A 278700-nucleotide genomic window follows, 5' to 3' on the forward strand; every position below is an offset into this window, starting at 1 on the left:
ACACCGGCGTGGGGTCACTCTAAGGCTGCGCACTGTGCTTTTACCCCTGAGGTCCCAGCAGGACCCAGCCCAGATTGCCCAGAGTCACTGGCTCACTGGCACTCCCTGCTGGCTTCTTTCCTCCCTGTGTCACATCCCTACCCTCCTAGAGGCTTCCTGAGGTCACCTCTCAGGTGAGGTCCCTGAGTCTTAGAGACAGGGTCATCTTTGGGGGGAAATCTATCCCAAGATGAATAGAAACATCAGCTATTCCTGCAAAGAGATTGTGTCCATATACACCACGTGCCCTCGGTGTCTGAGTTTCCTATGGCCACCCTAACAGAGTACTATGGACTGAGTGGCTTAAAATAACAGAACTTAATTTTGTCAAAGTTGGAAGCCAAAGGTCCGAAATCAAAGTGTTGGCAGGTTTGGTTCTGAGGGCCAGGAGGGAGGGACGTGTTCTAGATCTGTCGCTGAGTTCTGACTGACTTCTTCCTGTGTCTTCCGCCTTGTCTTTGCTCTGCGCTACTGTAAGCAGATAAGTTAGGGGCTTCCAGGAGAAAGAGAACCAGGAATGGCTCTCTTGACATAAGAGAAGCCATTTTGGCCTAAGCCACTTTGTGGCCTAAGCCACTTTGTGATCTAAGCCAGGCTGCCGTGCTTACCCTTGAACAGGTCTCAGTAATTAACGATCTTAAGGGAACAAAGGAAGGCGGGAACAGAGAAAAGGCAGTCAAACAACAGTGTAGCAATAAAGCAGAGTCCTAGTTCCGCCTCTTTAAACACATGTTTAATTGATGTTGATTTATTGTATCATATCGTGTTAAGTTTCAGCTGTGCAGCACAGAATATGTATATTCTTTTTCAGATTCTTTTCCCTATGATAATATATCTTCGAGTTCTGCAGGAACTAAGGCCCCCAAGCAGGTTGAGGGTGGAATGACTGATTCTTCTGACTTCAGTCAACTAAAGCTTGGACTCTGTGGACCTGTGCCCCAGTTCTATGCTGAATTCTCCTCTGCTCAAGCCCCTTCATGAATATACGTGTACCCTGAGCTTAAAACTTCCCCAGTTTTGCTGTTCAGGGAGACGCTGCTTTGGGAAAGATCCCGAGTGTTTCCCTTACTTGCTGAAAGCCAACACAAGCCCTTCCTTTCGTTCATTTTCGGCTCAGTTGTGTCATTTGGCTCAACACCTGACAAGAGCTGAACCTAGTTTTCAGGTAACACAAGTTCAGGTCCAAATTTCCTCTTGTAAAAATAATTTTTTTTTTTTCCTCTTGTAAGGATACTAGTCCTACTGGATCAGGGCCCACCCTATCAACCTCATTTTTTAAAAATTATCTGTTATTTGTTTTTTGCTGCACTGCATCTTCACTGTTGCACCTGGGCTTTCTCAATTGTGGCGAGCAGGAGCTACTCTTTGTTGGGGTGGCTGCTTTTGTGGCAGAGCACGGGCTCTAAGTGCCCAGGCTGAATAGTTGCAGCACACGGGTTTAGCTGCTCCACGACATGTGGGATCCTCTCGGACCAGGAATCAAACCTGTGTCTCCTGCATTGGCAGGTGGATTCTTAACCACTGGACCACTAGTGAAGTCTCCAGCCTCATTTCAGCATAATCACTTTTAATCCCTATCTCCAAATACAATCCAATCCTGAAGTCCTGGGGGTTAGGCCCTCAACATAGGAACTGGGAGGAAGACACAATTCAGATCATAAACACCAGCCTTTTTGATCTTCCATAATCTGACAAGTTAAAAAATAGCATGTCACAATTTAACACTACCTGCTTTTTTGTCTCTCCCCGGAGTCCATCTGAGATCGTTCCTTGTAAAAAGAAATCACTTCTTTTCGTGTAGTTTTCCCAGTTTATTTACTTGTTCCCATGTCAGCTTTCTACCAGGGCTTTGCTTCTTCCTTCCAGGCCTTTGCTAAGCTCTTCCTTCATCATTCCCCTCACTCAGCAATGTAGGCCCTCTGTAGACTCTCCGGGCCCCCACCCACCCTGCCACAACATGCAGAAAGCTGCCTCCCAAACCACTTGAATCCTGTTTGTTAAAAGCGGCTCGCTCCTTTATTTGTTCAGAAGAGTGCCCCCTCCGACGCCGCAGACGCCCCCTGCAGTCAAAGTGGGCAGGTGCCTTCTGGGAACAGTGGCCGGCCGTGGGACCCTCTGCTGCTGGGTCTGGGGAGGCGGTTTTGAGGCAGAAGCTCAGCGTCCAAGGCCAGGCCCACGGCTCAGGCACTGTGGTGAAGAGGGAGCCGCGCAGCGGGAACTCCCGAGAGCGCCTTGCACCTGGGGACACCGAGGGGGTGAGCCGGGCCCCGCTGGCCCAGGACCAAACCCCGGACCACAGGAGTGTCTGCAAGAGAGCTACTAGCCCGCCAGATGCTGGTGGAAGTACAGGCCGAAGAGGCTGGAGAGCAGTTGGCAGGCGGCGATCCACCAGATGAGAAAGGCGAGGATTCCGCGGAGGAAGAGAGGCGTGAGCAGGCTGCCCAGGGCCCCGGCGATCAGGGCTGCAGTCTGCTGGGCCTCATCCTCCTCGGGGCCGACCGGGCCATCGTGGGCTGAAGGCGGGGTGGGGGACAGTGTGGGGACCGGGCCCAGGCCCCAGGAGTAGCCGCCTGCAAGAAGAGGGTAGAGGGAGGGGCGGGTGGAGGTACAGGCGGTGCTGGCCTCCGGGACCCCAGACCCTGGCTGACAGTCACTCGCCCCTTCCCAGGCTCTACCCGCACCCCATCTTCGGTCCCCACTCGAGGCTTCGCCTCGCTCTCTCCAGCCTCTGCCCCCTCCCTCATCGCCAGGCCTCGCCGTCACCTCGATCCATTCTGGGCCATGCCCGCCGCTCACACACCCCATTGCAACCCCAGCCCCGAGCCCCGCCCTGATCCAACTCCAGACCCCGCCCCCTGGCTCCGCCCCACCCCGCTCCCGCCCAGGCTGGTTCTTCTTACCCAGGGTCTTCAGCAGCAGCGTGCAGTTGAGCATGAGGATGAGCGGAGTCAAGTACTGCAGGCTCACAACCGTCACGTAGCAGTACACCCGCACCACCTGGGGGGCAGGTAGCAGTGGCTGCAGCCGGGGACCTTCGCGCTCCGGGTAACCTCAGGCCCCAGGGGCCAGGGGCCAGTGGCCCACACCCCGAGCCCCGGATTCCCTCCCCGCCAGCGTTGGTACCCGCCGCTGGATCTCTCGGGCCTCGATGCGGCCGGCCTCCCGCCGCAGCTGCTCCACGCGGGCCTTGGCCAGGCACAGGTAGGCCTGCAGGTGGGGCCGGGTCACCGCCAGCCGCAGCAGGCACAGTACCACCAGCACCCAGAGGCGCAGTGAGTCGAAGGCGGAATCAGACAGCCTGTGCCGAGAGGGGCGACGACGGGGCTAGTGAAGCCGTCCTCGGTCGCAGGACCCTCCCGCAGGACCCAGGGCTCCTCCCTTAGCCTCAGAGTCCGGAGTACCCAGAGGGGGCCCCAGCTGCCCGGCCTCCCAGCCCCACTGCCATACTCACAGAGAGAACGACGTGCGCCCCAAGGGAGCCTGGTGCAGGAAGTCCCGCGCCATGGGCTTGGTCCAGAGCCATAGGACAAACAGGGGGGACAGGAAACTGGTGTGCAAGAGGAACCTGGGGGCAAGGGCACGGAGCTGGTAGGCGAGGGCACCCACCGCCCCCCTTGCACCCCCCTCCAGGCTCCCTAACCCCTCACCCCTCACCCAGCCGGTCCCCCACGTAACTGCAGCATGGGCCGGTCTTCAGACATGGTCAGTGCATCATGGTGGGTCTGGGCCAGTCGCAGGCCTGGGAAGGTGAGGAAGGCACCCAGCATGGAGCCCACCACCGCCAGCCCCACGCGGATGGCCAGCTTGACCAGGGGGAGACTGGGGGAAAGAGAGGGGTCAGGGGGCTCCTGTGGCAGGCCCGCACCCTGTGTGCAGGTCGCAGCCTGCCGCGGCTCTCCCTCCCTTCCCAGGACTCACGCCCAGTCCCAGCCTTGCATCTTCAGAAGCGGCTCCAAGTTCTGGGACATACTGTCCAGGCCTGGGGAAGACAGAAAGAGGGCGGTGTCCAGTAGGCCCCAGGCCCAGGGCCGCTCTGCCTCACCTCCCAGACGTGCATTCGCTCCCCAGGTGAGAACGCACTAGTGACAGCCTGGCCCTGCGACAAGCACTGTTCCCAGTCTTGTGCGGCTCAGGAGGATGTGCGTCTCAGGAGGATGTGCGTCTCAGGAGGATGTGCTAGGCAGACACTCGGGGACATGGGGGCACAGGGCACTGAGTCTGAGCTTCCTGGATGCTGGCGGGTCATGAAGGGCTCCATAAGAGAAAACCAACGTCCCGGAAAGAATTCTCAGTTCAGGCCCCCACATTTCCCATAGAGTAGAAGCAAATAAATATGAGCTCACAACCAAAATCACCAGACACATGAGGAAACAAATCATCAAAGTGAATCAGCAGAAGGAAAAAAAAAAAAAAGATAAGCTTAAGTTCCAAAGACTTCAGAAATTGGTATTATAAATTCTGTGTGAAGTGACTGAGGAAAGTAAAAGCTGGAGTCACAGAACAGGTGACATGAGACTACCTCAGAGGACCAAGTGGATTTGCAAAGGAACCAATTAAGCTCTTCCAAAAGGAAAATATGATTACTGAAATGATACTAGAAACAGCCCAAGGAATTAACTGATGAATTGGATCTGAAGAAATCACTCAGATTCCACCTCAGAAGGACAAGAAGGTGTGAAATATGAAGGGAGATTAGGAGACAAGGAGAACACAATAGAAAGTTCAATACAGGTTAAGTCAGAGCCCCAAAGCAAGAGAAGAGAGAGAATGAAGGAGAAGAGATATTGGAAGAGAATGACTGAAAAGTCTGCAGAATGCATGATACATACAAAGTATATAAAACCAGATAAATACAAAGACATCCATACCTAGACACACTGTGGTGAAATTGCGGAATACCAAAAACAAAGAACTCAGAGCAGTCAGAAGTCCTACCTAAAAGGAAGGACAATTAATTTGGCAGTCACTCTCAAGAGCAACAACAGAAAAGAACAAATAGAAAGTGAAAATGTAAGATGGTAGAAACAAGGCCAAAAAGGTCAGAAATCACAATAAATGTAAGTGGATTAAACTTGAAGCTAAATGATACAGCCTGTCAGACTTGATTGTGTTTTAAAGTAGACATATCTCAACATGAGGTCACTGGAAGGTTGAAAGTAAAGTACTAGTCAAAAGAAAGGTAGTACTGTAAATTTGAAAGTTGCTAAGTGAGTAGATCTTAAAATTCTCACCACAAGGAAAAAAATGTGTAACTATGTGGGGTGATGGTTGTTAATTAGACTTACTGTGATCATTTTGCAATACACACAAGTATTGAACCATGTTATACATCTGAAACTAATATAATGTTATATGTCAATTATATCTCAATTTAGAAAGAAAGGAAGGAAGAAAGCAGCTGAAAAGACTATACTGACCCAGACAAACTAGGCTAAGATGGAAGTAAGTCAGAAGGGGTCAATACATCATGAAAAAAAAATGGCTGATTTTCCAGGAAGATGTAGCATTTTTCAACCTGTAAACACCTTGTCAATTAGCTTCAAAATATATAAAGAAAACACTTACAGAACTACTAAGAGAAATTAAGGCTTCCACCATCCCAGAAGTCTGGGGCTTCCCAGGTGGCGCTAGTGGTAAAGAACCCACCTGCCACCGCAGAAGACACAAGAGAGGAGGATTCCATCCCTGGGTTGGGAAGAGCCCCTGGAGGAGGCATGGCAACCCACTCCGGTATTCTTGCCCGGAGAATCCCGTGGACAGAGGAGCCTGGAGGGTTTTAGTCCATAGGGTCAGAGAGTCGGACATGACTGAAGCGACTTAGCACAGCACAGTACCATCCCAGAGGGAGATTAACCCTTTTTGTTTCTGATATAATCAGAAGATGGAAAGATGGAAATGTGAATTTATTGGACACAGAGAGGAAGAGAATATATGTTAATCAAGAATACCTGGAGCACTCTACAAGGTCAATTAATCAACAAAGGAGGCAAGAATACACAATGGGAAAAGACAGCCTCTTCAATAAATGATGCTGGGAAAACCGGACAGCTACATGCCAAAAAACCAAACTGGGTTACTTCCTCACATCATATATAAAAATAAACTCAAAATGGATTAAAGACTTGAATGTAAGATGTGAGACCAAAAGAATCCTAGAAGAAAACATAGGTGCTACACGCTTTGACACTGGTCTTAGCAATATTTTTTGAACATGTATCTTCAGGCAAGGCAAGCAAAAGCAAAAACAAGCAAATGGGCCTCTATTAAACTAAAAAGATTTTGCACCGTGAAAGAAACTATCAACAAAACAAAAAGGCAGCCTGCTGAATGGGAGAGTAGATTCATGAGTGTTTACATTATTTGGCTTTGTAATTTATATATCTGTTCTCATATATATATATATATATATTCATCACATAATTTAAAAATTGAAAGGTAGGAAGTATTGGTGATAACAAAGCTCAAGGAGTCAGCAGGGTCATGTGGGCCACGGTGAGGATTTTTATCTTTATCCAAAGACCATTAGAGTCTGGTGTTGGGCAGAAGAGTGATCCAAATTATGTTTTTAAAAGATCATTCAAGAAGCAGAAAAAAAAAATCAAAACAAAAATGAGAAACTGAAAAAAAAATGTACGACTCCTATCACACATAAAGGCCGATTTCCTTAATATATGAAGAGCTCCTACAAATCAATAAAATAATGGTCAACAACCCAGTAGAAAACTGGGCAAAAGAACAAATCCTTCCCAGAAGGGAAATAGAAATGGCTCTTCAACACACGGAAAGATGCTGATCCTCTTTTACATTTTCACCCATCAGATCCCCCGAGACAAAAAAGTCTGAGGAAATACATTGGCGAGGATGTGGGGATATGTATGTTCACACACCTCTTTCTGATGGGCAATTTTCCAACAACATTATTAAAATTACACATGCACTTTCTTGCACAGGGTCACAGGCAGAAGGTTGCTCCTGTGCAACACCGTTGTATAATAGCATGGCTTTGTGCAACAGATTTAACAGGAGAAAGACTTAAATGTCCATAAATTGAGGCCTAGTTAAATAATCACAGAAAATTCATAAAGTTACAAAATGCGGTATCGAATTACTGTTACTATGTTACTGTAACATTCTATTACTGTATGTAGCATCTAGGGACAACCTCCAATACTTATTTTTTTTAAAGTACAGCTAATTAACAATGTTGTGTTAATTTCAGGTATACAGCAAAGTGGTTCAGATATATATACAAAAATCTATTCTTTTTCAGATTCGTTTCCACAATAGGCTATTACAAGATACTGCATATAGCTCCTTGTGCTATACAGTAAGTCCTTGTTGCTTATCTATTTTATATATAATAGTGTGTCTATGTTAATCCCAAATTCCTAACCTATCTGCCCCTCCCCATCCCCTTTGGTAACTATAAGTTTGTTTTCTGTGCCTGTAAGGTTTTTTTTTTATTTTTGTAAATAAGTTCATTTATATCATCTTTTAAGATTCCACATATAAGTAGTATCATACACTATTAGTCTTTCTTTGTCTGACTTACTGCACTTAATATGATAATAATATTGTTTTTAAGAGAAAAAGACAAGGTGTAGAGCCATGTACGCCGTCTTACGTGAATAAGGCAACGTGCCACCCTAGGTTTCCTCTGGGGAGGAGAACCAGTGTGGAAGGATGATTTTATTCTATATCCTCTTGTACTTTATGAATATTACTCTATATATCTATTTCCTCTCCCAAATTGAATTAGAGTGGGTAAATATTAAATCACCATGGCTGCTGAGCAGAGGACAGCCTGGGGAGCAGAAGGGCCCGGGAAAAGTCCCGGCGCAGGCCCCCATCGGTGAGAGGGGTGTCCTCTCTCCCCAAAGCCCAAGGGGGCACGCAGGTGCCGAGTACCCGCGGAGACTGCCCCGGCCCCAGGGCTCCCTCCTTCACCTTCTGCATGGAGGTGAAAAGGCACTCACAGCCACCCTCACCAGCTTACACAAGGGAGTGATGAGGTGGCGCCCCAGGCCCCGGACGCACGCACCTGGCTCCAGGCCCAGCTCCAGCGTCTCCTCCTGCACCACCTGCACCAGCATGGCCAGCAGCAGGAAGAGGAAGGCGAAGGCGAGGCAGACGGAGCGCTCGCCTCCCTCCTCCGCGCTGAAGTACAGCCGGGTCACCGTCAGGAACACCTTGCTGCGGCAGGGCTAAGGAGGCCTCGGGTATCTGTAGTGACCCCCCCACCCCATCCTCCAACCGCAGCCAGTGACCCCCAACTCCAGACCACAAACGTGGACGTTCAGGTTCAGAGTCCTGGAGAGCAGGGCCGTGATAAAGAAGACAGACGCAGGGAAAGCCCAGGACACAAGGCTCACTACTCTTCAGGCCTGGGTTACCGGAGAGCGAGTGAGCCCGAGCCAGGCCTCCAGCCTGGCCTCATCACGCTGCCTGTGGTCAGGTAGAAATGGCCAGCACGGGCTTCCCGGTGGTCCAGTGGTTAAGAATCCACCTGCCAATGCAGGAGGCACGATATCCGGTCCGGGAAGATCCCACATGCAATGGAGCAACTAAGCCTGTGCTCCATAACTACTGAGCCCACACTCTAGAGCCTGAGAGCCGCAACGACTGGCGCCCGTGTGCCTGGAGCCCGTGCTCCCCCACAGGAGAAGCCCCTGCAGTGAGAAGCCCAAGCACCACAACCAAGAGTAGCCCCTGTGCTTCCCCGGTAGTGCAGTGGTCACGACTCTGCCCGCCAGTGCTGAGGACAGGGGTTCGATCCTTGGTCTGGGAAGATCCCACAAGGCTTAAGACAATTTAGCCTGTGTACCAAAACTACTGAGCCCAGGGGCTGCAAGCACTGAAGCCCTCGCGCCCGAGAGCCTGTGATCCACAGCAAGAGAACCTGCTGCTCACTCATTTAGAGAGAAAAGCCCGCCTGCGACAGCAAAGACCCAGCGAAGCCAAAAGTAAATACTACCAACCAAGGAAAAAGCACCGGCCACCAACTCTCTCTTCAGGTCAAGTCTCCCTTACCCACACGGCCTCCCGGCTGCGTTCACAGGTCCTGTTTCCTGCTCCTCCGAGAGGCTGCCAGAGATAGAGCTTCTATCTCTAACCTCTCCTGAAAGAGACCCTCCAGGGCTTTCCAGAACCAGTGGTGTGGGTTTCAAGATGGGCTGCCTTTCTTCACAACCCCATTCCACAAGGACACCGCCTCTAACTTGGGTCCTCAAAGTCACAGTTTCGCCTCTGTTCTCTATGCAGCTTAGTAAAGACAATTAAAGAGGGGTGTCTCTTTGCTAGCCCCTGCATCTACCCCGGCCTGTGAGCTGCTTTGACCCAGAGAATGGACAGGGATGGGGTGGACCGACTTCAGGCCAAGCATTAGGGGGCCTGCAGTGCCGCTCTGGGTGAGGAAGCCTGCTCTAACCTGGAGCAGAGATGAAGCAACCCAGCTGAAACCCGGCCAGGAAAACAAATAAAAGGGCGATTGCTTTACCCCCACCGAGTTTTGGGCAGGTTTACCGCACGGCACTCGGTAACTGATGTGCCAGTTTAGTGGGGAGAAGGAGCCTCAGATCCAGCTTCCGGGGGCCTCCACCTCCCCCAGCAGGAGAAAGGATACATAGAGAAAGCAATGGTGAGCAGACACCAGAATACCGCGATGTTGGTCTCCTTGGCTGGGCCCAGCATGTAGTAGTAGGCCTCCGTGAAGAGGTACACACCGCCTGAGTACACGGCGAAGTCCACAAACCACTGGTACTCCAGGAAGAAGCGCAGGACTGCAGAGAGCACGCCACTCAGCCCCCAGCTTAGCCCGCCCAGGAGGCTCCCCACCAACTCCACCAGGGTGTGAGTGGGGGGTGGGGACCCAGCTGTTACCAAGTGCATCAACAGCTGTGAGCGGACAGGTCTGCAGCTGGAACGGAGCGTCTCGGGGCACAGATAACGGCTTCTCCTCACTACAGCCATTGGCCCACCTGGGAGCAGGGGAGATGAGCGGGAATCGCGTCGGCAGCCTCCGTCTTCCCCTGCCCAGGGAGCCACGGGGGCATCCTCCACCCCGGCTTGGGAGGCTCTAGTGTCTAGAGGGTACCTTCACCCCAGCCTGGGTGTCCTCTGAATGCCAGGGGGTAGCCACCACCCACCACAGGGCTGTCCCCGAGCAAACTTCCAATGAGCATTGGATGCCAACGGAAGGCAAACAGTGAAAGACAGCGACCACCTCCTCAGCCTGGGGTGTCCCCAGTTCTCCTGGGGTGTCTCCAACTTGCCTATGCCCAGAGCAGTGCCTGGACGTGTGCAGGGCAGGCGCTGTGCCCTCAGGGTCTCCCCTGGAAGGGAGCCACTGACCTCAAGCTGGGGGTTCACTCACCGCTCCTTCCTGCCTCTGGGCTTCTGCTTCCCTGCCAGGGCCCGCAGCTCTTCCTCCGAAGGGTGCTTGTATCGGAAGAGACTGAAGGCAAACAGAGGCGGTCAGGAAAGCCTGGGCATGGACGGGATCAGTGTGGTGAACCTCGAAAGCTGAGACTGCAGAGGGAAGACTGGCCCTGATAAGCCTGGGACAGGATGGGCAAGTGTCATCGAAGGTCAAAGGAAGGCGGGGGAGGTGGGCTGGGGGTCGACACGGTAGTGCAGCAGGGGTCCTAGACACCCTAGAATCTTCTGGCTAACTCTCCTGGCGGAACTGGCATGTGAATTGTCCTGGAAAGAGAGTTCACAATTGCCCCTGGGTTTTCAAAAAGGGTCCAAGACCCAAACCCTGACAAAGAATTTTAGGAAATAAGATCTATAGGTAGAGTAGGGAGAAAGGGGAGCAGCTACTCCTTTGAGTGTGGAGATGGTCTCAGCGATGTGTACAATCTGTCAAAACTGATCCAACTGTGTGCTTGCAATTATTGGGTCAATTATCTCAGTAAAGTTCTTTAAAAAACCCTCGCCTTACAGGGCGTGAGGCGGGGCTGGGGAAACAAGGGGGCGGAGCCTTTGGGGTCCCGCCCACCGCCCGGGGGAGGGGCGTGGCTCACCTGCCATTGCAGAGCAGCCAGCGCGCGAAGGAGCAGTGCGGCGCCAGCCTATGCATGAGGGTGGCGGTAAGCAGGGTCACCACCAGCTGCACTCCAAGGACCGCCTGCAGGGAGGAGACGTGAAAGGCAGTGCCTGCCAGAGGGTTACAAGCTCACCTTCGAAAACCCGGCTATTTATAGAGAGACGCTGAAACTGAAGCCAGGTGGGGGAGGGAGGCCCTCCCTGGCTCCAGCTGCTACTTGGGGAAGGGTCCGAGGGTGGGCTCCCAACCCTGGGAGCCCCAGCAAGGCGCGGGTCCTGGCAGGGGTGTGCGGTGGCGGAGAGCACGTGCTGGAGCAGAGACTGGGGCTCAATAACCTCCTGTGCTAAGGATTTAAGGTAACAATCTCCCTGAGCCTCAGTTTCCTCATCTGGAAATGGGGTGCTTCCTATTTTGTTTCACATACTCTCACGACCACCTCCGGGACCTACAGCGAGCCGGGCACACCCAGTGAAAGCGACTCCTCTCCCGGGGTACCGCCCCGCCCCGCCACGCACCAACTGTGTCTCAGCTGAACTTCCAGCTTCCCTGTTCACCCAGCTGACTCTATCCCCCACGTCTTTCTCCATCTGAAATTATCCCTGAAAACTGAAATCATCCTTTCTCCGTCTCCCTTCCTTTGTAATCAACCAAAGAGAAAAGAGGTCTGGTCTATTTCTGGCCACTACCTGTTTCAGGATTAACACTTACACATTTGAGTGGGATGAATTTATTTAATTAGGAATTTTCTCACCGAGTGCTACTAACAACATTTTAAACATATTTCCATATATGTTTATGGAACATAAACAAGCATAACAAATTTCCATATACTTATTTTAAAATTTTTTAGAAAAAAAATGTTTCTGGTAATCAGTCTGAAGATGGGTTTTCCTGCATGAATGTAGTAAATAACCATTTGCTAACAGTGCTAAGTCACTCAGTCATGTTTGAATTTTTGTGACCCCATGGACTGTAGCCCACCAGGCTCCTCTGTCCATGGGATTTCCCAGCCAAGAATACTGGAGTGGATTGCCATTTCCTCCGCCAGGGGATCTTCCCGACCCAGGGATGGAACTCCCATCTTTTTTGTCTCCAGCATTGCCAGGTGGACGGAGAAAGCAATGGCACCCCACTCCAGTACTCTTGCCTGGAAAATCCCATGGACGGAGGAGCCTGGTAGGCTGCAGTCCATGGGGTCGCTAGGAGTCGGACACGACTGAGCGACTTCACTTTCACTTTTCACTTTCATGCATTGAAGAAGGAAATGGCAACCCACTCCAGTGTTCTTGCCTGGAGAATCCCAGGGACAGGGTTGCCTGGTGGGCTGCCGTCTCTGGGGTCGCACAGGGTTGGACACGACTGAAGCGACTTAGCAGCAGCAGCAGCAGCAGCATTGCCAGGTGGGTTCTTGAACAGTAGCGCCATCTGGGAAGCCGGCTTGCTAATTATGTAAAATAAAGTGCTCAGGAAGGCTGTCGGCTACTATTACGGTATTAACAACTAAATGAAATAAAGATTATGTTAATGTTAAAACTAATTATTAAAATTATCCTTTAATCAGGCCAAAATAAGCTAACTTCAATAGGAAAAGCTCTAATGTGATGGCTATCGGGTTTAGCCCTGTAATTCAGAATGACTGTTGAGAAATTCATCTTTAAAATGAAAGGACTATTAGGATATTTTCTCTATGTTGTGACTTGTAAACTGACACCAGGAGCATTTTTTCTGTAAGGAGGTGGGACATCATCTTTCTGGTCTCACTGCTCACCCTTACCCCTACCCAAGTGCAGACTGGTTAGCAGGCATTAATGACCGATAGCCCAGTGGGCCGGCTTGGAGCCCGTGGTCGGGCTCTCTGAAGGGCCCTGCCCTTCCCCGTGGACCCCATCCTCCACTCCTCCCTAGGAAATCCAGCACCTCCCAGCAGCTGCTCTCCAGTCTCCCTAGCTCTCCAGACACCTCTCCCTTGTGACCCATCCCCTGGCAGGGTTTTAACCACCGACACAGCCCAGCACAACTCCAGCCCATCGGCATCTCCAGCCAAGATCTCTCTGCTGAGCCCACAGACCATGCCTCCTCCAGGCCCTTCCCTGGAGACCCAAGCATCCACCCATCCCTCCCCCGGACATGCCTCCTCCAGGCGGCCCAGGACCTTCCCAGTCTCACAAATGAATGTCCAGCTCCACTCCTCAGCCCGCAAGGCTCGGCGGACCCTACTCAGGTCCTGCCTCACTGCCCAGCTCTCTCCCCCAACGCCCTCTACGCCCAACCATTTGGGTCTCAGAGACACTCCCAGACCCCAGGGCTTCTCCATCACTAACCCCATTACCCCGGACACCTCTCAGGGAGGAGACCCATGGTTCAAACTGTGATCCCAGCACCTGGGAGAGGAAGAGAAGAAGAGAGAAAGAGAGGGAGGAAGAGAAGAGAAGGAAGGCATGCATCCCCCCCACCTAAGGCTCCCAAGGTCTGTCCAATGATGTTTCTCATGTCCCTCCCCGCACAGCTCTGGTCTTAGGGTCCACGCTCTGCAGATCTCCAAAGATCTCTGGAGCCTCCCATGACCCCATGTCCCTCCTCTGCTCAAACCCCTTCCCTAGATCAGTGATCCCAGAATCCTGCTAAGTAACATCAAATCAGTGTGGCGGGCTTCCCTGCTGGCTCAGAGGTAGAGAGTCCACCTGTCAATGAAGGAAACACAGGTTTGATTCCTGGGCAGGGAAGATGCCCTGGTGAAGGAAATAGCAACCCACTCCAGTATTCTTGCCTGGGAAATCCCATGGACAGAGGAACCTTGCAGGCTATACATGAGGTCGCAAAAGAGTCGGACACAACTTAGCAACTCAACAACAACATCAATGGGACTTTCCTGCATCCCATTTCAGACAGCCCTTCCCCTCACCTCCTACAACGTCCCACACCCTGGAATGACCTCCTCTTTCACCAACACCTTTCATCAATGCTCTTACTTCAGACCCACCTCCAACACCCCACCTCAGGGACGCCCCCTACTGCAGGCAAGTTCAGGCCCCTTTCCCAGTCCCTCCAGTCTGTCGCTGCCTCTGCCCAGTCCTAGGGACTGGGGTGGGGGGTGGGGCCTCCGCCCTCACCCAACACCAGCCTTGCCCACAGAGGCCAGGATAATGAAGAATAAACTGAATGGGTTGGACCCAGAACCATGTGAGACCTGAGGGTTCCAACTGTTCTCTCTCCAATTCTGGGATCCTCGCCTGCCCAGAGCCCACCTTGAGCCCTTCAGCATGGCCCTCCCCTCTCAGGATTCTCCCTGGTCCTTCACACACCCCATACCCCGAGGGAGCCCAGATGGACCCTGTCGGTATGTCCCCACCTGCAGGACACCATGCCCAGAGTGGGACCCAGTCGGACCCCAGATCTCCCTTGCGGGGCTCCGAAGGTGTTCAGATCCCTAGCACCCTCCAAGGGACGGCCTCTCAGCAGGATCCCAGGCCCCTAGAAGGCACCCCAGGGACTTGTCAGAAGCCCAGAACGCTCAAGGCCTTCCAGTTCCCTTGCACAACCCCGACCCCCTCATAGATCGCGGAGCGAGACCTAACCCCAGAGAGGGAAACACAGCCCTCAGCGCGATCCGGAATCCCTCAGAGCCCCCAGTCCCCACAGAGGGATCTCTGTCTCCTCGGTGTTTCTCTGGACTCCCCCACGGCGGAATCCGTAGCCTTTCAGGGGGCCGCATGCTAAGAGTTGCGGGCTTACCATGTTGCGGACTGGAGCGCGGCGCGGGTACCCCTGGGCCTGGAGCTCAGAGAGCTCAGCGCGGAACTCGACCGATCAGAATCCGATTTTGGTCTGACAAGCAGCCCATCCAACCAATCGTCAGGCTTGGAGTCGGGGCAAATCGCGAGGACCAGGAGTCACTCGCATTGCTTGGCGGAAGTTGTAGTTTAAAGATGTTTGACGCGCTCCGATCGGGGGCCCTGGGACCCCAGGGAGACCATTGTTTCTGAGACCCAATCTCCTCACCTGCACCTATTTCGCAGGTTTAAAGCGAATATGCTTATTCATCAAATCACTGTCTCCCGTTAGAGAGTTCGGAGCCTGGAACTCCAATGATCAAGACCATTCGGCGACCCCCACTGCTCAGACTGAATCCGGAGCCCTCCGCCTGACTCCAGTCTGCTGCCAACACTATTATACTCACAATAGTACAGCTAGCCACCAGCCCTGCTTTCTTGTATCTTCCCCCCAACCTTTATTTCATCTGCCAAAAGCCTTATTCATCTCTGGTTGCAAGTGGGGGCCGGGGGTGGAAGGGGGAAGTGGGGGGTTGGGGGGAAGTGGGGGGTTGCGGGGGAGTGGAGGGTGAGGAGGTCAACCTACATGGGCTCCAGTAATAAAGGGCAAAAACTGGCCCGTGTGAAAACTCCAAAAGCATTGTCAGCTTCCGGCATGGCTAGATCAAGAACTAAATGTCAGCCTCAGGAATCGACTGCTTTCTGTTTCAAGGCTTAGAGGAAAGAGCTTCAAGCCCAAGTTTTGCAGCTGTATTTCTGTGGATAAGTATGTCTGCCTGAACGTGGACATATTCTGTGAGTGTGACTGTCTGAGGGTCTTTGTGGGGCCTGTGTATAGTTAATTGTATATGTATATACACATGTATATATGTATATATACTATATATGTATATTTGTATATAACTATACAAATATGAGATATGCAGATGACACCACCCTTATGGCAGAAAGTGAAGAGGAACTCAAAAGCCTCTTGATGAAAGTGAAAGTGGAGGGTGAAAAAGTTGGCTTAAAGCTCAACATTCAGAAAACGAAGATCATGGCATCCAGTCCCACCACTTCATGGGAAATAGATGGGGAAACAGTGGAAACAGTGTCAGACTTTATTTTTCTGGGCTCCAAAATCACTGCAGATGGTGACTGCAGCCATGAAATTAAAAGACGCTTACTCCTTGGAAGGAAAGTTATGACCAACCTAGATAGCATATTCAAAAGCAGAGACATTACTTTGCCAACAAAGGTTCGTCTAGTCAAGGCTATGGTTTTTCCTGTGGTCATGTATGAATGTGAGAGTTGGACTGTGAAGAAGGCTGAGTGCCGAAGAATTGATGCTTTTGAATTCTGGTGCTGGAGAAGACTCTTGAGAGTCCCTTGGACTGCAAGGAGATCCAACCAGTCCATTCTGAAGGAGATCAGCCCTGGGATTTCTTTGGAAGGAATGATGCTAAAGCTGAAACTCCAGTACTTTGGCCACCTCATGCGAAGAGTTGACTCATTGGAAAAGACTCTGATGCTGGGAGGGATTAGGGGCAGGAGGAGAAGGGGACGACAGAGGATGAGATGGCTGGATGGCATCACTGACTCGATGGACTTGAGTCTGAGTGAACTCTGGGAGTTGGTGAGGGACAAGGAGGCCTGGCGTGCTGCGATTCATGGGGTCGCAAAGAGTCGGACACAACTGAGCGACTGATCTGATCTGATCTGATACAAATATGAATAGTTGATTGCCTTGTCTCTGTGAGTGTTTTAGTCATTTCATATGAGCATATGTGGATGTCCGTTTGCAGGAGATTCACTCTGTGGCTTTAATCTCAGGCCAATGTGTTGGCTTGAGAGAGGGTGGGTAACAGAGGCAGTGAGGGCTGCTAGGATTTCACAGGTCCTACATGGGGGTCATGAGACATCCCTCAGGGCTACAGCATCCAGGTGGGATCCAGGGAAGCTGGGGTTTGGGGAGGGTGTCAGAAAAGGTGGACCAAGAGAAAAGGGGGACTTTTGCTGCAGGTCCATTGCTCACCAGGCTGGAGGGCTGACTCGACTGCTTTCTGCAGCAGATCAGGGTGCTGGGACAGTTGTCGCCATTAAATTGATAAACATACTGAGACTCTGGAAGGCCCCAATCTCTAATCCACACCCTGACTTCTCCCGGGGCCATCAGGTTTATGCGTCGAGGCATCACAGCGCCCTCATGTGGTGAACTGCAGGCAGCTCGCACACATCCCGCCCCCTGGAGCTCTGATCTTCCCTCTGCAGCCTCTCCCTGTTGCAGAAAAGGCAGCTACATCTTCCACGTGCTTATTCCCAAATTCCGAAGTTGGCCTTAAGTTCTTTCTCTTGCTCCATGCCTGACCTGTTAGTCCCTCCTAATGGCTTCACCTTCCAACTGGGACCATTGTCCCACCCAGCCCCGCTGCCTCCCTTCACAGCCTGCACCCAGTCCAGCCTCATCTCCCACCTGCAACCCCCTCCTCCCTGGTCTCCTGCAGCTTCCATTCTGCTTTCCCCACCCACTCCCACAGTCTGTTTTCCCCAAGCATCTTAAAGGCACCTGTTAACACTTAACCCGACTGTATTCCTTCTCTCCTCACAACCATCCTTTGCTCCCACCTCACGCAGAACAAATGCCAAAGTCTGCTCTTGGCCCATGTACTCCACCCTTCACTGTTTGCTCAACATGTCAGCTCTTAAAAAAAAAACAAGAACAATAACTCTATTTATATATTTGGCTGTGCTGTGTCTTCGTTGCCGCGCAGGCTTTTCTCTAGTTTCGGCAGGCGGGGGCTCCTCTCTAGGCGCAGTGTGCAGCCTTCTCATTGTCTGGCTCCTCTTGTCGCAGAGCAGTCTCGGCTGCATGGGCTTCAGTGGTCGTGGCTCCCGCGCTCTAGAGCATGGGCTCCATAGCTGCTCCACAGCGTGTGGGATCTTCCCAGATCAGGGAACGAACCCTAGTCTACTGCATTGGCAGGCAGATCTTTACCACTGAGCCACCAGGGAAGCCCCAGTTCTTTTTTTTTTTTTTTTTAATATATTTATTTGGCTGTGTCTTATCTTAGTTGCAGCCTGCAGGGTCTAGGTCCCTGCCCAGGGATCAGACCCAGGCCCCCTGCACTGGGAGCGTGGAGTCTTAGCCACTGGCCACCAGGAAATGCCAACATTTCAGTTATACAGCAGGAAGCGTTCCTCACTCCCCGTCCTACATTGCATGTATTATGCTGTTTGTTCCACACTGGACATCCCTCTATTCTGCGTTCTCTATTCTACGTTGGATGTTCATGTTGCCCGTTTTCCCTTGGACCTTCTTCATTGTCTGTTCTGCACTGAGTGAGTCCATGTTCTCTGGCCTATACTGGCTATTCCCTGGTGGCTCAGACAGTAAAGCATCTGCCCGCAATGCGGGAGACCCGGGTTTGATTCCTGGGTCGGGAAGATTCCCCTGGAGAAGGAAATGGCAATCCACTCCAGCACTCTTGCCTGGAAAATCCCATGGACAGAGGAGCCTGATAGGCTACAGTCCATGGGGTCGCAAAGACTCGGACATGACATCACTTTTCACCTTCACGTAGTCCCTATGTCTAACCTCCCACAATTTCTGACCACGCTGAGGTCCACGCTCCCATTTCACACTGTTTCACTGTCTCTATTTATAGTGCTTTCAAAAATGCATCTTTCTTATCTCTGACTTTCATCATTGTTTTTATCCAAGTCAGACTTCCCACGGCGCTTCCAGCCAGTGCCCAAGCTCCTGGGAAACCTGGCCCTCCCTCTGATGATGACAATGGCCGTGGCCAGCATCACCATGGTGTCCTTAGAAAGACTGGTGGTAGGACACTCCCACACAGCCCTCCTTGCTTCCACTATCACAGAGCCAGCAGGGGCAGAACGAGCACTGGACTCAGGGGCGTTTCCAGAGCCTGGTAGCAAGCCCACAAGTCCATCTTAATGGACTTGTATAGTCACACACACGTGACATGTGTCATGCCATTCCGCCTCTTTCATTCCTCAGCCTCAGACGAAAAATATGGGGCAGACTCCCTGGAAGCCAAGAAAGGTTTACTTATCATTGTGTGCGTTAAGTCGCCTCAGTTCTCGTCCAACTTTTTGTGATTCTATGGACTGTGGCCCACCAGGCTCCTCTGTCCATGGGATTCTCCAGGCAAGAATGCTGGAGTGGGTTGCCATGCCTTCCTTTAGGGGATCTTCCCAACGCAAAGATCGAAACCGTGTCTCTTATGTCTCCTGCGTTGGAGGTGGGTTCTTCACCACTAGCACCAGCTGGAAAGCCCCATTTATTACTATTTCACTGTTTTGAAACTTTACGTGGGGACTTCGGAATCCAAAGGGCACTGTTGGGCGCCACCTAAAGGCAGATGGTGAAAGTGCAACCCCCCAGGCTTGAGCAGAGCCACACCCGTCGGCCCTGGAGGCCCCCAGCGTTTGAAAGCAGCCCCTATTTTTATGAATTCCACACTGGGCACTGACTTCAGGGCCCGGCCCACCTTCTTATCCACCATGTGGGTAAGATCCAGAGGTTGAAAAGGGGCCCTTTCTGGCCATACCTCAGTTTGCCCCAGAGGACTGGCTGCCTTGCTATCTCTTCCTCCTAAGTCCCTGGCCCGGTGTCTGGTTGTATGGGGAGCTGTGAGTGCGGCACTGTGGCGAGGAGGCGGCCTGGGGGGGGCGGGTGGCTCTAGTTTGGCAGTCCGTGCACCTCATGTGCACGGCCAGGGTCCTTGAGACCTGAGGAAGGGGGTCCCCAGAAGGGTACCCCAGATGGAGAAATTTGCACTCGCATAGCGACCGTGGTACATGTGGCAACGGTGCTGCTGGGCGTGGCGGGGCTGTGCGCTCAGCCGGATGCCCAGAGTGCGCTGTCACGGGCTGGGGTGCAGACAGCGGCCCGCCCCTTCTCTGGGGGTAGGAAGGGACAGAAGGAAGCAGGTGGGAGGATTTAGGACCTGCGTCTGAGTTGGGTGAGAGAGCTCTCCAGCTGAACTTGAACACTTCACAGAGGCCTTGAGTTCACCCCACAGCCTCTGCATTCTCTGCAGGTTTCCCTGTGTAAGAGGGAACTCCCTGTATGAGTCGCGTGTGAAGCCCTTCACCCAGACATCCGAGCCATCCACAGGTCCTGGTGGCTGTGCCCCAAACACACCCTGGAGTGTCCCTCCACTGCGCCCTCGGTCTCCTGCCTCTTTTGCTCCCTGACCCCACCTCCACTCCCGCCCACAGAAGCCCCAGGGATGGAGGCTTGCACAGACTTTGATCTTATCATGTCTCTCCCCTGGAAACTGGAACTCCGAAGCCCCAACTTCACTGGGGATGAAGGTGACGAGGACTGGGAAGATCGGAGGACAAACCCCAGGCTGGATCTGGACATGAATGGTGTTATACATGTGGCTGTTCAAGCAAGAGCTCTCATTTCACAAGGAGGGTCTGTCAGCTTATACTTTTCCCCTCTCTTCCTACCCCTTAGAAGACTTTGAAGCCTGCACACATGTTGCCTCTGTATCCACGTCCAGGTCTGTGTGCGCTAGCGGTGGAATGCAAGACTGAATTTTACCAAGAGATGCCCGCTGGGGAGTGCTGGGGTGACGGGGTCAGGGTCTTTTTTTTTTTTTCGGTTGTGCCCAGCCTTAGTTGCAGCATGTGAGATCTAGTTGCCTGACCAGGGATCTAACCACTGGACCACCAAGAAAGACCCAGAACAAGGGTCTTGAAATTATTGGTCAAGTTGACTCACGTGTCTCTGGCCAAGCTAGACCAATCAGCTTTGGACCTTACTAGAATGATGGTGGGATGAAAAGTCGTGAAAACATTCGTCGCTCAGTCATGTCCAGCTCTTTGGGACCCCATGGACTGCAGCCCATCAGGCTCCTCTGTCCATGGAATTCTCCAGGCAAGAATACTGGAGTGGGGAGCCATTCCCTTCTCCAGGGGATCTTCCTAACCCAGGAATCGAATCTGAGTCTCCTGCATTGCAGGCAGATTCTTTACCATCTGAGCTACAATGTGGGATAGGAGCACACAAACCTTACAAATGCTGATACCAACACTGTGTGTTTTACATTTTTTTGGTCTGAATCAGTGATCTCTACTAAGCAAACCCTTTGAGAATTGTCAGAGCCATTTCTCAGCTTGGGGCAGTGCAGAGGGTTTCTTGGAGGAGGGAACATGGAGCTGGGCATTGAAGGGTAGAAACAGTCTAAAAAGGAAGTCAGCTGGGGGTTGCAGGAGGTGGCCCAGGAGGAAGGATCAGTATGGCCTTAGCGTGGAACAAGTATTTCTAGAGACCTCAGGGCAGGGGACAGAGTGGGTGGAGGCAGCTGAGGAGCTCGGGAAGGTCAGGGGTCAGGTCTGTTATAAAGACCCCGCTGGGAAGTAGCTGGAGGGGAGAAGCAGATGCAGCTCCCTCTGGCTCCCCCCTGGACCCCCAAGTCTGCCCTACACAGGACAGGCCAAAGTGGAAGGAATTTGGCCATATCCCAAAGTGGGTGGATAAACGCCTTGCCCCCTCCTCCATCCGCTGTAATGAAACTGTTGAGTCAAGAGATCAAGAGATATGCCCATTTAAAGATGGACAGCGTAGCGGCCACTCCAGCGAGCTCATAACCCAGCATTCACTCACGGATCCCGACTGCTCCTTGCTGCAAGGAACTGTGATCCAGCCTGAGCCCTCGACCCAACACTCCCAGGAGATGGAGGGTAAATAGCCCAGCCCGCTGCTCCTGGGGTGGAATCACTCTAAGTGCGTACTCTACGCAGGCCCCCCCCACCCCCAGGTCCCCCAGTGGGCTGTTCACCCACTGCCAGGGGCGTCACCTGCTCGTTGGCGCCCCTACAGGGCTTCTCCCCTTACTACACCCCTTTCCAAGCCTCACAGGAGGCCTCTTCTCAGCGTCCTATTCCTTCCGGAGTAGGTACCCAAACCAAGACAAGGCAAGACAGGCCCCTGGAGAGAGATGGGAGGAGCCAGGCGGGGGTGTGGCTCTGAGCAGCGACAGTTTCGTCCACGGAAACCACGTGTGTTTTATTGATGGATACACACACAGGAAAGGGGAAAAGAACCCCCAACTGTGAATCCGAACCCGGCCTCCCCACTCCACGCCCCCATCGCAGAAACAGTGGTAACTGCTGCGTCTTCTCCAAGGATGCAGGGAGAGAGGTTGGGACCCCACGTGCCCTCGCCTGGCCTGACATGAGGGTCAGAACCGGTGCCATTCCCTGGCCGACTACCGGGGCCAGCCATCGGCAGTGGGCAGCCGCCGCAGAGGGGGTCCAGGTCGCAGGGGCTCTGCTAGGGGCCGGGCCAGGAGCAAAGGGTAGGGGAAGGTCTTTGGAAAGTCGCCGGGGCCTCCGGGGGCCGGGGAGAGGCGCTCGGACTTGATGCTGACTGGAGGGGTGGGTGAGGAGGCGCCGCGGGCCGGGGGGCCATCCTCGCCCAAGCTGCGGCCCCCACTGCAGGGAGAGAGAGAGAGAGGAGCGGGGCCGTGAGCTCAGCGAGGAAGCCAGAAAGGTGGCATGGCTTGGGCAAAGATTGGGCAGGAGAACCTTGGGAAAGGAGGGGGTGGCGATCCCTCTTGGGGCTTCCAAAATAGCCGCCCATCCCACCAGACCAGTCGGGAAGGGCTGTGTGCAGAACTGAGAGTGGCCACCAGGGGTCAGCCGTGGCTAGGGGCTTTGAGAGACTGGGGGGGGGGGGGGGGGGGAGGCGGCAACTGTGAACCCGAACTGGGGGAGTGAGGGACCGGGGAGACAGTTGGGGCACTTACCTAGGCTGCGTGGGGGTGGCCGGGGGCCCATCAGCCCGGGAGGGCTGCCAGGGGGCTAGGGTGGGGGGCTGCAGCAAGCCTGGGGGTGGAGGAGGATCCCCCAGGCCATACTCTGCGGGGGCAAGAAGAGAAAACTGAGGCCCTGACCCCAGGGAGCCCCTCCCCAAGCCTGACCCGCCCTACCCGCCAGTTTGCAGTTCTGGCAGGCGGGGGAGTGTGGAGACACCCTCCCAAAGCCAGGGCAAGTGCATACCTGGGGGGCCGGCAGGGAGGAAGGGGAAGCTCCCGAGCGGGGGTCCGGGGGCAGCGGTGGAGCAGGGACTCTGCAGGCCACCGTAGAGTCCTCTCTGCGGGGACACAGGGTAAAGGGGAGCCTGAGACCCTCAGCCAGGCCGCCCTGCCCCTGCAGCCCTTCCACCCCTTCCCCTCACTCACTGAGCTGCTCAGTCCCCCTCGGGTTCCGGCCAGGCCGCCAGGCAGGTCTGGCCTCCGCCCGTCCGCTGCCAGGTACAGGGGCGGTGGTGTCTTGCTGGCGAGATGGCTCGGCGAGAAGAGAGGGTGCGCCAGGCCTGGGGAGCAGGGGACCCCCAGAGGAGGCAGGCAGCCACGTCATCTGATGAAGTCTGAGGTCCAGAGTGACGCCCACAGCCAAGCAGGGTGGGAGCCAACATTTCCCCGCTGCACAGCCCCCCGGAACCTTCACCCCCTGCCCAGGGCCTGTGCCCCATGCTCACCTGGGGGCCCAGCTTTGGGGGCTGCTGGCCGGAAGGGGGATGGGCGGCTCTGGGCAGGCAGGGCCTCCCCAAGTCCAGTGGGTTCACAGGCCGGTGGGGGCAGCGCCCCATATACCATGTCCGGGCTGGGCATAGTGGGGGCTGCGGGCTGCGGGCACAGAGGCCAGGATTGGTTGAGGAGCACGGAGATGAGGGCATCACTTCAACCTAGACAATCCCAGTGAGCTCGAGGGCCAGCTTCCTCCACTTCCGGAAGCCCTCACTACTCGCCCCTCTGGCCTAAACGCCCCGTGGCTGGGGAGCCTGTGTCTGCCTCCGTCACTCCTTGACAGCTAGGCCCAGAGCTGAAACTTCTTACTAAGCAAACGATTGGTCCTGAGGGGGCTTCCCAGGTTTAGACACATTAAAGAAATAAAGAAAGAAGGAACTGTCTGTTGAGCTCTTTTCCATCCTTCAAAGCCCCTACTATAATTCCTACTCCTCCAGGAAGTCTTCCCTGCCCCCCAACTCTAGGAATCCTGGTCTTGAGTCCTTCTCTCGGTCTCAGCCCCAGCTACCTGGGCCTCGGAAGTGGGGGGAGGGCCCCATGAGGTGGGACAGGGAGTCACTTACATAGAGCCGGGGCCGGGGCAAGGCTGGGTCACCCCCATCACCTGCCAGCCTCCGCAGCTTCTCTCCTGGCCCCTCAAGCCCCTCGTCTGGCTCCAGCTCGGGTCCATCAAGGCCCACACCTCTCCGCTTCAGTGTCTGTGGGAAGGGAAGACAGCAGGGTGACGCCCCCATCCCACCCGGCTCTGTGGGCAGGCAGAGTGCAGGCACAGCTGCTCCAGCTCAATCCCATTAACCAAAAACCCCAGGGAGTCATCTAGTAACTTCCAACTGTATGTGAGAGAGGGACTGTCCTGCCTTGGGACCAGAGAGGCCCAGGTCACACAGCAGGGGTGGAGATCCACCCGGGCCTGCTGGCATTATCCTAATGCTCCTCCTGAGTGTGATTTGGTTTCTCCATTCTGCACCCAGGCGCAGCCTCAGAGCCTGGCATGCAGCTAGTTGAGCATCTAGAAGCTACTTCACAGGCTCTCCTAAGCTGTCACCCCCCTGGGACCAGTGATCTCCGTACTCCTAGACCCCTGCTTCTCCTCTACCAGCTTTTCCCCACTCTGTCACCTTGGGGCTCCCAGTGCTCTGTCCACCCAGTGGCTTCAGCTTCCCGTTCCTGGGTAAAGATGCCCAGATCCAAAGTGACAGTGATCTTCGCGCCACAGTACTGAGCCTGTGAGCTCTACGGCCCATGCTCCATGAGAGAAGCCCGCCTGTGACATCTGAAGAAAAGCCCACGTGCCACGATGAGGGCCCAGTGAAGACCCAGCACAGCCAAAAATCAAAAGAAAAAAAAAAAATAAAGGAACAGTGATCTTGCTCATCCTGGATGGTGCTAGGCAGCTGCCCCTAGAGGGGACTCTCCATTACCCCAGACCTGTTGACTGGCATGCGTGTGTGCATGCGTGCTCAGTCGCTCAATGGTGTTCGATTCTTTGCGATGCTATGGGCTCTAGCCTGCCAGGCTTCTTTATCCATGAATTTTTCCAGGCAAGAATACTGGAGTGGGTTGCCATTTCCTCTCCAGGGGATCCAGCAAAGCCAAACTGCAAAGCTCATCTTTTGTGCAAACCAAGAGTCCCTAGGCTCTGAGTGTGCAGAGTGTGCTGGGCTTCGTGTGGCCGGGGAGGAGGGTCCCGGGGGTACCTCGAGGATGTCAGTGTTGGTGCGGCTCTCGTGGGGCTCGCTGTACTCCGTGTACTTCAGAAGCACCCGGTCCATGTCTGTGCTGGCGTACTGGAAGAGGCGGTTGGAGCTGTTGAAGATGATGAGGGCAATCTCGCAGTCGCAGAGCACGCTCAGCTCGTAGGCCTTCTTCATCAGCCCAAACTTTCGCTTGGTGAATGTTACCTGGACTCAGTATCCAAAGGCAGGGCAGGAGAAGACAAAAATTCAGGTGAGAGGGGGAGTCGAGGGGCGTATTTTTCCATGAACATGCTTCCTGATTTCATGCCTTTGCATGTGCTCTTTCCAACTGTACTGCTCCTCACTTCTCAACCTGGCAAACTCCTATTGATGCTTCAAAACCTGGCCCAAATGTCCTCTCCTTAGGGAAGTTTTCCTTGGTCTCCAGGCAGACCCCACACTCGCTCTCTGAGCTTCCCCAGTTCTGTACCTGTCTCTGGCCCAGCACTTTGAGTTGGATGTGTGTTGAGCTCCTGTGACTGGAGCTCCAGTCATCACAGAGAATCAATGAGTAAATCATCATCAGAATGAGTAAATGCTACATCTCAAACTCCTGACACTACATCAAGTCTCCTTATTCCCTTGCAGTTCCCCCAGATGGCCAAGCCTTTGCCCAGGCTGTGTTTCTTCTGCTAGGAAAGCCTTTCCCCCAGCCACTGTTCCACCCAGTGAACTCACCTGCCGATTCCTTTGGTCCAGAATGCGTGAGATCTGAATTTTTTTCCTCCCCATGTCCCAGGCTGGGTGGAGTGCCCTTTGTCTGGAGGTGGGGGGTGGGGAGGAGAAGAGAACAGAGCAGGTGGATGGCAAGTGGGGACAGGCACCCCAGCATACCCCTATCTTCCTCCCACCCCTGCCAGGAGACAATGGGGAGAATGAGGTGGGCTGGGTCACCCCCACATCTCACACCATCAACCAGCCCAGGATGCATCAAATGCTCACTGAACACCTCAGACCAATGCCTTATAAGGAAGAGGTTGACCAAGGGGGAAAGATTGAGAGGTACAGGTGCCCCCAACTGAGGCTCTAAAGCAAAACAAGCTGATAGCTGTGGGACCTCAGGGGAGCCTGACCCCTGTCTGTGCGTGGATAACAGCGCGGTGCACTGCCCAGCGCTGCTGGAGCATAAAATGAGCCAACCCACACAGGGCACTCAGATCTGCCCTGCAGACAGCAGCTGCCCTGGGTGCAGTGCTGTTATGAACACCGGCGGCAGCCTGGAGGCTCTCAACAGGCCAGGCTGGAGGGCCATCCGATGATGGTACCCGGCGGGGCTCAGCGATCTGGAAGTAAGCCTGATCCACACAGCAGACACTTTTCAACTCATTCAGTCCACCCACGACAGCCCTTCCGTGAGCAAAGTTGAGGGCTATGGTTACCAGAAAACATACATTAAAATATATATAAAACATATATTTAAAAATTGCATTGCGAGTGGAAAAGACTAGAAGGAAATACTCAAGCTGGGAGTCAGTGCTGGGGGAAAATTTATGGGTGAGTTTTTAAAACTTGAGATGCAACTTACTTAACGTAAGATTTGCCATTTTAACATGTGCAATTCCGTGACATTTAGAGCATTCATGACGTTGTGCAACCATCATCTCTACCTGGTTCCAGAAACTTTACATCCTCTCAAAAGGAGACCCCAGGGGCTTTCCGGGGGCTTCAGTAGTTAAGACTCTGTGCTTCCACTGCAGGGGGCTGGGTTCAATCCCTGGTCAGGGAACTAAGATCCCACATGCAGTTTGGCAAGACCAAAAAACCAAAACCAAACAAACCAAAAACCCAGAAAACAAGACAAAGAGAAGAGCCAGCCCCATAGCAGCCACTCCCGCTCCCCCTTCCTCAGCCCCCAGCAACCACTGATCTATGGATTTGGCCTGTTCTGGACATTTCTTATAAGTGGAATCATACAATGTGTGGCCTTTTCATCTTTTCCTTTTTCATTTTTATCTTTCGAATTTTCTAACTGTTCTCTCTCAGTGAGTAAAGATTTCTATTTTTAAAAATGTGTGTTGGTTGGGGGTCGGGGGGCACTTCCTCAGCGGTTCAGTGGTTAAGACTTGCTCTCCCAACTCAGGGGGCTTGGGTTGGATCCCTGGTCAGGGAACTAAGATCCCACATGCTGTATGGCACAGCTGAAAAAAACCCAGAAATTAAAAATGGGGGGAAGCCTAATAGAGACCCCATCCCTGACCTTCTTTCCAGTGGGAAGAGGGGGAATCCCCTGGGAAGACCTTCACTCAGAGACTTCAGACTGGGAGGAGGGGTGGGCTCATGCAAACTAGAGAGGAAGCCTGGACCCTCTGCATGGGGGTCTGGGATCTCCCTGGTGGGGGTCCCAAGGTGAGAATGGGCAGCTCAGTGAGGGCAACGAGTAACCAAGACCTGGCCCAGCTCTTTCCCAGCAGCCCCCAGGCAGGGCTCCTGGAATCAAGGAATCATATCGTCTGTCATGCAGCACCAACCCCACTGTACAGAGAGCCATCCCATGGCCCCCGAGACCCCTCCGCCAACCCCATGACCACACTCCACCCCCCAGCCCTCTCGTGTCAGAGGGGACTGAGGCCGCGCCACAGGCCTTCCCCAGGATGAAGTGGGCCCGTGCTCAGGTCCCAGCCAGTCTCAGACCAGAAGAGAGGTCTTCAGTAAGGGCAGCCTCTCCCTCAGCTTCAGTTTGCTGTTCTGTGAATGGGGTGGGTATGAAAGGCAGAGTAGCTTGCACAAGCCTGAGAATGAGGTCTTGGGAAGTGTAGGGAAATGCAGGTCTATCTCTGGGAGAAACATACCCCAGCCCGAGGGGTCTGGGGGGGCTCCCCATCTTCCCAAAGATCCAGAGCTGGAAATGTGAGTCACCCCAGCCTGTCATATGCATCCCACTAGGTCACCCCAGGCACACCCTCCACCTTCCCTGGTCTGGGTCTCTGAGTAGTCATAACTATGTCGAGTCCAGGCCAAAACGAGCCCCCACTGTGGCCCCCCAGCTCCAGCCTGACTTGCTAAATTTAACCTTTGGGGCTAATTTTAATCCCTGTCCGGAATCGGGCTAGTTCCCACGGCTGGGATGCATTATCCCCGCCCTGACGGGCCCCTGGGGACAGGAGGAGGGCACTGGCCCGGAGGTCTTGGTGCCAAGATGATTCCGGAAATGCCCCCCACGCCTGGAATCCCATGGGAACGTGGGACTTAGACATGAGTCTCGGGGTCTGGAAGATCCAACTTTGGCCCCTTCTCCGTCTGTCCCCATTTTAGACAAGGACCTCCTGGCCGGGGCAGGGTTCATATAACAGGGGCGCCCCCGAGAGTCAGAAGGTCAGGAGGGGGGCTCTGAACTGAGACTCATGAGCTGAGACAGGAAGTGAGTTTTAGGCAGAAGGAATGGCAGGTGCAAAGTCCCTAAGGAAGAAGGAGACGCATCAACAAGGCTAGAGTGAGAAAAGAGGGGAAAGTGCAGAGGCAGGGCCTCTCTGGGTCCTCTGAGCTGCAGCGAGGCCTCTGGGTTTTGCTCTAAGAGCAATGGACAGCCATGATGGATGGGGGTTCATCAAGAAGGGAAAGGAGTTTAAAACCTTGAACACGGGGACCTCCCTGGTAGTCCAGTGGTTAAGACTCTGCATTCCTAATTCAGGGGACCAGGTCTGATCCCTGGTCGAGAAACTAGATCCCATATGCCTCAACTGAGATCCAGGGTGTTTCACCTAAAACCTGATATAGCCCCAAATTAAAAAAAAAAAAAAGAAAACAAACTGGTCCAGTCAGAAAAAAAACCACAAAAACTTGGTCATAGCTGTCATGGGGAGCAAGACTGTTGGAGGCAGAGGTAAAGAGGACAGGAAGCTGCGGAGAGGCCAGAGCTGTGTCCATCTGGGCCGAGACCGGGGGTTAGGCCCCCTCTGTGCTCTGCTTGCGTCCTGCACTTTAAGTCACTGTGCTCTAGGGCTCTTTGGTTCCTCAAGAGGCCACCAGGTCCCCTGCCATCTCTGGAGGCAGGCCCGACAGGTGCAGATGGACTCCTGCAGGGGTTTGCGTCTTCTGACCCTTGATGACTTTGGAACCCCCAGTCTTCACCTAGGAACCAAAGTCACCCCCTGCTCTGGTCCTGGAGGGATCTACCCAGCACATAGCTCTGATCATGCCCCTTCCTGATTACACACTCCTCACAGCTCCCCACTGCCCTCAGGAGGAAGGAAGCTCCAGTCCTCAGTCTGGCATTCAAGGCCCTGCCCTAATCAGCTCCTGCCCACTGTTCTCTACCTTCCACAAAACGTCTGTTTGAAATCCCCTTTTTGCCTCTTCTGCACCTGGCCAACTCCTATTCACACTTCAAACACCCAGCTCAAGAAATCCATTCCTTCAGGAAGCCCTCCCTGCCCTCTCACTCTGGTCTCCCACAGCCTCCGTCCTTCCCCTCTAGTTCTGACACTGTGGGCTGTCTGATGGGGGGGTCATATATCTGCCTCTCTCCTTCTCCCCCAGCCTGGAAGACCCTCAGGACCAGACACAGGGGTGACTGGGAAGATATGGAGTGGGTCAAGAGGGACACGTCTGAACTCCCCTCAGCTTCCCTCAACAACTTCCTCTCAGACTCCCCCAGCTGACTCCCTACCCAGAAATACACGCGCATGCAAATTCAACCGCTCAGCGTTGACCTGCCTCAGGCCCAGGTGTGAAGGGCCAGCCAAGGAATGCAGAGGCGGGAGGCCCAGGGTGTGCATATATATTTGTACTCACATGCAAATCCCCACCCTGAGCCGCAGACAGACCAGGCGGCCAGTTCTCCAGATGTTGGTGTGATGGTGATCGGAACTGCTGGGGGGAGGTGGTGGTGTGTGCTGAATGTGCAGGGCACGAGGGGGGAGGCTGAGGTTAGGAGAGGCTGAGGTTGGGAGAGGCTGAGGTTGGGGAAGGCCTCTTCTGGGGACAAGCCCCCAACCCCCAAACCAAGGTCCAGCTAGAAAGCCTAGAGCTTGTTGCATCTGCCCAGCAGAGTGGCAGAGGTGAATCCATAGACCCAGGAAAGGGAAGAAGAGCCAGGATAAATCCAAGAGGGCACCTCAATGGAGAAAGCTTGCAGCTGGGCCTCAGTGGGAGGGCTGGATGGGGGCCTGAGCACATGGGCAGGGGAGTGGGCATTTGAAGTCAAGAGTCCAGTACCTCCCCATCCCTATCTTTGTACCCCACTTACCAAGTGTCAACTATGTGCCAACCATTGCGATCAACTGACCTCAAAAGAAGTAGAAAGCTTAAGTAGACCAATGACCATGGAAAATTTAAAAAGTGTCTCTAGACATACCATTAAAAGGATAACAGGCCCCTACGGTTTTATAGCTGTTTTATCAAACCTTAGAGGACAGGAAAGTGAAATGTTCTTTAAACTAACTCAGACCTTTAAAAACAGGGGCACTCCAAGTCATTTTAATGAAACTCTGATAGGTCAGAACCTAAGTCTAAAAAGAGAGAAGTACTGACCACAAAAGGGGCCATGTTAGTAGCCAGGGATTCAAGGAAGACCTCTCTGAAGAGGTGACATTTGAACTGAGACCAGGGGCACAAGAAAGACAGAGGCAGTGAAGGGAAGAGTCAGTAAGAGGATCTGGTGGGAGGGTGTTCCTGGCAGGGGAGCTGCAAGGCCAAAAGCTCAGAGTGCTCATGAGTTTGACATTTTGCAAACAGCAAAGAAGTCTGAATGGCTGGACAACATGAACAAGGGCGAGAGGGGACGGGGATGGTGGTGGTAGGAGTGGGGTTGGATCATGTAGGTCCTTGTGGGCCACAGTGAAGAGTGTGGGTTTTACTCGGAGGGCATCAGGGAGCAATAGAGAATTTGGGGGCAAAGGAGTACCTAGATATGATTTTGACAGTTTAAAATCCCCCCGTATTTTCTTGCATTGCTGGTGGGAGGGGAAAGAAGAAGAGGCACTCTGAAAAACTGCCTGGAATCTACTAAAGCCGAACAAGCAGCTACCCTCCAACCCGGTGATCCTTCCCTCCCCTTGTATTTACCGAAGACAAACGGGCCCACGTAAGAAATCACACAAACAAGGACATTCTCAGCAACTTCGTTCATCATAGCCCCAGACTGGAAATGATTCAAATGCCCTCAATGGGAGAACTGACAACTACTTTCTCGTACATTCTATGATGGGCTACTATACAGTACAGAAAAAGGATGCGTCTCAGCTCCACGCAACCGCACAGGTGGACCTCCCAGATCATGGGCTGATTCAACCATATTGGGCTCTGCAGAGGGGACATGCCATGTGATTCCATTGATACAAAGTTCCAGAACAGGCAAAAGTCACCTCCAGTGATGGATATGAGCACAGTGGCCACGCTAAGCAGGCACTGTGACAAGATAGTGAAGTCAGGGGGCTGGAGTTCTGTTCCCTGGACCAGCTGTATTCAGTTGGTGCAAGTTTTTTAGTCCTACTCCACTGATTTTTGCATTTCCCTCTACCTGACTTAACCAAAAGGATTTTTTAAAAAGTACCACCCCCCAGCCCCGACTCAGGTTGCTGTGACGACAGCATCTGTCTGGGCAGGAGTGAGATGACAGGGAGAAGCGGGGGCAGACGTCCAGGCAGGAGACGTGGGGCCTGAACTGAGACCGGGGCTGCAGGAAGGCAGAGAGGAGTGAGATGACAGGGAGAAGCGGGGGCAGACGTCCAGGCAGGAGACGTGGGGCCTGAACTGAGACCGGGGCTGCAGGAAGGCAGAGAGGAGTGAGATGACAGGGAGAAGCGGGGGCAGACGTCCAGGCAGGAGACGTGGGGCCTGAACTGAGACCGGGGCTGCAGGAAGGCAGAGAGGAGTGAGATGACAGGGAGAAGCGGGGGCAGACGTCCAGGCAGGAGACGTGGGGCCTGAACTGAGACCGGGGCTGCAGGAAGGCAGAGAGGATGGGCTGTTTGGCAACCGAGGGGACACGATATGCTGGTGGCATATGCCTGGGGTTGGAGGGAGCCTGGGGTCTCAGGCCTGAGCGCTTTTTGTGGGGGAAACTGAGGGTGCATGCGGTGCGTGCATGCATGCTAACTCATGTTCAACTCTGTGCGACCCCATGGACTATATGGCCTGCCAGGCTCCTTTGTCCATGGAATTCACCAGGCAAGAATACTGGAGTAGGTTGCCATTCCCTTCTCCAGGGGACCTTCCCAACCCAGGGATCAAAATCCAGCCTCCTGATTGCAGGCAGGTTCTTTACCGCTGAGCCATCGGGGAAGCCCCACACTGGGGTCACACAGGAGGCTCTCATGAGCACCCGGAGCATGACTAAGTCTCCACTGTGACACATGTGCTCACTAAAGTCCATCAACAAGCAGCCCTGAAGTCCTCCAGGCCATGACTGTCACCTCCCTCTAAGAGGCCTCTCAGCGCCCTGGTGATGGAGATGGAGGTCTGGGAGGAATCCCACCCTCCCACTCACCCTTCACTGTGGGCCTCTTCCTGTGGAAGGACTCAGTTTTCTCATCTATAAATGGGAGTGAGAATCCATCTGCCACCAGCTGAGGAGGAGTGGGCAGTGGGGGGGTCTTTTGACCTTGTCTCTGGACTCCCAGAAGCCAGAAGGCAGAGGAGCTTTGGAGCTGGGGTTGCTGAGTCAGCATGCCGTCTCGTGAGGCTACGGGGACACTTCCTGTGTCAAGCTGGGTGGCATCAGGCCCCTACCTGCCCCCCCTCCATAAAGCGGGTCATGGAATCCTGATCTCAAAGGCTCTGCAGTGAGGGTCTGAGATAAAAGACCAGGAACCATCGAGTTCCCCTTCTCGGCTCTCAGCGGGGCTTTAATGGAGGGGCCAGCAGCAGAGTTAGGCTGCCCAACCCTTGAGCCCAGAGGCCACAGTGTGGTGGGGGACCCAGGCCGGGAAGGAGGGGAGGAAAGGAGAAGTGAGAGGCAGGTGGGTGGCGGGGGGAGGTGAGGGCCCAGGGGACGCGGCGAAGCGGGGAGGGGTCGCTGCGCCTGGGCCTGGCAGCAAATCAGGCCAGCAGCCCGGCCTCACGCAACCGAGGCAGTGGTTTCATCACCTGTTCCCCAAGCACCTCGTTACGGGCGACAGGAAGAGCCCCTTGGAAAGTCGGGACCCCCCCTCCCCTCTCTTGAGGGCTCTGGAGGCTCTGACCCCAGCTGCTGGAGACCCTCCCCCACCCCAGCCGGGGCCCTGGGCCGCCTCCTCCCCTGGGAGCCTGGGGAGATGGAGGCCCAGGTTGGGGGGGGCACTGCGGGTGACCTAGGGGCTGGCTAGCCCACAGCGGCCCCTCTCCTGCCCTCGGGAGAAGGCGGGCTCTGGCAGTGACTCCTGTGTGGCCAAGCTTCTCCAGGCCAGTTTCCTACCCCAGAAGATGGGGAGAGCCAGGGACACCTCCCTGAGATGGGGGGCTCTCTGAAGTAGGTGTGGTTGAGATGCTGTATCTCTCTTTCTCTGTGCAGGCAGCAGAACTCCTTAGGGTCTTCTCCCCTCAGCCCGGGGTGCCCAGGTCAGACTGAGGGCACCAGGTGGACCCAGGAAGGGTGCTGGGGACAGGCGGCTCAGGGAGAAAGCCCTTCCTCACATGTACAGATGGGGGGTTGGGAGATTCCCCTCGTAGGGAGACTCCCCCCAAACACATGAACCATCCTGAACACATGCAGTCCACAGGTCTTGTAGAGCCCTCCCAAACCCACATGGCTCACCAAACACGCGTATCCCGAGACCACACACAGATGCCCGATTACACACAGACCTCTCACACACACACGGACTCCCCGGCACATAACCCCCCGAATACACACAAACCCTCATTATATGTAGACACCTGCAAGCACACTGTGACCCCAACATGTAACCTTTCTAGACACACATAGAGCTCCCCCAAACATGGGGAGACTCCCCAGACCCATGCTGGCCCCCCATTACAAGCAGGCAGCTGGACACCGGTCGGGGCTCTATCTCTGCAGTGGTATCGCCCACCCTCTGACTTCCTGAGGCAGGGTGGGAGCACTCCCCAGGGGAGAGATGCAGGCTAGGGGGTGGGGGTTCTGAGGGTGGGGTGAGGGGCCAGGAGGGCCTCAGGGATCATATGTATGGATGCTGCATGGGGACCGCAGGCTACATCAGTGCAGGTGGCAGGGCGTTGTGGGCATCTTCAGGTAGTTCTGGGGCCTGCCAGAGGGGAGGGGGCAGCTGTTGAGGGTGGGATGCGTTACCCACGTGTGGCTCTGAATCCCAGAAACCCAGAAGGTTCCAGGTGGAGAAGGCCCTTTGCGGGGGGAGGCCCCTTTGTCTATCGGTCCCTCTGAAAATCATGGGGAAACTGAGGCCCAGTTGGGAACCCTCAAACCGCCCCCTCCACAGACCCCTCTGCAGGCCTGCTTCCGGGAGGGCCCAGCGTGTCTGTGTGCTGAGGGGTCTGTGGGCCTGGCTGTGGCTGGGGGCTTGGCCAGACTGGGGTTCCTGCCCTGGCTCCACTGCACACTCGCTGCTTGATGTGCTCCGAGCCTGTTTCCCCATCTATGCAGCGGGCCCTGGCGCCCACTCACCTGTGCCCCCACTTTAGGAGAGACTCATCTAACAGCAGACTCGCTCACCGTCTGCCCCATTCCTGGCACCTGAGACACCAGCCCCAGACGGACCTGCCTCTCCTCCATCGCCAGGTCTTCGCCCCACCGTGCCCTCTGTCCTGGACGCCCTTCTCAGATTCACCCAGATTCAAGAAGCTGCTACGCGTCCTTCAGGGCTGGGCAGAAACCTCTCTAGGAGTGCTAATCTCCCCAGAGCAGACTTCTCTTTCCCTGAGTAGCTTAGTCCTACCGGGAATGTTCGGTGCTTCTTTGTTAGTTTCTCTGATGATCGTGTGTGTGTCAGTTGCTCAGTCGTGTCCGACTCTTTGTGACCCCATGGACTGCAGCCCACCAGGCTCCTCTGTCCGTGGAATTCTCCAGGCAGGAATACTGGAGTGGGTAGCCATGCCCTTCTCCAGGGGATCTTCCTGATGCAGCGATCGAGCCCGGGTCTCCTGCACTGCAGGCAGACTCTTTACCATCTGAGCCCAGGGAAGCCTTTCTGATGGTCGTACTGCGGCCCTGAGAGGTCCATTCCTTGAAGGCAGACATGGGGCCTTCCCAGTGCCCAGCACAGAGTAGGTCTGCATCACCCTTCCTTGAATGAGCCAACCAACAACTGCTTAACAAATGGAAGAGACATTGGCAATGGGTTCCGTTTTCTTTTAAAGACCTCATGGCTCACAAAACAAACTCGAGGCCCCATCTGGCCCACAGGCTGCCAGTGTGAGAGGCCCCCCAATATCCTCACGCTGAACAGCGCCCAGCACAGCAGACTGCTGCACGGAGCTCATGCCTCTCTCACTCCCAGGCTCCCGTGCCCACCTCGGAAGGAAACTACGTCCTGAAGTCACGAGGTCCTGGCTGCCCTGTCCACTGCAGGTCCTGCCAGGAAGACTGGTTTCTGTCACAGCCACTGCAAAATCAACTCATTGCCCCACTCGCCTCCCGTGGGCCTTGGCACCCGTACCCCTGGGGCTAGGAGAGACTGTACATTCAACACCCAACCCTGCTATCTCACACAAGTCAGGGCCCTTGCCCAGTCCAAGGCCCCCAACGATGTCCCCTAAGCTGCAATGGCAGCTACAGGAACGGCCCAAGGTTTCTCTCTCTTTGTTCCAGAGAAAGATGTCCCCAAAGGGCCCCAGAAATTCATCCCCAGAGGCCTGGGCCTCCCTGCTTGGGAAATTAACACATCTGTCAGAGCTGGGCGGAAGGGACTCAGCCCACAGCCCAGCAGAGCAGAGATGCAGCCAGTGGGGAACCCAATCTGGGGCCCCTGGGGTGTCCCTGGTCCCCACTTTCTTCCCCCAGAAATGTCTATGGCTCACCAAGGTGTCGGGGATACAAGGGCAGGGAGGAGACAGACCCAGCCTGACCTTCTGCATTGCCCAGTCTGGTGAGGGAGACGACAGACACATCACGGTGTCAGGGACAGAATAACGATGGAATTCTACAGGGGGAGGCAGAGGGGAAGGTGGTGCGGAGCAAGTTGCTTTGAACAGAGGGGCCAGAAAAGGCCTTCTGGAAAGGGAACCACAAGGAGGAGAGTACACCAACCCTGCAAGGATGTGGAGAATGGCAGGTGCAAAGGCCCGGAGGTGGGCATGTGCCAGGTGGGTTCCAGGTATGGTGGAGGTTGGCATTGCTGAGAATGGGTGAGCAATGGGCAGCCAGAAGCAGAGGGGAGCAGGGAGGCCACAGGGGACTCGGGAATCAGGGTGAGAGAGGGGACTGCAGAGCAACTGAGTCCTGGAGGGTGCATGAGTCGGGGGAGGGGGAGCGGAGGCCATGGTATGATTCTGGATTTTCAGCAGCCCCCGCGGTTGCTGTGAGGAGGAGCCCTCTAGGTGCAGGGCAGCGTCCAACAGGAGTTGAGGCTCTGGTTGTGGAAACGGGACCGAGGCAGGCCTGTGTCGCAGCAGTGACTTGTTGCGACAGCTGGCCTGCACTGTTCCCTTCTGCAGACCCCAGCTCAACCAGACCCCCAGCTCAACCTCTAGTGAGCACGAACCTGGAGGGGGTCAGACAGGGCAGCTGACAGGCCTGAGGCCTGCTCGGCCCCTGGTGCAGGGTGGGGTGAGGTGGGCCTGGATGGGGCTCACAGCACTCCACTCGGTCATGGTTCGGATGGCGCCTCCTGTTTCTGGGTGCCTGCTGTCTGCCCGGGGCCTACACTCCACCTCATTTACACACAGGACCAGCCTGACTCAGATAGCCCAGTGAAGCGGAGGTGGCTGCCCTGTTTTACACAGCAGGAAGTGGGCTCCTTCCCAGGACCACACAGTAGGACCCCAGATCCTCATTCGAGTGTGGGTTTGTATCCCATGGCTGTCCAGCTGCACCCCAAACCCAGCCCCCCTCAGCCACCCGACCCAGTCTGAGAAGTGGGCCTGGGTACTAGTGGGGTCTGAGACACTCATTTCTGGACTACCTGGGGCCAACGGGCAGTCTCACAAGGCCCCCAAGTTGCAGGCACAGGGAAGCCCTTTGGGCGTGCTGAGAAATGGGATCCAATCCTTGTGTTCACCTGACTTGGATTCATGAGCCTGGGCTGGGGTGACCTCTCCTACCCCAAATGGGATCCCAGGCGTGTGATAAATCCTCTCCAAAAAAATGACATCTGTCTGCAAGTGCCTATGTGCCTCAAATCTTCCGGAAGGTCAAATCCCCAACATGTCTACACTCATTGCATCTGAGTTGGGGTGACAAATGACCTTAATTCCCTCTCTCCTCTAATTTGCATTTTCCAGATGTCTGCCTGGTTGGGTAATGATTTAATGAAATCAATCATTACTTGGAGATGGGAAGTAAGACGAGCTCAGACTTCTCAGGTCACAAGGGCATCCAGAGAGCTCAGAAAAGGGCAGTGATCTGTCTGAGGTCACACAGAGAGGGACAGGAGGAAGCTGGGGCCAGCCTGTCATTTCTGGCTTTTGTTCTCCTAGGGTCCGAGGGGCAGCCTGGGGCCCATCCTTTCTCTGAGGGGCCTGGGTGTTTCCACCTGGCCTCAGTCTTCGCTCCTACAGTGGCAGCTTCAGACTAGTGAGTTTCCAGCTGTCACAGGTGAGACCCCAGGACCCTCAATGTCCCCAGATTCCATTCACTGGAAGCCAAGATACACTTCTGGACTTAGGTGAAGGAAGGCAGGTATGGGGACAGGAGGGAGCAAGGCTTTATCCCAAAGCTCCGTTGACTTTTGGACTCAAACCCCACACACTTGTCTTTCTAAGTCTAAATACTTTTTTGAACCCCATTTCCTTTACCCCAAGAGTCTGCAAGTGCTCAACCCTGGACGCCAAAGGTCCAGAGGTCCTGACCTTCCCCTGTGAGGGTTCTCAGCCAGGTCAGTCAAAAGGCCTCATCTGTGTCTGACCTCTCAGGTCTGCAGCTTGGGGACAGGGAATAGCCTGGGACTCCAGCTGGTGACATCCATTGCCCAGGACCCTGAGGGACACAGAGGGCGGGGACCATGACCAGGAAAGTAACTCGGCCACCAGTTTGTCATATGCTGACAACCTCGGGGGGCTGTGACTACTGTTCCTCCGATGAGACACTGGGGCGTGGGGAGGAAGTGGCCCAGGCACTTGTGGTCCCCTGCTCAGGGCTCTGTGCCCACAGTCCTGCCCGCAGCCACAGAGGCACCCCATGGGCCCAGCCGAGACCCCACAGGGTGGGTGAGGGTCACGGCGGTCACAGGCACACGTGGAAGCCATGCCACATGAAGGTGCGGGGCCGTGACACACGAGGGCACACTCACAGCAGGAAAGCAGGGGACTGTGGTTGTGCACGGGGGCCTCCAGGATGCACAAAGGGGTGTGCCCCAGGAAAAGAAACCACTGGAGCTCACAGACGCACACCAGAGTCTCATGGCACCACGACTTTAGACACACAACTCCCCAGCTGACATCAAAACCTTCAGTCACATGCCCTTTGGCCATACAACCTTTCAGCGATGACACACACTCCCTCAGACATAACTCCTGGACATGCAAACCCTGGGACACTCACCCATTTGGACACACAAACGTCTCAGGAACACAACAACCCTTGAAAAGCCCCTCGAACACACCCCTCAGATTCACACCCCTTGAACATATACCCTTTGGACACACAAACTCTGGACGCATAGCCTCTCAAACTCACAATCCTAGGGCTGCAAACCTCTTAGACACAGCTCTCCCGCGTACAGCAGCACCCTCGGACCTTAAAACTCATCCCAGCCCACAGATGCCATTCAAAGGACGCTGTACAGACCTCGGCCCGACGCGAGACGCACCTGCTCCACCTGGACCCTCCTGTACTGACCGGGCGGCAGCGGTTCAGAACTCGGACCGAGCGCCGGGCGGCCACAGGTGCCTTCTGAGCTGGCGGCCCCGCCCCCTGGGAGCTGATTGGGCGCGACGCAAATTTGCATAGAGGGCGAGCCCGAGGGCTGCGGTGGGCGGGCACTTGGGCGTGGCCGGGTCCCGGGAGTTCCGGGACCGGGAATCCGACGCTGGAAGACAGTGAGGTGGGGAAACAGTATAATGAGGGATGGGGACCGGAAGGGGGCTGGATCAGACTTGCCAGGCATCCCCCGCTGTCAGTGGGCGACCCTAACCTTACCACTGAGCCTGACCCTAATTCGGACCCTGTCTGTAACCCCTGCTATCTCCTACCCTGGACTTACTCCAACCTAAGTGAAATGTAACTCCGATCGGGACCCTGAGGCCCCAGACCTAGAGACCTTCTCGCAGCCAACCCTGACCCTTGCCCTCACCCAGATGCAGGGACTGCAGACGAGGCTTCTGGGATCGCTCGTGGCCTCACCCAGCTGCGTCCCTTCTGCAGCGGCATGTGTGACCCACATGCTTCGACAGGAGGATAACAGAGCCCTCGGTAACTGGGCACCCTCCTCCTGAAGTGGTCACCTTCTGGGACTCGACTCCTCTCTGGGATCCCAGCACCACCCACGACAGGTCCCAAACCCAGAGGGGGATCAGAGCAAGATTAGGGAGTGAATCAAGGTGGAAAGGATTCCAGGATGAATATGACTTTGGACTGGGTGATCCTGGAGAAGCCCCCAGTCTGGAGAGCTTCCCCTAAAGAGGGGCATTTGTAATGGGCCTTGAAACATGAGTAAGAGTTTGTCACTGGTGAGTTTTTCCAAGAGGACTTGCAAGGGGGTAGAGAAAGTGCAGAACATTCTTTGGTGGGGAAAGATGAAGCCTGCGCAGTGAGTGGAAGTAGATTGGGCTGGGGGCCCTTTAAAGAAGGGCGTGGAGATAGGAGGAGGGGGCCCATTTGGGGCAGATGAAAGGGGAGAGTAGGTGAGTTGCAATGGCTGTCTGTCATTCTTCTCAGAACACAACAGATGATCAGACCTCTGGACTCAGGAGGGAACATGTGGCGATATAGTATGTGAGGGACACTGAGGGAGGGAACAGAGGTCCTGGAAGGCTTGCGCTTCTCCCCATACAGCAGTTTCCCAATCTGCGACATGGGCAGTTTGCACCCCTAGCCGGCAAACAGATTTTTCTTTGGGAAAAAAAAAACAAAAACTAGGGTTGGTGGGGATCAGGTTTCCTGCCTCTCCCACCCCATCCTTGTTGCCCTTCAGTGCCCAACACCAGATGTTCGGGTGACCCAGACCAGGCTGGGGGCTTCTGCCTAGGCTCCAAGGCACAGAATGAGTCCTGCAGAGTGTGGAGGTGGCTAGGGAGCCCTGGGCCCCTCGAGGGCCGCTCTGTTTACCCGAGACCGCCTGCTTGCCTCTGATGCAACAGGCAGGCTCTGGTTACGTGAGGGCAGCAGCTGGAGCAGCCCTGGGGGCAGCCAGAGCTGAGCCGGCTGGGGATGCCCACCGTGGGGCACACCTCCCGCCCTCTCCCACCACTGGGGCTCCCTCCTGCGTTCTCGCCCCTGCCATGTGGCCCCCTTCCACCTCTCTCCTTCCCAAACCCCCTTCCCAACCCAGTCCAGACCCTCTTCCATCATTCACAGTTTCCTATAATGGCTTCTTCTTTTTGCCTTTACCCCTGTTCCTGTCCTATACGTGCGCCCATCACTGGCTGCGTTAGCCCGTGTGGGCTCACATCCTCCCCTGGGGCAATCAGGAACCTTGACCTCAGTCTTTTCTGATGAGGGGACCCTCTTAGGAGCTGGAGTAAGAGACTGGGGGTTGAAAGGGAGATTTCAGGGGAGATTGGAATAGAAAAGGCTGGAGAGGGAGATCTGGGAAGAGGCCTGGTAGATGGGGAAGGTGGACAGGGGTGGGAAAGTTAAGTAGGTGTAGAAGCTGCTCCTCCCAAGTCTCCCTTCTCCATGTATTCTCCCAGAATGTCAGCAGGGGAAGCCTTTGACGGCTCCTCCATGGTAAGGGCAGTGTGGTTCAGTGGGTAGGGCTTCAGGCTTCAAGGACCCTGGGTTCCCACCTGTTCTGACTCCCACTTGCCGTGTGACCTCAGGCCAGTCACTTCACTCCTCTGAGCCTGTTTGCTCATGGGAACAACGGGGACAATAGTGGTGCCTCCTCAGGTGTAGAAGTGCTTCAAGCTCGGTCTCCAATACCCCCTCCTCCTCCCAAAGCCTTCATTATCCCCCTTCCATCTGGTGTTCTGACACCCCCATCCCTCTTCCCACCTCAGCACTGGCCCAGAGGTTCACAAATGCCTGTGTTCATCTCTGTCTCCTGGAGTCTGGGATCCTTGCGATTGGGCCGTGTGTTGTGGTAGCACAAAAGGGGTGTTTTCATAGGTTTCTTGAAAAACTGGAGAGGTTCTGAGTAGTCTAGGGGTCTGGGGACCAACCTTGGGGCAACCAGAGGCCTTGCTGAGGGATGAGGTGGGGCTGGCAACGGGCTTCCCAGGGCAGGACCCTCTGAGAGGGCAGGGCAGGAGTGAAATAAAAACCAGGACTTGGATCAGGGCTCAAAACAGAAAGTCAAAATTCATGTCTGACTCCTGCCCTGACCACCGTGGACCAGCCGCGGGCAAGTTGTTGCCCTCTCGGGCCTCCTTTTACTCCATCCAGAGATCTAAAAGAGGGGTCCCACACATTACCCAAGGAGCCCTTCCAGGTTACCTCCACTCTCACGGGCGCTAGGATCCCTACTTGAATGTCTCTTGGCACGAGGAGGTCGTTTCTGAGAGCAAGTCTTAGTGAGCTAGGGAATGCCCACACCCTCCACTTTGGTGAATAGTTAAGGCCACTAGTACATGGGGGCAGGTGCGAGGTCTTTCTGGGTAGTGGCCTCTCGAAGTCTTAATTCACTTTCTGGATAACTGGAGCAAGGACGCATGAGGTGAAAAAGGGCAGAGGGTCACACTGCACTCTCCAGGATCTGCCAAGACTGCGGACAATGACCGCTCAGAGGCGGAGAGCCCCGCCAAGGCTTTGCCTCTTGCGCCCCCTGGCGGTCGTCGGGGGTGGGACGTTCGCCAGGTGGTGGATTAGTCGCTAAGTCGCATCTTGCGACCCCATTGGCTGTAGGCGGCCAGTCTCCTCTGTCCATGGGATTCTCCAGGCAAGAATACTGGAGTGGGTTGCCATTTCCTTCTCCAGGAGATCTTCCCGACCCAGGGATCAAACCCGGGTCTCCTGCATTGCAAGCTGATTCTTTACCAACTGAGCTATGGGGGAAGCCCCAGGGACATTCACCAGGAGTGAAGGGCAAATTGGCCATAGGAATGAAAGGCAAAAGTAATCACACCCCCCGGGCGCACAGGACTTGCGGTGATGATGGCATCTGACAACCCACAGTCCCGCACAGACCTCTTTGACAGTACTATTAGTCACTGGCTGAGGTCGTGTTCAGAGACTGTGGGTGATAGGGAGCCTCGGAAGGTCCGGGGCACCCCATGACTGCTCCCCGCTAGCTCACTGTGCCTGAACCATCCAAGGTTGGCCCTCGGATTCATGAAATTACATCACTAAGCTGACCGTCTAGGGGGTCTGAGCTCTGGGGCCAGGGTTGGTCTGTTTGGCTCACCAGGGCATCCCCTGGGGTAGACAGGTCCTAGCTCCGACAGATCAGTGTTTGCTGAATAAATGGCTTCATGGTGGAAGGAGATGGACAAGAGGTGCTTTCAGAGTGGATGAAGAGTGTCTCGGGGGGCCAACTACACACCAGTCAGGGCCTACAATAGTGAACCTGAGGCTCCTCCCTCTAAACTGAGTTAGGGCAGAGGGAAGACAGAACGGTGGCACCCAGACCCCCAGGACACCCTAGCAGAGAAGACGGAGGGCTGACCATTTCCTGATGGCGGGAGGCAGTTATTTCCCAATCCCTCCTCCCAGGCCCGCAGGCCCCTCTACAGCCCTGACACCCGACTGGGACCCTCTCTGCCCCCCTCCCCCCTCCGAACCACTTCACAGGGCCAAGTTGGGGGATGCTCCCAGAGCAGTGAGCCTGGGGCCCATCCTGGCTGTACCCTCAACAACTCCATTCTGATCGTCCTGATATATTTTGCTGGGCACTGTGTTGGCACACAGCTGACCCTGGAGCTGTACAAACCAGGGGCCCTGATCTCCCAGGCTTGGAATCCTCGGGGATCAGTGTGGGATCTCAAGTCAGCAGAAACAGACTCAGATCAATTTTGGCAAATGCAGTGATTTTAGGGACTCATGAAACTGAAGAATTAAGATTTTTCTGTGTCAGGTACAGCTAGATCCAAGGTCCCAGGTTGGATGTTCTTAGGTTCCACATTCCATCTGCTGAGCTTACCAACCCGAGAAAGAAGATGGTACTTTTCGTACTTTTCCAGCAAAATCTTCAGGGAAGACCTCTCCTTGGATCACGTGCCCATCTCAAACCAAGCACTGTGACCTGGGAGATGGGGCGCTCTGATTAGCCAGGCCAGGGTCCCACACCTACCCCTGGGGTCAGGGTGTCTTCTCTATATGGCCTTGGGGTGGGCATTTCTGTTTGAGGTAGAACACAGTCCAGGCAGGCAATTACACAAATGTCTGCCTTAGTCTGTAGAGAAGGCTCCAGTCCATGCTTTCTTGTCTAGATGGAGAAAGGTAGGACCAGAGAGGGTGAGAGCCAGGCCCCATGTCACACAGCAAGTCAGGGGCAGGGCTGGGACCACATTAGACCAGGGTCTGCTCTCCCCTAGCTGTGTGACCTGCACAAATGACGCCACCTCTCAGAGCCTCTCTTATCCCATCTGTATTTGGGGTGACATCTCCCTTACAGGGCTGTCTGAGGATGAAAGATGACCACTGTGAGGTACCCGGCACAGAGCTGGACACACAGCAGGTGTGTGGTCGTGGCAGCAGTTATTGGTCCAAGGAGCCATGGCCATGTCCATGTCCAGGGCTAGGGCCAGTGAGGGGCGGGTAAGAATCCAAGGGCAGCAAAGTCTCGTCTCAGAACGTTCATAGCTGGCCCAGAGACAGGAGGGATGTGCCGGCCACACTTGCTTGGTCTTCGGTCCCCACCAAGTCCCACAAGGTTGTGTCAAAGAGTCCAGCTTTGGTCAGGCTAGGGGAGTAGAGATGAGGGTCAAGATGAGCTCTGAGATGCCCCCAGGGCTTCAGGGGAGCCCCAAGGAGGTGGCATCTGAAGCAGGATCCTGGGTGGGGCCAAGAGAAGAGGTGAAGAGCTGGGAGTTAGAGAGTCTGGGTGTGAATCCCGGCATTTCCGGTCACGATGCTGACCCTGCCTTGCCTCTCTGAGCTTGATTCCTCTTCTGCAAAATGCGGATGTGTGTAGGGCCCTGGGCCTGGAGAAGCAGGGAAGACCTCTGAAAGGTCACCAATAACCCTGTGGGGGAGCCATCTGGGGAACAGTGGGAGTAGAGGCTCTGAGAGGGGGTGTGGGGCGGCAATTCTGGGGAGAAGAGCAGGGTCTGTAGCGACAAAGGTGGGATCAGGAGGCGCCACAGAGCACTTTGTTCTGAGGGGGCACAGCAGTCAAGGGACAGCAGATGATTCGGGGCACTCGTGGCTGGCCTGGAGCCTCCAGGCATGCGCAGGAGAAACACGCTGGGTGTGGAGGGGTAGAAGGGGCAGCAGGGCAGCTTCCTGAGGCGCGAGGGTGGGTGGGACCACGGCACAGGATGCAGGAGATGGGGGCGTGTGGGTCCAGGGATGGTGGGCAACACTGGGTGGTGAAATGGGGTGGGTTGCTGACCCCCTTGGCAGCCCTTCTTGCTCCAGGCCCTCCCAGGGGTCCCCTGAGCACCCCCACAATCCGTAGTGTTCCTCACTACCCCAACAGCCAGAGCCAAGGCCGGCACGTGGCAGGAGCACCAGAAGAACTCTGCCTGCACACCCATGAACGCTGCCACCTCCTGACACTCAGGGCTGCTGCTCGAGGAGGCACAGGGGTCCCTGTCCCCACCCAGGCCTCCCCTGACCCTCTGAGAAGACTTCCGCAGCGCAAGTGCACACCATGGCAAATGAGCAGGAGGCTGAGAGCTAAACAAGCCACGGGCACAGTCAGCCCCTCGGCACCTCCAGTCTGCCTGTGTCTGCCCTGCATGAGCACAGAACAACAAGACGCCAGGCCAGGCTCGGTGCCATGCTCGCCTCAGATGGCAACCACACCTCCCAGTACTAGCCCTCCTGCGGTCCTTTCCCACTGGTCCCGGTCCTGGCCACATGACTGGCCTTGACCAATGGGATGCCCGTAACCATGCAGCAAGGGAAGGCTGAAGGAGCATGTGCACCCCGGACACTCAGGAGGAGCCTGGGCTGGCCCGCTAGAGAGTCCACATGGACTAGACACTCCCCCCCAACACCAGGCAGTGCTGGTCAAGGGCCAGATGCGAGGTTACCTCAGAATACCGGACCCATCAAGAACCACGGATAGCCCCCACGTGAGCCCAGCAAAACGGCCTGGCCGAGTCCAGCCCAAATTGCAGAACCGTAAGCAGGCAGATGATTGGTGTCACAAGCTGCTAAGGTTGGGGACAGTTTGTCAGGCAGCAGTAGCTGACGCTGCGACAGGCATCACCGTATGTAGTAATGTCCTCCCTGCCGCTGATGAACCACTGTGACGGAAGGGAAAAGCGGAGACCAGAGTGGGGAGGGTCACACGGCAGGTCACCAGTAGAAAGAGGATTCCAGAGCCGGGTGGATAACTGCCATGCTGGGCTCTGCCTGAGACAGTGAGTGTGGGTAAAGCAAGCAGGTGGCACACGGAGGGTAGCGAAAATGGGGCTCTGCTCTTCTTGAAGGGCAGGGGCTCTTGGGATCCAGACAGGGTCTGTGGCCTGGATGAGAGGCAGGAAGACGACAGAGAGCACCAGGGAGATGGGCTGACAGCCCTGCGCGGCAGAGGGCACCCCAGGTGCCCCTACTCTCTAGCTTCCCACAAACGAAGCCCAGGGAGAAAACCCCAGTGGTTAGTCAAGCAGGTCCCTCCTCAGATGCTGAGGGGATGGGTTAGTTCAGAGCATGGAGCAGAGAGGCTCCAGGTCCACTTGGCACTGACCTGGGTCAGAGGGGCCGAAGCACCTCCAAGTCTCTTCTGGGATCAGGCTGAGGAGGGTGGGAGTGGTTCCTCGGGGCTGGAACAAAACATGTGCAGCGTCTATGAGGCTGAGGTCCAAGGCCCTGAGGCGTGCTGGGCTAGACTGGATGGCACGCTGGGGTCATGCTCCAGTCTCCCAGGACTCCTGGCCTGAGCCTTCAGGGTATCCTTTGTAAAAGTAGGACCAGCTACCCACTTCAGAGGTTGCGGCTGGGTCTCATGTAGGTCTGGGAGCTTCAGATCCCTGGGGCTTGCAAAGAGAGGCAAGAGGGGGTGAGCTGCTACTACACGGCTACTGCTACTGGTGTCTTTCAGAGGCACAAGCAGGGCTTCTGGAAGCAGCTGGGCAACGGAGCTGAAAGTAGGAGCTATCGGTTTTGTGGCCTTGCTGTGGGGGGGGGGGGAGGTACCGTGCAAAGCTTGCTGCAGTGAACTCCAGTCCCAGTGGCTGTCACGCACCCGAGGCAGAGAAGCCAGGTGGTGATTCGGTGAACCCCCAAGAACCCCGCTCATGCTACCCTCAGAGGGCAGGTCACTGCATATCCCTTCTTACATATATGCAAGGCTTTTTCGGTTTTGACAGTTCTTGTGTGTTATCACACACAGCAACATAAAGGTGTTTTCTTCCTTTCTAAAGCCTTGTGGGGGACAGGCATGCCAGAACCCTACACTGCAGGAGTCAGACCCATGTCAAGGCTGAGGGACAGCTTACAGCAGGTGCTCCTGCCACCACCGCTGGGTCACTAAGCTGTGTCTGACTCTTCTCGACCCTACGGACCGTAGCCCACCAGGTGCCTCTGTCCATGGAGTACTCCAGTCAGGGATACTGGAGTGGTTGCCACTGCCTACTCCAGAGGATTTTCCTGACCCAGGGATCAAATCCGTGTCTCCTGCTTGGTAGATGGATTCTTTACAACCAAGTCACCTGGGAAGTGGTACAGCAGGTACATGGGTGTTCAAATGCATGTTTATTAAGCTATAATGAAAACAAAACCAAAAAGAGCTACTTCTCCCCCTTATGTAAGGACTGTAAGCACTTTTCACTCTTGCACCATCTGGTCATTGGCTCAAAGCCTCTTTCAGCTCTGGGCACCCTCCCCGCTGCCCTTGAGGTCCCTGCCCACCCCCCAGCCCCGTCTCCCCGCCTGCACCTACTCCAGTTACAACTGCCTCGGATGTTCCTCCAACACATCCAGCTCACCAGGCCCAGGGCCTCTGCCCCCCTGCCACACCGAACACCCACCCATGGTCACCTTTGTCTGCACTTTGTTCAAGCCTCTGTTGGCATCTCTGCCACCTCCTCAGAGGGGGCCCCCTTCTCCTCCTTCACATGTATCTGGAATGCTCTTGTCTGTTCCGTGTCTACCTGGTTGCCATGTGCCTCTCCCTGAGGCCGCAAGCAAATGTGTCTCGGTCACTGCTACACCCCCAGCACCCAGCCCAAGCACACAGCAGTGCACAGGAGCTGGGTGCGGGCTGACTCAGCTCCCACTACAGACAGCAAAGGACAAGAGGAAGTCACCAGCCACTGCGTGACCAAGAAAGGGAGTTGTCTAAGGAGCGAGAAGGTGCAGTTCCTGGCTGAGCAGCGAAGGTCCCTGCAGCAAGGAGGCTGAGGGCAGCAGGGGCGGGCGGTCCCAGCAGCTACCTGTGGCCCTGGGCCGTGGCGTTCATGTGGTCCCGGATGCTGATGGCTTGTTTGAGGAGACCCTCCACGCTGCGGAAGTAGACGCTGCTGTCGACAAGGTTCTTCACGGCACTGAAATGGGAGCGGGGCCCCAGTCAGCGGCACCAGACCAGACCAGTGGACACCTGCAGCCGGACCTCAGTGGATACCCATACTGGCCCAGTGGTTTGTCCAGCTGCCGGGGGATCCCATGGGCCTCCCTGAGGGCTCACTGTGCTTAAAGTTTAGATTCCCCTGTGGACCAGAACACTGGATGGCAAGACACAACTTTTGCTTGATGGCTGCTAGACCATTTAATGCTTTGAAGAAGCTGTAAGCGTTCAAAGATGACCTCAAAAATAACATGCTTTGGGCTTCCCTGGTGGTACAGTGGATAATATTCTGCCTGCCAACGCAGGGGACACAGATTTGATCTCTGGTCTGAGAAGGTTCCACATGCCTTGGAGCAACTAAGCCTGTGCACCGCAACTGCTTGAAGAGGCACTCTAGGGCCCGTGTGCTAGAACTGCTGAAGCCCATGCACCCTAGAGCCTGCACTCTGCAGCGAGAGAAGCCGCCACAAGGAGAAGCCTGAGCACCACCACTAGAGAGTAGCCCCCACTCTTCACAGCTAGAGAAAGCCCGCATGCACAGCAAAGACCACGTGTAACTCAAAATAACATCAGTTCAGTTCAGTCGCTCAGTCGTGTCCGACTCTTTGTGACCCCGGGGACTGCAGCACGCCAGGCCTCCCTGTCCATCACCAACTCCCAGAGCTTGCTCAAACTCATGTTCATCGAGTCAGTGATGCCATCCAACCATCTCATCCTCTGTCGTCCCCTTCTCCTCCTGCCTTCAATCTTTCCCAGCATCAAGGTCAGGTTTCTTCCAGTGAGTCAGCTCTTCACATCAGGTGGCCAAAGTATTGGAGCCTCAGCTTCACCATCAGTCCTTCCAATGAATATTCAGGACTGATTTCCTTTAGAAATCCAAGGGACTCTCAAGAGTCTTCTCCAACACCACAGTTCACAAGCATAAATTCTTCGGCACTCAGCTTTCATTTTTTTAAATAGCATGCTTTCCTTTTAGGTAACCTATTCCTCCCTCTGAAGGAAGCTTGTCAGCTGGACTGTGAAAAGCGCTAAAAGTGAGTTTAGACTCAGCACCATTAGAGAGGCACTTCTACAAAGCTGTGCTAAGCTCTGACGTTGCTGCCACATTGATGAATGTCTAATAAAAATGTTGTTTCCAACAGCACTGCAGGAAATATTCAGCAAACCTCTTGGGCATCGCTAAGGCCAGAAAGCTGCCTGTGCAATGACACCTGCAGTAAAAACAAAAGGGCCGTTTCCAGGTCCTTCTATTAAAGACAAAGAAGTCACTCCCAGTTATCATCAGTCAGGGACCTGCCTGGAAATGGCCATGAGATCAAAGGTGCGGAGCGCTGGCTCAAACCCAGACTGTCCATTTGCTCATCTGACACCACCAAATGCAGTCAGCTTTCCTAGTACCTGTCAACTTCGATAAAAAGCTGTCTAACACAAGTTCACAACTGGCCCAACCAACAGACCATATAGTATCTTCCAGATTCACACCAACCAATAACACTGCGTGAGGCATTTTAAACAACTAGAAGGGCCCTTTCATGTCCATAGGAAACAGTCTATCAGCATTAGAGAGATTTACATCTCACGAAAGAGAAGTGCTCAGAGTTCAGAGCAGACAGGCCCCCTGCCTACCACAAGGCAGTCCCATGGAACATTCTGGAACATGACGGACACATTCTTTATCCACTGAGCTGGCTGTTAAGCACTTGAAGTGTGGCTTGTAAGACTGAGGAGCTGAATCTTTCATTTTATTTCATTTTAATTCATTAAAATGTAAGTGTAAACAGCCAACCAGGGTCCAAGCTCCTGCAATGGACAGGGCAGCTAGTGGAACTGGGAGGAAATACAGACTTTGATCTGTTCTTCCTTAAACCTGGGCCTTTAAAAAGAAAATTGTTTTTATTTGGCTGCGCTAGGTCTTAGCTGTGGCACACGGGATCCTTAGTTGCAACATCCAAATTCTTAGTTGCGGCACATGAGCGCTAGCTCCCGGATCAGGGATCAAACCCAGGCCTGCTGCATTGGGAGCTTGAATTCTTAGCCACTGGACCACCCGGGAAGTCCCCAACCTGGGCAAAAGGTTCCTGGCAGACCAGGAACTATTTAGTAGTTGCAAGAAAAACTCCCTTATCTTTTCTACTCTTCCTGGAGCTGAGAAGAGTGTTTGTGACCACAATCCCCAGGAAGATGCCATCAGTCTAGATCACCCTCCAGCCCCAGCAGAGGGGTCAAGGCTGGTGATGGCAGAACTCCCAGCAACAGGACTTCCTGTCAAGGAACTTCGACTACACAACAGAAACAGGCAGGCAAATCCCACAGTGCCACGGACAAGGACTGCTGGGGAGTGTCTGCTGCTGCTGCTAACTCGCTTCAGTCATGTCCGACTCTGTGCGACCCCATAGATGGCAGCTCACCAGGCTCCCTGGTCCCTGGGATTCTCCAGGCAAGAACACGGGAGTGGGTTGCCATTTCCTTCTCCAATGCATGAAAGTGAAAAGTGAAAGTGAAGTCGCTCAGTCGTGTCCGACTCTTAGCGACCCCATGGACTGCAGCCCACCAGGCTCCTCCACCCATGAGATTTTCCAGGCAAGAGTACTGGAGTGGGGTGCCAGTCTAGCCTCCACCAAAACCTACAGCCTGCACTAGGAGCAAACAGCACTCCTAAGTCACCAACTCCTAAAGCAAATGGAACAAGCCCGGACATGAAATACAGTCACGGGGAGCCAAAGCAGCACAGGAGGCAGGTTGGCAAAGCTGCAATAACATGGAGAAGCACCAACTGCTGCTTTTTATTATCGGGTGCCTCTTTCACTTGGGGTTAAAAATTCTGGGTATTTACAGAAAGGTAAGCAAACAAGAAAACAATAAATGGTATATCCCTGGTCACAGAAACTTTATTCACAGTAGCTAAAACATGGAAGCAACCCAAGTGTCCAAGAGATGAATGGATAAACAAAATGTGATCGGGCTATAGGCTGGAATAGTATTGAGCTCTAAAAAAGGAAGGAAATTCGGACATAGGCTACAATGTGGATGAACCTTGAAGATACTAAGTGAAAGAGGACAGTCACAAAAAGACAAAAAAAAAAAAAAAGTATGATCCCATTAATGTGAGGTCCCTTGAACAGTCAGATTTTTAGACAGAAAGTAGAATGGCAGGAGCCAGGAATGGGGGTGGTGAATGGGGAGTTCATGTTTAACAGGGACAGAGTTTCAGTTTTGCAAGATGAAAAGAACTCGGGAGGTGAGTGGCGGGGATTGCTGCACAGCATTATGAATATATTTAATACCACTGAATTGTCCACTTAAAAATGGTTAAGATGATAAATTTTACTTATGTGCCTCTTACAACAATATAAAAAATTAGAAAAAAATAAAAATTTAAAATAAACAGTAATGTTTTTGGGCACTACTCCCAGCTGCCATCCACCCCACCAGCCAGTCTGTGGTCCTGACTGTAGGTGGGAAACACTGGCCTCTTGAGGCACCTCCTGGAATCCTTATGACCCCCTCCTGTGACAGATGGTGGGGGCTGCTGAGGACGAGGAAGAAGCCTGACCGAGACGCATGAGGATCAAACAGTGAGAAGCACGGGTCTGGGCTGGAACTCTGCCCTGTGGCCAGCTGAGTCGAGCTCCACCTGCCCCTACTCAGGTGGGCTTGGCAGGCCAGGGCTCAGCAGGCAGCTGACGCAAGCCCCCAAACACCCGGGCCACCGTGGGGCAAGGCGGGCAGTGCTCACCTGCAGGCGTACTCCACGGTGTAAATGGCTCCCTGGCTCTGCTCCTCCCACCGCTGCATGTCAGCCTGTGGAGGGTGGGGAGCCGTGAGCAGGGCTGGCTGTTACCTCCTTCCTCCCAGTTCTCTGGAATGGAGCACCCGAACGCCAATCACCACGGCTGCAGAGACCCGCCCCCTCCAGCCCCAATCTTTCCTCCAGCAACTCCCACCCCTCCTCAGTCTGGGCTTTCTGTGAACACATGGCAGCTATGCCTCAGGACCTTTGCACAGGCTGTTCCCTCTGCCTGGCACATCCTTCCCTTGGGTCCTCCTGCGGCTGCCTCCTTCTCACCACATGGGTCACAGCAGACGCAGCACCTTCTTCTTCTTCTTCCAAATCCACCCCACATGTATCCATCCAGCCCCAAGCTGGGTCAGTGACCATGCACCTCCTTGCTCATGTCCCGGCCTTAACTCCTGCACCAACAGCCCCTGCTCCACCTAGCAGGCCCCAGCTCACAAGGTGCAGACCCTGGGAGAGGTCAGTCGCTAGGGCAGGACACTCACCTTATGCTGGGCCAACTCAGGCAGAGAGCGGCGCACATGCTCCTGCAGCCGGTACAAGGCCACAGATGGCTCATTGGCCAGGACGTAGACGCTCTCAGTGAATTTGTCAGTAACTGGGTCCAGGATGGACAGTTGGCAAAGTGGGGCCAGTGGGGAGAGGGGGAAAGGGTTGACGGGGGATCAAGGAGACAAAGCATTAGATTCCTGATTGCTCAACCTGTGAGTCCACCCAGAGTAGACGAGTGCCCAGCATCCCTCCCAGCTGGGTCACCTGTGGCCCTGGTGATGGGTTGCAGATGATCACAGCAGGGCCAAACAACTCCATCTCGGAGTCACAGAAGGGTCTCAATCTTGATGACATTAATGTATCCAGTGAATTCATGATCCTTCCCTTCCTAAACCTACTTGCTTGTTGCTACCCGCTCAGATCCACTCACATTTCATTCACCTGTGACAAAATCAGAGATTCTTCTTCAGATGCCCACTGGCAACTGGACCCAAAAGTGCCTGCAAGTTTACATGGGTGGATGGCTCTGGGCCATGACTGACCACCGAGGGGGAGGAAAGCCCACGACCCATGCTGAGTGTCCGAACAACTCAGAGGTGCGACTCGTCCCCATAAGCTCCCCTGTGGGAATGGACCGTGGCTCCCCTCTGCAGGATTCCACCTGAGGTCGCTGCTTGCTCAGCCTCCTCCACAACCCTGTCCTGTTTCCCCCTCTCCTCTGTGGGCCTCTCTTAGTAAGTTAATTAGAGACAACTCCTCATCCCAGGGTGTGCCTCAAAAACAGCAGCCAGATGGTGGTCCCTGCCCTTCCTACCCCATCAATGAGCAGCTCCTGCTTGTTCGGTCACAAAACAAAGCCCAAAACTCACCCACTTCTACCACCACACTGCCCTTACTGGTCCAGGCATAGCTGTCTCTCAGATCCCAAACTTAGCTGCTCCCTGGTCTCCCTGCTCCCCTTCCTGCCAACAATCCAATCCCCACAAAACAGATGAGATGAGCACCTACTAAACATATCAGATAGGTCTCTCCCTTGGTTGAAACACTCCCATGACTCCCATCAGCCAGGGAATTAAATCTGCCTTGCTTCACATGGCCCAGAAGGCTCTGCATGTTCTGCTTGCTCTTACCACGCCCCCACCACCGCCTGCCTGGCCCTCTGCCCCAGGCACAATGGCCTCACGGCTGTTCCATGGACATTCAGCACTCTCCACAAGCACTTTCTGAGATGATGGGAGGGTTCTATAATCTATACTGCCCAATATGGTAGTCACTAGTCATATTCGACTACTGAGCACTTGAAATGTGACTCAGAAACTGAATTTTAAATTTTAATTAATTTAAATATGAATAAGTACCATGACTAGCATTGCAGCACAGCTCTGAACACTATGTCACCTCAAGCCCTTTGTACTTGATCCCGACAATGACACTGCCTCCATCTCCATCTCATTTCCCTTCACCCCTCATGTCTCAGCTCAAATGTCACCTCCTGGCCTTCCCTAATTACCAAGCTTAATCAGATGTCCCTGCAACCTCACTCTCAACCTCAGAACTTATTCATTTCCCTTATACTTAAATTCTTATTCTTTTTTTAAAATTCTACATTGGAGTACAGTTGATTTCCAATGTTTTGTTCGTTTCAGATATAAAAATTCTCATTCTTTATTAGGTTATGTTTATCTAAGACTTGGGATTTGTGAGGGCAAGTATCTCTGCGCCTTAGTTTTCTCATCAGAACCCACCTCAAGCTTTGCTGCAGAGATGGACCCCATCCCACTGCCCAGGACAGTTTAGTTAGCGACGGAGAACCTATTGGTGTCTGGGAGTCGAGGGAGGCTGTGCTTGAGACTGTCCAGTTTGGGTGTGCCCAGCTCACCACTGTGCCCTGACTCAGGCAGAACCCAGCCTGCCACCTCCAAACTGTATGTCCTCTTACCCTCTCAGGGCTCCTCCTTTTGAAAATGAACACAGTGGTAATAGCTTACACCTCACAGTGCTGTTACGAAGGATGTGGAATTAAATGTATTTGTGACGTGTAAATAATTCACTACAATAATCTATGTAACAAATTAACAACGACATTGACACTTTAAAAATAGCTTGTGGCATTTTGTAACTTGTAACTATGTCATTTACAAATATGTAAATATATACAACTGGAGAAGGGCACAGCAACCCACTTCAGTATCCCCGCCTGGAGAATCCCATGGACAGAGGAGCCTGGTGGGCTGACAGTCCATGTGATCCCGAAGGGTCGGACACGACTTAGCCGCTCCAACAACAAAGATATACAAATGCTTAAATACAAAGGAAACAGTACACACAACAATTGCCACGCCCCTGGCATTCTTCCAGTGTTTTACACACTGTTTTAACATATCAGGTTACTGAATTCTCATAATTTTATGGGGGGAGGCAAGGAGACTATTATACTCCCCGTTTTACAGATGACAAAACCGAGGCACAGAGTCTCTAAAGGTTTCAAAACTAGTCAGCGGTTGAGCCGGGATTTCTTGGCAATTCAATCCCTGCCCCCAAACGCTCCCTCAGCGCCGTGGCCCTCTGTCACCCCCTTCAGATTGCCCTTCTACGAGTCCTTGGCCCCTCCGCCCCGCCCCGCCCCGCGTGGGGCCCCACACCACCTTTCTTCCCCTTGAGCTGCATCTCGGGTTCTTCCATAGTAGCCACGGCCTTATTCCGAGGACCGGAACCGGAAGTCTGGAGGTAGAGACAACAGCCTAAACTTTCCCTGCGAAACTGGACGCCGCGCTTATCCAGTTCCGGTACTAATTGGTCTTCCCATCTAGATTCTTATTCAACCCAGACAGAAGGGCGGTGAGTGAGAGACTGGGGAAAGAGGCAATCGGGAGGTGAGTGAAGAGGGGCCGGAGACCCCTTGAAGCTCCAGGAGGGACGCCTCAGGCGGAGGAGGGGCAAGGGCTCCCTCCTTTACCGAACCCCTTTTCCGGAGGCAGACAAACTGGGGAAATACTCCATGCACTTGTACCCCACTGCTGCCACCAAATCCCTGCAGAGGCTCTTGAGTCCCCACGCCTGCATAGGAGATATTGCTTACGGAAGGGGGCAGCAGTGGTGGAGTCCCTCGCGCCCCCCTACTAAAGAAAGCCCGAAGGCGGAGCCGATTGGCTGCGTCAGGAAAAACGTGGGAGGAGTTAGGGGTGAGGAGGACGAGAGCCGTGAACTCGAGAGAGAGCTCTCTGAGGCCCCGCCCATCCCTCCCGACCCTACCAGGCTCCCTCCGGGGCGGCAGGGACGGGAATGCGCAGGCGCAACTGCATAATTCTTGCCCTGGCGGAAGCCACGGCCCTCCCCCAAGCCTTAAAGGGCCCGAAACCGCTCCTACTGCTCCAGCCTTTCCGCACTTTTGCGGGGGGCGGGGGTGCGCAGGCGCAGTGGGAGAACTCGGGGTGGGGGTAGCGGTCGCGTATCAAGTTGCTCTCGTCCCAGGAGAAGCAGGCAAGGCGCGGACAGTACAGGCTCCATCTTGGTGCCCCTTACATCAATTGGAAGAGAAAAGTTTGTGAGTTGCGACCCCAAGTTTGGGGGTACCCTGACTTGCGGCGTCGGGTGACAGAGGAGGCTAGCTGGAGGTGAGTGGACCCTGATGGATTGGCTTGGGAGGGGCGGGTGAGATGCAGCCAATCACATCTTTGTTGAGCCCTCGCTCATTCTAGGGATTTCCCCCCTCCCCCCAAAAAACAACAGCAGACATTTATTAAGATCTGCCCGGGTATCAGGCCTCTTGCTCAGATATTTACAGACATGATTTTTTTAGGCCTCATGTCTCCATTTTTTTAATGAGGAAACTGAGGCTTAGAGAAATTAAGTCAGATGCCCAAGCTTTCACAGCGTATAAACTGGAGGGATTCAAACAGACAGCCGACCCCAGAGCCAGGGCTTTTAAGCAATGCCTGTTGTGTGTGCTCTGGTGGTGGGGAGGAGTGGGTCCAAGAAGGCCAATTAAAACTGGACTCTGGTGTTAATTTTCTGGCTGAGTCTGAGTTTACCCACCCTTACTGTGTAAGGCCAGGTATGCCGTCAGTGCCTACTTAATGAGTTGTGGATAATTATTGCCATCTCTCCCTGTTTGGCCCTTCCACCAGCTTTCCCCATGGAGCACACCCAACCTGCCGAGGATCTCAGCCTGACCCAGCAGCCTTCAACCCCAGAATTTGGGGACCCCGAAGACCCCAGGGACGAGGCCCCTGACAGCTCAGACACTGTGGTCCTCAGTCTCTTCCCCTGTACCCCGGAGCCTGGGAATCCTGAGTCAGATGCTGGCAGCCCCTCACCTCAAGGCAGGATACTCCCCCTGGACTCCTGCTTCTGGGATGCAAGAACGGTGGCATGTCGGGCCCAGCCCTCTGTCTTTATGTCCCATCACCTTGAATGTGTCTTCCCTCTCCACCCTGTGAGGGATTGCTTAGCGTTTTTTTTTTAATTGTGGTAAAATGCACATAAAATGAACCATTTTAACTGGAATTGCTTACAAGTCAGTGGCAGTAAGTTACCATGGTGTGTCACTTCCACATCTTTGTAGTTCTAGAACGCTTCCATCGCCCCAAAAGGAAAACCCCAGAGGTATTAGCAGTCACTCCCCATCCCCTTCTTCCAGCCCCTGGCAACCAAAATCCGCTTTCTGTTCCTATGCACTTGCCTGTTCTGGACATTTCCTATAAATGGGTTCATACAACATGTAGCCTTTTCTGTTTGGCTTCTTTCACTCAGCGTGTTTTTAAGGTTCATCTACCTTGTACTGTGTGTCAGTACTTCGTCCCTTTTATAGCTGACTGATCTTCCATAGTATGGAAGGACCATATTTACTTTATGCATTCATCCCTGATGGACATTTGGGTTGTTCCTCTTTTGGTGAATAGTGCTGCTGTGAACATGTATGTACAATTTTTGTCTGAACACGTGATTTCAACTCTTTGGGGGGGTACCATGCTAGGTCGGATGATAATTCTGCGTCTGACTTATTGAGGACCCAAGGATTTCTTTTGACAGGAATCTTTTGAGAATGTCTTACTCAGTCCCCCCAGGGCCTTTGCCCCTGCTGTTCCCTCTGTGTGAAATGCTCTTCCTGCACCTCTCCCCAGGTTTCTTCAGCTGGCCAGCCTCCCAGTTGGGCCTCTTTAGAGTGGCCCTCTCTGACCACTTCCTCTGAAAGGGACTCACCCCCCGCCCTTCCTTCTTTCTGCCCCTCTTCCACCTGCTTTTCATTTCTCCTGAGCCCGTATTTCAGCTTAAGCTTTCATTCTGTTTCTATTTCTGTCTGACTCCCTGGCTTGTCCATGGGCCCTTGAGGGCAGGGACTTTGTGCAGAACCTTGCCAGGATGGAGGAGAAATATACACCCTGGGCCTCTAAGAGGGTGGAGTGAGTGGATACTGGAGCCAGGCACAGCCTCTAGTAATTCCAAGCCCTCAGCTGCTGCTGCTGAGTCGCTTCAGTCGTGTCCGACTCTGTGTGACCCCATAGACGGCAGCCCACCAGGCTCCCCCGTCCCTGGGATTCTCCAGGCAAGAACACTGGAGTGGGTTGCCATTTCCTCTCCAATGCATGAAAGGGAAAAGTGAAAGTGAAGTCACTCAGTCATGTCCAACTCAGCGACCCCATGGACTGCAGCCTACCAGGCTCCTCCATCCATGGGATTTTCCAGGCAAGAGTACTGGAGTGGGTCGCCATTGCCTTCTCTGCCAAGCCTCCAGGGTCTGGTCTTAAAACCCAAGACATACTGAGGGGAAACCGAAGCCCTTTCTCTCTCTCTCCCAGCAGGCAGCTCCCTGAAGCACTCAACGACCCTCACCAACCGGCAGCGGGGCAATGAGGTCTCGGCCCTGCCAGCAACCTTGGACTGTGAGTGGGCCCCTGGTCCCTGGGGCGAGAGAAGTGGCGGGGTGGCAGGGGCTGAGAGGCGCAACTTTGGACAGGGAGTAATGGAGCAGGGATGGGATAGGTGAGGACTCTGCCTCTCTTTGGCCCCCAGCCCTGTCCATCCACCAGCTTGCAGCCCAAGGGGAGCTGAGCCAACTGAAGGAGCACCTGAGGAAAGGTGTGTGCCCACACATGTGTGCCAGTGTGTCCATGCCCACACGCGTACGCCAGTGTGACTTCACCTGCTGGTGTGTGCGTGTGGCTGCTGACCTGACCTGAGCCTCCACATGTGTGCCTATGTCTGTACATGTGCCTGCGCATGTCCACATGTGTCATCCACACGTATGCCTCCCTGCCCCACACCTGACCCCAGCCGCCCACCCCGTCCCCAGTTCTACAGCCTTGGGGAGAGTGGGCAGAGGTACATCCCAGTGGTACCACCCCCCTCCTGCCAGGCGACAACCTCATCAACAAGCCAGACGAGCGCGGCTTCACCCCCCTCATCTGGGCCTCTGCCTTTGGAGAGATCGAGACTGTCCGCTTCTTGCTTGAGTGGGTGCGTCCCAGCCCAGCTGGGGGCTTCCTGAGGACTGGAGGGCGGGCAATGGTTTCAGCTGAGTCTGCTGGGGCCGTGTCTGTAAGATGGAGCTAACATGGGGGCCCCAGGATTGCAGAGGCTGCCCCCACCCCTCCCTCTGCCCTGGCTCTGTCACTGCCCCCTCTGCTCTTCCCAGGGTGCCGACCCCCACATCCTGGCCAAGGAGCGGGAGAGTGCCCTGTCACTGGCCAGCACCGGTGGCTACACGGACATCGTGGGGCTTCTGCTGGAACGAGACGTGGACATCAACATCTATGACTGGGTGAGGTGCCACCTACTGGCCCTGGGCGCCTCACAGGGTACCAAGTCTGTTCGGGGTGCTGAGACCCATCCCCAAGCCTCACAGAGCTCCCAGTTGTTTTTTTTTTTTTTTTTTTTGAGGGGTTTAGCTGACACATAAACAGCTCAGATATAGTGAACAGAGCTGAGGCTGCCTGTAGAGCCAAGGGAAGTCAGGGTGGGCTTCCTGGAAGAAGCAGTATGTAAGCTGAGATCCAGGGAAGAAACTAGATGGGCCAAGTGACAAACAGGAGGAACCACATTAAATTGGAAGGTGTGGGGGGTCATGAGAATCTGGGAAAGATGGTGTCGGTTGTCCTCTACCCGTTCCTGACAGAATGGAGGGACGCCGCTGCTGTACGCCGTGCGTGGGAACCATGTGAAGTGCGTGGAGGCCTTGCTGGGTGAGTGGAATAGAGGCTGGCCCTGCAGGAATCCTGGCGGCCAGGGAGGGGTCTGAGCTCTGCCTGAACTGCTCTTGGGATGGGTAAGAGCTTTCTCCTGGAGGACTGCAGTGGGGATAGGAGGTGGCAGGAACAGCACAGGGGTCTGGCCGACTGGCTTGAGCACCCACACTCTGCATACCTCAGAGACCCTGGAGGTGGAGATCCCAGTGGCCACATGCATCAAGTCAGGCTCTAGTCCAGGGCCACACAGCTACCAGCAGACCCATGGCTGCGTGGTGGGTAGTCCCTGCACCTCTGCACCCCACCCAGGCTCCTGGTCCCCAGCCCAGCTTCCTCTGCAGCACCTGTTCTGCTTTGCAGCCCGAGGAGCTGATCTCACCACTGAGGCAGACTCCGGCTACACCCCGATGGACCTCGCCGTGGCCTTGGGATATCGGAAAGGTTGGCCTGAGACATTTGGAGGCAGTGTCAGGGTGCTATAGGTGGGGTAATCCACAGCAGGGTGCACAGGACATCCCTTTTGGATGTCAGATGCTAGCAGCGAAAGTGTTCATGTTAGCAAACATCAGGCGATTGCTGGTGTATACTTGGCCTGGGCACGTACTAGTCCCAGCTCTCGGGACTCCCCGTGTACTGGGGCAGGAGGCCGATGTGTATCGGTGACAGGGGCCGTAACGGAGGGACATGCAGGCACTGAGTGGTCTAAAGGAGTCCCCGATGGGGCGAGGATACCACGAGGGCCACAGTGCGCATGGCCGTGGAGACCAGCCCCCTCCATGGCAGGAAGTGGATGTGAACAGGGGCTGGAGACAGACCCCAGTTTGACTCCCTACTTCAGAAAATGGGGAGATCCTAACAGAACTAACCCCTGGGGTCATGGGGGGTGGTGCACGGGAAATATCCCATTCCATCCTTCATTGATGAAGTTTTAGTCCATTTGAAACAAATAATTTCTCACAGTCCTTCTCAACTCTAAAAGTTCCAGTTTGTCAATTTTGTTAGGTAAGGAATATTTTTATAACTGAAAAACCTCCGAAAATGCATTTTACAAACTTCGGGGAAATTGAGGTTCCTAGGGCGGGGACCTCTGTCTTCCCAGCTGTTCTCTGGCACGTATCTGATCTCCCTGAGGAGGAAATGGGTCCTCCATCCAGGCCCCAGGGCTGAGGGCCCTGCTCATACCCCGAGGGGAAGGTACAGGTCAGCCTGTGCCTCTGCAGCCTCCGTTCAGTTCGTGGCCCACCTCCTCCCTGTTCTGTTTCCAGTGCAACAGGTGATCGAGAACCATATCCTCAAACTCTTCCAGAGCAACCTGGTGCCTGCCGACCCCGAGTAAACACTGCCCACCAGGGACTCAAGACACTCAGGGAACAAAATGGTTGACCCAGAGCTGGGGGAACCCAGAACCAGCTTCAAAGGCAGCTCCTGGACAGATGGTGGGAGGGAGCCCTTTCCAAGAGGAACCAATAAACCTGTGCAGAACTTGAAGGACTTTGCTGTGCTTCCTGGAGGGCTTCCTGGAAGAGGCAGCCACCCAGCAGCCTCACACCTTCTTCCCTAGCACACGTAGGTGGTAGATGACCACTCGGCCAAAGAAATCAGTGGTGTCCTCAAATGTCACCTTCAGCCGGTCCACCTCAGCAGGTGGCACTGGGAAGGTGTAAGCAGAACAGTCAAGGGAAACATTTATCTTTTCCCACCTGCCAGCCCCAGCTCAGATACATCCACTGCGCTGGGTCACCCAGCACACTGTTGGTCCCTCAGAAGCTCTCACACAGAACAGACTGTCGTGAGCCCATTTTACAGGTGAACCAGTGGAGACCTAGAGGACACTTGCCCAAGGTCACAGGCCGGGGCCCACAGCTTTCAGAGGCACAGATCATCCCACCCAGTGGCTGAAACAGGATATCTGAAGCGAGTTGTTGTCCTCAGGGTAAAAATCCACAATCTTGCTAAGAGCCTCACTCCCCAGAGAACCTGTAGCAGAGAAAGAGGCAGTGAGGCCAGCGAGCCCTCTCTAATCCCCTACTTGCCAGGGTTTTCCAGTACCTTCCAGGCGGCCCTGGCGACTGGAGAAGCCCCCCTGGAACTGGATCTGCAGCTGGGAGACACAGATGCACTGGGGAAACTCCAGTGTTACCCACTGGGAGGGACCCTGGAAGCAGACAGAAAAGGAAAGGCCCATGAGCACTTCAGACTCAGCCCTGCTATGTCTGTCTCTCTCATTCACACAGTCCATGAGGGGTGGGGAGCATAGTGTGAGCCCAGGTTCCCTTCCTGGCCAATCTGCCCAGCTGGGGAGCCCCCAAATTCTCAGGGGACACTGGACCCCTAATTCTTTCATTCATTTCTTTTGGCAGTGCAGCACAGCTTGTAGGATCTTAGTTCCAAAATCAGGGGTTGAACCCACACGCTCAGCAGGGAAATCAGTCTCTCAACCACTGGACCAATAGGGAATCTCTTAGACTCCCTGCACTGATTCTGATTAACACTAGGGGTGGAGAGTCCAGGGAGAGAGTGCCTCACCTGGTCCGAGTTCCAACACGTCTCCTCGTCCTGGTCGAACAGATGCTTCTTGCCAAACTGCCTGGTGTTCCGATTCAGCACCGAACTCACCCTAAAGGCAGAGTCGCAGCGTGGAGAGGTGCTGAGCACCGTGGCGCGGGCTCGCCTACTCCCTGGCTCACCCCTTCCTCACCACCGCTTCCCTCATTTCTGTCTGCCCCTTAGGGACTGCACTCCAGGCCAAGGGCCTCCTCCGCCACTGCCCGCCCCCATTCACACCCCCCACCACCCCCGCCCGGGGCTCTCACCTGCTCACTGTCTCTGGACAAACCAAAGAGTGGGCCATCTCGGTTCCACGAGGCCTCGCAGGACTCAGAGCTGGGCTCAGTCCAGGTTCGAATCCAGGCCGCCAGAGCGTGACTCTGTTCCCGCCTCAGAATCCACGCGTCCTCACCTGTAGCGCGGCACAAGATCCGTCACTGCCCGGTCTCTCCAGGCCTAAATGTCTCCTTGACCAACCAACCCCTTGGTGGAAAAACCTGGAGTTTCGGAGACACTGCTAACGATCCCAAGGCCAGGCCTTTCACAGTGGGTCCAAGGAAGGTAAATAGGTTTCCTATCGGTTTAGGGAGTGGGCGTTCCTTCTCGGAGCCTCAGTTTCTCTAAAACTGCTTTCGGAACCAAAAGCAAGATCCGGAACCTCGTGAAAGCCGCGCAGGCGCGCCTGGCCCTCGCGCCCGGGGCGTGGTTTAATTTGCCCCGCCCCTCAGTGCCTGCCTCTTAAAGGGCCCTGATCCAGTGATTGCGGGCTTCCCTGCTGGCTCAGTGGAGAGGAATCCTTGCAATGCAGGAGACACGAGAGACCTGAGTTCGATTCCTGGGTTGGGAAGAAAGAAATGGCAACCAATTCCAGTATTCTTGCCTGGGAAATCCCAGGGGCAGAAGAGCCTGGAGGGGTACATTCCAGGGGCTCACTAAAGAGTCAGACACGACTTCCCTGGTGGCTCAGACGGTAAAGAATCCACCTGCAATGAGGGACACCTGGGTTCGATCCCTGGGTTGGGAAGATGCACTGGAAAAGGGCAAGGCAACCCACTCCAGTATTCTTGCCTCGAGAATCCCTATGGACAGAGTCGGACATGACTGAGTGACTAAGAGCACAGCATAATGACTAAACAATAAGAAACTGAAGCTGGAGATGCTTACTAGAGGAGGAGCCTTCCTTCCCTAGGACTTCCCCAAGGCCAGCCCTACAAGGAGACAGGCAGTGACATTTCCTACTTTGGTGGAAAACAAGGGGGCCATGGATTTCTACAAGCAAGTCTCTCAGATCAGGAGGGAAAATGCAGGTATCTAAAGAAAGTGTGTGCCTACTGTGTGTGGGCGGCTGTCCTTCGGTACCTGCGTGTATAGAGCACTAGTTTTAAAGTGCAAGAGACTTCTTATAATGATGTCTTCCCACCAGTAGAACGAAGTCTGCCGAGTTCATTCCCTAACTGCAGAAGAATTCTTTACTGTCTGAGCCACCAGGGAAGTCATGTCTGACTCTTTTGCGACCCTCTCCAGGCTCTTCTGTCCACGGGATTACCCAGGCAAGAATACTGGAGTTGGTTGCCATTTCTTTCTCCAGGGGATCTTCCCAACCCAGGAATCGAACGCACATCTTCCACGTCTCCTGCATGGCAAGCAGGATTCTTCAGCACTGAGCCACCAGGGAAGCCCACAGCCTGGGAATCCCTGCACTTCACGGCCTCCCGGAGGCCAAAGGAAGAGTTGAGGAAGAAGCCATTGGTGCGAGTACTGGGTGTCTTTATCAGCCTCGTGTGTCACCACTGGGACACAGAAGTCCTGGCTTCCAAATCTATCTTGGTAGTAAATGCTGCCTGGGACAGGCTTCTTGGAGGAGGGGTAATGTGAGGTGGGTTTTGAAGGATGAACAGGAATTTGCCAAGCTGGATTATACAAAGCCTCAGATACACGGCTAAAGGTTTGGTTCACTGATTCAGTAAACAACTCCTGCCACTCCCTACTGCCCAGCCCTGTGCTGAGTGATGCTGAGGATTATGAGAGGTCTCAGTTCCAGCCCCATATCTGAAGATCTCCCAATCTGGGGAAGAAAGGACTAGACACATATAATCCCAGCCCCACGGGACCAGAGCTGAGCCAGAGGGAGAGATGAGGCTGGGGAAGTAGAGGGTCTACCTGAGGGAGGGCTTCCTGGGAGAGGGGATATTGTGCCTGTATCTTATTGAGTGGGCAGGAATTCACCAAGGTGAGAAAAATTGGAGTGGGGAGGTGGATGGGCAGGCAGAGTGAACAGCATAAGCAAAGGCCTGGTTGAATAAAAAGACCATGAATTTGAATAAAATATGTGAGTTCAGATCCTGCTGGGCCTAAAGCAGTCAAGAAAGGTGTTTGAGAAAGGCGGTATCCCATCCAATCCGCGTGAATGGAGACTTCTGGACAGAGCAGCCACTGGCAAGAGGCTGCAGTTCCTGGCTTTAACTGAATGGTCTGCGATCCAGCCCTTTCTTCAAGGGCTGGGGGAATGGTCCTCCTGGCATCCTTCTAGTGTCTGCCCAAGTCCACACCAGGAGTGGGGGCTGGCTGGGAAACTGGGACACCAGCGGAAGGGCCACCCCATCAGCCCCTGCCTGCCAGGACTTCCTGCATTCAGTCATGGCCTCGTGCCATCCAGACCTGGCTCTGCTGATCTGAGGGCCAGGGCTGGCGGGGTCTGGGGGCGGGGGTGTCAAAAAAACCACCTCCCTACCTCTAGAAGAATTTAGGAAGAGTATGGGCCCTGGAGAGTCCAGATCAGGTTCAAATCTTGGTTAGGCCATTCACTCATTGGCTGTGTGATCTTGGACAAATATGTTGACCTCTCTGAGCTGGTTTCCTTATCTGTGAAATTAAGAGAATTCTATTTATGGGACTGCTAGAGAATTCAGTGGACTCTTCAGGCTGACATATAACAACAGTGGTTGACCTTTGCTGAGCACCTACCCTGTGTTTAACTTGAAGCCACGTCTGTCTCCATCGACTAGATCATTAAATCTGCTGTGCTGGTCCTTGTCACTCCCATTTTACAGCTAAGGATACAGCCACTCAGCCACTCAGCAGCCGAGGTTCCCCAGGGAGGATATGCACAGCCCCAAGGCCCCCTTTACCACTCCTGGTCTTGGCATGGAGCCACCATGCCCACTGGGATGAAGCCAGCTTCGTACCCTCTTCCCGCCTCCTCACCCCACCGGCGCCTGGGCATGAAAGAACCTCCTGTTTCTCCAGGGAATTAGCAGCTCTAAGCTCCCAGCAGAGCAGCCAAAAGTGGTCCATTCATTTGCCTTAGTGAGAAGAGACTAATCACTCCCTCCTTCCTCACCCCAGGGGGTAGGGCAGAGAGAAATTTAGAAGAGCCAGGAACTGTAACTCTGGTTGGCTGAGGGAAACTGAGGCAAAGAAGTCATTTATGTAAGATCACCCAGGGGAACTGGGAGGCAAACTTCAGTCTCACTCTGGAGTTGAGCTGAGTTCTGCATTTTTCAGGAGAGAAAATGGAGGCTCAGAGAGGGTCATGGATTTGCTGAAGTCACACAGCAAGTATGGGTCACCAAGGACTCTGGGGAGGCAGCCACCCTCATGGTAGAAAACAGGTCCCACTTCCCGTAAGTTTGTCACCTTGGAGTAGGGCAGGGAAAAGCCCTCAGATTGCTTTGAGCTTCAGTTTCCCCCCGGGGCATAAGTGTAATGATTGCCCCAAGTCGCAGCCTGGAGAGCCTGTGGAGGTAAGGGTGCTGGAATCCTCTGGGGTTGGCAGCCCCATGTGGGGCCGATCTGGGTCTGATTTATCCTCCGGGGCCTACCTGGGTACCGCAGGGCCCAGCTCAGGGTAAAAGGATGCTCACTTGTTTCTGACAGGACTCGTCGGTCCTGCAGGAGGTAAGCTTGTGAGCCTTACCATCTCCAGGTAAGTGGAGATGACAGTGGGCAGGAGAGGGGGTGGCCGCACATGAAGGGGCTGAGGTGAGCTGGCCAGGGAACACCTTGGGCCACAACTGAGTGTGTTGGACGTTGAACATGAGTGACTGTGCTGTGAGTATGGCCCCGGGGGCCTGTCCCCATGCGACTTGGCATCAAGTGGTCACGGTTGGGTGCTGACTGTCTGTAGGTATGCCCATGGCTGTAATCATGCTTGGCTGTAAACAATGTGGGGCAGACGTGAGCTGTTTGTGGCTGCCAGGAAGGCTAAGTTTCCGTGGGTATGCACGGCAACGGGTGTGTTTGAGTGTGAAGGGGCTGGGTGCAGCGGGGCTCAGAGTTGTGAGTTTGGTTGTACAGTAGATATGACTTGTGTGTGGCCAGGTGACAGTGTGAGTGGCCCTTGTGACTTATATGTGGCCTGGCCAGGTGTGGCTGGGCTGCACGTGCTCTCACTGTACGTCTGGGATATGACATCATATCAGTGGTTGGTAATGACGTTGTATGTGACAGGTGTGAATATGCTTGCACGTGCCCTGTGGATATGTCAACTTTGGTGTGTGAGAGGCATTTCAGGGGACAGTGTCTGTTCCTGAGGCCCAGCTCTCCAGGAGGGTCCTGCCTCCTAGCTCATCTTCTGGGCAACCAGCCTCCTCCCCTGTTCCCGCCCCCGACTCGCAGCAGTCCCTGGCCTAAGACCCAGTGTGGGGGAGACAGAGAGGGCACTCAGGGCTGAGGGTGGGAGGCCGCTGGCCCATTCCCAGTGCAGGCCTATAAATAGCTCTTTGAGCCCAGCAGATTCCCAGGCAAGGCTGCCTCATTCAAGCCCCCAGCAACAGCCTGCTCCCAGGCCCCAGGCCAGTCCCTCTAAGCTCAGCCCTGGCACCAGTGAGGGGAGCCAGGGAGTGGGGAGGAGGGGGGAGGGAACAAGTGGGGGGAGTCAGGGTGGGGATTAGCTTGGTTCGGAAGTCACAGACCTGGTCTCCCACTTGTCGTTGTTCAGAAGCTCTGTCGTGTCCAACTGTTTGTGACCCCGTGGACTGCAGCATGCAAGCTTCCCTGTCCTTCACTGTCTCCCTGGGTTTACTCAAACTCACGTCCATTGAGTCAATGATGCCATCTAACCATCTCATCCTGGGTTCCCCCATTCTCCTGCCCTCAGTCTTTCCCAACATCAGGGTCTTTTCAAATGAGTCAGCTCTTCGCATTAGGTGGCCAAAGTATTAGAGTTTCAGCTTCAGCATCAGGGCTCCCAGTTGGCCCCTACCCATACTCTGCAAACTCAGGCAGGGGGTCCTATCTCCCTGAGCCTCAGTTTTCTTGGCTGGAAAATGGGCAGCAGCTTGATAGCAGCTCCCAGCTTCTGTGTTTGCTTCCCATTTCACTCTCCCAGCAACCCTTAAGGTGGTTTACGTTTAATGATCCGTGTTTTTGACAGGGAAACTGAGACGCAGGAAAATGAAATGGCTGGTCCAGAGTTACACTGTTAGGGATTTCAGAGAGGATTTTTTTTTGAGGGGTGGCATGCTTCAAAGCCTGTGGGGTCTCAGTTTCCTGACCAGGGACTGAACCTTGGCCATGGTAGTGAAAGTGTGGAATTCTAACCATTAGCCCAGCATGGAACTCCTCAGAAAGGGGTTTTGAACTCTGGACTTGTGGGGGCCAAGCTGCCCCCACACAAGTCACCCAGACTCCTGTCCCTGCTGCCTGCCACCTGCAGACACTCACAGTGGTGTGACCCCTGACCACCATCCGTCTTCTGTGATGAGAAGTTCCCCAGCGTGTCACGTTGGTCCCTACGGCCACCACTAGCCCACCCCCAGAACAGCCTGCTGACACAGACCTTCCAGGGCAAACTTGCTCCCTTGGGGTCTTCCCTCATCCTTCACTCATTCTCACCCCCTTTTTGGTAATCTTGCTGAAATCACCCAGTTCCCTGTTTCTTTGTTTTCCCACCAGTCGAGACCCACCCTCAGAGATACAGCCACACACATACATGGATGCAGGACACTCAGCCAGCACAGCCCAGTCTCGGTGCTGAGAAACGGAGACCCTGGGAAGAAAGGCTTGCTAGGCAAAGGGCTGATTTCTTTATATTTTTGTCCTCCCTCATTTCCAGTTGTCATTATGGGAAAATACCCAGAACACAGAATTTACCATTTGCAAGTGCATGGTTAGTGGCGGTGACCCACATTACTATGCAACCATCACCACTGTCTGGTTCTAGAATACGTCCAACAGGCCCAGAGGAAGCCCTGTCCCCATGTGCAGTCCATGCGTCATCCCCTCCCCCAGCTCCTGGTCATCCCAATCTACTCTCTGCCTCTGTATTTCTCTATTCTGAACATTTCATATAAAGGGACTCAGACTGTGACCCTTTTATGCTTGGCTTCGTTCACTCAGCATAGTATTTTCAAAGTTCATCTATGTTGGAACATGTATTAGTACTTCGTTCCTTTTTATGGCTGAATAATATTCCATTGTAGACCCTTTAAGATCTGGGATCTCCCTACAAAGACATGCACACCACCCCCTCAACAAAGCAAAAATATTTCTGTAACAACAATACCTGGTCCACCCCAGGTGCTCCATAAAAGCTGACTAGATAATAGAATGAGTGGATGGATGATAGTTCTGGCTGCCACTGGCAGAAACAGCTCTGGGTGTGACATACCTGGTCCCTGACTTTGCAAGGCTCTTACCATCTGTGTGCCCTAAGGAGCTTGCTTTCCTCTCTGAGTCTTGCTTCCTCTGTATACTGTGGTGTAAAACAGTAACTGTAGCCAAAACTGTTTAAAGTGTGAGCCCTGGAGAGCTAGACAGACCAGGATTGGAATCCCAGCTCTGCTCTTTGCCTAGGCGTGACCTTGAGAGAGAGACTTCATCTCCCTGGGGACTCAGTTTCCCCATCTGTAAGATGGAGCAGGCCCCACCATGGGACTTCTGGGGACACTGGTGAATGGGAAGAAGTCTGGCACAGTCGTCTCTGGGGTGGGGTGAGTGGTCGTAGGAGTGGGGAGGGGATTTTAGGCAGAGGGAACCCCCTCCCTCGCACAGTTGGAGGCTTCAGGCTGGCGGGGGCGCATGCGCAAAGCAGCCCCGCAGCCCCTTTATAAGCGCTGAGGCGGCGCTGGGGCGAGCAGAGCGCAGGGCGCAGGGGTGGACCCGGCGCGGATTGAGCCCAGCCGGAGCGTCCTTTGTGCCGGTCGACCGCCCCGGGATGCGTTGGCGCTAGGAGCCAGGTGGGGGTCGGTCGTGGGGAGGGGGTTACGTTGAGGGAGAGGTCCTAGGGAATTCACACAGAGCTCAAGATTTGGGGGGGGGGTGCTGGGATCAGAGAGAAGCCCCTAGCATGGGGGTGGTGGCTTAGAGGGGGAGGGAAGCCTCGAGTTGGGGAGGGAACGCAAACTAGGAGAGGGCTTGAGAATATCAGGGGGATTCGGATTTGGGGGTAAGGTTGTCTAGAGAATGCAGAGACGACCCTTCGATGGGGAGGGGCCGCGCTGGGGGTGGGTCTTAGAGCTGGGGAGGCACTGGGAACCAAAGCTAAAGAAGGGGAGCCCCAAGTTTAGAGATAAGAGGGGAACAGCCACCCGCTGAGCGTGAGACTCCAGAACAGGGCACCCCGTGTCTGAGCTGAGACACCCCAAGATTTTAAGTGGGGATTCCCAGTTTCCAGATGAATGCAGGATTCCAGGATGGACTGCAGCGGTGAGGGGCTCCCCAGACCAGCCTGAGCCCGATAGAAGGGGGTCTGTACAAAGACTGAACCCCCATAGGGAAGGGGTGTCCTGCGGTGTCTCTGCCCTTTTGGCTCAGGTCTTGTTACCACATCTTGACTCAGGCAGGAGGCTCTGGGGGCGCTCCATCCCACGGTGGTTCCTGTTGTTTCCTGGGACCTAGAGTTGGGGTGCTGTCCCTTCTCTTGGGGAGCAAGCTGTGTGTCCGAGGTGAATACTAAGTGAGAGCCCCTTAAATCCCTAGCTATCAATCAGAGCACCCAGTCGCTAAGGGGGAGCCGCCCCAGTACTTTCGCATCTGGCCGCGTCCTCACCACTAGACACAGACCCTCGCCTCACCCCTTCAGTTCTGTCTGGCCATATGGATGCATGTGGAAGTCCTGGATTGGTTTGGGGGCACAGACACTGGGAAGTAAGGGGCTGGGGCCCTGGGCCCAGCCTGGGCAGGAGCGACCCCCATGCCTGTGTGTGGGGCTTTGTTCCTCTCGGCAGCATTAATGGGAGACAGCCAGGCTGAAGAGAGGGTTGGCGCTGGGCCCCACGGGGGTTGTGGGGGAAGGGCAGGGAGGGAAGCCTGGGCAGACTGTGGGACCCCAGAACCCCAGCAGCCTCGCTGGTGTGGGGACATTCCCAAATGGAAGCTGTCCCCCAGGAGCTAGGGACTTGTGTGTGTGTGTGCGTGCGTGCGCGTATGTGTGTGTGTGTCTACCCCATGCTGGGAGGAGGTGGATGCTTATGGTGTCCTCTGTGAGTCTAATGTGACCGAGGTTGTGTCTTTGTCAGGAAACTTGTGCAGAGGCCACATCACCCGGTTGCAAAATGATGTGTGCCCACCAGTCACCAAAGCCACAATTTATCCAGTCTGGTCTGTGCCAGGGGCTGGCAGCTACATGTGTGAGTGTGTGTGAGGAACTGTGTCTGACAGCATGGCCTCATCGAGGGGTTTCCGTGGGGAGCCTGAGACTGTGGGTGTGTGTCTTTGTGTAGAAGACATGCTGCCTGCCTTGTAAGTGCCCATATTGTCTCTCTTTGTTAATGTCACTGTGAATCTGTGCGTGTGAGTCTCCAAGGCTCTGAGCCTAGAGTGTGTGGCTGTGTGTGTGTCCCGTGTGTACAGCCAGGACCTCTCCATGTGGTTGGCAGTGTGGGCCCTGGGTGGGGGAGTGTGAGATGTGGTCTGTGTGCAGAATTGGGGAGCTAATGGGGGAGACATTGGCAGGGGGTTCGGGTCTCCAAGGGGCAACCAGGGCTGAATAACTGAGCCTGGCTTCCTTTCTCCTCCAAGGAGTTCCATGTGTTGAACCTATGCACACAAATACACCCTGACTCCAAGGCCAGCAACACATACACATGTGTGCTCATAGCCTCTGCTAAGCATTACTGGTGCCCACACACCCAGAGACCACACTCGGCCCCCTGGGCCCCACCCAGTACACGCTGCCACTGTGGACCCTCATACATGGTCCCATCCCACAGAGCGCATCCTTGCCTGGACAGCACCTCGATGCACAACCAGGCACAACACACAAAAACACGCCTGCTGGCAAACTCACCCTCACTCCATGCCTTCTGAGACAGGAGGTGGGTGTGAGGGAGGGGGAGACACGGGTGTGTGCGCGCGCGCACACACACACACACACACACACTTTCTTCCCTCTCTTTCTTCCTGGCCACCCCTCCCCCAGAGCCCCACAGGCCCCTACTTGCATATGTATGAGACTCATGCATTATTAATAAGGGGACAAGCCCCAGACAGCTGTGTAAATGCTCACCTCTGGTGGCCCTGGGGAAGAGGTATTTTAAGAGAAAGGGTGTGGGTGTGTGAGGGTGCTGTTGGAGGGGATGGGGTATGTGTGGGAAGGTGTGTGTGTGGCGGGAGGAGGGTGCAGCTGAACCTCTGTCTCTCACCTTGTTGGACCACTATTGGGTATTTGAGTGTGCACACAAGCCTTTGTGTACAAGTAGCTGTTGTTTACGTGAACATTTCTTAGGCTTCACAAGTCAGCTCATTCCATTCTCCCAGTAACATGCTGAGGTCTGTGCTGGGTGATCCCCATTTTACAAGTGGGAAAACTGAGGCACAGAGTGATGAAGCAACATGTAGGGAGTAGAGACAGGCCTGGAAACCTAGTCATGAGGATATAGTTTGAGCTGTGAATCATACAAAGTGTGTGTGTGGAGGGGTGTGTGGTTGTGCATGTACATGAGAATTCTCTGTACTTGCCACCTCCTAAGGCTTCCCAGGGGGCACTAGTGGTAAAGAACCTGCCTGCCATTGCAGGAGACGTAAGAGATGCAGCTTCGATCCCTAGGTCAGGAAGATCCCCTGGAGGAGGGCATGGCAACCCACTCCAGTGTTCTTGACTGGAGAATCCCATGGACAGAGGAGCCTGGCGGGCTACGGTCCACGGGGTTGCAAAGAACTGGACAGAACTAAAGTGACTTAGCACGCACTCATGCAAGGCTCTCCTGGGGCAGGCACAGCCAGAGTCCTGCCCCACCCTTTAATACCTATACAGGACTTGAGCTCTCAGGGGGCCCTGCCCCGCTCAGGGTTCTGAAAGGGGGAAATGAGGACAGCCAGGGATGGAGGTTGAAACTGCTAAGGTTTACACGTTGGTAGTTACGGACACCATACCAGGAGCTGACCTCTGCCCTGCTGTGCAGTCCTAGGCAAACCACTCAGCCTCTCTGGACCCCGAGTTACTGTCCTAAGAAGGCAAGGAGAGTGGGCAGTGCCTCTGTGTTGCCGCCCCAAAGTTCAGCACCACGGACAGGTCCCCGGCCTGCCTTCCTACCGGGCCTCTGGGAGCTGGAACCTGGCAGGGCCCCACGGTCCCCCGCAGGACCCTATTCCGGACTCCATCCACACTCCCCTACTCAGGGCTATTCTTTTATCAGGAAGAGGGTGCAGGGGCTGGGTTTATAGGTAATGTTCTAACTTCCCGTCTGTCCCCACTTGCTGAGGCACGTTGGTGGGGGAGGGGGACACAGGGAGGGGGCTTTCAGAGGAGTGGGAGGCTTTAGGGAGGAGCCATACTCCAGGGTTTCTAGTCTCGGGAAGAATGTGACGTCTGGGAGGACGCTGTGTCCCAGTGCCTGTAACGGGCTTTGCTTACAGGTAGTGCTCAGTATTTGTGCACTTTATTATCATGTGCCACAACCTCTACAGAAGTCTGGACCCACAGCCGGAGTTTCTCTGTGGATCTAGGAGGCCTCCTCGCCAGGCAGTGTGAATTCAGACGGAGGATGGGATGGGCAAGGGCGAGGCCCCTTCCTCCAGCTGGGACTTGGCAGCTCTTCAAGAATCCCAGAAACCAGGAATAGAATCTTGGCAACAACCAGATCCTGGAATTGAAGCTGAGAATCGTGTCAGTCAGCAAACCCAGATTACAGGCTGGCTTGGAGGCCAGCCTACTGCCAGAACTGGGGACCCCAGGCAGACTAGGACTGGATGTTGCCCTCTAGGGGCCCCCAATTTGATTTAGGAGGCCAACTTGAAAAATGGGATTTTGATCTTGGCTGTTAAAGTCAATAATAATGACAGCTGAAATTTACCCCTTCATGCCAGGCAGTGCTAAGTATTTTGTATGTATTGACTGAATTGACTGATCTATTCCTTCCAACTACCTGATTTTATCCCCATCTGACCTGCAAAGAAACTGAGGCACAGAGAAGCTAAGCTATTTGCTCAAGGTCACACAGCAAGGAACAGGCAGAGAGACAACCCTGGTTTGATTCACTCCAGCACTCATGCTCTGACCATCAGACTTCACTTGCTGGGGTTCTGAAGTAAGTTGGTCCTGGATTTGGATCCCGGATCTGCCCTTGCTTGTTGACTGTGTGACCTTGAGTGATGCATGGCCTCTCTAGCCCACATTTCCAGATCTGTAGAGGGGGAGGAATTGGTCCTTTCATGTCAACTGTCTAGAAGGGATGTACTCACCCCTGTACTCCCTCTCTATCTTGTTTCAGGTCCAGGATGGGGGCCTTATCTGTCTGGATCTCAGGCCTCCTGACTCTCCAGATGCTTCTCTTTGTGGCTGGGGAGCAGGGTGAGTTTGCTTGTGAGGTGGGAGAGGTTGGGGTCTGGAGAACTGACAAGATGGGGCAGCCTTTTAACTTGAGAGCCTTCTCCTGCTGGTTCTCTGGCTTGGTCTGGAGAATAAAATGAGAATAGATGAAAAAAAGTCTTTGAACAGTCAAAAGCGAACAAGACACCTGAGAGGTTATTTTTAGTCATTGCCAGCAGAGGCTAGAGGTTCCCGCCTCTCACTGTTTTGCTGAGATGAGCTGAAGAGAGAAAGAGAGGGAAAAAAAAAAAAAAAAAAAAAGAGGGAGAGAGAATCGTATGAAGATTGATTAGTGATGCCTGCCATGGGTGTAGCAATAGAAATAAAACCCTATATGCCTCTCCCTGGCATCTCCCCAGTGGTGGTCAAAAGGCCAGACTTTAGAAATGCCCCCTGATTTGCTCTGTGGCCTTAAGCAAGTATGATGTCTGTGAGCCTCAATTTCCTCAACTCCCCCAGAAGAGGATGAGAGATGGCTACCTCTGCAGATGGTTATGAAAAGCAAATGAGCTGATTGCTATTTATAAAGTGCCTGGTATATAGAAGGTACTCCACAAACACCGTTTCCCTTCCGATGGTTGCCTCTCGTTTAACTTTTAGGGAAACCATGGCTCAGAGGAGAACACTAACTTTTCCATGGCCACATCAGTGACACTGAGAGTCAAATCTCTGGTCTCCAGGATCTGGACTTTGAGTGGAGGCAGAACTATGAAAGGATCCAACCCGGTTACCCCTCTTCTGCTCACAGACTGGGCTGCAGATCTCAGATCTGTGTACTGCCCTGTGATGTTGTATAAGCAGCCTAACCTCTCTGGCCTCAGTCTCCCTGTCTGTAAAGTGAGGAAAGCTGCAGTCTCTGCTGGTCCTTGCCTCTCAATCAGGCCCTCTCTCCACCTTCTCCACCCCAGGCCCACAGCACACCACCGCAGCTGCAGCCACTGCTGAGAAGGGGCTCCACATGCAGAAAGTGGGGTCTGGGTCAGTCCGGGCTGCCCTGGCAGAGTTGGTGGCCCTGCCCTGTCTCTTTAGCCTGCGGCCACGGCCAGGTGCAGCTCGAGAAGCCCCACGGATCAAATGGACCAAGGTGCGGACTGCATCAGGCCAGCGGCAGGACTTGCCCATCCTAGTAGCCAAGGACAACGTGGTCCGAGTCGCCAAGGGCTGGCAGGGACGTGTGTCACTTCCTGCCTACCCCCGGCACCGGGCCAACGCCACGTTGCTGCTGGGACCACTGAGGGCCAGCGACTCCGGGCTCTACCGCTGCCAGGTGGTGAGGGGCATCGAGGATGAGCAGGACCTGGTGCCCCTGGAGGTGACGGGTCAGTCGGGGGAAGGGGAGGGGCCAAGGCTGGGACGGGGAAGTGCACTCACTGAACGTCATCTTAGAAATCACTCCTTGGGGAATTCCCTGGTGTCCAGTGGTTAGGACTCTGTGCTTTCACTGCCAAGGGCCTGGGTTCGAGGGCTTGGATTCAACCCCTTTTGGGGGAGTTAAGATCCTGCAGGCAAAAAAGAAAGAAAGAAAGAAATACTCCCTGAACAGTGATTTGCTCTCAATTCTGATAAAATCATGAAGAAAGTCTCTATGCGTACTCCTCTCTTTTTAGCATCTCTGTTTTTTAGCTAAGAGAAAGCAGCCTCCGACTAGTCTCTTATAGGCCGCAACATTTCACAGGATTTCATAACCTGCAGTCCATGTCATGGTCATCTACTTTCACATAAGGCAGAGGATATTGGTTTTGTATTTAAAATAGGAATACAAATTTCCTTTTAAAATAAATATATGTTTCTTAAAAGGGAAGTTCTTTTTAAAAAGTCGATTGAAAATATATGTTATGGGGACTTCCCTGATGATCCAGTGGCTAAGACTCCACGCTCCCAAGGCAGGGGGCCTGGAGTTTGATCCTTGGTCAGGGAACTAGATCCCACAAGCCAAAACTAAAGATCCTGCATGCTACAATTAAGAGCTGTGCAGTCAAATAAATAAATAACAAACATTTAAAAAATACAGGTAGAATTCGTTTTAAAAAATATGAAAAGGAATTATATATTAAGGAAGTGACAGTCCTCAAATATCTGTTTAACCAATTTGTACATTAAATTCTTTCTGTTGAAATATTCAGTGTAGTTTCTGTTTTCCTAACCAGTCAAGCTGAACAATGCAAACAAATATATTTTTTTAAATTATTAAACCAAAGTCCTAGAAAAGGGCATGGCACACAGAAGATGCTCAATAGATATTTGAGCACTGAATCAATGAAAGGATCATTGTGTGGAGAACATCCTGTGGATGCCAACTGGGAAGTCAATTTCCCTTAACCTGTGTTGAAAAGTGGAAGTGAAAGTGTTAGTCACTCTGTCCTGTAGCCTACCAGGCTCCTCTGTCCATGGTATTCCCCAGGCAAGAATATTGGAATGGGTTGCCATGCCCTCCTCCAGGGGACTGTCCTGACCCAGGGATCAAACCTGGGTCTCCCACACTGCAGGCAGATTCTTTACTGTCTCAGCCACCTGGGAAGCCCTATCTTGGCCATGAGGAAAGTCCCTGCACCCCCCTGTTCTGGAGCACAGTCTTTCCATGCCCAACAATGTCTCAGTGCATATTTTATGGGGTCAGCCAATGTTCCCCTTTCTAAAGCCTTGTTCTCAAAACTAATAAGCCTCAAAGAAAACTGGTAAGTGATGAAAGAAAGGAATTCCACCTCTGGGTTTGTTTGGTTCGTTCATTCTACCAGACCTTTATTGAGCGACTACCACGTGACAGCCTGGTGCTGGAGACACAGCCATGACTGGGACACAGCTTCTGCCTTCTGGGAGCTCTCAGTGTAATAAGATGGAGCAAAATGTTTAATTTCTTTTGTTTCACTCAGCCATTTCTCTCATCCCTAAATCAGAATTTGAGTCACAGTGAGCTTACCGATGCTTCACATCTGATAAACCAGGATGTGAATTACATGTTACCTCATCCAGGAAGCTGTGAGTGACTCCATTTCTAAACTGGGCAAGAGCCACATTTGATCACCGGTTGCTCTTTGCTTCCTCTCCCAGTGCGTGTGCTTAGTTCCTGAAAGGAAGCATCTCTCTCACTCTTGTCCATGCCTTCTGTTACCTCCAGTCCCTAACCCTGGCATGAAGAGTGCTGTCTTTGGAGTCCAGATCTTCCTGAATACAAATTCTGGCTCTCCCTTATACTGGTCATGTGGCCCTAGACTTGTCCCTCAACCTCTCTGAGCCTTTGTTTCCTCCTCTGGAAATGGGGATAATCATAGGGTCGTTGTAAGATTTCAATGAGGTAATGAGTATAAAGGGGCTTCCGGAGTGGTGCTAGTGGTAAAGAACACACCTGCCAATGCAGGAGACTTAAGAGACGTGGGTTCAATCCCTGGGTTGGGAAGATCCCCTTGGAAAGGCCTTGGAAAGGGAATGATTGGTTGACCCCATAAAATACACAGTGAGACATTGTTGGCCCATGGCCAACATAGGGCTTCCCAGTAGCTCAGACAGTAAAGAATCTGTCTGCAATGTGGGAGACCTGGGTTCGATCCCTGGGTGGAGAAGATCCCCTGGAGGAGGGCATGGCAACCCATGCCATGGACATTCTTCTTGTCTGAAGAATCCCATGGACAGAGGAGCCTGGTGAACAACAATCCATGGGATTGCAAAGAGTCAGACACGACTAAAGTGACTTAGCATGTATGTACATAGTGCTTGTAAATGTTTTTTACATAGCAAATATTTAACAAATTCTAGCCCTTTATGGCCATTATCAATTTCCTCATCTGTAAAACCAGGGTATATCAGTTTCACTCCCCATCATCACCCTAGCCCTGTGCCTGGTGCTGAGTGAACAGACATGGTACAGGGCAGTGTAGGGCAGCAGGTCGTCTATTATTGTTAGTCTAGGTGGTGTGTTCGGTAAGAGCGAGGTCTGTGCTTGAAGATTTCAGCATAAATCAGCTCCCTATCCTGGGTGTTTCTGCATAGGTGTTGTGTTCCACTACCGAGCAGCCCTGGATCGCTACTCTCTGACTTTTGCTGAGGCTCAGGAGGCCTGTCGTCTCAACTCAGCCACCATTGCAGCCCCGCGGCACCTGCAGGCTGCCTTTGAGGACGGCTTTGACAACTGCGATGCCGGGTGGCTCTCTGACCGCACTGTTCGGTAAGGGGGTACACAGGGTAGGGAGACGGAGAGCTAGCCCCTGGAGAAAGAGGTTCCTTGGGAGCCCCCGGAGCACAAATCTGAGAGAGGCCCCCACTTTGTCTTGTCAGGTATCCTATCACCCAGTCCCGTCCTGGTTGCTATGGTGACCGTAGCAGCCTTCCGGGGGTGAGGAACTATGGGAGGCGAGACCCACGGGAACTCTACGATGTGTATTGCTTTGCCCGTGAGCTGGGGGGTAAGTCTGGAGCTGGTAGAATGCCCCCTTCTCTGATCCCCTTTGTCTTTCCTAACCCCCATCCTTCCCTAAGTCCTTGCCTAGCTCTCCTAAGTTTCATCCCTCTCTAAACCCACAGCCAAGACCTGGACCCTCCGGTTTTTCCTCCACTCCCTGAGCCTCTCTCCTTTGTGCCCCTTCCCTTTCTCTGAATCTCTCCCTCTTCCTGCCCCTTCTCCCTCTTCCTACTTCCTTCCTCCTCACACCTTCCCCAAGCCCCTTCCTCTCTCTGAAGCCCAACTCGTTCAGGCGCCTCAGTTACCTCATTTGTGAAAAGAAAGTGAAGCCCCCTCTTAGCACTGCATGAGAGGCAATGGCAGTGATGCTCTGGCGACGGGGGCGCGCAGCTGCGGCTGCCTCCATCTCGTTTAGCCAGAACCCAAATCCGGCCAGATCAGGGCTATTTGAGATAGGACCCCCTTCCCGGGCTCCGGGGGAGGGTCCGTGGGACACCTCTGACCTTCTCCCGCGCCTTTCCGCAGGCGAGGTCTTCTACGTAGGCCTGGCCCGCCGCCTGACACTGGCCGGCGCGCGTGCCCAGTGCCGACGCCAGGGCGCCGTGCTGGCCTCGGTAGGACAGCTGCACCTGGCCTGGCATGAGGGCCTGGACCAGTGCGACCCGGGCTGGCTGGCCGACGGCAGCGTGCGCTACCCGATCCAGACGCCGCGTCGGCGCTGCGGTGGCCCAGCCCCTGGCGTGCGCACCGTATACCGCTTTGCCAACCGCACCGGCTTCCCGGCACCTGGAGAGCGCTTCGATGCCTACTGCTTCAGAGGTACGTGTGAAGCCTCGCCCCTGGAGGGTGGGTCTCCTGGTGGCCACGCCCCAAGGGCGTGTGCTTTGCTAATGGCCACGCCCCTGGAAGTTTGGGTTTCTAGCGGAGGCGGAGGTCAGGTAGGGGAGAAACAGGTTGAAAACTTACTCCGCGGTGAGCCACGCCCCCAGGGAAAGGTGACACCCCCGAGACAAGCTTTCCATAGGATCCCCGCCCCTCCTTAGGACAAGCCCGAGGCAAGCCAAGCTCTGCGGGGAAGTCCTGTTTAGTGTGTGGTCTAGGTCTTCCAAGGTGGCGCTAGAGGTAAAGAACCCGCCTGCCAATGCAGGAGACGCAAAAGACGCGGGTTTGATCTTTGGATTGGGAAGATCCCCTGGAGAAGGACATGGAAACCCACTCCAGTATTCTTGCCTGGAGAATCTCATGGACAGAGGAACGTGGGTCGCAAAGAGTCGGACACGACTGAAGCGACTTAGCACGTATGTCTCCTGAGATCTCTTAAGAGATGATCTCAGACCTCTGGATGGAAAGCTTCTTGCCTGGAACCTTGCACAGGAGCACCCGCTGGGAAGGGATTAAGGCCTCGGCTAGCCACGCCCCCTAAGCAAGGCCACGGCCCCAGGGACAGGACCAGGGGATGACCCTCGCCCTTGGGTTGGTTCCATACCCTCAGAAGCTGCCAACCTCAAATCCAAAGGAGCTGAGTCTTATGTGAAAGGGCGGGAGTTGGGGGGAATTTCTTCGTAGGGAGGCCATGCCCATTAGGCGCTTTCTCTCCCTGGGGAGGAGCCACGCCCAGGTCTGACCTGCCCCCCTGGAAGTTGGCACTGCCTGAGCTTCACCCACCGGCCAAGATGTCTCTTGACCCTTTATTGCGACCAGTTGACTCTGACTTTGACAGTGGACCTGTCTGAACAATGGGGACGAAAACTTTGCACCTCCATCTCTCAGTCAGGGGGATCCCAGAAACAACCCAGAGAGTCAGAGGGGCACAGAGAGACAGAAATACGTAGAAGATCTGTACTACAGCATGCTGGAATGTGGGTAGACTTCAGGCAGGACTTCCCAGCTAGGCCCTGGGCCTAGCACAACCTCTTCTGCTTTCTCCCACAGCTCATCACCCCACATCCCAACATGGAGACCCAGAGACCCCCTCATCTGGAGATGAGGGGGAGATTCTGTCGGCAGAAGGGCCCCCCGCTGGAGAATTGGAGCCCAGTCTGCAGGAGGAGGAGGAGGTAGTCACCCCGGACGTCCAGGAGCCTCTGGTGTCTAGTGGGGAAGAAGAGTCTCTGATCTTGGCAGAGAAGCAGGAGTCTCAAGCGACCCCCAGCCGTGCCCCTGGGGTCTCCACATTAGCCTCAAGTCCTGCCCTGGAGGCTGAGGAGGTGTGGCTGAGCACCGTGGCCCCCAGCCACAGCAGCGTGGAGGCGGGCACTGTGGTGGGCACGCACACAAACACAGCCCCAGCCAGCACCACGCCCAGGAAGAGGGAGCGCTTTAAAGGGTTGAACGGGCGCCACTTCCAGCAACAGGAACCCCAGCAAGGGCTGAAGGGGACACTCGAGGCCAGCGTCCAGCCCCCCACCCCAGAGGCTGCTGAGAATTATGTGGAGCCTCCCATGACCACAGGAGCCACAGACGCCTTGGGGAGCAGCCAGAGCCAAAGCCCCTGGGCTGTGCTGACAAATGAGGTGGAAATGCCCAGAGCTGGTGAGTGGGGTCCCTGGGGGAGATGGGACCTGCCTGGGGACCTAAGGGAGGCAGGGGAGGAGGCTCCGAATCACAGCTGGGTCCCCTGGCCTCCCCAAGCCTCTGAAGACCCCTCTTCCTCAGGCCTGGAGCCAAGGAGACCATCAGAAGAAGGAGCTGCCGAGAGATAATTATAATAACTGTTGATATTTTTTTAGGTTCCCTTGGTGGCAGGAGCCCCCAAGAGCCCTGGCTGTGGCCCCCAACCGTGGTCCCACCCATCATCCCAGACCCCAGCAGAGCCCTTGGCCTGGAACTAGAAGAAGCCAAGCGCTTTAGTATGAGACCAGTCACTTCCGACCTGCCCTGGTTCCCCTCGGAGACCACTCCCAACCCTTCCAATGGCCCCAGCCCTACCCCCTGGGAGGCTTCTCCTGTGGTCATTTCTCCAGACCTCCCTGTCATGGCCATGCTTCGTGCTCCCAAACTGTGGCTCCTATCACAGGAGCCTCCTACATCCCTCCCCACTGAGGCCAGTGGAGTTAAGGGGCATAGTGAGGCCATGGCCACTGCCCTGCCCTCCCCTGCCTCAGAAATCGAAGCCAGCCCACAGGATCCCATCCATCCGGAAGTGTACTCCCTGCCCTCCTCCTCGGGCCTGGCAGGACAAGACGGAGAGTCCACATCCCTGTCACTCAGCAGCCACAGAGGAGGAAGTCCTCCGGCCCCTTCACAGGCAGCCACAGACACACAAGCTGGAACCAGTCCCAACTCCCCTGGAGCAGACTTTGGAAACACGAGGGGGGCCAGCCCTACTGAGCTCAGCAAAGCTGAGCACCCCGGATCCAGCCCACAGGCCTCTGTGGACTGGAATGTGGTGGCAGATATCACTGTTTCTGAGACTGCCACTGAGCCCATGGGAGCCAGAGGCGTCTCGGAGTCTGAGTCTGGGGTCTTCAACACAGCAGAGAGTCCTACTTCCAGCTTGCAGGCCTCCATGGACAAGACGCAGGGAATATGGGCCTCACTGCACAGGGAAGGGCTGGACCCCCACTCCGCATCTGCACCCTTGGGGGTCCCTGAAGTCCCCTTGATGCCCAAGTTCACGCCACGTTTGGGGCCTTGGGCTGCTACAGATGGAGGAGTCACAGTGGATCCTATGGATTCCACAGTCACACTGGACCCCAGCGATGCTGGTGGGCATTGGGAACCTGGATCCCACATGGTTGAGGGAGCAGAAAGCCCCACCTTGAGCCCTCAAATGGCTGTGGATACAAGTGTGGTGACATCTGTCACGTCCTTGGACCTGGGGGACAAGGTCGGGGTCCTGGCCGTGTTCACAGTGGCCTCTTCAAGCTCCCAGCCCCACCCAGAGCCAGAGAGCCAGCTGGTGACCCAGGGAACCCTGGGAGCCTTGGAGCCTCCACAGGAGGGCAGCCACTCAGGGGACCCCATTCTTCCTCCTTGGACGCCGACAGCAGCCAACAGGGACGAGCCCATTTCAGTTTCCTCGGGGGAGCCTACAGTGCCGTGGGACTCCCCCAGCACCCTGCTGCCTGCCTCCCTGGGCCCAGAGGAATTTGAGCTGGAGGTCCTGATGGGGAGCCCAGGTGTGGAGAGCTTCTGGGACGAGGCAGCAAGTGGAGAGGAGCCCGCCCTGCCAGGGATTCCTGCAAATGGGAGTGCAGAGGAAGGTGAGTTCGAAGCTCGTGGTCTCATCCAGGCCACCGTGTTGGTGCTCAGGGACCTGGGGCTGGGAGGAAGCATTGTCCCTGGTGCCTGGGAAGGTTTCTGGCAGGGGATGATGTTCAAGATGGGGGCTCATCAGACAGAGCTGAATTCCAGAAAGGGTGTTCCTGGCAGAGGCACCAGCCTGGGCAAAGGGCATGAGGTGAAGTTGTGTATGATATGTTTTGCACACCGTGAGTGGTGAGGTGAGGATGAGCAGTTGGGCAGAGTTTGGTTTGGGGAATGAGTACCATCAGCAGATCATGCTTGTGTCCTCTCTGAGCTGACAGTGCTGGGCAAGGCCGGGGTCCTGCCTTCTGCGATGCCCCCGTCTGAAGATGAGGCTGGCACAGACCCCTCCCTGGGGGGGCGGCGTGGAAGGAGGAGGCTTGGCAGGGAGGTCTTCCTGGACAAGAGTTGAACTGCAGCTGGAATTCAGTGGCGCACATCTTGAGGGACCTCTTGCCACAGGGAAGTGTGCGTGCAGGGAAGGGGCGGGAGTGGTGGGCATCACCCCCATTTCTCAGATAGCAAACTGAAGCTCAGGGAGATAGGTCACTACCAGCCAGTCAGTGATCAAACCTCACGTCCACATGTGCCTTAGTTGCTCCCTGCCCCGCGGAGTCCAGAGAGAGCCACCACCCTGTTCTCCTGACGTCAGGTCTGCCCATAACTCAGCCTGCAAATTCCAGCCCTTTAGTTTTTAGGTCCTGTCACATTGAGCTTTTTTTTTTTTTTTTGGTCAAGTGAGCTTTAGAAAAAAAAGAAGCAGCTAATTAAAAGGCACTTTTTCTGAGTTGCAAAACACTCTTATTAACACAATTGGTTTTACACTTGCTCCTTTTTTTGAAGGCAAAGTGTCACGGCGATGGAAGCGGCGGATGCAGGGTTTCATCGCCTACCCTGTCATCTCTGGGCTGTGTCTGGGGCCCCATCTTCTTTTCTTAGATGCCCAGGAGGCAGGCAGACCCTGGGCAGGGGCACTTGCATTGGTAAAGGCTGATGATTATCGGTGATTGCCTTTGTGTTTGGATTATTTTGAGCACTTTACCGGAATCATCTTGGTTAATCTTTTTATTAAAAAATTTTTTTTAAGATTTTTTTATCTTTTGGCCACTCTGCACAGCATGGTGGATTTTAGTTAGCTGACCAGGGATTGAACCCATGCCCACCCCCACACCCCGCCGCCATTGGCAGTATAGTATTAACCACTGGACCATCTGGGAAATCCCTAGCTAATCCTTTTAATGTCTTTAGGGAGCAAGTTCTACTATGATTCTCCCTTTATAGACGGGGAAACTGAGGCACAGGGAAGTCAAGTGACTTGTGCAGAGTCTTGCAATTGGGGAATGTCAAGGATAAAGTCTGAATCCAGGCTGTCTGACAACAATCTTTGTCTCAATCTAAGATGTTTATTTCATTGGCGTAAAACAAAACGCCCTGAGGTTTTGAGAGGGGGGTAAGCTCATCCTGGGAGGCGGGCAGAGAAGAGACTGGTTGTGGAGTATGGGTACGGGAAGGGGGCTCAGTGCCAGAGGAGCTACAGGAGGAATGGTCAGAAGGCTAGGAGGGAGACCACATAGCGCAGTGCTAAGGAAAGAGCACTGAGAGGAGCCCCCAGGGCCGTGGCTGGATCTGGGCTGGCCTTTGTCGGTTTTTTGGCTCCAGACTCTACCCACTGGCAGCCGGGGTGGAGGGAGGCAGCCAGTGCTGGGGGAGACCCAGGCGCCTACTCACCTGCTGCTTGCAGCAGAAATGCTAATGAGGCCAAAAATAAATGCAGCACCAGCGAGCGACTGAGTCACCGCCAGCCCGTGGGCAGGTGTCAGCGGCACGGGGCACCTGCTGCGGCTTACACGTCCCGGGGTCTGGCTGCCCCACGTGTGTGCACACACGTGCCCGGGTGGCACAGACATAGCCACAGGCCTCCCTGGCCATCCGCGAAGGCACAAGCTACCACCCCAGGGACAGGCTTCTGTCATTGCAGGAGGGCCAGCGGCTACCTTTATTCAGTTAGCAAGCAACTACTGAGTGCTGGCTGTATTCCAGGCATGAGGGTGAGATCGAGACAGCTCTGGAAGCTGACATTCTACAGCAATACTCTAGAACTTTCCTACTGATGGAAATGTTCTCAAGCAACACTGTCTAGTACGATAGCAGCCAGCCACTTGGGTCTTCTTTGTAGCATACAGCATCTTCGTTGTGGCACACTGGCTTTTCATCCTGGCACTCAGGCTTCCCTTCAGTTGTGGCGGAAGGGCTCCGGAGTGTGTGGGCTCAGTAGTTGTGGAACGCAGCCTTAGTCGCCTGGCACTATGTGGTATCTTAATTCCCTGACCAGGGATTGAACCTGCGTCCACTTCATTGGAAGGCGGATTCTTATAACCAGTGGACCACCAGGGACGTCCCAGAATTACAGTTTAATTTTTATTCCATTGTACTTAAATAGCTAGGTGAGACTGCCATGTGGACCATCACCTCGCTTGCGGGAGGCATGGATAAGAAATGATGATCTTAATAAATTATATTGGAGGTTAAAGCGTAAGAAAGACAAAAGAGAAAAATAAAGCAAGAAATGAGGGATGCCAGTGGGCAGTTTGGGTTTTGGAAGGGGGTTAGGATGAAATCTGAGTAAGCCTGAAGGAGGTTGAGGAAGGAGCCATACAGAGATCTGGGGGGATGAGCAGTTCAGGCAGAGGAAACAGCTTGTTCAAATGCCCTGAGGTTGGACTGTGATTGGTCCAGTGAAGGAACAGAAGCCCAGCATGGCTGGAAGCTGAGTAAGAGAAGGAGGGAGATGAGAATCAGGCAGGGAGATACTGGGAAAGTTGTACAGGGCCCTGGGGGCTGAGGTAAGGATTTTGACTTTCCCTATGAGGGCAGTCGGGAGCCATGGAGGAATCTAAGCAGAGGAGGGACATGATCTGACTCAGGTTTACATGGGCTTCCTCTGGCAGCCTTGGGGGGAACACCCTGCGAAGGGTGAAGGTGGAGGCCAAAAGGCCAGGGAGGAGGTGCCTGCTCGTTACTGTCTCAGTTTCTTTTGGGGCCCTGGACAAAGACAAAGCAGGAACACATTCTGGGTGATAGGGGCTGGAGAGAGGGCTTTAAACTGGGCCTTCAGAACCCCGAAGGTCAGTTTTGGCTCTTGTACTGTTCTGCTGTGTAGGCCCTGGGTCTCTGGGTCTTCTCTGAGTCTCAGTTCTAGCGTCTTGCAGTGGAAGAGCTGCCTTTGCCCTGACAAGAGATGGGTCATCTGGGGTGCCTGGGGGTTCTTGCTGTGCCCCTCCAAGGCTCCAGGATAGAGCCCACCCACCAAGGCATCTGGGCCCCTGAGATGGGGAGGGGAGACCCTCCTGCCTCCAGAGAAACATCACTGAAGGGATGAGAGAGGGGGAGAGGGCTTCACATTTACTCCCTCTGTCCATGGTAAGCGATGGACAAGAGGCCTCAAGAGGCCCCAGGCTGATATACACAGAGCCAGACATGGCATTATGGTCAGGAATGGGAGAAGGATGAGCTCTTTTTATTGTTGTTTTGTAAATGAGGCAACAGAAATTCACAGAATTTGCCCAGGATTTCCTAGTGAGTGGCAGAGGCAGGAATTGAACCAGACTCTCTGACTGCACACCCTATGCACAACAACTGCTATAATTCACCTCTTCTCCACATTGTAACCACTGAGGTTACATCAAAAGAGGCTGAGCCACAAGAATGAAGGAGATGATGGTTCCCACTGGTCCCGGTGCAGTTCATTCCCCATCTAGAATCTATGTCTACTTTGCCCTTGAAGTATGAGAAGCGCAATGAAAGTAGAGTATGTCTAGAAGAGGGGGATAAGTCAAGGAGACCACTTAGACCATGTTCTAGGAGAAGACTTTGTAAGAGAAGCTGAAGGAATCCCATTCTTGAAAAAAAACAAAAACAAAAACCTTGGCTTCTTTTAAATTTATTATTATTTTTTTTTATCTTTTGGCCCCATCACACAGCATGTGGAATCTTAGTTCCCCAACCAGGGACTGAACCCATGCCCCCTGCACTGGAAGCGTGGAGTCTTAACCAGGAATCCCATTCTAGTTCAGTCCAAGGAAAGACTTTGCCATAGGCAGCGCAGCCAATAGATGCTTTGGAAAGAGTACTTTTTGGGAACAGATTCCTGGAAAGAGTAGGCTCATTACAGGGTCACGCAAGAGGAAGTTAGCAGTCACTTATGGGGAAGGTATAGAGGGGACTCCACGGAGAGGGACTGAATGAGAGGGCCTTTCGAGGTCTGAGTTCTGGATTCTGCGAGAGGCCGGCCTGATGGTCTGAGTCCTTCCGACACTGCCTTTCCCTCCTGCAGTCCCCTTGGATCCCTGTGAGAACAACCCTTGCCTGCATGGGGGCACCTGTAGAGCCAATGGCACCATGTACGGCTGCAGCTGTGACCAGGGGTTCGCTGGAGAGAACTGTGAGATCGGTGAGTACTGTGGAATCAGGATCTGAACACTGATGTCCCAGCAGACATCTCCATGAGGGATCAGGGGATCACAAGTGGCTGGCTTCCAATGCTCCTTTCCCCTCCCTCACTCCTTGGGTCCAGTAAACCAGCCCCCATTGCCAAACATCTGAGCTCTCATTCTGGGGGCTGAGGCTCTGGGGTGCTGCCTCCCATTACTACCAGGCAGAGGTGGGGGAGGGGAAGACAAAGGGATGGTAAGGTTCAGACTCCTACCCCCGAAGGGCCCCTGGGGACCTCCTACCCTCTTCTGGATGGGCAGGGGTATAGGCACCACCACCAGAACTGCTGCATGCCAGCCCCAAAGCCCCACCCAAGAAATACACCAAATTATGAAATTATAAAAATAATTATAAGTGACATAATTTCTTGAGCTCTTCTGTTGACCCTCTACTCACAGCCACCACTGAGGTATTATTATCATCACTTTGCAAAAAAAAAGAAACTGAGTCTCAGAGAGGGCCAGGGACTTGCCTGGCATCTAAGTGCCTCGGGCACTGAGTACACAGGGGTTGGTATAGGTGTCAGTGGTTAGCTCCCTATGGCCGCAAACAGCTTTGTGTCTGTGCAAACCCTTGTAAATGCTCTGGAACTCAGTTTCCTAGGTTCCACATTTTGAAGACCCCTCAGCTTCAATATTCTATGGGTTTTTGCCAGACCCACCTTCACTGTTTTGGAAACGGGGGAGACGTTCTGCACACTCTGGCCTTTAGCCGGTCTAGTGGCGTCTGCTCTCACTGATGCAAATTCATGTCAGTTGAGGTTCCACTCCCTTGGCTGCCAGAGTCAGTGGATCATCAGTGCCGACCACTGCTGATGTCCTCGGGTCACGACTGCATCTTCTGCCTGGTTTCCTTGGGGACTGGGAGCCAAGGAGAGACTGACCTCTGACTCAGCCCCACCTTCCCCTCCAGATATTGACGACTGCATCTCCAGCCCCTGTGGGAACGGTGGCACCTGCATCGACGAGGTCAACGCCTTCACCTGCCTTTGCCTCCCCAGCTATGGGGGAAGCCTCTGCGAGAAAGGTGAGTCTCTGCCAAGACCCCAGAAATAGTACAGGAGCAGGGTCGGGTGCTGGGCCACAGGCTTCCCACACATGGAGCTCCAGGTTTCTGCCTCTGGTCCCATCGCCATGATTCAGACAGGAAGCAAATCTTTTCTTCAGATAGTCACATAACATAGAATTAACCTTTCCAGAGTGTGTGATTCAGTGGCATTCAGTACATCACGAAGTTGCGCAACCACCACCTCTAGCTAGTTCCAGGACGTTTTCATTATCCCCAAAGGAAATCCTGTTCCCATGAGCAGTCACTCCCCCTTCCTCCTCTCCAGCCCCTGGAAACCACTCATCTACTTTCTGTCCCTATGGATTTGCCTATTTCATGTGTTTACATACAAAGGTGGTTATTTGCTACGTGTCCCTTTTTTTATCTGACTTCTTCCTCTCAGCATGATGTTTTCAGGGTTCAGCCACACTGCAGCACATGTCATCGCTTCTTTCCTTTTTATGGGTGAATCATATTCCATTGGACGGGTCACGTGCTGTTTATCCACTCACCAATCGATGGACATTTGGGCTGTTTTCCCGTTTGTGGCTAATGCGAATAGTGCTGCTATGAATGTTCACATACAAGTGTGTTTCAACACCTGTTTTCCATTCTTTTCTTCCCCTCCATTCCTTCTGGTGTACCCAGGAGTAGAATGGCTGGGTTATATGCTAATTCTGTGTTTAACTTTTTGAGGAGCTGCCAGACTGTTTTCCAAAGGGGCTGTGCCATTACATTCGCATCAGCAATGCACAAGGGTTCCAAATGCCCCACATCCTTGTCAACACTTATTCTTTTTGTAATTATTTTCTGATTAACGTTTCCTAATGATCATGATGTTGAGCATCTGTCCATGGGCTTGTTGGCCATATCTTTGGGGGAGAAATGTCTATTTTGTTGGCCATTTGTATATCTTTGGGGGAGAAATGTCTATTGGAGCTTTTTCCCAGGAGGGAAATTTTAGGCCTTCCTGAAACCGTTTCCTGAGTTCCCAGGATGTGGCCAGATCAGAGGAGACATCAGAGTTGGGACGAGAGGGGATGGGTGTAATGATCTTCCAGTTGAATCTCTACTTTGCAAAGAGAAAAGATGTGACTAGGGGAGGAGGGAGGTACCAGGGTGATGGGGTAGAGGCGGGGGTGGGGTGGGGGATGGCCCAAGGCAAGGGGTGGTTTAGCCCCACAGTGACCTCAGGTTGGGCCCCTTCTCTGGTGGGCTTGCTGCACTCACAGTTGGCAAGGCAGACCTCAGCCTGATGCCAGCCCCCTTCATGTTCTCTTTCCACCCCCCAGATACAGAGGGCTGTGACCACGGCTGGCACAAGTTTCAGGGCCACTGCTACCGCTACTTTGCCCACCGGCGGGCATGGGAGGACGCCGAGAGGGACTGCCGCCGCCGAGCCGGCCACCTAACCAGCATCCACTCATCAGAAGAACACAACTTCATTAACAGTAGGGACTCTGGGGTGGGCAGTGGTGGCCTTTACAGTCCCTTTGTCAGGGGCTCCCACCAGGGTTCCGAAGACGCCACCTTTCTGAAGCCGTGTTCATTAATGCAAGCCCTGAAAGTGAAAGTGTTAGTTGCTCAGTCGTATCTGACTCTTTGCAACCCCTTGGACTGTAGCCCGCCAGGCTCCTCTGTCCCTGGGATTCTCCAGGCAAGAATACCGGAATGGGTTGCCATGCCCTCCTCCAGAGAATCCTCCCAACCCAGGTCTTCCACATCGCAGGCAGATTCTTTACCAACTGAGCCACCAGGGAAGTCAATGCAAGCCCTGACCAATAATTAACTCAACTGTTTATTCACTTGTCAGTTCATTTATCCATTCACTTTATTCATTCATTCACCAACTGTTTACTGAGCACCTGTTATGGTCCAGGCATCATTCCAGGCACAGAGAAACACTTTGTCCCGTCCTGAAGGAGTGAGGTTCTTACAGAGGATATAGGCAAACAAGTAAACATCTAATTAAATGTCTGAGCTTCCCAGCTGGTGCTAGTGGTTAAGAACCCACCTGCCAAAGCAGAAGACTTAAGAGGCGAGGTTTCGATCCCTGGGTTGGGAAGATCCCTTGGAGGAGGGCATGGCAACCCACTCCAGTATTCTTGCCTGGAGAATCCCATTGACAGAGGAGTCTGGCGGGCTACAGTCCATAAAATTGCAAAGAGTCAGACATGACTGAAGCGATTTAGTCTCCCCCCAACACACACATCCTATAACTTAACTGGTCTTAAGTGCACTGATGAAAATTAAAACAGGGCCAGGGGTCAGAGGGTGATGGAGAAATATCTGTGATGCGGGGGATGAAATGAGGGAGAATGAGAGACTAAGAGAAAGAGGCATATCCCATAAATTAAATCCAGCATTTGCCGATTTCCTCATTACCCCTTCTGCCCTTTTTCATCCACTTATTTATTCACATCTTCCCCATCCCATCCCCTGTTAATTCTTTCATTGTTCATTCCCTGGTTCACAGGTTTTTCCCCTTTATGTAATCACACACACACACACACATCCAGCTGCTTTCTCCTTGGACTCACCCGCCTGCCTGTGCAGCCCTCCCAACGGCTCCCCTAGCTCCTGCTCTCTCATTTCTCCTGAGACCTGACCTGTCTGTGTTGTTTCCTCTGGCCTTTGGTTTAAGTCGCAAGGTGTGGCCAGGCCAGGAGCCTAATCGCAGTCCTTTCTGTGCCCCAGCACTGCTCCCCAGTCCCCCTGCCCCCAGCCAGTAACTTAGGCTGGTGGAGGCGTGGCTCCCCAGCCTTCATGACCCCCACCCCACAGGTTTTGGGCATGAAAACACATGGATCGGCTTGAACGACAGGATCGTGGAAAGGGATTTCCAGTGGACGGACAACACAGGGCTGGTGAGTGGTGGGAGCCTGGGGGCTGGGCCCCTGCAGTCAGACTGTTGACTCTGACCCTGCCTGAAATGGAGAGATCTGGGTGAAGTGCCGTGGTCAGACCCTCTGGCTTCACTTTGCTATCTTGTGCAAAATTACCACCACAAGTGGCCATCAAAAGTCCTCCGTGGGGAACTCCCCGGCTGTCCACTGGTTAGGACTCCTCACTTTCACTGCCAACGGCCTAGATTCAATCCTTGAATGAGGAAGTAAGATCCCTCAAGCCTCTCGGTGCAGCAAACAAACAAATTGGAAAAAAAAAAAAAGCAGTGACTCTGAAATGCTGGAGCTGGTAAAGGAGCTTCAGCGAAGTCCCACATCACACCTGACTTTCCAGCCCTGTGAACAGCCTGGTCACCCAGTGGCTGAGGCTGCAAACCTTGGGTTCAGCATGACAGCCCCATCTTGCTCACTCTGCCTGGTCCACCAGACATGACTTCTCAAGTGTTCCCACTTGCCTTGTCCTCCCTGCCTGTTCAGCCTCTCTTAGCACTCTCTTGGACGCCTGCACCAGTTCCCCCCAACTACCACCACTCCTGTCCCTTTACCTGGCAGCTAAAAAATTTGTGGTGAAATTCACGTACCATAAAATGAATCATTTTAAAGTGTGTAATTCAGTGACTTTAGAACTTTCACAATATTGTGCAAAAACCATGTTGATCTAGTTCCAGAATACTTTCAGCACCCCAAAAGGTAACCCTGTACATAGGGGCCTTTCATTTTTTCTCTTATTTATTAATTCTTTTGACCACACCGTACGGCTCATGGGATCTTAGTTCCCCAACCAGGGATTGAACTCAAGCCCTCGGCAGCAAAAGTGCTGAGTCCTAACCACTAAACCACCAGGGAATTCCCTATAGGGGCCTTTTAAAGATCATATATCAGATCAGGATTACCTGTGCTTCAAGCCCTCTTAAGAGAAAAATAAATCTACCTCTTCCTGCTGAGAAAACATTCTGGCACTTCCTCAAAATTTAAACCTAGAATTATCACATGACCCTGTAATTCTGCTCCTAGGTAGATACCCCCAAAAAAGTGAAAGCAGGGACTCAAACAGATACGGGTACAGCCATGTTCACAGCAACACTGATCATAGTAGCCGAGAGGTGGAAACGACCCGGATGGCCATCCATGATGAGCGGATGAAGAGGATGTGATCCATCCGCATAAAGAGTACAATTTGGTCATTAAAAATTAGTTAAAAAGTAGTGATAGCATTGTATGAAAGGAGAGAAGGTCAGTACTTCTCTTGACAAGGATGGAAGAGGCCCTTGTCAAGGGCCTCTAAGTTCGTGGCATCTAACCACTATTTTTTGTATATTAACCCATGTATGTGGAATCTACAAAAACGGTATGATCTCATTTGTAAAGCAGAAATAGAGACACAGACGTAGAGAACAAACATGGATCCTAAGTGGGAAGGATGGGTGGGATAATTAGTAGACTGACATATATATACTTTTGTTGCTGTTGTTCAGTCACTAAGTCGTATCTGACTTTTTGCTGCCCATGGACTGCAGCATGCCAGGCTCCTCTGCCCTCTGCTATATCCTGGAGTTGGCTCAAATTCATGTCCATTGAGTGGGTGATGCTATTTAACAGTTTCCTCCTTTGCCTCCCTCTTCTCTTTTCGCCTTCAATCTTTCCCAGCATCAAGATCTTTTCCAGTGAGTGGGCTCTTCGCATCAGGTGGCCAAAGCTTCAGCTTCAGCATCAGTCCTTCCAGTGAATATTCAGGGTTGGTTTCCTTTAGGATTAGCTGGTTTGATCTCCTTGCAGTCCAAGGGACTCTCAAGAGTCTTCTCCAACACCACAGTTCAAAAGCATCAATTCTTCGGCGCTCAGCCTTCTTTATGGTCCAACTCTCACATCTGTACATGACTGCTGGAAAAACCATAGTTCTCACTATATGGACCTTTGTTGTCAAAGTGACATCTCTGCTTTTTAATACCCTGTTTAGTTTTGTCATAGCTTTCCTTCCAAAGAGCAAGCGTCTTTTAGTTTCATGGCTGTACTCACTGGCCACTGTGATTTTGCAGCCCAAGAAAATAAAATTTGTCACTGCTTCCACTTTTCCCCCTTCTATTTGCTATGAAATGATGGGACTGGTCAAGTCTAGTCAAGGCTATGGTTTTTCCAGCGGTCATGTATGGATGTGAGAGTTGGACTATAAAGAAAGCTGAGCACCGAAGAATTGATGCTTTTGAACTGTGGTGTTGGAGAAGACTCTTGAGAGTCCCTTGGACTGCAAGGAGATCCAACCAGTCCATTCTGAAGGAGATCAGTCCTGGGTGTTCATTGGAGGGACTGATGCTGAAGCTGAAACTCCAATACTTTGGCCACCTGATGCGGAGAGCTGACTCATTTGAAAAGACCCTGATGCTGGGAAAGATTGAGGGCAGGAGGAGAAGGGGATGACAGAGGATGAGATGGTTGGATGGCATCACCAACACAATGGATATGGGTTTGGGTGGACTCCAGGAGTTGGTTATGGACAGGAAGGCCTGGCGTGCTGCAGTCCATGAGGTCACAAAGAGTCGGACATGACTGAGCGACTGAACTGAACTGAACTGATAGGACTGGATGCCATGATCTTAGATTTTTGAATGTTGAGTTTTAAGCCAGCTTTTTCACTCTCCTCCTTACCCTCATCAAGAGGCTCTTTAGTTCCTCTTCACTTTCTGCCATTAGAGTGGTATCATCTACATATCTGAAGTTGTTGTTATTTCTCCCGGCAATCTTGATTTCAGCTTGTCATTCTTCCAGCCTGGTATTTTGCATGATGTACTCCGCATATCAGTTAAATAAGCAAGGTGACAATATACAGCCCTGTCACACTCCTTTCCTGATTTTGAACAAATTAGTTGTTCCACACAAGGTTCTAACTGTTGCTTCTTGATCTGCATACAGGTTTCTCAGGAGACAGTAAGGTGGTCTGGTACTCCCATCTCTTTAAGAATTTTCCACAGTTTGTTGTGATCCACATAGTCAAAGGCTTTAACGTAGTCAATGAAGCAGAAGTAGATGTTTTTCTGGAATTCTCTTGCTTTATCTATGATCCAGTGGATGTTGGCAATTCAATCTCTGGTTCCTCTGACTTTTCTAAACCCAGCTTGTACATCTGGAGGTTCTTGGTTCACATACTGCTGAAGCCTAGCTTGCAGGATTTTGAGCATAACCTTGCTAGCATGTGAAATAAGCGCAATTGTGTGCGGGTTGAAACATTTTTTGGCATTGCCCTTCTTTGGGATTGGAATGAAAACTGACCTTTTCCAGTTCTGTGGCCACTGCTGAATTTTCCAAATTTTCTGATATATTGAGAACAGTACTTTCACAGCATTATCTTTTAGGATTTGAAATAGTTCAGCTGAAATTCCATTACCTCCACTAGTTCTGTTCATAGTAATGCTTCCTAAGGCCCACTTGATCTCACACTCCAGGATGCCTGGCTCTAGGTGAGTGACCACACCATCATGGTTATCTGGGTCATTAAGACCTTTCTTGTGTAATTCTTCTGTGTTTTCTTGCCACCTCTTCTTAATCTCTTCTGCTTCTGTTATGTCCTTATCATTTCTACCCTTTATTGTGCCCATCCTTGCATGAAATGTTCCCTATCTCAAATTTTCTTGAAAGGATTTCTAGTCTTTCCCATTCTATTGTTTTCTTCTATTTCTTTGCACTGATCATTTAAGAAGGCTTTTTTATCTCTCCTTGTTATTCTCTGGAACTCTGCATTCAGCTGGGTATATCTTTCCCTTTCTCCCTGCCTTTCGCTTCTCTTCTTTCCTCAACTATTTGTAAAGCCTCCTATGTCTAAACTAGATAACTGATGAGAACTTCCTGTACTCAGGAACTCTACTGAGTGCTCCGTGGTGACCTAAATGGGAAGGAAATCCGAAAGAGGGGATATGTGTGTACATGTAGTGGATCCACTTTGTTGTACAGCGGACACTGACACAGCAGTGTAAAGCAACTACACTCCAATTTTTAAAAAAAGGCAAAAAAAGAAAAAGCACTGATACATGCTACAATGTAGATAAAACTTCAAAACATTATGCTCGGTGAAAAAAGCCAGACATAAAAGGAGTCACATTCCATTTACATGAAATACCTAGAATAGACGAATCCATAGAGACAGAAAGTAGATCGGTGGTTGCCGGGGGTGGTGGGGAGCGGGGATGGGGAGTGAGGGATTAATGGGTACAGAGTTTCTGTTTGGTGTGATGAAGAAGTTCTGGGAACAGACAGTGGTGATGGTTGTACAACATTGTAAATCCAATTAATGCCAATGAATCGGACGCTTAAAATGGTTAAAATAGAAAAAAAAATGGTTAAAATAGTAAATTTTGTAGTCTATATTTTTATCACAATTAGAAAAAAAAATCCACCTCTCCTCCTCTACCATGGGAACTGGCCCCTGCCCACTTCCTGACCACACTCTAACTGGATCGAGCAGCCCCAGCCCTCCTGACTCTGTTCTGCTCCTCAGACAGGGCAAGTTCGGTCCTGCCTCTGGGCTTTTGCACGAGCTATTCCCTCTGCTTAGAACTCTGTTCCCTGCCTGCATCAGTCTTATCCTTGAGTCTTCAGCTCTCCTATTGCCTCCTCAGGGAAGCCCTCCTGGACTTCCAGTTTGACGTCACTTTTTGTTCAACTATTTATATAACAATGTGCGACCCATGTGGAAAACTGTCAGGGAGTGAAACAGAAGGCATGAGGACCGGGGAGGAGGGCACCACAGCCTCCCAGCTAGTAGAGGGTTGACTCAGACTGCAGTGGCAGCCACCCTCAGGGAACTTAGACCAGTGCTCATCGGAGAGGTGGGAACCCTGAGTCCCTAAGAATGTGAGTGGTCTGGCCAGGGGAGTCCCACAGTGCTAATGCCAGAGTCTGGGTCAGGATGCAGGTCCCTTGAGCACCCCCTGCTCCCCATTCTTACAGCAATTTGAGAACTGGCGGGAAAATCAGCCGGACAACTTCTTCGCGGGCGGGGAGGACTGTGTGGTGATGGTTGCGCATGAGAGCGGCCGCTGGAACGATGTTCCCTGCAACTACAACCTCCCCTACGTCTGTAAGAAGGGCACAGGTATGCTCCGGCTGCTTCCCACCGCCTCCCCCCGCTCTCCCTCCCACCTCTCACTCATCCATTGTTTTGTCTGAGTTCATGAGTGCAGGCGCCACTCCAGCCCTGTTTTCACTCTTCACGTGTGAGAGCACCCGTTCCCCCCCCCCCCCAGCCTCTCCAACTCTGTGTATTCTCACACTTTCTGTTCTTTGTTCCTCTAAGTCCTGAAAAATACAGTATATCATTGTTTTCATAGTTTGCGTATGTTTGAGGATAAGAATAACCAGCTCTTTATATGTTGATAAGCTCTTTGCATGTATTTTTCCTGTGACCTACCAGTTAACCTCCTTTGTGTAATTTTCTATAGGTTCATTGGTCTTATTGATTTGTAAGAGCTCTTTACGTATTAAGTGTGTGTGTGTGTATATATATATATATATATATATTCTCATGTCCACCTGTCTCTTACACCTTTTTTTCATTCTGGCTTCTGTTTCTTTGCCAGTTTTCATGTCCTTTCTTCATTTCATTTGCTCGGATTATTCTTGCCTCCCATTTCTTTCGTTCGCATCATGCATGAGTATTAAAGGGTTAGATGGGTCCAGGAGGTTCCTGGCCCTTAAAGGCTCCTGGTTTGGGTGGAGGAGACAGACATATGCACTTCTAGCCTTTCAAGGTCACAGCTGGGTGAAGGGGGTACCTGTTGAGGGTCCATCTCAACAAGAGTTGGAACCAGTTTGGCGCTAGTCCTGTCCGCTTCTCTAACGGGAAGTCCCTCTGTCCCCAGTGCTGTGTGGTCCCCCTCCAGCAGTGGAGAACGCCTCGCCCATTGGCGCCCGCAAGGCCAAGTATAATGTCCATGCCACAGTACGCTACCAGTGTGATGAAGGATTTGCCCAGCACCATGTGGCCATCATCCGGTGCCGGAGCAATGGCAAATGGGACCGGCCCCAGATCGTCTGCACCAAACGTAAGTGGCTTCCCCCAGACATCCCAACCCATGTTTCCAGCTATATATAGTCTCCAGTTAAGCATCTCATGACTATACACATTGATCTGACTGGCTGTCTGCCTGATAATACGACCTTGCCGATAAACGAGAACTTACCAGCCTACCTGGTGTTCCCTCCATGTCTCCCTCCTCCAAGGAGGCCTGTTGCATCAGGCCCCCCACCTCTCACCGGCTTTTGACACGTTTCTGTCCTCCCTTGCTTCCCTGCAGCCAGACGGTCCCATAGGATGCGGCGACACCACCATCACCACCAGCATCACCACCAGCATCGCCACCACAAATCTCGCAAGGAGCGCAGAAAACACAAGAAGCACCCAGCAGAGGACTGGGAGAAGGAAGAAGGGAATTTCTGTTGAAGAACCAGGCATAAGAAAGCACAACCCCCTTCCCACACCTCCCTTGGAGCCTTCACCTGGGGAGACAGAGCCCAGAGAGAAACAAGAGGGTCCGGAAGCCCCTGAACCCCAAACCACACCCCCCCACCGTACCTCCCCACTTGTAAAAAGTTCCTCTCTCCTCCTCCTTACATACACAAGGTCCTCTTGGCGGGTGCAGCCATGTGTCTGGAAAGCCAGTTCTAGTGAGGCTGAACTCTGGGAGCACCTCCCAGTGGAGGGAAGCACAATTGGCAGAGATCAGTCTTTGCAGTGGTTTAGTCTTTTGCTGGCAAGGCTCACTGCCAGTTGTGAAAATAAGGCTTTGATAAGGGTGCAAGAATGTGTGTTTGGATTTGCACTAAGGAATTGCGTTGACTGCCAGAATTCCAGATTAGTTAACTGTCAGATGTCCTGGGTGCAGGCTGAAGCCTTTAGTGAAGGTCATTGGCTTTGGGAGTAGAATATTACATGGAAACACACTGCTTGAACTTGATGACTGCTCTTCCTTCAACTTGGACTTCCGCCCAAGCTTGGTCCTTAGTCTTGGTGGATAAACTGAGTGTGGAATTCCTACGTGCTGAATTCTAGGAATGTTTTTTTGAACAACATCCCACCATGCTCCTCAGGGTTAGGGGTCAGAATAGTCAGAGAAATTTGTGGACAGGGAAGGACATTTGTGTTGCTGGCTCTCCCAGGTCTAGTCCAGTGCTGAGATTTGGTGGTTTTCCATGTGTGGCGAATTTCATGCACACCCAAACACACACACACACAGATGAGAGGACAAGCCCAGATTTCCTCCCCCTCCATCTCTCAGGGAGACAAAGAACCTCCTTTGTGGACCAAGGAGGTGCCACGTTTTCTAGCTCAGTGCCCATACCCATCCCTCAAGCAAACCTTGGTAGTGATCCTGCCCTGGGTCCCATCCCTCCCCTCAGCCCATTCACTGCCTGGTGGACTAGAAATGCTTAACCCTTGAAGTAGTAACATCTACCTATGGTAATGTAGAGAGTTGTGCTGTGTTAAAACCGAAATATACACACACACATTTTTCTTTTAGGCTTTTAATTTTTCAAGTGGTAAATAAATCACCTTGCCCTCCTCCCCAGAATCTACAATGTGTAAAACGTCTCCCCCAGCCAGATCTCGGGATCAGCATCCTGGTCTCTGGCAAAGAAAGATCCATGGCTTTTCCTCCATGTCCTTTGTCCACTCTCAGCCTCTCTAGTTTGGGTAACATCTGTGGATTAGTGTTAAAAACCACAGTGGAGCATGGCCCTGTGCAGGAAAGAAAAATAAGCAAATATACGGTCACGGAAGGCTTCAGTAGAGGAAGAAGTGGATTGACTGAGCCTATATCCCTCCAGGGAAGTCATAATCATAGATGACAACTATGGACTAGGTACCAAGCTAAGGACTTACACGCTGCCTCCTTGAATCTTCTCAACAGCCCAGTGACTTAGGAACCATTATTTTCCCATTTTATACAAGGCAAAACTGAGGCTCAGATAAGCAAAAGGCACTGGCTTGCAAGACAAATAAGGATTTGGCCCTGCCTCTGGCTGCTTCCAAACCCTGCTCTCTATTGTGGGGAAAGGAGTTGAAACTTAATTATGCTCAACACACAGGAAGATTTAGGAAAAGATTGAGAAGTCCAAACTAGACCCACACCCTTGACCATGATCTTTAGTCTTCCCTGCTGTAGACATTATCCACTATCTCACCTTACGCTTATTGTTGAGAAAGCCCAGGAATATAGGTTTGCCTTCTAGCTTTGATAATTCCTCTTGGTTTAAAAAACATAATAACACATCTCAGTCATCCATGTCACAAGAGAATCTCCCTTTGTTTGGAGTGGTGGGGGACTCTAGAGGTGCAACCTTTTTGAGGGGTCTTGGTTTATGCTCCTTGCCCTTGGCCCCTTCAGCCCCTTGCCCTGCCCACACCCCAGCTCCATGGCAGGAGGGGGCTTCGATCTTTTCTAAAGTGGGTGGTTTGTCTTTTGGTCTTTCCCTCTGAGGTGTGCATGTGTCTGCGTGTGCCGCGCGTGTGGCATGCGTGTGAGTGTGTGTGCGCGTGAACAGCTTTGGGTTCTGTCAGTTTTGCTGTCAGCTGCAGTGTTCCGTGGGTCTGTGGTATCTGACACTGTGGACATTAATGTACTTCTTGGACATTTTAATAAAATTTTTTAACAGTTCAACCTGCCTCTTGACACCTTCATTCAGTCATTCAGCAAGGACTTACTGAGCAGCTATTATGAGCCATGTACTATGTTGGATGTTGGGGAGATAGTGATGAACAGAACAGATGTGATGCCTGGGAGGTGGTCAGGGAAATCTTCCTGGAGGAGGTGAACAGAATCTAAAGGAAGAATAGTGTTAACTAGATGAAGAAGGGAAGAAAGCAAGAGAGTTTCAGGCAGAGGGAAGAGTGGAAGTGAAAAATCTCCTTGCAGAGGGAACATGGTTCATTTGAGAAACAGTAAATTGTCCATAGTAGCTGGAAGAGAGTGACAGAGGTAGACCGTGGGGGGACATGAGGTCAGAGAGGCAGCGGATGAGCCACTCAGGGCAATATGGGCTGTGTGAGGAGTGTGGGCTTTATTCCTAAAAGTGATAATGACAAAAAGCAATATAAACAAGATCAAAAGGCAAATGCCAAGCTTGGAAACAATTTTCAAATCAGAGATAATGGAATTTGTTGCCTTAAAGAGCTCCTACAATTAAATCCGTGTCCCCGGCATTGGCAGATGGGTTCTTATCCACTGAGCCACCAGTCCACAACAGGAAAAAAAAAAAAACAAAAAACAATAATCCAATAGCCAAAGGGTAAAGGATATGGGCAAAGGATATGAACAAAAAGCTCAAAGGAAACAAGATGGCTGTTAAACTACAACATATGCTTGACAAAATAATACAATTTTCAGATTGCCAAGAAATACAAATTAGGACATATAAATAAAGGGAAATAAACAATAAATCTCACAAGAGAAAGGTTTTGCATATTTTAATGACGACAATGTATTTGAACTGAGAATGATTTATGATTTACTCAAGAGCCTGCAGCTAAGGTCAAAGTGGAGGATGGTCAGCTTCATGTAACAAGTGAATTGCAAGTGACAACCACAAAGAGAGATTCTTTTTCACCTAATAAGCTGGCCAAGGTAACAAGTGATGACACATGACGCAGGTGAAGGTGTATGGAAATATGCAAGCGCATCTATTGTGAAACGAGTGAAAGTCGCTCAGCTGTGTCTGACTTTTTGCAACCCCATGGGCTAATACAGTCCACGGAATTCTCCAGAACAGAATACTGGAGTGGGTAGCCTTTCCCTTCTCCAGGGAATCTTTCCCACCCAGGAATTGAACCAGGGTCCCCTGCATTGCAGGCGGATTCTTTACCAACTGAGCTATCAGGGAAGAACCACATCTAGTGATGGGCTATACATTGGCCTCACCTCTAGGAATAGTTGGAAGTCCTATCAAAATGGCAAATCTTGACCCCTTGATCAAACAACTCCTGATATCATCCTCCAGTTACACACACTGGTGTGATGTCAGTGGTACTTATTACTAACAACAAAATATGGGAAATGTGCAAATGGCCACCATTAGGAGACTGGTTACAGAAGTTATGGTGCATCCAAACAGCAGTGCCAATCTTCAGAAGAATGCTGGCAGCAGAGGGGAGGGGGTGTGATTTTTTTACAAGCTGAAGGAAGCCAGTCCCCAAATATATTATTAAGTAAAAAATAGAGTTACTTTAAAAGTATGTATGGCACACAAATGTTCGTAGCAGTGTTATCCACAATAGAGATGGAAAATACCCTAATGTCCATTAACCAATAAAAGAATAAAAAAAGTGTGATATGTATATGTATGAATATTCAACCATAAATATCATACGGAAAGGAGCCAGACACGAAAGGAACACATGCTGTAGGATTCCACTTATATAAAATATCAAGAATAGGCAGATCCATAGAGATGGGAAGCAGATTAACAGTTGTCAGAGCAGGAGAGGGGGCAGGGAGAAATGGAGAGATTGCTTAATGGGTATGGGATTTTCTTTGGGGTGATGAAAATGATAGAGATGATAGTCTCACAACACTGCGAATGTACCAAATGCCACTAAATTGAAGTCTTTAAAATGTTTACAATGGTGAGTTTCATACTGTGTGAAATTTTACAACATAAAAAGTATATATTGGGATTTCTCTGGTGGCCCAGTGGCTAAGACTCTGCACTTCCAATGCAAGGAGTTAAGGCTTTATCCCTGGTCAGGGAACTAGATCCCACATGCCACAACTAAAGATCCCGAGAGCCACGATGAAGATCAAAGACCCCGCGTGCTACAACTAAGACTCAGCGCAGCCAAACACATAAGTAAACAAATAGAGTATACATTGCATGCTTTCATTCATTAAAAGTGAGGAGGAAAATGACACATGCGTGTTTCCTGGAATGAATACAAAACCTCTTTCAAAGGACATGTAGGAAATTTTAGATGTCTCTGAGAAGTGCACTGGCTGCGGGAAGACAGGAGAGAGATGCTTTCCTGAATATCTACCTTCCAGAGGGGCTCTACTCCAGGTAGGCTCTTGAGGCTTCCACGTCAACAGTGCAGAGACCCAGCAGAAAGAGGGCTCCTTAGATCCTATTGGTCCGTCAAAATCCCAGGGCTTGAATCTCATTGGTCTGCCTGGGTCCATGTCCACCCCTGGACGATTAGGGTCGCCCAGGAATGTGAGTCACAGTACTCATTGCCCAGTAGAGTCAGCCCTTCCGACTCACAGAATGAGAGAAGGAAAACTTAGTTACCCAGGGCACAACCAAGATGTCAGACCCCAAGGAAGAGAGAAAGGATGTCAGCAAGGAAAAGGAGGGATGAAAGAAATCTCATGCACTCATCTCCAGAAAATGACCCATTATCTTTCTCCTATTCAAGGAAGCTAAGGCTCAGTTGGAGCCCAAGGCTCTCTAACCAGGAGGCTGATCCTGACTTCAGATGAGTGGTTGGAATTTCTAAGAGTTCTGTCCCATCTGGTATTGAAGCACCAGCAGTTAAGTCAACCATCCCCCTCCTCCAGCTGTATCAGACATTTACACTTTTTTTTTCCTCTTCTCCTTTCTTTGTATCCCAGAGACTTTTCACTACTTCTTAGCCCACAATCCCCTGACCCCAACCTTCACCCCACCCCATGGAAAATCTGCAACTTCTCTTCCTTCCTGATGCAGGAAGTCAACATCCAGTTTCACACACTTTGTTTCCAAGGGACTGAGAGGAACCGCTGGGTTGGTTAGTGACCCAATTAGGACAGGGCTGAGAAGGGCCAGACCCATGGGAGGTGGCTCAAGGGAGAGAAGAACATGATGGGGGAAGGGAGAGGAAAGAGAGATTGGGGAGAGGGAATGAATGGTCCTGAGGAATGAGAGAAGTTTCCCAATCAAATCATCACCAAGCCCCCCTGCTACCCCAGCTGAAAAACATTTTGTCTACCAATGTGCATTTTTGAAATAACTACCCACCAACTGCCTCATTTTTTCACTCATCAAAAAAAAAAAAAAAAAGAAAGAAAAGATTTATTGAGCCCCTGCTGTAACACTTTGCACTCACTGGGACCATAAAAGCAGCCCTGGTACAGAGGAGGAAACAAGATCAGGGGTTTCATCACTTGGTCACAGAGGCAGAATTCAAACTCAGGCACACCTGGTCCCCAAACCCATAGACAAGTCTCCTGGAGATGGATGTGGCAATAAGAGGGCTCCAGGAAGGACCCCAGTGCTACTCCAGGCAAGACTTCGAAACTAGGGTCTCCAACAGCTGGGGCGGCCTCGTTCATGGACAGTCTCCCTGAGCAAGCTATTAACACTGGGGAGTTTGACTGGGTCCTGACTTGTTAACACAAATCGCCCCTTAGAACCTGGAGTTCAGAGTGGATTTTGAGGTCTACAGACAATTCCACCTCTCTCGGATCTCTAAGAAGGGAAATGTGGGGGTAGGGAGGGTAGAAAAGGAAAGAGGACCTCAGGGAGAGTGGGGATGTGGTCTCAGAGAGGAAAAGAGGAGCCTCGCGCTCGTATAGCACAAAGGGTTGGGGCACATCAGGGTCTCATTTGCTCATCCGGGTGTTGCAAGGTTATCTCGTGCACAGCTGTTGTCTGAGATGTAGTTAGCGTGCAAACGGAGGGTATCCAGCAGCTCCAGAAGTCCGCCTGGAGCTGGGCCCATCTGGTGAAGGGGCAGCCGTTAAGCCCTATGGAGCAAGTTCGGCCCATGGTAAGAAGTTCCTGAGGACTGGGAAGTCAGTTGTCATGGAGATGACGCTGACAGCCTCTATGGTGACAATGTGGAGGGGCGGGCCCTACCTACAAGAGAAAGCCTAAGGTGTTCTGTTATCTCAGATACCGGAGTTTAGTCTCCATGGCAACAGCTGCTGGGTCCAAGCTGCTTGGGGGCGGAGCTTGGAGAGGAGCAGGGAGCTGGGGCGCCCGCGGAAAGGAGCAGCCTGTTTCCATGGTGAGAGCTGGAGAACCGAACGTTGGGTCACTCTCAGGACAGTTAGAGGAGAGGGTGGTCTCCTTGGCTGTTGGTCAGGGTGAGGACAGTGGGAGTGAAGCTGTAGGTCCCTGGAGTGAAGGCGGGTAAGATGGGAAACGTGTGGTATCCATGGTTACAGCTGGAGGAGGGCGGCACTAACTCCATGGGTGTGACTGGTGAAGGAAGGGCTGTGTGACTCTAGGTGACAGTGGAAGCTGGGCTGGTCGCCTTGGTAACAATGGGAAGTGGGGCAATTTGTCTCCATAGCAAATGACATGGATTTTATGGGTCCCTGGGCCCGGGAGATGGTCTCTTAGGTGACAGCTAGGAAAGGGGCCATCAGGTAAAGGCAGACTTATTCCCTCAGAGAGAATCTGAGGGATGCGCCACAGGCATCCTGTCATGCGAGCCAGCTGGGGCGTGTCAACCTGTATTAACAGTGAAAGACAAGGGTGGTCGCCCCTGAAACTGAAGGGGTGGGATTGTTCTCCACAGTGACCTGGAGACATGACCTGTTATTCTGGAAACTTTGGGGGACTCGTGGGAGAAAGGGAGAGAATGGAAGTAACCAATCTCCAGGTTACCCTAGGGAATAGGACAGGAGCCCACAGTGTTCATGTGACCATGGCCGTGTGGTCAATTGACGAACTCAGAGGTTTCTGGTTTCTCTACGGATGGTGGGTAGGAGGGCTCAGTGTCCAGGTGGCCTTAGGGGACCAGTCTACAGTCTTCGGGCAGATGCATAGGACGTGTGGCCAGTCTCCAGATAATCCCGGGGGTCCAGCCTCCAGGCGACCATGGGGTAAGTTCCGGAAGATTTCCGGAGACGTGTCCAGTGTTCAGGAGACCTCAGAGTCTGCTAGGCTCCAGGGATTCTCAGAGGGTGTGCCTCGTCTCCTGGGGAAAGTTGGGAGAGGAGACCCAATCCACCGTTCAGAAAAGGTAGGGCTTGGTCGATCTCCAGGGGACTCCAAGGGACTTGGCTCCGAGAACTGGCCAGACTCTGGGGACCTCAGAGGGTGTGGCCAGGGGTTAAGGACCGCAGGAGGTCTGGTCAACTTGCAGGGCACCGCAAAGAGCATAGCCAGTCTCCAGGTGTGCGGTCAGTCCACGCCACAGGGCACTCGGCCAGCCGCCAAGCGCCCCCGCGGTCCACGGCCCAGGCCTAGACGCGCAGCGGGGTCCACGCGGCGGGGTCTCGCGAGCCTCCGGCCCACCCGCCGCCTCCAGCCCAGCCCCAGCCCCAGCCTCCAGGGGCGGGGTCCGGCGCGCCAGGCGCTCGGTAGCAGTAGACGCCGAAGAGGCGGCGCGAGGCGTCTGGAAAGCCGAGGCTGCGTACACCCGGCCGGCGGCCGCCGCAGCGCGCGCGCGGATTCACGATGGGGTAGCGTGCGCTCCCGTCCGCCAGCCAGCCTGCGGTGCAGCGGTCCAGCAGCTGCAGCTTCCACGCGGCGAAGAGCTGCCCCACCTTGGCTACGGCGGCGCCGCGCGCTGCGCAGGCGCGCGCCGCTCCGGAGAAAGGCACCGGCCGCAGTGGCTTCAGGAAGAACACGCGCCCTGCAGAGGGGTGGGTAGGGGTGATTAGGGCTGCTCTTGGGGCTGGGCCTCCTCGGATTTCAGGACTCCCTCTCGCCTGCCGCCCAGGAAACAGCCTCAGGATTCAGAAACTTCACCCGCTCCCCTGCAGCCTGGGACCACGGCCTCGGCTAGAGAAGTGCTGGTGCCAGGCTTTGTTTGATTGCCGCGCCTTGACTATACTAGGGACCTCCGGGTCCGGACATCCGAGGATAGGTGTGGAGAGGAAAGGCGAAGAGAGAAAACTAGGCACAGTGGGAAAGAATCTTGAGACGGGCCTGGGGGTGGGGGTGGGGTCTCATGGGTGGGGCGGGGCCCGGGCCAGCGGTGGGCAGGACCTTCCTCCCAGGGGTGGGGCCTACGCACCCGGGAGGTTGGATGTGAAGCAGAAGGCATCGTAACGTTCTTCTGCGTTGTGGCGGTAGCCGTAGTTGCGCACACCTCCTGAGGTTCCGCCGCCAGCCCCGGCGCTCCCGGCCCCGCCCAGGCCGCCGCAGGGCTCCCGGGGCTGGCTCACCGGGTACTGCACCGAGCCGTCGCGCAGCCAGCCCGCGTTGCACCAGTCCAGACCGTCGCGCCAGGCTGCGTGCAGCTGCTCAGCAGACGCCAAGATGCCGTCCTGCTCAGCGCACGCGCGTTGAGCCTCGGCGAAGGTCAGCTTGTAGCGGCCTCCACGAGGGTGGTAAGGGAAGACTACACCTGAGAGGGTACACAAGGGTCAGCTCGGAGCCCCCCCACCCCAACTCGCATCAACCTACCTGACATCAGGGGTGCCACCTTTCAGTCCATCCCTCACTCTGGCGTCAGACCTGACCAGCCTTTCCCCAGCTCATATCCCTCGTACTTCCTTTGCCTTAGACTTGGGATTCACTTGACTCTTTGACACACTTAATCGTGTCCACCTCCTTTCCACGCCTGGAGACCTTTGTTTGTGTTCTTTCCATCTATCCACTTGTAGAGCTCCTATTCATCCTTCAAAACCCAGCTCCCACATCCCTGCTTCCTTTAGTTCTATGTGCTTCTGACATTCTTACAGCATTGGGACCTGCCTTCTGGTCAAGTTCTGAGCCCACCGAGCTGACTCCCTCACGCTAGGACCCCATGAATATTTGATCCTAGACAAAGAGCTCTTTGGTCTCCAGGATTACCCAGGACATTTCCCATTGGTTTCCCATCTAACTTCTGTTCGTAAACTCCTCCCTTATCAGAATCACAGTCAACTCAGTTCACTAGCTTTCTGTGTGTCTGTGTTTAGGGGGAGGACTTTGTGGGTGCAGATGCATCTCGCAGCAGTTGCAGGAAGGATCAAACAGGAACCAGAAAGAAGAGCTGAAGCCTGAGACTGGAGTTTGAGTCTTGGCTCTGCCACTCACTGGCACATGTCCTGGTCAAGGCTCTAACCTCTCTGAGCCAGTTGCCCATCTGCTAGTAATAGCGTCTTACTCAGGGGGTTTGGGAAAATTAAATGAGAGACTCCAGAGAGCTCTTCAACCAAGCTCTTGGCACATAGAAAACACCCAATAAGGGAGAGCTGCTTTTGTTATTGTTGTTATTCACTCTTGTTGGGAAGTTCAGCAAGTGAGGGCTAAGAAATCTCTCCTAGAGTCTTCCAAGGTGGAGTGAGGAAAGCAACCAAATGGAAGGGAATTCTTCAAATAGAAACGCCACCGCTCAGCTCCACGGTCAGCCAATCAGAGCAACCCATCTCCCAGGCACAGTGATTGGCTCGTGGATAGGCACATGACTCAAGCTGGGCCAATGAGGGACAACTCTGGGACTCTAGGTAACACTCAAAGGAAATCGATTGCCAAGCTGGGAGGGTGGAAGCCTGGCACTACTTTTTGTTTTCACCCGGGAAACTTGTCCAAGGAAAGGCCACCCAGGGAAGCAGAGGTGAGGGAAGGATTCCTGAAATGGTGTGAGTGCCTGGATCTCCCTGTGCCTGAATTCTACTGCAGGGTTTCCCAACCTCTTCGCTATTGACGTTTTGGATTGGATTATTCTTTGCTTGGGCGAATTGCCTGTGTTTTGTGTGATGTTTCACAGCATCCCTGGCCTCTCCCCGCTATATACCACCATAACCTGCTTCTAGACGTTGCTGATATCCCTGAGGAGCAAAATCACCCCAAATCAGAACCATTATCCTACCCCACTGAGCTGCTAAATCCCTTCAGGCCAACTTGACTTGGTTTCTGTCCTTGCAATATCCTCTCTCCTCCCTTAGAAACGTGACTCGTCCTGCCCACACAGTCTGGTCACCTTCCAGGTCCAGCTTGACCATGCCCGTGTCATCCTCCAGCTCGTTAGTGACCTCGCACTCATAGCGCCCGTAGTCCTGTAGCGTGACGTTTCGGAGAACCAGGGAGGCGTCCCCGGGCCCATCGCCCTGCAGCTCAGCCCGCCCGCGGTAGCTGCCAAACGCTCGGTGCTGAGGGCCCAGCGCCACGAAGACATCGGCAAAGGCCAGCGGGTCCACCACCTTGGTCCACTTGAGGCGGACGCCGTCGTGGCCATGGGTGGCTGCCTCGTAGTGGTAGCGGCAGGGCAAGACGATGGTGCCACCCCGGTGGCTGACCACCTGTCCCGGCGCTGTTTGCACCACCACCGAGCCCGACTCCCCCTCTGTGGACGACCAAAGAGGGTTAAGAAGCCCTAGGGGCGGGGCAGGAGCACCTGGGGAGCGGGGCCCAGGGAAGGGGGTGTAGGAAGAAAAGTTGGGTGAGAGTCAAGAGATCAGAAAGGTAAAGGGACTCCGGGAGGAAATTAGGGAGGGGGCGGGGACTCAGAGCGGGAGGAGCTGGGTGGGGACTGTGGCCATCAGGACCGCCCAGCACCCTCCCTCTTTCCCGCTCCGCGCACTCGGGCGATCCTATTTGCCCACGGCCTCGGCGGGGCAAGATCCGCTTCTACGGCCCTGACTCACCCAGCACGTGCACGACCTTCTTCCGGCCGCGCTGCGCCTCCGCCGCGGCGGTGAGCAGCAGGACTCCCCACGCAGCTGCCCAAAGCGCGCCGGGACCGAGGGCCGCCCGAGCACACACCTGGGGGCACCCAGCGCTCAGTCCAGCCTCCTGACTCTGCCCTTTCAGAAGACTAGCCCCCTGCCCCCTGGCCTTCCTTTCTCGCAGCGAGGACTTCTTACATGCCCAGGTCCCCAACCAGCCAGGGTCCCAAGGAGAAGGCTAGCGGACTCTCCCCCCACCCCCACTCTCTTGGGACCTCACGACCCTTGCCTTTGCGCAAAGCTCACGCCTCTGGACTCACTCTCCCTTAGTTCTGCGTGGCCAACCCGCCTGCCCCCGCGAACCTGAGACCCTGAGCCCCGCCCCCTTCCCTCTCTCTCTCTCTCTCCCCGGCCCAGGCCAGAGATTGGGGAGGAGGGAGGAGGGGCAGAGGAGCTGGAGCAGCGGCAGCGGCAAGGTTATCTGTACGCCAGGAGACTGCAGCAAACCCGTGCAGGTGGGGGTGGGGGGCGAGGGGGTGGTAGAAGCGGAGAGAGCAAGAGACACAGAAAGAAGGCGAGAATAAGAAAAGAGACTGAGACACAGAGAAAAGCAGGGAGAAATGGAGACAGAAGGAAAGAGAGGCGAGAGGAGGGAAAGATGGAGAAGCAGAGTTACAAAGGGAGAGAGATAGAAAAGAGAGTGCCAGAGGGAGACACAGAATAGGATAAGGAAAGACGGAGAGAGACAGAGAAGGAGAGACAGAGACTGAGAGAGAAAAGAGAGAGAGCAAGAGGGAAAGAAAGAAGAGGGAGACATGGGTGTAGAGGGAGAGACAGAGTCTGAGAGAGAGGGAGAGAAAACGGACCCGGGTGGCGGGGGAGGAGGAAAGAGAAAAGTAGGGAAAACCCTAGAAGAACAAGAAAAGAAGAGGCAGAGATGGGAAGAGTGGGAGAGAAAGAGATACAAGAAGCTGAGAGAGAGAGGTGGGAGAGGCGGGAGGGGGAGAAGGGCTAAGGAGGGAAACACTGAAGGATGTAGATACAGAGACACAGAATCCCAGAGAAGGACCTACGGAACCCATGATCTCACTCACCATCCTGCCGGTGCGGCCCTCGCCCAACGGCCCCCAGGCGCTGGGACTGCGTTCCCCTGCACACCCGGGAAAGACTGGACAGATCCCAGCAGACAGCGCAATCCTGGCGTCTGCCTGCAAGGGGAGCAGGGAGGGAAGGAGGCAGGCGGACGGGTGGGGGGGGGCGTTAAAGGGGACATGGTAGCACCTGCTCTGGGGAGAGGTGGTGATGGGCACAGATGGAGGAAGGGCGCCCTGAACAGTGGCTACCAAGCCAGGTCCCAGCCTGGGACTGACCTGGGCCAGTAGAGGAAATTTTCTGGGTCTCAGTTCAACTATGTTTTAAATGGAGGTGGGGTGGCACTGATGATGCCTCGTGTGGGCAGAAGGGCTGAGTAACCTGGGAGAGGGCTTGCAGGTCTCCGTTTTCCCACCTGTCACTGTGTGTGTGCTAAGTCGCTCCAGTTGTATCCGACTCTGTGTGACCCCATGGACTACAGCCCGCCAGGCTCCTCTGTCCATGGGATTCTCCAGGCAAGAATACTGGAGTGGGTTGCCATCAAAGGGTCCCGGGCTCCAGCAGCCAAAGATGCTCCCTCTGGGATGGGGACCCCACAACAGTCACACACCCTGCAGAAGGGACCTGCAGTAACAGCTCAAATCTGACTCCGCCCCTCACTCTATGCCTCAGTTTCCACATCTAAGATAATGGAGTTCTGGGTCTTTGGTGACAATCTAGTGGCTAGACATACTATCAGTTCAGTCACTCAGTCATGTCCAACTCTTTGTGACCCCATGGACAGCAGCACGCCAGGCTTCCCTGTCCATCACCAACTCCTGGAGCTTACTCAACTTGTGTCCATCAAGTCAGTGATGCCATCCAACCATCTCACCCTCTACTGTCCCCTTCTCCTCCTGCCTTCTATCGTTCCCAGCATCAGGGTCTTTTGCAATGAGCTTTTCATATCAGGTGGCCAAAGTATTAGAGCTTCAGCTTCCAGTGAATATTCAGGACTGATTTCCTTTAGGATTGACTTGTTTGATCTCCTTGCAGCCCAAGGGACTCTCAAGAGTCTTCTCCAAAACCACAGTTCAAAAGCATCAGTTCTTTGGTGCTCAGCTTTCCTTATAGTTCAACTCTCACATCCATACATGACTACTGGAAAAACCATAGCTTTGACTAGATGGACCTTTGTTGGCAAACTAATGTCTCTGCTTTTGAATATGCTGTCTAGATTGGTCAAAGCTTTTCTTGCAAGGAGCAAGCGTCTTTTAACTTCACAGCTGCAGTCACCATCTGCAGTGATCTTGGAGCTCAAGAAAATAAAGTCTCTCACTCTTTCCATTGTTTCCCCATTTCTTTGCCATGAAATGATGGGACTGGATGCCATGATTTTAGTTTTCTGAATGTTGAGTTTTAAGCCAACTTTTCACTCTCCTCTTTCACTTTCATCAAGAGGCTCTTTAGTTCCTCTTTGCTTTCTGCCATAAGGGCGGTGTCATCTGCATATCTGAGGTTATTGATATTTCTCCCAGAAATCTTGAGTCCAGCTTGTGCTTCATCCAGCCCAGCATTTCACATGATGTACTCTGCATATAAGTTAAATAAGCAGGGTGACAATATACATCCTTGATGTACTTCTTTCCCGATTTGGAAACATTCTGTTGTTCCATGTCCAGTTCTAACTGTTGCTTTTGACCTGCATACAGATTTCTTAGGAGGCAGGTAAGGTGGTCTGGTATTCTCATCTCTTAAAGAATTTTCCACAGTTTGTTTTGATCCACACAGTCAAAGGCTTTGGAGAAGTCAATAAAGCAGATGTTTTTCTGGAACTTTTTTGATTATCTAACGGATGTTGGCAATTTGCTCTCTGGTTCCTCTGCCTTTTCTAAATCCAGCTTGAATATCTGGAAGTTCACCATTCACATACTGTTGAAGCCTGGCTTGGAGGATTTTGCGCATTATTTTGCTAGCATGTGAGATGAGTGCAATTGTGCAGAAATCTGAACATTCTTTGGCATTACCTTTCTTTGGGATTGGAATGAAAACTGACCTTTTCCAGTCCTGTGGTCACTGCTGAGTTTTCCGAATTTGCTGGCATATTGAGTGCAGCACTTTCACAGCATCATATTCCAGGATTTGAAATAGCTCAACTGGAATTCCATCACCTCCACTAGCTTTGTTCATAGTGATGCTTCCTAAAGCCCATTTGACTTCGCATTCCAGGATGTCTGGCTCTAGGTGAGTGATCACACCATCATGGTTATCTGGGTCATGAAGATCCTTTTTGTATAGTTCTTCTGTGTATTCTTGCCACCTCTTCTTAATATCTTCTGCTTCTGTTAGGTCCATACCATTTCTGTCCTTTAGTGTGCCCATCTTTGCATGAAGTGTTCCCTTGGTATCTCTAATTTTCATGAAGAGATCTCTAGTCATACTATAGATGCCTAGTAAGTATTGGTAGGGGTAGGGAGATCAATCCTCTAACCCACAGTGCTCTGGGCAGGAGTTATCCCTGAACCTGCAACTTCACTTAAGTTCAAAAATCAAATCAGGAGAGGGGACTTCCCTGGTGGTCCAGTGGCTAAGATTGTATGTTCCCAATGCAGGAGGCCTGGATTTGATCCCTGGTCAGGAAACTAGATCCCACATGCCAGAACAAGAGTTCGCATGCTGTAACTAAAGATCCTGCATGCCGCAACTAAGAACTCTGGCAGTCAAAGAAATAAAAATAAATGTTAAAAAAAGTTAAAACCAGAGGACAAGGAGCCCTTCCCCCAACTACTTGGCTGCCCCCCAACTTCAGTTTCTCCCAAATATGAGCCAATCAGACAGCAGACACAGGGCTCTATGGTTGAAGGAGCCAGGACTCTATGCCTAACCCAGTTGCATTAAGGAGGCATGACCTCGGACCAGGCTCTTCACCTCCTGCAGACTCAGTTTTCCCATCTGGAATATGAGGTGAGATCCAGCATGTAGTGTGTGAGGTTGGTCATTGGCCTGGTATATGATAGGTGATTAATAACTTTGTCACACTGTTAGTTAATATAATTTCTTGGTGGAGCTTAGAGTTTGGACTCTTCTCTCTTGATTGTGACCTCAGACGGGTCTCCGATCCTCTCGGAGCCTTGTTTTTCCCCATCTGGAAGGTGGGGCTGTGCACACCAACCAGAGGCCAACTTCTCTTGTCTAGCACCTTAGCTCCTGTGAGTTAAGCTGGCAGTGATGAGTGGGCCCTGGTAGGTTCTGAGAAGAGGGTCCCTTGCCCCATGAAACACTCAGAGCAACGTTTTATGCATCAAAAGGACTTTTACTAAAATGATCCATTGAGGGAGAGAATGGATAGGGAAGGTGCCTATGTGGAGTTTGGGTGAGGTGACAGCTGAGCATGCCTGTGGCCCTCTCTGCTGGAACACCTGGACCTTGGGCACCCCCATCCCACCCACTGGCCTGAAATCACCATAGCCAGAACTGAAGGCACCCAGAAACATACCTCCTGTCTCTAAAAAAGCCCAACCCACCCTTCCAAGGACAGGGCTGGCTGGGCATGTAAACTGAGTCTTGTGGGGGGTCCCACGGCCCCCTCAGTGCTGCTTCTCATGGGGGGCTGGGGGCCCAGGAGGTGGGCGTAGGAAGAAGGCAGGGCGCCACAGGCAGCGGAAGGCCAGCAAGTGGGGGCCCAGCGCATACAGTAGGTTACACACGAAGAAGCTGGTCCAGGCATCCTCAGGCACACGGTAGGTGAAGGGCGTGCGCAGGTGCATGGAGGCCCCCATGTGTGAGAACTGTGCCTGGCGGCCAGAAAGGGAGGATGGATGTCACAGACCAGAGGACAAGTCCCAGCATCGCCAGCATCCCACCATGGGGAACCCCAAAGTTCTTCATCCCTATCTCTCTGGTCCTGCTGACCTACCTGTCTCCCCTCTTCAATCCTTCTGTCTCTAAACATCCCTGTGCCCCACATGTCCTGTCTATTCTTACCCATTTATCTGTGAGCCTCTGCCCAGCTACCTAACCAGAACCATTTTGGCTCTGTCTGCTGGACCCTTCACCCCATCTCTCTGACCTGAGTCTAGCCCCTCCTCTTGGTCTTCCCCACCCCAGGCAGCCTTGACACAAATCCTCTCAATTCTACCTGTAATAGATAAAGTAATAATACATCTAATCAAGGTCCTCCTGATCCCACTGCCCTGGCCAGGGTCCAGCCTTTATCGCGTCCCATCAGAAACCCAGAAACATGCCCCCAGCTCTGAACCCTCCACTGCTCAAACACCTTCTATGGCTCCCCATTGTTCTCAGCACAAGCTCCCAAGCCCAGATTTCAAAGCCCTTAGCATCTAGCTGTCAATTTATCTTGCCGCTGCCTTTATCCACGTTATGGCTGTCTAAACCACTGACCCCCTCTGTGCATTTCTTTGTGCTGTTCCCATTCCTGAAATGCTTTTCCCTGCCTAAAGAATTCATACCCATACATCAAAGCCCATGCCCCCTCTTTTAAGAACTCTGCCCCTCTGGAATCCCTCTCAGCCTCTGTACCCACTCTGTTCAGTTCTGACTTCATGGGATGGGGTTTATGTGTCTGGCCCATTTTTCTTTCCAACACTAGGAAATCCTGGGAGCCTGTCAAGGGCCTGGCATCACCCAAGGTGAGCACAAAGGCAATTGATGAGCAAGCAGGACTTTCCTAAGCACCGGCCCAACATACCCCAACCCACCCCACCTCACCTGGCCAATGGCTCCAGCAAATACCAAGGCCCAGTCAGGCAGCCAGGAGCATCCAGGAAAGATGAGGGCATAGATGGCCAGGCCATAGAAAGGCAGCACATAGAACATATTCACCAGCATCTGAGGGGCACAGAACTGATGGAATGAGTAGCTGCTCAGCTAGGTCTCCTGATGCCCCTTAGGTGGTGGCCCCAGGGAGGATCTGGCCAGCCTCAGACTCTATCAAGATTGGGGTTCACTGTATATCCCACCTTTGTGGAAATTACTCCTTTCTTTCCCTTGGGTTTCCCCCCTACACCACTCTCATACACTGAGCCCCCCCGCCCCATCTTCCTCTATAGGTAGCATGTGACCCTGACCTGATCAATCAGAACATCCCACCCCCCTGGCCATAATAATCAGCTATGAGCATGTGACTTAAACTTGGCCAATCAGAGCCTACTTAAGACTTACACTTAAGCACTGAGAAATTAAGGGCTCAGTCTCCTCTGAGGTGGCTAAATAGGGAGAATGGAAGCCTGGAGATACCCAAGGCTGTCTCGGCCATACCACAAAGGCACCACCTGAGGGTGGAGCACATGCAAAGAAAGCAGAGCCTGGAGATAGAGTAGCTTTGAGCTCCTGGATCCAGCCATACCTGAAGACCCCATCTGTAGTTTTTTGGTATGACAATAAATTCCATTTGTGGTTCAGCCACTTTGACTTGTGTTGTTTCGGCACCTTCATCAAAGGGGCCCAGTGGATTCCTAACCACAGCAGGACCGTGGCCCTCTCCTCCCACCTGCCCTCTCACCTGCACCTTTGGATAGGTCACGGGGTCTCTCAGGTATGGTTCATACTGATAGATGTAGACAAAGCAGGCATCCATGGGGCAGTCAAGTACCACCTAGGGCCCGCAGACAAACCAACAGCCTTAAACATCCCTCCCATAGGGATATTTCCCCACCCTCCTGGGAGGGGCCCACACCCCCTGCTCTGGCCTGCCCCAGCCTTGGTTTTCTCCTTTGAGAATCCACAGATACTTGAGCTGGGGAGAAGGCTACAGGGAATGGGACTTTGTGATGGAACACTCAGATTAGACTCAGTAAACTTCACTGGATGATTAGGTGGGAGAGTAGTGGCGTTTTTCTGCACTGGATAAAGAAGTTAAAGAAGGGAGGGATGGGCTGAGGAGGGGACTGGAGGCAAGTAGGCTGGCCAGTGCAGACTCACCAGGCCCCGAAAGAGGGTGAAGAATGCAGCAAAGATGAGGTAGATGATGAGGGCCAGGTCAACTGGGCGCCACAGAAGGCCCTTTCTTTGGTCCTCCTCCACCTGCCCCATGAGAGATAGCATGAGAAGTCTGGTATCCAACAGGTACTCAGTGAAGGCTCATCCCTTCTTCCCTAATCACCAAGGAGATCTTTCCAAGGAGATAATGTCTTTGGCGAGAAGCAACCCAAATGGGGAACATTCAGGCATTTGGGACAAGGCTGACCTGGGGGCAAGGGACTCACCATGTTGGGAGTGCAGCAGGTTGGCACCTGGGTCTGGTTGAAGACCCTCAAGCCAGCCCAGCATGGGACCAGCAAGAAAGGAATGGTGAGGAAAAATGTAGGCCTGATCTCTGAGCTGTATTTGCCTGCCATGGTAGGAGAGACAGGGTGTCACGAAGCGGGGATCTCCCAGGCCTGGCTGGACCCTTTGGCAGGGCCATGTCAAAGCCCCTGGCTGGAAGCTGTTGAGTCACAAATGCCATCCTAGCTCAGCCCTAACACCTCTGACTCCCCAGTGCTTCTAAGATGGTGACCATGCTCCTCAGCCTGGCCTTCCCCAATTTACCTTCGGGACATGGCTCCTACACTTCAGCTGTTTTTCGTTCCCCCTGGAAACACCCTGGATAGTCCTCTTTCACAGCCATCCCCACATCCCTGGCTGCCTGCTCTGCTCTGTCTCCCAAGACCTACCTACCTACAAAGCTGTCAGTCTGCCCTCTGGATCCACTTTAAGACTCCCTTCTCATGTCAAGAGCATTCTGGGCTAAGTCCCTGGGGTCAGGGACCACTAGCTGGGGAAGAAGTGGAATGTGCTTCCATTCCTCCAAGAGGAAAATGGGAGAGATGTGGGGAAAGTCTGCAGACTTAGACTGTGAATGGAGAGGCATGCAGTTGGCGGGGGTGGGGGGCTGCCCTCTGCAGACACCAGAAAAGGTATGGAGGACCCCATGGGGCCCGACTTCCAGATGGGGGGCAGTGACCCAGCCCAGGGAGACAGGATTCCGCAGAGCCAAGTCCTTACCAAGGATGTTTCCTGGGAGGAACACTAGGATGCTCATGATGAAGGAGCCCAGCCAGTAGAGTCCAAAGTTCCGGTAACTCTTCCTGGGTGGGAGACGGAGGAGTAACCGGTAGATACCTGTCCCCCAGTCTCAGAGGGTCAGGGTCCAGAGAGCAGTCTGGGCTCCCCAGGTTTGGACCCCTTCAGTTTCACCCAAGACAGAAGGGACAACAGGGAGTTGAATGAGGGAATGAACAGTCAGACCCTATGTCCAAGGATAGCAGTGGCTGCCCAAGTACGGGGTGACACAACAGAAGAGAATCAGCCACCAGGGACATCTGTGACATCCCCTGACTCCTTCTCCTAGCCACCCCTGTCTAAGCCCTAGGGGGACTTCCTGATTTCCCCTACACACACTTCTGGCTTCACCCTGGCCTGGGACCTCCCACTTAAGAACTCCGCCTCCTTCCCAGGGTCCGGGTGCCACCCTGCCCGCCTCGCGCACCTTTTACGGATGGCACCAGTCATGGCCAGGTAGAGGAGGTAGTGAACAATGCCATCCCAGTAGCAGATGAAAACTCCATGTGCCGTGCGCAGGTATGGCTCACCCTGCGGGGGCAGGTGTGGGGCTCAGACAGGCAGTAGGACTGCGGGCATCCCAGACCGCTCCCGACATACCTCCTTGGTGTAAAACGCCATGAAACCCGCCATGTAGCCGTCTTCCTGGAGAGCAATAAGGAGGTCCACCACGGATGTGAAGGCGAAGACCGCGAAGACTACGGGAGAGCAGGCGGGGCATTGGCAGTGTGGGGGCGGGGTAGAGATTAGGTGTGGGCGGGGCCTGAGAGTTCTTGCTGGGGACTCAGTTTCCCAAAGCCTCTGTGCAAAGCTGCTCCCAGGCCCAACCCCACAAATCACATGACCCACGACCCTTCCTCATAGGCAGGCACAGTCCTTGACTTAAAGGTGTCCACAGGTTGATGAGAAAGGCACTGTTCTGGCACTCAGGAGCCCCAAGTCAGAAGGGGGAGGCCCCCTGAGATTCCCCAATCAACAGGGGGTCTCCAGTCTCTCTGAGGTTCTCCAGTCTGATGAAGGCCCTTCAAGGACTGCCAGTCTGATGCAGGAAGCCCTTGCCCAAACAGTTCTCTTCCCCAGGACCCTCCCACCAACTTACCAGCATACAGTGGGTCATAATAGATGCCACTTTGGGACAAGCTGTATATTGCCAAGGAGAGCAGACCCAGGATCAGGGTGCTCATCAACACCACCCCCAGGGGGCTGTGGAGAGGAAAGCCAAGTCAGGGAGGCCAGGCCCAGTTTGAGACCCTATTGCACCCTGGGGCAGAGCAGACACCAGGAAGCTCCAGGTGACCAGGCTGAAGCTCCTGTCCATCAAGGAAAGCCATTCCCTGAAACTCCCATTTCCCAGCACCAGGCTCTTGCTCCAGCTGTTTCTGACCCACCGCCTCAGTTCAGTTCAGTTGCTCAGTCATGTCTGACTGTTTGCGACACCATAGACTGCAGCACACCAGGCTTCCCTGTCCGTCACCAACTCCCAGAGCTTGCTCAAACTCATGTCCATTGAGTCGGTGATGCCATCCAACCATCTCATCCTCATGTCCCACCCCCTAATTCCTTCCAAAAGTCTTTCCACTTGGCAAAGTCCTATTCATCCTTCATGGCCCATCTACATTGCTCCTCTTCCAGGTACAGAGGGAATCTCTGTCAGCCCCTTCTGACTATGTGATTTATCTGGTCACCTGCTGATGTGTGTCAGCTTGCTTATTCATTCAACAATTCCAAGACCCTCTGTGGTCAGTTCCAGTGCTCACAACCACCAAAGGATCTCTAGAGCTTAGCTCTGTACACCTCATTGTCTGAAACTCCTGACTCCTCCCAAATAAAGTCCAAATCTTTCCACCAACCCCACCCCACCCTGCCCTGATTTGTTCCTATCAACCTGATAAGGCACGTCAACCACCTGCAGAGATAATAGAAGCCAGGTCTCTGGGCAGCCCCCGACACTTGGCAAATCAAGGCCCAGATACTGTGGGAGACATATCCAAGGTCACATATTCTCCCCTTACACTCTCTCCAGATCCCTACCTTCCCCCGACCCCTTAGGATCCCCATTCTTGCCCCATCCAACCAACAATGACAATTATAGTAATTAGCTGAGACCACAACAGAGTCTTGGCACATAGTTCATAATCCTTGACGGTAACTATGGAATGAGTCTAGGATTATGTTCATTACACAACGAAGAAACCGAGGCTCCTGGGGGCAACCTGGCTCACTTGGGTTCCAGGAGGGTGGAACCAGGAATTTGCACCCAAGGAGCCAACTCCATAGTCAAGATTCCCTCTACCCTATTGTCTCAGCCTGTGTTGGTTTTGGGGGTATGAGGGATTGGTGGATGGCTGGTATTCAGTGGCTGGATCCACAGGGTTGAGGCCTGGGGTTAGGTGGTAGGGACAGGGGAGGTCCCTACCTCCCCTGGCATGTAGGGAAAACTGAGGCTGTGTACAGGGTGGGCCAGCCAGCCCCTGAAGAGAAGGAAGTGTCAGACAGGCGATGGAGGAACTGTCTGGTAGGGGTAGCGCAGCAGAACTTGTGTGTGGCAAGAGCCGGGTCACTGGGGCCTTATCTGGGACAATACTTTGACCCTTGGCGACTTTGGAGTCTGTGCTGGGCATATCCCTGGGAAAACTCCAGAAACCTTCCAAAACCCTGCCTTGTTAGGGGCTCTGCTTCTCGAAGTCCCTCCCCCAGGCCCCAAACGTCCCAGGAGCGCCCCCAGCTCCACCACACTGCTCCAGCCGGCTGGAAGGGTATTTCCGGTTGGAAGCGAGAGGTTCTCCTGACCCAGCCCCCTTCTCCCCCGTGCCAGCGGCGCGGGGCCGCTCGGCTCAGGGGAGCACGCGCATCCGCATCCCGCCCGCTTCGCACCCTCACACCCCAACCCGGCCCCGCCGCCCCAGAAGCCGCCTCCCCAGCCCCTTCCCGCACGCACTACGAGAGCAGCGAGACGTAGTTGAGCGCGAAGGACAACGGTAGGGCGCCCAGCGACAGAACTGCGATCTTGCCCGCCAGCGGCGGGATGTCCATAGCCGCGGCGCCGGGACCCCGGCTCGGTTCCTGCGTGGCTGTGCCTCTGGGTGCCGAGGTGCCAGGGACCCAGCCAGACTCAGCCCCGCCTGGCGCAAAGGTCGTCCCCTCCACACCACCGCCCCCCCCCCCCCCCCCCCCCCCCGCCCTCCCGCCTCCCCGCCGCCACTGTGATTGCCCCGCGAGCTCCCGGGGAGCCTCCGAGGCCCCTCCCTCTCCCAGCGGCCCCTCCCCTCCATTGATAGCCTCGCCGGACTCGGGGCGGTCCCCAAGGGCAATGCCTGCCGCCCAGCCGGTTTCGCTTTCTACTAATGCTGATTAGAACACAAGTCCTCAAGGATGCTTCCATTTCTGCGTCCTGGAGGTCCTCGGCCAGCAACTTCACTAGGATCCAGTGGTTACGGATTCTGTGTTTCTGCGCACTGACAAGAGAACCTTACCCGCCTGGGTGCTGAGTTCTCTTCAGTGCCCTGGGATTTGAGTTTTCATGCGATGGCCTCAAACAAATTTAAACACGTGTCCAGGTGTGACGTTTTGACTGGGCCCCTGGGGTAGGGGGCGGGGGAGGGCATCTCAAGGCAGACTGCCAGGGCCCAGGGTTGGCGACACCTTGAAGGGCTCCGTGATTCTCTACTGTTTCTTCCTCTATACTGAACACCTGCTAATGTGGGCGGGTCCGAAGGGGCGGCTAAGGATGGTGAGGAGTTTGATGATGATGTTTGTTCCTGGCAGGAAGAATACCTCAAGCTTTGGGCTGAGCAGCAGAAGGGAGACACTAGGGCTGGGGCGGTGGTGGAGGTTCATAGAGCAACGTAGGGTGGACTTGGGAGGGTTCTGGACAGCCGGGAGGCTGGGCTCCATCGTGGGGCAAATGCAAGCAACCCCTCCCTGGTCGCTGGACCAGGGAGGGGTTGAAGGATGGAGATAAAATTAGGAAGCAGCTGTCAGTCAACCCCTCCAGCTAGCCTCGGATTCTTGCCCATGTGGTGCTTGTGGCTGCAGGAAGTAGGGTAAGCAGTGCCCACTTTATTCTTGTCCCAAGGAAACCTAGAGTCTTTTTTTGGGGGTGGTGGGGGTGGGGGGGGGGGTGGAGCTGCACCATTAGGGCTTTGGGACTTTAGTTACCTGACCAGCGATTGAACTTGGGGCACAGCTGTGAAAGTGCATATCTTAACCACTGGACCACCAGGGAATTCCCTGGGGTAAAATTCTAACCCACACATCCCCCACTCCCTGCTCCTGGCCCAGCCAGGGTCCCATCTCCATGGGCCAGCTGGGTCCCCTCTCTGAGCCTGGGTGACAAGATGATCTTTGGCAACGGACTCAAAACCTTCTTTCCTCAGGGGCCTGTTTCCCTTGATGCGAAGTTCAGGTTCCTCTGGGCTGACCTGAATCTCCAGCCTCCTTTCTTGACCTTTCTCAACTCCAGTGGTTTCCCTACATGCCCCCTCTCCTGTCTGCAAGATGGACCCTCTCCTATTTCCCCACCTCTTAAAGAAGGCTGCAGTGTCCTGTCCTCCAGGCAGCTCACCTGGTCACTCCAGCCCCACTTTTACCCCTGGAGGGCTGGGGGTCTGGTGCAGCTCTGTCCAAGGGTCTGGTCTTAAACCCCGTATCTGGGAGATGCCTACACATCCACCCGGCATTTGGAGGCCTCCTCTTCTAACTCTCCCTCTGGCTGGGGCTGAAGTCCATGGTCTGAGTCTGATGACCCTTTTGGTCACTGAACATTAAATGGAGGAGTGACCCTGACCTGGAGATCAAGGTGTCAGGGACCAAGCCCCAAGGTTCCCACGGCTGGAATCTGGCACCCAGAACTACACCCTTCTGCTCAGGACTCTGGCTGCCAGGGCAGGCTGCATGTCACCCCCTTGCCTTGCCCCGGGAACAGCATCCATGGAGGAGAGGCAGGGTAGTGAGTGCCACTCCAACCAGGGAGCTGCTGCTGGGACTCCCAGACTCCCTCACTGAGACATTCCCCAGACCACCTCCACCACAGGTCCCGGTTCCTCTTCACAGCGCTCATCAGTCTCAGATGGCATTAGGGGTTCATGGCCACAGCCCCAGCAGAGTGTGGGTGCCCGGGGCAGATCCTGCCCATCTGGGTCACAGTGCGCAGTGCTTGCTGAACGGCCGTGTGAACTGCAGGCCGGCCCAGGAGCCTGATGCCAGCTCAAGTCCTCAGACCCCTTGAACCCACAGTGGCTGAGCAGGACCCACTGTATGGGGCAGGGGGGTGAGCTGTAGGGGCCCCCCAGTGGCCCAGGCAGGCCCTGATATTCCAAGAATGGCTCACAGATTTTGGAGACCTTGCCCAAGTTGCTCACTCAAGATCCCCAGGTGATTTCTGCACAAACATGAGGCACCGGCTCTGGAGATGGGGTGAGCTCTAAGCACACACTGTGTTCTGGGCTGCCCACTAGCCTCCCCTCTTCCAGGAGGCGTGTGATGTCCCAGTCCAGTCTGTCTGTCTGGGAAGCTGTCTCCCAGAGGCATGAGCCCTAGGGACTTGTATGTCCACCCTACCCTGAGGATGCAGGGCAGCCGGGATGGCTTGGGCTACAGCATCACCCGCCAGGTCTGCTGCATGCGGCGTGGGTGGGAGGCCCTGTCAGTGCTACCTGTCGAGAGGTGAGGGGCGTGCCCTGGGTCCACCTGCCTTGCGGGTCTGAGGGAGAACCGGGCTTGCCTGGGGAGCCCTCCTGAGCCTCCCCCTGTGGCGCAGTGCCAGGCTAGGTCCCCTATGCCCTCAGCCTAGGTGCAGCCAGATCTCCTTCAGCTGCTGGCCGCCCCTCCAAAGTTCCTCTCCTCAACTCCAACCCAGGCTGATGGGGTCCCCACGAGCACACAAAGTGTGATTTTCCAGGATTCTGTGGGCACTGGGCAGCCTTCACAGGTGCATCCTGTCCCCCCCGTCCACCGTGGCCCTGCTGCCAAGCAACAGGAGGGGTTTCTGGTGATGGCAAGACCAGGCTGCCACAGCAGGCAGACTCTGGGGTTTTAATACACAGCACAACACTCGCAACAACGGGAAGGGCGGGCAGAAATGCAGGCTGGAACATTCCACAGTCCAGGGATGGTCAGTCTTTTGGAAGTACACTTGTGCATTTCTCCAGAATACTCAGTAGTAAGGCCGTCTGGGGTTGTTCTGTGGGAAGCAAGAAAAATAAAACGGGAGGGAATTATGCTAACAGAAGACAGCGGTTCCTCCCATCCAGAACCTAGCAGGAGCAGCGAGCTCACATTTTCCAGGAGGGAGGGCAGCTTTGGGGAGGAGACACAGACTTTAACACAGGTGGAGAAGTGGAGGTGGGTTTGCTGATGAGCCAGCCTGGCTGGACTGCGGAAGGAGGGACACTCCTGTTACCAGCACCACCACCCCTCCAGGGGAGGGACTGTGGTGACCCAGCAGAAACAAGATGGGGACGGGGACACACGCACCAGGGGGTTGGGCCGGAAGCGGTAGGCCAGCATCATCCTCTTGCGGAAAGCCTCGTATTCGTCATCTTCCTTGGAGAGCTCGGCTGGCCGGTCAATGCCAAAGCCAGCGCCATCTACCGTGGTGGTGCCCCTGCAATGGGGCAATGGGCGGGGTGAGCAGGGAGCGGGATGGGGCCAGCGGAAAGGGGGAGAGGGACCTGAGCTTGGGGGCAGGGAGGCCTCACTCGCCCCGGACGGGCTCAGCAGCAGCACCCAATGCAGCTCCATGGGGGCTATGCTGGGCCGGGCAACACCTGTCTGGGACACAGCTGGCACTCTGAGAAGATGGAGAGCCCAAGCTGGTCCCACCACCAGAGTCCACAGCCCTGGCCTATGTCTCTGCATAGGGCTTTTCCTCTGCCCCCCGCCCCCAGCACTGGAGGCCACACTCACTTGTTGACGGGGTTCTTGATGCCCTGTCCCTCCGAGCCCAGGCCGTCCCCCTCCTTCCAGCCCATCTTCATCAGCATCTGGTAGCCGATGTTCTCGATCGTCAGCTTGAACTCCTTGTACTCTGAGTAGTCAGGCTCACGGCCTTCCTGCAGGGGAGGAGGCAGCCATCATCCACCAGGGCTGTAGCCACCCCTAATCCCAGCTCTGGCCCAGAACCCCACTCTACCCCATGGCCTCTGGGACCACCTGCCCCTCTGTCTCCCCACCACCATGTCAGACTCTTTGAGAAAAGATCAAGCTGCCCCTTGTCAGGGTCCCCAGGGCCAGAAGCAGTGCTGAGTTCCCTGGTGGCCACGTCAAAGAGGGCAAGATGACAGGTCACACAGGCCTTGACCACCATGAGAAAGATCCACAGTTCATCAGTGAAAACAAGCTCATGTTCCAAGAGCTATTTGTTATACAGAGCACTAAAAAGAAGCCATGATCAATAAGGTGAACACCTCACTGACGAGATGATGTGCTACAAGACAGTTTTACAAAAACCCTCAAAAGCCGACGTGGAATGTTCTACATCAGCTCTCTCTTCTTGAGCACCAAGGCAGCACGGGAGGAATGTTTTCATTCTGGAGAGCCCAATACATGGGGGTGTCTGCCTGAGAAATGCCTTGCCTGTAATCTGCACTTAACTGGCTCCACTGGAAGCAGAATTTCCCTAAAGCCCTGGGAAGCGTTTCTAAAGTGACAACTGAGCTGCTGTTCACTAACGTCCTACACAGAGATGGCCTCTGTCACCAGCAGACGCCGCTCCTGGAAGAGGGCTCAACTTCCCCCGTGAGCCAGGGGGCCCGAGGGCACCGCAGGTGTCTGCCCCAGCAGGAGGCTGCAGTCCGGGCTCCTCCCAGTTACCTTCAGGGCCTTGAAGGTCTCCATGAACTTCTCCAGCTCGTCCGGTGGCAGGAAGTCCCCGATGAAGTGTTTGCCCCGGCCCATCTTCGTCAGCTGCTCCGCCCATTCTGCCCAGAGATGGGGTAAAGGTGAGAGGAGGAAGGAGCAGGTGGTGGCCCCACAGTCCAAGTATGAGTCTCAGGTGGAGTCTGGGGCCATGGGGAATGAATGAGGCAGCTGCTGAAACCCTGACATGAGCCCCTGCTCCCCCACACACCCTCCTGGGTACTGTGTTCAAGCGCCAGGGAACACTCAGAGGACCATGCATTTATCACTGAAGACACAGGCACAAGAGGCCAACTCTCTTGCCCCAGGCCTTATAGGCTGGGCAGGTGGCTCAAGATCCCAGCGTGGTGCCTCCGCGTACCTCCTGGGCAGCTGAGTGGGCTTCCCGAGCCCACAGCGCCCTGAAGGCAGGCCTCCGCCCGGCACTCCGCCCCGCCACCCTGGGACTCCCCCTTGGCCCACCTCGAGTCTTGTCCATCTCCATGCGCCGCAGCTGGTGCTCCCAGGTGCCCAGCTCGCTGTCCACCTCCTCGTCACTGTCGTAGCCGTGCTGGTGCTGCTGCAGTGCCTTCTCCCACAGCAGCTGCATGTCCTGCATCGCGCGCTTGTGCTGCATGATCATGTCGTACATCTGCTGCATCTGTGGGCAGCACACACCAGTGAGCAAGGCCCCCCCCACATTCCGTGCATGATGGGTGCTCCGTCCCCGTCCCCGGGGCAGGCACAGCAGCGCGGCTTGGAGCAAGTGTTCAGGAAGGCACTGAATCTGGTGCGGGGACACGCCCTGGGTTTCCTGAACCTCTGTTGTGAGCAGGGAGGACCTCTCTCTAGTTTTCCCCAGAGGCTGGCCTAGAATCTGCAACACCCTGGGCACCATCACTATGGCCCAAACGAGGGTGACGGGGCTTCTGAGCCCTGGGAGGATAGAGGGTGAGGGGACACGGCTGCCAGCCTGAGGTGCTGGCCTGTGCAAGTTGTCCCAGCTATTCCAGCGGACTGTGTTCTGGCCACAGAACACCCAGTGAGCCAGCCCGCCCTCCAATGCCCAACACCATCTGGGCAGCTGTCACACCATTCAGGGCACCCAGTACCAGCCAGGCTTATTCTGTATTGAGTGCTGGAGGGAACTGTAAGGAAAACTTAAATGGAGACCACCCAGTCGGGACCAGCCCACGAGTGCAGTGGGGAGCAGCCATGAAGCATTTGGGGCAGAGGCTGTTCAGGCAGCATGAGGAGGCCGGGCTCTGGACACAACTGTGGGCTGGCGAGGGCCCTTGGGGGATGGCATGCCACTGACAGGGGACCTACCTAACCAAGAGCCTCTCCCCTGAGTGTGGGGTCCACCTGGCACCACACAGAGGCTCACAAAGAACACACTGTGGCCACTGCACCACCGGGCAGAGCGGGAGACAACACTCCACCAGCCCTGTGGAGCCTGTCTGCCCTGCCCCCCGGGCCTTACCTCCTGTTGCTCCTTCAGCTGCTTCTTCTGGGCATCCGAAAGCTCTGTGACACCCACCAGACCCACGGGCTTCCCCTTCTCGTAGCCAAGACCCTTGAGGTCCTGAACTAGAAACAAGACACAGGCTGGTCAGCACTGGACACGTGGGCCCAGCCATGCACTTGTGTCCAAGGCAGAGTCCACGAGCTGACACTACCTGAGGCACCCGCCACGTGTAGCAGGACCCTGAAGCGGGAGCAGTCAGCATGCATGTCACTTGGTGACCTCGTGGGGCTTTTGTGCATGCAGTCCATTCCCCTGTGACTGTTCCAGGCAGGCTCTATGACCCCCACTGCAGATGCAGACACCGAAACTCAAGAGGTCTGGGCCCCACTCAAGGTGACAGAGCTAACAGGTGACAAGGAGGGGAATCTGCACAGCTAGAGACATGGCAGCTGAGAGTGTGTGTGCGTGCATGCACACGGGCTCCTGGGAGCAAGCCCTACGGTGAAGAGACAAGAAGTGCAGACACACAGGTGTGGAGCCGGCATCAGAACGCTGTCAGCGCCTGCCTGAGAGGCAGCCAGTCATCTTTAAAGCAACCAACGTGTAATCTGGTGTCAGCTTTGGAGCTTGGCTGGAACCCACGACACTAATTCATGAAGATGCTGTGAAGGCTCCATCTGAGTGCTGGAAACAACCTCCCTGCAGGGGGTGGCTGCCTGGGCAGCAACTCAGGCAAAAGAGGTGCAGAGGCCTCTCTGGAGGCTGGAAGAGCCAGGCCTTCCCAGATCAATGGGGCTGGGGCTTTGCCTGCAAGAACCACTCGCAGGTGCTTTTGGACCCTAAGATTGTCCCCTAATCCCTCAGTCTGTGGGGGCTCTGGAGGACACTGGGACACACCGTGGAGAGAACAAAGGAGCCAAGGTCGGAGCAGTCTGCTGTTCACCTGGATCAGGCCCGAAGTCCCTCTCCTCCCCCGGCCATTTAATCAGTGAGCAGGCGGGTGGGGGCTGCCCACAATTCCCTGGGAACAACGTGGGCCACTGGGGCTTGAACCTGAACCTGAGACTCTGGAGCCGGTACGTGTCCCCTAGATCGTGAAGGACACTTCTTCAGCAGCTGGGCCTGGACCTCAGGGACATGACCTCTGAGCTGGGACATGCATGCATGAGAGCAGCCCTCCCATCCGAGCATCCTCCTGTATACTGGGCACCACGTTTGGAACCTGGGCAGCAATTCGACCCTAGCAGCATCAACCCTGGGCAGAGATGAGATCTAGAGCCCCAAGCGGGTACTAAACTCTTCAGGTAGTAGCCTTTCTCTTTAGCCAAGGGAACACTGAGCAGGAGACTACTCTCAGAGTGGGCAGGGCCAACAGGCCAGCCTGTGACCTGGCCGAGATACCTTCTGTTTCAGCCCATCCTTGGACAGCAAACGTAAGTGTTGGTGTCAGGTCACACAGGACTTTTCTATGCTTGTGTGTCCAGCACCAGTCAAGTCAGGGCTGAGGGAGGTTGAGAGGGTTCTGCCCATAGTACAGGCTGCATGGTGAAGTCAGACAGAGAGCATGAGCTTACTGGTCATCAATATCTCCTACATGATGCCATGACAACAGACCCCCACCCTTAACGGTCTGTGGTAGAAAATGAGCAATGAGGCCACGTGTTGGCTGTCCCTGAAACTGCTGTCAAGGAGGGGAAAGCTGGACGTAGCTGCACAAAACCATCTGTAGCGATTACTGTGCTTATCATTGTACATTTCCTGAGCCTTCTATGACAAGACTAAATCCAAGTACTTTAGAGCTTAGGGAAAATCAGGACCCTCCATATGTTGTCTATAAGAGACTTATTTTAGATACAGACACAAACAAGTTGAGAGTGAAAGGAAAGAAAAAGATGCAAATAGTAACCAAGAGAGCTGCTCTGGCCATACTAGTATCGGACAAAATAGACTAAGTCAAAAAAGATTATGAGAGACAAAGAAGCACGCTACATATTAACAAAAGATTTGCTATATACACAGACCTTGGGGCTTCCCTGGTGGCTCAGATGCTACAGAATTTGTCTGCAATGCAGAAGACCTGGGTTCAATCCCTGGGTTGGGAAGATTCCCTGGAGAAGGGCATGGCAACCCACGCCAGTACTCGTGCCTACAGAATTCCATGGACAGAGGAGTTTTGCGGGCTACAGTCCATGGGGTCGCAGAGAATCAGACACGACTGGGCGACTAATACACACAGACCTAACAGAGCTCCAAGATAAATGAAGCAAAACCCGACAAAACTGAAGGCAGCAATAAACAATTCTGTAGTAACTGTTGATGATTTCAATATCCTACTTTAAATAATGAACAGAGCATCTAAACAGAAGATCAGTAAGAATACAGAGGACTGAACGACACTACAAGCCAAACAAGACCTACTGGATTATCTACAGAACACGCAACCCAACAGCGGCAGAACACACAGTATTCTGGAACACACACACGGAACATTCTCCAGGATAGGTCACAAGTCGGATTACATAACAATTTGAATAAAAGTCATCTTTTCTGATCAAAATGGAATGATATGAGGAATCAGTGACAGAAGGAAAACTGGAAAACTCACAAATGTGGAAACTAAACACAATCTTAAAAACCAATAGGTCAAAGAAGAAATCACAAGAGATCAGAAGATGCTTAAGAGACAAATAAACATAAAGGCACAAGACACACCAACATTTATGGGGCGCAGCACAAGCAGGGCCAAGAGGAAAATTCATAGTTTAGACGCTCATATTAAAAAAAAGAAGGCAGACCTCCAACGAGCACCTAGCTGTCCATCCTAAGGAACCAGAAAAAGAAGAACAAACTAATTCCTGAGCTAGCAGAATGAAGGAAATGAAGATCAGAATGGAGATAAAACAAATAGGAAACAGAAAAATATCAGAGAGAAAAATCAATGAAACCAAAAGTTAGTTTCTTGAAAAGACAAAGGAAATGGACAAATCTTTAGATAGACTGCCTAAGAAAAAAAGAGAGACGACTCGACTACTAAAACAACAGGGAGATACAGCAGTCAACTTCACCAGTAGGGGATAAATTCCAAGATCCCCCCACAGGATGCCTCAAACTGCAGATAGTACTGAACCCTGTATACACACACACACACACACCCCCCCCCACTGCATACATACCAACCCATGATAAAGTTTAGTTTACAGGTTAGACACAGTAATATTAATAATAGCTAATAATAAAATAGAAGTTATAACAATACACCATAGTAAAAGTTATGTGAATGTGGTTTCTCTCCCAAAATGTTTCATCACAAATGTAACGCGTTTTCCATCTTAATAAAGCACATGTCTAGCACACACCGTGGCTGTGACTTTTGCATTTTGAGATATGATGGCAAAACTAGCACAGATTTCTTTTTCCTTCTTCACAATTTCATAAATAGATGATCTTTTCTTACTGTAGATCTTGGTAACTGAAGATTATTAAGCCAAGAACTTTAAGCAACTCTTTACTTAAAGGAAATACTTTACAGCTTCTCTTCGGCATGTCTGAACTGCCAGCATGACTATTCTTGTGCTTTGAGGTCATTATTAAGGAGACTAGTAAAGTAAGGGTTACATGAACATAAGCACTGCAATACCATGACAGCCAATCTGATGACGGAGTAACTAAGTGACTAAGGGGTGAGCACTGAGGAACTGGTGCCTTTGAACTGTGGTGCTGGAGAAGACTCTTCAGAGTCCCCTGAGGACTCTGGAAATCAACCCTGAATATTCACTGGAAGGACTGATGCTGAAGCTGAAGCTCCAATACTTTGGCCACCTGAGGCAAAGAGCTGACTCACTGGAAAAGATACTGATACTGGGAAAGGTTGATGGCAAAAAGGAGAAGAGGGCGGCAAAGGATGAGATGGTAAGATGGCATCACCGACTCAATGAACATGAATTTGAGTAAACTCCAGGAGATAGTGAGGGACAGGGAAGCCTGGTTGCTGCAGTCCACAGGGTCGCAAACACTCTAGGAGATAGTGAGGGACAGGGAAGCCTGGCTGCTGCAGTCCATAGGGTCGCAAAGAGTCTGACATGACTTAGCGACTGAACAGACAATAACAATGGGTGGAATAAGTTAGACAAAGGGATGATTCATGTCCCAGGTAGGGTGGACCAGACAGCACAAGATTTCATCACAATTCTCAGAATGGGCTCACAATTTAAAATGTATTAATTTTTTATTTCTGGAATTTTTCATTTAATATTTTTGGACCACAGTTGATGGTGGGTAACTGAAACCACACAGAAAGCAAAACCATAGATAATGGGGAACTACTGAAGGAAGAGAGTTCCAGAAAAACATCTATTTCTGCTTTATTGACTATGCCAAAGCCTTTTGACTCTGTGGATCACAATAAACTGTGGAAAATTCTGAAAGAGATGGGAATACCAGACCACCTGACCTGCCTCTTAAGAAACCTGTATGCAGGTCAGGAAGCAACAGTTAGAACTGGACATGGAACAACAGACTGGTTCCAAATAGGAAAAGGAGTACGTCAAGGTTGTATATTGTCACCCTGCTTATTTAACTTAAATGCAGAGTGCATCATGAGAAACACTGGGCTGGAAGAAGCACAAGCTGGAATCAAGATTGCCGGGAGAAATATCAATAACCTCAGATATGCAGATGACACCACCCTTATGGCAGAAAGTGAAGAGGAACTAAAAAGCCTCTTGATGAAAGTGAAAGAGGAGAGTGAAAAAGTTGGCTTAAAGCTCAACATTCAGAAAACGAAGATCATGGCATCTGGTCCCATCACTTCATGGGAGATAGATGGGGAAACAGTGTCAGACTTTATTTTTTGGGGCTCCAAAATCACTGCAGATGGTGACTGCAGCCATGAAATTAACAGATGCTTACTCCTTAGAAGGAAAGTTATGACCAACCTAGAGAGCATATTAAAAAGCAGAGACATTACTTTGCCAACAAAGGTCTGTCTACTCAAGGCTATGGTTTTTCCAGTGGTCTCCCTCAGACTGCAAGGAGATCCAACCAGTCCATCCTAAAGGAGATCAGTCCTGGGTGTTCATTGGAAGGACTGATGCTGAAGCTGAAACTCCAACACTTTGGCCACCTCATGCAAAGAGTTGACTCACTGGAAGGACTGGGGGCAGGAGGAGAAGGGGACTACAGAGGTGGATGGCACCACCGACTTGATGGACATGAGTTTGGGTAAACTCCAGGAGTTGATGGACAGGGAGGCCTGGTGTGCTGCGATTCATAGGGTTGCAAAGAGTCGGACACGACTGAGCGACTGTACTGAACTGACTGATCCCTGGAGGGGGGCATGGCAACCCACTCCAGTATTCTTGCCTGGAGAATCCCCATGGAATCCCCATGGTGGGCTGAAGTCCATGGGGTCGAAAAGTCAAGACACCACTGAGCAACTAAGCACAGCATTGTATTACTAATGACTTTACAAAAACAAAAGAATGATAAAAGAATACTAAACAGCACAAACTACCAAAACTAACTCAAAAAGTAACAGAAAACTTGAACAGAATTATAACAACTAGTGGGAATGAATCAATACCCAACCTTCTCCTCCCCAACCCCCCAAAAAAGCCCAGAATCAGATGGTGTCACTGGTAAATTCTACCCAATATTTAAAAGAAGATTTAACACCAATGCTACTCAAATTCTTCCAAAAAATTAAAAGTAGATAACACTTTCTACTTCATTCTATGAGCTCAGTGTTACCCTGATATGAAAGGCAGACTAAGATAATATAAGAAAACTACAGACCAATAATCTTCATGAGTCAAGATGCAGAAATCTGCAACAAAATACTAGCAAAACTAAGGCTATCAGCATGTTAAACTAATTATTTACTATAACAGACTGGGATTTATTCCAGGAATGCAAGAGTGGTTCAACACACAAAAACCAATCAACATAATCCTCCACTTTAATAGAAACAGAAAAAAATCCACATGATCATTTCAATTGATGTAGAAAAAGCATTTGACAAAATCAAACCCTCTCTCATGATAAAAATGCTCAGTAAAGACAAGGGAACTTCTTCAACATGACAAGGGCCAGCTATTTAACAAAACACAATCATAATACTCAATGGTGAAAGACCAACAGCTTTCCCCCTAAGAATTAGGAACAGGCAGGAATGCCTGCTTTCACCACTTCTGTTCAACACAGTACTGCGAATCCTAACTAGAGCAATTAGGCACGAAAAAGCAGTAAGAAGCATCCAAATTGGAAAGGAAAACATAAAACTATCCTTATTTGCACATGACATGATCTATATATATCTAGAAAACCCTGAAGACTGTTACGGTAATACATGAATTCAGCAATCTTAAAAAGATACATAAAAAGGGTTCCCTGATGGCTTGGTAGTAAAGAATCTGCCTGCCAATGCAGGAGACACAGGTTCAGTCTCTGGTCTGGGAAGATTCCACAGGCCGAGGAGCAGCTAAGCCTGTGAGCTACAACTACTGAGCCTGTGCTCTAGAGCCCTCGAACTGCAACCACTGAATCCCGCACGCCTGGAGCCCAGGCTCTGCAGTGAGAGAAGCCACCACAGTGAGAAGCCCAAGCAGCTGCAACTGGAGCAGCCCTCCCACTCGCCGCAGCTAGAGGAAAGCCTGCACAGCAAAGACCCAGCAGAGCCAGAAATAAATAAACGTAAACGGGAAAGCTCTCCTGTGTTCTCAGATTCAGTCCAGTCCACTCGCTCAGTTGCGTCCGACTCTTTGCAAGCCCAGGTACTGCAGCACGCCAGGCTTCCCTGTCCATTCAGCGGCTCCCAGAGCTTCTCAGACTCACGTCCATTGAGTCGGTGATGCCATCCAACCAGATTCTCAGATGGGAATCTCAGTTCTCAAATTGGATTCCAATCTCATTTCTCAGATCGGAAGACTCAAATGTTAATACGTCAATATTACCCAAAGCAATCTACAGATTTAATACAGACCCTATCAAAATCCCAACAATGCTTTTTGCAGAAATGGAATAGCTCATCTGAAAATTCATACAAAAAGTCAAAGGACCTGGAATAGCCAAAGCCTAAAAAAGAACAAAGTTGAAAAGCAGATACTCCCGATTTAACATTTTACCACAGAGCTACAATAATCAAAACAGCAAGCTGCTGGCATAAGGAGAAGCACATGGCCACTGTGACAGAACAGAGAGCCCCGAACGAACGCCTACATCCGGGAACTTTTGGCAAGGCGTGGAGACACTGTTCAGTGGAGAAAGAATCACAATCTCTTTGATAAATGGTACTGGGAAAATGGGATCTCCACGTGCAAAGAAATGAAGCTGGACCCTTACTTTATATCATGTACAAAAATTAACTCAATTTTATGAGCTAAAACTATAAAACTCTTCCTGACCCAGGAATCGAACTGGGGTCTCCTGCATTGTAGGAGGATTCTTTACCAGCTGAGCTACCAGGATGGTATAAAAACCCTTAGAAGAAAACAGAGGCATATCTTCAAGACTTTCAGATGTGGGCAACAAAAGAAAAAATAAATTGAACATGATAACTTTTGTGTATCAAAGGACATTACGAGAACATTAATAATAAAAAATTATTTTTAAATACAGCCCATAAAACTAGAAAAAAATATTTGCGAATCATGTATCTCAACAGCAGTTAGTATCTAAAACATAAAAAGAACTCCTACAACTCAATAACAAAAGGGCAAATAACTAAAAAATGGGCCAGACTTCCCGTGGCCCAATGGTTAATAATCGGCCTGCTGACGCAGGGAACATGGGTTCGATCCCTGCTCTGGGAAGATCCCAGGTGCCTGGGAGCAGCTAAGCCCGTGCAGCACAACTACAGAAGCCCATGGCTGTGACTACTGTAGCCCGCGCACCCTAGAGCCTGCGCTCCGCAGCCAGAGAAGGACCACCACGAGAAGCCTGCATGCCACAGGAAGAGCTGCCCCTCCTTGCTACCAACCAGAGAAGGTCCCCGCACAGCAACGAAGACCCAGAGCAGTCAAAAATAAATAAATAATTTTTTAAAAATGGGCAAAGGACTAAAATAGACATTTCTCTAACTAAACTATACAAATAACCAATAATACATGAAAAGATGCTCAACACCATTAGTCATTAAGGAAACGCAAATCAAAATTACACTGTGATTTCACTTTACTCTTACTAGGATAGCTAAAATAATAAGGTGAGAATGTGAAGAAATTCAAACCTTTGTGCATGGCTCATGGGAATGTAAAATGGTGCAGCTGCTATAGAAAACAGTTTGGCAATTCCTCAGTAAATTACAGAATTACCATAAGACCTAGTGATTCCACTCCTACATATATGCAGTAAGTAATCAAAATCACCAAAGAAAGGCAATGCCAAAGAATGCTCAAACTAATGCATAATTGCACTCATCTCACACGCTAGTAAAGTGATGCTTAAAATTCTCCAAGCCAGGCTTTAGCGATACATGAACCGTGAACTTCCAGATGTTCAAGCTGGTTTAGAAAAGGCAGAGAAACCAGAGATCAAATTGCCAACATCCACTGGATCATCGAAAAAGCAAGAGAGTGATTCCAGAAAAACATCTATTTCTGCTTTATTGACTATGCCAAAGCCTTTGACTCTGTGGATCACAATAAACTGGAAAATTCTGAATGAGATGGGAGATACCAGACCACCTGACCTGCCTCTTAAGAAACCTGTATGCAGGTCAGGAAGCAACAGTTAGAACTGGACATGGAACAACAGACTGGTTCCAAATAGGAAAAAGAGTACGTCAAGGTTGTATATTGTCACCCCGCTTATTTAACTTATATGCAGAGTGCATCATGAGAAACGCTGGGCTGGGAGAAGCACAAGCTGGAATCAAGATTGCCGGGAGAAATATCAATAACCTCAGATATGCAGATGACACCACCCTTATGGCAGAAAGTGAAGAGGAACTAAAAAGCCTCTTGATGAAAGTGAAAGAGGAGAGTGAAAAAGTTGGCTTAAAGCTCAACATTCAGAAAACAAAGATCATGGCATCTGGTCCCATCACTTCATGGGAAATAGATGGGGAAACAGTGGCTGACTTTATTTTTCTGGGCTCCAAAATCACTGCAGATGGTGACTGCAGCCATGAAATTAAAAGACGTTTACACCTTGGAAGGAAAGTTATGACCAACCTAGACAGCATATTAAAAAGCAAAGATATTACTTTGCCAACAAAGGTCCATCTAGTCAAGGCTATGGTTTTTCCAGTGGTCATGTATGGATGTGAGTTCGACCATAAAGAAAGCTGAGCACAGAAGAATTGATCCTTTTGAACTGTGGTGTGGAAGAAGCCTCTTGAGAGTCCCTCGGACTGCAAGGAGATCCAACCAGTCCATCCTAAAGGAGATCAGTCCTGGGTGTTCACTGGAAGGACTGATGTTGAAGCTGAAACTCCAATACTTTGGCCACCTCATGCGAAGAACTGACTCATTGGAAAAGACCCTGATGCTGGGAAAGATTGAGGGCAGGAGGAGAAGGGGAGGACACAGGATGAGATGGTTGGATGGCATCACTGACTCGATGGACATGGGTTTGGGTGGACTGTGGGAGGTGGTGATGGACAGGAAGGCCTGGCGTGCTGTTGTTCATGGGGTCGCAAAGAGTTGGACACGACTGAACTGAACTGAATCAAAATCAGGGATCCAAACAGTCCGTGTAGGTCAATGTCACAGCGGCAGTACTGACAATCGCCAAAACGTGAAAACAACTCAGGGTTCTGAACAACTGATGAATGGATAAACAAAATGCTGTCTCTCCACACACTGGACTACTCCTCAGCCATGGAAACAAACGGAGCTGTGACATGTGCTACAACGCAGATGAACCCTGAGAGCACTATGCTCAGTGACAGATGCCAGAGCCTCCCCGCACGCTGAGACAGGGGCTGGCCCACCTGACAGAGGCGAGGGAGCAGCATCCGCGTCCCTCTGCGCCAGCTCGGCGGGCGGGAGCTCCACCTTGTCCTCTTCAGGCCCCCACCGGCTCTTTCGCTTCCTCTTCACGTTGGCTGTGGTGGCCGGCTTCCCTGGGGTGGCGGCAGATGGGTTGGCAGTGGGCAGGGGGGCAGGTGAGGTAGGGCAGGCAGTGGCAGTGGGCGTGGACCCCAACGGGGTCTCAGGAGGAGATCTGCGCTTCAGTCCGAGGTCAGGTGCCGTGGGGGTGCCCGTGGAACCAGCCTTGGCTTTCCGGAACTCCTCCAGCTTCTGGCGGTAGTACTTGTACCCTTGGCTGTTGGGTTCATATAGAAAGCTGCAAAAGAGAGTAGGGGGCAAACTGTAATTGGGCCCCAGAACCTACCCGATTTAGGGTAGAAGGTCGGGCTTTGCTTTGCATAGGTATACCCAGGTCAGCCAGGGTCACTTCAGGGTCATGTCACGATAGAGGTCTCTACCATGACCTCCTGCCTGCCAGGTCTCGGTGGCTGCTGGCCCTGGTGACACGCCCACAGCCTTTCATGATGCTGTTCCTGTGAGCTAAGGGTCCTGCCAAGCCCCTACCCTATCCTTACTGGATGCCTGTCACACTACCATTGATCCCCTGCTTTGAAGGAAAAGGTGCATGCTCTCTCAGACCTTGCCCAGCCATCCTAGATGAAGGCACCAGTGCCTACAAACCAAGAACTCCTGAGTAGCGAGAGACCCCTGGTGCCAGAAAGGGCAGGTTCTGACCCAAACCTGACAGCTGGGCACATCTGTGCTCCTTTCTGATGCATCCTTGAGAGGCCTCAGCAGTGGACAGAGACAAAGCAAAGACACTGGACTCTGGAACAGACAGGCAGCTCACTAAGAGCCTTGCCAGAAGCTGTGGGTCCCCAAGTACAGAGCAGAGGATGCTGGGTTCAGAGCAGGCAAGCCCTGCAGGTCTGCACCCACCTGGCATCTCTCAGGCTCTGTATGCACTGAGCCAACAGTCCCACCTCTAGAGTGCATACTGGAGGGGAGCGTCACAGCCCTGTTCTATATAGCAAAGCTGTCCAGAGCAGAGATTACATAGCCCTTGACAAGAAGTGGCTGGACCTGCACTCACAAACCTGGAATGGCAGTCACAGCACAACGCTGTGCTACAGAAGTAACATGCGGCTCGAGTGCACTGTGAGTTCCTTTTGTACAAAAGTCAGCAGGAAAAAAATCCACAGACTATCTCTACATGAGAGCCACCAGAGGGGTGGAAGGACTCCCAGGTCTGCTAATGTTGGTACTCAGGGTGGGATGGAGGGATGGGGGAGCCTGTGGCATCTTCTCTGTATTTCTGGGTCACAGTACAAGCATGTATGCCCTTCAGAAAACTCGATGAGGAACATTTGTAAAAATTGAAAGAAACGAAGATCATAAAATCATTAAGCTTCTAGCCAAGCTAAGAAAAAAAGAGGACACAAATTACTAACAACAGAAATGAAAGGGCAGCCATCACTACAGATCCCATGGACTTGAAAAATACTATGGATTACTACGAACAACTCTATGCACACAAACTTGATGACCCAGATGAAACAGGCTAATTCTTTGAAGGATACAGCCTGCCAACACTCACACATGAAGAAACAGACAATCTGAACAGGCCTATTTTTATTAAAGAAAGTGAACCAATTATTAATAACCTTCCAAAAATTCCCTGGTGAATTCTACCAAATATTTAAAGAAGAAATTATACCAATTCTGTACAATGCTTTTCAGAGGAGAGAAGCAGACGGAATACTTTTTAAGTTATTCAATTACCCTAACAGCAAAACCAGACAACAACATTATAAGAAAACTATAGACCAACATCTCTCATGAACACAGATGTCAAAATTCTCAATAAAATGTTAGCAAACCTAATCCATTAATGTAAAAAAAGAATTATACACCACAACCAAGTGGGATTCATTCTAGCATGCAAGACTGGTTCAACACTTGAAAATCAAGTAATGTAATCCATCAGGTCAATAGGCTAAAAAAGAAAAACCCCATGATCACATCAATTGCTGCAGAAAAAGCTTGAGACTTAACAAAATCTAATACCCATTCATGAGGAAAACTCTCAGTGAACTAGGAGTACAGGCAAACTTGTTCCACTTGATAGAGTATCTACCAAAATACCCAATAATATAATGATGAGAAACCTCACACTTTTTCACTGAGAGAAACAAGCCAAGAATATCCCACCTCGCCAATGCTTTTCATTAGCATACTGGAAGTTCTAGCTAATACAGTAAGAGGAGAAAAGAGAACAGAAAGTATACTGAGAAGGAAGAAATATGACATGATCGTCTGTGCAGAAAAAAAAAAACAAAAGAATAGACCAAAAAACCCCCTAAAACTTCATAAGCTATTATAGCAAGGCTCCAGGATACAAGGTTAATCTACAGAAGTCAATCACTTTCCTATACACCAGCAATGAATACATGGAATTTGACATTAAAACATCATACCATTTACATTAGCATTTCCCCAAACGAAATACACAGGTATAAGTCTAACAGGATATGTACCAGATCTATATGAGGAAAACTAAACAACTCTGATGAATGAATTCAAAGAAGAACTAAATAAATGAAGAGATAATCCATGTTCACAGATAGAAAGTTACTCAGTGTTGTCAAGGTGTCAGTTATTCTCAACTTGATTTCCAGATTTAGTGCAATTCCAGTTGAAATCAGTTATTCTGTACATACTGGCAAACTGATTTGAAAGTTTATATAAAGAGACAAAAGACCCACAACAGCCAACACAATACTGAAAAAGAAGAACAAAGCCAGAGGACTGACACTCCCTGACTTCAGGGCTTCCTGTAAAGAGACAGTAATCAAGGCAGCTGGGGACTGGAGAGAAAATGGACAAACAGGCCAACAGAACAGGATAAAGAGCTCGGAAACAGACCCAGGCACATACAGTCAACGGTTCTGTGACCAAGGAGCAAAAGCAATGCAATGGAGCAAAAACAGTCTTTCCAAGAAATAGTGCTGAAACCAGACAGACACACGCCAAAAAAACACACAAAAACTGGACACAGACCTTATAAGCTTCACATTCACAAAAATTAACTAAAAAAGCTTATCACTGATCTAAATGTAAAACCTGAATCTGTAAATAAAACACAGAAGGATATCTACATAACCTTGGGTATGGCAAGGACTTTTTAGATACAACATCAAAGGCACACGGTCCATGAAAGCAACTGATAAACTGGACTTCATTAAAATTAAAAACTTCTGCTCTCCAAAAGACAAAGTCAAGAGTATGAGAAGACAGGCCACAGACTGGGAGAAATATTTGTGAAAGACACATCTGATAAAGACTGTTACCCAAAATATACCAAGAACTCTTAACAGGCAAAAAAAAGAAAACAAGTATGTCAATACAAAACAGGTCAATGGGGGAGGGGGGAGGGAGGGGGGGTTCAGAATGGGGGGCACGGGTGTACCTGTGGCGGATTCATTTCGATGTTTGGCGGAGCTAATACAATATTGTAAAGTTTAAAAATAAAATTAAAAAACAACAACAAAAAACAGGTCAATGACCTTAACACACACCACACCAAAGATTTACAGATGGCAAATAAACATTATGGAAAGATATTCTACATCATGTCATCAGAGAAATGCAAATCAAAACAATGAATATCACAACATATCTATAAGAATGGCCAAAATCCAAAACACAACATCAAATGCTGATATGGATGTGGAGCAACTGAAACTCATTCATTGCTGGGGGGCAACGCGAAAGGTACAACCCACTTTGGAAGACAGTTTGGCAGTGTCTTACAAAACTAAATACACCATACAATCCAGCAATCACACTTTTTGGTACATAAAGAGCTGAAAATTTATGTCCACATAAAAACCTTGAACACAGATGTTTAAGGCAACTTTATTCATAACTGCAAAAACTTGGGAGCAACCAAGATGTCCTGAAAGAGGTGAATGGATAAACGGTGGTACATCCAGACAAGGGAAAATTATTCAGTGCTAAAAAGAAATGAGCTATCAAGCTACAAGGGGAAAAAAAAAAAAAAAAAAGACTCAGAGCAACCTTAAATGCACGTTACCAAGTAAAGAAAGCCAATCTGAAAATGCAACATACTATGATTCCAATTAAATGACATTCTGGAAAAGACAAAACTAGAATTAGTAAACAGATCAGTGGTCGCCAGGGGTTGGGGAGGAAGAGGGGATGAACAGGCAGAACACAGGGAATTTTAGGGCAGAGAGAACGAACACTCTGTATATATAATGACAGACACATGTCATTACACATTTGTCCAAACCCAGTGAACACACACCACCAAGAGTGAACCCTAATGTAAACCACAGACTTTGGGTAAATTATGGTATGTCAATACAGGTTCACTGACTGTAACAAATATACTATTCTGGTGGGGATGTTGATAATGAGGGAGGCTGTGCGTGTGTCAGGGAAGGGGGCACATAGGAAGTGTTTGTAGCCTCTCCTCAATTCTGCTGTGAACCTAGAACTGCTCCGAAAATAACATCTTAAAATACAAGAGACCAAAGCAAGAAGTTGTTCAAAGATGGAAGGGAGCAGATGGCTGGATTTAAAAAAGACTCATGGCAACCAGGACATGGATTTAAAGCGATCTGATTTTTCCAAGAAAAGCAGACTGGGGAATTCACCCACCGGGGCAGGGAGGCAGTGCCAAACGGAGTGGGTCTCCTCTAGGCTCACAGGCCTGCCTCTTCCTGGCCTCAGCTGATGGTTCCTGCTGCGTCTCCTCAGAGCTGCTCTGAGAGGCAGCACCCACGAGCCCCCCATGGGTAAGCCTGTCTGCAAGGAGGGTCCTTGCTCACTGTGGGCCCTGGGCACAAGTGCAGGGGATTTTACAACAAAGACCCCTCTGGTTGGAGTGGGCAGAGTTAGCCAAAGTTAACACTTTGGTGTATTTCCTTCCAGACTTATTTTCAGTGGAGTTATATTTGAACAGAGGTGTGATTCTATTTTCCATATCCTGATTTTTTTTTTAAGTGTCTTAACCCAACAACATATGGCTTTCCCATTAGACTGCAGCACGGCGTGGTAGTGAAGCCATCTCTGCAGACCGGCCTCCTTGGTTCCCTCACCGGTTGAAGGCCAACAGGCCAGGCTGCTGTGAAGAACATGGTTCACCAAGGTGATGTGTTAAGAGCCACACACGGCTTGAGATTTGCTGGCTGCTGCCGCCTTCAACAGCGTGACTTCCGATGGCCAAGATTACACTGGGTTTAGCCCTCTGGGGCTAGACATTCGTTGTGTTACTAATTTTTCATGACTTACGACACTGCTATATGTAACATTATTTCTGGGGATGGCATCTCAGAAGTGGGATGACTGGTCAAAGGAACACGTATTTCCAGCTTCTCCACAGATGAGCATAGCTATTATGTTTCCCAAAACACAGAGCTCCTCAGAAATCAGGAGAACAGCAAAGGACCAAGAGCAGCAGGAACACCAGATGGCTGTTAGATGTGGGGGTGAGAGGAGCTGCCTTGCACCTGACCCCCACCCCCTTTCCACACCAAGAGGCGAGGAAACCGTCTGCTTGGTGTGAACCTGCATGTCTTACGCTGGCCCAGACACCTGATCCTTCCTTGCTTATGCTTTCTCCAACTCGGGGAGTGCCGACCGTGGATCAGCTCTGGTGTGGAAATGAGCTCCCCCAGACCACAAGAGTCACCTTCAGCTGCTTCCCTGCCAGACACCCCCGGGCTCTCATGCCCCTCATCCCCAGCGGCCACCCTGTCACTACCCACAAGCTGCATGCCCGCCAGCAATGCCTTCCCAAAGGGCAACAAGCCGCAGGGCGGGCCTGGAGTCACTTGTGGTGATAATGTCTCTTGGCTTTGACCCCACAGGAAAGGCTCAGCTGGAGCTGCTGAGCCCAGGAACCCTCTGACCAGGGAGAGCCACCTGGGCTGGAGGCTTTGTACAGAATCCCATTACCTCACCCGCTTTGCCTGCAATAGATTTTTAGTCAGCTCTAGTCATGGTGAGTGACTGGACGCTAAGTTTCCCACTGAAATAAACAACCTTACTTATGTAAAGGAAGGGAAAAAAGATGTAGTGATGGATTGCTAAGTAACACTGGTGTGAACAGTGCAGCGCGGCAGCCAGTATCACTACACTGTGAGGAGACCCTGGGTCTTCTGAGCGCTAGACCTGAACACCCCATGGCCCCCATGAAAGCTCCCAAATGCCCGGGTACCCCTCACAGGGACATCTGAACTCTCAGCAGTCCTCCTCCACCCCACCTGATGGCTCCCCCGTGCCCTCATGTGTCCCAACCTGCTGGGTCTGCCCACCCTCCACAGCTGTGGCCAGATGACCCGGAAGCACAGCTGACCCTGACTCCCTGTGCAGACCCTCCAAAGGCTCTCAATGAACCTGAGCCCTCTGGGACTGAGCCCTGCCCGGCTCCGTGGCCCATCTGCACTGACGCTCGCCTTGCACCTCCGCCATCTCTGCCGCGTCACTCCTGCATGGCAGTCCCTCCAGACGCCCTTCACGGTGTTCCGTGTCTAGCTCATGCTGCCTCACATGTGGTAGATGCGACTGGCCGCCTGCCCAGCCTCCACTCCTGCTTCCTTCTTCCTGTGTCCCTGATGGCGTCTAGAGCTGCTGAATCAACCAGCCCAGATGGCTGAGGCGCCGATACTTTTTGTTACGAGCGCCATCGCATCTCCTCACTGACTGAGTAGGAACCTGTGTTACCTGTGGCCCAAAGTGTCCTCGAGGGGGCATCACCCTCACAATGGCTTCAGCGCCCACCTCACAAACCTCTGCCTGGCCCCTCCCTGCAGCAGTGACCACCCTACCACACCCAACATCCCGCCGCCCAGCAGCCTGCCCCCATAAAGAGCAGGCGCTCAACCCACCCAAACAATGGCAGTGCGTGAGCACAGACCCAGCCTGAGGGGGTGGCGTGCAGTGTCATGGCTGGGGACAGCGGGGAGGCCTGGCTGCTTGTCCCGCGTGCTCTGTGGACCCTGCACACAGGCTGTGGTTCGCCCGCCCCAGAGCCTGAGGTACCACGTTCCCCACTCTCCTACCATCTCCCTTGTACAGATGAGAGGATGCACACAGCAAACAACAATCCTGTTAGTTTCTCTTTGAGAGCCCAGCCTATTCTGCTACAAAAAAAGCAAGGCAAGTGCTAGAGACTTTCTCGACGAGGCTCCCAGCGAACAGAAGGCTCCAAAGGCCCCCACACCCCTGGCTCAGGGACGACTCAGGAACCAATGTGCACTTGGAGAATGCCGATGGGGTAGCAGGGCTGAACTCTGTGATCAGAAACTCCTGGACCTGGGTCTGGCTCTGCCAACCTCTTGCCATGGGATCCTAGAGCGTCTCAGTAGCATACTGACCCCATTTTCTCAGCAGGGAAGCTATGACTAGGGTGAGAGTTTACCACCCACCAGTGGGTGCCCCCTCTTACCTGAATGCCTGGTTCTCACGGTTGTTCTGGAGCGCAATGGTTTCCACCTCGGGACCCCCATCCGCTATGAACCTGGCCAACTTTTCTGCGAGGTTCTTGACCTCTTCGTCCTCTGGGGGTGAAACTTTAAGCAGGCTGTCAGTACTGAGCTCAACTCACTACACCCAACAGCCTAATTTCTGCTAAGAACCCCACGGGAAACAAGAGGGGTTTATTTTAGGAACAATACAAAGAAAAACAGGCAAATGGGAATCAGATTACTGTACTGGAACCAAGCAAAATTAATAATATCTTGAGCCTCCATCCCCCCATGCTCCACCCCTTCCCACCCCATAGGTCTGAGGGTTTTGGACCACACATTGGGATGGTGGGAACAGAAGGTTGAGGGATGGCCTGGTCCAGGCTGGAGATAGGAAGCCCCATCTCGGCCTTTCTGATGGGAGCCGCCCACCCAGGTAACGTGGGGGGATGTGGCCCACGTTCGGCTTACAGATCAAGGCCCCTGCTGCCCACCAGCACTTGGCTGGGGCCTCACTTCATCCCAGTTGGAGACCAGGCAGCATCCCCCTTCCCCTGACAGTCATCCCACCACCCTCTAACCAGCTAATTGTCTGTCTCCTGGCCCCTCACTCCACCGCCCACCCCTGCCAAGTGTCAGGCACTGCATTTGTGTCTCGGTGCCCAGCATGCCGCAGGTGCCCATAAGCACTTGTGAAAATGACCGTGAACCAAGAGGCAAGCGTTTCTTCCCTGCATGCACTTCCCAGGAGCTGAGCTCCTGGACATGCCCTTGATCTTCACCTCGACCCTTACATTTCCCCACTCCTCGGAGCAATGGCAACCAGGGCAGTGCTAGTCCCAGCATGGCCCCAGCTGCCTGGGCGGGCACAAACCTGCACTGTCAGCGCCACCCCATGCCAAGGAGGGCTCCAGGAAAGGAACCCCAATTCCACATGGGGTGTGGTTTGTCTACACGCCTCCCCAGAACTTCCCACCCCCTTCGCCCACCTACCTTTCTGAGGGGCTGCCTGCAACTTCTGTGCTTCCTTTCTTATCTCAGCCACCTTCTTTCTGTAGTAGAGGAATTCCCTGCTATTCTTATCGTGCAAAAACCTGGAGAGGAGTTTTACAGAACAGAGAGTAGAAAATGAGCAACAGGGATGGGTGGGCCCATGCAGCTTCTGAAGACATGGTGTGCAAAAGCAAGCTGGTGAGCAGAGACACCTTCACGGGGCCCAAAAGTAAGTCTCCACACTGGAGCCCCTGGCACTCTCCGGTGTGAACAGAAAGTGGTATCTGGCCCACGCAAGTAAGCACCCAGCCCCGGTTGGCCTCAGTCACCACCACGGCCTCATAAGAATGTGGGCATGTACTAACGTGTGGCAAGAACATTAAGTACCAGTGGCCTTCCCCTCCCAGAAATACTTACGAAAATGCCGGGTTATCCTTGTAGTTCTCCATAGCTACTTTTTCTAACTCGGGGCCTCCTTCTGCCACAAAGCGGGCCAATTTCTCTATCACTTTCCGAGTCTCGGCTCCCTCTGGGGGTGAAACTTTAAGGAGGCTGTCAGTACTGGGGTTCAACTCACACACCCCACAGTCAACAGGCACACTCTCTCTATGGACCACAAGGACAGAGGGTGGGGGGAAAAGAGGGTGAAATGCGGGAGGTTGTTGGGAGTCCTGGTCCATACACAAAAGCACCATGATGAGGGTGAGTCGGTCTAGACAGCCTTTGTGAGACACGCAAAGGGGGGAGAAAAGTGTGTGAGCCTCCCAAAGGCCAAGCCAGTCACCAGGCTGGCAGGGAGATGTTGGAAAATAGAGCCAGCTTCCCCCCTCTTTTTTGGAATGCTCAATTCTTTTATTTACATGACTTAATTCTTTATATTTCAATACAATATATCCGTTCCCTTTCATCCTTCAAAAATGACAAATTCTTTTTTTAAATATCACTATAAACTATGATTGAAAGACATGGGTGGGTTTCAATCCAATGCAATTCATGTCATCACAGAAGCTCCATCTTCCCCTCTGTGGCTGGTGGAGCTTCTTCAGACTGGCTCCTAAGGCCTGCAGGCATGGCCCCAGGAGTCTCTGCCTGCCTCCTTGCTATCTGCTGGGAAAGGGCGCTCCTGGGACATGTCAGACGCTTCCTGCCCAGACTGACTGCCAACCATTCTCCACAAGTCCTGGCTTCCGTGAGTAAGAAAGTGTTTCCAGACTAACATCTGGGAGCTAGGGGGGCTCACTGCGACGGACTTAATTGTTACCTCAGGGCATTCTCAGTGAACAAAACTAAAAAATATACTTCTGTATTTGTATTGGCCTCTACTTCGAGCCACATGGAACTTGCTTCTGTATTTATTGCTGGCCTGTTTCATACAGCTTGAATCCCTCATACGAGAGCTCCCAGGAGAAATTTCTTGATGTCAGTCAGTGCTTAGGAACGTTTGCTTCTCCTGGCAATGGGGCGAGACACTGAGTCTGTGGCCTCTCTCTTTCTCCTTGTTGCTTGTACTGCCAGGAAGCTTGGGAGGAGCTGGGAGAGAGGAGTGGTACAAGGTGTGGCCAAGAAGGGCCTACAGGAGGACCTATAAGAGGTCTCAGGGACATTCGCACCCACCTTCCCCTCAGCCTCACCCTCCTGTCACATGCCTGGCAACGACCCTAACCTGGTCACTTTATAAGCGCAGTTGCTCCTCTGAGGTTAAATCAATAGCAGGCCACAATAGGTCTCAAGGGCCTTGAGGCACCTGCTGTCCCTCCTAAAGTGGCAGTTCCCAGCAGGGTACCGCTGGGACTGCCAGGGCACCTCTCAGAGGAACCACCACATTCACTGGCTCCATTCTGACTACAGCTCCAGGGTTCGAGGCTGGCCACTGCTCTGCTCAGATGCAAGGCCTGAAGTCAGCACCTCACCCAGAGCAAGAGGTCTAGAGGCTGTCACAACATGATGGCATGGTCCCTTCAGCCTGTCCTCACTGTCAGGGGCGTGACTGCGCCAGCCATCCCGGAGGCCCAGGGCTGGGGTCCACGTAGCTCAGGTGGCACCCCGTCTCATTCTGAATACGGACATGGCTGGGCGCACTGGGACTGCCGCCACCAGCCCCGTCCCCGCCCTCCTCCACCACGGGGCCTGAACTGGCTCAGCTAAGGCCAATGACCATCCTGCACTGGACTGCAAAGAGCACTTCCCAACCCCTGTGCTCACACCTCTGGCCCAAATTAGTGGAGACAATTAATCCACAGTGAGGAGCTCCTCTTCTAGAACTGGATGAGGAGTGCACAAGTGCACACTCCCCTGAGAACGCCACCCCACCATGAGACCAGCCCCCACAAAAGTGGACAATGAGCCAAACAGCTCCCAGGAAGAAGCCCGCACTCTGCAGCCCTTCCAGGCTCCCCATGGTCTACTCCTCACCTCTTCCTTCACCTCCCTCATCCTGAAGGGCCTCACTCTGACCCTTGGCTCAGCCTGGAGGCCTGGTGGCAATGCCCTGACCACACCCCGAGCAACCCACACCCGGCTGCGCTTTCCCCAGGACCATGGAGCCTGCCTGCGGAGCTGGAAGAGCAGCTGTGGACGGTGGGCAGCAGCCCTGGCACCTTACCTTTGATCTCCAGCCACTGCTCATAGTCCTCCTCGTCGTCCTCATCAGGAGATTGGAAGACACTCGGGCGGCTGGCCACAGGCAGCTGCTTGGCGTGCATGTAGTTCTTCACCTGGCCCAGCGGGCTACTGATGAGGGGGGGCCTCTTCCCGGTGCGGGGGAGCACACGAGGCGGGGCAGTGGGTGCGCTGGGGGGAGCATCTTGGGATACAAGGAGGGAGACCCACACTCAAGGTCTGTGGTGCAGGTTTCCTTGTCTTCCTGCCTGAACAGCCCCGAGTCCCCCTTGGCTGGGCTCTTTAGCTTCCAGCACAGCACTGGCAGACAGTGGGTGCTCAGAAGCACTCAGGGAAGATGCCACCCCCATTTACAGATGAGGACCCTCGAGGCCTCGAGAGAAACAACCTATAGGGGTCACCCAGCCCAGGCCTCTGCAAGTGGCAACTCTGGCGGTAGGTAGCTTTGACACCCGTATCCACAGACTGCTGCTGCTGCTGCTAAGTCGCTTCAGTCGTGTCTGACTCTGTGCGACCCATAGACGGCAGCCCACCAGGCTCCACCGTCCCTGGGATTCTCCAGACAAGAACACTGAAGTGGGTTGTCATTTCCTTCTCTAAAGCATAAAAGTGAAAGGGAAGTCGCTCAGTCGTGTCTGACTCTTCGCGACCCCATGAACTGCAGCCCATCAGGCTCCTCTGTCCATGGGATTTTCCAGGCAAGAGTACTGGAGTGGGGTGCCATTGCCTTCTCCACCATCCACAGACTAGTGATACAGCAACTCTTCAGGATAAGACCCGAATCCCCCATGCAGCGTCCACCCACCCCCTCTGACTGTCGCAGGCAGGAGCTAGCAGTAGTGGGCAGGAGCTAGCCTATTTGGGACTTTTTAACCACAATTCATGGCCTGAGACCCTGCAGTGAAGGGCTCTTATAGCCCTTCCTCCCTCTCTGTGGGCAAACTTGGCCTTGGGTTAACTTTTCTAGCTGTTAGCTGGGAAACCTGACAGAAGTCCAGAGTCAGCTGTTTCACCAGTAACTTCCTTATAGTGAACATGAGACTAGCGGGGCTCCCCTGCTGGTCCAGTGCTTCAGAATCCACCTGTCAATGCAGGAGGCGCAGATCCAATCCCTCGTCTGGGAAGACGCCACACGCCATGGGCAATAGCTGGGCCGGTGTGCCCCGACCACTGAGCCTGTACTCTAGAGCCCGTACGCACGCTCTGCAGCCACTGACGCCCGAGTGGCCCTATAGCCTGTGCTCTGCAACAGGAGAAACCCCTGCAATGAGAAGCATGTGACCCGCAACCGGAGAGGAGCCTCCACCTGCCGTAACTAGAGAAAGCCCGAGCGCAGCAATGAAGACCCAGTGCAGCCAAAAATAAACAAACGAGTAAGTAAATAAAAGAAATTTTTAAAAAAATGAGACTAGGAAAGTGCACAAGCATAGTTGTGGGTGGACTCCTGCAGGTGGAGATTCTGACACCTGGCGTGTCCCACGCGGCTCCTGTGGGCCAAGCGGCCCCTTACCACCTACAGAAGGAGGGCCTGTTCCTTACACTGCAGCTGCCTCTCTAACTCAAGCCACAGTCCCTCAGGTGTGCTGAGTTCTGGCCCCCACCGCCCCCTCCCCAAATAGGAACCTGGCTTATCTGCCTCTAGGTCTTGTGGGTAAGCACCTCAATGGCAGGGTCTGCATTATCCCCTGGGCACTTCCTGTGAGAACAAGCAGAACGAAGCTGCTCAGTGAACAAGGGGTGAGAGGAACGAGGCTGAGGTGGGACCTGCCACTTTCAAGGCACCGAGGACCCTTGGTGGGGAGAGTCAGCAGGGTGACTCTAGGAGGCGGCGACACAGGCCAGGGGGGGACCACGCTTACCTGTGCTGGTCTGTGCCTTCTGCAACTTCAGAAACTGCTGCAAGAAGCTGCCGTCGTTGGCAAACTTGTTGGAAACGTTAGAGTTGTGTGCGTTTGCAATTCTAGACGGGAGGCAGAGGACAGAGAGGATAAGCCTTGAGAGGAGGCAGGGTGTACAACGCGCCGGACTGTCCTACCCCCACCACTGTGCTCTAAGGGGGCCCCAAATGGACCCCCGAAGATGCCGGTGGCCCACAGAATGCAGGGAGTGGCCTTCAGAGAAGTTAGCTCAAACAAGCTGGTTCTACTAGTCAATGGGATGCTACCTGTGCTGAAGTTGTCTCTATCTGCATGCTGACCCTTTGGGTTCAAAGGCTTCCCCAACAAGATGGCTCAGAAGCACCTGCCCTGCTCCCACACAGCACCTGCCGTACCTATTGTTAACGAGTCATCTGGGCTTTCGCTGGCTCCCATATCTGTCCTACCAGCCAAACTGTATGGTTCCCAAAGGCAGGGCCTGTGTCTATACCTGTGTGTGACCACAGTTCTGGGCTGAGGTCAGTCAGCACTTCTGTGGGTTTCACATGTGTCCAAGAAAATACCCAAAGAAATCTCTTGGTGGGAGAATTAGAGAGAAATTTTACACTCTTATTACTTTCTCTTTCATTTTTACAAAGGGCATGTTTTATTTTTTTAAAGACTTTTTTTTAACGTGGACCATTTTCACAGTCTTTACTGAATTTGTTAAATATTGCTTCTGTTTTACGCTTTTGGCTCTTTGGCCGCAGGGCAAGTGGGATCTTGGTTCCCTGATCAGGGATCAAACCTGCACTCCATGCACTGGGAAGTGAAGTCATACCCACTGGATCACCAGGGAAGTCCCAAGTATGTTTTATTTTGAAAAAGAAAATGTATTTTTAACGAAACACAAAAGCAAACCCTTATCATAAAAGTTATAGGGGGCTTCCCCAGTGGCTCAGTGGTAAAGAATCCGCTTGCCATTGAAAGGAGACACAGGAGATGCAGGCTCAGATCCTTGAGTCAGAAGATGCCCTGGAAAAGGAAATGGCAACCCACTCCAGAGTTCTTGCCTGGAGAATCCCAGGGACACAGAAGCCTTGAAGGCTGCAGTCCACAGGGTCACAAAGAGTGGGATGCAGCTGAGCAAAAAGTGATGGAGGCTCATTACGAGCAAATGGGAATCTGGGAAAAAAACAGAAATATAGAAAGCAAGGAGAAAACCCCGCAAAAGTCTCCTCGCCTCACAAGTGTCACTCAAAGTTTGGTATACTTCTTTGATTTATCCTTAATTAGAAATAGAAGGAAATAAAGCTGTGATCACAGTTATGTAGTCTACTTCTTTCATATTTTACTACAACATACTGTCTTGCTCCAGCCTCAGAAACTCCTTACATGCGCTTTCAGAGCCACGCCCATCATACGGACACACTCAACTGATAAAAGCTCAAGGAGCCCACAGGTCTGAATTTTTTCCTTTAAAATAAAGTTCTAGCCTTCTAGATATCTGTTCTAATGAAATAAAAGAGGAAAAAAAAATGAGTCAACAAGGTGCACTGGTTAAATAAATTACAGGACATCCATAGGGCAGATGGAGTGGTCCTGGAAAGCTCAAGTTTTATAAATAAAACCACCAAACACAACGATAAGTGAAAAACAGAAAGGCAAGACGTAAAACAGTATCTGCAGCATGGTCCTACTTATGTCAACATGTATTTGACTGGAAAAGTTTACAAAAATCCATCAAAAAGCAACCAGCACTTGCCTGTGAGCTGCAGGGTTACAATGATTTTATTTTTTCCTCTATTTCCCAGTTTTTCTACCACATGTATGCATTATTTTTAAAGTTAAAAGAGAGTGAAGGCAACAAAAGTTGTTTTATGTGAAAGAAAGATCCACTGATAACCAGCCTTGGCGTTAAACAAGCGGAGCCTTCTAGTGACCCTGGCCCTGTCCCCACGCTGCGTACACCTCCCCCAGGAGGGACAGAAAGAGGCAGGGACAACGAACGACAAGAGAATACTTTGGAGGGAATCCCCTGGCAGTCAAGTGGTCAGGACCCTGCACTCTCACTGCCGAGGGCCCAGGTTCAATCCCTGACTGGGTAACTAAGATTGAGCAAGCTGCACAATGGCTTTAAAAAAAAGCCAAACAAACCCACTGCGGGGCAGCAGCATGCCAGCAACTGAATCCCACGTGAAAACCACCCATAACAAACAACAGGGGGTATTACACAGGTGTTGAATGATGGCTCTTGATGACACATAAACAATACACGGTCCATTCACACAATGGAATATTATTCAGTCCAAAAAAAAGAGAGAGTGAAGTCCTGACACAGCTACAAAGTGATGGACCTTGAAAACGTTATGTCCAGTGAAAGAAGCCAGACACAAAAGGCCAGATATCGCATGAAACATCTAAAATAGGTAAATCCACCCAGACAGAAAGCAGATTAGTCATTGTTAGGGGAGTCTCTCCTCTGGGGAGAAGCCACGGATTCTTAGCAAACGTGGGCGCTGGAACAAAGCTTCAGTGCAGGACTAACATGCTCATGGGCTTCCCTGGTGGCTCAGTGGTAAAGAATCCACCTGCAGGAGACACAGGTTCGATTCCTGGGTTGGGAAGATCCCCTGGAGAAGGAAATGGCAGCCCACTCCAGTATTCTTGCCTGGGAAATTCCATGGACAGAGGAGCCTGGTGGGCACAGTCCATGAGGTCACAAAAGAGTTGAACATGATTTAGTGACCGAACAACATGCTCCACATTTCAGACCACAGAGGAAGGGACTTGTCTTTCCGTCCGTCTCCAGCGTGGAGATCTTGTCACCCTGATCACATCACTGCTGCTCAAAACTCTTGGGTGCCTACAGAGTTTCTCAGAACAGTCAGGAGTAAACTCTGCCGAAACTACCTCTCATCTGACTCAGAAACAGCCCCTTTGGTGCAGCAGCTCGGGGTGCCTGACACACAGGGGTTCACCTCCCTTCCTGGCCTTTGCAGCCCTTTCCTGCGTCCTCAAAGGGCCGGCTCTGCCTGGGCCTTCAGAATGCAGAGTCCCTTCTGCATCTGGGAGCACAATGCCTTGCGTTACCTACCGTCAGCTCAGGCGTGTAAACGGGACTCCTCCCTGATAGTAGGCTATGAGCCCCGTAAGGGCAGAGATGGAATCTGGGTTTCTGCTTCAGGCTATACTCGTGGTCCCTGGCCCACAAATGGTCAGCAGTAAATAACCACAGAGTGAAAGAGGTGGCAGCCGTCCTCTGGGATCCCATACACCCTGTGTTTCTCTCCTGCCACACTGAGCCTCCTAAAAGAGTGTACCTGTATCCCTCCTCGCATCATCAGGTTGGAGTCAGATGCAGCAACATCTGAACTGCTCTCACAAGCAAAACCCTCTGCTGGTGACCTTCTAAGACCCTAACACAGCTTCAGGGTAGACTTACTCGCCAAGATGCGGGGGCTGAGGGCTGGCCACCTGATTCTGCTTGGCCTTCTGCTCCATTCTGGCTTCAATTTCCCGTTTCTTCTGAGCAATGAGCTCCTCTTGGTGAAGGATGTTCATATTCATTTTTCCAGACTTGGGAGGAGCAACCCCAAACCACCGGTTAGCCTTTCCTGGGGCAGGAAAAGAAGTACATCAGAAATCACCTTTGCTCTGAAGAAATACAGATGACCAACAGGTACATGAAAAGATGCTCAACACTGCTAACTATGAGAGAAATGCAAATCAAAACTACAGCGAGGTACTGCCTCCCACCACTCAGAATGACCACCATTAAAAAGTCTACAGAAAACAAATATCAAAGAGGGTGTGGAGAAAAGGGAACCTTCCTACACTGTTGGTGAGAATGAAAGCTAGTGCAGCCATTATGGAAAACAGTATGGAGGTTTCTCAGAAAACTAAAAATATGCTCTGGCAGTAACACTCCCGGGCATGTATCGAGACAAAACTATAATTCAAAGAGATACATGAACTCCTATGTTCGTAACAGTACTATTCACAATAGCCAAGCCACAGAAACAACCTAAATGCCCACTGACAAATGAACAGATAAAGTTGTCATACATGTGTACAATGGAACATTACTCAGCCATAAAAAACAGTAAGATAATGCCATGTGCAGCAACATGGATACAACCAGAGATTATCATACTCAGTGAAGTCAGAAAGACAAATATCATATGATATCACTTCTACTTAGAATCTAAAATATGACAGAAGTACACCTATCTATAAAACAGGAACAGAATCAGGGACATAGAGAAGAGACTGGTGTTTGCATTTGGAGTTTGGGGTTAGCAGATGCAAACTCGTACGTACAGAATACATAAAGAACAAGGCCCTACTGTATAGCACAGGCAAGAATATTCATATCCTGTGATATAACGCAAAAGAACATGGGAAAGAATGTATATATATATATGTATAACTGAATCACTAGTACAGCAATAATAAACACAACATTGCCATTCAACTATACTTCAATAAAAAATAAATTAAAAAAAAAAAAGAAAGAAAGAAATCACCTTAGCTCCACAAACATGCCCAGCAGCTGCTACATGGTGCGGCCCAGGTGCTGCTGCCTGCAGCAACTGGCATTCAGACTGACATTCATTCACAGTCACACATCTGTTCGTTTATTTAGCAAGCATTTACTGAGTTATGCACTGGGTGCTGTACCTGGTGCTAAACAAGACAGATGGAGCTCTGCTCATGTGTGATTCACCTCTGGCTGAGGATACAACAGACTTATAACAAGAAAGTAGCTGCAAAATCGTAAGAGCTCTCTGATGGAAACAAACAAAAAATGGTGAGAAGGAATAACAGAGGAACACCTACAGAGCTAAGGCAGCCAGAAAACAGCCCTTAGAAGAGGGGACATTTAAGCTAAAAACAGAAAGATAAAGAGCTGGCTTCCTGAAAAGCCACATGGGGGCTGATCTGGGTAGAGCAAGCAGCAGAGGTGAAAGCCCAAGGGACCAGCAAGGGTCCAATGTGGTCAGAATGGACAGTTCCAGGGGTGGGAATGGACAGTTCGCAGGGAGTGGTGGGAGAAGATAGGAAGTCTGAGTTTTACTTAAAGGGCTTTAAGAAGCCACAGGGGAGTATTAAGCTGATAAGAGTATTAAGCTGATAAGATCCAATTGGTACTTTTATTTGTGAGATCATTCCAGCTACTGATTGGACAGAGTAAGGAAACAACCAGGAGGCTTACTGGCTGTAAGCAAAAGATGATGGTGTCTTCAGACAAGGGTGGTAATTGTGGACATAGAAAAGCCACCTCGAAGGTTCCCCGTGGGGCTCAAAATAAAACCCAAACTCTGAAAGCTGATTTTGAAGACCCTGCCAGAGATAACCCCCTTCCCACTTCCAGTTCATCCCTGATATTCCTCAAAATAACAAATCCTCAAGGCCTTTACACTTGCTGTTCCTCTCTCCATGGAAGGCTCTGCCTTTCAATAGTTGGCACCTTCTCATCTCAAATGTCTTCTGCTCAAAAAGGCCTTCCTTGGCCACTCAATCTCAGCAGCCTGCATTTCCACTCTCTCAAGTCACTATAACTCTCTTGTAAGTATTTCCTCCTTGTGCATTGTATGATGCCTCGGTAAAAGTAACCTTCAGTACGACACGACCCCATTTTGGATACTACTGCATCCTCAGCAACTAACACTGTGCCTAGCACATAAAGTATGTTTGTTGAATGCATCCCAGTCTGGGGGCGCTAGAACTGGGAGAGAGGGAGGGGCAAGGTTTATGGTAAAAGGGGGGCTCTAAAGACCCAGGAAAATATGTACAGGGAGTCAGAGTGCAGTTCGGAAAAGCAGCTTTTCCAGAAAGTGGGATAGAGGCGAGGAAGGAGCTTAGTAGAAAAGAGGGGCGCAGAAGACCCGAAGGTTGCCGCTGGCTCGGGGAGCGGAGCTTGGAGCAGCCCTTAAGGCGGTCAGCTCGGAAAGCAGGCGCAGGGCAGATAACCGTGGCGGCCTTTGAGGAAAGCCTGGCGTCCTCACCAAACCAGCGGTGGGGGCGGGGAGGATAACTGGGTCTCGGGGGGGGGGTCCCAAGAAACTGGGGTGGTGCAAAAGCCGCCTCTTCCAGACGCCCGGAGGCTGAGGCTAAGGGCCAACGGGTTGAGGTAGGCCCGACGGGATGGCGAAGCAAAGACGCGTAGCCGGAGGACCCAGGCGGACGCTCGAGGGTAGGCGGGGGCTGTTACCTGCAACATCCCGGTTGTCCATCTTGAGACTCATCCAATCCCACAATGCTCCGGCGCCACCGGAGTTGGGGGGGGCCTGTTATAGTGCGCGTGGCCTGATGGGAGATGTAGTCCGCCTCGGCAAGCCAAGACCTACCATTGCTTGGACAGCTGGGGGTCTTCCCCCGAGGAACGCAAACCTCAGCCAATCGGCAATCTCTGGTCTCAGTTACGGCGGACCAGAGAATGTCGTCTTTTCTCAGACCTTTCCGGGGCCGCAGCCACTTCAAACACAAACTACATATTCCAGGATGCTTTGTGCAGCAGCTCTCGCGAGAAAGGCGAGGCGCTCCGGCCCCGCCCCACGCGCCTGTTTCCGCCTCTCTGTGGCGGCGGCTTGTTGTTGTGGAGGCTAAAATGGCGGCTCAGGCTGCGGCGGCGGCTCAGGCTGCGGCGGCCCAAGCAGCGCAGGCCGAGGCGGCTGAGTCGTGGTACCTGGCGCTCTTGGGCTTTGCCGAGCACTTCCGCACTTCCAGCCCGCCCAAGATCCGCCTGTGCGTGCACTGCTTGCAGGCCGTGTTCCCCTTCAAGCCGCCTCAGCGCATTGAGGCCCGAACACATCTGCAGCTCGGCTCGGTGCTCTACCACCACACCAAGAACAGCGAGCAGGCGCGCAGCCACCTGGAGAAGGCGGTGAGCGTGGGCTGGGCCGCGAGGGAGGAGGCGCGGGTTCCTCTCCGGGCTTGAGCTGACGGGCCGCGACCCTGGTGGACGGGGGCCGCCGCCGGGCCGCTCCTCTGGAACCTGGGGCGTGACTTCCGCACGAGCAGCGAGACCCCCAAAGCTGTTAGCCTCTCAGAGGATCCGAGGCCCTCGCCACGTACCTTACTTGGTATCTCTGGTGACAGCCCGAGGCTTAGGACTTGGGATAGGGGAGGGTCCAGGTAACCCCAGGTAACAACAGTCCAGGCATCCTTTGAGAATCTGAAATTTGGCTTCCGAGGAAATCTAGGAAGGTCTCTCCCAGGACATGGAAGTCTGAGAAGGACTTCCAGACGAAAGAGACTGTGACCCCATCAGTGATGAGGGGAGTCATAGGCGGGAGGCAGACTCGAGAGACGGTTTGACGTCTTGAAAAAAGCAGAGCTGAGGATTGCGGGGTCTGGATTCCAGGGCTCAGGACTCCTGCTTTCTCCACAACCACCTGTGACGTCTCTTCCTCCCACTATCCACTGGTCCATCCCCTTCAGAGGGCAGGCCCCATCTTCCCACGATGCCTTGTGGGGTCTTGGTACCCCGAAGAATGTGGGAAAGTGGCCGTCCCTCTGCCCTCTGGGGCTGTGGAGTTGTTCCTTTCAGAGCAACACTGTGCTCCTGACAGACGGTGTTTCCATTTGCCATTTACTCAGCCTTATTCAGCTTAGAGGAGAGACTTCTTGAGTAGAATCAACGATCATGTAAAAAATGTCTTGATCCGAGGTAAATCTGAATTCACCTGTGGCTAGTAACAAGTTGCCTTGGGGAGGATAATTAGATCTGTGTTTTGCAGACTGTAGAGTTGGAAGGGGCTTTTGTCCTTGCTTGAGCCACTTCCTTGTTTAAGGAGTGAGGCAGTATGGGCCCTGAGAGGTGAAGTGATTTGCCCAAAGCCACACAGCAAGTTATTAATAAAACTGGTCTCACAGGTAGGCTCAAGACCACCAGGGTGGATGCCACGACATTGAGTCATCATTTCTGTGAAGTTTGTTTCTTCCGTTCATTCAGCAGATACTTAATCAGCTCACACTGGGTACCAAGCCCTGTTCTAGGTGCCAGGGATCAGCAGTGACTAATAAAACAGTCCCTGCCCACATAAGCTTGTGTTTTTGTGAGGGAGACAAACAATGACTATGTCGTAAAACATTAGGCAGTGATTGAAGAACCATTAAACATGTGGACCAGGGAGTTGACAGGGAGCTGTTTTTGGCAGAGGTAATCAGGGAGTCTGTATTTGTGTGAGTGACGTTTGAACAGAGGCCTGAATGAGGTGGAGGAGGCAAGCCTTGAGAACTGTTCCAGGTTTCATGTCAATCCCTAGAAGTACCCCAGTTGTCGGTGACTAGTTGATACCAGGGTTTCTCCGAGACAGCGATGAGGCTGAGAGCAAATGAAGTGTCAGGCTTCGTTGGGTGTATGAAGGGTGGAGGCTGTGACTGCCCAGGCCTGGCAGCCCAGGGCCTTCACTAGGTATGCTAGTTATAAAGCTGTCCCTTCTCTCAGTTAACAACAAATCCTGCCACTTTCTTTCTCTGGTCTCCAGGCCATTCAGCCTGGTTTTTTTTTTCCTTTCTTTTTTTAATTGACATATTACGGGGTTTTTAAAATTTGTTTGGCTGTACTGTGCGGCTTGTAGGATCTTAGTTTCCCAACAGGGGATTGAACCCAGGCCACAACTCAGTGAAAGCACTGAGGAATTCCCAGTTGAAATGTAGTTGACATAACAATACAGTGAGTCCCCTACATACAAACGAGTTCCGTTCTAAGAGCACATTCGCAAGTCCAATTTATTGTAAGTCCAACAAAGTTAATCTGGGCACCCAATTAACACAATCGATTGTATAGTACTATATTAACAGGTTTATAATACTTTAAAACAAATACTGTACAAATACTATAAAACAATATATAAACAGACACACAAAAGAAAATAGTTTTAATCTTATAGAACAGTACCTTGAAAAGTAGAGTAGCACAGTACAACAGATGGCATACAGGGACTGGTAGCAGTACCGCCTGCATCACCCCTGCATTTATACTTGCTTCTGAACATCCTGGGCTTGAAATAAAGATACTGTACTCTATACAGTACTGTACAGTAAGGTGCACAGAAGTGCAACCACTTGTAGAGGGTGTACTCACAGGATAGAGTACGCCAGACAGGTGAACTAGCTTCTGGGAGTGGACACATGAACACACAATCACGTCTTTGGAAGGTCGCAACTTGAAGGTTTTGTTTGTAGGCGGCTTACTGTATTGTGTTAGTTTCAGGTATATTATGTAGAGCTTTGACATTTGCATGCATTGTGGAATGATCACCCTAATAAGTTTAGGAACCATCTGACCTCATACAGTTATTACAATGTTATATGGACCATATTCTTTATGCTGTGTATTACATCTCCATTGGGTTGCTTATTTCATAACTGGAGGTTTGTACTTCTTAACCACTTCCACCTATTTTGCCCATCTGGCAACCGTTGTTTATTCTCTGTATATACTAGTATGTTTTTAGATTCCACGTATAATTGAGATCATGCAGTATTTAGTTTTCTTTGTCTGGCTTATTTGACTTAGCATAATACTTTCTAAATCCATTTATGTTGTCACAAGTGGCAAGATTTCATATTTTCTTTTAAAGGTTTTTTTAATTTGATGTGGACTTTTAAAAAAATTCTTTATTTATTGTCTGTGCTGGGTCTTTGTTGCTGCGAGCAGGCTTTCTCTAGTTGTGGCAAGCAGGGGCTACTCCTTAGCTGTGGTGCATGGGCTTCTATCTGCTGTGACTTCTCTTGTTGCAGAACATGGGCTCTAAGACACGCAAGCTTCATTTGTGGCACATGGGCTCAGCAGTTGTGGCTCATGGGCTTAGTTGCCCATGGCATGTGGAATCTTCACAGACCAGGGATTGAACCCATGTCCCTTGCATTGGCAGATGGATTCTTAGCCACTGGACCACCAGGGAAATCCAAGATTTCATTATATTAATGGCTGATTAATATGACCTTGTATGGTAGCCATTCCCTTCTCCAGGGGATCTTCCTAACCCAGGCATTGAACCTGAGTCTCATGCAGGCAGATTTTTACTGTCTGAGCCACCAGGGAAGCCCCCAATATTACCTTGTATGTGTATACCTCATTGTTTTTATCCATCAGTGGACACTTAGGTTGCTTCCGTATCTTACCTATTACATTAATAAATAATGTTGCAGTGAACAGTGGTGTGCATGTTTATTTTTGAATGCTTTTGTTTTTATCAGGTAAATACCCAAAAAGTAAAACTGCTGAATCCTGTGGTAATTCTATTTTTTATTTTTTTTAGGAACTTCCATACTGTTTTCCATAGTGGCTGCACGAATTAACAGTCCTACCAACAGTGCCCAAGGGTCCCCTTTTCTCCACATTCTGACCAGCACTTGTTATTTGTTGTCTTTTTGATGTTAGCCGTTCTGACAGGTGTGAGGTGGTATCTCACTGTGATTTTTGATTTGCATTTCCCTGATAATTACTGTCTTTTCATGTGTCTGTTCATCTTTTCATGGCCACCTGTATGTATTCTTTGGGAAAATGTCTTTTTAGGTCCTTCATCCATTTTTTAATTGGATTGTTTGTTTTTTTGATGTTCAGTTGTAAGAGGTTTTTTGTATATTTTGGATATTAACCTCTTACTGGATATATCATTTGCAAATACAGTTGACCTTCTATATCAGCGGGTTTCACATCCTCAGATTCAACCAACCAAGGATATAAGGGCTGATTATATTCATTGTGTGAATTAGGTTGATGCAAATGTAATTATGGTTTTGGACTGTGAATTTTAAATCATTATATCTAGGCTCAAACACATTTTTATTAATGAAAATAGAAACCACGGCAATCAACACATTTTTGCCAACAAAAAATCAGTTTGTTTATTCCTATAGTATAAAAATCCATGCTTCGAGATTTGACAAACTTGAAAAACATTTTCTGCCTCCTCCTGGTTATGGAAGCATTTTCCCTGTAAAAAGTTGTTGAGATGCTTGAAGAAGTAGTCGGTTGAAAATGGTGAATATGGTGGATGCAGCAAAACTTCATAGCCCAGTTTGCTGAGCATTTGAAGCATTGGTTGTGCAGCATGCAGTTGGGTGTTGTTGTGGAGGAGAATTTCTGTTGACCTATCTTTTTTTGATAGAAGATAGAAACCCTTTCTGTTGACCAATGCCAGCTGCAGTTTTCAGTGCATCTCATCAATTTGCTGAGCATACTTCTCAGAGATGTAATGGTTTCAGTGAGATCCGTGAAGCTGTAGAGGATCAGACAGGCAGCAGACCACCAAAACCGTGACCCATGACCTTTTTTTGGTGCAAGTTTGGCATTGGGAAGTACTTCTTAGTGTAGCCACTGAGCTTGTCACTGCTGGTTGTTGTATACAATCCACTTTTCGTCACATGTCACAATCCAATTGAGAAATGGTTTGTTGTTGCATAGAATAAGAGAAGATGACACTTCATAATGAGTTTTTTTTAAATTTCTGGTCAGCTCATGAGACATTCATTTACTGAGCTTTTTCACCTTTCCAATTTGCTTCAAATACCAAATGACCACAGAATGGTTGACGTTGAGTTCTTCTTGTATAGTTGTAAGAGGATTGGCTTTGATGATGGCTCTCAATTGTCATCAACTTCCGATGGCTGGCCACTACTCTTCTTGTCTTTAAGGCTCTCGTCTCCTTTGCAAAACTTCTGAAGCCCACTGCACTGTACATTCATTAGTATTTCCTAGGCCAAATGCTGGAGAAGGCGATGGCACCCCACTCCAGTGCTCTTGCCTGGAAAATCCCACCGACGGAGGAGCCTGGTGGGCTGCCGTCCGTGGGGTCGCTAAGAGTCGGACACGACTGAGCGACTTAACTTTCACTTTTCACAAATGGCGACCCACTCCAGTGTTCTTGCCTGGAGAATCCCAGGGACGGGGGAGCCTGGTGGGCTGCCGTCTATGGGGTTGCACAGAGTCGGACACGACTGCCGTGACTTAGCAGCAGCAGCAGGCCAAATGCATTGTTGATGTTGCGAGTTGTCTCCACTGCCTTACTACCTATTTTGAACTCAGATAAGAAAATTGTTTCAAATTGCTTTTTGTCAACCATTCACATCGTCTAAAATAGATAAAAAATAAACAAGTAATGTTGTTAGCAAAAAAAAAAGCAAGAATGTGCATTAAAATGATGTATAACATAAGTACATTTATTTAGAATATATTCCAATATCAAATGGCAAATTTCAGCAATGCAAAAATATCATTACTTTTGCACCAACCAGATGCTTACTCCTTGAAAGGAAAGTTATGACCAACCTAGATAGCATATTAAAAAACAGACACATTACTTTGTCAACAAAGGTCTGTCTAGTCAAGGCTATGGTTTTTCCAGTAGTCATGTATGGATGTGAGAGTTGGACTGTGAAGAAAGCTGAGTGCCGAAGAATTGATGCTTTTGAACTGTGGTGTTGGAGAAGACTCTTGAGAGTCCCTTGGACTGCAAGGAGATCCAGCCAGTCAATCCTAAAGGAAATCAGTCCTGAATATTCTTTGGAAGGACTGATGCTGAAGCTCTAATACTTTGGCCACCTGATACAAAGAACTGACTCACTGGAAAAGACCCTGATGCTGGGAAAGGTTGAAGGCAGGAGGAGAAGGGGATGACAGAAGATGAGATGGTTGGATGGCATCACTGACTTGACGGACATGAGTTTGAGCAGTCTCCGGGAGTTGGTAATGGACAGGGAAGCCTGGCGTGCTGCAGTCCATGGGGTCGCAAAGAGTCAGACACGACTGAGCAACTAACTGGGTCCCATTTGTTTGTTTTTCCTTTTTTTTCCCTTGCCTGAGGAAACATCCAAAAAATACTGCTAAGATTTTAATATCAGAGAGTATACTGCCTATATTTTCTTCTAGAACTGTATGGTTTCAGGTCTTAAATTTAAGTCTTTCATTCATTTTGAGTTTATTTTTTTATGTAGAGTGAGAAAGTAGTCCAGTTTAATTCTTTTTCTTATGGCTGTCCAGTTTTCTTAACACCATGTATAGAAGAGACTGTCTTTTCTTGCCAATTTGTATTCTTCCCTCTTTTCTCATAGATTAATTGGCTGTGTAAGTGTGGGTTTATTCTGGTTTGTCTCTTCTCTTCCATTGACCTATGAATCTGTTTTTGTGTGGATACCATACTATTTTTACTGTAGGTTTGTGGTATAATTTGAAATCATGGTGCATGATACCTCCAGCTGTGTTGTTCTCTCAAGATTACTTTGGCTTTTCGGGGTCCTTTGTGTTTTCATACGATTAAAAAAAAGTCATTTTTGGCTGAGCTGGATCCTCATTGCTGTGCGGGCTTTTCTCTAGTTGTGGAGAGATGGGGCTGCTGTTCTCTGGTCGTGGTCCATGGGCTTCTCCCTGCGGTGGCTTCTCTTGTCGCAGAGCACAGACTGTAAGGCAGGCAGGCTTCCGTAGCTGCAGCACGTGAACTCCATAGTTGGAGCTTCCACGCTCTAGAACACAGCCTCAATAATTGTGGCACACGGGCTTAGTTATTTCAAGGCATGTGAGATCTTCGTGGACCAGAGATTGAAGCCTTGTCTCCTGCATTGGCAGGCACATCCTTTACCTCTGAGCCACTGGAGAAGGCCCCATACAGTTTTTAGAATCATTCGTTGTAGTTCTGTGAAATATGCTGCTGGTATTTTGGGAGGGATTGCATTGAATCTGTAGATTGACTTGGGTCGTATGCTCGTTTAGGAATATCAGTTCTCCCAGTTCACAAGCACAGTATAGTTTCCATTCATTTCTGTAGTCTTCAATTTCTTTCATTGAATGTTTGCGTTTTCAAAGTGCAAGTCTTTTACTTCCTTGTTTAGATTTATTCATAGCTATTTTATTCTTTTTGATACAACTGTAAATGGTATTGTGTTCTTAATTTATTTTTCTGATCATTATTAAATGCATGGGAACACAATATATTTCTATATATTAATTTTGTATCCTGCAACTTTACTGAATTCATTTATTAGTTCTAATATTTTTTGATGGCATCTCTAGGATTTTCTGTATATTGTATCATGTCATGTGCAAACAGTGACAGTTTTACTTCTTTCCATTCGGCCTGTTGCTGGCAGTGGTTCATAGTTATTGTATATATCATCCTTGTCATATATTTGCCCACTCAGTGCTATTGAGGGGAAGGAACCATGCCTAGATTGCTTCTTTGTAGCTGCTTGGCTTTGGGACCTGTAATTTAAATTCTTCCCCTTGTGGAGAGTTTTCCCTTGATTTTATAGAACCCTCGATCTTAAGGGGTCTTGCACAGAGCCACAATCTAACTTCTGTAGCTCACTGTCATTATACTTGGAAATAAATCCCTTTCTCTGTCAGGTGCATCCCCAGCTGAAAGCTTGTCCAGGTTTCAGGTAAAATGCCATTCTCTGTACCGTTCTCTTTCTGTGGTTGTTTTTTTTTTTACAGTTTTATTTATTTATTTTTGGCTGTGCTGGGTCTTCACTGCTGTGTGGGCGTTTTTTCTAGTTGCAGAGAGTGGGAGCTGCTCTCTAGTTGCAGTGTGTGGGCTTCTCACTGCTGTGGGCTCTCTTTTTGCAGAACACAGGCTCTAGGGTGTGTGGGCTCAGTAGTTGAGGTTCCCATGCTCTCGAGCACAGGCTCAATAGTTGTGGCAAAGGGGCTTAGTTGTGCCTGAGGCATATGGGATCGTCCCAGACCTGGGATTGAGTCCATGTCTCCTGCGTTGACAGGCAGATTCTTCACGAGGAGCCATCAGGGAGGCCCTCTGTGGTTGTTTCTGATCTCCCTTTGTATCACAGTGCAAGCATGCTTTCTTTAAACTTCATTCTTTTTAATTGTGCATTTTTTCCAAATCAGGCAGCTGTCAACTTTTTTTCTTCCTTTTCATTCTTTACTTGGTAAAGAATCATATGTGTACTATAGGTAAAAATTTTAATTGATCTCTAAACTTGGTACCACATTTATCTTCCTTATCTATTATTTTCATCATCTTTTGCTTTCTGTATAAGAGGCTAACCTTGTTTGTGTGTGTGTGTATATATGTTTCAATTATTATTTCTGTTTCCTCCACTGTGTTTGTATTTCCAAGAGGAATGTGTAATAAACTCACCCATATGTTTCATCAGTTCATTCGTTAAGAGTTCCGAGGCATGGAGGATGTTTCACTTTGCAACTTTATCCAAATTGCAGCCATTGGTTTCCCAGGGGTATCTGCCTCTACAGGCCTTTGGATAGCCTGCTGGCTGTCTTAGTCCCTGGATCTGCTCAGCAGACCGTAACTATTAGGGTACACAACAAGATACTTCACCAGAGAGCCTTCCCTTTTTGATTATGATATGGCAGCGATGTGGATGTATCAACAGAATTCCTGACTCCCCTGGGACTTAACTAAATTGTTCATGATTATAAGGGATGTTGCTTTACCAGAAATTTCTTACCTAGATAATTTATGAAGTCATTTCTGCAGATTCTGTCAGATTTCGTGCTTTTTCATTTCATTTTTGCCTTCTTATCTTTCCTCTTGCTGCACACCTCTTCCTCTGTGAATTTTCAGTCTTCTCTTGTCTTACATTCACTGTTTTTCAAGCAGACAGTTCCATTTGTAGACAGTTCTGTTTCAGTCATTTGTGCTTCCACTGTGGAGTTGAGAATCTACATTTCTGTATTTAGATGTGTTTATTTCCCCCTTAACTTTCTTGCTTTTGATTATATTACTTTTATCTCTTGACGTGGAATATACGTCATTATCCCTATACTTCCCTGATTTGAAAGCTGCAGAGGAGTAAACGCCTCTTCTCTGGAATGGATTTCCGTTGTTTGCTGTAATCTGGGCAATCATCCTCTGGATGACGTGCTTTTCTAACTGCAGTATCTGTGTTAATGCCGGTTTGGTTTCTCTGTGTAGTTTCAGTGGGGCTACTTTTTAGTGGTTGTTTGACTTGGAAAGTTGCTCCAAACTGTGCTAGTCAGACACTCCTTCCTTCTGCTTCCAGGTTTAGCCAGCGAGTCTATAGCTACCTTCCCGGCAAGTGATTAAAAGCTTCCTTTTTGACGCTGAAGGCCCTAAAGGGCTCACTTCTGGGCCTTTCGTCATCAGGCACAGCTGAAGCAAATCTTTCATCCTTTAGGACAGCGGTCCTCAGCCTTTTTGGCACCAGGAACCGGTTTCATGGAAGACAATTTTTCCATGGACTGGGCTGGGACAGGGAGATGGTTTGGGGATGATTCAAACACATTAAATTTATTGTGCACTTCATTTGTGTTATTATTACATTAGCTCCGCCTCAGATCATCAGGCATTAGATCCCGAAGGTTGCGGACCTCGGCTTTAGGATCATGACCGTGTCCTGGTAAATTCTGTGCCACATCAGTCAGGAGCAGAACCTGGTGCAGAAGCTGCATTTGTATCACTTGGTGTTAAGCATTTCCACAGAAGAATATCTGTGCCTATTGCTGTTTGCATTTTCATTTTTTCCATGCATTCTCTGGGTCTCCTCTGACTTTAGACGGTGAAATGTATTTAGGAACCATCACTTCATGATTCTAGCAACTTGACCCCTGCTTCCCCGGTAGCCTCTACTTCTTGTTCCTGCCTAGGAATTACAGCATTGTTGGTGCCTTCCGCATACCGGGCCCAGTGTTCATGCTTCTTGGAGCACTGTCTCTCTGGGTCCTCACCAAATGCAGAAGGTCGAGACCACTTCAACTTGCTGATAACAGTACTGACTGGGCTGCTTGTAGCCATGGTCATACGCTGCGAGGCCAGGCTGGCTCCTAAACGCTGTGCTCCCATCCCAGAGGAATTGCATTTGATAACTTTTTCTACACATTTTGGTTATTAAAAATTTTTTTTTAAGTTACCTTGGTTACAAGGTATCAGTTCAGTTCAGTTCAGTCGCTCAGTCGTGTCCGACTCTTTGCGACCCCATGAATCACAGCACACCAGGCCTCCCTGTCCATCTCCAACTCCTGGAGTTCACTCAGACCCACATCCATCGAGTCAGTGATGCCATCCAGCCATCTCATCCTCTGTCGTCCCCTTCTCCTCCTGCCCCCAATCCCTCCCAACATCAGAATCTTTCCAATGAGTCAGCTCTTTGCATGAGGTCCCCAAAGTACTGGAGTTTCAGCTTCAGCATCATTCCCTCCAAAGAAATCCCAGGGCTGATCTTCAGAATGGACTGGTTGGATCTCCTTGCAGTCCAAGGGACTCTCAAGAGTTTTCTCCAACACCACAGTTCAAAAGCATCAATTCTTCGGCACTCAGCCTTCTTCACAGTCCAGCTCTCACATCTATACATGACCTCAGGAAAAACCATAGCCTTGACTAGACAGACCTTTGTTGGCAAAGTAATGTCTCTGCTTTTGAATATGCTATCTAGGTTGGTCATAACTTTCCTTCTAAGGAGTAAGCGTCTTTTAATTTCATGGCTGCAGTCACCATCTGCAGTGATTTTGGAGCCCAAAAAAATAAAGTCTGACACTGTTTCCCCATCTATTTCCCATGAAGTGATGGGACCAGATGCCATGATCTTCGTTTTCTGAATGTTGAGCTTTAAGCCAACTTTTTCACTCTCCACTTTCACTTTCATCAAGAGGCTTTTTAGTTCCTCTTCACTTTCTGCCATAAGGGTGGTGTCATCTGCATATCTGAGGTTATTGATATTTCTCCCGGCAATCTTGATTCCAGCTTGTGCTTCTTCCAGTCCAGCATTTCTCATGATGCACTCTGCATATAAGTTAAATAAGCAGGGTGACAATATACAGCCTTGACGAACTCCTTTTCCTATTTGGAACCAGTCTGTTGTTCCATGTCCAGTTCTAACTGTTGCTTCCTGACCTGCATACAGATTTCTCAAGAGGCAGATCAGGTGGTCTGGTATTCCCATCTCTTCCAGAATTTTCCAGTTTATTGTGTTCCACACAGTCAAAAGCTTTTGCATAGTCAATAAAGCAGAAATAGGTGTTTTTCTGGAACTTTCTTGCTTTTTCCATGATCCAGCGGACATTGGCAATTTGATCTCTGGTTTCTCTGCCTTTTCTAAAACCAGCTTAAACATCAGGAAATTCACAGTTCACATATTGCTGAAGCCTGGCTTGGAGAATTTTGAGCATTACTTTACTAGCATGTGAGATGAGTGCAATTGTGCGGTCGTTTGAGCATTCTTTGGCATTGCCTTTCTTTGGGATTGAAATGAAAACTGACGTTTTCCAGTCCTGTGGCCACTGCTGAGTTTTCCAAATTTGCTGGCATATTGAGTGCAGCACTTTCACAGCATCATCTTTCAGGATTTGAGATAGCTCAACTGGAATTCCATCACCTCCACTAGCTTTGTTCGTAGTGATGCTTTCTAAGGCCCACTTGACTTCACATTCCAGGATGTCTGGCTCTAGGTCAGTGATCACACCATCGTAATTATCTGGGTCGTGAAGATCTTTTTTGTACAGTTCTTCTGTGTATTCTTGCCACGTCTTCTTAATATCTTCTGCTTTTGTTAGGTCCATACCATTTCTGTCCTTTATTGAGCCCATCTTTGCATGAAATGTTCTCTGATTTTCTTGAGGAGGTCTCTAGTCTTTCCCATTCTGTTGTTTTCCTGTATTTCTTTGCATTGATCACTGAGGAAGGCTTTCTTATCTCTTTTTGCTATTCTTTAAGCCTTAAAACACTCTCAGCCTTGTTCTCTCTTCAGCAGCACCTGTACTAAAATTAGAATGATACAGAGAAGATTAGCATGACCCTTGTGCAAGGATGACAAACAGATTCATGAAACATTCCATATTTTGGGGGGCCAAATTCTGTTATTTGCATGTGTAATCCCCGCTAATAAACTTAGGTGCTCAGAAATTTTAAAAGAAAACAAAAAACCCACTCTCAACTCTGAAGTGAATGTTCTAAGGAATGAGAGGTGTGCTGATCGCAGCCCTTCCACCCTCAGGGTGCATGCTGGCCCTGTGGTGACCCTTGCGTTCCCTGAGAACCTAAGGTGACCCCAGAGGCTTCTGGAGGGATCATTCACCTCTCTGTCTCACGCCTGCAAGCTGCCTGGCAGTGAAAGGGGCTCTTAACTTTGGCTGCTTTCCCATGACAAGGGAGAAGACATAAAAACTATATTTTAATGTTACAAAGTAAAACATATGATGAGGTAGCAACCTTGGGTAAGGTATCCTACAAACTTTTGTTTGTGAGATGGACATATTCGTCTATAGGTTTCTGATTATGAATGTATGTTGCAAGGTTTAAAAAGACAAAAAAGCAGAGTGAGTTGATTGACTTCTGACTGACAAGCCTTCGGAAGTGACTGGCTCACCTTGACATGGAGCTGTCCTGCAGCTTCAGGAATGGGTCATCTCATGGGGAGAGCTCCAGGTGTCATTGACAGTGATGCCTGAGCAAGAAGCAGTGATGTTTGAAGCTGAGATGTCTTGATGCCATTTAGTATTTAAAAGTTTGTGTTGATAAGGTGCAAGCCTCAATTCTGTGGCTTTTTGTACAGTAGGAAACTCTCATTTCCTGGTGATGCTAGATAAAGGCATCATTTGTGCAACAAATGTTTCCTGAGAACCTGCCTCGTGCCAGCCTATGATAGCACTGGGGACACATGAGGAGGAACATTATGGGGCTTCATCTAGCGGCCCTCATCTGTGTGTGTGGGACAGGGCCACACTGCATGCATGGGAGAACAGTGGCAGGTTGTGCCTCTGGGAAGTGGATGCCAAGGACCACTAGGATCCATCTCCTCCAGGACTTGGAGCGTTGCTGACTCCCATGGGGGTCCACATCTCAAACTTCATCCTCTGGCTCCTAGAGCAGTACTCCTGACATCCTCTTATGCTGACAAACAAGGCCTTCCAGAAGCTTTGAGTCTTAAGCCTTTGGACATCTTACTTCCTGGCTCTCCTGGTGGCCACTCAAGGCCCCAGAGGGGTGTGATGCTCTTTCTCCAACCCTTAGGTCAGAAAAGAGAGAACTGGCAGAGACAGAAACTGATCCCTGACAGGCACATCCGGCCAGAGAAGAGAGCTGTCGGTGGAGTCCTGCCTGAGTGTCTGCTGAGCAGATGCTGACCACACCAAGGCTCTACATGAAAAGACATTTGATGGGCCCATGTAGGCCTGGGCCCGGCAGCACAGGCAAGACACTGGAGGAGCGGGCATGGTGGCTTCTGGCTGTGTCCCTTCTCAGTGTGGCCACCATGGACGTAGTTTCTTGTGGGCTTTCCTCACCCCTGGATTTGGAGTATGCCTTGTGCGGTGAGATCAAATTGCCAACATCCGTTAGATCGTTGAAAAGGCAAGAGAGTTCCAGGAAAACATCTACTTTTGCTTTGTTGACTATGCCAAAGCATTTGTGTAAATTACAACAAATTGTGGAAAATTCTTAAAGAGATGGGAATACCAGACCACCTTACCTGCCTCCTGGGAAACCTGTATGCCGGTCAAGAAGCAACACTTAGAACCGGATATGGAATAGACTGGTTCCAAATGGGAAAAGGAGTACGTCAAGGCTGTATATTGTCACCCTGCTTATTTAACTTACATGCAGAATACATCATGCAAAATGTTGGGCTGGATGAAGCACAAGTTGGAATCAAGATTGCTGGGAGAAGTATCAGTAACCTCAGATACACAGATGACACCACCCATTATGGCAGAAAGTGAAGAAGAACTAAAGAGCCTTTTGATGAAAGAGAAAGAGGAAAGTGAAAAAGTTGGCTCAAAACTCAACATTCAAAAAACTAAGATCATGGCATGCAGTCCAGTCACTTCATGGCAACGAGATGGGGAAACAGTGAGAGACTTTATTTTTTGGGCTCCAAAATCACTGTAGATGGTGACTACAGCTATGAAATTAAAAGACACTTGCTCCTTGGAAGAAAAGCTATTAACCTAGACAGCATATTAAAAAGCAGAGACATTACTTTGCTGACAAAGTTCTGTCTAGTCAAAGCTATGGTTTTTCCAGTGGTCATGTATGGATGTGAGAGTTGAACTATAAAGAAAGCTGAGCACCAAAGAATTGATGCTTTTGACCTGTGGTGTTGGAGAATACTCTAGAGAGTCCCTTAGACTGCAAGGAGATCCAACCAGACCATCCTAAAGGAAATCAGTCCTGAATATTCGTTGGAAAGACTGATGCTGAGGCTGAAACTCCAATACTTTGGCCACCTCATGCGAAGAGTTGACTCATTTGAAAAGACCTTAATGCTGGGAAAGATTGAGGGCAGGAGGAGAAGGGGATGACAGAGGATGAGATGGTTGGATGGCATCACTGACTCAATGGACATGAGTTGGAGTAAACTCCGGGAGTTGGTGATGGACAGAGAGGCCTGGCGTGCTGCAGTCCATGGGGTCGCAAAGAGTCCGACATAACTGAATGACTGAACTGAACTGAACTTGTGTGGTGAGGAGAGCATCCCTGGGCCACAGACTCAAAAAGAAGGCTTCTTCAGCCCACTGGAAGAGTTTCACCTCGTCTTGTTGCCCTCTTCATCTCTGTTGGGGGGCAGTGACACTCAGGTGTGGTCAGCTTTGTACCAGGCTGAGGTGTGGCTAGATTTGACTTGGAAACTCCTGTGCATGGTGGGTTTACCCACTCCGCCTTGGCTACCCGTCTGGGTTGTTCAGAGCAAGCCACGCGGAGCTCCAAGTGAAAGGCAAGTGCTTCCCATATGTGTTTTTATCCACCGTGTACTCTCTCTAAAGGGCTCCCCTTGAGCATGAAGGCCTTGCCCAAGACAGGTCTTACATGTGGAGATTGAGTAATGGAACTTCAGAATTTTACATGTGGAGATTGAGTCATGGAACTTCAGAATCTCAAGGTTGGACCAGGTCTTAGCATGTCCCTAACCCAGCTTTTGGTCACATAGTTTCCTCCAGTTGTCCCTCCCAATTGGTGGCCTTCAGGAGTGAGCGTCTCTTGCTGAATGCTGAGTGGGAAGGAGTGGCTTCTGTAGAACGCAAGCCCCTACTTCTGTGTTTACCAGTTTTATAACATCACACACGTGGCTGGAGCTGAGCCTGTCCTCACTGTCTCTGTAGATGGCCTCCAGCCAAGGAGCCTCACTCTGGGGCCACACTCATGGCAGCAGGCACTGCCCATGTCTCTCTGGGGACCCTGAGCTCCTCCAGGCCTTGTTGCCTTGGGAGGGGACACTTGGTCTGGTTGCAGAATGCCTTTTGCCTGGGCTCTATATGCACGTGTGTGTGAGAGAGAGAGAGAGAGAAAGAGAGAGTATTGGAGACAGAGACATACAGGAGCCCAGTGACTCTCCAGTGTTCTAAGTTCCTCTGTCCCTCTCGTCTGCTCCTATTAGCTCCCCCTCCTGGCCCACCTGTGTCTTTCAGGGGCTGGTCTCCAGACCAGCTCCAAGTCATCCCCAGCCTCTTTGGTGATTTTCCTGGCCACTACTCACTCAGCCCCAGAAACATCTCTAGCCCAGGGCTGCCCCCCTGGCCTCACCAGCCTTTCTCCCTGTCAGGCAACAGATCCATGGGCCTTCAGCCTCTGTCTCCTCTTTCTTCTCCTCCTCCTCCTCCCTCTGCATCCTTCCAGCAACCGCTAAAGCTCTGAGAATGTTTGCAGGATGAGCGGATCAGCAGGAACTGCGTCAGGTGTGTGCTTGTGTCTTAGATGGTTGAGAGACTGTGGTCATGGTGGTGGTGTGGTGGACTGCCCTGAGACGGCACCATTTCCTGCTGGAATGTGAAACTCCAGGGCACAGTTATCCCCACGTGGGACCTTGTCGTCTGAACCGCGTACCAGCATGCGCGTGAGCAGAGGTGGTGAGCTCAGATCTCAGAATCACCGCTGCCCATCCCCATCCTTCTGTGGTGCTCCTCCCTCCCCTCTGAGGCTAACTTTGCTCATTTCCAAACATCTTTTGTATGTCCCTTCCCCACGAAAGACGAGCCCTCAGGACTGCTCTCTGACTGTGTTAAGCTGGTTTCTCGCGCCGTGATTGGCGGTGGGTGTGCCGCAGTAGGTAGCATGTGGCGGCCGTGCTGTGCTCCTGAGAGGCAGCTCCAGTGCTGGCTCCAGAGCCTGGCAAGACAGGAAGCCCATCCGTAGGGGAGCACGTACATGTTCCCTTTCCCCCAGACACACCACGGTTGCTGGATTAGAGGAAAAGCAAGCCCACTTCTCAAGCTGAGCAGGCCATCTTCCCACTTAACTGCACGCCTGCAGCCTTTGGTGACGGGACAACCTGTGTGAACCCCGAAGTGGGCCCAGTTAAGCACGTGCAAAGCTGCTTCACTGTTGGAGAATTAACTCTTTTTTTCTTTCTCTTTCAGTGGTTGATATCACAGCAAGTATCCTTTCCTTGGTACTATTCCCTTTAAGGAAAGCTCCTTCTAAATAAAAACATGGTTATAAACTTGAATTCTGCTTATAATGCACACTTCGGGTTTGGGCTTTGCCCCACAGATGCCCTGGAGCATCCCTTCAGACCAGCAGCTTCTTCCTGGGTGCTCTGCTCCTCTTCATGCCACAGCGTCTAGCTCCACACCAGCCAGCAGCAAGCTCAGGGATTACTAGGGGAATACGTGAACTTGCGGTTTTAGAGCGGACAGGGATGTGCTCATCCAGCCAGCCTTTACAGCGTCAGAATGCTGAACTGTGGCCCTTTTAAACTGACCATTTTGTAGTGTCTCTACTTCCTTAACGAGACATCACTAGATCACACAGTTTGAAGATGTTAAGTTTGAAGCAGCAAGTCTTCTGTCCGAGTTATACTGTCAAGAGGTAAGAACATATAAAGGCTTCTGAAAGCAAACCCCCTCTCCCTGTAGTGAAGGCACAGTGGCAGATTGGGAGTCACAGGAGTGGATTCCCTTCTGGCTTTTAAGACTTTGCATAATTTTCCTGTCTTCCACACCTGGAGTTGGTGATGGATAGGGAGGCCTGGCGTGCTGCAGTCCATGGGGTCGCAAAGAGTCGGAGACGACTGAGTGGCTGAACTGAACTGAACATGTGGTACAGGGCATCCATGGATGACCACTTGCTGACAAAGACTAGCAGAGTCTTTTTCTACGGAGGACTGTTGCAAAGCAGCCTTGTTCCTGGGCTAAAGATGATTAACTCCCGAACAAGTTCACATAGTTTAGCTGAAGCTGGTTTCTGATCTCAAGTGTAACTGAAAGTTGCCTTTCTCCACTTTGAGCAGTGACCCCTGTTTCATGCCCCTGGCCTCTTACTCTGGTTACAGTTCAGAAAAGATGGTAATTGTTATCAATTTGACTGTTCAGGAATTTGAACTAAAGCTACTTTGAGTTTAGTTGAATAGGGAATTATTTTAAGATCAATGCGAAAAGCTTCCTAGCCAGTGAGGCTAATAAAATATCTTTTCTTTTTAAATCAAGCAAATCCTTTGGTAAGTGTGTCTGGGAATGGCCTTCTGGGTCCGCAGCTGCTGCAGAAGGAATCCAGCTTGCTTTTTCCTCCTTAAACGTGACTATTTCCTTTCAGAATTCCGTGGACGCAGCAAAGCCGCTGCTGCGGAAAGCCATCCAGATCTCCCAGCAGACCCCGTACTGGCACTGCCGCCTGCTCTTCCAGCTCGCTGTGCGTACTGTGGGCCTGACCAGGTGCACGGGTGCCGGTTGGGTGGGCGGCTCTCTGGGCTGGGCTTCCCTGGCCGCAGGGGAGGAGCCTGCAGGCCAGGTAGACTCATTGGAGATGCCTCTCCATCCCGGCGCTGCCCATACCGCCCTGTCTCTGGCCAGCCCCAGCCTCCCCTGACCCTGACACGGCCTGCCCGCCAGCCACTTCTCGCCTGCCCTCCGCGATGAAGCGCCATCAGCTGCCTGTGCACACGGTGGGGCCTGGGCTGCCAGTGTCACTGCTCCCTGGGGCGCCTCTTAATGCCAGGAGGGTTTGGCTCAGACGCTCCCCTGCTGAGGAGAGCTCGCCTAGCCTGAGCGGCTGCCGTCTCTCCAGGCGCCCTCCCGCCCCACACGTGCACTGCCATCCTTGAATCCTCCCGTGTGCTTTTGTGCCTTTCCTCAGAGGAGGAAGCAGGCGAGGTAGTGAGTCACTTGCCTCAGGTCACAGAGTAGCTGGGTGTGATGAGCAGAGCCCAAGCTCTCAGCTGAGGCCCCACAGGGTCCCTGCCTTTCAGTCTGAGTTTGAAACTCCCACAGACACTTACCCGTGAAAGAGGCCCTTCTTGTTTGAGGCTCCTCTGGCTGCTCCCCTAGTGACCGGCCCCTGAAGGTGACCTGCGAAGCACACAGACATATTTGCACAGCCCTCAGGGGTCTGTGCCCGTTAGTGTTACTGCTGGCTCTGTGCACCATTAAGCTGTAGACAAAGCGGAATTCTGTACCCAAAGCAATTAGTGTTGATGAGATAATCTGCTTAATTTAGCTCAGAACTGATACTGAGGCAATTTTGCTGATGTGGGGAGGTTTTGTGTAACTTGCTTGCAAGGTAGCAGGTCAGATATGGTAAATCTGGTGGTTTGGAAGTGAGGGTCATTGCTCTTTTCTCCTTTTCTCAGCAACTGCACACACTTGAGAAGGACCTCGTGTCGGCCTGTGACCTCCTGGGTGTGGGGGCCGAGTATGCCCGGGTGGTGGGCTCTGAGTACACACGGTAGGCACCCGATCCTCGGGCCCTTTCTCCACCCACTTGGGGAAGTTTGGTCCTGGACAGCAAATAGCAATGGCATCTCAGCGTGAAATGATGACCACCCTTATCCATAGTAAGAGACATGCAGATTCAGGCAGCCCAGAGATGCTCCTGCCCCACCGGTTCATAAAGTGAGGAGTTGCTGAGTTGGCTGTGAGGGTGAGGGGCAGCTGGCGTTCTCAGCACTGTGAGCACTTGCGTGTTTCTAGCATCTCTTGAAATAAAAAGGGCCCGTGTGATGTCCTGGGTGATCCCCTTCCTGGTGGGGGTGAGAGTGGTGCTTGTAGGTCCCGTGGGCGGCATGGTTGGCAGCCAGTCCCCATTCAGACGCCCAGGAGTGTTTAGGTGTACAACAGGGGACAGAGGAAGAGGACATTTGTGTAACAGAACGGACATGGGTTCGTATTGTGCGTGAAACGGCTTAAACTACCTGGAGGCTAGTGTGCTGGGGTCGGGGTCGGGGTCAGAGGCCACCAGTGCTTCACTGTGCGCCCTCTTAGAGGGCCGCCAGTCTCTTTTTACCCGGAAGAGAAGAATCCTCTGTAGTAGGATTCCAGGCTCCTTGGAGCAGCACTCTTACTCTGTTGTGTGTGTGTTGGGATTGTGAAAAATTCTGTATCACAGACTCTAAGCTTGTTCCGTGGGGTCGTTGGGACAGAACAGTTCCTAAGTCTATTCTCTGGAGTTCTGGACCTGTAAGTGCTCACACGGGTGCACATAGCTCCCCGGAGACTCTCATCCCTCAGCCACCCTGCCCGGGATGGACACTGTCACGTGGTCCAGCCTGTGCGCCTGGCCCGTCTTGTCCTCCTCATGCTGCAGCCATTACTAGGTTCGGGGCGACACGCAGCGACTTGCAGGGCACGGGGATGGGGGCACACTGCACATCTTCACAAGTGTCCTCAAGACAGGCCTCTGTACCACTGCGGGCAGGTAACCGGGCTGGGCCTGCACCAGGGCATGGCGCCTACAGGTCTCCTGACACAGAACTTCTGATCTCAGACTTGAGGCCTAGTGAGGTGATAATATGGCAACACTGACGTGAAGTTCTAGACCCTAGAGTTCAGCAGTCAGGCAGGAGCCCCTCGGGTGTCCATGCTGTGAGGTAACAACAAAGGATGGCAGGTGGCCGGGAGTGTAGACGTCTCACTATGTGACTGGGACCCCGTGCTCCTCAGTCTCCTCACCGAGCCATGCCCACTTGACGGGGTGTCAGCTGCAGCACGTCGGGACTCTGCACAGACTGGCGGGCCCGCAGCCCCACAGCTGCTCCTAAAAGCAGCGGTCTTAGCCAAGGGAAGTCCTCACTCCGTGCTTTCTTGAGCACCTGTTTCTGCCTTCTGAGCTTTTGAACCTCATGAGTCTCTAAACAAGAAAAAAGTTAAAGGAAAATAGAACAAAATAGAGCACGCTTATTGGCCAGGGTCCATTGTCATCCATTTAACTGCCCCAGGGGTTAGGTCCCTGGGAATGTTGAGGTGGCAGTCATCCTAGGGGTTGCCTGGGCCTCCCAGACCTGACGCCCCCTTTCTTTTCCAGGGCACTGTTCCTGCTCAGCAAAGGCATGGTAAGTGGAGGCTGGGCAGGATAAGATGTGGGGGCATGAGTTTGGGTCCCAGGGTCTGCCAAGGCTTCGCCTGCTTGCCATGTCATGGCCCAGCAGTTGCCCAGACCCTCGTGCGTGGCAGGTAGCCATGAGAGGCAGACCCTGTCCCCCGTCCCCCAGCTGGATTCGGAGACAAAGCTCCAGTTCCAGGCTGTGGGATTTGTGCTGGCGGGGGAGCCGGCTCGGTTGGAGCTGCCTGGACTTGGGCTCCAGCCTGGCCTTGTGCCCCCGCTTGAGGTGCCTGCAGTTGCACAGTGCATGGGCAGGTGGGTGGCAGCCCTGCGCCCGGACAGCCCCCAGCACCTGCTCCTCTCCCCACAGCTGCTGCTGATGGAGCGCAAGCTGCAGGAAGTCCACCCACTGCTGACCCTCTGTGGGCAGATAGTTGAGAACTGGCAAGGGAACCCCATCCAGAAAGAGTCTCTGCGTGTCTTCTTCCTGGTGCTCCAGGTGACCCACTACCTGGATGCTGGGCAGGTGTGTGCTGCCTCCCGCGTGGTGGCTGCTGGGGAGCAGGCAGGTGGTGGATGGGCCTCTGACTGAGAAATCAGTTCTGCGATTGCCTCCTGTCCCTCCCCACCGGCCACTTTCTTGGTTCCCCCTCCTACACCCACCTTTGCCTGTTGGGCTGAGCACTTCACTCAGTGCATAGAAGCAGAGCAGACCCTTACAGGGTGCTGACAGCTGCGGAGACGGCCTGCAGGGCCTCGGGATGGGACAAGGCAGGCGGGACCTGGGTAGCTGCCACTGTGGGTACGTGCCTCTTAAGGGTGTTGGCACCTGGTAGGAGCAGATGGGTGGTCAGGTATGCAGTGCTGTGTGCCTGCTGCAGGTAAAGAGCGTGAAGCCGTGCCTGAAGCAGCTGCAGCAGTGTATCCAGACCATCTCCACACTGCACGATGACGAGATCCTACCCAGCAACCCTGCTGACCTCTTCCACTGGCTGCCCAAGGAGCACATGTGCGTGCTTGTCTACCTGGTGAGTCCCTGCAGGGGCCGGAGCCTGGTGGCCCGGGTGAGAGGAGAGGGCTTCAGTGGCCACCACCATCTGACCTTGTCCCCAGGTGACTGTGATGCACTCCATGCAAGCTGGCTACCTAGAGAAGGCGCAGAAGTACACAGACAAGGCCCTCATGCAGCTGGAGAAGCTCAAGAGTAAGTCAGGCCCTGTGGGGCTCTGGGTCGAGTAGCCCCCTGGTGGGCAGCCGGCCCATCACTGCCAGTGCTAGGCCTGGAGGACTTTGAAAGACTGCAGCATGGGTCCCCGCCCCATGGGTCTCGCACCCCAGTTGGCAGATAGGGATGATCAGGTTCAGGCAGAGCTGTGCCAGGCCTGGACGGGATCCTTGCTCCCCAGGGAGGTGGGGTGAGTACTTGGAGCATCTCTGTCCTATCGCCCTCGCTGCACAGCAGTCACGAGGGTTAGTGGGACTCCACCGGAACCTGCGGGGACAACAGTGCCCAGCTGAAAGGCGGTGGCTGCTTTTGCTGTCGCTTATCAGTATTGTACTGTGGATTGTGCTTAGGGTGAGATCAGAATTGGAACTTGACTGACAGCAGATTCTCTGGGGGTCCTAGGTTCTTCTGGGATTCTTGACTAATCCATCCTGGGTCATCGAGGACCTTTGACTAGTGGGAACCCAGAGCCCCGCATGTCCCTGGCTGGCTTGTGCCCCATTCACCCTCTTCACTCCCTGTGCCCTTGTCAGTGCTGCTGGGGAGGAGCCAGAGAGCCCAATTTCGCAGGGACTACTGTTCTTTTCTTTGAGATGAATTGGGAAAGTGCTGTCTGGTTCCAGTGTGAGGGCAGCCGCTTGGAACAGCCAGAAGCTGTGGTCCCCCCCACTGTTGTCTGAAGCCTGTTGCATAGTCTCCTGGGCAACCTCAACATTTCTAGAACCCTTGGTGCCCAGCATGCCCTTGAGCACTCACCTGGGTCAGGGCAGGGGTGCAGGTTGAGGATGGAGAACAGATCCCTTTAGGAATTTCTTGCTTTTAAAATACTCTGGTCACCAAAACCTGGCTATGAACCTGATTCCTCACCTGGACAGGGAGATGGACCCCCTTGCTTGAGGGTGCTGTGAGCACCAAATAAGGTGACAGACTGGGTGCTAGGCCAGTGCCCGGCAGAGCAGGTGGGCTCAGACCCGAGTAGCTGAGGGGCTGTGTGGCGGGAGGGCTCGAAGCCCGCAGGAGGCAGGGACGTGGGTCATGTCTTTTTGGTGTGGTCTCCTCCCGCGCCTCGGGCTCACCCCTGCCTCTCACCCCCAGTGCTCGACTGCAGCCCCATCCTGTCCTCCTTCCAAGTGATCCTGCTGGAGCACATCATCATGTGCCGGCTCGTCACAGGACACAAGGCCACCGCGCTGCAGGAGGTAGGCCCCGGGGCCGCGGGCACGCAGGAGGGGAAGGCTGGGTCCTGAGGGTGTCACTGCGGAGAACGTGACCTGGCCAGCCGTGAGCCTGCATGGACATCATCAGGTTTTTACCTACAAGTTCTTGTGCCCAAGGAACATGGGGTCTGGGGTTTTAGAGTCTGCCAATGGCAATTCTAGCGCCCCTCCTGCCCAGTGATCCGTAATCCTTGACACCCACCTTCCTGAAAGGGCATGGGGTCCTTGATGAGGATGTAGGTACTATATGACTAAGACACAGGTTGTAAAGGGAGGAGGCGGAGAACCAGACAAGGGGCAGCATCCTCACAGTGAGCACCTCTGATGGGACTTTATGCCCAGGTTAGACTGGGCAGTATGCGGGTACCCCCACTGGCTTTGGGGGCCTCTTCTCGATGCTGCCGGGGCCCTGGGTCCCACGTTACAGTGACGTCAGACATGCCGTCTCCCTGCAGATCTCCCAGGTCTGTCAGCTGTGCCAGCAGTCGCCCCGGCTCTTCTCCAACCACGCTGCACAGCTGCATACACTGCTGGTGAGTGCGTGAGGGCTGCCCGCCCCCAGCCCCATCCCTGCGAGCAACCCTGTGACCAACACCCCAGGCAGGATTTAGAACCTTCCTAGTGGACTTCATTCTGACAAGCATCTCATCAAGTCCAAGTTGACTCAGGTCCCAGGAGGCAGGAATAATGAAGCATGCCATCTTCCTCTCCATTGGTCAGGGTAAAGCTCAGATACAGCTGGCTCGGTAGAGTCTCTTGTCAGGCTCGCCTGGGTGCAGCTGTGCAGCCCTAGGCAAGCCGCATGTGGCTCTGAGCCCTGGCACCGTCTTCTTCTAGGGGCTGTACTGTGTCTCTGTCAACTGCATGGACAACGCTGAAGCCCAGTTCACCACAGCGTTGCGGGTAAGGTGCCGGCCCTCACTTCATGGGGGCAGGAGGTGCTTCTCAGTAAGGAGTCGGGACAGCAGCCACACAAACCGTGGTCAGTGGGTGACTCCGCAGCGTCCAGCCTGGCGCGAGCTGCGCCAGTGCTGTGCCATTCATCTAGGGCTTCCTCTGTCAGGCCTTGTGCCGCCCGGGTGTGGCCAGCCAGTGCTGGCAGCACAGCCTGATGCAGGATGGCTATGGGCAGGGGGGCTCCTGGGCACCCTGGGGTGGGGCTTCCCCAGCTAACTCAGAGGGCAGCCTCAAGGAGGTTGTCTTGAGCCGGGCACCTGCTGGACATGCCCTGGTTAGCCACTTTCACTGAGGATTCCCGTCCTCCCGGTGGTCCACCAGGTGATGTTGACTTGTGTCCCAGCTACTTGGGCCCTGGTGCTGCTCACTCCAGTGGTGCTGAGACCTCCCCTCATTGCCTGTGGTCCTTGAAGGTCTCTTAGACACTCCTTCTGCGTCCCACTTCCTACACAAGTTGCTGCTTTGTTTCAGCATCAAAGTTCCCAGCAGATGGTGTGTGCTGCCAGGGGGCTCTGTCCACCAACCTGGTGGGGGAAGTGGTGGTACAACCAGAACTTGGATCCAGACCCCTCATGACACCAAACATGTTTCCTGTGGTCCTGTGACAAACATATCGAAGCATCTTTGCTCAGATCAGACAACCCTCTGGATCTCCTTGGCACCTGCCGGGGTCCTCCAGGTGGGGTTTGTGCTTCGTAGGCGTTCTTGGCTTCTTAGACAGTTGCACTCGCTAAGCCCTGTTTAGAATGCTCAGCCCCCAGGGTCTGAGCAGTGCTCAAACCACTCAGATTGGTTTCATGGCCATTCTTGTTCCTCCAGAAAAACTGGGGACAGCAGTCTGTCTACCACCAGCCATTAGCAGAGGAACCAGCAAGCATGCTCCTCTGCTGTGTTCACACACAGTGGGGTCCTGGGGTGACCACCTGAGGTGTCGGGGGGGCACCCAGGTCTCAGGCTGAGACAGCAGAGAATGGAGCAAACTGTGGCGTGTTCTGAGGACAGGCTCTGGGGTGGCTGGCTGTGCTTTTCCGTTTTCTGAGTTTCCTATAATGCAGATGATTATTTTATAACGACAGGAGCTAACAGTTTTGTTGTCCTTAGGTTCAGGAGGCAGGGGTGTGTATGTGTGTTTGGAATAAAAAGAGTAAGAAGATTCCAAGGTAGCTGTTGTGGAGCATTCGGGTGGCTCTGATGCCACCAAGCGACCTCCAAGTGACATGACTGCCCAGCCGGGCCCCCTAATGCCCTGTGTCTCCCATATTCCAGCTCACCAATCACCAGGAGCTATGGGCCTTCATCGTGACCAACCTGGCGAGTGTGTATATACGGGAAGGAAATAGACACCAAGAGGTAGTAGGTGACATGCTTCATGTTTGGTATCCTTTCAACTCTTACTTGGAGGGGGGTGTGTGGGAAGTGTGGTCCTGGGCACCAGCAAATCTCTCGACCCTAGGGTATTTTCCTTCCAACAAAGTGTCCCACAGAGTGGAGCATGGGCGTGGCTGGGAGGAGGCCAAGTCTAGGACAGAAACGTTTCCGTAGCAAATTAACATTTCTCTCTACTGAAAACTAGCCAACCATTGAATCCCTTGGGGGAAAAAAGAAAATTTCTTCTACTCTCAGCTATCTGTTCTAGCTGTCTGTCAGTGAGGCCTCATGGCTCAGTTACGAGGAGTGACACCTTGGGCTCCTGTCTGCATTAGGCCCCTAGGTATCCTAGTGCCCCAGCCTGCTGGAGCAGGGAGGTGGGCGCCAGAGCTTGCCCCCCAGGATAAGTACCTCCCACCAGGTTCCCGTTGTGACACCCCCTTAGCCCTGCCATTTCCCTCCAGCCCAGAGCCTTCTGGAGTAGCTCAGATCTGCCACTTGTCTCCACACCTGTGACCTTCATTTTTTAGTTCAGGCCACTGTCATCTCTTGGCTACAAAGAGAGATGGCCCTGTACTTAGCTGATGTCACACATAGTTGGTTTGAATGCTTTGGGCAGAAGGCCCTGTCCAGCTGCTCCAGTGGCCTGAGAGCACAGCAGGGCAGGGTCCTGAGGGCCTGATGTGGTCTTGGTGGGTCTCAGAGGAGTTTGGCTCCTTTGTCTCACCTCCACCCCCACCACAGTGTGTGCCTCCTGAAGAAACTTCGGGGGTACTGGGCACAGCCTCAGCCCACTTCAGCCCTCACCCCCCAACCCAGCTTCCCCTCCATACATCAGCCAAAGGGAGCCTAAGATGTCAGCAGGGTTGCAGGTTCTGCCCCTTCTCCCGGCAGGTTGCACTCAGGCATGGGATTTGAGGTACGGGCATATGTCATGAGACTGGGTTAGGAAGTTGCAGGCAGCCCTAGTCACTTACTGGCATACTGGGGCCAAACCCTCTCATTTTTAGAAATGTAGAGTTATCCTAACTTGCAGACATTGCTTTCACAGCTGTACAGCTTGTTGGAGAGGATCAATCCAGACCACAGCTTCCCTGTCAGGTAGGCAGCCCCAGGCCCCAAGTCCCACTTTACCAACTATCTTATGCTTTCTCTGCTCTTGGTAGTGTGAGCATCTGTGGGGCCCCAGACTGCCTGTGTACCCCAACACCTCCCATCCTCCCACCCAATCCCCATTTGTAAATCTGCTGCTTTCATTAAAACTCACTAAGGTGTGACGCTCCACTCTTCCCTCAGCTCACACTGCCTCCGAGCAGCGGCTTTCTACGTGCGTGGGCTTTTCTCCTTCTTCCAGGGACGCTATAATGAGGCCAAGTAAGTACTGGAGAGGGCAGGTGACCCTGTACCCGGCACCTCTCTATGTTTCTCTTCCCCCAACGGCATGTGCCCAGGCCCCCCCTGTTCCTTCCCTTCCCACCCTCCCCCAGGTGGTCTCTGCTCAGGGCCCCAAGGCTGCCTTTTCTTCCCCAAAAGCCCTCCCAGTGGGGCCTCAGCATCTGTTCTTCTCACGAAGGCGTTTTCTGCGGGAAACCCTGAAGATGTCCAATGCGGAGGACCTGAATCGGCTCACAGCCTGCTCCCTCGTGCTCCTAGGTCACATCTTCTATGTGTTGGGAAACCACAGGGTGAGTGTCAGGGGCCAGGCTGAGGGGCATAGGTCCAGGGTGGTGCTTAGTGGGGTGGAGGTGGGTGAGGGGGGCACCTAGCAAAGTGCCTCCCATCCCGTGCCCTGCAGTGATCCTATCTTAGTGACCTCTCACTCCCCCATAACACCCCATCCCCACCACCATGCTCTATGAGACTCAAACAGCCTGGGCAGGCAGGGCTGGGGGAGCTTTGGGTTCCTGAAGGTGCACCTGTGTGGCAGACGGGCTGGTGTTGGCCCATGGCAGTTGTCAGGCAAAGCCCCAGGGCTCAGTGGAGCTAGAGCCGCTCAGACTGCCCAGAGCTGGTGAGGCTGAGGGCAGGTCCCCTTCCCTGTGTTAGTATGTGGGGGCTAAGAGGTGTGTCCACTCAGCTACAATCCCAGGGATTCCTTCTCTGCCCATCACACATGGTATCCTCAGGGCACCCTGTGTCTACCCTCACCAACTGTGTCCCCCTGTGCCTGGCCCCCACCCATGCCATATGGTCTTGGGTGGGATCAGTTGCCTTCTCAGTTTCCCCGTCTGGGGGTGTGTGAACATCTCACCTACCCCAACCCATTGACCTTACAAGGTCTTTAATTTTTTTAATAGTATGTTTGTCAGTATAAAAGATGTTATGGTTATCATAGAAAGTCTGAGAAGCAAAGGATAAAATCCTTGCGTGTTTTCTGTCTTCCAGCTCTTTTCATTGCCTGCCTCTGTGTAAGCCTAAGTTTTATCAGGCTATCTTATAATTTTATGTCTGGTCTTTCTCTGCACCACTGTGCTGGGGCCTTTTTTTAATGGCAGTGAGAATTTTTAAGTGGCATCAGTTCAGTGATTTAGCTGAACTTACTTTAGCTGATTTCAGGACAGAGAACGCAGGCCCATAGTTTCATCTGATCAAATCCCAGAGCTTCTAAAGAATGAGTGTTTTTAATAAGCCCAGTGCATCTCCCCTCTGCACAATCATGTGACAGTCATTTTCTGAGGCCCACATGCCCTCAGCTGTGTCCTGAACCCTGGCAGGATCAATACCCTGAAAGGAGGGTGAGCAGTGGGTTCTTCCTTCTGAGTGTAGCTCCACTCCTTCTAGAGCACCTTGTCTTGGTACTCGGAGCACAGGGAAGACAGTGGCCTCAGGGCAAATCCCAGCGTTGGGCAGGGATGAGGGGCTCAACATGAGGCCCCCCTGAGTTCAGGCCACCCGCCTTGTGTCTTGGTGCAGTGGTGGGGATCGCCTTGTTGCCAGCTGAGGAGTTTAATGTCACACAGCCCCAAACTGCAGACCCAGGCTTAGAACCTAGACTTCACTGATGCTTGTTTGTCCAGAAGCTTCTAGAAGCCACCTTTAGTGGGGCAGGGTGGGCAGAGTAGCTCTTCAGCTATAACTTCTGGTGTGTGTGGGGGGCAGTCCCAGAGCAAATTACAGAGCTTATTTGGGAATCTCTCTTGCTTCCTGGGGCCACCAGGAGCCCCCAAAGCCAGGCGCCGCCTCAAGCAGCGCTAGATCTGTGGGAGAAGCCACCTGCCCTGGGCTTACCAGGCCACAGCATACTCAGGCATTAAAGTTTGTGGGTGGCCTCATGCAGGACCCCTTTCAGGACAACACTGGTCTTCACACCTAGGTTCTGTGGAAACCGAGCTGCCACAGGGAACTGGAGCCAAGAGGACTCTCCCTCCCAGCAGCTCCCTCTCGGCCCCAGGCCTGGAAGAGGAGACCAGTTTTTCCTGTTCTGCATTCTGAGGTCTTAGGAGGCCTTGGTTCAGTTTTGAAAAATTTTGAGACCCACCTGGAGCTCATCTTTGAGGTGCTGGCCCGGGCGGGCAGTGTAAAGTCACTGGGCTTCTGTGTCTGGAGGCGTATCCCACACAAGGAGGCTGTGTTGGAACCTGGGCCTCAGGAGTTGGTTTGGAGGATTTATATATCTCTGGGCTACATGCCAAGTGCCCCCCCCACACTGCACGTGGTTGCCACATGGGGGGTCTCCCAGTGTCACCCTGAACCCAACATTTAGGCCAGTAGGCTCTGGGTCCTGCGCTGGATGGAGTCACTGCAGAGCCAAGGATGGGGGTTTGCAGACCCCAGCAGCTTTCACTCAGCTCATCCTGAGGGCTGAGGCATGGTGCTCTCACAGCTGCATGGTGGAGTCAGGGTTCAAGGGGGAACACATCCTGGGGGAATACATCCTGGTGCCCCACAGCCCCATGTGTCTGAGGTGGCCTTCTGCAGGAGCAGGTTCGTATGTAGAAAAAACCAATTCTTCTCTCTTTTGACCATTAGTCCTCATTGCTCCCACCAGGACAGACTGCCCTGAGACCCCTGAACCTGTTTTTTTTTAATTTAATGTTGTTTATTTATTCACTTTTGGCTACCTTGGATCTTTGTTGCTCTGCACAGGCTTTCTCTAGTTGTAGCAAGTGGGCCTCCTGTTACAGTGCCTTCTCTTTGCGGAGCATAGGCTGTCAGGCCCCTGGGCTCAGTAGTTGTAGCTCCTGGGCTCCAGAGGGCAGGTTCAACAGTTGTGGCACGGGCTTAGTTGCCTCGTGGCATATGGGATCTTCCCAGACCAGAGATTGAGCCTGTGTCCTCTGCATTGGCAGGCAGGTTTTTAACCACTGGGTCACCAGGGAAGCACTGAGTCTGTGTGTCTAATCGGCTCCTGAGATGGTCCAGGGCTGCCTGCCACCAGTGCTTTTTCTTCAGTTAGAAAGACAGAGGCACATAGAGTCGCCTGTGGCGGTGCCCCAGCCAGGAGGCACGTGCAGGGCCGAGGAGCGGGAGCTGTTTCTCTTCCCCCGAGGTTGTCGAGGAGTACTTTCAGAGAGGGTCATTTGAGATAGACTGTACAAAAGGAGTAGGTATTTCCCAGGCAGCGGGAGGTCGCAGGTGGGCCCAGGCTGTCCCTGCCGCCAGGCTCAGCCGCCTCCACCCCAGCCCTGACCCTCCTCCCGCTGCTCCCTGACCCTCTGCTGCTCTTGGCCGACAGGAGAGCAACAACATGGTGGTGCCTGCCATGCAGCTGGCCAGCAAGATCCCGGACATGTCGGTGCAGCTGTGGTCGTCGGCCCTGCTCAGAGGTGAGGCGGAGGTCAGGAGGTCTACACAGTCTGGTTCTGACTCTCCGGGACCCCCAGGGCTAGTTCTTGGCATCTGCTTGGGCAGTGAACCCTGGCGCTTGGCCTCGGTCTCCTTCCCATGAATGGGGACGGCAGTCGTCCGTGTCCGGCAGAATGACCCAAGGTGCTCTGGGCACAGAGAGCATGCTTAGCAGCTGTCATGGCTGCTCCCCCATTTACAGATTGTGAAACCAGGGCCCACAGACTCACCCAGGGTCCTGGTGAGGAGGTGGAGGGCCAACTGTTCTCATCTGCAGTGGACTTGGTGCACTCATTCCGCCCTCCTGCCTCAGAAGTGAACACTAGGTGCCCTGTTCCCTGCAGGCTCCCAGGTGCCCCAAGCTGGCCAGGAAATCCCTGGGAGAGCCACATCCAAGGGGGCCCAAAGGACTTTCACTGCCCTCTCAGCCCTCATATTTGCCCCTGTGGGCCTCACTGTTCATCCACCTCCAAGGACATAAGACTCAGAAACTTGGCTGTTGGCAGGTGGGCTCTGCTGACCCTGACACAGGGTTCAGGGCAGGTGATGTGCCAGGCACACAGGAATCCACTGGTGGAGCTGGGGTTTGACTTCAGGCCTCCACCCACACCTGAGGGGAGGCCCTGGGGCAGTGGCAGGCCAAAACAGGCCCATCCTTTGCATGTACTCTCACCCCCCTACCCCAGACCTGAATAAAGCCTGTGGGAATGCCATGGATGCCCACGAAGCCGCCCAGATGCACCAGAACTTCTCGCAGCAGCTACTCCAAGACCACATCGAGGCCTGCAGCCTCCCTGAGCACAACCTCATCACGGTACGGGCACAGGGTGGGGAGACAAAATGAGGGGGCTGGGTGGCTCCTTGGGGTCAGCTCACCCTACCTGCAGCCCCAGGGAACGCACTTCCTGAGGAAGGAAGCACACCCTTAGCCACCGTCTCCTTGCACCTCTCCAAAAAACCCTAACCCAGCCTGGCCTCAGGAGCCCCCTTGAATAGGCAGGAGAGGGGCCCTGACCAGCCTGAGGAGAGCAACATTCCAGGCGCAGACACGCAGCCCAGTACCCCCCTGCTGCTCACTAGGAAGGCCCTCACCCGTGTGTCCTCTTTCCCTGCAGTGGACAGACGGCCCGCCCCCCGTGCAGTTCCAAGCTCAGAACGGACCAAACACCAGCCTGGCCAGCCTCCTGTGAGACTCCTGCACGGGGCCTCTCAGCTTCTACAAGCCTCCGTGGGGGCCTGGTGTGTCCCTGACTTCCACCCAGATGGCACTTGAGCTTTCCCTGAAGACGTGCTGGCGTGGTTGTCTTCAGGCTTCTTTCCCGACTGTCTCCAGAGCAGCCTGGGTCCCTGGGGAGCGTGGAAGGCTGATTCCTGTCCTCCCAGGACAGGCCAGCTGGCCATTGTTGCCAGGGGCCAGGAGTCTGAGTGCTGTGGCTGCCTGTGGGCTGCTGGAGCTGACTCCAGAGCCATCCTTCATAGTGGGTTTGAACTGCTGGTCCTGTTTCCGTGTCTGAGTTGTGTCGTCAAGAGAGTGGCTTGCTAGGGAAGCGGGTGTTGGCCATCAGCCCGGTCCTGACCCTGCATGCACGGGTGGTCGGTGCCACTGAGGTACCACATGACTTCCACAGGCCTCCTTGCTGGGCCAGAGTGTTTCCTCTGCTCATGGCAGCTTCCTGCGCCCAGAGGCAAGATGCCAGTGTCTGACCCACAGTTGGAGGGAAGAAGTGATGGTGCCTGTCAGGGACAGAAATGCTTGTCTCACCCCAGTGCTTTTCCTGGCTTGCCTTTCTGGTCAGCATCCATCCTTTTGGCAGGAACTTGACTTCTGAGCATCTGCACCTTGACTGGGCTCACTGTCCGGCTGTGGGAGTGCACCTGCTGGTGTTGACCTACGTGTGTGCCTGTGTGTTGCTTCCCAGCCAGAGCTGGTGCCTGGAGCTGAGACTCCTGTGTGTATCAGCCACCTTCTGCCTGTCAGAGTCCATAGCGCAGGGCGGGAGGGACCTTTCTCAGCCCAACTCGGCTCTACCACTTTGCAGGCAGCCATTCCCTTGGTACCCTGCCCTGTCTTTAGAGGGGAGGAGGAGACCTACCTGCCTTGGGTCTCGGGACAGCATTGTAACGTCTTCCTGAGCTGGACCCCAGGAGGCTCTGCCAGGCCCAGACAGCCGTTTTGGTTCTGTGCTCCTTTTGAATAGTCAAGGTGATGCCCCGGGTGACAGTGACATTGGGGGCCGTCACGGCAGCAGCCTGGCCCCATTTGGCTTCCAGTGCCTGGGAGGGTCTCCCTGATGAGGGTGGTGCGTGGTTTTGCTAGTTATGACTGCTTGTTGGTTCAGGTCTTGTTACCCAACACTGTGAAAGCTGCTTCTCAAAGCCTCAGTGTCTGTGACGAAAGGAATGTTGGGATTGCTCCGGTCAGCTGCTTGGGCCCCAGGCCTGGGTGTGCCTTAGCCAGTAGCAGGGCTGTCAGCAGACCTCCTTGTTCTGGGTCACTGCCCACATCAGGCCCTGCTGCCCTCTTAGGGGCCAGCAACAGGCATGCTAGTAAGCTACTGAATGAAGGGACAGCCTGGTTGAAAGGACAGGCTGGCCAAGTTTTGTTCGAAAAGGACCTGCCCTCTCTGTGTCATCCTGGGTCACTCAAGAGTCCAGCCCTGTCCCGTGCTCCTCGGGGCTGCCCCTGGGTCTCTGAGGCCTGCAGAGGTGGTCTGCTGCCTGTTCACGAGCTGTCCCCATCCTGTCTTCCTCCCCCTTTGACGGTCCCCCCGCAGAGGTCCTCTCTTCCACCAAAGGGATAGAGCACCTATCTCGCTACAAGTTGCACCTGCTAGCCTGGACTCCACAGTGTGCAGCCTCTCCAGACCCATATTTCTTCAGTCCTGCTTTACATTGTTTGAGTATTTATTTAAACCTTTCTTTGCTTCTAGGGCATTTTGTATGTAGAGCAGTTGAAATAAGAACCTCAAAACTTAATGTCTTGTCCTGATGTTGAAGTGCTTTTAGTGACCACTTTGTTATCTATGTATATGTAAAGTTAAAGGTGAGTTCTTAAGTTTACAGTTAAAACTTCAGTACTCGATATTTAATGCCCCGCTCTAGCTGTATGGACGCCAACCCGCATGTACATGCGTGCGCGCAAGCTTTGAACTTCCCCTTACTGCAGCGCCTTCAGCCACAGAAAGCTGTTGTAAATACCCTCCTGTAAGTCCAAGTTCAGTGCCTCACGGTTTCTCAATCATAAGAATTTAAGACAGACTGCACACAAGCTCCAGAGATATATTACAGCCAGTGTCATATAGCTGGGTGTTCAGAAAAAAACAAAAACTCCAAATGCTTAAGCATACGGGGGGGTGTGAGGGCGTAGCAGAAAGATTGCTCTTGGCAGGTTAATTGTTGAAAGCTGTTCAGACTCCCTTTTGTGTGCCTCCCGCTTCCTCCTGTCAGTGATGGTGGCCCTCAGGTCCTGCGGCTCTGAGGATGCTGGTCCAGGAGGTGCCGGTTCCCTCTCAGACACGTAGTTGGATCCCCACAGTCGCCCATGGGGGAGGCCAGGGTCCTCCCCCTGGGGTAAGCACTCCCCGCCCCACTTACTGGGAACACAGGCAGGGAAATCGGAAAAGGCTATCTGGCACAGTGGGTGAGATGTGTTGGTTGCATCATCTTTGTTTCCCTAAAATGTTTTTAATGTATGTTTGGCATACTGTCTTTTAATGGATTTTCAGTGTCTTAAGTTTTTAGCAGCCTGTATTTTCAGCTGGTGCTTTTAATCACACAAAAAATTTTTTTTGTAAATACAAAGTATTGTTTAAAAGAGCCGTAGAACAGAGCTTCTTGTTTGTAGATTTTTTTTCCTGTGTATTCAAAGTAAAATAACTTGCAGGAGCCGTCACTCACTGTGTCTTTGTTGTGCTGTGCGCACGCCCCTCACATGTGGCCTGGTGAAGACTCTAAGCCGGCAGGGCCACAGGGGCCTTCTGCTGTAACCCACAGGCATGAGGATGCAGAGCCCCAGACCCTGCATGGAGGACCTGAGGGAAACCCGCATCTCCTCCCCCTCTAGTGAGGATGGTCCTCGGTCCAGCCCTGCTCCAGGGAAGGGGGCCGCTGAGACATGACAGGCACAGCCCACAGCCCTGCCTGTTCCTGGCTCTCCACAAGCCAGACTTCCTTGCATTCCCAGTGTCCTGTTTCCTGTGTTCTTAGAAAACACACGGGTCAGCCTTCATGTACCTGGGGGTTTTATTTTTCCTTTTTGAGGTGAAAGTCACATAAAATTTAATGTCTACAATTGAGTGGCATTCAGTACATTTACTGTGTACAACCAGCACCTCCTCTGTCTAGTTCCAGAACACTTGCATCACCACAAAAGGAGACCCCATCTCCCTTAGCAGTCATTCCATTCTCTCCCCAGTCTCTGACAACCACTGATCGACTGTCAGTCGCTATGGATTTGATTGATCTGGGCATTTCACATAAATGGAATAGTGTAACATGTCTTTTTGTGTCTGGCTGCTTTCACTCAGCTTCATGTCTTCAAGATTTTTCTACATGAGAGCAGGTATCATTGCTTCATTTCTTTTTTATGGCTAAATAATGGTCTGTTGGATGATGGATGGACCACGTTTTAGCCAGTCACCATTGATGAGCTTTGGGCTGCTGCCCCCTTGTGGCTGTTATGAGTAGTGCTGCTGTGGGTGCATCTGAGCATTTATTTTGGCACGTGTTTGCAGTTCTCTTGGGTTGTGCCGTGCTTTTAATGCGCATGGATGGGACCTTCCTGCCACCTGTGCTGTATCAAGACCCTTGTGTTGCTCTCCTCCCTCTGCCCTGAGAGGATGCCCAGGTGGCCTTGACTTTTTAAGGGCACTTTTGAAGATGCCTTTGGGCCACAGTCCCCAGGCAGAATTGCTGGCCACTGGATGTGTGAGTGATTTGACATAATGTAAAGAACACACTTGGGAAGCAGATGATAAGAACTCAGCCAGGAGGCATCCACAGGGCTGAGAAATGGAATGGACCTCACAGAGGCTAGCAGGTGGCCAGGGCAGCTGGCCCAAGGACCAAATACCTGGGAAAGGCATCATTACTAGTCCTCGGTAACATTCACCCCCAGTCCTCGGAAGTCCTGCCACTCACTCTGCCCATTCCTGGCCATCTTCACCTGCCTGAGGCCCAGTCATGCCTCCCACCTGGAGGCTCCTCCCTGAATGGTCCCAGGATATTCTTTGCTCACTCGCACCTGTCCCCTTGCGAGGAGTACTCCTTGTGGTTGCTGGGTTTCACTGGGGAACGTTTTGGCCCAAGCCTGGTGTAGGGTGGGTGGGTCCATGGGACAGCCCAGAGGGAAGGACACATGGGCCATCCCGAGGCCAGTCCAGCAGGTGCCACCGTGGACGCCTGCCCACAACATGCAGGTGTCAGCATTCGCAGTCACTGTGGCCAGGTCCCCGCTGGCCTGCACCTAGAGGGGGCCTGGACCTCAGCCCCTGGCCGATGGGCTCCTACGGGCCTGGGGATTTGAAGTATTCCTCGTGTGTTGGCTTCCCCTTTGGTCTCCTTGAGCTCTTTGAGTTTATATTTCCCCACAAAGAAAGCTATTTGGGGAGGTTCATACTATGTTTCTGTCTGTCCAGCGCCTCACATCGCTTCTTCCATTTGAACCACACCGCCTTCTTTCCCTAATACAATCCCAGTCAGCTCAGAAGTGCCAAGTGAAGCCTGACACCTGCAAGGGGTCTGAGAGGGGAGGGGGCATCGCTGACGAGTTTAAAAGTATTTGACCACAAATTCATGCTCATGGGGTGAGATTACAATGCAGTTGGTTGGGGAAAAAAGGAAACAATTCATTTCTATGTGAATTAGGTTTTCTTAGCACTTTGATATCTTCTGATACTTTCTTCAAGGACTGGAAAATAAAAGGACTATTGTTTAGTCGCTAAGTTGGATCCCAATTTCTTGAGACCCCAATGGACTGTAGCCCTGCAGGCTCCTCTGTCCATGGGATTTCCCAGGCAAGAATACTGGAGTGAGTTGCATTTCCTTCTTCAGGGTATCTTCCTAACCCAGGGAGCGAACTCACATCTCCTTCATTGGCAGGCAGATTCTTTACCACTGAGCCACCAGGGAAGCCTAAAGGGACTGTTATGGTGATGCTTTATGAAAAATGCAATGCTCAATGAATTATGACTGGTACAACAAACGTCGTTTTAAAAATTGTAACATTCTTACACTAAGTTAGGAGTTCCCTGTATGAAGAAAAGCTCTCTGAAATAGATCCTTAGAAGTGGGCCACTTGGTCAGTGTGTGCTTGTTTTGCTTTGAATGTTTCTAACTATGATTCTGAATGTCATGTGTCTGCGCAACTTGATATTCAGGCTACGTCTGCAGGTAGGTATGCTCTGCCCAGAGCGAGTGTCTGTGTGGCCCTGGAGGATGTCCTGCTACTGAACACAGGGTTCTGAACAGAGACACTCCCCTAAAGGGTTAAATACAAACTGCTCAGAAGTAACGTGAACCGGAAGTAAATCTCCCATCTCATCTCGGTGTCATCAGCTGCTGCCAGTGGCCCGGTCTGTTTCAGCCTCAGCCACCAGGGGGCGTGGACACCCCAGTCAGTGGCCCCACCAGGCAGGGCAAGCAAGCTGGGAAGGCTGGTCTGGGTGTCACCAGACCTCAGTGTAGCCTGGCTCTGTCCTCCTCTGCAAGGGTGTGGGCTGACCTTTACCTCAGGGCTGCTCAGTTCCCTTCCTGTAACACACAGTTTGGAGAAGCTGATCCCCATGGTTCTCTAGGTGTCAGGGCTACACCATTCCTTCATTTACTCACCAAACATTTGGCACCTACTGGGGACACAGCAGGAGCCACATTAGACAAAGTCCCTGCCCTCAGGGAGTGGACATTCTACCAGCAGCTCTATGATGGGCCTCAAATAGGAGCAAGTGCTGTCTTGCCCCTGAGAGAAGCAGCGTACTGCAGGATGGGGCAAGCAGGGGACCTGGGGGGTAGTGGAGCTCTGTGACAGGACAAAGGGAAGCCTTCCTCAGCCAGCCAGTCAGCTGGGCAGGCAGATGACGTTTCCAACTTCTGCTACACAGCCACCGAGACTGTGGGGAGGGAATGGACAGCCCTCACTTCTGGACACTCCAGACAGGATGCTCTATGGGCCTCTGGGCTGCCTGTGGCATTCTGGAGGGCAAGGGCTGCCACATGTGCCCACCACCTCAAGTCCAGCCGAGGCCTGGGTCATGTCCAGGAGGACACTGATGGATGGAGAAAGTGACTGAGCCCCCATGTCCTGGGGAGCGACTGAATCTCCAGGCCCCCTCAGGCTCTTCTTCCCCCAACACATCCCACATACCAGAAGTGAACTCGGGACTACAAACAGGGCTGAATGTGAGGCATGGCCATGGGTCAGACGGTTACTGATGGAGATGGGGTCACCCACCCCCTTGTGTAACATGGACTCCAACAGCAGGTAACCAAGGGTTGGAGCCCTCCTGACAGCACCACGAACTAACCAGAGAAGATGCCTCAGAGCTGGGTCCTGAGTTCAGGAACTGTAGGCTTGTCATCTGGCAGAAGGAAGTCCCAGCAGGGCCACGCCCAAATCCCTCATTCAGGATCTAGTTTTCCTGAGACCTTGACTTAAGGAGATTACTTTTTCTCCGGGATTATTTGCCCCTCCCTGCCTTTTCTGGAGTAGCCATAGACCATGCCTGGGGTTGCCCTATGGAACACCTGCATGCCTTGGATACAGAGTACGGGGCCAGGTGGGTTTTGCACACAGACGGACCCCATGGTGAGACGAGGAGCCCACAGCCATGTCGTCTCTCTCCGGAGTCTTCCAACCTTGAAACTTTACCTCAGGTCTCACAGCCACACCCTCGGTGAGGATAATAGGTTGGTGCTGAGCACACTCCCCTCCCTTCTCATAATTCTCATGAAAAAGGCCAGAATCTATATTTGGTCACCCAAGAAACCTCCCCACACAACACGATACATACCTGGATGCAGGGATGTCAAAGGCGTTTTGATCAATGCTGTGTGGGCGGCTAACAAGCTGGGGCACCCAAAGGAATCAGCAGTTCAAGGTCACAATTTGGGGCCAAAGTGGATTTTTGAAGCTGGTTAATCCCTCACTCCCAAGCCACACCAGACTCTAACCTTCATGTCTGATGAGCTCCTCCAAAGGCAGTAGGCTGTGGAGTTATGTGAAGTGAATTATTCAAACCTGAGCTGACTGCTAGCGGGGGCCCTGGAACATGGAAGATACTCTGACACTCGGGCATAGGTTTATAATACGGGAGAATTGGTCATTGATCTGAAATTCAAATCTAACTGGGCGTCCTATGTTTTCATTTGCTAAATGTGGCCACCCTGGCGGTTCAATAACATCTTTGAATAAAAGAATGTAGTCATGAAACCAGAGAGCTGGAAGATTACTGAATCCAAACCAGGAATTTTACCAGTAGGAAACAGAGCTCACAGAGCCTGTAGCATGCTCACTTCTCCCCATCAGAATAAAATCCCACTTCCTCGCTGGCCTCCGACTTAATCCCTGCCCACCAGCTTGCCAGTTCTCTGCCGAGCACTGCTCCCCTCTGTCCAGAATGCTCATCCCCGGGTTGAGTCCTTGTTAAGATTCAGATCTCTCAAATCTACCTGCTCACAAGTCTCCCACCCCTGTCCTGGTCAGAGCCCTTTCCAGTCACTATGTCGCATCTCCAGTTACTTTTCTTTTTATTGGCTGCTCCACGTGGCATGTGGGATCTTAGTTCCCAGATTAGGGATTGAACCAGCACCCTCTGCAGTGGAAGCATGGAGTCATAATCACTGGACTACCAGGAAAGTCTCCCCAGTTACTTCATCCGCATCTTTAATGGTTGACATCGCCTTGTTCACTTTGTTGTCAGTCTGCCCCTCCCCTCTCGACTTGCTCACCACAGCATCCTGAACTCCAGGACCGCAGGCCTGTGATGGCTCCGGTGGAGAACCTGGGCCCTTGCACTGAAATTCTTGCCACAGCCCCACCTACCCCTAAGCTGCAAGCTCCTGGCTGTCTGCATCATTTGGAACAGGAGTGAAGGTTCCAGACAGGGGGAACTAGTGACTCCCCCGCACTAGGAAGAAGATACATTTGTTGCCAGAACTAAGCTGAAGTTGTGATTCGGCCTTGTCTAACCCGAGACATGTAGCAAGACCCCTACTCCAAGGATCCAGGAACTTTTCCCCCTCAGGCCCCAGTGCAGGGATTTCTAGGGCTTTCTATTTGTTGTTGTTCAGTCGCTAAGTCATGTGGGACTCTTTGCAACCCTTTCTATACTGAAGAGCAATGTTGGGCTAAAGGTGCTCAGTTCTCAAACATTCTAGAACAGTCCCAGGTCACTGATTGAGGGGGCAACTTGAAAACTGCCCACCAGAACACTTGCTTTAAAAGATCAGAGTATGTGATGCTGGGTGTGTGGAAAACCAAAGTGGACCGTGTACATCTGCATGTGGAATAGAACCTCTGTGGGAGGACATGCAAGAGACTGGTGACAGCAGCTACCTGTGGGGGAGGGGCAGCAGGCCAGAGGGCCAAGGTCAGGGAGAGACGCCTTATGCCCGGCGCCTTTGCCCACTGCTCTAACCCCACAGTGCTCAGCCCTCCTTAGCGGCCCATCAGGTATTTGTGGAATAAATGAATATACCAATGAACGACGGAACTTTTGAAAGGTTATTTGTCCAAAAGAACAAAATAAGACGGAGGCACTAAGTATGCTCTTTCATTCCATCCCCACTGCTCATCCTGCTACCACCCAAGGCCAGCCCCATGCCCGCCACAGAGGAGGAAGAGGGGAGCATCCGAGCTGACCAGACACATTCCTATAGTCCTATATGTCTGGGAGAACGTCTGTCTCCTAACTCTCTTGTCCATGCTTCGGCAACAGCCCAGAAGAGAATTCTCATAAAGAGGACCAGGACCTTGGTGAGCAGATGTGTGAGAGGCTGACTTGCCGCAGGAAGCAGCAGAGCCTGGCAGGGTCTGGGTGGGAGCCAAAGTCAGGGAACCCTGAGGCTGCTTCCCTGCAGACTGGCATGGAGGCCTTAATATGGAGGCAGGAAGCAGCTGGGCTGTGACAAAGAAACTTCCCTCACAAAGACACGTGAGTGACCCACAGGACGTGGCCCGTGACTGCCCAGAGCTCCCTGAGGACTCCTGAATTCCACTCAAGACATGAGATGGGGCGCCACCTGCTCTTCCACTGCAGTTTAGAAACCGCTTAAGTGCAGCGGCAGAGAAGGCAATGGCACCCCACTCCAGTACTCTTGCCTGGAAAATCCCATGGACGGAGGAGCCTGGTGGGCTGCAGTCCATGGGGTTGCTAAAAGTTGGACACGACTGAGCGACTTCACTTTCACTTTTCACTTTCATGCATTGGAGAAGGAAATGGCAACCCACTCCAGTGTTCTTGCCTGGAGAATCCCAGGGACAGCAGAGCCTGGTGGGCTGCCGTCTATGGGGTCGCAGAGAGTTGGACACGACTGAAGCGACTTAGCAGCAGCTAAGTGCAGCAGATCTCTGTGGACTTTGAGATTCAGGCTGGCTCTGCCAGGGGATTGGCTCAGCTCTTGCCTTGATGCCAAGCTTGCTCAAGTCATACCCTCTCTGCACTCTGCATTTGGGAAACTGAAGATGGACTAGCTGATTGCTTAACTTCCTCTCAGTTCTGACAGTTCTTAACACTCGATTATCTACATGAAGATGTGAAGGGGAGAGATGAGCAGGCATTCAGAAAAAGCGGATGACACAGGCATTCATAGTTTGAGCATTGTGTGTGTGTATTTTTATTTTTGGCCACACCATGCGGCATGTGGGATCTTAACTCTCCGACCAGAGATCAAACCCTGCAGTGGAAGCATGGAGTCTTAAACACTGGACCATCAGGAACGTCTCCACTGTGTGTATATTAAATGTGTGCACGTATCTATTATAAGTATTAGTATTTTGAATAATGTAGTTCTGTCCTTTGGGAATGTATTATCTAGTGGAGAGAGAGAGAAAGAGAGAAAAAAAGAAAGAGGGAGGGAGAGAAGGACGAGAGAGGAGGAAAAGGAGGGAGGAAGAGAAGGAAAGAGGGAAAGACAAACCAGCCTACATACTCTCTGTAGTGACTTAATGTAAAATGTACAAAAATGAGGATTATAAACAGAAAATGTTAGTTATCAATATGCTTATTGCCCTAGTAGGTGGAAAGACTATGAAAGTCAGAGATTTTGTTCAGAATTGGAATTTAAACCTAGGTTCTGGTTTTCTTTATTTGTGACCCTAGCTGAATAAAAACCCTTGAGCCTCAATTTTCTCCCCTCCAAAATGGGGCAGTGTACCTTGATCTCATACAACTTCCGGGAAGTGGAGAGGCAATCAGGGAGGCAGAAGCTGGCTCAGACGGGGCAACATGCCCAGCCAGCCCCATTCAAGCTATGAACCACATGCTACTGATTTTAAGTTCACCAGAATATTAACAGATGTTCTTAGGAAAAAGGGCTTCCCTGGTGGCTCAGCTGGTAATGAATCTGCCTGCAATGCAGGAGACCTGGGTTTGACTCCTGGGGTGGGAAGACCCCCCTGGAGAAATGAACAGCCACCCGCTCCAGTCTTCTGGCCTGGAGAATTCCATGGACAGAGGAGCCTGGCAGTCCATGGGGTCACAAAGAGTCGGGCACGACTGGGTGACCTTCACTTTCACTTTAGGAAAAAAGGAAACATCACATGCTCAAGGAGGGTTGTAATATAACATAACAACATGTATTAACAATATTAAAGGCTGAGCCAAATTCTCTGGCTGAAAAAAGTTTTTTTTTTTAAGCAGGGAAACTCATCATAGAATCTCCACTGATATTTTGAGTCATTCCTTTTTAAGACTGTTCTTTTTTTGATGTGGACTATTTTTAAAGTTTTTATTGAATTTGTTACAATATTGCTTCTGTTGGTTTTTTTGGCAGCAAGCCAAGGGGGATCTTAGCTCCCTGACCAGGGATTGAACCTGCACTCCCTGCATTGGAAGGTGTAGTGTTAACCACGGAACCACCAGGAAAAGTCCCTTGAGTCATTCAGATGTCTCCTGGAATTCAATGTGGAAAATTTTGCATTAATCAATGTAAGATAGCATTCTTTTTTTTTGTTTTTTTTATTTTTGTTTTTTTTTTGTTTTTTGTTAATTTTTTTTTTTTTTTTTTTTTTTTAAGATAGCATTCTTGAAGAAAGCATCCAGGAAGAAACTATAGCGAAAAGAAGGGGCAAGTAGAGGGCTTAAAACATTAAGTCAAGATTCAATCTTTACCTTTGATGATGGAGGTCATTAAAAAAAATTTTTTTTCTTCCTGATTTATATAAGCAATGCAATACAGTCTCTGTAAAAATCAGAGTGTTTTGAGTAGGGTGTCATGTGGTCCATGATTTAAGAGAAATTAGTCCAACAGTTTGCACACGGTAGTCCAGGCATCTGTGGTAGAAATGGAAATTGCAAAGAGTAGATAGAAAAAGGAGGGCTTCTGCAGTGGTCCAGCGGTTAAGAATCCACCTGCCAATGCATAGGACACAGCTTCTCCCCCCGCAACTCCCCAGCCCCCGCATAGTTCAGGCGCTATTTGACTTTCTCTTAGGGAATCAGGGAGACATTGTAGGCCAACCTCTTGATTTAGTGGTGTCTATTTCTCTCTGGAAACAGGGATTGACTGTCTTTTTTTAAATCGAAGTATAGTTGATTTACAGGGCTCCCCAGGTACTGTTTGTACTGCAGGACTTCCCTGGTAGCTCAGACGGTAAAGCGTCTGCCTACAATGCGGGAGACCCGGGTTCCATCCCTGGGTCAGGAAGATCCCCTGGAGAAGGAAACAACAACCCACTCCAGTATTCATGCCTGGAAAATCCCATGGACCTAGGAGCTTGGTGGGCTACAATCCATGGGGTCGCAAAGAGTCGGACATGACTGAGCGACTTCACTTCACTTCACTTCTCTTCCTGGTCCTGCTAGTGGTAAAGAACTCGCCTGCCAATGCACGAGACATAAGAGACACAGGTGCGATCCCTAGGTTGGGAAGATCCCCAGGAGGAGGGCACGGCAGCCCAATGTGACTTAGCACAGCCCAGAACACACAGTTGACTTACAATGTTGCATTACTTTCAGGTATACAGCAAAGTAATTCAGTTATACATATATATACCTATGTATCTTTTTTTTTCAGATTCTTTTCCTTAAAGGTTATTATAGAATATTGAGTATAGTTTCCTGTGCTATACAGTAGGCCCTTGTTGTTTATCTATTTTACATATACTAGAGTTAAACTGGGCTTCCAAAAACTAAATAAAAAAAAAGACAGAAACAAATACATTTTTTTTTTTAATGAAAAAAAAAAAAAAATAGGGCTTCCATGGTGGCTCAAACGGTAAAGAATCTGCCTGCAATGCAGGAGACCCTGGCTCAGTTCCTGGGTTGGGAAGATCCCCTGGAGGAGGGCATGGCAATCCACTTCAGTATTCTTGCCTAGAGAATCCCATGGACAGAGGAGCCTGGCAGGCTGCAGTACACAGGGTTGCACAGAACAGCAGCAGCAGGAGTTCCAAATTCAGTGTCTGGGACTAAGATATTCCTAACTTATCCCTCCCCAAAGGAACTGACTTATTACCACCCTATGCCCGGGAGAATCAAAGCTGATTCCAGTGGACTGGCCGAATGATGCATGTTTCTGTAGACTAGCAACTCAGATATGTGAACCTCATGCGTGTGTGTGTGCTAAGTTGCTTCACTTGTGTCTGACTCTTTGTGACCCTATGGAGGCCTGCGAGGCCTCTCTGTCCATGGGCTTCTCCAGGCAAGAATACTGCGGTGGGTTGCCATGCCCTCCTCCAGGGGATCTTCCTGATGCAGGGATGGAAACTGAGTTGCTCATGTCTCCTGCATGGGCAGGCGGGCTGTTTACCACTAGCTTTACCACCTGGGCTTCCCAGGTGGACTTCATTGTGCTTGGCAAACCCAAATGAATTAGGCAATCCAAGAATCCTAGGAGGCAATAATGGAGGGGTGTGCACCTGTGTGCTCCTGAACTGCCACAATCACTGAGCCACACTTGTGGGCTTTGATTCTCGTGCTTAGTACCCTTTCTACTCACGGTCAGTTGGTACTCTTCCTTGTCCAGGACCACGACCCCAAGAGAAGGTCTCTGCAGGGTGGCAGCCCACCAGGTCCTCGTTTTTCTAACTACTGCCGAGGCCTTGCCTTCCTCGCCGCTTGTGCATTCACCTGGCTCAGTTCCCATTTCCCCTATTTGGATGTGAATGTCACTTAGCCAGTTTGCCCACATGATTTCCCAGATCCAGGAAGGGACACGCCTTGATGCAGAAAGATGCAATCACTGCTACCAGTGTGGAAAGGAAAGCCCATGCTTGGTATGAGTTGAGTGCTCTTCTTTTTTAATGTCAGAAGCTGTGCTCCTGTCATCCATTTTGGTGGGTCATTTCACTCTCTCCAATGAATGCCATTTGCCTCTGATTCTTCAAAGATATAATTTTCCAGCCAAATGGGACTCTTGTTTATGCTTAGAATTCCAGATTTCATTGACATCTCTTAATTCAATCAACATTTCCTCCTCCAGGCAATGCTTTTTTTTTTTCCTTTCCCCAGAGAATCTGAGAAATTCTGTGCATTCTTAAAATAAAAAGGTGAGATGTAATTATATGTCCTGACATTTCCAGGGATCAATCTGGAAATTACATAGAGTAGCTCTGAAATATTAATAACCTCACTTCATTTGCAATTTCCCTTTGATAAAGTTGATTTAGGTAGCCTTGACCCTGGTCAAAGCCCCCACTTGCCCTTTGCTCTTGAGTCTGGGGACTCTATTAGAACTATTTTCAGAACCTTCTCACAATTGCCTGAGACAGAGGTTAGGCCCAGGGAATTCTGGGTTCTTCCATGACTCTGCCTTGCACAATGGATCAGGGGCACAGGTCTCCCTCCTTCTCATCTTTCCTGAACGGAGGCCAAACTGAGATTAAGACGATGCAAGTTTAGGATTCAGCCGTAAAGTGCCAGTGGGATGCGAACAAGTCACAGTTGCCTTCTGGGCCTCTCAGTTTCTCCTGTATAAAATGAAGGGGTTGGACAATGAACTGCTCTTTGATCCCAGTTCAATTCAGAACCATAAAAGCACTGAGGGATTACTTAAATGAATAAGGCTGTATTCTTGCTCTCAGAAAGCATCCTGGTTAGTGACTGGAATGAAACAAAAAGCTCCCAAGTCCTATTGCACACCAGGTACCACACAAGGCACTTCGAGCTCACAAACCTCAGTGCAACCTGTAGAGAACTGGTGTTCCCTTTTTTGATATGGCTAAGGGAAGTAACTTGGAGTAGGAAATGGTAACCCACTCCAGTATTCTTGCCTGGAGAATCCCATGGCCAGAGGAGCCTGGGGGATTACGGCCCATGGGATCGCAAAGAGTTGGATACGACTGAGCGACTAAGCATGCATGCAGGGGAAGTAACTGGCCTAGCTAGAGAGTGACAGGCGTGGGTTCGAGCCCAGCTCTGCCAGTCACCGTAGTCCAAGGGTTTACTGTCCACCCAGACTGCTTTAGACACTTGTAGAATGTGGCAATGGCACCCCACTCCAGTTCTCTTGCCTGGAAAATCCCATAGACGGAGGAGCTTGGTAGGCTGCAGTCCATGGGGTCGTTACGAGTCAGACACAACTGAACGACTTCACTTTCACTTTTCACTTTCATGCATTGGAGAAGGAAATGGCAACCCACTCCAGTGTTCTTGCCTGGAGAATCCCAGGGACGGCAGAGCCTGGTGGGCTGCCGTCTATGGGGTCGCGCAGAGTCGGACACGACTGAAGCGACTTAGCAGCAGAATGTGGCAAGTGCTACAACAGAGGTACAAACAAGGCACCCTGGGAACACGGAGTCTTCATGTTTCCAGAAGTTTTCCTTCCCAGCCAAGGATTCTGTCAGCCTTACCACTTAGGTCCAGGCTGAGCTCACTCAGGGAATCAGGCCCCACAGGGCTCTCTGCCAAGCCTCCCATCTCTTTCTCAGCATTTATTTTTTACTTTTCTCCCAGGAATGTCAGCTCACTTGTAACAATAACAATAATCCTTTCTACAAGGGAACAGTGGTTCAAGGTTTACAAAGCACTTTCACATCCATTATTTCATTTAATCACTTCCTCCTCTACATTCCTAGAACCTATTCTTGGTATCTCTTTAGTATAACAGTCTGCCTTGTCCAATAGCCCTATTTCCCTTTATTGTGTTCATACTGGCTCCCAAGTGCCATCCTGTAGTTGAGGTATCCCAGTGTCTGCATATTTCTGTGCATAGGTCGGTGGGGGTGGGGTGGGAGCGATAACGGTTTGCCATATTGAATCCTCAGTGTTGTGGATCTTTCTCATGGCTGCCTTCTTCACCCCTTCAATTCAATGGATGTCTGGCTGCATGCAAAGGGTCTAACTGGGCTCCTTGGGGATAAATCAGGGGAGGAGTTCAGAAGGGCTGAGGGAAGACAGAGGTGAAAGCCTCAGACACCTGGTAGGCCATGGTGATGCTACAGCAGAGTTTAGTTACTGCTTAGTTTTGTCTGGGGACAGGTGAGAAAAAGGACTGCTTCTTGGAAGGGCCCCACTCAGTAGAGCAGAAAGTGGAAATGAAGAGCCCAACAGGGGACAGAATTAGGAAGCGCCACAGATTCGACCCTTGGGAAAGAATTGACAGCTGCTTGGAAAAATTCTCATAAAAAAAGAAAAAAGGGAAGGATAGCTAAATGGATAACTCTTCTAGGGCAGAGGAGTCAAATGGCTGCAGTTCTTAGGAAAAGAGGAACTCTTTCTCTAACACTCAAACACTGCTTAGAAAAAGCGCAGGGAGCACAACTCCTCGGCAATTATTGACTAAAAAGGATGAGGCGCCATCAGTTTCCTGCAATTTCTCTCTGGAGAGAGGAAGGGTGCTTTAAGTTCCAAGTTTCTCCTCTGGTGGAAGGAAGGACTTGCAAGTTATGAATTTCCCAAGTTATCTTCAGAAATGAAGGCCAAGGACATGCAACCTCCACCGGCCCTCAGACCAGGGAGGAAGAAGGCCAGTGGCCACCACTAGGGCTCAGAAAAGAGGCAGGGTATGTTCGCTAAATATTCTCCAGGAAAGGCAGGGGGCCCCCAAATTGTCCTTAGTAAAGGGGACAGGGGCCCGAATCCCTACACGTTTTCTTAGAACAAAATCATTCTTATCCTGGCAATTCTCAGAAAAGTGGGCAAAGCAAGAATCGCTAAAACTCTTCTCACAAGAGGGGCCAGGGGTAAGATTCCTCAAAGTTCTCCTCAGAAGAGGGTCGAACCCGTGACTCTAGTCAGAAGAGAGCCCAGGGCAACGAATCCCCTCGGGAACAAGAGCTGGCCACAGTTCGCCCAGAGTCCTTAGAGCGCGCCTCATGCGGCCCCGCCCACTGCCCGGCGTAACCGCTCCACGCCCGGCTGGCCTAAGCCGCCTCCGGTGCATTGTGGGTGGGGCGCCCCTGCTGAGCACTGCGGGGAACCCCCTGCCCAGACAGTTGTGGGCCGCCGGGTAGCCGGGCAGAACCCCCCGCCAGTGTCCGAGCAGCCGACCACGGATTGACTCCTCCTCACGCCCCGCCCCTCGCGGTGTTCCTGCCCCGAAGCTAAAGCCCCGCCCCCGAAGCGCCCTCACTGGACCCGAGGTCCGCTCCACTCTCCCATTGGCAAATCGCATGTCATTCATCTTGTCCCGCCTCCTCGGGCCCGCCCAAGCCCCCGGCGCGATCCCGAGGGCCAGCCGGCCCGTATGCTCATTGGCCGCCGAATGCTGTCCGTCACGAGGCTGGCCACGCCCTCTCCGGGGCGCGGATCCCGGGAACCCTGGCCGGACCTCATTGGCCTGCGGCGCCGCCACTCGGTGAGACGTGCCTCAACCCGGAAGTGTGAGAGACGAAATCTGCCTAGCAACCGGGGAAGCCGGGCTGCGAAGCGGGCAATTTCAGTGTGAGACGGAGCGGCGAGACCAAGCGGCGGCTTCGAGCGCGGCGCGGCGGCTCCTCCCGCCCGGGGTCAGCGCCCCGGCGCGCGCACGCGCACCCCTGCTGCCCGAACGCGCTCCGCGCCGCCCGCGCAGTCAGTCGGTCGATCGTCCGTCGTCCTGTCGCCGCCGCGGTCGCCGCCGCGGGCGCCACCTGAGGGAGCTGCCGCCGCGAGACCCGAGCGGACGGGATCCGACCCTGCCACCCGAGGCCATCTGGGGCCCAGCAGCCGCCCGCAGAGGCGCCGAGCAACTTCGGTGAGTGAGGGGCGGACGCCGCTGGTGGCGGGTCCCCGGCTTCCGGTGCCCCGGGCTTCTCTGGGGCTTCCGCTTCTCCGAGGGGGCCGCTTCCATGCGTGGACCCTCTTGTCTCGGGGAACCTGCTTCTCTAAGGGACCCTGCCTCTCTGAGGGGAGCCTCCCTTCCCTGAGGGTGCCCCATCTCTTTGAGGGACCTCCTGCTTCGTTAAGGGGCCCGTTTTCTGAGGGCCCCGCGTCTCTGAGGCACCTCCTCTGAACTTCTCTAAGGGGACCCCTGCTTCTCCGAGCGGTTGCTTTTTATGTGGGACCGCCTCCTTTTCTGGGACCGACCCCCATCTTCGCTGAGGGGCTGCCACTTCTCTGAGGAGATACCCCTGTTTCTAGGGGACCCTGCCCCTCAGTTCTCTGGGGGACCCCCACCTCTATAAGGAGAACCCTGCTTCTCGGAGCTGTTGTCCCACTGTGTACTGTGTTCCTTTTTTGCCCTTGCTTTTTTGAGGCGTCCCCTACTTTTCATAGGTTCCCCTTCCTCCCTACCTTTCCGCGTTGCTCTCCCTGCTTCTGTGTCCCCACTTCTTTGGGTGGCCTCCCCCTTGGCCCCCCTCAACTAATCTGAGGTGTTCCTGCTTCTGTCAGAATCCTTCTTGGAGGTGTTCCCCACTTTTTTGAGTTGTCCCCACTCTTGATGGGACCCCTAACTTTTTGATGAGTACCTCCATTTTCCTGAGGGGGCCCACTACTCCAAAGTGCTCATATTAATGACTGGATCCTCATTTGTCTGAAGAAATGTTCCCCACTTTTCCAAAACAGTTTCCATTTTGTGGGGGACTCCTACTAATCTATGGGTGCCGCAGTATTTGGAGGGGTCCCTGGCTTCTCCAGAGGTTCTGTTCCTAAAATGAAATGTCCCACTTTATTAGGCTCCTCACATCCCTGAAGTGTGCCTCCACTCTTTCAAGATACCCCCTCTCTGATTGAAGAGGGAATGAGTTTCTTCACTTCTCTGAAGGGTCCCCCTCCATTCCCAGGGGTTCTCCTTCCATTTGCCTGAGGACATTTCCCCTTTCCTAAGGTTTCCCTCCTGATTCTCTAATGCAAAAACTCTTCCTTCACTTTTTCTTTGAGACCCCAACTTCAGACCCCTGTTTCTGTTTTTGGTACTCAACTTCTGTTCTGGAAGGAGAGATCAGAAATATGCCCCTCCCACCTTCAGTCTTCTTTCTGGCCAGATTAGGGGTATTATCTGAATTTTTACCTCAGCTTCAGGGCACCTGGAGGGAAATTGTGGCTGGAAGGGAAATTGGGAGACAGGCAAAAAACAAAACGCTGTTTTCTCTTATCCTTTAAGGCCTGCTAGATTTGGGGGAGCAAGAGCTGTTGTCAAATGACAATTGTGGTTACTCCATGTTTGAGTCATGGGGCCACCACGGTGTTGTCAGGCCAGTGCCGAGACAGGACGGACAGGGCTGGAGCACTGTACCCCATTGTCACACCTTCACGTTGTGGGACTGACCCACTTCCTGTCCCATCCTAAGTCCTCCTCTGCACGCTAGAACTCACCCCCCGCCCCTGCAAAAGGAGAAGAAAAAAAAAAATGCTCATTCAGGTCTTCCTGCTGTGTTTTCTCTCCTGAGGTCGATTCATTTACCCCTTGATCTCTAGTGGATCTTCAGTTTGTGGGACACTCTGGTTTGAAAGGCAAGGCAAGAAGCAGGAAATGGGTCACCTTCGATCAAGGAAGGGAGGAAGGGAGGCAGAGAACAGGGGATTTGAATTCATTTCTCTAAGTTAGGTGACTTCAGCTTGGCTCAAAGGAAGTTTTTACGTGGCTTTTACAAATCTCATGTGTACTTTATTTTAGTGGCCCACCCTGGATTCCAAGTTCACTCCAGTAGCTAATTTTATCTGTTTTGCCAAACGCAGAGCTCTCTGGAGCCCAAGTTGATGAATGCTGGCATTGAGAGATGGTCCAAAGGACAGGAATGAACTCAATTTGAAACCTGAGTAACTTGTAACCACTTCGTGTCCATGCACAAGTCTCAGGCTAAAAACGTGGGGAGAAATGTTCCTGGAGTTCCGAAATATAGGCTGAACTTGTTTGGTTTAGCATTTCAACCAGCTCTTCCCTCTGACTCTGCTAGAACTGCAGTTCACTTTACAGTTTGACTTAAGACTTGTCTCTCTCCTGTTCATTTCCATCTGGGTCTTGCTTAATTTGCGTCCTTTGTGAAGACTCCTGCCGAGGCTATAATTTGAGTTCTAAATCTGTCGGTGGACCATGTGGACACAAGTTTCAACTCGAGCTATTTTCTTCTGTGGAGAAGGGCTTGGAGAGTTTCCTGGGCCCTCTGCTCCTGCAGTAGTCAAGTCCAGGCAGGAAGCTGCCCCAGACCTGGTTGCTTCTCTGCTGCCTCTTCCTGGTCAGCTGTAGGCACTGCCCTGAAGGGAAAAGGAAGATGGTGGGGAACTTGGGGCTTAAGATGTCCTGAGATAGGGCAGAGAAGTGCTGGCACATGTTTATTATTTGAAATGAAACCCACAGGACCAGCAGGGTTAGGGAAGGGGGAGCTTTGAAGTCAGAAGGACCTGATTCAGATTCTGGGACCTTATTCAGATTCTGGGCCTGTCCTTCCTAGCTCTGTGGCCTTAGATAAGTTTTGGCACAAGATCAGCACATTACTAAATATTTGAGGGGGGGGTCACATCTCCGTGAATATGTGTGAAGGTGCCTACAGATGGAAAGTGCTTCCTAGATGTGTGAATGAATGAATCTGGGATAATGAGCCGGAGGCTGCCAGCGCAGCATCTAGCACGTGGTTGGTGTGCAGTAAAGGTTGGGTGTTGTGCTCAGGAGACTATGGTTCTGGCCTGGACTCCCCGACCAGGAAGCGTTTGATATTTTGCCAAGGCTAAATATGCCTGAAGAGCAAAGAGAAAGAAACTTGTCTCTTGCAAAATCCACTGCCTATCTGGGTCTAGCATTTTTCCATGTTCAGATAGCAGTTGTGAGATAGATTGGCTTTGTGGCAGGGGTTTGTGTTTGCCTTGGCCTTGCTTTCTCCCTCTGTAAAATGGGGTAACCTGTGAGTTAAGGACAAGGAGATATATTACTATAATTAGACCACAGGCCGGATAGAAGATTATTACAAACTTGAATTGTGGGAAGAAAAAGAAGGTGAACCATATAGGATCCTAGGCCAGATTTTGGGACTGCTGGACTGAAGGATATGCAACCCGATAAGTGATCTCTTCTTATATTAGAACCTTGGAAGACGAACCATTCTTTTTGGGTAATGGATCAGATCTGGGGACAAAAGACTGCAAACGTGATGTGCAAAGGCATTTGTTGCCACACAGTAATAGTGCATTGAGTGTGTAGCGTGGTGCCCGTGAGGTCAGAATTCACCTTGAGGTCCCAAATATCCGGAGAACTGCGGAGATGCTAGCTCAACCTCTGTGGATGGGGACTGGAATGAATGGGCAGGACACTTTTTTTTTCTGAGAAGCTGTTTTTCTTAGCAATTAGTGAAAGCCTTAACATTGGGCCTGATGAGTTGGGCTCAGCCTTTTTCACTTATTCATGTGGGGACAGATGGCACTTGTCTCTGATAGCTACACCCTGGGTTGCAGGGGAATAGTGAGTGAGAAATCTGAGCTAGGCCTCCACTGCATTGCTCCCAAGTTAGAAGAAAAGGGTTCCCTCCAAAAAATATCCCCTCTCCCTTCCTCTGCCCTCCACTCCCCCTCTCCCTCTCTCTTTCATACACACACAGTGAATTTAACTGTTGAAGCTCAGAAATATCTGCCAGGCTTAAATTTCTCTTAATTCTCTTAAGGACATTTATTCCATTATATGGGAAAGGAGCAAAGTTTATTATTTTTAAAATATAAAACACAAGGTTAAGAACTTTAAAGGGATTATTATCCCTTCTGAAATTATGTCTCTTATGTACCACAGACTTCACTTTGGTGGATGGTGGCGCCACCATCTCATCTCTTTTATCTAACAGGAAGTTTTTTAAACCTTTTTTTTTTGAATTGAAAGATCCTTACAGCAATAAAAACCCTTGGATAGTTAGAAATGATATTGATCTAGGTACATTCATTAGATGTAATGTAACGTGGTTATCCGTTGGTAGGCTGCTCTAAAAGGCATATGGGTCCCAACACTGCCCAGCTTCTAACTCTGGACGATAAACTGTTGATTTATGTAACTGAAATAGCTGGGGAAGTCAGGATTTCCTTCCTGTTGGAGACAGCACTGGGGGGCATTAAATCCCTGCGGGATTTTGATGATAAGAAAGAAGCTGACCTCTTTCGAAATTGGGAACTATTTTATGGAGTTGTTCTATTCAAATGAATGGATGTTGTTATTTTGAATTTCTGGTTTTAAGTGTGACATTATCCTCTCTGCAGACTGTCTGCCTTTGTCTATATGGGTGTGTTGCTTGGATATGAATTTATCCCTCCAAACTGGCATATAAGGGACGTTTGAACATTCAAGTAAGGGCTTAACTTGCTACGAGTTTTCCTGTGTGGCCCTAAGGTAGGGTTTTTGTTTTTTAATGTAACTTAAATTGGATTGGAAAATAGAAAGTGTTAGATCTTCTGGCTGGTATAACTTCCTATGCCAGCAGATAATTCAGCAATAAGTGGGCTCCAGTGATGCACCAGGCACCCCATGCTGGGTGCTGGAAGTCTGGCAGTGAGCTGGCTAGAGAGATGCGGTCAGGCCTCTAGGACCTTACGTCCCGGTCAGAGACAAATGAACGACTATCTCAGGGCTTCCCTGAGAATATCCCTGGATGTTGAGACTTTGGGGTAGAGTTTCTTGAAGGTTTGGAAGTGAAACCTTACTACCCTTCTAATTTCCTCACTGGACTCTTTTTTTCTGTTTCCTCCCTCTGAAAGAAGGCAGAAATTATGGTGTTTTCCCAGTTGATTGTTGGCTTTTGGCACTAGTTGATCCAGGATGACTGGGGCTATAGTCTTGGAGAAACAAAAGGGATTCTGGAATGGTTATTTCCCAGAGCATTTTCAGCTTTGCTTCTCCTGAAGCCGGTGGCAGTGTGTTTTTGGAATCCCGTGGTATTTCTTCATGGCAGTGCCTATTATGCAAAGAGATGCATGCATGCATGCTAAGTTGCTTCAGTCGTGTCCAACTCTGTGCGACCCTATGGACTGTAGCCCACCAGGCTCCTCTGTCCGTGGGATTCTCCAGGCAAGAATACTGGAGTGGGCAGCAGTGCCCTTCTCCAGGGGATCTTCCCAATCCAGGGACTGAACCCTTGTCTCTGATGTCTCCTGCATTGGCAGGCAGGTTCTTTACCACTAGTGCCACCTGGGAAGCCCAGATATGCAAAGAGATACACAACTCTAAATGTCCTCTTGCGTCATTTGGAATCTCTTAAAAAAAATCAGACAAGGGTAGTACTTGGCTGTTGTTTATAGCAATGGAAAGGTGAGTTTCGAAGAGCTAAGTTGCTTTATCTTGTATTAGTATTCTTGGTGGAGTTCCCTCTGCCCTACGGTTCCTTCTTATACTGGGACTGGGTAAGCACTAGTTTGATTTTCCTGTGTTGTGGTCCAGATTTGATGTTAGTCCACGTAGAGCAATCATGTGACAGGTGTTTTTCTTAAGTAAGTGTATTTGTGAGGGGTGGAGCCAGAGAGTAGGGGTGGATACTCATTCAGGGCCCAGGTTCCAGGGGAGAGGGAGCATATTACAAGGAGTTCCTGGTAGTCTTCTTTTCCTTTCTCTCCACCCAAGTACTGACTTCTGAGGTGAAGAGGAAAGCCGAGGCCGGAAGTGGGCGTGGACAAGTATTGCAACTGTGCACGTGATCAGACTCCCACCTCTGGGCTCTGCTGCCCTTGGGAAGTGGATGCTTGCTCTCTCTTCACTTCCTGTTCCCCGCCCTCCAGGCTGCGTTCTTAGGCTCCAGTGTGAGCATAGAAAACATGTTAGGCTCTCACTTTTTGCTCAGTAAGCTGCTCTGTCAGAGCTGGGAGCTAGTGGACCTACACTTAGCAGGGCTGGGGGCCCAGCTCATGTACCCACAGATTCAGGACTGTCTGGCAGGGTGGTTAACAGGACAGTTTCCTGTTGCATTATCACAAGGTTCCCTGCAGTAGCTTGCCTGCAAAAGGCTGCTCTGGAGATGTGTATAGAACTTACGGAAGCAGACAGTAGATAGATCCTTCTGCAAGAGTGTGTTCTTGGATAATTGTTTGCTGTTATTTGTCTTTACTGCTTGGTAAAAAGTGCCATGGGAGGCCCTGTGTGCAATAGAAACTTTAGAGCCAGAAAGCCAGATTCTGCCACTTGTTGGCTCTGTGGCCTTAGGAAAGTGGCCTAACATTGGAGCCACAGTCTCTTCATTTGCTGGTGGGGATGGTAAGCACGAAGCAAGCAGCCAGACTGTTGTAGGTGCCTAGTAAAGGTAGCTTCCTGGGTGGTTCAGTGGTCAAGAATCCGCCTGCCAAAACAGGCGATCCCCTGGAGGAGGAAATGGCAACCCACTTCAGTATTGTTGCCTGAGAAATCCCATCGACAGAGGAGCCTGGCAGGCTACAGTCCGTGGGGTCGCAAAGAGTCAAACACGACTTAGCAACTAAAGAACAACAGTAAAGGTAATTGTTATAGAAGCATATCAAGGCTGGCTATTCCTCTTGTGGTTGGCACCCGATGGCTACCAATGGCAGTTAACACTGCCCAAGAGCAAACCAGTCCATGTTGGGGCCATAGGCTGCTGTTTATGACTGAGGGCCAGTGATCTAGAGCAGCAGTTCTCCATTTTTTTGGCACCAGGGGCTGGTTTCATGGAGGACCGGAGGGAAGGAGGAGGGTTCTGGGATGATTCCGGCGCATTACATTCATTGTGCACTTGGTTTCTGTTGGTGCATCAGCTCCACCTCAGATCATCAGGCATTCCCAGAGGCTGGGGACCCCTGAGCTGCAGGTTTCTGGATCGGCTGGTTTTTCCCAATGGGTTCCCTTAGTTCACTGTAGCCTTAGACAGCCCCTGCTGCTGCTGCCACCACCGCTGCATCACCTTGGTATATCCTGTGGACTTGCCATGCCTTCTGAAGCTTGACAGGGCGACTAGGAAGAAGGCTCAAACTTACACACTATGTGCCTGCAGTATGTTACAGCAAAACCCTTACCTTCGAGAGTGATGGGAGTGCTCATTTAACTTGTTAAGGGTTAGGCGCCTGGCTGGATACAGTGGCCCTCATATGCTGCTAGGAAAAGAGAGGTTCCTGAACTGGAAAGTGCAGCAAGATGCTGCGAGTGGAATGTGGAAGGAGGGATGGATGGGAGAGCCTGCGAGGGAAGGGGAAATGGGGAGAGCTCCTTTTTAGGCGACTGGGCATTCACGGGAGGGGAACAGCATGGGCATCATCAAGGACCTGGACGTGAAAAACAGTCTGGTGCATTCTCTTGACCTGAGGTGGTTATGCTCACTTAAAAATCAGTTTGAATGGAGCACCTTTGGCAAGAAAAGCTCAGTTACCTTCAAAAGTAGAGAGTCTTATAAAATGTGTCATAGTAGGATTCAAGATTGAGCTATAAAGTTGTATTTAAATTGACCTCTGAATAAGTATTTTCAATCAGAAACCGGTGGTGGCTAGTGAAATCAGACTGTACAGACTGTCTTTGTAATAGTATGCAGTCTACATGGAGGACAGATAATGGGGACTGCTTCTGATTTTTCTTTTAATATTTATATATTTCAGCTGCACTGAGTGTTAGGTGCAGCACGCAGGAGCTTTAGTTGTGGCATGTGGAATCTAGTGCCCTGACCAGAATAGAACCTGGGCTCCCTGCACTGGGAGCGCAGTCTTAGCCACTGGACCACCAGGGAACTCCCTGTTTTTGAATTTTTTCTTTCCTTTGGGAATTGTCATTAAAATTTTTTTTAAAAATTGTATTATTTTTGACTGTGCTGGGTCCTCATTGCCGCACAGACTTTTCTCCAGTTGTGAGTGGGGCTGTGCTCTAGTTGCAGTGCCCTGGCGTCTCACCGCGGAAGGCGGGTTCTGGGCACGCGGGCTTCGGGAGTTGTGGCATGTTGTCTTGGTGGTTGCAGCTCCCAGGCTCTAGAGTGCGGACTCAATAGTTGCGGTGCACCGGGTTAGTTGCTCTGTGGCATGTGGCATCTTCCTGAGTCAGGGATCGAACCTGTGTCCCCTGCATTGACAAGTGGCTTCTCTACCACTGAGCCACTAGGGAAGCCCTAAGCTGGTCTAAAATTCTTAACATGCAGAACAATTTTTTCACTTGCATGACATTTTCAAGGTTTAGGCTTTATATTTTATATTTATAAAGGTTTCAAGTTTATTTTTATTCTCTTGAAGTATCTATACTGAAGGTTGATTTTTTTTTTAAATTTTATTTTTTATTGAAGGATAATTGCTTTACAGGATTTTTGTTGTTTTCTGTCAAACCTCAACATGAATCAGCCATAGGTATACATCTGTCCCCTTCCTTTTGAACCTCCCTCCCATCTCCCACCCCATCTCACTTCTCTAGGTTGATACAGAGCCCCTGTTTGAGTTTCCTGAACCATACAGCAAATTCTCATTGTCTATATATTTTACATATGGTGAAGGTTGATTTTTGACCCAAATTTGAAGAAAAGATTTTACTGGTCTCAAACCAGGAGTTGGTAAAATTATAGGCCTGACTAGGTCAGCATGGAATAGGGCAAGCTGTGAGGAAGGAAACTAGAAAGACCCACGTCATGTATTTTCTATAGTAAAATGCTGGGCACCAGTGGAGGCGGCAAGTACTCATCCTGTTAGGAAAACTGGGAGGAATGTTTTCCTCCTTCCTATGTCAAGTTGGAAGATCAGCCATTTAATAACTGGGAGATGGAGGTATGAACTGGATACTAAGGTTTTAAAATATGTTTTTCTTCATGTCTAAACCAAGGATGTTTATTAGCAAATGAATGATGTGACTAACAGTTTCTTTGTTAAGCGGGTTTGAATAGATTTATTTCTAGACTTAAGACTGTCATATAGCACTTTTTTTTTTTTCCTGGTTGTCTTCTGATTTTTTTCCCTTTTAATTCTTTAATTCATAGAAAACATGGTTCACTGACTAACTTTTCAAAGACTTAAAATAGATCTAAATTACGTGTGCTTTTTTTTTTTTTGTCAGCCATGTATAGACACAAAAGAGATACTCCTTGCCAACTGGTGACACATGCAGATGAAGACAGAGTGGGAGATACACTTCCGGTTCATGGGTCACAGTGATACTTCTTAGCAGTTTGTATTTAACCCTTGAGGGAAGCACTTGTGCTCAGAACCCTGTAATAGAGGGGTATCATCAGGGTCACAGAGACTAACACATGGAGCCTGAACTCCATGTTGCATTGACACGAAGTGCTCAGAGTCGTGGTTAGAAAGGATACTCAAACACGTGTTGACAAGGTGGCTCATCTCCAGAGAGCTGCACTTCAGAGAGCTTTCCTGGGATGAGGCAGACAGGAGCTGCTATCTCCCACAAACTCCAAGACTAGTGTAGAAGTGTTGTGATTGTTTTTAAACAGTGGCATTTGTGGTAGCAGCTGTAATGTGTTGGGAGTCTTGTATTTTTCTTAAAGTACATCCTCTTTAACTCTTTTCTGGTCCTTGAAGAACGTACCAAAAATATCAACGTACTAGGGAAATGAAATTCACATAGAAACGAATCTTTTCCTTTCCCAACCCAATTGCTTTGTAATCTCACCATCTGAATATGAATTTGGGGTGAAATAAGAAACTTAAAAATAATCCTCTTAGAGACTGTGGTTATATTGTCTCTAAACTCAATGAAAATAGTTTTAGACTTTAGAGTACTAAAAATGCAAAGTGTGGAAAGCAGTCAGTGCTCTTTTGCTTTATTTCTTTTTAAATAATCTTGTTTTTAATTTTATGATCACATTTCTATTTATGTCTGTGTGTATGTATTAATTTTTGGTGCATTGGGTCTTTGTTGCTGCATGCGGGCTTTCTCTACTTGCGTTGAGCTAACTCCTCTCTAGTTGTGTTGCATTGGCTTCCCCTTGTGGTGGCTTTTCTTTTGCAGAGCACAGGTTCCAGGGTTTGCGGGCCTCAGTAGTTGTGCACAGGATTAGCTGTCCCTCAGCATGTGGAATTGTCCCGGACCAGGGGTAGATTCTTAACCACCGGACACCAGGGAAGTCTAGTGCTCTTTGTCATAAGGGTGCCTTTTAAAAATATATATATTTATTTTTTATTTGGCTGCACTGGGAGTTAGTTGCAGCATGTGGGAGCTAGTTCCTTGACCAGGGATCCAACCCGGGCCCCCTGCATTGGGAGCTCAGAGTCTTAGCCATTGGACCATGAGGGAAGTCCCCTTTTTTTTTTTTTAAACTTGAATGAACAACCTGTTTATTCTTTGGAGAGCTTCTTAGAATACAAGTTGGAGCTTAGTATCACTGTTTGATAGTGGTAATCTAAAAATTGGTTAAAGTCTTCATAACTAGGCCTGCTTAGCTTGTGATTTTAAGCATTCTGAGAGAGAGAGCCAACTAGAAAGTTTAAAGGATAATGAATCCACCCCTTTTCAGCCCTTTCTGCGCCAAAGCCACTCCAGGAGTAGCCAGCTCTGGCCCCTTGCCTCTGCTATTCTCGGTGCCTAGGATGTCCATCCATTAAGAGCTGGCTCAAATGTCACATCCGCAAAGATTTCCCAGAGCCCTTCCCAGGGAGGGGAGCAGTCCTTTCCTCTGTGAGTCCTGTCTTTCCTACGAATGCATTTTCTGCATTGAAATCATTCTGTGTCTTTCTGTGCCACCAGCCTGTGAACTTGTGGAGCTGGTGCCTCTAGGCTCCCCAGCCTACAAAATCCAGTTCTTGTTTATCACGTAAGACATCTTAAATTTTTGTCCAGCAGAAACTTCAAAGGAATTTTCTGATTAAAACCCAAAAAGTTCAGTACCTTAAACATTCAGTAGGTGATGCTACTCCTTTTCAGTTTCACACTACTTTGGAGCCTTTGACGAATTTCTGCTTTATAAATGAGGACACGAACATGGAATTTGGCCCAAATTTCTTTTCGTCAGTCCCTCTGTTGTACAGGAATTTAGCTCAGATGGTGTTTGGAAGTTTATCTAATAGTACTTTAGAGCGATAATTAGAATATTTCTTCAGTGGTTAGGGTGGAAGGAGGGTTGGCTATTATTAGTAAGGATCTGAAGGATATGAAGTGAATTTGGCAGAAAATTTTGTTTAACCTAATAACAGAAGTGTTTTTATGTTAAGTGGCATCTATAAGTATTAAGTGACTGCCTGTTCTTAGGGCAGAGGGAAAAAACTTCAGGAGAAACATAGTTCTAGCCCTACTTGTCTCTTAGTGTTTTCAGTTTCAGAATGGCATCTGAAGGTGGTTGCAGCATATTTCTTAATCACCAGCTGGACTGTTTGCTGTTTAGTCCAGTACTATGGCACAAGGCCTTAAAGCCAAGCAGCCTCAGCATTCACCCACCTGAGCATCTGGGACTCCAAACAGGTCTGGATTCACCATCACTTTTTCCATCTACACACTTGGTCCTCTCTTCCTGTCATAAAATAAACCATTTCACCCTTTGCCAGCCAGAGAAGTTGGCACTATTCTTTGGAGGACCACCTGTCACTAGTTCACATCTCAGTCCATGGGGCCGTGTCATTACTGCGTCACAGCTGATGCCTTCCTCTTTAAAACAGGATGGTTGTCACCTGGGTGACTGACACAGGGCCAGCTCAGATTCTGGAATCCCTATGTCAGGCTCAAGTCTGGATCTCCCACCTGACCACATTTTGCTGTGTCTGTATTTAATTAAGTAGGATTAATCACAACCCAGTTGAGGAGCAGTGAGGTAATATTTTGCTTGTATTGCTTTAATATACATCATCTGATTAATTGTTGAGTAAAGCAGTTCTCAAAATACAGAGATGCCAAATTAGAGTGAAAATCATATTTGCTTTAAACTACCTTTGCCTCTGGGATCAGGGATTTTTCTGCATTCCTCTACCCAGTTACCTGTTTGAGAATAAAATGTTTTTGTTTGGTTTTTGAATTTGAACATTTAAATTTCTTTGTAGCAAAGCAAATTGTTGACAAAACTGGGTCAGGCAAGGTGTCTGCAGGCCAACAACTTGTATTTTGTATCATTTTTAGTTTGAGGAATGCTTCTCTTTTGGCCCTGGAGAGGTTGTACCAGATGTTGGCTTTAAGCCCTTGGAAGATTTTTTGGATGGGTTGGGGGACGGGGGAGCCTGGTGGGCTGCTGTCTCTGGGGTAGCACAGAGTCTGACAGGACTGAAGTGACTTAGCAGCAGCAGCAGCAGGGGATGGAATCAGCAACAAAAAGTTGCCAGTTAGGTGTGGAACTCACAATTAAAATGGGCTTTTTTGAACTTCTTATTGAGGTGGGGGGGGGTGTGAAACATGGCAGAAAACTTTTTATTTGTAAAACTTATTCTACATTGTTTTTAAAGTTTGGGGTCAAGACCAGTTGTAGGTCAGAATTATATTGATTCTCTTAAAAAAAATGAGGTAGAAAAATATCAGTACATTTCAAGTGGTAAAGGTATGTTTGGTGAAACTTTGTTTCACTTGATGAATATGTATCAGGATGTGTTATCTAGGTGTCTCATCCTGAATTATTTGTATAAATGCCATAAAAAGAGCTTCCCTGGGCTTCCCTGGTGGCTCAGAGGGTAAAGTGTCTGCCTGTAATGCAGGAGACCTGGGTTCGATCCCTGGGTCGGGAAGATCCCCTGGAGAAGGAAATGGCAACCCACTCCAGTATTCTTGCCTGGAAAATCCCATGGACAGAGGAGCCTGGTAGACTTACAGTCCACGGGATCGCAGAGTCGGATACGACTGAGCGACTTGACTTTCATAAAAAGAACTTGGGAAGGGCCTTTTTTGGTGATTCTTCAGAACCTAACCTTGATATTGAGAGCTTCTTGGAATACAAGATATTTTATTTTCCCTATTAAAATTGTGTTTTGCTTTATGTAGTTGGATATCTCCAAAGCCCATCCTCTCGGGTTAGACTGCCGTGTTTCCTCCACGTCACTGCAGAGGGAAGGGCGCAGATTTGCTTTCTTGGGAGGTTTCACCTTCTCCTAGAGGCACGGGGCAGATTGGGAGGTAAATGGAGAAGGAAAGCAGTCATCTCTTAAGTGTTTTTAAGTGGGTGGCTCTGGCGCTTACTTTGTAGAACTCTCTTTACTGAGCTGGAGGAATTATGGTTTCGCCGATCCCCTGGAGGGGAACTTCTGTGTGTCGACCCTGCGGGGGTGGCATTCTAACCTCGGTTTTCAGAAGCAGTTGCTCGATGTCTCGCAGCCCAGTTGGAGCGAGATCAGCAGTGAGCGCGCCGTGAGTCAGCCCTGGGCGCGGCCCGCTCGGCTGTGCCGCGCGGGTGAGCTGGCGACGACCCTTCGGCGCTGCTACAGGAGCCCGCCCGAGCCCTCGTGGGAAACCGGCGCACGGGGCAGGGCGTCCCGTGGAGGGCGGTCGGGAGGGGCGGTGCTTCCGGGGCGGTGCCGGTCAACTGACCCCGCCCACCAATACCAGGCCCCGCCCACAAACCGCCTAGCCCCGCCCAGCCGGGCGCGGGCGGGCGGCGTCGCCTTTAAGAGCTCCCCGGTGTTTTGGGGGCCGCGGGCCGGGCGCGCTGACCTGGTGCGCATGTCCCGGGCGGTGACGCCGGCGCCGGGCTCCATGTGTGCGGCCGAGGGGCGCATTATCTGGCCGGCGGCGCGGGCGGGCGGGCGGACCGGCGGAGCGAGCGCCGCGGGCCCGGGCGGCCCCACAGGCGGAGCGAGCGCGCGCGGCCAAGCGCCCCCAGCCCCTCGGCCGCCCGGCCCCGCAGGCGACCCCGACCCCGGCCCCGCGGCCCCTTGAATCCGCACACTGTCCTAGGGCCCGGCCGGCCCGCGGCCCGGTAAGTTCCGGACCAAACTTGGCGGGGGGCGGGGGCTGGGGTCAGGGCCGGGGTCGCGTGAGGGAGTCTGGAGCGGCAGGGGCGGTGTGGGGTGGGCAGGGTCGGAAGGTCTGGGGGCTGTGAGGGACCCCGATGCGAGCGTGGAAAAGTGAGAGTGAGCGAGTTCTACTCCTTGTATTCCGGGAGCGTCTTCCTCGCGCTGCCCTGGAAAGTTCCGCGCTCCGACGCCGCCCGGGCACGTGGGGGCCGGGCCGGGCGGGGGTCCCAGAAAGTCGCGGCGTCGCCCTTCTTCCTCTTGCGCTTCCTCTGTGGGTCAGAGTCGGGGCCAGGTCGTGAGGTGCAGCTTCCGAGCGTCCGGGACGGGCATGGGGGCAGTGGCACGTGGGAGCGCGGGGCGGGGGTCCCGGGCGGGAGACGAGGGTCGCGGGCAGGCCGGGCCGCGGCGCTGAACCCCGCGGCGACGGCGACGGCGGCTGCGGATCCCGTGTCAGAATAAGAGTCCCCGCGCGCCCACGCCTGCAGGGCTGGCCCTCCCCCCGGCTCGCGCCCTTCCTGCCTGACCCCGGGGAGCCACGGGACCCTTCCCCCTCTCTGGGTTCCGGCCTTTCTCAGGGCCTTATACTTTAAATTTGCCTCTCCATCTAGGCGTTGGCTGTATTGATTTCTTTTTTCCCACCTGGAAAGGGTTGGCATCAGTGACTAGACAGCAGCAGCTGGCCTTTTAAAGGGATTATTGCCAAGAATCGGAATTGATCACTTCAACAAGGAAAGGCTTATGGGCAGGGCCCTAGCCTAGAGCGTGACTGACACTTGGTGTGTGTGTAAACACTGGGACCCAGAAATGAATGGGGACCCCTCCCTTAGGCACTGAATGACTTGGGAAGCCTGCGTGCACGTTTCTCCCTTGCCCTGGGAATTTTGCAGAGACTGCTTAATTTTGTGTATTTGACTCTACCTTTTTACGTGTGTGGTTCATCCTTATCTTTAGAGCTTTGGATTCTTTAGATCAAAGTCCGAGTGAGTCACTTGAGCCTTTAATTTTTCTCTCTTCCTTACCCTTTTACTTCTTTCAGTTTTCTCGGAGTACACAGTACTGGTTAAGTCTGTGGTTCTTGTGTGTCCATTTCACACAGTGACACCTTCTGGCTGTGGTAGCACAGAGAAACCGCCGGACAGACAGCCTTCTGTGCAGTTCCTGCAGTCTTGGACCTACTGTCCTGTTGATATTCTTTTTCTTCTGATAGTGGTTACAAGTTTTCTTTTAAGTTCAGTTCAATTCAGTCACTCAGTGATGTCCAACTCTTTCCGACCCCGCGGACTGAAACACGCCAGGCTTCTCTGTCCATCACCAACTCCCGGAGCTTGCTCAAATTCATGGCCACTAAGTTGGTGAGGCCATTGAACCATCTTATCCTCTGTCGTCCCCTTCTCCTCCTGCCTTCAATCTTCCGTGAAATGTTCGCTGGCACCAGAGTGGTGGTAGCTTGTTAGACCTGACAGCAAGCTGTGGAGGAAAGATCAAACTGGCCCCAATTTGAGTGCCCACTGTATGCTAAGCTCAGTTCACAGACATATTATTTCAGTGTCACTAATAATCTGATTTGGGAAGGGAGAGTATCGTCTTCATTTTACAGGTGAGATAACTGGAGGCCAGGACTTCTGGAGGCCAGGCTGCTTGCCCAAGACTGCTGAGTAGTAGAGAGGTAGAGCTGGGCTTGTGCCTGCCCTGTGGGGCACCAGAGCCCGGGAATGCTTGCAAGCTGTGTATGAGGATTTTCTGGGAGCTCCCACAACACAAAACCATGTACTTGTCCAAGCTCCAGTACACCTCTGCTTGGAGTTGGGGGATGATCTGGTAACTCTGTTTCTAGCCCTGCTTTGTCCTTGGAGATCAGAGTTACCAGGTGGCTTTTAAGAACCAAGCCACAGAGTCACTCCATTGCTTCGCTTCTATAGCCTATAACTCAGAAGTTGGCCCTTTTTTGGAGGCAGCGGTTTAGATTGGGGATTTTGAGAGTGATCTCCTAGACCCTCTCCTCGCTAACTCCCCCACCCTTCAGCTTTCATCCCCTCTGCTGCCCCTAAAATTCTGAAGCTGGTTTTTGCAGAGGATTGCCTGTCATCTTGGATGTGGTGTAGAGAATGGGATTAATGTATTAATGATTTGGATGCATTGTTATTTCCATTCAGATGACATCATTTTTTTTTAAATGTCAAGTCATCTCTATTAATGCAGTATCATTTGGCAGATCCTACAATCTTATATTCTGATAGAGAGGAAAGAAATAATGCTGCTTTTGATAGAAAAAAATCCTGGAAGAATATGTAGCAAGATGTCAACAAAATCTTTGGGTTAGGATTAGCAGTAGTTTTTTGTTTTTATAAACTTTCTGGTGTCTGTATTTTACAGTTTTGTTTTGTTTTGTTTCTAAGAAAGAAGACTTTTAAATTTAAGTATTGAATGATAAAGCATTTAAAAGACTCCAGTTCTCAACTCTTGTAAGTAGTTCTTCTCACTTGTTTTGCGTCACTTATTTTGTGACTTTGTGGCATTGCAAGTAGTGATTTCTCTATTGATTTATTCAATAAATATCAGAGTGCATACTGTGCCTCTGGCACTGTGCTAGGAATCTCTCCCTGTTCAGTGGAGTTTACTGTGAGATTAATGGGAGAGCAATTGTAACTAATCTCATAAACTTGAGGAAACTTAACACGGGCCAAGGATAGAAGGATGCTGTGAACTGGTAAGCAGGACTCAAGGGGGCCTTCCTTCATCTGGGATCAGAGGACATGTAGGAGCTAAATAAGTGGAAAAGGGAGAGCATTTCTGGCAGAGAGAGTGTTTGGGATTGAAGGAAGATCAGTGTGGTTGGGGCAGAGAGAGACAAATGGGCAGGTTCCAGGGCTGAGGGGGTCCGGAATTTGCCATAAGAGCAGCGGGACCAGCTGAAGAGGGCAAGGCAGGGGCCAGTGTGATGAGGGCGCACTGGGGCGCGCGGCTAGACCTCCTTGGCCCGAGGCCGCAGAGGACTAGGAGACGCACCTGAAGGGCACGAGTGGGAGGGTAGTGAAGCCGCTTCTGAGATGTTGGCGTTTTCTGGTGTTCTCTTGGGAGAAAATAAAAAATGACCTGCAGAGTCTTGAATGTGTCAGTTTCCAAGACGCCAAAGTGTAATACTCTTACCACTGAATCCAGTTAAGGACTGTCAGTGTGAGTGTGTTAACCTCTGAAGGCATGGGCAACTCAAATACTTGTCTCGAGAACTACCTGTTTGGACTTGGGGTGTTTCTGTGCCATCAAATGGAATGGACAAGACTGTTTTCCCTGGGCTTATTTATTTCCCCCAATAATTGAGATAATTTATGCTCATTGTAGAAAACTAGGAAGGTTATGAAACGGGGGAGTAGGTGAGGTCTTCATGAGCCGTCGTCCTGGGGTAATAGAGCATCCTTGGGATTTCCTTATAGTTGTCGGGTTGGGAAGTGCCGCAGAACCAGAAGAACGAGTTGGCAGTGTCACAGTTTGAGGCTTACAGAACTGTGCTGCCAGCTAAGTGTGGTTGGTTGTTAGAATGGATGCTCTTGAGTTATATGAACTGTTTCAGGAGGTGAGTTAGTCAGTCTGGCTTCAGATTGCTATTTGTTCAGCTAATGAAACTTACTTCATTTGCCAACTGTGCAAAGCTACGTCTTTGTCTTGAATTAGGAAGGCAGTGTGTTAAGAAGGTGGAGGTAAAAGGCAGGGGACCTGAAGAGGTGGCAGTGAGGTGGAAGGTGGTGAGACTGTGTTATTGGAAACGAGTAGCAGCTGGGGACGCATCTTGCATACCTGTGGATTTTGGCAAACATGATGCAGGACTTCTTAGTCAAGAGGAGTGTCAGACCACAGGCTTCTTGCCCCTCCCCTTGCTTTCTAGGCTGTATTTGTGACCTCTTTTTTAGTCTGATGAAAATGTAGGTTAGTCTTTTAGGAGACAAAGAAACTTACTGTAATTGAAAACCTGCAGGTCACCTTAGGAAGTGACTGGGAATCCTCTGGAACACTCCAGGGTATGTGAGAAAGGGTCTTTGCAGCTTCAGTGCACTGCATCCACTTTCTCGCTCTCAGTCTTCACAGGGGTACCTGTTTCACAGGTGAGTTTGACAGGGATCTTGCTTTCCTGTCCTGATCCCCAGTTCTTGGATTCCTTATGTGTAAGGACTGAAGATTTGATATGTGTCCGAGGAAATCTGAGGTAGAATGTGCTGGCTGGGGTGGGCTGTACCTGCAAGGGGGCTCTCAACAGAATTGAGGCAGGAGTTTGGAGGGAAGGTTTGATGAGGTTGTAAACTTTGAGGCTGCTTGGCCTCAGGTCCAGCCATAGCTGGGGGTGGGGTAGAGGGCAGAGGCGGAGTCGGAGGCAGTATGGGATTGGAAAGAAAGTCTTCACTTGAGGCTGAAGAATCCTTCAGCTATTCTTCCTGTGTTTCCATCTCTACACTTGACACTACTTGACCTGCCTTGATGGCCAGGTCTTTTGATTTGAACCTTCAAACCTAATTCATCCTAAACGAGGTAATGCCTTTGAGCGCTCTCTAGTACTGCTGGATTACATGCTCATCCAGCTCCTCCTGGTGCGGGCGGGGGCGGGGGCGTGCGGCGGGGCAGGGTTCCCGGGCAGCAGGTCCCTGTAGAGGTGTCCTGGGCCAACCCTGGCTTTGCCTTAGGTTGGGTGTGGGCTCCACCCAGCCTCTTCGTAGTGACTTGACCTTGGTGAGCCTCATCCTCTGTTTCCCATTTCTTCTTCTTTTAAACATATTTGTTTTAACTACTTTATTTGGCTGTGCCAGGTGTTTGTTGTGGCATGGGAACTCTTAGTTTCCTGACCAGGGATCGACCCCAGGGCCCCTGCATTCAGAGTCTTAGCCACTGGGCCACCAGGAAAGTTCCCCGTGTTTCATTTCTGAAAAGGAGGAAGTATTGTCTCCCATGATGGCTGAGTTGGAAGTGAGATAATAAGTGCAAAGGGGCATAGTGCAGCACCTAGTGTGTGCCTGCTCACACGCTCAGGGCCACTGAGTGTGCTGTTGTGGCTGCAGTAGATGAGGCAGAGCTTAAAAGCTCATTGCGCTGCTTCTCGCGTGTGGAGCACCGCCGTGCTTGCGGGACAGATGTCGCTGTCTGCATGTTTGAGATGGAAGAAGGTGAAGCCCCTACAGAGGGTGATGCTTGCAGGGTCACCTTGCTGGGTTTTCTACATCTTTGACTGGGCCCCAGCCTTTCTAATCTCAGACTGAATGTTTCTCCCGTCAGCCTTGGGGCCTCCCTGGCAGTACAGAACGCCTGGGTTGGTGATGTCTCATCGGGGCAAAGGGGACACAGCCCCTCTTCCTGACCCTGGGCTTCCTAAACCTCACATTTTTATTTTCAGGGGGCTGCTCTTCCATTTGTAAGATGTTCACCAGGCAGATCCTCATGGGGTTCTGCCGTTGAGAACCAAGAGGGGCTTCTGTACGTCTGGCCTTATCATCGAGTTCCCTTTGGCCAGGGATTGGAAATAGGTTGCTTGATGGTGCTTGCAGTGACTAAAGGGAGAGTTTGGGCCTGAACCAGTCTTTCTTCTGCACTTAGGCTGCTTGGGAATCTGAAGATCTGACAACAACTTACCATTTTTCAGCTGTGGGCAGGTTGCCTGGCCACCTGGCCTCAGCTTCACCTGTAGATGGGCACTGTATTTTTAACCTCATGGGATGGTTGCAAGGACAACTGAGAAATGTTTGAACAAGTAGTTAGGGGTATCCTAACCCTTAGTCCTCCATTTACTTCTGAGATCAAACTCCTTCCCTGAGGGAATTCCCTGGTGGTCCAGTGGTTAGGACTCCTGGCCCTCCAATGCAGGGAGCGTAGGTTCCATCACTGGTTGGGGAACCAAGATCCAAAAACAAGCCAAAAACCAAAATCCTCCTCTGCCCAGAGGACAATTACAGGAATATCTCCCCCAGTTTTACATCTCAGTTATCAAGCACAATGAAACACTCAGATTGAGGAGCTAGATTTTCTTTATAACAAAATTCTACCACAGCCTAACAATTTGGAGGTCTTCAGAACTCATTGTAAGGAGATCTCACCTAAAAAGGTCAGTCAGGTTGCCCAGAAGGGAATTAAGAAACGCCTTGTGGTCTTAACTCTGCATATAATCCCAATATAACATTTCCTCCAATTCCAATTATTCTATGCAATTACCCTTTGAGTCAGTGGCTGTTAAACTTGACCCAACACATTTTTACCTAAGAGGAAGGTTCTCACCAGGACCTTGGAGGTGAGCAGGTTTCCAGGCCAGTTTTTCCTTACTTGAGTTTACATTTGTTGGGCTTTTGTGGCAGTGACAACAGATTTAGTATTCTTGTGTGTTTGGGGCAGGCTCTCACTGCTAGCCAGCAAGTTCTGAAATTTTTGCTGCTGCAACTTTGATTCACCCATGGGGCAAAGTTTTTCTTCTCCCCCAGTTGTTCAGTGCTGTGGGGAAAGTAGGAGCATGGCAAACAGAATCCTTGGTTTGAAGGTGTTGGTTGCATTGGTTGAGTCACTCCAGACCTGTGGTATTCTCAGGGCTTGCTTATCATTGACAGAACACTTTAACTTCATTTTCTTTTCTTTCCTGTATTATTGTGTATGTAAAAGCTTAATGCATTCCTTCAATGGCAAGTGATTCTTTCAGAGGATTCTGGAGTCAGATCCCTCCCTGGGATTCTTTTTCGTGCACTGGGGAGATTTTGAGGGTTTGGTTAGTGTTTTCCTTGACACTTGTTTGATTAGCTTTTCAGCTAATTACCTTTTCAGCAGTTTGTGTGTTGGTCATCTGTCTCCTGCCTCTTTCCCCAGACCTTTAAGGTTTTTATTGTTGAAGCTTTCTGTCTCTTTCAACCCCACAAGTAACATTTCCTGATAACTAAAGTCTGGGGAGAAGGTGGGAGTCTCAGGTGTCAGTAGTAGTCATGCCCTGGTCTGCTTTTGAAGTTTTCTTGGTTAAGGATATTAACAGACTCGAGTCTGGATTGAAATATCATTGCAGCCTACTGTCAATTTCTGTTTGTCAGGAAGAGCATTAGAAATGTAACTATTTTTGGTCCTTGGGCAGCAGACAAGTTTAATATTCACCTGGGACTAGCTTCTGTGTGCTGTTTCCGCTGAACCCAGCAGGCGGCTTACAGTCTTCCAGATGAGTGGGGCGGGGCTTGATGTTACAAACTGGAAACTGAGGCCTGAGAGGGGGAGTGGCCTGCCCTGTGTTAACTTGCAGAAGAGAGGAGGAGGCAGAGCTCTGTTTCCTCCTGGAGCCTCCTGGTCTGATCTGTTATCCTTACTTCTTTATGGCTTGGTTAGTTTCACAATTTTTGTTTTGTTTTAGGTTTCTCTTCCCTTTATTTATGTAGTGTAGGTCCACTGGCAAATTTCCTTCCTCAGGACCTTGTCTTTTGAGGTCATCACGGTATCTAATGTGAGGATGGGACAGGACACAGGCAAGAATTAAGGCTGCTTCTGGAGTCTCTGGGCTGCATTTAAAAGCCAGCAAACGAAACAGACTGTAGCTATGTTTCTTGTTCTGAAATTGAGTGGTTGATGGCTTTTAGTTTTAAGAGCATTAAACTGCTTTTCCCTATCTATTAAAAAACAAGAGATGGCACTCATTATTTAGGCATCCTCCAGATGAATCATTTTGAGTGACCATTTCAGGATTCAGAAAAGCTGGACATCAGATCCTGTATCAGGCTCTGCTAGTCTAGGGCAGGAGGGACGGTCCTTAACACTCAGGTAAGGGTGAGTCTAGAACAGCACATGCTGGCTGCTGAAAAGCTTTGAGAGAGGTTATTTTTCACTTAACCTTTATATGTGGGGGGAGTCGGCTCTGCCTGCTGAAGTCATCTTTAAGCCGTTTCACAGGTGAGCTGGTTACAGGGATTGAATGTGTTCTTGGATGAGAGAAGATTGGGGTAGGGGGTGCTGAGGAGTTCCGGGAGGGATGTTGGTGATTTGGGAATCTTGGCTCAGGATTGGACAGTTGTCCTTTCCTGCTGCTGGTGCCATTACGTACCCACTCAGCTCCCTCAGGGAGGATGGAAGGGGTTCCTCTTAACTTTCCAGAGATAAAATCAGGTGGCTCTGCCATGACATGCAGCGAAAGTGGAAGGTCCCTGGGGAAGGTGCTCTGCTTCGGGTGAGCACAAGAGAGACCTGCACGCACCTTCTGTGAATTTAAGATGGTGGGAGCATGCCCACTTTGTTGCCTTGGTTTACTGCAGAAAGGAGAAGGAAACTTAAATTGTAACCAGTCTTCTGTGAACCATTGTTGGCTGCTGCTTTTTCTTTTTTTAAGTTATTTTAAAAAAAGTTAGCCCGTTGACATTTAAGAGCCTAAGTTACTCTAGTAGGTGACCCATGGAGTGAAATGCAGTGCAGACGTCTCATCACTGCACAGTGAGTTGGTGACTCACACTTGGGCACACACTCAGGCCTCGGCACGAGTTGCGGGCTCTGAGATTCCCTAAGGAGAGATGCTGAGCTGGGTGACAGAGATGCAGAGATGTCCTCGGGCCCAGGTGGCCCCAGCCCAGCTCCTCAGTGAGTTGCCCTCATATTACTGAAGTGCACTGTGCACATATAATTTTTGTTAGATGTCATGACATGAGAAAGACAGGGCATCTGATCTGTGCTTGCCATGCACACTATTCTGAGAAGAGATGATTTCCTTGGTCTCGGGGGTCTTAACAGCTATTGTGAAGCAGGTTCGTTGTGTGGGACTGGACTGTTGGAGGGAGTGTTCCCTGCACTGGAGTGTCAGGGAGGGATGGCACTGGCAAATCACTGTCCTGGACCTCAGGGTTTATGGAAAGTCTTAGTGGGAAATAAGTTTGAAAAATGATTATTGTTGATGATCTTAAACGGAGGGCTGTTGACACTTGATACTAAAAGCACGGAGAGCCCTCAGGTTTGTGAGGAGGAAAATGCTGACTTGAATTGGGTAGGGAAGCCAGTGAGGTAAAAGGGCCACTGATAAGAGGCAGGCATGAGCTGACATTGCCTTGAATTTGCCTGATGGGGAGTAAAAAGCAGGGACAGGTGCCAGAGATCCTGTGCGTGAAGATCGGGTAGGGATTAAGTGGATACCAGGGGCTGAGGACAAGTCATCTGTTCATTCAGCAACTGGGGTCCCTTCTCTGCCTGGCCTGTGCTGTGCCCCTGGGTTCTGGCGATGGGTGAGATGGCTGGCTCCTGTCCTCGGGGGTCTTAACTCTTCATGGGGAGATAGGGCGCGGTGCTCTGGGAAAGAGGAAGGGTGGGCAGGAGCATGTCCAGGTGGTGGCTCCCGAGTGGGGACTGGAGGGTGACGCAAGCCCTGAGATGGTGGGCCTTAAGTTTTCAGGTGCTGAGTTTGAGCTAAGGTGAGGTGAGCTGGGTCCTAGAGAAGCGTGGTCTGAGATCGTGTCTCCTTCCTGGGAGAAGCCAGGCATTGTGAGACAGCTCAGCCTGTGGGCCTGGATGGCCGTTCTCTGCTTCACTGGGATTCATAGTGGATTGAGGTATGGGGGGTCGTGTGTGGTCATCAGGACCCAGGACCCTCATGAACTGAGGGGTGTGTGTCTTTGACCCTTCTCTGGGGGCTGGGTGGGAACTTGATTTGTCCTTGTGTCTCCTCCTCCCCAAACTAGCAGTGCTTTGTGTTAGATGAAAGTGTGGTAAATAACAGATAAAAGAATAAAATATCTGAGGGATGGTCCCGTATATGAACAGTTTGTTCTGCTCTGTTCCCAAGAGTGAAGTAGTGATGAGTGGATTGAAATTAGGAGGACACGGCCCTTAACTTCACCTGAGAAAGAGCTTTGTAGTAGTTAAGAGGGACCAAGAAGAGGCTCAATGTGATTCCTGTGCTCCAGGAGCTGGTTGGTAATCAGCATTTTCTAAAGTCTGAGAATTTTCCAGCTTGAGGCTTTGGACACTTTTCCAGACAGACCTAGAGCGATTAAGACACTTCCCTGAAACATCCACATGACTTTTTCCAACAGCTGCTACTTTCTAGTTTGAAAAAGTTACCCTGTTTCATGCATTGCTCAAATGCTTTCAAATCCTGACTCTTCTGGCCGAGTTCAGGGAAGAAGACAGGTGGATATCCTGCCAAATGACAGTACGGGTTTTGAGAGTAGGGAGGCGTTGTGGACGCAGGAAGGAAGGGGGCCTTGGAGACTTGGCCCTTGGAAAGAATGACTTGGTTCTGAGAGTGGCATCTGCCTGATGATGGCCAGGGTCCCGGTTTTGAGGTTAAGGGTGGGAGTGAGGCATCAGGAGAGTTAGGCTGAGGGCAGCAGACTGGTGCCTCGTGTACAGAGCTGGGCGGGCCAGCATGCGTCCCGGCCTCCAGCCACCTCAGGAATCCCTCCCTTCAGGGCCCGGGCTGCCCCCGGCTCCATGCTCCGTGGGCCTGGGAGACTGCCGAGTCAGTGACCAGAGGACCTGTCTCCTTCCCCGGTCTGTGTCTGCTCTGTCTCCTGCCCCCTGTGAGCACTTTGCTCTTCCGATGGAAGGAGAGCAGCTCAGTCTGCACGAGTCCTCGCCGCGGGCCCCAGGTCTGCTTGGTGGATGCTGAGTGTGGTTGGCGTATGTGTACATCTCACACAATGGAAAGGACGAAAGGGTCTTCATTTATATTTACGACCCGGGCTGGCAGTGTTGATCAGGTCCTCTTCCCTTAGCTTGTGTGTACCCTGGCAGGTAGGCACTTAGAAGTCTGTGCTTCAGCACCCTCCGAGGGTTTTAGTGCCTCTCATAGAAGGTGAAGACCCACCTGAGTCCCTGAATTTGCTGTATGGTTTGTGGAATGGGGTTTGCACAGCGAGGTTTCCTGAAATTCAGGAAAGGGGTTTCCTGAAATTCAGGAAAGGGTTAAGTTAGTGTGCTCTATTAAGAGGAACGGAGGTTGTGCTGACCTTTGCTTTAGGACGTTCTCCCAGAACCTTGGGAAGGATCCAGCCTTAGGATGGCCTTAGTTAGAGACAGGCGGCTCCCCAAGGTATCATGGTTGAGATTGGAGCCTGGGTCTGGATCCCCATTTAACCCTGTAACCCTGGCCAATCACCATGACTTCTCTCAGCCTGTTTTCTCACCTGTCAAGTGTTCCAATGATGTGTGGGTGACGGTGGCGGTCCCCCCGTGTGAAGTGTGGGTAGTGTTAGCGGTACCTGTGTGGAGTACGGGTAGCGTTGGTAGTACCTCATTCTGTGGTTATGAGGATTAAATGAAATCAGGCATGTAAAGTACTGGCACCACGCCTGGCACCAAATAAAGAATTTAATAATTGTTAGCCACTGTTACACTTTTCTTTTCCTCCTTTAGTAACAAAATCTCTTGTCAGTGTGCTACAGGTGATTCTCTGGATGTTCCTGCCTTTGTCGGCAGTGGGCTTTTTTTTCTGCAGCAGTTTGAGTCTGTGTGCCCAGCGGTGGCTTTGTCAATGAAGAGTTAGGCCCTCCCCTTCCCATGCCACCAAAGCTTGATGAGCACTGGAAGGAGTCCTGGACCACGGGGGACCGCGGAGCCCCCACTTCCAGCAGTCGTATCACTGGGGCCTTGGGGACAGAGCTGCAGTGACTGGGACCTAGGTCTGTGTGAGGCGGCTGGTGACAGAGCATGGCAGTGGGGTGGGCCGCGGAGGAGGCCAGAGGGGTCCTGCAAGGCGCGCCCAGTAAAGGGGAGGTGACTGGACACCTCGCTCGTGCCTCCCTGGCACTCCTCCTCCTCCCCCCTCTTCAGCCCTTTTGGTCTGGGAGGGCTGGTGACCTGGGACTCGAAGCGACTTCCCAGAGGGTTTCTTGCTTAGGTTGGCTTATGTTGGCAGGACTGTGCCATTGGGACGAGATGGACTAGTGGGCTACTTGGGGCCACTTAGCACCGTGTTTCTCTAGAATGTGTGGTCTGCGCTCTCAACAACTGACAGCTTCGAAGTGCACCTTTGCCTGGAAGATAAAGTGTGTGCTGGCTGGTGTGTGTGCCCACGTGCTCGTGCTCGTGCACCCGTGTGAAGGCTCTGTGTGTGCCGTGTGTGCCTGCTGGCTGGCGTGGAGCCCGACCCAAGCAGGCACTCTGCTGTTCGCAAATGGAGCAAAGACATTTCAGTCAGTGTTGGATGTGGACTTTGTGTGGCAGAGTCCTGCCTTTTGTGGGGTCCCTGGCTTACTCTGGGGTGAGTTTCAGGTATAGGCAAAGTCCCCCTGAGGCACAACCCACAGGTTCTTTGGACTTCTTATCTTAAGGCAGAGATTCACATGGCGTTTGCATTGTACCTCACAGCCCATCAGTGTAGACTAGAGTCTACCATCAAGGAGAATTCCAATTTGCAGCAGAGGACAAAGCAAAGCATATTTCAAAATTCTGGTCTCACCGCTGCACCCCTGGAGGCAGGCACTCTCCTGAAGCCTTGGTGGGGGCGGGGGGCCCCGCTGCCTCTCTCCTGGAGCCGCTCCTCCAGGTGTCCGAGTCCCTAGTGCAGTTTCCTTCCTGTCTGCTCCCCAGATGCTGGCTTCTTGGCCGAGTGGAGCAGGACTCTTCCCAGCCAGTGAGGCACCTCCTCTCCGCATTGGCCCTTCTGTGAGGAGGAAGCACTGACGGCCACAGAAGCGGGTGTCGCCCTGCTCCCCTCTTGCCCGCCTCCTCTAAGACCTTAGGGGGCTCTGCTTCTCCATCTTGGGCTCCACTTACCCTGTAAGGGCTGGGGGCAGTGGACAGTTGGATGGTCCCCTGAAACACCCTCCCTTAGAAACCCCTCTATCCTGACGCTCTCTGATCGTATCTTTATTGTCGGGTGCGTTGTCAGGAAGATACAGTGTATGTTCGTGTCATCTCTGTTTATTTTTAATTGGCTTGTGTAGTGCAGGCTTGTGTGTAGGACTTCCCCGGTGGCTCAGATGGTAAAGAATCTGCATGCAGTGCGGGAGACCTAGGTTTGCTCCTTGGGTTGGGAAAATCCCCTGGAGGAGGGCATGGCAACCTACTCTAGTATTCTTGCCTGGAAAATCCCACGAACAGAGGAACCTGTTGAGCTACAGCCCATGGGGCTGCAGAGAGTCGGACACGACTGAGCGAGTAAGCACAGCCCAGTGCAGGGCCGCAGTTTACTGGTGGGTGTTGCCATTGTGGTTTCTTTTTTGAAACCTTGCAGCATTCTAATCAGTTGTGCAATTTAAAAGAATTATTTTTCTTTATGGCTGCACTGTTTGTTGATGTGTGTGCGTTTTCTCTAGTTGTGGCAAGTGGGCACTACTCTGTAACTGTGATGCTTGAGCTTCTTCCTGTGGTGGTTTCTCGTGTTGCGGGGTGTGGGCTGAGTAGTTACGGCGCATGGGCTTAGTTGCTCCATGGCATATGGGGTCTTCCCAGACCAGGAATCGAACCCGTGTCTCCTACATTGGCAGGTGGATTCTTTACTCCTGAGCCACCAGGGAAGCCCTTGCCAGTATTTTTTTGTGCAGTTTATTTGGGGAGTGGAGGGAAGGACTGAGTGATAGTGAAGCATGTCAGGGACTTGGGCCCGGTCTGGGAAGCAAATTTCTAGAACCGTACTTGTAGCTGTGGGTATACCAGCCCCATGGGATTTGTTCTGTACACAGGCCTCAAAATGTTAGAATGATGTTATTCTGCCTCGAAAAGGTGTTGTGTTGAGTGAAATAAGCCAGACAATAAAGGACAAGTACTGCGTGATATCTACTTAAATGAGATGCCCAGAGTAGTCAGGTTCATAGAAACAGAAAGTAGGATGGTGGGCGCCTGGACGGGGTGTGGGGGAGGGAAGAATGGGTGATGAGTGTGTCATGGGGACAGTTTCAGCTTTGCAAGGTGAAGTGGTTCTGGAGATGGGTGGTGCTGATGGCTGCACAGCAGTGGGAGTGTGCTTAGTGCCGCTAAACTGCACCTAAAATGACTAAGACCAAAAAAATGACTAAGTCAGTAAATGTTACGTATATTTTATTAATACCACATTGAGGAAGAAAAACAAAAGGGAACCTTTGTGAATTTAGAAATATCCTGCATCTTTATGAGAGCAGCATTTTTATCCTCCAAATGTTAGCTTAGAGAGAAAGGAACAAAGGCACTCCCATTTTGATGGTCTGCCTTATGTCAGATACTGGGGGCTTTAAAAAGATACACATAGTTCTAGAAGGCTCATTGTAACATCATCTTGGGAGCATGATTCCGTGGGTGTTCTTTGGTCCCTAGGAGGGTGGGGCCTGGATGCTCTTCTCCCCTCGGTAGGGTGACACAGGACTGGGGTCTGCAGGAGGTTAGGGGGAGCAGTGTCCTGGAACACCTGAGGTCTCCCCCCCCTCCCCGTGCCTGAAGAGGCTGAAGGTACCCCTTGTTTCCCGTTGCCCTTTGTCAGAGAACCCCTCAGGGTGGCGCGTATTTACGGGCGTGCACACAAGGGGGACTCGGGTTCGTAGGTCCTCACTGCCAACACCGAAGTTGTTTCCTCTTTTGTTCTGACATTTTCTTCAGGGTGTCCTTTCATAAAGTAACACACTAATGCTAAACCCTTCAAACCCTAGTCTCAGATCTGTCTAGAGGTGGACATTTGATTCCTGTGCATTTTAAATATGGGGGGAGGTGGTTTCTCTGACGTTTTGAATGCACCTGCAAGGTGGATTGCTTGGGCAGCTGCTAGGGAGTGAGCGTGAAGACACTGAAATGCTACTGCTAAGTCGCTTCAGTCGTGTGCGACTCTGTGTGACCCCATAGACAGAAACCCACCAGGATTTTCCAGGCAAGAAAACCGGAGTGGGTTGCCATTTCCTTCTCCAGTGCATGAAAGTGAAAAGTGAAAGTGAAGTTGCTCAGTCGTGTCCGACTCTTAGCGACCTCATGGACTGCAGCCCACCAGGCTCCTCCATCCATGGGGTTTTCCAGGCATGAGTACTGGAGTGGGGTGCCACTGCCTTCTCCATGGAGCCTCATTATAAGGAGGCTTAGGATTTTGAGGAACAGCAGTAATCATAGTCAAAGAAAGAACTAGTTGCTTCTGTTGGAGAGCCTGCCTGGAGCCAGGCTCTGTCACTTGGTCCTCAGGCTGATCTTGAGTCCTAAGGGGTAAGCGAGCCCCCAGGGGCACAGTCGGATTTGGCCCCAGAGTGTTTGAATTGTCAGGAGAGTCGGGGCCGAGCAGTTGGTTGTGTGTGATTCATCAGGAGGACTCTGTCCATCATCATCAGGGTGGTCTGGTGGTGTGAAAGGGAGGGATATCCAGAATGCTTAGGAGAGAGGAGGGGGGTTGTGGAGTCAAGTCTTCAGGAGGGCATGGGTCTGTTGGAAAGATTGTTGATGGTGTTTTTTCAAGTGAAGTTGCTCAGTCGTGTTCGACTCTTTGCTACCCGTGGACTGTAGCCCACCAAGCTCCTCCGTCCATGGGATTCTCCAGGCAAGAATACTGGAGTGGGTTGCCATTTCCTTCTCCAGGGGATCTTCCCGACCCAGGGATGGAAAGGATACAAAAGGAGAAGGGGAGGGCAGAGGGTGAGATGGTTAGAAGGTATCATCGACACAATGGACGTAAGTTTGAGCAAACTCCGGGAGGTGGTGGACAGAGGAGCCTGGCGTGCAGCAGTCCATGGGGTTGCAAAGAGTTGGATGTTGACTGAGTGACTGAACAACAACAAAATAGAATTTTGGCCATAGGAAAGAGGGAGGGGATGTTGGTGAATGGGTACTGGGGTAGCGCTCACTTCTCAGCAGTGACAGGGAGGCGCTTCTGGACACAAGGCCATTGAGGACTGTGGGAGTCTCCAAGCACCTTTCTCCAAACAGCCGTGTGAGGGAGTCGGGGGAGCGCCTCCCCCGAGAAGCCCTGGCCCCCAGGGGCTGTGGCGATGCTGTGGCCTTGCCTGTCTCCACGTGTTGTTTATTCCTAATGTTATTTATATTGTTATGTTTTTCCATCAAGTTGGTGCTGAAAACAGGGTTCCCAAGTGGCTCAGTGGTAAAGAATCTGCCTGCCAATCCAGGAGACATAGAGACGTGGGTTTGATCCCTGGGTTGAGAAGATCCCCTGGAGAAAGAAATGGCTACCCAGCCCAGTGTTCTTGCCATGGGGTCACAGAAGAGCTGGGCACGGCTCGGTGCCTGAGCACAGTGGCGAGAGCGCAGTGGCTGGGTGCTTGTGACCGGCGCAGGACGCCGTGGTGTCTTCTCTTCTGCATTCCTTTTTGGGCCTTGGATAGGATGAACAAGAGCCCTTCCTCTTGTGGTACGTGGAGTGTTTAGAGGAGAGAACCGAGTGGGATGCTTGTCAGATGTCAAGGTCAGCCATGCCAAGTGATGGGGTTTTAACCCTTGGGGATGAAAGGGAGAGGGTTTCTGAGTAATACGCGTTTTGAGTCTGACAGATGAGTGGGGGGAAGGAAGTACTTTCCTAGGAGTGAGAATAGCATGTGCAAAGGCCGGGTCGTAGAGGAAGGCAGATATGGTGGGTAAAGGAAACAGGACCGGTGTGGTTGGAGGCAGGAGTATGGTGTGTGTACCCACACATACGTGCGTGCCTATACATACATGCATGCCAGGTGACGTCCTGGGGTCGCCTGCCTAAACAGGCAGGGTCCTAAAGGCTGTGGTGAGGTGTTGGGAGCTTTAAGGAGCTTCAGGAAGGGATGGTGTGAGGACACAGTCCGTCTCTTGGTGAGGCCATGGTTGCTGTGGCTGAGGGGGGACAGGCAGGGGCCCTTCAGGGGTCTGGGGGGCATGTACTGCTTGTTACCCCAGTGGGTGCTCTGGCTTGACGGTGGAGATCGTCCAGCTCTGGTTGCCAAGGATAGGCTTGTGCAGCTGGCCGCACTGTCAGCTCCGTGGCCCTCGTGGGGCTGAGTCTCCCTCTCCAGTCTGCCTAGTCATGCTCTCCCTGCCTCTGTGGGGATACAGGGTTAATGAGGCTCTGGGCCTGGGGGAGAGCAGGTATTGCTTAGTCCCGGGGGATGTGGAGCCAGAGCACACCCTTGCTGCGCCTGCACTCTGATCTTGTCTCAGGCAGGCAGCTTTGACCGAGTCACCTCTGTCCCGGGAATGCTGAGTGGAGCCCAGCAGCTCGGTCTTGTTGGCTTTTGGGGTCCACGTTGTCTTTGTCACTACTGCTCAGCTGTGCCCTGTGGACGAAAGCAGCCCTAGACAGGCTGACCCCGGGTGGACGTGGCTGTGTCCTAGGAAACCCATTTCCTAGAGCAGGCCCAGGCCGGAGTTTGTGATCCTGGATTAGGGAATTGACTCTGAGCCAAGTTAATCTTTCCCTAGCTAGGCAGCACATGTTGGAGCAGTGTGACCTTTGGGCTTCCCTGGGGTAATCCACTGTTGGCCTGCCTCAGTTTCTCCCTTTCTCATAGGGCTGGCTGGGGATTTCGTCTCCTTGACAAGTAGCCTTGCAGTTGCTTTGATTGTTGGCAGAAGGGTCTAAGGTAGCCCTTTGTTTCTAGAGGTGGTGCTCCTCGTGTGTAACAAGTGGACTTTGTGGACCTAGGAGTGGGAGAAGGTGAATGGGATTGTTGGGTTTCACCTTGGCGGTTTTTTGGGTTTAATATCATGTTCTTGGGCCTGGATTGGAGCTAGGGTGGTTAAATGTTTGGATGCAGACACAACTGAGGAATTTCAGAGGCAGCACAAGTGTTTGAGTGCAGACAGTGCTGAGGAGGAGACCAGAGGCGTGAGGCTTCCACAGGACCAGGCCTCGGAAGGGGCGCTGTGGCCCTCCTCTTCAAAGAGCCCAGGCTTCCCCGGCAGGTGCCCTTGGCCCCTGAGAGCTGTCCCTGGGCTGGCCGTGGGCACTGCAACTTCAGTGTCTCTGAGGAACACTGGAGCTCCCTAGATAGCAGCCAGTGTCTGGCCAGGGCCTCCTCACCTCAAGTTAAAAGGGCGCGGACCTCACTTGCCTGACGTGGAAAGGAAATGGCAACAGTGGACTTCTGTTCCCTGAAGTGCAGTGACTTGATTTCATGTAAATTACCAATCACTGCCTCCTCACCAAGTGTGAATCTCCCTCAGATTGGGAAATCGTTGTTTGGGTAGGTCGAAGGTTTGGGGTGTTGAGTGTGTATGCATGTTAAGTGGAGTACCCAGGTGCAGGGTCAGAGCCAAACCATAATGATTTATCAAGGGAGCGGAAGAGTCTCTTATGAGTTGGTAATTGTGTACTTAAGGGTTACTCGATACTGTTTTAAATGTATGGGTTGGAAATAAAAATAGTAAAAACGCTCTAAACCCCGGCCAGTGTGGGGTCGATGGCACAGCAGCCCAAAGGATATATCCGTGAAAAGCGATTACAGTTTCTTTTAGAGAGGTGCTCCCAGTTCTGTTGGTGCTAAGGGGTCTCTGCTTGGTTTCTGCTCCTTCCTGAATTTTGCACTAATTGTATCAAGGGGGTGGGTGCTTATGAACTCCTCGGGTTGATTCCTTCTCCTTTAGTGTTAAACCGTCTCTGCTCATTCATTCCATAAACATTTATTGAGCGCCAGACATGCTGTAGGTGCTTGAAATGAAATCAGGCCCCAGACAGATACCCCTTTCCTTGTGGCGTCTTTGTTCTTACTCTGTGAGAAAGTCCATAGACATGGTAACTATGTTGTGTGCAGTTTGAGGAGGGCTTGGGGTGTGGGAGAGAAGGGGCAGAGTGAGCAAGGTGGGCCTCTTTGAGGGAGATATTTGAGCAGTGATTTGGGGGTAAAGGGAGGAGTCAGTCCTCGGAGTGAGAGTGATTGAAGCAGAGAGAGCAGCTAGCACAAATGGTCTAACAAGTACAGTTGGAACAGACTGTATACAGACATTTCTGAGAAATCGTGTGAAGCTGAATATGGACTGGGCATTTGTTGACATTTAGGGCTTATTGTATGGTAGTTATGTCTTCAAAGATCATTTTCAACTTGGGCTGCAAACTGAAGACTTGATTGTTTAAAATGATAGCGTATCTGGGATTTTGTTGAAGACCTTAAAGGACCCCAAGGCAGAAGGGTGCATGGTGTGTTGGAGGCCAGCATGACTGGGAGGTGGGGTGGACATGCCTCTGGGATCAGGAGAGGACAGGACTTCACTCTGAGTGAGAATTCAGGGCCTTCGGAGGGTTTTGAGCTGAGGAGTGAAAGCAGGAGGTCCAGTTTGCAGACCTCCGCCCTACTGCTGGAGGATGGTGTGGCCAGTGGAGGTGTGAGAGGTGGGTGGACCCCACATGTGCTCAACAGCAGAATCAGTAGGATTTCCTGATGGACTGGATGATGGGTAAACCGATTAAGAAGGTAACACCAGATTTTAATCTGAGCATCTTGAAAGACTGAATTTGCTGTGAGGTTAAGTGGGGAATGACAGAATGTGGTCCACTGGAGAAGGGAATGGCAAACCACTTCAGTATTCTTGCCTTGAGAACCCCATGAACAGTATGAAAAGGCAAAATGATAGGATACTGAAAGAGGAACTCCCCAGGTCAGTAGGTGCCCAACATGCTACTGGAGATCAGTGGAGAAATAACTCCAGAAAGAATGAAGGGATGGAGCCAAAGCAAAAACAATACCCAGTTGTGGATGTGACTGGTGATAGACGCAAGGTCCGATGCTGTAAAGAGCAATATTGCATAGGAACCTGGAATGTTAGGTCCATGAATCAAGGCAAATTGGAAGTGGTCAAACAGGAGATGGCAAGAGTGAATGTCGACATTCTAGGAATCAGTGAACTAAAATGCACTGGAATGGGTGAATTTAACTCAGATGACCATTATATCTACTCCTGTGGGCAGGAATCCCTTAGAAGAAATGGAGTAGCCATCATGGTCAACAAAAGAGTCCGAAATGCAGTACTTGGATGCAATCTCAAAAATGACAGAATGATCTCTGTTCGTTTCCAAGGTAAACCATTCAATATCACAGTAATCCAGCCTATGCCCCAATCAGTAACGCTGAAGAAGCTGAAGTTGAACGGTTCTATGAAGACCTACAAGACCTTTTAAAACTAACACCCAAAAAAGATGTCCTTTTCATTATAGGGGACTGGAATGCAAAAGTAGAAAGTCAAGAAACACCTGGACTAACAGGCAAATTTGGCCTTGGAATACGGAATGAAGCAGGGCAAAGGCTAATAGAGTTTTGCCAAGAAAATGCACTGGTCATAACAAACGCCCTCTTCCAACAACACAAGAGAAGACTCTACACATGGACATCACCAGATGGTCAACACCGAAATCAGACTGATTATATCCTTTGCAGCCAAAGATGGAGAAGCTCTATACAGTGAGCAAAAACAAGACCGGGAGCTGACTGTGGCTCAGATCATGAACTCCTTATTGCCAAATTCAGACTGAAATTGAAGAAAGTAGGGAAGACCACTAGACCATTCAGGTATGACCTAAATCAAATCCCTTATGACTATACAGTGGAAGTGAGAAGTAGATTTAAGGGACTAGATCTGATAGACAGAGTGCCTGATGAACTATGGATGGAGGTTTGTGACATTGTACAGGAGACTGGGATCAAGACCATCCCCATGGAAAAGAAATGCAAAAAAGCAAAATGGCTGTCTGAGAAGGCCTTACAAATAGCTGTGAAAAGAAGAGAAGCGAAAAGCAAAGGAGAAAAGGAAAGATATAAGCATCTGAATGCAGAGTTCCAAAGAATAGCAAGGGAGAGATAAGAAAGCCTTCCTCAGTGATCAATGCAAAGAAATAAGGGAAAACAACAGAATGGGAAAGACTAGAGATCTCTTCAAGAAAATTAGAGATAGCAAGGGAACATTTCATGCAAAGATGGGCTCAATAAAGGACAGAAATGGTATGGACCTAACAGAAGCAGAAGATATTAAGAAGAGGTGGCAAGAATACACAGAAGAACTGTACAAAAAAGATCTTCATGACCCAGACAATCACGATGGTATGATCACTCACCTAGAGCCAGACATCCTGGAATGTGAAGTCAAGTGGGCCTTAGAAAGCATCACTATGAACAAAGCTAGTGGAGGTGATGAAATTCCAGTGGAGCTATTTCAAATCCTGAAAGATGATGCTGTGAAAGTGCTGCACTCAATATGCCAGCAAATTTGGAAAACTCAGCAGTGGCCACAGGACTGGAAAGGGTCATTTTTCATTCCAATCCCAAAGAAAGGCAATGCCAAAGAATGCTCAGACTACCGCACAGTTGCATTCTTTTCACACGCTAGTAAAGTAATGCTCAAAATTCTCCAAATCAGGCTTCAGCAATATGTGAACTATCAACTTCCAGATGCTCAAGCTGGTTTTAGTAAAGACAGAGGAACCAGAGATTGCCAACATCTGCTGGATCATCGAAAAAGCAAGAGAGTTCCAAAAAACATCTATTTCTGCTTTATTGACTATGCCAAAGCCTTTGACTTTGTGGAGCACAATAAACTGTGGAAAATTCTTCAAGAGATGGGAATACCAGATCACCTGACCTGCCTCTTGAGAAACCTGTATGCAGGTCAGGAAGCAACAGTTAGAACTGAACATGGAATAACAGACTGGTTCCAAATAGGAAAAGGAGTACGTCAAGGCTGTATATTGTCACCCTGCTTAATTCACTTATATGCAGAGTTCATCATGAGAAACGCTGGGCTGGAGGAAGCACAAGCTGGAATCAAGATTGCCAGGAGAAATATCAATAACCTCAGATATGCAGATGACACCACCCTTATGGCAGAAAGTGAAGAGGAACTAAAAAAGCCTCTTGATGGAAGTGAAAGAGGAGAGTGAAAAAGTTGGCTTAAAGCTCAACATTCAGAAAACTTCAGATCATGGCATCTGGTCCCATCACTTCATGGCAAATAGATGGGGAAACAGTGGAAACAGTGTCAGATTTATTTTTTTGAGCTCCAAAATCACTGCTGATGGTGATTATAGCCATGAAATTAAAAGACGCTTAGTCCTTGGAAGGAAAGTTATGACCAATAGCATATTAAAAACCAGAGACATTACTTTGCCAGCAAAAGTCCGTCTAGTCAAGGCTATGGTTTTTCCTGTGGTCATGTATGGATGTGAGAATTGGACTGTGGAGAAAGCTGAGCATCGAAAAATTGGTGCTTTTGAACTGTGGTGTTGGAGAAGACTCTTGAGAGTCCCATGGACTGCAAGGAGATCCAACCAGTCCATTCTAAAGGAGATCAGTCCTGGGTGTTCATTGGTAGGACTGATGTTGAAGCTGAAACTCCAATACTTTGGCCACCTCATGCGAAGAGTTGACTCATTGGAAAAGACTCTGATGCTGGGAGGGATTGGGGGCAGAAGGAGAAGGGGACGACAGAGGATGAGATGGCTGGATGGCATCACTGACTCGAAGAACATGAGTTTGGGTGAACTCTGGGAGTTGGTGATGGACAGGGAGGCCTGGCGTGCTGCGATTCTTGGGGTCGCAAAGAGTCGGACATGACTCAGCAACTGAACCGAAAGTGGGGAAGGTTGTGGTTCAGGGTGAAAGTCTGAGATGACCTTCAAACTTCTTATATGTTGCATAGTGTCCCATTATGCACTGTATGCACTATTATAGCAGGTTAAGGTGACTTGGCATTAACCCCTTAGGAAAATGTCCAGTGTGTCTTATGGTTTCAGAGTTGGGGTACTGGGTGTTGCAAATCATCTGTCCACATGAGCATGGATGTATTCTGTTCATTTATCTGCTCATCTGCTTTTACCTGCATTTCACGCTCTTGGTTACATACTTGATGGTATGTCTCCAGATTTGTTTCCTTTTCAGTGTTTCATTATTCTAGGTCTTTTGCATCTCCATATAAATTTTGAAATCAGCCTGTTTTTTCCCCAGCAAAACATGCTGGCAAATTTTTGATTGGGGCTTTGCATCAATTTAGGGGAGAACTGACAACTTTCTGATCCATGGAATAGTCATCTCTCTATTTGGGTTTTCTCTCACTAATCTTGGTGACATCTTACTGTAATTCAGGTTACAGGTCTTGTCCATGTTTTTAAAAATCAGGTTTTTCCTTAGGTATTTTACATTTATGCTGTATTAATTATTACTATTTTTTAGAGCTTTGATTTTGTTTTTTTTCCCCAAAGATTTATTACTTCGTTTCTTGTCTGTGGTGGATCTTTGTTGCTGGGCACAGGCTTTTCTCTGGTCGTGGGCAGGGACTACGCTTAGTTGTGACGCACAGGTTTCTCACTGTGCTGACCTCTCTTGTTTCAGAGCATGGGCTCTAGGTGTGCGGGCTTCAGTAGTTGTGCTCGGGCTTAGTTGCTCCTTGGCGTGTGGGATCTTCCTGGACCAGGATTGAACCTGTGTCCCCTGAATTGGCAGGCAGATTCTTAACCATTGGACCACCAGGGCAGTCCGAGCCTTGGGCTTTAAAAAACTTTATTTACTTATTTGGCTGCGCAGGGTCTTAATTGTGGCATGTGAGATCTAGTTCCCTGACCAGGGATTAAACTTAGTCCCTAAGAGCAGGAAATCTTAGCTGCTGGACCACCACAGAAGTTCTGAATTTTGATTGTTTGTTGCCATTGCGTGGAAATACCTCTGACTTTTGTATATTGACCATGATCCTGAAGAGAGCAGGTGCTGGGAAAAGCCCCGGACTACTCCGGAGGTTTCCCTCTCCGAGGCAGAGAGAGGTGTTGGCTCTAGGGAATTAATGGTATCTACTGCATTTCCCAGACTGAATAGGGTCTAAAAAAGTGACAGAAAGGGCCCCTCTCCCTAGGAGCTAGCCCTAGTGGTGGCTGTAGCCAGCTCTGGGCCCCACTGAGCAGCGCTCTGTGTGCTTCTTGGTGCCCAAAGATCTTTCCATATGATATTTGCTTATTTTGCAAGTTCTCCTGTGGGAGTGTTTCTCGACATCCATGAGCTGTGAATTTCTGTGAACCCACTTTAAATATAAAGGCCTCATACCAGAGTGAGCTCCTGGTAGTCGTGTGGGCGCAAAGAAGGACCGCAGAGGTGACACTGACAACATTCGGAAGCTGCAGCCGACGGCTGCCGGGAGGCTGAGACCTGGCTGGTTCCCTGGCTTGAGCCTGTGTGCCCATTGCACTGGACATCTAACCTCACAAAGGAGGGAAACTCATGCTGTCTCTGTGACCTTGGGAGAGTTCCTGAACGTTCTTGAACCTTAGTTTTGGGGTCTGTAAAACAAGGCAGCCCCTTTTTGCCTGGGCCGTGTAAGCCTTTTGGAGCTGATCCCTGGGTAAAACTTCTAGTTGCCCTGTGGCAGTGAGGCCACTTCCATGTGGGAGATGAAGTTTATCCATCCTTGGGCACCTCATGTCCCCAGCTTCATGAGGGCCAACTCTGCCCTGCCTGTAATAGTGGGTGGGTTTCTTGGGGTCTGTGTTTGGGTGTGGGGACTGGAGAGGGGAGAGGTCACCTTGGAAGAGGGAGATGTGGTGACCTTGGACAAGTTCCTGAATATCACATATGTCAGATCCCTTAGCTGTCAAATGGGAATGATTTTGTAACTTAACCCTGAGACTGTCCAGGGGATTCAAAGAGGTAACTGAATTTTAACGTAGTACCTGGAACTCACTGCTGAACATCTATTAAACGCTAGTATGTCTGTTTTTGCTGTTAATGTCATTACTATTATAATCACAACCTTGAGCCGTTTTTTGTGTGATTCAGTATGTTGGCTTGTGGTTGTGTACCACCTATTGTCTCTATCCGTATTGTTTAAGATGGGATCTTTCGTGTCTGAGATCTTCGTGTTGACTGGTTAGTGCACCATATTGGGTCATACAGATAGAGACTGATAGAAATTGATTTCTTCAGCTTGCCTTCCTGTGGAAGGGTGCAGTCACAGAGCTCTGGCTGAAATCTAGAATTATGCTGTGTAATTCCAGGGATTGGAGACATTTAAAATTGTCAGTATGTACCAGTAACTTTTTTTGGAAACTCAATGTTTCTTCCTCTGTTCTTTGTTTTAGGTTGGCCAGCACGTTGACAGCAGTTGCCTTTTGACGTAGCTCCCACCATGGCCGGCTGGTAGGACCACTGTCCCATGCCCAGAAGCCAGGTGAGTGCGAGGTATCTAGTATCTGTGGAATGGAGGCTGGCTTACCCAGTAGGCCTCATTCAGGTCCTTGGACGTTGACACAGCACTGCTTCGGAAGCTGATGGCCACCTCCTAGCGAGGGAAGAAGGCCAGCACCTCTGGTTTTGCACACTGGGCGATCTCCTTGGGGCTGCCCAGGCCCTGCCTTCTCCAGATGGCCTTTGGCTCTCTTCTTATGTCTCACAGGTCACTTGTTTGAAAAGCCCAGGCCGCAGTAGAATGAGCCGTCCTCTGTGAGGATCAGGGGCAGAGCATAATCCTGGCCAGGTGGCCTTTGCCCTCCGGCCATACCTGTGGTTTCCCAATGCCACGATTAGAGTTTATCCTTAACCACCTGTGCTTGGAGCGCATTGACCTTCCTGCACTCTGCGCCTGTGGGGAAACTGAGCCATCCCCCCCACTGCTTTGGGGTCTCAGGTGGAGACTGTCCAGGGCTTTTAGGACCCAACAGGACCGAGCCCAGAGCCGGGTGCTATTTTGTCTGTTACTATCAGGGCCTGGCTAGTGATGTTTTGGGCCAGGGCTACCTAACTGGAGAAGGTACGACTGAAAGACGTCTTAGAAGATGAAGACACGTTGGAGACCTCCTCCTGGGTCGGTGAGCCGCTTCCTCTTGTAGGCCGGCCGGCTGGTGACTTTCCGAGGGGTGGATGCCCTTGAAACAGTGGCACAACCGCATGGGGCGAGACCTGGCTGCAGGGACGCCTCTGCTGGGTGAGCAGGGCATGTGACAAGGGTTGGGTGTCGGCTTGTGAGGTTTCAGCTCTTACCTGCATAGAGCAACAAAGTATAGGAATGGTCAAGTAATCCTGGGGTCAGGGAAACATTTCCAGAATGTTTCCCCAGCAAAAATAAACTTTACTGGTGTTTAAAATTTTTTAATTGAGATAATTTTCATATCATATAATTCACCCATGTATAGTGTACAATTCAGTGATGTTTTGTGTGTTCAGGAGTTGTGCAGATGTCACCTTTGTGTAGTTATGGAACACTTTCCTCACCCCCCAAAAAAACCCCATACCTATTAGCAGTCCATCTCCAATCCCTCTTCCTCAGCCCCCAGCAGCCACTCCTCTCCTTTATATCTCTGAATTTGCCTGTTCTGGACATTTCTTATCAATGGAATCAGTCTGTATGACCTTGTGCGTCTCACTTCTCATACTTAGCGTGTGTTCAGGGTTCAGGGTTCGTCCACTCTGTAGCGTGAGTCAGTGCTTCATCTCTTTTTGTGGGTGAGTGTATTCGATTGCATGGCTAGACTCAGTTTTGTTTATCTGTTATCATCTGGGATAAATTTGGGCTATCCCCACCTCTTGGTAACTATGACAGTGCTGTGAAGATTTATACACGCAGATTTGTGGAGGCGTGCTTTAAGGTCCTCTGGACGTGCACCTTGGAGTGGAATTGTTGGATCACGAGTCTAATATTCTGAGGAAATGCCAGACTCTTGTCATGGCAGCTGCACCATTTTACAGCCCCCCCCCCCCCCCCCGCCCCCCCGCCCTACCCAGGGACCCTAGAGCTCTGGTGAAAATGTCTCAAAGAGTCTGTGCCGGTTTCTTAGAGCTAGTTGAGGATCATTGGTGTTAATGGTGCTCGTTACCTGGTGCTGGTGGCAGCGTGCAGTAGGCTGGCCACCTAGAAAGTGGGTTTGGCCCATGGTTGTCAGCAGGCTTTCTTTGAACGTTAGCATTTAAAATTCATGGTACTTTATGTCTAGAAAAGGTCTCACTGCAGCCCAGGGTGGGGTGAGTGACCATCACTTGTCTAGTAGCCCAGGGCATTGTCTGAAGGCAGAGGGCTGGCTCAGGATTCTTTGAGGTCCTAGGCTGGATGACCTCATATCTGTCTGGCCCTTTGTTTTATTTTGTTTTAAATTTTGACCACGGTTCGGCATGTAGGATCTTGGTTCGCTGACCAGGGATTGAACCTGCACTCTGCAATGCAAGTGCACAGTCTTAAACGCTGGACTGCCAGGAAAGTCCCTGCCTGGCCCCTTGTTTCCTGGGAAGTACATGGTCCCAGCAGTAAGTTCTTGGTGAGAGAATGAATGAAAGAAAACTCCTCCTTTCCTATCACAGGGCCAGCAAGGAAGACATAGCCATAGCATTAGAAAGCAGTCAGGTTGGGGATCCGGGAGGGAATTTCTGGAAGCCACCTCAGGTGTTCCCTGTGGTCCTGCCTCTGTACCTGCTGTGTGAAGGACTTGATGGGAAAATATGGTCTGCAGATGGCGGTGGCCGGTGATGGTCAATGTCAAACAGGCAAAAGCACCCTTGAGCAATTATTTTTAAAAAATGTATAAATACATCAGCTTGTGTACTTTTGGTCGTGGGTGTAAGTCAGCCGAGCAGATTGATTGATTGATTGTTCCACTTTCCACTGAACTGTGGCCTGTGGTCAGCTGGGGTCTCCTCATTCCTGCTGCCCGGGTTTCAGTGGGCACGGAAAAAGAGCAAGGCGGGAGAGGGGCCGCGTCCTGGAGAGTCTTCCGACACGCACACAGCCCGCACACCGCGCCCCGCGTTGTACGTGGTTTCAGTGTGCATACACTCTGCTTGCCTGGGCTGATGGAATTGGTGTCTACCCTTGATTTTTGCCCGTCAGGTGTCTTGTCGTTCGGCAGCTGCAGACACTGCTCGCGTGCCCAGAGACTGGCCTCATGCTTGGTGTTAAGGACCAGAACGGGTATGACTTGTAGAAAAACAAACAGGGAAAAGCAAATGCAGATGACCCATAAGCGAGGCAGGAAAGAGACTCAAGTCTTTCCCAGTACTGAGAATAGTGCTCACTGGAGCTTCCCTAAGACACTTCTGACCCTTAGTCTCTAAAGGTGGAGACTGTTCTCTTGGTGGGAACCGGGCACCACCGTATGTTGTTTTGGGAGGTTCACAACACCTCAGAGAGGGATTTGCTCCAGTGAGTTCACTTCTCAAAAAGGATCCTGAAGATACTGTCAAAAGTAAGGATTGTGGCTGGGCTGTTCTCTACAACATTCTGAAGTAGCAATCTGGAACTCACCTAGCTGTTTGTCAGTTGGGGCCAGGACTGATGGGGCTGGGTCTGCCAGCGGGGCGGAGCTGAGCCCCTGAGGGAAAGAAGGGATGGCTTCATGTCACTGTGATGGGATTTCTAGGGTGAATTAAGTAGAAGCAATAACAAACTGAAGGGTAAATGTATTGTACTCACTTTCATTCCCCATGATAAAAGGTTAGGGGTGGGATGGAGACATAATGTGTATTTGTTTTTATTTTATTTTTTAGAATGGATATACAAACCATAGATGAACTACATGGTCATCTCCAGAGGCATGATGAAAGGAGGATAGGATTATTGGGAGACTCCTCCAGGTTTCCTTTCTGTGTCACACCAGATGCTTGTTTTATATAATTAGAAAATAAAGTTATGTCATGTTGGGGGAAGGGAACCCCTAAAAGCCATACGCAAAAGCAAGCTGAAATGAATCTAGGTACATACCAGTTGTTACTCAAGTGGGTAATTTAACCTCTCAGAGGATTTATTTTACATGGCTTTAAAGCATTGTAGTTTTGGAGACTTCCTGGTGGTCCAGCGTTAACAATCCGCCTGCCAAGGCAGGGGACACATGCAGCAGGATGACTAAGTCCATGCGCCTCAACCACTGATGCCTATGTGCCTGGAGTCCATGCTCTGCAGCTGGAGAAGGGCCTCGTGCAGCAACAAAGACCCTGCGCAGCCATAAATAAATACAATTGGAAAAATGGTACTTTTTGATCACAAGATATGAGATAATGCCATAAAGGTAAGAAGTAGGAAAAAATCTTTAACTGCTTTTAGGAATCATATTTTTGGTTTCAGGTCAACAATGCCAATAGTCTTATTATTATGTATTGTAGGAGGAAACAAGTAATTGATGTCTTTAAGAACCAAAATTGGGAATTCCCTGGCTGTCTAGTGGTTAGGACTCTGTGCCTCCATTGCAGGGGGCCCAGGTTTGATCCCTGGTCAGGAAACTAGAATCCCACTAGCCCTGTGGTGTGGTCAAAAAAAATTTGTTGTTGTTGTTGTTGTTGTTGTTTTTTTTAAGGACAAAAGACATGTAAGTGAAAGATCAAAGCACTTAAGTGAAAATGTTTTAATTCTGAATTTGCATTGGCAATGTCCCAGTTGTGAAAGATCCTGCCAGGGTTGTATCAGAAGGACCCACAGGACCCCCCCCGGCCCCCACCCCCGGCCAAGGGTGGGGCAAGGGAATGTGAATGAAAATTAGTTCCCTGGGTTGGAGCATCATATGTGTTTTAAAAAAAAAAAATCCAGGGTTAGTATTGATGATTAGAGGAAAGGAAGAAACTCATGAGTGCCCTTCAAAAAGTGTTAGGGAATCAACTCATTTTGAAAAATTGGTAGAGTGAAGAAAAGCATTTACCTCTACAGCTGAACTTGCAAGGAACAAAATAGTGGGTGAGGGCTACTTTCCCTCGAAGATAGATTCGAGCTGCCAGAATTTTCCAGTACGCTCTACTCATACTGTCTGATGTGGTACCTGGAATATTGTGATTGAGAAAGTCAAATTTTAGTTTTATTTAAGTCTTTTTAAATAGCCACATGTGGCTAACGGACAGTGTAGCTATTGACGCTCTGGCTAATGAGTATGGAACATGAAATTATAAGTTCGTTCATTTGCAGACAGCTAATAAAATGGTGGGTCTAGACAGTGGTCCTCAGTAGCTGCCAGCCCTCCACCCCCACCCCCAAGGAAGGGTGCATGTGCTTTCAGAGGGATGTATGCTTGATTTGGCCTCAAAATCTAGTTTATAGGAAACGGGTTGTGTTCCTGGTGTGTATCCCTGGTGACTCCGATGGTGAAGAATCTGCCTGCAGTGCAAGAGAACTGGGTTCAGTCCCTGGGTTGGGAAGATCCCCTGGAGAAGGGAATGGCTTCCCACTCCAGTTTTCTTGCCCGAAGAATTCCATGGACAGAGAAGTCGAGCAGGCTACAGTCCATGGGGCCACAAAAAGTCAGATATGACTGAGCAACTGACAACTTTTCACACTTTCTGTTATACCACAAGGAGGCCACTTGCAAAGCTCAGTCAAGGGACAAATGACCTGATTTCTTCAACATATGATTGAAAAGAATGCAATGGGGGAACCTGTGTATTTTAGACAAGTGTGACTTTGACAAAGATTGAGGAATAATTGTTTAATTGTTGATGGTATGATCATGGAATTGTGATTTTGTGTCCTGTAGTGATAAATACTGTTCATTCATAAATACATGTTGAATGGTATTTGCTTCTTAAAGAGCCTAGCAGACATGAGGTGGGTGAAAGACTATGGTTGGTTGTCTGATGACCGTGGGATCTGTGTGGTGGGCATGTGCAATTTATGCTGCTTCTTTGGGCATGTTTGCAGTTTTCCATAAAATAATTTATTTTCCATAAAATAAATTTGGAAGATGAGTGTAACCCAGGCCTTCCTTCAGGGAGCTTTATGATGCATGTCACCCAGAGCAGGAAAAGTACCGCTTATGAAAGTGAGGATGGTGGCCGCTTGTGGTTGGTTTAAGTTCAAGCAGAAACCCTTGAGCAGAGGTTCTGGCATTGCTGTGGGGATGTGACAGTGGCCCGTCAGCGGTGCAGCTTCCTGGTAAAGCATTCTTGCTTCTGTAATAGCAGCACTGACAGTACCTTCGTGGAGCCGTGTTAGTGATAGAGTGGGTGTGTTCCCATTTCACAGGTGGGGAAGGTGAGGGGTGGAGGTGAGCCGGGCATTCTGGGCTCGGCCTGGTGGAGGGTGGCGCTGGTAGCCCTGGCTGTTCTGTGCGCACCTCCCCCCGCTGCCCCCAGAACCCAGAGCGCATCGATCACTGCGTGTGCTGCTTCACTTCAGTACCCTGATGCCGCGATGTCCCATATGTTGTTTTCTGACACAAATTAATATATTATTCATTAGAAATCAATCTCACCTCTCCATTGGTGGTGTCTGTCCAGAGCAGCCATAGCCGATTAGTCTGGATAAAGTAGGTAGTTAGCTGGTCTTCAGCGTGACTTTGTCTTATAAAAAAAGAAGTGCTTTATAAATCTGAGCCGTAAGTGTGGTCCAGGGTCTATGGCAGCTCCAGTGTGGGGGGCCTCTGCCCTCTGTCTCAGCCTGCTGTGTTCACGGCCCGCCCCATACATCTGTGTGTGTCCCCAGGGGCTTCCTCGGACTGTGCTGCTATGGATGGCAGGCCTTTTGTTGGAGCCCCCAGTCAGCCCCTGGTCTATGGTAGAAACTAAGCAAGTGTTAGGGTGAATGAGTGAGTGACATGTCTGTGAGACTGAGGCGCTGACACAAGCCCAGTGTGGGGCCAGTGACAGGCCTGACTTGAACCTTGCTCTACACTGGTGGCCTGTGTGACCGCTGCCCTTGGAGGTCTTGGCTTCTCATAGAGTTGGTTCCCTTTTGGTAAATTGTCCCATTTGTGTCCCATGTGGTCCCACTCTGTATCACGGGCTTGCTGCGGCCTCCTTGGCTGCTCTGAGAAGCTGATGAGGGACTGCACCCCAGTGGACAGTGGCTCTTGGGTTGTTGGCGATCTTGTTACACAAAGGAGTCTTTCCTTGAGGACCCTTTTCAAGTCCTGTTGGGATCAGAGTAAGCCTGCTTTTCCCTTTTAGTAGTTAAGCAGCTCTAGAGGGGCTGTGGCTCTTGAGGTTAAGATTATTTTGTTCTTGTTTTCCTGCCTTAAAATCATAAGATAATGTTCACACAACATGAAATTCACCATTTTAACCCTTTTAAAGTGTACCTTGGCATTTAATATAGTCATAATATTGTGCAGCTATCACCTCTAATTCTAGAACATTTTCATCACCCCAGAGAGAAACCTGTATGTATTAGCCCCACCTCTGTGCCCCCATTCCCTAGCAACCATTAGTCTACTTTCTGTCTCTAGATTTGCATGGTTCTGGGCATCTCAGAAAAATGGAATCAGGTACTGCATGAGCTTTTGTGTCTGCTAAGCATGCTAAACACTTACTGTGTTTTCACAGTTCATCTGCATTGTGACAGGGATCAGAAATTTATTCCTTCTTATGTCTGAATAATATTCCATTGTATGGATATACCACATTTTGTTGATTCACCCACTGGTGAACATTTGGATTGTTCTTGGTGGTGGTTGTGAATAGTTCCGCTTTTTAACACTTGTATACAATTTTTTTTTTTTTTTAAATGAACACATCTCTTGGATATATCTAGGAGTAGAATTGTTGGGTCATAAGGGTAATTCTGTATTTATCTGTATTTAACTTTTCAAGGAGCTGCCAGACTTTTCCACATCACAGCAACATTTTACATTCCCACCAACAGTTTATGGTGGTTCCAGTTTCTTCATGTCCTCAACAACACTTATTTTCCTTTTTTTCTCTAAATAGCCATCCTAATGGGTGAGAGCTGGTTTTGATTTGCGTCTCCCTAATGATTGGTGATGCTGAACATCTTTTCATGTGCTTATCAGCCATTTGTATGTCATCTTTGGAGGAATGTCTTTTCAAATCTTTTGCCTGTTTTTTTGAATTGGGTTTGTTGCTAAATTCTAATAGTTTTTTATATATTCTGGACATGAGACCATTATTAGAGAGATGATTTGAAATATTTTGTCCCCACTCTGTTGGTTTTTTTTTTTTTTTTTTTTTTTTTTTTTTTCACAATCTTCTGCACAAAAGAATTTAAATAAATTTGATGAAGTCTAATTTATTTTTTTCCTTTGTTGATATTGAGCTTTTGGTGTATCGAAGCATTTCTTGGCAAATTGAGGGTCCTGATTTTACCCTTATATACTCTTCTTCTAAGAGTTTTATAGGTTTAGCTTTTAATCTTTAGGTCTTTGGCCAACTTTGAGTTGGTTTTTCATGTATGGTATGAAGTAAGCATTTTGTTTTACTAATTAATTTTATTTATTTTCTGGCTGCTCTGGGTTGTCGTTGCTGTGCATGGCCTTTCTCAAGTTGCGGCGAGTGGAGGCCGCTCCTTATCGCAGTGTGCAGGCCTCTCGTCGCAGTGATTTCTCTTGTTGCCAAGCCCGGGCTCTGAACTGTGTGGGCTTAAGTAGTTGTGACTCCCATGGTCTAGAACAAGGACTCTGTGGTTGCAGCTCACTGGCCTAGTGCTCTTGTGTCCTGTGGGATCTTCCTGGACCAGAGATCGAACCTGTACTCCCTGCACTGACAGGCGGATTTTTAACCACAGGGCTACCAGGGAAGTCCCTGTTTTGTTTGGTTTTGATCATTTTATTTTCTATTGACATGAAGAGTTTGGGACTTACTTAATGAGGGAGGGCAGCGCCATAGCTGGGAGCACTGAAAGTACTTTTCCCGTCTGTTTAACAAGTGTGTATTGAACACCTATTCTGTCCTGGGCCCTGGGCTAGTATCACCGAACAGAGAGACAGTCTGTGTTCTTGTGGGGGTTGAGAGGAGGGGGACGCAGATGGAGAGATGAGTAATTAGCATGTCTAGTGGTGATGAGGTGGGAAAGGGGGTAGAGACCCCCTGAGTCACGTATGTGGGGGGAGATCATGTCACTTTGCCGTTTCTGCTGAAGGAGAGAATGCTGTACAGAGATTCCGGGAAGGACCTAGCAGGAAGGACAGAGGCCCTGAGGTGGGAGTAAACTTGGCTTTCAGAGGAGCAGCTGGGATGTCTGAGTGGCTGGAGCTGAAAGAATGGGGTCGAGGGGTAGGGGGTATGTGAGAGGGGTGGTAGTAGACAGGTCAGAGGGGCTCTCAGGGCCTTGGCTGGGGCGAGATCTTGCTTTTGCCTTGAGTAGCATGTTGTACAAAATGACCACTCGTGATATCCTTTAGGTCAGCCTGGCTATTTCTTGGAGGTTGTGATAGGTGTCTGTACCCAGAACAACCCTCTGCCCAAGGGGGAGATTTCTACTTACAGGATGGAGGAGAGAAGGAAGATTTCTGTTCCAGCTCTCACAGCTGTGCAGGAAGTGCTGGAGGAACTGTTCATCAGTAGGAACTGTTTCTTAGGCCCATGGGCTTCATTGAGACCAGAAACTTATTTAGTCCTAGACGTAGGTTTCCCTGCTGGCTCTGATCCTTCTGGGGCTGCCGGCCCTGCTGCCATAGGATGCATGCAGGGATGAGCTGACAAGGGAGCCCGGGCAGGGCCTCCAGGCCCATGTCACCACATTGCTGGGTGCATGTTTGGTTCTCCCTCTTTCCACTCCCATCTCCTCCTGAGGATGCAGAAGGCTTTTCTGGCCCTTCCTGGGAATTTCTGTGTAAAACCTCCTGCCATTTCCAGCTCGGTGGAGCTGGTGGTCAGGGCTGCTTTCTTAGCCAGGTCCTGAGGGAGGCAGCCCTGGAAGGGTTAAGGCCTCCCATTTGGTGATGTGACACCCGCTGGGCACATTGCAGATGGCAGGGAATTGGCAGGCGTAACCCTTTGTGGGCTGAGGAGGCTCAGTGACACATCTCTCAGTGACGTCCTGCGCCAGAGGGCCCCTGGCCACCAGTTCCCTGTGGGTATTTAATATTGTTCACATCCCCCTCACAGTAGTGTCTTTATTTCCGTGTCGCCTTCTCTTCTGGTAACGTTTGTTTCTCTCTCTGGGGTTGCACTTGGGCTTCGGGCGCAGGCCCCAGCTATCAGAGGCTCAGACACCCCTGTGGGGCCACTTCCAGGTGGGCGGTGTTGGGTAGTTACTGGGCACTTCTGAGAACAGAAACACAAAATCCAAGCCCCCTTCTCCAGAGTGAGCCCGGGGTGCTATCAAGTTTTAAAAACATTTGCTGCTCCCCCTCTTAAAGCATGGTCAGTTCAGGTGTGCTTTGTCCTGCTATGTGCTTGAACGTGGACGTGTGGACAGGCTTTCCTCTCCTGTCACTGGGAAGGGATACTCAGGCCAAGGCATGAGGCTGAGGTGCAGACTGACCTCAGTGGTATCTGCGTGGCCTGGCTGGTCCGTGGTGGTCCCTGTTTTCAGAAGTTTCAAGAGATGGTCTGTGTCTGGGAAAGATAAAAACATACTCCCCACCTACCCCAGCGTCCCTGACGGGACCTGTACTTTCTCTTGCTGCCCCTCACCGTGACTCCAGGGAGGGAGGAAGGTGTTGCGGTCTGGAGACTCGGCTGCCCCAGGCCTGGCCCTGTGTGTCTCCAGGGTGAGTCCGAGTGGCTGGGCAGGCCACCAGAGGGCTGGCTGTTACTGTGGCATTGCCCCATTGAAGTCATTGACCATCCATTTTTCTGAAGATGACTGGTCCCCAAACCTGCTCTGTTCCTTCAAGCGGTACTGGGGTGAGGTGCTACCACCATCTTTCTCCAGGTCTGCATGGCATTGGCCTTTAGGAATCTGAAGACCTTTGAGGTTTTATTTGTAAAATGTTGGTGGTTGCTACCTGAGTATATTAAAATTTCTGCTTTCCAGATTAATTTTATTAAATATATCCCAAAAAAGCATTATTTCAGAAGCTACATTTACATGTCCTCTACCTTAAAAAGGCTTCCCTGGTAGCTCAGCTGGTGAAGAATCTGCCTGCAATGCAGGAGACTCCAGTTCGATTCCTGGGTCAGGAAGATCTCTTGAAGGAAGGGATAGGCTACCCACTCCAGTGTTCTTGGGCTTCCCTGGTGGCTTAGACAGTAAAGAATCCACTTGCAATGAGAGAGACCTGGGTTCCATCCCTGGGTTGGGAAGATCCCCTGGAGGAGGGCATGACAACCCAAAACTAATCAAGATTGTAAATGTGTGTTTATTTGTAACTGTAAGAGCCCAGGGTGTTTTATATATGGCTTTTTTCTCTTTCCAGTGTTAACAGTCTGCATACCTACATATCCGAGTGGTTATTGCACCAAGGCTGAAGGTGACCTGATAGGATGGCTGCCTTGGTCTGACTCTGCCTTGCATGATGCCTGAGTGGTGATGGCCGTATATTTGATGTGTCATTATCATTTCAAATGGACGTGGTGTCTGGGCACGCTTGGCACGAAAGAAGTGCCCTGTTAGGAGGAGACTAAGATGCTCCTGAACTTAACCTTCACCTTTCACTCCCTAATCTGAGTTGAACCCCGCATTCTTAAATGTCTCTTCCCTGAAGGGTTAGGTAGAGCACACCTCTGGGGACTAGGGTCAGAGAGTCCCCTGTGGAGAGCATCGGTGCTCAGATTGATTAGTTTGATGGAGTGACTGGAGGCACTTGATTGAAATTGCATGCACACTCAGGCCTTTGGGAGCACACTCTGTGCTCTCAGCACTTCCTCTCCTGTCCTTCAGGACCTAATGAAAGGTTCCAGCCCTCCTCACGCTCACAGACTGGTGGCCGGCCAGGACCTCCGCCCCATCCCCAGTCCCAGACACTGCAGCCTGGGAGGCCCAGTCACCGCTGCTAGCATGTAAGTGGCCTTACTGTCATGGGGGGATGTTTTCTCCTTCTAAGCAACCTCATCCCATTTTAAAAAGTTGTTAAAAGTTTTGATCCCCTTTTATTTGGTTTCATGTACCTACTTGGGAGATGGGTTTTCATGTGCCTGTATATTTCTGCCACTTTACCTTTTCTGCTACCATTGCTTTCTCCTCTTCCATCTCTACAACTCCAGATTCTGCTCATGGGGCCTACCTCTAATGAAATATTTCTAGATACTCCCCCTCCTGCTCCGGACCAGCAGAGCAGATTTCTTTTCCGTTGTTGGCTTGTAACAAAATGATGATCCACACATGTATCTCACAATCCTTACTGGGTCTTTGCTCTCATGAAGGCCAGTGATCCCCAAAGTGCTGCTCCTGCCTTCCACAGAGGTGGGACCCCCAGGTCACTGGCCCCTTGGAGGTCACTGACTGGCGCAGAATCAGTGTTTGACATCCATGTCCTGGATCAGACAGGCTGTGAACTAGGAGAAGGGTATCCCTGGTTGCTAGTAACTGACCAGGCTCCTCAGTACTACCGAAGTTCCCTTCTAGGTTCAGGCATCACTCAGATACTAATAGCAGTAAACAGCAGTTGGTTCTTTGCCTTCTTTGGAAGTTTAAATTACTGTTTGCACAAAGTAGTAAAAATGAGTGTGGTTGCAGGTGCTAGTGATTTTTAAAACGCTCTCTTGTTCTACCCAGGTGTGAAATTATTTGTCTCAGAGGAAGTGTGGGTTGAAGTGGTGGAGGTGTGCAGGGGTCCACACAGGGTCCTGCAGGGATTTTGCACGGCTTGTGGATTCCTTCACTTGCTTCAGAAGTTGGTGGTTCTGGACCCTGTCTCATCTCATTTTCAGAATGGTTTTCCTTCCCGACAGTTGGTTCTGGAGCCCAGTGGACAGTGATCACACATAAGAACTGCTGTTCTTTTGCTCATAAATGAATTACACAGAGAAGAAAGACCTTTTCTAAGATGATTGGATAAGATTTGGAAGTAGGAGGAAGGGATGAAAACTGTACGACGTGAGTGTTTGTAGGGGCACGTGTCTGAATGTGGGTACACACGTGTGTATTTGTGTGACACAAGGTTGCTTGGTGTTCAGCTAGCCTGGTGTATTGCATTTGGGGGAACAGGGAGGTATCTGCTGACACCCCGGTTTCCTGAGCCCCTCCTCTGCCAGTAAGTAGGGTGTCCATCAAGTAGGGTCAGATGCTTCCAAGTCTGGAGCACCACGTGTTCATCTCTTTCACGCCCTTCTCTCTGCGTACCCAGAGACTAGGCACCGCCGGCCACCGTTAGAGGCCAGCGATGACATCACCCACCTTGTGCGAAACCTTTAAAAGAGCAAGTGAGCTCCTTTAATATGACAGAAGTGTTTGTTGGTCAAGACTTTAATTTTTGTAAAGTGGTTGTTTATCTGGCAAACAACGCCGGCTTCTCTTAACATTAAGCAGGAGGCTCAGAAAACCTGCATCGAGTCCCCAGGTCCAGGGAGCTCCAGCAGGATGGACACGATGCTGTCAGGCTGGCAGTGAGGTGGTGTGCCTACCAGTCAGACCTAGCGTTCACATAAAGGTCAGGAGACTTGAAGGACCAAGGTGCTGACTGGGTGAAGCCTGAGCCCAGCGGCTGTTCCCGAAGCTGTTGTGGCGTCTCCAGGCTGGGGCTGAGCTGTGAAAGTATGGTTGCAGGCAGAAGGCATCAAGGTTTATTCAGGATGCAAGGAGCAGGGCTGTGATGGCATTGCCTAACCTGCCCTGGAGTAGGACAGTGGGGGGCAGTGTGCTGTGAACCTGTGTCCTCCCGGACCCCACCCTGTCCCCGGCTGCCGCCAAACCAGTTGAAGTGCCCTTCTTAGGGTTTCTCTGACACAGACTGCACCCACCCGCACCAGCCCTGCACCAGCCCTCAAGGGCAAAGTTAAGTCGGTTACCTGGAGAGAAACCTGATCCCGAGGCTCTTCCCAGGGACCCCTCCCCTCACCACCCCAGGTCTCTAGCAGCTCGGCTCCAGTGGACTTGATTTGCACTTTCTTTCCTGGTGGCTCAGATGGTAAAGCATCTGCTTGCAATGCCGGAGACCTGGGTTTAATCCCTGGGTGGGAAAGATCCGTTGGAGAAGAAAATGCAACCCACTCCAGTACTCTTGCCTGGAAAATCCCATGGACGAGGGAGCCTGGTGGGCTGCAGTCTATGGGGTCGCACAGAGTTGGACACGACTGAGCGACTTCACTTTTTTCTTTTCCTGGCTTAATCCTGCCCTGCCAGCCCCCACCCCCACCCCCACCCCCGGTCCTCAGCCCCTGTGCTTTTCCTTAGAGCTTTGGTCTGATGCTCAGGCACGTGTGCATAGGAACCATTTGTTTCTGTAACTGGGTTAAAGTTTCATCTGCTTCAGTAATTGAGTTTATAGCATGTAATTTCCTTCTATGAGGGGCCTATTTATCTCAAGAGTGTGTAGGGCTTTTAGAATGATGTAAATTTGACCCATGTAGTTGGGACAGACTGACCCTGCAGTAACCAGGATGCACTTGACACTTCTCGAAACTAAATTTCTTCTGATTTGTCAAAAGGGTTAACCTTGAGTCCTGGGCTTGGATTGAATTAACACATTCACATCCTTTTTTTGAAACCAGTTTTCTCTGTAGTCAGTTCTGCTGTAATGCTTGTTTGGAAAAGCAGATGTGTTCTAACACTGTTGGTATAAGGGCACACGGTTTTGTTACATGCGATTTTGTCCAGGAGAAATGCTAGGTCTGGGGGGTTGGGAACCTATGGCCCACAGGCTGGTGGCCTCTTTGGGTAAATAAAGTTTGATTGGGACATAGCCATGCCCATTTGAGAACAAACTGTCACAGTTGCAGGGCTTGAGTGACCATGGCTGAATGGCCTGCAGAGCTGAAAATATTTACTGTGTCTCTTTAAGAAAGTTTGCTGACTCCTGTACGAGATGAATCCAGAAAACTGCTCGCAGCTAAAAGAGCACCTGCTGGGACCCAAAGCAGAGTGCACGGACCTGAGATGTGCACCACACCACGCCCATCCCCTTCTGGGTTAGACAGCCTCCCTCCTCCTGAGTTACTGTTGCAGTACCTCAGAAGCCGCACCCCACCCACAGCCACAGCAAACACCAGCTCTCCGCAGGTGAGACATGGGCTTCAGGCAGCATTTGTGTGTTTCTTAGCTATTTAACACATTACCATTTAAATATCAGTTTCCAGACTCTTTCACTGTTACTGATGAAGTTCTGTGGTAGTGTTCCATCATTTCTACAAGCCCTGTGTTTTGATTGCATGGTTCTGCACCATGTGGCAGGTTTTAGGAATGTATGCCCTGTGCTCTAGCAGAATTTCTGTGCTCTGAAAGCAAACAGCAAAAGGCGTGGTTTCACTGATAACACTCAATAAAGTTGTGAACATTTAATATCTCATTTGGACCTCGGGGCCAGAGCGAGCGGTCCGACCCCACTTCCTGCCTGTGAGGAGCTTCCTGTGTCCTTTGGACACGCCTGACTCTGGGTGGTTGCTGGGCATGTTTCAGTGGGCACTGTGCAGAGGAGCCTGGGCTTCCGTTCCCAGCACCATCCCTCCCACTTGCTGTGTGACTTTCACCTGCCTCAGTTTCCCTTCCTGTAAATCAAGGGCTGATGATAGCACTCACCTTGCATCTGAGATGACCCATGCGCGGCACATAAATGCCCAGTGTAAGCCATCTTGTCTGTAAACGAAGACCCCACATTTCTGTTAACAGAGGAGCATTAACCTTGGGTTGGGATCTGAGAGTGCCAGTGTTGAAAGGGAGCCCATGCTTCCCAACCCCCACCCCGGCCCCTTGGCTGGTGCCCCTCCGGAGCTGGGGGCACACCAGGCGGGCGGCAGTGGCAGCTGACGTCAGGGGGCTCAGACCTTGCCGTTGCGGGGCTCTTCCTGGCCAGACCTCCCCACGGGTGCCTCTGTAGCCGCTGGCAGGGCAAGGCTTAGTGCTCTGAAGTGGGGCCTCCACGGAGGCATGAGGACGGCTGTCCCACTGGTGTCCTTTCAGGCCCACCGTGTGCCTGTCTCTCCAAGGTGAGGGGAGAAGAAGATTTAAGCATGATTAACAAAAGGCCTTTAGATTGTACAGTGGAATGTTCCACGGTGGGCAGCTGATAAGGATGCCCAGTAGAAGAATGTTGAACCTGTTGCAGGCCCACTGTACTCGGATTTCCCCCCGTGTGGGATGACTGGCTGGCCTTCTACCCACAGAGACTCTTGGTGAGTGGCACCTGCCCTCACGTGTGTGGGTGTGGTCGGTGCCTACCCGCGTTCCTGGACTGTGGCAGGGAGAGCCTGTTGTCCCCTGAATGCCCATGGAACTTCTAGCCAGGTGGCCGGGCCAGGGGCCCTTCTGATGATACAGAAGAGAAAACATTTACATTTCTGCAGTGTCTTTAAGTTTTCAGACCACTAAGGGTTCAGATGGCACCTCACTCCAGTACTCTTGCCTGGAAAATCCCATGGACGGAGGAGCCTGGTAGGCTGCAGTCCATGGGGTCGCTAAGACTGAGCGACTTCACTTTCACTTTTCACTTTCATGCATTGCAGAAGGAAATGGCAACCCACTCCAGTGTTCTTGCCTGGAGAATTCCAGGGACAGGGCAGCCTAGCGGGCTGCCGCCGTCTATGGGGTCGCACAGAGTCGGACACGACTGAAGCGACTTAGCAGCAGCAGCAGCAGCAAGGGTTCAGATGCTTTTGAACTGTCATGTTGGAGAAGACTCTTGAGAGAGTCCCTTGGACAGCAACGAAATCAAATCAGTCAATCCTGAAGGAAATCACTCCTGAATATTCATTGGGAGGACCGATGCTGAAGCTGAAACTCCAGTATTTTAGCCACCTGATGCGAAGAACTGACTCATTGGAAAAGACCCTGATGCTGGGAAAGATTGAAGGTGGGAGGAGAAGGGGATGACAGAGGATGAGATGGTTGGATGGCATCACTGACTCCATGGACATGAGTTTGAGTGAACTCCGGGAGTTGGTGATGGACAGGGAGGCCTGGTGTGCTGCAGTCCATGGGGTTTCAAAGAGTTGGACACAAGTAAGCGACTGAACTGAACTGAAGGGTTCAGAACTCAGCTTCAGTCAGTCAGTACGACCCGGGTTTCTTTTTGAGGATATCTTTTGCACAGGACTAACTGTGGCCCCTCTCCCTCTGTCTGAGATTCCCGGCTCAGCTGCTTTGGCCTATGCTGTTCCTCTACCTGAACCATCTCCCTGGATTCCTGTTCCTGCCTTGGCCTCAATCTGTGAGGCTCCATCTCAGTACGCTTGCCTTCCAGAAAGTCAGAATGCAGGGGTTTTTAATTAAAGCCCTTGACTGACTTGCTACATTTTGCCATGTAAGCCATCTCCAAGAGTCACCCGCTTCATGAGGCTGATTAACAGAAATGTAGGTCTAACTCAGCAGCCCGTCCTGAACTCATACTGCTCGCTCACACTGAAGATGAAGACAGATGGGGGATATCAGCCGTGGGGGAGGTGATGCCCCTGAGCAGTGTGGGATTTGCTGCTGTGGGTGTCTCAGTGAGGGGTCCTCTCAGGGAGAGCCTGCTCTGATGCCGTGGCCTGATGTCCCCTGGGGACAGCTGGTGACCCAGGTGGAAGGTGGGCTGTGGGGATGGAATAACGGGCTCAGGTTTACTGTTTAGAACTCAGAAGTTGCAAGTGGGCCAGAAGGTGGACTTGAAAGCTGCCAGTAACAAGTGGGAAGGTGGCAGCGGCATCCACTCTCCGTCCGCTGAAGGTCACGGTTCCTCTTGGGCTCTTTGTTTGCCTGTTGGAGGAGCTGGGCGCCTCCCTCCACGGGGACCGACTCCCTCGCCACACCTTGTGCCTCTCGTTCTTTGAGTTCTCACCCTCTGCAGTGGGCATGTTTGTTTATCTAACTCTTCTTTTTATCTTTGTTTTCTTTAACTACAAAGAAACTGATTGTCACTGTTAAGAGAAATAATTTAGTACAGAAATGCTTAATATAGACAGTGAAAGTTTCAGAGGGTGAGTGTTGTGGATTTTAGTCCAATTTCTTTCAGTTTCGATTTTAGTGCGCTTTTAGTATCTTTTTCTGCAGGTTGTAACTAAGCCTTGTAAAACTGTGAATGGTATCATACCATTCTGCAACTTGATTTTCTCACTCAAGGTTTTACTGATGTCATTGTTTCTCTTTACCCAGCATATCTGTGAGTTGTGGAGGGGAAACTGAGGCTCAGGGAGTAACAAGCTCCCTTGCCAGTTGCTCCCTAAGGTTCATACTTGTTCTCTGCTGTATCTGGTGGGGGCTGGCCGTTGGGATCAATTTTTTATTTCCCAAGTTAAATTGCATCCCTTATATTTGGCCTTAATGAGGTTTGACATGATTTAAAACTCAAGAGCTGGTGTTTTTGGTGTGAGTTCCTTCCAGAACACAGCTGCTGCATCTCTGCCACTGTCTCTGAGAGGCAGGCATCAGGAAGTAGCTCAGGCCGAGAGCAGAGTGAGGTCTGTGCTGGATGGGGAGACGTGTGCCTGTCAGCCGGGGTTGTGGAGGGTGTGGGGCTTGGCGGGTGCCCAGTGCGGCTGGCATCTGGACCCTGTCGTCACTCACCTCCGTGGCAGTTGCTGCACAAGCTCAGCCCCTTCTCTCCGCACGTCCCCGAGGACAGCGGCTGCGCCGTGTGCAGGCCCCACCTGTCCTCACGCTCCTAGCCTCTGTGCGCGCCGGCCCATCTCACTCCCGCGTTCTTCCTCCAGATCTGCTCCATCTCTGTCCCAGAAAATCAAGTCCATCTTTTCTCAGCTGCTCAGACAAAAATTAAGAACAGCAACAAAACAGCCCTCTCTCGCCTCCTGTCCAGCTGTTGGTTTGTTATGTTGTCCAAATCCTCTGAAGTGCACCCATCATTTGGTCGTATCTCCCTGCTGCTCTGCCCCAGTGTGTCCCCAGATCAACCACATGATCGTTTAGAACAGATTGGACCCCTCTCCTCCTGACTTACCCTGTCCTCTGTGCTCCACCTGAGGTCAGTCTGCACTCAGCACCCTCCCCCTGCCGCCACCTTGATCTCACGCCCTTCTTTGGGCTCTGGAAAAAGCACCCCCACGTCATCTGCTTTTCAGAGCATCAGCTCTTGTCACTTCTCCCAAACACATACTCCTAAGCCTCACTTTCCTCATGCCTGAAACAAGAGTATTACTAGTAGTGTTTTTGCTGTTATGTTAGTAACGGTATACATAGCATTTCCTAGTACAGAGAAATTTAATGATAACCTCAGGGTTAAGACTCTGACTTATGCCTCTCTAAACCTCCCCTCTCCCAAATGAACCAGCCTGTGTGGGGTGCTGGTCCCCAGAGTCTTGTTTAAAAATATTGGTTTCTGCCATTGCACAATCACCCTTTTGGAGTTATTTTATTTATTTATTTATTGGAGTTATTTTAGAATATATTTTCCACCTGAGGTCCTCAGACCAGTTGGAAGGTGACATTTAACTAAAAGCATCTTTTGGTAGAAGCAGTTGACATCTGCACCCCTCCCAGAGCCCTGTGTTAGCATTCTGCCTAGGACTTGGTATAGCCCCCATGCTGGGATTTGTCTGTGCTGGGTGCTTGGGAAGCCTCTGGTGTAGCTGGAGCTTGTCCCTCTTGGGCCCAAGGACTACTTGGGCTGCGTCCTGCTGACCAGCCAGGTTTTGCCTGGAGAGAGTGAGAAGGGGGACGGAAGCCCCCTGGGTCCTGGCCCTGCTCCCCAGGTGGCAGCCTGTGCCCCGGGCAGCTTTGCGCCCTGGTGGTGCCTCTTTTCGGCTGGCTGGCTGCTCTTGGGCTCTGCCCTGCAGGCAGCAGCCGGCTCGGATCCTGCCTCAGTTAGAGGGGCTGCTCTCTGCGGGCCAGCGGGTCTCCTCCAGCCTGTGGTGGAACTTACGCGCTATCATCTGTCACTGCTACTCTGCTATCCATCCCTTCGTCCTCTTCCCCTCACTCGCCAGGAGTTTTGAAGCAGATCCTAATTTGCCGGCTGGCGCGATATATCCTCTTCAGCTGCTCTTCAGAAAGTACCCTAGTGCTCTCCTCGCTGCGTCTTGCAGAAATTGTCCGTCCTGCTTCATTCCTAGGTCACACTTCGTTCCTCAGGGCTGGTTTCTTCCTCACAACCTCCCCCCCCCCCCCACCCCCCGCCCCCGCCCCACCCCCACCCCCCTCCCCCCGTGCCTGCAGGGCGGTGGCCGCCAGCCCTGATGTGCTGGATTGGGTCACAGGTCCTTCCTGCTGAGAGGAGGGTGGGGCCCCTCCTTACTCGCACCTGCCCTCCCCAGGAGCAGTTGCCTGGCGGGATGGAGATTGGCTGGAAGGCAGCCGCCTTCCTAGTGGTGGAGGAGGCTCCACCCAAGGAGGGGGAGGTCAGAGCCTGAGACTTCATCCCCCTCCACCCCACTGCTGTCCCCGCCCCCTCCAGCTGTGCACGTCCTTCGTGTCATGGGGGAAGGGTGCAGCAGCCGGGCCCCCCAACCCCAGCAGCCTGCCAGAGGCCCAGGGAGTGTCTGGGGTTGGCAGAGTTCCAGCCCCTCGGCTTCCAAGTGAGCTGCCCTGACGCTGCACACTGAGCACAAGCAGACGGGTCTCCCATGTCCTCGGCTGGGGACCCTGACCAGATCTGAGTCTGGAGAGAGCAGCCCCTTGGGACCACTTGTCCCACACCAGTGACGGTGAAATGAGGTCACTGGGGCACTGCCTCGCTGGTCTGATGGCCTCATGCAGAGCGACCTCCTTGTCCTCACTCCCCAGCTCTCCCCAGCTCCAACCTTGTTCTTCATATTGACAACTGGGAGGAAGGGCTTCAGACTGAAACTGGGGTTCAGATGAGCTTTATGGATTGGAGCCTGGGGCTTACCACTCTGGAGGCTGTCCTGGCGGGGGTGCCCTCTGGGCTGGCCAGACCGAGAGCTTCTCCCTAAGGGACAGAATTTTCTCTGACAACAGTGGGGGACCTCCTTGCCTGAGATCCTGGACGCCCCACATCTTTTATGCCCAGTAGGCTCCTCTCTGGTCTTGGAAGCACAGGTACCCACTATTCAAAGTGACCACTGAAATCACTGCTCTCATCCAATTCCCCAAATGTTGGAGCAGCTCCTGTTGTTTAGGCAGTGCCCCAAAGGAAAGTGACCGGTCCCTCCCACGATGAAGGAGCGGAAGGGAGGGTGACTTCCATTCAGGGCATTGACTTGTCTGTAGCTCACAGGGAAACAGGACAGACTCAGCAGTCTGACAGTTTGTGCGATCTAGGGGGCTGAGGTGGGGTGGCAGGTGCAGGCTGGGGTGCCAGGAGGGTTTGGGGGCAGATCAAGGCCAAGCTGATAGCCTGTGCCCTTGAGCTTCAGAGTTCTCAAGCTCTGCCTGGAATGGGGAGCACCCTGGGGGGTGACATGGTCGTTGGGAAACCTTCTTGATTCCACCCTTTTGGACTGCCTGTGGGAGCAGGTGTCTGAGTGCCCAGGCTCGGCCACGCTGGCCTGACACGTGTCAGATGGGCGCTCTGCCTCCTGCGCCAGGAGCGTGGAGCGGCTGTCACTTCCCTTCCTTTCCGTTTGAGTCCAAGGCAGTGCCTTGCGCTGTTGCTCATTTGTGAAGTCGGCTCCTTTAAAGAGGTGGCAGATGAGTTGCCTCAGGAGTGTGTCCCATATACAGCGATGTGGCTCCTTCCCTGCCCTGTACCACCCCCCAGATTCCAGAAGTTGGGCTCTGAACTGATCCTGCCTGGCCCTACCCAGGACAGGCCTCCCAGGGGTTTTGCTGGGGAGAAACCCAGGTTCTGGGTGTCCTGCCTGCGTGGACACAGCCAGGAGGTCTTCAGTGTGGCCACACTGCGGGGGTGGTTGGGGTTCCCCAAGGGGCTACGTGTTGGTAGGTGTGGGCATTGACTGTCCTGTGAACTGGTACTCTGGGAGTGGAGGGGCCTGGCAGCTAGATTCTTTTTTGTCCTGTGATGAACTCTCGCGTGGCTTCTTAGATCCTGACTGTTGGAACTCTGGTTTCCAGTGTCCTGCCCTGTTGGGACATCAAGGCTGGTCTCTGAGCAGCCCCTTTAAGAGCAGGTACCTGTGTCCCAGACTGGGTTGTGGAATGCCAGCAGTCTCCCTGCAAACAGCCATCACTGCGGTCTTCCTTCACTGTCTCTGTGAGGGTTAACAACACTTCAGCTTGTTGTCTGGAACCGGTTCAGACTGGTTTTCTGGAAAGTGCTTTGTCTCTCAGACTGAATCCTGGGAAGGGTCATGTGGAGCCCAGTGATGTCATGGGATCAAAACCTGACTCAGCGGTTTTTTCCCCCCCCCTTCTTTTCTTTCTTCTTTCAATCAAGATATGTGTGTGCTGCAGGTACAGGGTGCTGGCAGGGTGCTGGGCCAGGCCTCACCCCATTCAGAGTTCACTTTGTTGGCAGTCAAAGGGTTAAATGTGATGCGCGCCCCCCCCTCCGCTGAGGTGAGCAGGCAGTGAGGGGCTTCCCCTGGCTGAATGGGGAAAAAGGGTCAGCCCTCATCAGGGCAGGGCTGGACTTGGGCTGTGGCCCTGCTCCTGGGACAGCATGGTGCCCCCTTCTTGGATTCCAGATTGCTCACATCCAGTGCGCTCGATCCCGCCGGAGGGGGTCAGACCTAGAACAGTTTCCTCTATTTGCTCTTGAGTCTGGAATGCAGAGATTACCCCTTCTTTCTGACAAGCAGCCACCTTCCCTTGTTCCTGTCCCGGTCCCTGTAGGCTTCTGGTCCCAGACAGGGTGGTACATAGCTTGGCTTCCCAGATGCTCTGTTGCTCCTGCTCAAGGCCGTGAAGAAATGTTCTGGGCACGCTTTGTGGGCCCTTCATTTGTTGTGCCCACTTCTGCCATTGTCATGTGGTAAGGCAAACACTCCAAGCTGACACTGTGAAAAGTTTGAGAAGATAGCTACTTGGTTGTGCCAAGTTTAAATGTCATGTTTTCCCCTTCCCCTAAAGTTCAGAATGACTGAAGAAGCATGCCGAACACGGAGTCAGAAGCGGGCGCTTGAGCGGGACCCAGTGGAGGACGATGTGGAGAGCAAGAAGATAAAAATGGAGAGAGGAGTGTTGGCTTCGGATTTAAACGCTGACGGAGACACACGAGTGACGCCTGAGTCGGGACCAGGCCCTGCCCAAGGGCTGCTGAGGGGGACAGAGGCGACGGCCATGGGCAGAGGCGAAGGGCAGGTGGGCGACGGGCCTGTGGACATGCGAACCACGCACAGGTGAGCAAGAGGGGCCGGGCACTGGGGACAGCCAGGGTGAGCAGGTGGAGGCGAAGCTGCCCGTCGGGCCTGCGGGAGGCAGCTTTTGGTAGGTGGTCGTGGAGACGGCTGTGGGCTCCAGCTCTGACACCTGCCCACTGTCCTGGCCAAGGGACCTTCGTCCTGGGGCCCAGATATCTGTTGTGTGGGGTGGGTGTCACGGGATGGAGCGGTAGCCTCTGTCAGCTCCCCTGCTTGGCAGCAGGTCTTAACTGAACGTGTACCTGTGTCCAGCTCTGTGCTTCTGGTTTATAGGGAAACGTGAGCTTTTCATTTGGTCCTGCCTCCCTGCTTTTCACGTCTAGGGCACCGGGGGCCAGAGATGCTGCTGCCCCCTGCCTGGGTCACTGGGCTGTGGGCAGTCTGGAGCCACCACTCCTCCTAGATGGGGGATGTGGGAAGGGAAGCCCCTCTCTTCCCAAGTTCGGTACCGTGTGCTTCACTGGTTTCCCCTTAATCAGTACTGATGGCTTCAAGAGTAACTTCCCCAATCCTCAACTTTAAAGAAATAAGACTCAGCGTACCTACCGCCCCATTTCTTCTCTCCCTTTGAAAAGAATTGCAGCGCTCCACCCCTCTTCCACCCCTCCTGGGTCCTCCCTTGAGCACAGGTGAGCGCTGCTCTCTGCGGTGTTCACCCCTCTGTCCCGTGAGCCCCCCGCTGGTGGGCATGTGTGTGCGGCCACAGCCTCTGGGCAGCCCCGCAGCCGCCTGGGTGCATCTCCTGTCCTCCCCAGCACGTCCTCTGCGCTCTCCCTCCCGGCTCTGTTCGCCTGGGGTGGGGGAGGGGGCAGTACGTGGGAGGTGCAGCTCTGGAGAGCCTGGGTGCTCTTCTCTTTCTTGTGCTGACTGATCCCACAGAGGGACCCCAGCCTGCAGGCTTTGTGTTAAACTCACTGGGGGTCCAGACGGTTGGTGTTCTAAGGACTTCAGAGATGGTCTGACTCGGTATTTCTCAGCTTTAAAAATTTTACCTCCTTGAGATAAATGGAGAACTTAACCCCCTCCTGCTGGGGAAGCCCGTTAGTTGGGATGGTATGCTTTGTGTTCTTGCTACCCAGAAAGGCCTTTTCTATCTGACTCTGCCTTCTGCCCTCCCTGTTTTGAAACCAGAGGCCTCTCTTAAAATTCTGGAAATTAAATTGTGAGTTTGGGTCTGCTTTCCCTTCAACAGTGTCACATGTGGGTGAAGAGGGGGAATAGCCTGCATTTGTGGAGGTTTGCTGGGTCCCTCTTATGTTCCTAGGCGGCAGTGGTTTAGTCGTTAAGTTGTGACTGGACTATTGGAACCCCATGGACCTAACCCACCAGGCTCCTCTGTCCAAGGCATTTCCCAGGCAAGAATAGTGAAGTGATTGCCATTGCCTTCTCCAGGGGATCTTCCGGACTCAGGGATCAAACCTGCATCTCTCGCATTGCAGACAGTCTCCTGCATTGTAGGCGGATTCTTTACCACTGAGCTGCTAGGGAAGCTCTGTTTCTAGTTGTCTGGTCTGCATTTTTTCCCTGTAATCACCATGCTCCCCTGTAGGGCAGGCCAGGGAATTGTGAGGGCATTGTGAGGTTATGTGAAGGAGCATAGAAGAATGTGGAGAGCAAGCGGCAGACTAGCCCAGGCACACAGAGCAGGGGTCTTCCTGCGGGACGAGACACATCCTGGCGTCTCCAGACGTGAGGCAGTGTGAGGTGTGGAGAGTCTGGTGTTGGCAGAGTGGGGGTCAGCTCACACTCCCTAGCTGACCTTGGGTGGATGACCTTAGTCTGTGGTTCTTCATTTGTAAAATGGGTGATAATGTCTGCTTTGCATCTCTAGGTAACGGATGTGTACGCAGAAATTGACCATGGTGCGTGGCATGAGAAGTGTTGGTGACAAGTACTCTTCAGTTTTAAACTTAAAATAAGATGTCGCATAGAGAGCTTAGTGTCTCCTTGAGTGCCCACACAGAATGTTCTGTCTGGTTTGTTGGAGAATTTTGACAGAATAATAGGATCAAGTCTAGCCCAGAACCATTCTAGAACTAATCATTTTTGGGGTGGGTGGCCATGGTTTCTGTGTTAGAAGCTGGCAGTCTTTGGATCCTCCTTGAGAGCATCTGGCTCATCCCTTGGGAACCTCCATACAGAGAATTTCATTTGATGGAGGTATAGCATATGTGATAAAAAGTAGACATGTGCCACTTGGTATATCACAAACCGATCTCTTTCTTGTAGCTCGAATCAAGAAATGTAATGTTATTTACCCCCTCATACCCTCTTGATGTCACTACCCTCTGAGTAACCACTGTCTTGACTTCGAACAGCAGAGGTTAGTTTTTCCACTTTAAATAATTGGAGTTATGTAGTCTCTAGCCTTTGCTTACTTTCATTCAGCATAGTGTTTGTGAAGTTTACTTATGTTGCTGCCTTTAATGTTTTACTTATTTTTGAGTCTTAGTTGCGCATGTGGCTCTTTAATTGTGGTGTGTGGGCTTAGTTACCCTGCGGCCTGTGGGATCTTAGTTCCCCGCAGGGACTGAACCCGTGTCCTCTGCACTGGAAGGCAGATTCTTAACCCGGGGACCACCACGGAAGTCCCCGATTTACTTGTGTTATTGAATGTTGGAATAATCTTTTTTTCAGTGCCGTGTAGTATTTTTCTAGAATTTCTGTTTGGCTCTTCTCATTTTATTAATGAATTCTTATTGCAGTATAATTGTTTTACAGTGTTCAGTTAGCCTCTACTGCTTAGTGAGATGAGCCAGCCATACATTCACATACGTCCCTTCCCTTTTGGGCTTCCGTCCTATTTAGGACACCACAGTGCATTAAGTAGAGTTCCCTGTGTTATATCGTATATTCTGACCAGTTGTCTATTTTATATAGCATACCAATAGTGTATATGTGTCAACCCCAGTCTCCCAGTTCATCCAGTACACCCATTTCCCCTTGATCTGGCTCTTTTTAAAACCTGCTTCTTTCTTTCATTCTGTCCTATTCTTATGATCCAGTTTAGGCATAATGAAGACTAGAGGGAATTTCTGGTGGCTTCTAGCAGAGAGAATTTCCTTTTTCTTTAAGGAAGTGGCTGGTGAATTTAAATCAAGATACAACTTAAAAAAAAACCAAACTGCTCTGGGGGATTTCGAGCATGTGGAGATTGGTGAAGAGGCAGCAGGATGAGTTTCCTCTGTCTCTTCGGTTCCTCTTTTCATCTCTGGCATTTTTTTCTGACATAGTCTTCCAGTGTGTATGTTTTATTTTCAAAATGAGTCAAGACTGGAAGGCAGCTTCCAGCAGTGATTGAGTAAAGAGAGATTGTCAAATCCTTTCCCCCCCAAAAAAACAGCTATAAAGCAGGACAGAATTGACGGCCCAGCCCTACCCCCTTCCCTGAATCAACTATTTCAGCATCCTGGAAATGGACCAGAAGTATGCAACAATCTGAGAAGGGTTTATGCTTAAGAAACTGCTGAAATTTGGGGTTAAAATGGTGAAAATCTGTGTCACTTAACCTGATGCTGCTCTCATGGCCTCTGCCCAGCTCTGTTCGTAGGGAGGTTCTGCCTAGCCAGTGCAGGCTGTAATGGTGAGAAGGGACTCACTCAGTTTAGAGTGGCGGGCAACAGCCTTGGTGGCTGAAGTGACAGTTTTGAAGATGAACACGTGGGGAGGGACAGTAGCCCTGTTAGCCCACGTTTGCAGGCATATTTGGGGCAAGAGAGAAAACCTGCTTGAAGGAAGAATCCCTAGAAATGTATTTGAGGAGAAGCTTATCCAGGAAGCTCAACAAATCTCAGGTAGCATATATGCAGAGAGATCTGTGCCTGGCACATCATAGTCCAACTGTCACAAGCCACAGAGAAAGAGAAAAATCAAAAGTAGCAAGAGAAGAGCAACTCATGACATAAAAGGGAAGCATTAATATAATTAACAACTGACTTCTCACCTGAGACATTCAAATGGAAACCAAAACGGAACTGAATGCATTCAAAGTACTAAAAGAAGAAAACTATCCGCCCAGAATTCTCAGCGCATCAAAACTGTCCCTCAGAAGTGAAAGCAGAAAGACATTTTCAGATAAACAGAGACTGAGAGGATTTGTTGCTGGCAGATCTGCTGGTTCTTCAAGCTGAGAGGAAATGACATGGTGGTAACTTACGTTCACAGGAAGAAATAAAGAACTCTGGAAAAGGTAAATGTGGGCTACTGTAAAACATTTCCCTCATTTCTTCTTAGTTAAAAGACATAACATCATCTAAAGCATTAACTATAACACTGGGTAGAATTGACAAAAATGACCATAGTTCTTTGGCAGTTGATCAAAAGTACATAACAATCTGTTGTATTTATAACATATATAGATATGTAATATATGGGACAACAGTAGTACAGAAGGAATGAAATGGAGCTGTATGGGAATAGTTTTTCCATTTTACCAGGATCAGGTTAGTGTTAATCTGAAGCAGATTGTGATCTTAGTAAAATGCTGATTGTAATCCCTAGAGCAAAGATCCCCTGGAGAAGGAAATGGCAGCCCACTCCAGTATTCTTGCCTGGAGAATCCCATGAACAGAAAAGCCTGGCAGCCTACAATCTATGGGGTCGCAAGAGTCAGACATGACTTGAGCGACTAAGCACAGCACACAGAGCAACTATTAAGAAAATCACTTTAAAATATTGTTTAAAAAATCAACAGAAGAATTTAGTGGTACATTAAATATTTGACACAAAAGAAAGCAGTCAGTGAGGAACAGAAGAACAAAAAAGAAGGAAGACATGTAGAAAACAAATAGCAAAATGATAAATGTGTAAATCCACCCAGATCAAAAATATAGTAAATGTGAATGGTTTAAATACTTCTATCAAAAGGCAGAGATTGTCAGACCAGATAAAAAGGCAAGATAAAGCTTAATTATATATTGTCTATAAGAGACACCCCTTAGATCCTTACATAAAAGGATAAGGAAGAAACACCATAAATAACCATAAGAAAACTAGAATGACTGTATTAATTTCAGATAAAATTAACTTTGGCTTCCCAGGTGGCACAGTGGTAAAGAATCCAGCTGCCAGTGCAGGAGATTTGTTAAGAGATGCCAGTTTGATACTTGGGTCAGGAAGATCCCCTGGAGGAGGAAATGGCAACCCAGTATTCTTGCCTGGAAAATTCCGTGGACAGAGGAGACTAAAGGGCTACAATCCATGGGGCCAAAAAGAGTTGGGATGTGCCTGAGCGTGTGTGCATACATGCACACACAATCAAGTTTAAGACAAAAAATATTCCTAAAGCCAAAGAGGGATTTTTTTTTTTTTTTTAATGTGGAACATTTTTAAGTTTTTGTTGGATTTGTTACGACATTGCTTCTGTTTTATGTTTTGGTTTTTGGCCACAAGTTTCCCTGACCAGAAATCGAACCCACACCCCTCTCAACCAGAGAACCTCCAAGGAAGTCGCAAAGAGGGTCATTTTTTTTTTAAAGGCACAGCAGGAAGTTGTAACAGTCACAAATGTACAGGTACTGAGCGATAGAGTCCCAGAATAGCTGAAACATAAACTGACAGTCTTGCTAATAGAAATAGTAATTCATAAATTGTAGTCAGAGACTTCATACTTCTCTTTAAGTAATTGGTAGAGCAACTAAGCTGAAAATTGGCAAGATTCTAGAAGACTTGAAGAGCACTGCTTCTGTTTGGCAAAAGGGTGTCTATAGAATACTGGGAAATAACATCTCATATGCACATGGCACAGGGTGGATCGTAGGCTAGGCCATGAAACAAGTCTCAAGGGTGGCTGTATTAAAAAAGACAATAACAGGTGTTGGTGGGGATATGGAGAGGTTGAAACCCTTATACGTGGCAGGTGGGAATGTAAAATGACATGAGCAGTTTGGGAGTTTCTTAAAAAGTTAAATGTGACCAAGTTAGCACATGACCCAACAATCTATCCAAGGCACGTACCTGAGAAAGTACATCTGTACAAAGACAAGTGCATGGGCATCATAACAGCATCATTTTGGGGTGAGGGACGTGTTCTAAGCTTTGATTGTAGGGATGGTCGCACAACTCTAAATTTACTTAAAAATCATTGAATTATACTTTTATAGTGAATGAATTTTGCGGTATGTAAATTATGTCTCAGTATGGAAGAGTTGACTCATTGGAAAAGACTCTGAAGCTGGGAGGGATTGGGGGCAGGAGGAGAAGGGGATGACAGAGGATGAGATGGCTGGATGGCATCACTGACTCGCTGGACGTGAGTCTGGGTGAACTCTGGGAGTTGGTGATGGACAGGGAGGCCTGGCGTGCTGCGATTCATGGGGTCGCAAAGAGTCGGACATGACTGCGCAGCTGAACTGAACTGATGGGTGTTTAAATTTTAAAAATGGAGTTAAAATAGTTCAGTTTCCTTTATGGCCTCCATAAATGTGCTCACGGAAAAACAGAATCCCACAGAGGTGGAAGTCGAGCCTGTTGGTCTTGTGAGACCAGCCCAAAGGTCATAGCCTGTGCTGCCCTCCCCCAACCCCAAGTCCAGACTGTTGGATGCGGCTGGAGCTGGGACAGACAGAGGAAGCTGTTTGGGGGTTCTCTCTCTTTTTTCCTTTCTAAGATAAATAGACTCCATTCCTACACTTTCCTATAGAGGAGACTGTCACAAATTGATCTTCAGAAGTAATCTAGGCCCACACAGGTGAGAATAGCTTTGTTTTTCCTCTCTTGGGTGGAGGTACATTTAACTCAGTAAAATAATGAGCCTCTTTGCCAGGCCTTCTCCACCTGAAAGGCTAGGACGGGGTCCCTCGGCTCCGCTGGGTGTGTGAGGTGGGAGCTGCATGCTTACACCCCCATGTTTCACTGAAAACATCTGTGTGTGCCTTTTTCTGAGTTGCCAGCTTGCCCTCGATTCTCTGGCAGGTCCTGTGCTGGTCCTTGGGGGCAGAAGTGATGGGACAGGGTTTTCTAGGGTACCATAGTGTGGTCATGCATTGGAGGATGAAATGGCAACCCACTCCAGTGTTCTTGCCTGGAGAATCCCAGGGACGGCAGGGCCTGGTGGGCTGCCGTCTATGGGATCGCACAGAGTCGGACACGACTGAAGCGACTTAGCAGCATAGTGTGGTCAGAGAACCTGCAAAGGTGTTGGGAGCCTTGATTTTAGGGGTGTGGCTCACAAGGGCTGAAAGTCACTGGGCACCTGAGCAGACCATCTCTATTTCCTTATTTTACCTTGGGGGGAAACAAAGCTAGGGTTCCTAGGTCTCTTGCATAGCAGGGGCAGACTTGGAGCCCCATTTCTGCTTCTCTCCAACCAGCCCTGTGGGCCTTGAGTGGATATGTGGGGTGGGTGGCATGGTGGCTGGCTGCCTTTGCTGGCTTCCACTGGGTACGTGGTCTTCAGGCAGCTGCTTCACCTGTTCTTCCTTCCCCATTTTGCATCGTGTGTCTCTCTTGCTCTGGGACAGAGCTTTACTTGGACCAGTGGTGTGCCCTGTGGCGTGGATGCGAGGCACTCGGATGTGTGTTCTTATCCCCACCAAGGTGCCCGCAAAGCAGGCCACCTTTGAAGCAGGTATCCTTGATGACAGAATCACTGCCCCGTCCTTCTTTGGGACTCTGATAGTGGTGGGCGACACTCTGTATAGAAGCCAGGGTTCTCAGATCATTTGCCGGTAAGACAGGACTTAGCCACCCATAGTGGTGAGTGGTTTGTGGGAGCACGCCATCCACACCCAGGTTCATGCTCGAGTCCTCTTCCAAAGTGAAAATGAATCTGAGGGTGCATGATAGTGCTTGTGCCTGTCGTCTGTAGCGTGGGCTTGTGTGGATGGCCTCGTTCTGTTGTGAGCAGGAACGGAGTCCACGGGACCAGGTGTGTGTGTGTCCCTGACTGTTCACGGGTTGTGGCGCCCTTGTTTGTTCGCACCTGCTTTACCAGCAGTCTTTAGGAGAGGGTGCACGCAGTAGGCACTGGGGTTGGCATTGCTCGGCCAGGAGTGCTGCTGGTACCGGCTGCGGATGCCTCTCCTGCCGCGGTTTTCACATGTGTATCCACCTGTGTAGTCCGAAGGCTTACCAGGGTACAGACCCTTCGCACCCCAGATGGTTCACTGGAGCCTTCCGCACATACACTGCCCTTCCTGACCGGGTGTATTCTCCCACTTAACATCAGTCTTGCTTCTTTTCAAGCCTCCTAGAAATAGAGAGTGTGGGGCTTGGAGGGATCTACCGTCTCTGACTCCGTGTGATTGGGATTCATCCCTGTGATGTGTATCAGCATCTCACTGAGCAACTCCTGTGTGGATATGCGTAGTCGCCCACTCACCTGTCCACAGATAACAGGCAGTCTCCAGGTTGGGGCTGCTGGGAGCATTCCTGTGGAAATCTTCACGTGAACGTGGATCATCTTGTTAAATAGGGATCAGATTGCTGGGGTCACAGGGTAGGTCAGTACTTAGTTGTTTTAAAAGAAGTTGCTTCTATACCTTTCCTCTAAAATGTCTGAGTGGTTTTACTTTTGTGTGGAGATTTGGCTACTTGATCCTCACTGAGTGTCACGTCTTCACAGTTTTAGCCATGAGGTCTCCAGAGAGGTCTGAGCCCACGTCCTGGTCTGCGTGTGTGACCGCCAGCTCTCTCCCTTCCGTGACAGGGTTGAGGCCAGCGCAGTTGCCACGCCAGCTTCTGTGCGGGGTGGTGGGGGTCCTCCATGGCCGTGTGCAGCCCCGAGCCCCCTCCTGCCCCGTCCTCCCCACTGTGCCCCACTGCAGCTGTGCCTGACCCTCCGGCCAGCTGTCTGCTGGAATGCACGTCCTTGAGTGATTTGGGGGAATGTGACACGGCTGTGGGCCTGTGAGGGCTCTGGAAAGGGCTCTGGTTCTCACAGCCCAAGTAGGTGTGGTGGCCCTCACCTCGGCTCTCCACAGTCACCAGCGGTTGACCCCCGTCTCTCCCGCACCGTGTGTGAGAGCTCTGGGAGTCCTGCAGCCCGGACCTGTTCTTTGTGGCCCTCACGTCCCTTAGGTGGGGGCTCTGATACTCCGTGGAGCCCAGCCCCTCCCCAGCCACCTGTTGTGGGCTGGCCTTTCATTTGCTAATTCTCTGTCTGCCTTCCAGGAGAGGCCAGGCAGGCTGTGCAGCAGCTCTGTCAGCTTCAACTCAAGTCCATAGCTTGCTTGCATTTCAGCACGTGGAACCGAGGGGTATGTGCCTTCCGAAATCAGTTCCTCATTCTGTACTCCTGGCCTCAGCTGCCACCTCCCCAAACCTCTGTGACTTCTCTCCATCTCCTCCTCGTCCTCTGCTTCTCTCCTTCCCTCGGGGCTGCTCATCCCAGTTCTTCTCTGTCCGACCACATCTTATCACAGGTTTGTAATTGAAATTTGAGGGAGTTCACCTGTACTTCTAAAAATCATTATTTTTGGATGGCAGCATGACGGACTTGAGGTGCCTTGTTTTCTAACTCTCAGAGTGACCTAGGGGCATATTGTGAGCCAGCCTGGTCAGCTAAGGAGCCCCACAATTTTGCCACTTCCCTGTCGCCTTCACGGCGCCCTCCTCTGGCTGTGGAGGGGATGGCTTCTCACTGGATAGTGCCAGCCTTCTGGGGATATTACTGTGTGACTGCCCCACCAGGAACCAGAGGCCCCTGTGTACATCATCTAGGTAAGCAGCTGGGAATTACCAGGTGGTGCTTGTGTTAAAAGAACCTGCTTGCTGATGCAGGAAATGCCAGCTTGATCTCTGAATCAGGAAGATTCCCCTGGAGGAGGGCATGGCAACCCACTCCAGTATTCTTGCCTGGAGAAACCCATGGACATAGAAGCCTGGTGGGCTGCAGTCCATAGGGTTACAAACAGTCAGACGTGACTGATGCGACTTTGCACGCACAAGGAACTTTTGGCCTCACACACATGTGAGTTAAGCAGATTGGCCGATTAAGCAGATCACTTCCTTACTTTGAAATGACTCAGTCTGATTCTGCAGCCACAGCTTCTGATGTCCGCGCATGGTGTGTGTTCCTGCTGGAGCTGTGTCCTCACAGCAGTGGGTCGTTGACGCATTCTACCTACGGGGGTTCATGAGGGAGGGTCTCCAACCAGCCCTCCGCTGTGGAGGCTCTGCTTTTGTATGCGTTGCTTTTTATCTTGCAGCTGGTATCTCCGACCTGATGAAAACAGGTGTACCAGAACCTTAACCAGCCGTGGGGGTGGGGATGGCGAATGTGCCAGCCCGAGGGATCCCATCTTGACCCTCCAGCCACCTAACCCAGTGAAGAAGTGGGCTGAAGGGAGCTCTGTGTGTGACCCCGGGCCAGCGGGGGTGACACACCAGGAGAGGGACATTTCCCCAGCAGTGTGCCCTGAGGGAAGGCAGAGCTGGCCTGATGGCAAGAGATTTCTGGGGGTTTTTTTCCCTTAAGATGAGCATTTGAATTGTAATTTGTGAGCCTGAAAGGGAGTGGGAATGGCAGGTGGTTTAAAAAAAAAAAAGAATGTGGGTCTGACAGCTCAATTTCACTCACACTCCGGGGTAGCCCAGGACAGGCCTCTCCACCCTCAGAGTCCACCCTCTGCTCTGAAGTGAGGTTGGTCATACTCAAACCGCAGAAGGTCCAGCATCATTCAGTCAGGTTTGTCCCAGTGCTGGTGGGAAGGAGCCTTGGGACTCATGGGTGTCCAAGAGTGAGGGAGGGGGAACTGAGTTCTCTGTAACTCTCTGGGCCCACCTGAGGGAGGGGAGTGCAGAGGAGGTTGGGAGTGTCTGATGGGTGGAGAAATGGGAGACATACCAGACGTTGCTACGTGTCCCATCCCTTAGGTCCCAAGCTGTCAGAGAGCTTATTTTTAGAGCTTAAATCTTGAAAATAGTTGTGATGTAATCACACGGAAAAGCTTCAGGTCTTAGAGGTCTGAGACCTGGTGACATACAGAGTTTCTTGAGGCAGGCCCTTGACCGTTTTCAAAAGCAGCTTCAGCACAGTAGTGCTCTAAGGAGACCAGCCAGTCCAGGCACGCCGTGTGCCCTTCCTTCAGGAGGACTTGGGTATCCATCTGTGGGCAGTATGGGCAAGAGCAGTCTGGGTGGCAGGCTCTGGGAGCTCATGGCCCAGAAATAGGGGTGCTCAGGTGTCCAGGTCCCTGGAGCCCACTGGGTTTGCCTGGAGTCAGGGCCAGAGAAGGCCCATGGTGGTGGGAGTAGGGTCGGGTTGTTGGGGTAGAAGTGCAGGCCGTGAACCACCCTCTGGAGCAGGGAGAGTTGATGCTCTGGATGTGGGTGAAGCCCAGAAGCATGCCGGATGCCGGCTGTGAGAGCAGAGGTGCTGGAGGAGGGAGATGCCTTTGCCTGGAGGGCAGTGTAAGCAGGGAGTGCGGCGTGAGATGCAGGGCAGTTTCCCGGCGTGGGAACTGGGGTCCCCGACCTGCCTCCACAGGACGCCAGCGCTTCGCCTGCCCCTCTGCAGATGCGGGGCGTCCCAGCCACCCCGGGCAGTGGCAGGTTCTCTGTGAACTGGCGAACTGTGGGGCCGGTACAGTTGCTGCTTTTCAAGGCCTCAAGAACAAGGTTACCTGTTCTTATAAGACAAGCATCCTGGTACCAAATTGGTTTTACAGAGAAATTACAGTGTTACATGTGAGGTGAGTCCTATTAAATTTTTAGCACACCTTGCTTTTCAAAACACAGCTTTGGCAACAAGAAAGAAACACATGGGTTGTGGCATGTCAGGAGGACTCCATTTGGGGGGACTCTGCTCAGATTGGCTGGCATCTTCCTTCGATGGGGACAGAAAACCCTTTGCTGGAAGCGTTGACCTGGCCCCTTTTCCATCTCTGGACCCCAGAGAAGCTTAGTTGTGTAGAAAATATGTTGACATTTACTGTGTTAGAAAAATTTGAAAATACTTGTTTATTTTTAAATAATAATAATGAACAATAATGAACCAATTCCATGTTAGCATAAAGAACATTTTTCATTTAAAAAAACCAATTTTGCAGCTCTCTCTAATAAGCAGACAGCTGGATTCTCCTATCTGCTTCTCCGTTTAGTCTCTCGTGCTAAGTTGTTAGGGGTGAAGCATGTGAAGGAAGCCCAACCTCACACAGACACGCAGGTTGGGGCAGGAGGAGTGTTTGCTTGTTGCTTTGCATAATTGTGTGTTTCTGCTTTTAACACAAGACACAAAGTGGCCATTTCCAACAGTTAGTTGCACTGTGGACTCTAAAACCTTGATTAAGTTTTTGTACTTGGTTACATTAAAATTTATCAGTGTCTCTTGTACTTTGAACAGAAACAATTTTTAAAAAATTTTAAGATTGCTTTAGACTTAACAGAAAAGTTGCGAAGACCATTCCTACACACCCCTTCCCAGTCGTCCATTGCTAACAGACTGCTGGGGAACATTTGTCCTCAGTAGTACTCTTGCCTGGAAAATCCCATGGATGGAGGAGCCTGGTAGGCTGCAGTCCATGGGGTCTCTAGGAGTCGGACATGACTGAGCGACTTCACTTTCACTTTTCACTTTCATGCATTGGAGAAGGAAATGGCAACCCACTCCGTGTTCTTGCCTGGAGAATCCCAGGGACGGGGGAGCCTGGTGGGCTGCCGTCTATGGGGTCGCACAGAGTGGGACACGACTGAAGCGACTTAGCAGCAGCAGCAGGAGTTACTACTAACCACAGTCTGTGTTGTCTGTTCTGATTTCCTGTTTCCGGTTTTTACCTTTTCTGTCCCACGATCCCACATGACATTTTGTCATCATGTCTCTTTCGTCTCCTTTGGGCTGAAACAGTTTCTTAGACTTTCTTGGTTTTCATGGCCTTGACGGTTGGGAGTCAGGTGTTCTGTAGGGTGGCCCTCAGTTGAGATTCGTCTGGTGTTTTTCTCATGGTTGGGCTGGGTTTTGGAGAGGACCACAGAGGGGAGGTGCCCTTCTCATCACACCCGTGTCCAGGGCACGTCCCATCAGTGTGAGTCGTCACTGTGGTGTTGATCTCTTGGGTGTTTGTCGGGTGTCTTCACCATAAAGTTACTTTCTTCCTCCCTTTCTGTGCTGTGCCCTCTGGAAGGAAGTGACTGTTTACAGCTCATAAAGGGTGAAGCATCAGGGTGTTCTGTTTCTTCTCTCCCTGAATGATCCTTTACTCATATTTGAGTGTGTAGTCATACCACTGAACATTAGAAAATATTAGTTGACTAAGTTACAGAGATCTTTCAAATTCTGATACATTTTATTTTTCAGTATTGCAGAAAATCAGATTAGTTAATTATCTGATCTGTTGGGAAGCTGCTGG

The 278700-nt window shown here is 51.3% G+C and overlaps 11 protein-coding genes, 1 non-coding gene and 1 pseudogene across 35 annotated transcripts in view; 6 read left to right on the forward strand and 7 right to left on the reverse strand.

Annotated features, from left to right (window-relative positions):
• Positions 1-1589: 1589 nt before the first annotated feature.
• Positions 1590-14937, reverse strand: TMEM161A (transmembrane protein 161A). Of its 2 annotated transcripts, XM_006057994.4 has the most exons (12): positions 14819-14937; positions 11064-11167; positions 10412-10492; positions 9919-10016; positions 9662-9818; positions 8081-8232; positions 3958-4018; positions 3715-3858; positions 3491-3604; positions 3163-3337; positions 2940-3036; positions 1590-2609 (listed from the first exon to the last, which is right to left on the reverse strand). In XM_006057994.4, exons 1-12 carry the CDS (start codon positions 14819-14821, stop codon positions 2359-2361), a joined length of 1437 nt encoding a protein of 478 aa, XP_006058056.2. In that variant the 5' UTR covers positions 14822-14937; the 3' UTR covers positions 1590-2358. The 2 variants fall into 2 exon arrangements, with proteins under 2 accessions (XP_006058056.2, XP_044804300.1); XM_044948365.2 differs by lacking the exons at positions 8081-8232; positions 9662-9818.
• A 6925-nt stretch (positions 14938-21862) lies between these two features.
• Positions 21863-46164, reverse strand: LOC102392425 (myocyte-specific enhancer factor 2B). The gene is made up of 9 exons (XM_025293905.2): positions 46108-46164; positions 25823-25904; positions 25106-25309; positions 23972-24106; positions 23360-23507; positions 23061-23194; positions 22879-22972; positions 22626-22737; positions 21863-22311 (listed from the first exon to the last, which is right to left on the reverse strand). Exons 2-9 carry the CDS (start codon positions 25874-25876, stop codon positions 22086-22088), a joined length of 1107 nt encoding a protein of 368 aa, XP_025149690.1. The 5' UTR covers positions 25877-25904; positions 46108-46164; the 3' UTR covers positions 21863-22085.
• BORCS8 (BLOC-1 related complex subunit 8) lies at positions 43256-54928 on the reverse strand. 3 transcript variants are annotated; one of them, XM_044948373.1, is made up of 6 exons: positions 54859-54928; positions 52207-52319; positions 51662-51726; positions 47795-47905; positions 46108-46183; positions 43256-43491 (listed from the first exon to the last, which is right to left on the reverse strand). In XM_044948373.1, the coding sequence occupies exons 1-5, from the start codon at positions 54893-54895 to the stop codon at positions 46150-46152; spliced, it is 360 nt and encodes a 119-aa protein (XP_044804308.1). In that variant the 5' UTR covers positions 54896-54928; the 3' UTR covers positions 43256-43491; positions 46108-46149. The 3 variants fall into 3 exon arrangements, with proteins under 3 accessions (XP_044804308.1, XP_044804307.1, XP_025149692.1); XM_044948372.2 differs by lacking the exon at positions 43256-43491 and adding an exon at positions 43821-44151; XM_025293907.3 differs by lacking the exon at positions 43256-43491 and adding an exon at positions 43821-44242.
• RFXANK (regulatory factor X associated ankyrin containing protein) lies at positions 54914-60885 on the forward strand. 5 transcript variants are annotated; one of them, XM_044948369.2, is made up of 11 exons: positions 54914-55051; positions 55685-55827; positions 56341-56535; positions 58012-58095; positions 58226-58291; positions 58569-58669; positions 58848-58973; positions 59328-59394; positions 59581-59672; positions 59758-59838; positions 60663-60885. In XM_044948369.2, exons 3-11 carry the CDS (start codon positions 56349-56351, stop codon positions 60672-60674), a joined length of 816 nt encoding a protein of 271 aa, XP_044804304.1. In that variant the 5' UTR covers positions 54914-55051; positions 55685-55827; positions 56341-56348; the 3' UTR covers positions 60675-60885. The 5 variants fall into 5 exon arrangements, with proteins under 5 accessions (XP_044804304.1, XP_044804303.1, XP_044804305.1 ...); XM_044948368.2 differs by having other exon boundaries at positions 54948-55086; XM_044948370.2 differs by lacking the exon at positions 54914-55051 and having other exon boundaries at positions 55609-55827; positions 58015-58095.
• Positions 58100-62643, reverse strand: LOC102395524 (nuclear receptor 2C2 associated protein). Its single transcript, XM_006057992.4, has 6 exons — positions 62442-62643; positions 62211-62356; positions 61924-62014; positions 61447-61552; positions 61307-61374; positions 58100-61057 (listed from the first exon to the last, which is right to left on the reverse strand). Exons 2-6 carry the CDS (start codon positions 62246-62248, stop codon positions 60941-60943), a joined length of 420 nt encoding a protein of 139 aa, XP_006058054.1. The 5' UTR covers positions 62249-62356; positions 62442-62643; the 3' UTR covers positions 58100-60940.
• A 6367-nt stretch (positions 62644-69010) lies between these two features.
• Positions 69011-99426, forward strand: NCAN (neurocan). Its single transcript, XM_006057978.4, has 15 exons — positions 69011-69122; positions 73596-73675; positions 74602-75012; positions 77678-77852; positions 77963-78090; positions 78612-78905; positions 80019-80618; positions 80816-82291; positions 86668-86784; positions 87738-87851; positions 89165-89323; positions 90657-90739; positions 95717-95861; positions 96628-96810; positions 97063-99426. The coding sequence occupies exons 2-15, from the start codon at positions 73603-73605 to the stop codon at positions 97206-97208; spliced, it is 4104 nt and encodes a 1367-aa protein (XP_006058040.3). The 5' UTR covers positions 69011-69122; positions 73596-73602; the 3' UTR covers positions 97209-99426.
• On the forward strand, positions 91990-92090 carry LOC112587183 (annotated as a pseudogene).
• A 3364-nt stretch (positions 99427-102790) lies between the features above and the next one.
• HAPLN4 (hyaluronan and proteoglycan link protein 4) lies at positions 102791-109502 on the reverse strand. The gene is made up of 5 exons (XM_006057977.4): positions 109380-109502; positions 108265-108382; positions 107601-107963; positions 105708-106040; positions 102791-105323 (listed from the first exon to the last, which is right to left on the reverse strand). Exons 1-5 carry the CDS (start codon positions 109380-109382, stop codon positions 104932-104934), a joined length of 1209 nt encoding a protein of 402 aa, XP_006058039.2. The 5' UTR covers positions 109383-109502; the 3' UTR covers positions 102791-104931.
• A 3146-nt stretch (positions 109503-112648) lies between these two features.
• Positions 112649-119559, reverse strand: TM6SF2 (transmembrane 6 superfamily member 2). Its single transcript, XM_025293909.3, has 10 exons — positions 119357-119559; positions 117518-117621; positions 117019-117116; positions 116846-116949; positions 116362-116444; positions 115581-115705; positions 115297-115398; positions 114878-114970; positions 114085-114204; positions 112649-113150 (listed from the first exon to the last, which is right to left on the reverse strand). The coding sequence occupies exons 1-10, from the start codon at positions 119449-119451 to the stop codon at positions 112944-112946; spliced, it is 1131 nt and encodes a 376-aa protein (XP_025149694.3). The 5' UTR covers positions 119452-119559; the 3' UTR covers positions 112649-112943.
• A 2842-nt stretch (positions 119560-122401) lies between these two features.
• Positions 122402-155025, reverse strand: SUGP1 (SURP and G-patch domain containing 1). Its single transcript, XM_006057971.4, has 14 exons — positions 154875-155025; positions 152103-152274; positions 148661-148761; positions 146785-146985; positions 144600-144723; positions 144183-144283; positions 143171-143294; positions 135654-136009; positions 125738-125844; positions 124738-124915; positions 124231-124337; positions 123325-123470; positions 122893-123022; positions 122402-122599 (listed from the first exon to the last, which is right to left on the reverse strand). The coding sequence occupies exons 1-14, from the start codon at positions 154906-154908 to the stop codon at positions 122573-122575; spliced, it is 1908 nt and encodes a 635-aa protein (XP_006058033.3). The 5' UTR covers positions 154909-155025; the 3' UTR covers positions 122402-122572.
• A 194-nt stretch (positions 155026-155219) lies between these two features.
• On the forward strand, positions 155220-189292 carry MAU2 (MAU2 sister chromatid cohesion factor). Of its 3 annotated transcripts, none has more exons than XM_025293910.3 (19): positions 155221-155546; positions 171954-171971; positions 172339-172404; positions 173128-173223; positions 174161-174255; positions 175831-175858; positions 176219-176374; positions 176730-176876; positions 176962-177052; positions 178169-178272; positions 178746-178823; positions 179128-179193; positions 180514-180600; positions 181667-181716; positions 181912-181989; positions 182189-182300; positions 185291-185381; positions 186087-186214; positions 186516-189292. In XM_025293910.3, exons 1-19 carry the CDS (start codon positions 155271-155273, stop codon positions 186588-186590), a joined length of 1842 nt encoding a protein of 613 aa, XP_025149695.1. In that variant the 5' UTR covers positions 155221-155270; the 3' UTR covers positions 186591-189292. The 3 variants fall into 3 exon arrangements, with proteins under 3 accessions (XP_044804309.1, XP_025149695.1, XP_025149696.1); XM_025293911.3 differs by having other exon boundaries at positions 180514-180597; XM_044948374.2 differs by lacking the exon at positions 176219-176374 and having other exon boundaries at positions 155220-155546.
• On the forward strand, positions 167338-167444 carry LOC112587224. The gene has a single exon (XR_003111740.3). It is a non-coding gene; the product is annotated as a U6 spliceosomal RNA (small nuclear RNA).
• Positions 189293-203382: 14090 nt separating the features above from the next.
• The window catches only part of GATAD2A (GATA zinc finger domain containing 2A), a 96534-nt gene continuing 21216 nt past the window's right edge, over positions 203383-278700 (forward strand). Inside the window, exons 1-6 of one of the 15 annotated variants that reach the window (XM_044948378.2) lie at positions 225010-225045; positions 242608-242696; positions 253528-253581; positions 253992-254110; positions 257050-257267; positions 265125-265393. In XM_044948378.2, the coding sequence (XP_044804313.2) occupies positions 257145-257267; positions 265125-265393 (392 nt within the window). In that variant the 5' untranslated portion in view covers positions 225010-225045; positions 242608-242696; positions 253528-253581; positions 253992-254110; positions 257050-257144. Of the gene's footprint in view, positions 203731-217536; positions 217688-220120; positions 220187-224904; positions 225046-242607; positions 242697-253527; positions 253582-253991; positions 254111-257049; positions 257268-265124; positions 265394-278700 lie in introns of those variants that run through there. The other 14 variants (XM_044948377.2, XM_025293915.3, XM_025293916.3 and 11 more) reach the window with 14 other exon arrangements.

This window comes from Bubalus bubalis, chromosome 9 (genome assembly GCF_019923935.1).
Source record: "Bubalus bubalis isolate 160015118507 breed Murrah chromosome 9, NDDB_SH_1, whole genome shotgun sequence".
Lineage (NCBI taxonomy): Eukaryota > Metazoa > Chordata > Mammalia > Artiodactyla > Bovidae > Bubalus > Bubalus bubalis.

What these genes read in the sequence shown, in the direction of transcription:
- TMEM161A (XM_006057994.4), bottom strand. An exon ending in GGAGCTGGGCCTGGAGCCAG is followed by an intron (nt 4,019 to 8,080) that starts GTGCGTGCGTCC and finishes TGTCTTCCCCAG; the next exon opens with GCCTGGACAGTATGTCCCAG. An exon ending in GCTGCTGCTGAAGACCCTGG is followed by an intron (nt 2,610 to 2,939) that starts GTAAGAAGAACC and finishes CTCTTCTTGCAG; the next exon opens with GCGGCTACTCCTGGGGCCTG.
- LOC102392425 (XM_025293905.2), bottom strand. Translation starts at nt 25,876, where the DNA reads ATGGGGAGGAAAAAAATTCAGATCTCACGCATTCTGGACCAAAGGAAT. An exon ending in CCCCAAAGCTGGGCCCCCAG is followed by an intron (nt 23,195 to 23,359) that starts GTGAGCATGGGG and finishes CCTGCTCCCCAG; the next exon opens with GCCTGGCGCACCCTCTCTTC. An exon ending in GAGGGGGACTGAGCAGCTCA is followed by an intron (nt 22,973 to 23,060) that starts GTGAGTGAGGGG and finishes GTGTCCCCGCAG; the next exon opens with AGAGGACTCTACGGTGGCCT.
- BORCS8 (XM_044948373.1), bottom strand. Translation starts at nt 54,895, where the DNA reads ATGGAAGAACCCGAGATGCAGCTCAAGGGGAAGAAAG. An exon ending in ACCGTGGAGTACGCCTGCAG is followed by an intron (nt 47,906 to 51,661) that starts GTGAGCACTGCC and finishes CTCCCATTTCAG; the next exon opens with TGCCGTGAAGAACCTTGTCG. An exon ending in GCCACGGCCCAGGGCCACAG is followed by an intron (nt 46,184 to 47,794) that starts GTAGCTGCTGGG and finishes GTTTTGTTCCAG; the next exon opens with CCCCGAGGAACCACTCCCAC.
- RFXANK (XM_044948369.2), top strand. Translation starts at nt 56,349, where the DNA reads ATGGAGCACACCCAACCTGCCGAGGATCTCAGCCTGACCCAGCAGCCT. An exon ending in TGGCAGCCCCTCACCTCAAG is followed by an intron (nt 56,536 to 58,011) that starts GCAGGATACTCC and finishes TCTCTCTCCCAG; the next exon opens with CAGGCAGCTCCCTGAAGCAC. An exon ending in GAAGGAGCACCTGAGGAAAG is followed by an intron (nt 58,292 to 58,568) that starts GTGTGTGCCCAC and finishes CCCTCCTGCCAG; the next exon opens with GCGACAACCTCATCAACAAG.
- LOC102395524 (XM_006057992.4), bottom strand. Translation starts at nt 62,248, where the DNA reads ATGGCCCACTCTTTGGTTTGTCCAGAGACAGTGAGCAG. An exon ending in CGTGTTGGAACTCGGACCAG is followed by an intron (nt 61,553 to 61,923) that starts GTGAGGCACTCT and finishes GTCTGCTTCCAG; the next exon opens with GGTCCCTCCCAGTGGGTAAC. An exon ending in TCGCCAGGGCCGCCTGGAAG is followed by an intron (nt 61,375 to 61,446) that starts GTACTGGAAAAC and finishes TCTCTGCTACAG; the next exon opens with GTTCTCTGGGGAGTGAGGCT.
- NCAN (XM_006057978.4), top strand. Translation starts at nt 73,603, where the DNA reads ATGGGGGCCTTATCTGTCTGGATCTCAGGCCTCCTGACTCTCCAGATG. An exon ending in GGGAAGCCTCTGCGAGAAAG is followed by an intron (nt 87,852 to 89,164) that starts GTGAGTCTCTGC and finishes TCCACCCCCCAG; the next exon opens with ATACAGAGGGCTGTGACCAC. An exon ending in AGAACACAACTTCATTAACA is followed by an intron (nt 89,324 to 90,656) that starts GTAGGGACTCTG and finishes CCCACCCCACAG; the next exon opens with GTTTTGGGCATGAAAACACA.
- HAPLN4 (XM_006057977.4), bottom strand. An exon ending in GAAGGTCGTGCACGTGCTGG is followed by an intron (nt 107,964 to 108,264) that starts GTGAGTCAGGGC and finishes GGTCGTCCACAG; the next exon opens with AGGGGGAGTCGGGCTCGGTG. An exon ending in GGTCAAGCTGGACCTGGAAG is followed by an intron (nt 106,041 to 107,600) that starts GTGACCAGACTG and finishes GTACCCTCTCAG; the next exon opens with GTGTAGTCTTCCCTTACCAC.
- TM6SF2 (XM_025293909.3), bottom strand. Translation starts at nt 119,451, where the DNA reads ATGGACATCCCGCCGCTGGCGGGCAAGATCGCAGTTCTGTCGCTGGGC. An exon ending in CCTGCTGCACTCCCAACATG is followed by an intron (nt 115,399 to 115,580) that starts GTGAGTCCCTTG and finishes CTCATGGGGCAG; the next exon opens with GTGGAGGAGGACCAAAGAAA. An exon ending in TCACCCTCTTTCGGGGCCTG is followed by an intron (nt 114,971 to 115,296) that starts GTGAGTCTGCAC and finishes TGCGGGCCCTAG; the next exon opens with GTGGTACTTGACTGCCCCAT.
- SUGP1 (XM_006057971.4), bottom strand. Translation starts at nt 154,908, where the DNA reads ATGAGTCTCAAGATGGACAACCGGGATGTTGCAG. An exon ending in AGCTGAAGGAGCAACAGGAG is followed by an intron (nt 124,916 to 125,737) that starts GTAAGGCCCGGG and finishes TGCTGCCCACAG; the next exon opens with ATGCAGCAGATGTACGACAT. An exon ending in ATCAAGAACCCCGTCAACAA is followed by an intron (nt 123,023 to 123,324) that starts GTGAGTGTGGCC and finishes GCCCCATTGCAG; the next exon opens with GGGCACCACCACGGTAGATG.
- MAU2 (XM_025293910.3), top strand. Translation starts at nt 155,271, where the DNA reads ATGGCGGCTCAGGCTGCGGCGGCGGCTCAGGCTGCGGCGGCCCAAGCA. An exon ending in GCCTGCTCTTCCAGCTCGCT is followed by an intron (nt 173,224 to 174,160) that starts GTGCGTACTGTG and finishes TCCTTTTCTCAG; the next exon opens with CAACTGCACACACTTGAGAA. An exon ending in ACTACCTGGATGCTGGGCAG is followed by an intron (nt 176,375 to 176,729) that starts GTGTGTGCTGCC and finishes TGCCTGCTGCAG; the next exon opens with GTAAAGAGCGTGAAGCCGTG.